The following is a 288,358-nucleotide window of genomic DNA, read 5'->3' on the forward strand; positions in this document are numbered from 1 at the left end:
TGACTAACTCTTTCATGGCCTGCAGCGAGATAAGAAGTCGCTTAATGCCTCCTTGATTATACTGTGCTTTACGTTTGTGTGTTTGGGGTTGGTTTATTTTCCTTTTCGGTGTGGGACTATTCTCTGTCCAAAAGTGCGCTTTTGTGTCATCACCAGAGGCTGTTTACATTTGAAAGAATTTCATGGAGTGGAGTTCACTCCAGGTTTTCAGAAATGCCCTCCTTTTTGTAATATTTATGGCCTCATCTTCAGAAAAAATGATGTTTTCTTTGGTTGGCATTCCCAGGAGATGACAAAGTGAGAGAAATGTGCATCTTTCCGAAGGTAAATTTCTCAGATCTGTGGTTTTGACATACAAGATGGATGATTATGTTTTGTATTCTATAAAGAACTAAATATTAGATATTATGATCATAAGTTGTTTCTAAGAAGACACACACAAATATATACAAGTATATTCATAATTACGGTTTCCAACTTCATTGTTGAAGAATTGGGTTTTACTTTAAAAATGCACATCTAATTCAGAGACTTTACAAACAATTGACAAAGCCTGAGTCAGGAATGGTGTATTTTCTGGGATTCAGTAACACTGGACTTTAATTCGTCATTGCAGGAATGATTGCGGAATTTGGTGAAAGAATGTTCATAGAAAAGTAAAATATAATTTGGGGGCCTCAAGTTTCTGATAATTGAGTAATTTTAGCCCCTGTGACCTTCACTCCCAGATATTTTGGCCATACTAAACAAAATAAAGTTGATTTGCCAGCAATATCAAGTTTTGAGGATATAATCACCCATCCACCCATTCACTCATGTATCCATGACTCATGTGTGTATTTATTTTCAAAATGTTATGAGCTGGGTTCTCCTTCTGCTGTGGGAAATAATGCAGAGAATTAGGCAACATTAGACGCATCCCCTTTCTCACAGGTCAGCATTGATTTGTTTCTGAGAGTTAAGAGAATATGGTTGTGTCAGTTGCTCAGTCGTGTCCGACTCTCTGGGACCCCATGGACTGTAGCTCGCCAGGCTCCTCTGTCCACTGAATTCTCCAGGCAAGAACACTGGAGTGGGTTGCCATTCCCTCCTCCAGGGAATCTTCCCCACCCAGGGATCAAAGCCGGGTCTTCCGCATGGCAGGCAGACTCTTTACTGTCTGAGCCACCAGGGAAGCCACAGTGAGAATATGGAATTAGAAGGATGGTGGGAAGCTTGGAGAGCATCTGAAGTTGGGATTAGGTTTGTGGTCGGAAATGGGGGTGCGATGGGCTGCATGGCTCCTATCCCATGATTCGCATGTTGAAGCCCCACTTGCCCTGTGACAGCATTTGGGGGTGGGGCCTTTGGGAAGTGATTGGCGTCAGATGAGATCACGAGGGCGGGGCCTTCATGAAGGGGTTGGTGCCCTGTAACCTGCCTGTGATGCAGGAGACCAGGGTTCGATCCCTGGGTTGGGAAGTTCCTCTGGAAAAGGGAATGGTAATCCACTCCAGTATTCTTGCCTGGAGAATCCCACAGACAGAGAAGCCTGGCGGGCCACAGTCCGTGGGGTGGCCAAGAGTCAGACACGACTGGGCGACTAACACACACCCACATACACACATAACACACACACATACACACACACACACACACACACACAGAAGAGGAAAGAAGCTACTGGCTCCCCCTGTGGGGCGTGAGGATACAGGAAGAGGACCGTGCTCTGTAATCCAGCAAGCGTGCTCTCGCCAGAACCCACCATGCTGGGACCCTAATCCTGCACTTCCAGCTTCCAGAACTGTGAGAAATTCCTGTTTGCTGTTGAAGCCGCTAATCTCCAGTGATTCCTTACAGCAGCCCCAGGGACTGAGGCAGGGGTACCCAAGTAGATGATCAGAACAGTGTTTTTTTAAAATTAATTTTTATTGGACAGTTGCTTTACATTGTGTGTTAGTTTCTGCTGCACAGTGTAATGAATCGGCCACATGTACATATCTGTATATCCATATATATACATATGTATATATATCAGCTCTTCCTTGGATTTCCTTCCCATTTAGGTCGCCACAGAGCACTGAAGATAGTTGTATTTGGTGCTGTACAGTAGGTTCTCATTGGTTGTCTATTTCATACATAGTGTCAGTACTGTATATAGGTCCATCCTACTCTCCCAATTCATCCTATCCCCTTTTGCCCACTCGGTGTCCATATTTTGGTTCCCTGCATCCTATATCTCTATTTCTGCTCTGCAAAAAGTTTCATCTGTGCTTTTCCAGATCCCACCTGTATGTGTTAATCTGTGGTTTTGCCTTTCTCCTTCTTACTTCACTCTGTATGACAGTCTGTAGGTCCATCCATGTCTGTGAATAAGACAGTTTCATCCCTGTTTACGGCTGATTGCTTTCCATCGCCTCTATGTGCCTGAACAGTGCTTCTTGACAGTTTGACTCTTGCATGATCTGGAAAGAAGGTGTGTGTCTGGCCCAAATCACTGCTGGTTTCTCATTCCATGTGGGGTGCAGAGGACCACCTCACAGTCGCGAGACCTGCAGTGGGTCAGCAGGAGTGGCCGGTGCCTCTGCTGTAGCCAGAGGAGCCACAGAGGGGCCAGTTCTTGGTGACGACGATGGCCTCTGAGACAGTTACACAGACCTAGCCACCCCGGGCGATGGTCACAGTCAGAACAGAGATCTGCTGTATAGCACATGGACCGCCTGGCCAAATCAGTGCCACCGACACTGTAACTAAACGACAGCAATCAGATGAAGCAATTTATTTTTTCAAGAAAAAAAGAACAACTCAGTCTATGGGCTAAGTCCAATGTTAAGTGCACACCTTAATCCAACAAGGTTTATGACAGGTTATATAGTTCCTTTCAATAAATCAAACATCTAAAATTAAAAGGCACACATATTTCTGGGCTTCACTGGGCAAGCTTTTCTCTTGAGTAATCTAAGAGGAAACATAATTTTTAAAGAGCCGTGTCCATGATTTTCTTAATAATGAATAAAGCAATATCACAAACATGCCCAATTCCATGACCTTTTTAAAGTCAGTGGAGTTTCATTTGCCATCCTATGACTGATGAGACATGTTTGGGACACTAATGTGTCATTCCAGTGGGGGGAACCTTGCCAGACTGTGTTTATTTACTGAAAACTTAAAAGAAGTAAAGACCACTGGGATGGTCACGATTTTACAAAGGATAAGATCACATGGGAATGGGGCTTTAGCAAGCCGTCCAAAACCAATGTTTAGAAAAGGATAAAGGAAGCCCAACAATGCAACAAAGCACAGGCCCCTTGGCTTTTTCATTAAGAGGTTTACACCGGGTGGGATCCCGTTTCCTGTCTTTTGAAGGCAAAGCCTTGGCATTGGAGAAGGCCGCCCCCTTCGGTCTGAGGCAATCAGTGCCTTTTCTGTTGGTGGGCCTGGGGGAGGCGCCCGCGGCTCCTGCCCAGCACACCCCCCGCTTGCCCAGGCGGCGTGCTGTGTGGACGGAGGAAGAGAGCCCCGTGTCAGTCTTGGGGGCTACAGGTGGATGCGTTAAATATGCGTCAGCAGGCCCAGCCTTCTTGGCGCCAGGGGCTAGTTCCATGGAAGACAGTTCCTCCATGGAGCGGGGTGGGAGGGGTAGGCAGGAACGGCTTTCGCTGATTCGCACTTTGTCTTTACCTCGCTGATCGTGACGTAATGCAGGAACTGTGCACCTCACCATAACGGGAATCAGCGGGAGGCCGGAGCCTGTTTACTTGCAACGACGTGGTCCCATCTAGGGGTGGTGGGAGGCAGTGACGCCGAAGGGTGTTGCTTACGTCCGGGCTACGCGATCATTTTGTTTCGGTGGCTGTCACTGCAGAAAACCCAGCATCACAAAGACAGGATGCTGGAAACAGAAGCAGCGCTTTTCAGGGCTTTTGCGGCTCTCTCAGGATATCCCACCCTGACTTTAATCCAGGACGTATGGAGGTTTGAAGTTGTCTCAGACATACTTTTAAGGCCACCGTCGTTTGCAATCCCATGCAGAAATGTGAGGAAAGAGGAGCGGCTGTGAACACAGCTGGAGATTCGTCACTGGCCAGCCACTCACCTCCCGCTGCGTGGTCTGACGGCTAGCAGGTTGGGGACCCCTGGCCTATGTTGAGACTTTGAGTCACGGTCAGCCCCACAGCTAGCTGACCTCAAGACGTGTCCCCAGGCCCCCCTCGCAAAGCCCAGGAAGCGCCTTAGACTGGCCCGCTCTCCCCCTCCCCGAGAGGAGGCCTGGACTGGGGGTCAGCGAGACCTCTTCCAGGTCCAACTCTGCCTTTTACTGTTTGAACCATCCTGGGCAAACATACACTCTCTGCCTTGGTTTCCCTGTTGGTCACAGATGGAGGTGATGGATGGCCCCACCCCCTTTGCTCACAGGATGGTTCTGAAGATTAAATAAAGAGGTTTAGGTAAACGCTCTGTCCAGGGCTGCGTAGCTATAACATGTAATAAGAAAAATAAAAGTTTTCAGTAAGTGGTGCTGGAGCCATTGGATATTCTTATGCCAAAAATTGAACATCACATCTTACACAAAAAACATCTCAGAGTAGATCATAGACCCCAAAAGAAAACCTAGCTTGGTAAGACTTCTAGAAGAAATAAAAAAGAAAATACCTGTGCCCTTGGATTTGGTAGAGACCTCTCAGATGCACCACCAAAAGCACAATCCACAACATGAGAAATTGAACATTTGGACTTCATCAAAATGGCAAAGATGCTAAGACAATGAAAAGACAGGTCACAGATAGGGAGAAAATATTTGCAAACCCACATCTGATAAAGGACTCCTATGCCAAATAATCAAAACTCAAAAAACAAACAATACAGCAAAAATGTGGAAAAGATATGAAAAGGAGATAAGCAAGTGGCAATGAAGTACACAGAAAAGAGCTCAGCATCATCAGACACCAGGGAGGCACCAAGTAGAACCTTGATGAGTGACAATACATTCCTACACAGCTGGCTCTGACCAGGTACCCTCAGGGCAGGGGACCCTTCAGGCAAGTGGGAAGCAGCAGGGACCTCCCAGGTGGAGAGGAGTCCTCGATGCTGGGTGATCACCTTTGAAAGAAGAGACCCTGGCATCCCCTTGTAGAAGAGAATGTTTCTGGCAGAGGCTCCGAACTGTAACATGACAAACACATTCATCAGAACGGCAGCAGCGAGAGGAGTCAATGGTTCACTATCCAAACAAGCTTTCTCTACATCAGCATATGACAGGCACTTGGAGGATTTCAGCTCAGCTATTGCCAGGAGAAACATCAATAACCTCAGATAGGCAGATGACACCACCCTTGTGGCAGAAAGAGAAGAGGAACTAAAGAGCCTCTTGATGAAGGTGAAAGAGGAGAGGGAAAAAGCTGGCTTAAAACTCAACAGTCAAAAAACGAAGATCATGGCATCCGGTCCCACCTCTTGATGGCAAATAGATGTGAAAACAATGGAAACAGTGATAGACTTTATTTTCTCGGGCTCCAAAATCACTGCAGATGGTGACTGCAGCCATAAAATTAAAAGACGCTTGCTCCTTGGAAGAAAAGCTATGACCAACCTAGAGAGCATTAGTAAAATCAGAGATATTACTTTGCTGACAAAGGTTTGTCTAGTCAAAGATTTGGTTTTTCCAGTAGTCATGTATGGATATGAGAGCTGAACCGTAAAGAAGGCTGAGCACCGAAGAACTGATGCTTTTGAACTGCGGTGTTGGAGAAGACTCTTGAGAATCCCTTGGACAGCAAGGAGATCAAACCAGTCCATCCTAAAGGAAATCAACCTCGACTATTCAGTGGAAGGACTGATGCTGAAGCTGAAGCTACAATACTTTGGCACCTAATGTGAAGAGCTGACTCATTAGAAAAGACCATGATGCTGGGAAAGATTAAAGGCAGGAGGAGAAGGGGATGACAGAGGAAGAGATGGTTGGATGACATCACTGACTTGATGGGCATGAGTCTGAGCAAGCTCTGCGAGGTGGTGAAGGACAGGGAAGCCTGGCGGGCTGCAGTCCATGGGGTCGCGAGGAGTCAGACATGACTGAGTGACTGAGAGCAAAGACCCTCCCCAGACAGATCCTGTGGAAGGAAACACCTTTCTGGAGCTGGTGGCCTCCAGCACTATCTTTTTTTTTTTTTTTTTTAATTTGAAGTATCGTTGATTTATTGGTTACAATGTTGTGTGAATTTCTGCTGTACAGAAAAGTGATTCACTAATACATTATACACATAATCTTTTTTACCCCTTCACTCTTTCATTGGGAGATTCTGTATACTCAACACCAACTGCGCAAGCTTACATTTGAGTGGAGCAGGAGTCTCAGCTGCACAGAGTTGCAGTCACAGAATTCTTCTCACAAGATTGGAAGGAAACATACAAAACATTTTAACTGTGATTATTTCCAGCTGGTGGGACCAATGAGGCTATTCCGTCCTTCCTTTTTCCACCCCCCTCAACTACCTTCTAACTGACACAGTGTGTGTGATAACTTCCTGATCAGGGAGAAAGTGGAGTGAGCTGCATTTTGGGCACACTGTCTCGGTGTTGGCAACCAGAGGGAGAGCCACAGCCACCCCAGGCTGGAGCTGATGGGGAGAGTGAACTCTCAGTGGGATGTGGATTCTCAGTGGGATTCGACCATTACCAATGGTTCAGCGTTGCTCCAAAGAAATGAGAATTTTGTATTGAAGAGTCTCCGATGAGTCATTTTCCTAACTGGTAGCCAATGAAACTGCCTTCAAGGAAAGAAGACATTCGCTCTTGCTTTTCTCTTGAGTGAACTGTGAATTCTGCATCCATGCGTAACCACTTCACATCTCACTAACACAATTAAGATGCTCTGGTAACAAACGAAGGTCTACTTGGACTGTGATGGAAGGAGGACCTTGGGTCTCTGGTCAGGCACTGGTTGGTGGTCCTGAGGAAGACAGAGGGCCCCACACCACACGAAACAGCAGCAGTTCCCAGGCCAGGTCTCCAGGGGGCTCTCCCAGGGCTGGAGCAAGGATTTCAAGACAGCATTGAGAGCGGAATGATTCTAAAGATGCCTCAAAACCGCCCCAAAGTGGACAGGCACTTCTCAGCCCTCTGGGGCGGCTACATTCTTGGAAGGCTCTTCCTTCTGATGAGGCTTCGGGGACACGGGTGTTCCTCCAGGAGGAAGGGATGTGAAGGGCCCTCGGAGGACTCTTGTTCCACCCTGTGCTCTTCAGTTACTCAGTGCTGCCAGTGGTACTCTGTGATCTTGAGAGAAGGTTCTAGAGGGAGAGGAGGGAGCCAGTGTTGGCTTCACTGGACTGGAGACAACAGGGTGTATTCAGTGTATCCAGAAGTGTTGCCTTCCACTTAAATATGTAAAGGCAGCCCTTCTCTACTGTGTCCAGCGGTCTGGTCTAATGTGCCATTTAAGGCCACTGTCTGGATCGTCTGTCCACTGACATAAGTGGGATATTGAAGTCCACGACCATTACTGGGCTTCTGTCAATTTTTCCCTTTATGCCTGCCGTGTGGTGCTCTGCTTAATCACTCAGTTGTGCCCGAGTCTTTGTGACCGTGGTGCCCACCAGGCATCACAGTCTATGGGGTCTGTAGCCCACCAGACACCACGGTCTATGGGGATTTGCCAGGCAAGACCACTGGAGTGGGTTGTCATGCCCTCCTCCAGAGGATCTTCCCGGCCCAGGGATGGAATCCATGTCTCCCATGTTTCAGGCAGATTCTTCACTGTCTGAGCCTGTTAGTATTTCCTTTATATATTTGGGTGCCCTTGTACCAGGCGCTGACTGTGGTTCAGATCATGAACTCCTTATTATCAAATTCAGACTCAAATTGAATTGAAGAAAGTAGGGAAAACTGCTAGACCATTCAGGTATGACCTAAATCAAATCCCTTATGATTATACAGTGGAAGTGAGAAATAGATTTAAGGGCCTAGATCTGATAGACAGAGTGCCTGATGAACTATGAAATGAGGTTCGTGACATTGTACAGGAGACAGGGATCAAGACCATCCCCATGGAAAAGAAATGCAAAAAAGCAAAATGGCTGTCTGGGGAGGCCTTACAAATAGCTGTGAAAAGAAGAGATGTGAAAAGCAAAGAAGAAAAGGAAAGATATAAGCATCTGAATGCAGAGTTCCAAAGAATAGCAAGGAGAGATAAGAAAGCCTTCTTCAGCAATCAATGCAAAGAAATAGAGGAAAACAACAGAATGGGAAAGACTAGAGATCTCTTCAAGAAAATTAGAGATACCAAGGGAACATTTCATGCAAAGATGGGCTCCATAAAGGACAGAAATGGTATGGACCTAACAGAAGCAGAAGATATTCAGAAGAGGTGGCAAGAATACACAGAAGAACTGCACAAAAAAGAGCTTCACGACCCAGATAATCATGATGGTGTGATCACTCACCTAGAGCCAGACATCCTGGAATGTGAAGTCAAGTGGGCCTTGGAAAGCATTGCTACGAACAAAGCTAGTGGAGGTGATGGAATTCCAGTGGAGCTGTTTCAAATCCTGAAAGATGATGCTGTGAAAGTGCTGCACTCAATATGCCAGCAAATTTGGAAAACTCAGCAGTGGCCACAGGACTGGAAAAGGTCAGTTTTCATTCCAATCCCAAAGAAAGGCAATGCCAAAGAATGCTCAAACTACCGCACAATTGCCCTCATCTCACATGCTAGTAAAGTAATGCTCAAAATTCTCCAAGCCAGGCTTCAGCAATATGTGAACCGTGAACTTCCAGATGTTCAAGCTGGTTTTAGAAAAGGCAGAGGAACCAGATATCAAACTGCCAACATCTGCTGGATCATGGAAAGAGCAAGAGAGTTCAGAAAAACGTCTATTTCTGCTTTATTGACTATGCCAAAGCCTTTGACTGTGCCAAAGCCTTTGACTGTGTGGATCACAATAGCCTGTGGAAAATTCTGAAAGAGATGGGAATACCAGACCACCTGACCTGCCTCTTGAGAAATCTGTATGCATGTCAGGAAACAGCAGTTAGAACTGGACATGGAACAACAGACTGGTTCCAAATAGGAAAAGGAGTACATCAAGGCTGTATATTGTCACCCTGCTTATTTAACTTCTATGCAGAGTACATCATGAGAAACGCTGGACTAGAAGAAACACAAGCTGGAATCAAGATTGCTGGGAGAAATATCAATAACCTCAGATATGCAGATGACCCCACCCTTATGGCAGAAAGTGAAGAGGAACTAAAAAGCCTCTTGATGAAAGTGAAAGTGGAGAGTGAAAAAGTTGGCCTAAAGCTCAACATTCAGAAAACGAAGATCATGGCATCCGGTCCCATCACTTCATGGGAAATAGATGGGGAAACAGTGGAAACAGTGTCAGACTTTATTTTTTTGGGCTCCAAAATAACAGGAGATGGTGACTGCAGCCATGAAATTAAAAGACGCTTACTCCTTGGAAGAAAAGTTATGACCAACCTAGAGAGTATATTCAGAAGCAGAGACATTACTTTGCCGACTAAGGTCCGTCTAGTCAAGGCTATGGTTTTTCCAGTAGTCATGTATGGATGTGAGAGTTGGACTGTGAAGAAAGCTGAGCCCCAAAAAACTGATGCGTTTGGACTGTGGTGTTGGAGAAGACTCTTGAGAGTCCCTTGGACTGCAAGGAGATCCAGTCAGTCCATTCTGAAGGAGATCAGCCCTGGGATTTGTTTGGAAGGAATGATGCTAAAGCTGAAACTCCAGTACTTTGGCCACCTCATGTGAAGAGTTGACTCATTGGAAAAGACTCTGATGCTGGGAGGGATTGGGGGCAGGAGGAGAAGGGGACGACAGAGGATGAGATGGCTGGATGGCATCACTGACTTGATGGATGCGTGTCTGAGTGAACTCCGGGAGTTGGTGATGGAGAGGGAGGCCTGGCGTGCTGCAGTTCATGGGGCTGCAGAGAGTCGGACACGACTGAGCGACTGAACTGAACTGTACTGGGTGAATATATCTTAATGAGTATAATATCCTCTTCTGATATTGATCTCCCAGCATTATATAAAACCATTCTTTATCCTTTATTGTCGACTTTGCTTCAATATCTGCTTTGTCTGATAGGAGTACTGCTGCCCCAGGCTTCTTTTCGAGGGCTCACCGGCTCACGTTGCAGAGCTGCAGTCACTGATGACTGTGACAGCCTTTCTTTACTGACGTGGGTGGAAGTAGCCCATGTCTCCCTGCCTACCTGGAGACAGCATGCGATGCTGCCGATTAAGGGCGCTGTCTTAGGAGACTGCCCCTGCCAGCCACATACTTCAGATGCCAAACACGAGTCCAAGTTTTCAACTGTGATTCTGACTGATGGCTGTAGATTGGAGGTTCCGATGACCCCTTCTTTGGGTTCAATTTATTTGAGTGGCTCACAGAACTCAGAGGAACAGTTAGATGACTGGTTTGCCAGATGACTGTGGAAGGACAGGACTCTGGAAGGGCTGGATAGAAGAGGTACAGAGGGTGAGGAATGGGGAGGGGCTTGGAGCTCCCATGCCCTCCCCAGGCACCACTCCCCCCAGTTTCCGTGTGACCCCCACCTGGACGCTGTCTGAGCCCTGGCCTTTTAGGTGTATATGGAGCCTTAATTATGTAGGCCAGACTGACTTAATCATTGGCTGTTGGCGACTGATTCAACCTTCAGCCTCTCCCCTTCCTCAGGGACCAGGGAGTGGGGCTGAAAGTTCCAACTTTCCAGTCGCATTGTTGGGTCCCCTGACAACCAGCCCCCAACCTCAGGCTACTTAGGGGTTTTCCAAAAGTCATCTCACTGACAAAAGGCACATTTATTGCTCTCGTCGCTTAGGAAATTTCAAGGGTTTTAGGAGCTCTGTGCCAGAGTCAGGATGAAAACCAAATACATATTTCTTCTTGTAAATCAAAATATCACAGTTTTATTTAAAATATGATTATCCAAGTATTTAAAATTTTAGTCTCAGACTAAAAAAAAAAGAAGAATTTGGGGAAGTTTTGAAATGATGTTAATTTCTTAGTCCCACCAGTAAGAGACAACATTAGGTTCAGTGATTACCATTGGGGTTAACATCACATTGGGCCTCCCCAGCAGCTCAGTGGTAAAGAATCTGCCTGCAATGCAGGAGCTACAGGAGACGTGCATTTGGTCCCTGAGTTGAGAAGATCCCCTGGAGGAGGGCATGGCAACCCGCTCCAGGACTCTTGCCTGGAGAATCCCATGGACAGAGGAGCTTGGCGGGTTACATACAGTCCATGGGGTCACAAAGGGCTGGACACAAATGAAGCAGCTGAGCATAACACGAAAAATCAGATTGAGGTTCAAACCTAGGGTGAATGCAGAGAAGAGTCTAAGGGTGTGAGAGTCCCTCCATGAGCAAGGACATGAGATAAATGAAATTAAGTTTCAAAGAAAGCTTCATGAGAGTTTATGAGAGTCACTAAAGTGTGTGGGGAGAAGGCAATGGCACCCCATTCCAGTATTCTTGCCTGGAAAATCCCATGGAAGGAGGAGCCTGGTGGGCTGCAGTCCATGGGGTCGCTAAGAGTTGGACATGACTGAGCGACTTCACTTTCACTTTCATGCACTGGAGAAGGAAATGGCAACCCACTCCAGTGTTCTTGCCTGGAGAATCCCAGGGACAGGGGAGCCTGGTGGGCTGCTGTCTATGCGGTTGCACAGAGTCAGACACGACTGAAGCGACTTAGCTGCGGCAGCAGCAAGATGTGTTGATTGAGAAAAAAAAAAAAATGCACAACTTAAAATTTGAGAATTATGTTTCATCTGGTGGATGTACTGAAGACTTGGGGCTTCCCTGGTGGCTCACAGGTAAAGAGTCCACCTGCCAAACAGGAGACGTGGGTTTGATCCCTGGGTGGAGAAGATCCCCTGGAGGAGGAAATGGCAATCCACTCCAGCACTCTTCCTGAAAAATCCCATGGACAGAGGAGCCTGGTGGGCTACAGTCCACAGGGTTGCGAAGAGTCGGACACGACTGAGTGACTGAACAGCAACAACTGAGACCCTAAGACCAGGAGACAGCCTTCCAGGTACCCAGGGATCGAACCCGGGTCTCCCACATTGGAGGCAGGTGCTTTAACCTCTGAGCTACCAGGGAAGCCCCTAAGGGACTGCTCTGAAGAGGCAAGGGGGTGGCCAGGGTGAACGGAAGTCGCGCAGTCGTGTGTGACTCTTTGTGACCCCTCCCCACCCCCATGGACTGTAGCCTGCCAGGCTCCTCCATCCATGGGATTCTCCAGGCAAGAATACTGGCGTAGATTGCCGTTTCCTTCTTCAGGGGATCTCCCCAACCCAGGGACTGAACCTGGGTCTCCCACCTTGCAGGCAGACTCTTTACTGTCTGAGCCACCAGGGAATTCCAGGATATAGAAGAGCTTTTGCAAAAACAAACAAACAATCAAAAAACAGGTAGTTGATCAAGAGATTACCGATGAAAGGAAATAAGCAGATATCTCAAGTTAACGAATTCAGAGCTTTCCTGCGTATGGTTAGGGGCAGACTCATTCCTCTGACGGGCACCTTGGCTCTCTAGGGCCAGCGTCCTGCTTTTCTCCATCCTGAATCCCCTCCGGGTGCACAGCTGGGGGCGGCTGCAGTGGCTGCCAGCGTGATGGTCCCAATCATTTGTTTACTGACATGGCAGGTGGCCTTCGTCCACCCCAAGTGTTAAGGTAATACTGCGGATATGATGGGCTGCTGGCAGGCGGCCAAAGGAGATTTAAAGTCTGCTCACATTTCACATCGTGATTTCTTCCGGAGGAGAGATTTTTGAAGGTGGGACTAAGCTCCGTGTAGAACCCACGTTTCTGGTGTCTCCCCCGCCTTCAGCATTCCCTTCCTGCTCCTTCTGTCGAATGAACCCTGGCTTCCTTTGGAGAACTCACCCATTTCCTTGGTGTGCCATTGTGCTTGGGCAGATCTTCATGGACAAAGACCTCCCTATCATCAGGTCCCGGCGATGTGCCTGGATGAAACTCCTGGGTGCTTAACTCAACGTCTGCCCTTGAAAGGGGCCATCGGAGGCTTTGACCTTTCCTGGAACAGCCCTAGTGACATGGGGACACCGCTGGTGGGGCAGGAGCACTGTCCCACAGCAGGCACAGCCAGCAGCCTCTCGACCTTGCTGGGTGGGCTGTCATGACCACAGGAAGAGAGGGAAACTGAGTCACACCTGGGAGCACAATCGAGGCTGATCTACAGTGACAGATAACTGGTCCGTCACTCCATTTCGGGAGAATGGGAAGAAATGCCATCAACTTAGCAGGCACGCATGCAACCCACTCCAGCGTTCTTACCTGGAGAATCTCACAGACGGAGGAGTCTGGCGGGCTATACAGTCCAAGGGGGCTGCAAAGAGATGGACATGACCGAGTGACTAACACTTTTCCACTTTCTCGAAAGGAATGAATGCTTTGCAAATGTGTGGCCAGAACAGTGAAGTGAGCTAGACACAGAACTGCAGTTTGACCCCCGAGGGGCTCTGGGGGCTGTCACGATGCCCCTGTGTGGCTGGGGTGGAGAGCACTGCTGCACTGGGGGGAGGTCTGCAAGGCTGAGCTTGAGTCCTGAGGGGACCAGACTGGACTTCAAGTGAAAAGGGCTTGTTCCTGTGGTTCCTTGGACTTTTCTGTGGTCACAGGAGGTGTGGGCAATGGTGGCCCAGGGCATGGCTCTCACCAGGCCCTCCACTACAGCATCCCTGCCCGCCTGGAGGGTGCAGCTCCGGTGTGCCGTGGCCTCGATGGAAGCGTGGGGGGTGCAGCTGTGGGGAGATGGTCTTCCCGCTGAGGTCTCGAGAACAGAGTGGGAGTCACCCAGAAGTGCACTGGCTGGGGTCTTCTTGGCCCAGGTGGGCGGCATCCTGCAGGTGTATGCTCTCCGATACACTGGGTGTGAGTCCGTGGGGACCTTTATGTCACTTTCCAGATGTTTGAACTGTTTCACAGCTGTTCAGTTACCAAGTTGTGTCTGCCTCTTTGTGACCCCATGGACTGCAGCACGCCAGGCTTCCCTGTCCTTCACCATTTCCTGGAGTTTGCTCAAACTCATGTCCATCGAATAAGTGATGCCATCCAACCATCTCATCCTCTGTCGCCCCCTTCTCCTCCTGCCTTCAATCTTTCCCAGCATCGGGGTCTGTTTCAACGAGCCAGCTGTTTGCACCAGGTAAACTTTTGAAAAATGAGCTGAGGAGAAAGAAGCAAAAGCAGGAGCAGAGGAAATGGGACTGAGCTCCTCAAACTTTGAGAACCAGCCATGTGTGGGGAGACAAAGACCCCTGGGCCGGGACGGCAGCAGCCGGAACTCTGGGAGAGGTCAGCTGAGGACAGAGAGCAGCTGCCCAGGAAGCAGGAAGCCGCAGAAAGGGGACACTTTCAAAACACCTGATTCTCCTCTATTTGCCAGGCCTCATATACAATGGCTCAAATTTACACAAAAAGTCATCAATGAACGTTGAGATGATTTCCTTTCCACTTCACTCTATAAGGAGATTTCTGTAGGAGAGACTCTTGTAGGAGAAAAGTGAGCTAGCTCATCTTGGTGCCCACAGCGCGGGTTAGAACCAAAGGGTACCCACCTGATGAATCTGCAGAGAGAGGCCCAGAGGTCTGTCCACCAGGGGCGGAATCCCCAGGACAGAGTAGCTCCCCAGTCAAGTGGTGGGGTCCTCTGTGTGGGATGAGTCACTGCATGTCCCTGCGGGCAGCAGGGAAGGGCAAGCAAAGCATCCAGTGGCCCTGGGGGCCCTGATCCCTGCCCAGGCTCAGCCCCGCCAGACTCAGCTCCCGCCCAGAATTAGCAACAGGGAGGAGGGTTGGACAAGTGCACCAGGACCCTTTCCCTTACCTGGCATTGTGAACGAGCCCTAAGGTGCTTACAGCCTAGACAGAAGCATTCAGTGCTGATCCACACATTTCTTTCAGCCTGGAAAATTCACTTCTCACTCATTTGATGTGTGCCCTAGCTTGTCGCTACCCCACTCCAGTACTCTCGGGTGGAAAATCTCATGGACGGAGGAGCCTGGTGGGCTGCAGTCCATGGGGTCGCGAAGAGTCGGACACGACTAAGTGACTTCACTTTCACTTTCATGCATTGGAGAAGGAAATGGCACCCCACTCCAGTGTTCTTGCCTGGAGAATCCCATGGACGGGGGAGCCTGGTGGGCTGCAGTCTATGGGGTCGCACAGAGTCGGACATGACTGAAGCGACTTAGCAGCAGCAGCAGCAGCTAGCTTGTCGCTAGGCTGTCAGAAGAAAGCGCCTGAGAAAGTGTACAAGGTTGGGAACTGTGGACACCAATAGGAAAAATTATAACCCTGCTTTTAAACAACTGTGGGTGACTCTGACACTGTCACTTGGGGCAGTATGTCCCCCTGGAAACTTAAAAAGCCACCATTAAGCAAAACTTGGGAAAAAATGAATCACTCCTCTGAATCCTCCTCCTCCAGTGCCCTGGAGCCTGCGGGCATTCCTTCCCACTCGTCTCTCCCTCTCACCCCCAAACTCTAGAGTTCACACTGCTGGAGGTGCCCGGGAGTCCAGGAAAGAGCCCACACCGCAGTGAGGCGTCAGCTCTCTCCTCCGCCTTCTGTGTGAGGTTTTTCCTTGCATCCTTGGCATGCACCGTGGCTGCATCCAATTTGCCTGCAGCATCAGCACAGCGTGCGATGAAAGACCTTCTCAGCAGGGCACACGTGGGACCGGAAACTCTGAGAGCGAAAGTGTTGCCTCTTACAATGGATTCAAAGGGAAAGATTACTGAAAAAAAGCCCCAAACCAAAAAAAGAACAACCAAACAACTCAGAGTCAGGCCTCTGGTTGTGTTCAGATTCTCCTTCCAAGCTTCCCTTGTGGCTCAGCTGGTAAAGAATCCGCCTACAATGTGGGAGACCCCAGTTCGATCCCTGGGTTGGGAAGACCCCCTGGAGAAGGAAAAGGCTACCCACTCCAGTATTCTGGTCTGGAGAATTCCACAGACTGTATAGTCCATGGGGTCACAAAGAGCTGGACATGACTGAGCGACTTTCACCTCCCTTGAGGGCCAACAAAGAGAATCCATTTATGGTTTTCTAAGGTTATATTTTTGTTGTGGTGGTCTTGGGGCTTCCCTGGTGGCAGAGTGGTAGAGAATCTGCCTGCCACTGCAGGAGACACTGGTTCAATCCCTGGGTTGGGAAGATCCCCTGGAGCAGGGCATGGCAACCCACTCCAGTGTTCTGGCCTGGAGAAGTCCATGGGGTCGTAAAGAGTTGGACATGACAGAGTGCCTTTCAGTCCAGTAGAGTTTTCTTCCAGCTCTCAGTTCTTTCAAAAGGAAAATCAGGGGCTCACATGCTCACCAAAGTCTCTCCCAACTACAGATAAATGTTTAAGGTCTTAATTGAATCTAGTTTTTCCCTCATTTTGTCCTCCTCATGCTCATGCTCAGCCACGTCCAGCTCTCTGTGGCCCCATGGACTGCAGCCCACCAGACTCCTCTGTCCAGGGGATTCTCCAGGCAAGAACACCAGAGCGGGTTGCCATTTGCTTCTCTAAGGGATCTTCCCCACCCAGGGGTGGAAGCCCGGTCTCCTGAGTCTCCTGCATTGGCAGGCGGGTTCTTTCCCACTGAGCCACCGGGGCAGCCCCTCTTCATTGTAGATTACTCCATAAACAGAAATTGCCAGATAGAGAACTTTTCAGACAACCTGAAGTTTTTGTTTTCAAGTAAACACATCTAAACTTCAAAACCAAGCAAAAATAAACCTATGTAGTCCTGGGTGTTCTTTGGAAGGAGTGTTGCTAAAGCTGAAACCCCAGTACTTTGGCCACCTCATGCAAAGAGTTGACTCATTGGAAAAGACTCTGATGCTGGGAGGGATTGGGGGCAGGAGAAGGGGACGGCAGAGGATGAGATGGCTGGATGGCATCACTGACTCGATGGACGTGAGTTTGAGTGAACTCCAGGAGTTGGTGATGGACAGGGAAGCCTGGCGTGCTGCAACTCATGGGGTCGCAAAGAGTCGGACGCGACTGAGGGACTGAACTGAACTGAACTGAACTGATATCTTTAAGAACAGCTGTGCTGTGCTTAGTCGCTCAGTCGTGTCTGACTCTTTGGGACCCCGTGGACTGCCAGGCTCCTCTGTCCATGGGATTCTCCAGGCAAGAATACTGGAGGGTGTTGCCATGCCCTCCTCCAGGGCATCTTCCTAACCCAGGGATTGAACCCCAGTCTCCTGCACTGCAGGCGGATTCTTTACCGTCTGAGCCACCAGGGAAGCCCTTAAACTTGGCTGGCTCAGATCAAGTTCAACCATTATGTAAAGGTCACCACGATCAGCAAATCATGGGTTGTTCCAACATGGAGGCAGGGGCAGTTCATAGACTATGCTTGCGTCTGTCCTTGCTCCCAGCCTGCTGTAGCAAAAACGGAGTCATTCTGGTGTGAACAGACATTGGAGAAACAGGGGCTTCACACTCCAAGCACGCAGGGTGCAGGAAGAGCGTCATCCCCAGAGTGGAACGGTCAGGAGCTGGAGGGCCTGGCTGATCAGAGCGCACGGCTTAGAGAAAGGCGCTCACACACGTGTCCTGTCAAGAAGACGACTGCGGGCCCAACAGAGACTCGGCCTGGAGCCAGCAGTCTGTGATGTCTGAGAGGCAGAAGCAAGCCACCCACGTGATACGTGTGGACACCAACCAGTGAACAGACTTAAGTTTCAATCATCAGCCACTGTCCCACTTTGAAAGGCATATGTGGGAATGGCACCCTGTCACGTCGTATGAGCTAATCAAGGAGAAGACATTCTTTTATTTGGTTTTCCTGATAGCTCAGATGGTAAAGAATCTGCCTGCAGTGGGGGAGACCCAGGTTCCATCCCTGGGTTGGAAGATCTCCTGGAGAAGGAAATGGCACCCACTCCAGTATTCTTACCTGGAGAATCCCATGGATGGAGGAGCCTGGTGGGTTACAGTCCGAGGGATCGCAGAGTCGGACACGACTGAGCGACTTCACCTCTCACTTCTTCCTAAAATTGAGATGATGCTTTTCAGCGCTAGGATGCTGCCTTTGAGGGAAATGCTTACAGCGCGGTAGATACAGACCCCTGCTCGGTCCCAGCTGGCTCCTCTGTGAGGTGTGTGCTAACACTCTGCTCTCAACTCCAGCGGGCCTCCACGCAGGCTCTCTGAGCCCCCACTAAGTATCCCAGTCTCTTTGGGAATGGGCACTCAAGGCAAGCAGCTCGGAGCTCCTCAGGGCGTGGGAGGGAGCAACCCAGCACCCCAACTTCATCACCCACGGAGCCCAGAAACGCAGGAACTGATGGGGCTCCCTGCAGGAGACCACCGGGGAAGGGCCTGGAAAACACCTCTTTTCTGCACAGTGAGGGGGCGCAGGGAAGGGCCTGCTTCTTGGACAGCAGCCCCTGGGAAAGAACACACTAAAGAACTGAAGGCCTCTCTGGCACTAAGCTTTCTACCAGGAAACGTTTAGGGTTTCTCCTGTTTCCACAAGTGTGTGTCCACCTTTTGCTTATGTTCCCCATCTGTCACGACTCACACGGATGGATGCTTTAAAACAGGGCATGGTGCTTCCGGCCAGCGGCGCTCAGCCTGCAGTGCTGGGCTCCTGTGTTCTCACGCTGCGACTAGACAGGCCAGGCTGCCAAAGATTTTCAGGAAGTGCCAGCTCATTTGGTTACCTGTCTCTTAGGGGCTGGGAGAAATACCAACAGCCTCAGATATGCAGATGATACCATTCCAATGGCAGAAAGTGAAAGGGGAACCAAAGAACTTCATAATGAGGGTGAAAGAGAAGAGTGAAAAAGCTGGCTTGAAAATCAGCTTTCAAAAAACGAAGATTGTGGCATCTTGTTCCATCAGTTCATGGGAAACAGAAAAGGGAAAAAGAGGAAGTAGTGACAGATTTATTTTGTTGCACTTCAAAATCTCCCCGGATGGTGACTGCAGCCACGAAATTAAGAGACACTCGCTCCTTGGGAGGAGAGCTATGACAAAACCAGACAGCGTTAAAAAGCAGAGACGTCACTTTGCCAACAAAGGTCCATATAGTCAAAGCCATGGGTTTTTTTGTCGTCTTGTCTGGATGTGAGAGTTGAACCATAAAGAAGGCTGAGTGCCAAAGAATTGATGCTTTCAAGTTGTGTTGCTAGAGAAGACTCTTCAGAGTCCCTGGGACAGCAAGGCGATCAAACCAGTCAATCCAAAAGGAAATCAACCCTGAATATCCACTGGAAGGACTGATGCTGAAGCTCCAATACTTTGGCCACCTGATGGGAAGAGCTGGCTCGTTGGAAAAGACTCTGATGCTGGGAAAGACTGAAGGCAAAAGGAGAAGAAAGTAGCAGAGGATGAGATGGTTAGCATCACCGACTCAGTGGACGTGAGTTTGAGCAAGCTCTGGGAGATGGTGAGGGACAGGGAAGCCTGGCGGGCTGCAGTCCATGGGGTTGCGAAGAGTCGGAGACAACTTAGTGACCGAACACCACCAGAAGGTATGGAAGCAATGGATTCAAAGTGTTCCTCTACCCACTACTTGCAATCTTCTCGGGTCCCTTCCCCTGTTTCAGAAGCCCTGAAAAACGAATAATCTACTTTCTAAAATAAAGAACTGTCTGTTTATCTAAGTCTATGTAGATCTGTAAAGACTTTGAAGATTCTTCAAATGGTAAATACAGGATAACAAAGAACAGCTAAGGGCATCTGGGGAAAAGAACACAGAGCACAGAAAGCAGTGAAACCAGGGCTCTGAAATGAGCGGTCTGCTAGACATAGGTTCCCAATTTTATTCGGTAGAAAAATTAGCAGAACAAACCATGAATGTTTACCAGTTATAGTGCCCATAAAATTAAAAAAAAAAATAGGGCTTCCCAGGTGGCTCAGTGGAAAAGAATTTGCCTGCCAATGCAAGAGACAGAAGAGATGGGTTCAGTCCCTGGGTCTGGAAGAGCCCTTGGAGGACGAAATGGCAACCACTCCAGTGCTCTCGCCTGGGAAGTTCCAGGGACAGAGGAGGCTGGAGGGCTACAGTCCATGGCTGCACAAGCACGCATGATGCGCCTGGAGCACAGCTGCTCTATTTTAATAAGTTTACTCTGTCTTCAAATATTTTGGAGACTTCTGCCACTCTCTGTTCACGTGCTCTGAGTAGACCTCATGATACCATCCACCTTGTAGGATGCTCACCTGGCGCTTTCACCTGGACTTTACCTGATTCATTGTTATCATATTTCAGAATGTGGAGAAGGCAGAGGAACACAGGGAGCGGCGGATCATTTGTGTGGTCTCCAGTCTGCTGAGCAAAGCCAGAGAATGTTGGTCAGAAAGAAACAGCAGGGGCAGATGGAGGGCAGTGGCTAAGGAATGTCTAATTCTTAGATATTAAATGAGCAACTTGAAATATACATCGATTACAAATTAACATGCATCACGATGATAATTTCCGATCCATTGGCTGATATCGCTACCATCCACCTGAGATATTGCCACCGCTGTAGTGTACGTGTTTGTTTAAAACTAGTTTCTTCTCCTTCCCGTCAAAAGTCAGTTAGTAAAAGGGATGGGAGGAATGGGTGGGTGAAGTGTAAAGGGTGATTAAATGCCAACGTTTGGTTTTTAACTGCCAAGGCCCCCAGCTTGGCCTCAGAAAAGCAAATTAAACCCACTCCAGGAATCACTGCGTATTAAGGAGAAACGGCAGCCTCCGGCGGCCAACGTGATCCAGTCTGTGACAATGCAGGGCTTTAAGGCTCTTGCGTAGGAAAGAACAAGGCTTGGGGTTTTCCAGGGCAGGATGTGTGGGTTGAATGGCTTTTTATTTGATTTTTTCTTAATTTCCTGACTATGCAGGCAACAGTTGTGAGCCCTGAGGGTCGGGGATGGGAGGAGCAGAGTGCAGTTGGGTCCCGATGCACTCAGAGAATTACAGAAAGGGGGAGAGGGCGCGTTGAGGGAGGTCGTTTTGTCAAGCCGAGCTGGATCTGTGTCTAGGAGCGAGGCATGGAAGGGTCAGTTCCACGCTCAGGGCCGAGGACACTTGACACGTTATGTCCAGGTGGCTGGAAAATGCTTTCCGTTTTCAGGCAGGGCTGGCTCTCCACTGGGAGGCCTTTGTTCTGCAGTTTGTATTAGTCCTGGGAAGGGAGGACCTTGAGGGGCTCAGGCATGGATGTGGGACGATTCAAGACATTCTCCATTGCTGTATGATCCAGCAATCTCCCTCGTGGACGAGTATTCAGACAAAAGTCTAATTCAAAAAGGTGCAGGGACCTTAGTGTGCTTGGCAGCGCTGTTTACAATAGTGAGGACATGGAAACAACGAAAGTGTCCCTCAGCAGATGACTGGACACAGAAGATGTGGTGCAGAAACACGATGGAATGCTATTCAGCTATACAAAGGATGAGATCATGCCATTTGCAACAACATGGACAGACCTAGAGGGCAGCATGCCCAGTGGAGTAAGTCAGACAGAGAAAGAGAAACGTATCGTTTCTGTATGGAATCTGAAGTATGACAGAAATGAATGTGTCTATAAACAGAAGTAGATTCATGGGCACAGAGAACGGCTTCTGAGGGCCAAGGGGGAAGGGCAGAGGAGGAATGGGGTGAGAGGTTGGGATTGGCAGACGCAGACTAGTACACAGAGGATGGATAAGCAACAAGATCCCAGGGAGCTATATAAATATCCTCTGATGAGCCATGATGGAAAGGAACATGAAAAAGGATGTACCGATAGGTCTAACTGAACCGCTTTGCTGTGCTGCAGAAGTTAACACAATGGTGTCAATCTACTATATCGCAGGTGAGAAAAAAAGATAGACTCCGAGAGGAAGGATTAGTCCCTGTAGGAGGTTTCAACTCCAGAGTGACACGTATAGCATACGTCAGTGAGCACTGACCCTGAATCTCACACTCTGTGTCACAGCCCTGCCACAGACTGGACAAGGCACAGTCATCAGGTCATCTTGCAGTGAGGCACCAACAGGTGGTGGTGCTGGAAAAGGCGAGAAGGCGGAAGTTCTCTGCGGAAGAGTGACTGGCAGGAGGTGGGCATCGAAAGGCTTGGAGCCGCCCCTGCCCTTGACCTACAGCCACACTCAACTACATCACGCACACACACACACCAGCAGACCCTGAGAGGGGAGGTGCTGCGTAGGGAAGAGACGGGAGGAAGGTGCAGGCCTCTCCTGGAATACACAGCGAGACAGTTTCCATTCTGCCTTCAGTACCCGGCTTCTCCATCGTGTCAGGCATCATGAAATGAACTGACTCTTGTTTTCTGTAATGTTTTCCCTCCTTGAGAAGTAGGGATCATCACTGAAATCATCAGAAGCTAAACTCTCGGAAGAAAACAAAAGCATACATTTTTCATGACCTTGGATTAGGCATTAGTTCCTTAGATAGGACATCAAAAGCACAAACAACAAAATTTAAAAAAAACCAGATAAATTGAACTTCATCAAAATTAACTTTTTTCTCTTTCTTTTTATTTTTTAACTTATGAAAGTATGATAGCACATTTATGAGAGACTTGGGAAATATAGAATGAAGTCACATATAGTTCTACTAGATATTACAATTGTTTTTATGTGGATAAATTAAGATTTTTAGTTGGAGTTTAAATATCAAATGCTCAAAAATCAGTAGAATGAATATGCAGGGAAGTAGAAAGATACAGCTGGAGAAGGCAATGGCACCCCACTCCAGTACTCTTGCCTGGAAAATCCCATGGACGGAGGGGCCTGGTGGGCAGCAGTCCATGAGGTTGTGAAGAGTCGGACACGACTGAGAGACTTCACTTTCACTTTTCACTTTCATGCTTTGGAGAAGGAAATGGCAACCCACTCCAGTGTTCTCGCCTGGAGAATCCCAGGGATGCAGGAGCCTGGTGGGCTGCTGTCTATGGGGTCTCACAGAGTTGGACATGACTGAAGCGACTCAGCAGCAGCAGCATCAGAAAGATACAGTAGACCGAGAAAGCGCCAGGAACCGATTCAACGCAATTAAGATTTATACAATTTTCACACAACAGTAGATACAAATTCAAGTTCCCATATACTACTAACTAGGAGACATTAGAACATATCCAGGGACATAAAACAAAGTGCAAACATTCATAGTCTAAAGGTATTTAGATCATAAGAGTCAGCTCTCATCAGGCATGATCCTCTATGTGGAATCTTGTTAGAAACCAATATCAAACAATATTTTAAGATAACCCATATATTTTCAAGTGCAATGTGACATTTACCAAGAGATGTCTTTGACTTAGCCACTGAAAGCCTCAGTAAAGTTAGAAGGCTGAAAAATCACTGAGGGTGATTGCAGAGAAGAAAGTATTTAATGGGAAATTAACATCAAAGATAACCTTTTGTTCTGTAAAGGACACCATTGAGAAGGTTAAAAACAAAACTCTCATAATAGGAGAAGATATGTGTACATTATGTATCTGATAAGAGGTTTATATCCTTGTACATAAAGAATTCTTATAATTCAAGAATAAAAAAATAAACAAACAGCCAAGTTAAAAATGGGCAAAGGACTTGTAGCCATTAATCCAAATCAAGTACACAAATGTTCCACTGGAGTATTCAAAGATGTAAATATCGTTAGTCATCAGAAAATGCAAGTCAGAAGCATATCGAGATGGACTGCACATCCATTAGTATGCCTAATAAAAAAGAAAGAAAATAACCTTGGCTGGTGAGGATGTGGTGATGGATCCCTTAGACATTGCTGGTGGGCTTGTTAAAATGGTGCAAGTTCTTTGGACAACCGATTGGCAGTTCCTCAGCATATTAGACAGAGGGTCACCCTAGGACCTAGCCCTTCTCTTCCTCGCTCCAAACCCGAGAGAAATGGAAACACACGTCCACACAAAATCTTGTGCGCAATTGTTCACAGTAGCATTATTCACAATAATAAAAATAAAAACAACCCAAACCTCCATCAATTGCTGAATGAATAACCACGAGGTGGCATTTCTATTCCCTGCAACAAAAGGATAACGCAGTGATGCACGCCGCGATGAGGACGAACTGCGAAAAGGAGATGCTGAGGGCACGCAGTCAGACACCACGACCACAGCGCAGGATTCCTCTTATAGGAGGCGGAGTCAAAGTCATAAAGACGGGAAGTAAATGAGTGGCTGCCCAGGCTGAGGACCCGACTGTGACTAGCATGGGATTCCTTTGAGGATGACAAGAGTGTTCTGGAATTAAACATTGGTGGCGGTTGCACAGCTGTGTGACTCTACGAAAAACTGCTGAATTGTACACTTCAAAAGGATATATTCTATCATATGTAAATTGTGTCTTTTTTTTTTTAAAGAGCAAAGAGGAAGAAGGCATATGGCATGCACGAGCCATTTGTAAACAAGACAGTGGGCATATTTAAAAGCCAAAGCTTTGGATTAGCAAACATTTCAGCCCCCAAAGTAAACCTTTTGGGGTGTTATGGGTGATGGGTTGGTGCATTCGGCTCAGTCGCACCGGTGGGTGGATGGACGATCCATCCTGTGAGGCAGGGCGTGGAGTGGGGGATGGGCCTGGCCCGCCTCTTCGGGGGTCCAAGCCCAAGACCGTGAGAGCGTTACCCAGCTGTGAGCCCAGATCCAGCCCAGTCCTGCACCTACTGCTCAGTCCCAGCCTTTGACGCGTCAAGCAGCAAACAGGCAAGCCTCTCCCCACCCTCTTCTCCTCCCGACCCTTCCCCAGTACAGATCCCACCCATTAGCAGGTCCTGGTGACTGCAGGGGGTTCCTCTTGTATTTTCTTTAATTTCAGTTCAGTTCAGTCGCTCAGTTGTGTCCGACTCTGCGACCCCATGGACCACAACACACAGGCTTCCCCGTCCAGCACCAACTCCCGGAGTTTACTCAAACTCATGTCCACTGAGTCAGTGATGCCATCCAACCATCTCATCCTCTGTCATCTCCTTCTCCTCCCACCTTCAATCTTTCCCAACATCAGGGTCTTTTCAAATGAGTCAGGTCTTCGAATCAGGCGGCCAAAGGACCAGAGTTTCAGCTTCAGCATCAGTCCTTCTGATGAATACCCAGGACTGATGTCCTTCAGGATGGACTGGTTGGATCTCCTTGCAGTCCAAGGGACTCTCAAGAGTCATCTCCAACACCACAGTTCAAAAGCATCAATTCTTCAGTGCTCAGCTTTCTTTATAGTCCAACTCTCACATCCATACATGACCACTGGAAAACCCATAGCCTTGACTTTAATTTGTTACTGTTCTTGGCTGTGCTGGGTCTGCCTTGCTGTCCACGGGCTTTCTCTAGTTTCGGCGAGAGGGGCTCCTCTCTGCGGCATCATGGTGGCTTTCCTCCCTGCAGTCCCATGGCTCTAGAGCATAGGCTCAGCAGTTGTGGTATCCAGGCTTAGTTGCCCTGCGGCATGTGGAATCTTTCGGGATTAGGCAGGGATCGAACCCGTGTCCCCTGCATTGGCAAGTGATTTCTTAACGACTGGACCACCAGGGAGCCCTGGCTCCTCTTTGTATGCGCATGTTGTGGGTGGGTGTCCACACTCCTTTCACTGCAAAGATACTTAGAGTCGCAGGATGACTCTGTGCCCCACAGATTCGTAATGTTGGTCTGGGATATGAACTCCAGTCTCCAGTTCTGCAGAATGGCTAGCATTCCTCGAAATAAGTCCTCCAGTCATCGTCAAGGACCGACTGTGCCGATAGAGACGGATGACCTTGTTTCGAAGCACGGCGTGGGACCCCCTTGCTGGCATCTGGGCCTCACGAGCCCCCACCCAGGCTGTGGCGAAGATGGAGTTCCATCTGCAATGGATTTTGCAGCTGCTTGAAGATAAATCAGTTGGAGCCCATTAGGAGAAAAAGAAAGTCAAGGGTGATCCGCTGGCTGTGTGGGGCTGTGGGGGGAGCCCCAGGCCGTGTGGATGTTGAATCATAGTGAGATGAGTAATGCTAAGAGGAAACAAATGTATGGTGGGTTCCGTGAGCAGTGGGGAGGCCAGGCCTGCCCCTGGGACAGAAAGGGCTGGGAGGTCTGGGAAAAGCGCGCGTATGTTTAGCATCAGCTTTCCTGGGATTCCCTCAACACTAATTACAACCGCCTTGCTATGCTGCATCGCAATAAATTTTCCTAAGTGGACTATTTGCCCTTGAGGTCCTGCCCACATCTCTCACCTCCCACGCCAAGAGTTTGGTTCTCTGGAGACGGGTGCGTTTTTGTTCTGGCCTCAAGTCCTTCTAGGAGAGAGGAAAGTCCCAGGATGGAGCTGCCAAAGTTAATCCGCTTGACCACTAATTGTCTCAGCACAGAGGAAGAGGCACCGTGAAAGCTGTTTCGTGAATTTGGGCTGGTTAGACACTCCGCATGAACGTTTGGGGATGAATCATGAAACACAGCAATTAACACAAAAAGAGGCCCTGCCCTAGAAATGGTTTAGTATCTTTGAGAAGGAAAGAAACTGGTGTGGTAGTACGTTTGCCCTTGAGTTCTCAACTCTGGCAAGCGGCTTAGAGAAATCTCCCAGGAAAAGTGAAGGGGGAATTTGGACCGCTTTGTTTCAGGTCCTGGGGCTTGCCAAATCAAGGAGGGAACATGGGTGCTCAGCCGCCTGTGGGTGGGGAGAGAGCGTCTCTGGTTACTGAGCGCTCAGCCAGGGGGAGCCCAGGCGCTCGGGAACCCGGAGGTGGCGGGAGGGCAGCTACCGGGGCACCACTTGCTGACTGATGCTGTCCGGGATCCTGATGGAGAGGCTGCAGAAGACAGTTCCAGGCTGGCCCCGGTTCCCACAGTCGCTGGCTTTCTCTGCCTGATGAACCTGGTTCTTTCTTGACTTCTTATACAAGGCTGATGAGTATTAGGCTCCTAAATAGATTTTTCCAGGAGGAGAGAACTAAAACTTCCCCTCACGAAGTCTAGTGTCTTGGTGACCCTCCTGTCTGGGCTGGGCCATTATGAACAGGGGTGTACACGTTTCTGTGTGAGCACGTTTCCTCTTAGGGATACACTTTAGGTATACACCTTTGGTATACACCTTAGGTATACACTTTAGGCATACACTTTAGGTATACACCTTAGGTATACACTTTAGGCATATACTTTAGGTATACACTTTAGGTATGCAACTTAGGTATACACCTTAGGTATACACTTTAGGTAAACATCTTAGGTATACACTTTAGGTATACACCTTAGGCATACACTTTAGGCATACACTTTAGGTATACATCTTAGGTATACACTTTAGGAGCGGAGCTGCCGGTGTGCATGGTGGTTCTGTGTTCAACATTTTCCAGGAGCCGCCAAAGGAGTTTATCTCATCAGCAAGACCTGAGGGTTCTAATTTATGGTTGGATGGCATCACTGGCTCCATGGACATGAGTGTGAGCAAATGCTGGGAAATAGTGGAGGACAGGGAAGCCTGGTGTGCTGCAGCCCACGGGGTCGCAAAGAGTCAGACACGACTGAGTGACTGAACGATTCCTCCACATCCTCGCCAACACTGGTTTTCTGGTGAGTCATTCGTTCTTCTCTTTTCTCTCGGAGCCATCCTAGTGAGTATGGTGGCCTCTCTCGTTGCGGTTTTGCTTCTCCTCTCCCTAAAGACTGCTGTCCCACTGGCAGAGCACACATATTCCCTCTCTCCTGGGTGAGTCCCCAGCCCCTGGCCCCACCAAACAAACTTGCAAGAAAACTGGAAATTATTTGGAAGATAGTCTTTGTTCTTCCACTCCGTACGTATTTATTTGTCCATTGATGGTGTTTCTGGTCCTTTCATTTTTGGCAAAAAAGGGTCTCTTCTGAGGAAGTCTTCATGAAAAATGCCTTCCTCATGAAAAGCGCCTTCCTCGGTAGGAGGGTGCATGTCTGGATCAGCGCGCATCTTGCATTCACGTTCAGTCGTGTCTGACTCTTTGTGACTGTAACCTGAGAGGCTTCTCTGTCCGTGGGATTTCCCAGGCAAGAATACTGCAGTGGGTTGCCATTTCCTTCTCCAAACAGAAGACTGGGACTAACATAAAAACAATGCCCGCTGCCACAGGAACGCCCTCCTGGTGTGGAGAGAAGGGCACAGAAGGAGTGATGGCGAGGTGATCCTTTGTGTTCATTGACTGTAGTTTTAACTCTTAAAATGGAAGAAAACCTCACTGGTTACAGGCTGCACCCTCAGATAGGAGAATAATGGAACAATGTATTTGCTTTCAAATTGTTCCTGCAGGCTGCTCCATCCTGATGCAACTTCCAGCAATGAACATTGTACCAGAACCTTAATGCCTACCTGACCGTGAATCTCTAATAATATCACCCTTTTTTTCCTTCCTGTTGTCTTCTTCTCGTTTAAATTGGCCAAGAGTTGATTTGAGACTAGGTGAATAAATAGCACTCATTTTAAATTATTTTGTACCTGCTTTTTGAGATTAGGGGAAGAGAATAAAAAATAACTGGGTTGTTTTTTTTTTTTTTTCTTTTTTGCAAATCTTACAGTGTTCTCCCATCTTCCCACCCAGACACGCACAGGTAAGTGTGTGTATGAGAGAGAAAGAGAGAAAGAAAGAGGGAGGGAGAATGGATGAATCTCTGGTGCCTCTTTGTTTTCTGATGAGGACCCCAGACCTGTGGGACCATGGACCCTTCTGTGACCTCATCTAACCTTAATTATCACCTCCCCCAGCCCGTCCCTCCATCTCCAAATACGGCCACACTGGGGATCAGCATGTGAATTTGAGGGGGGACACAATTCAGTCGCTGGCCAGCAGGGAGCTGGAGGAGGGGGTTTCAGGGTGTTCTAGGGTCTAGGAGCAACCCTGAAGGGTATGGAGTGTGACAAAGTGCAGCACTCCCCAGGACTACTGCGCTCGTTCAGAAATGAGGGGAGAGACTTAAAGCTGCACAGATTTGGCCCGTTTCCCCTGAGGCACTGGGTCCCCATGTCACGGTGGGGCGCGGAGCTGCTCCCGGCTGCAGAAGACAGACAGACCAGAGGAGCCTGTCTGCGGGTGCAGGAAGCGTCCCCTGGGGTGGACGGCTCTGGGACCTTCCGATCCCTGTCGGAAGGCGTGCTTTGCCGCTTGGAGGTGACCCGTGAGCGAGTGGCATGCCGTGGTACTGACTGATACTGTGACATGAACCGGAGGAGGAGGTGCTGGGGGAGTCATGGACACGAGGGAGGCACACTCATCTCCTGGTGGACCCTGGCTGCCCCTGGGAAGCTTGGCACCCTTCCTCGGCTCCTGAGAAGGCGGTGATGGACAGGCGTGTGTGCAAAGCAGCAAAGCACACTCCCCCGACTTTTCATGCTCCTCCTGGCAGGCGCATCGCCCCTCTCAGCCGCAGGGCACACGGGTGCCACTGAGTCTCTCGCCAGACTACGGATTCAAGCTCTTTGGATCTGTATGCCTGAAGCAGACCCCCAGCTGGGACGTCAGCTGCCGGGGTCTGCTGTCCAACTCGAAGTCAGAAGAAGAATCCTCAGCCATTGAGCCTCAGGGCTGGGTGTGACCCAGGCGGGAGACTTGGGCGGCCGTGCTCAGGCCTGTGACCACAGAGTCAGCCAGCCAGGCGGCTGTCAGGGTGAGTCCGGCAGGCAGGTGGGCCCGGGGACACTCCTGCTGGAGACCCTGGCGGGAGCAGCCTCGGCGTGGTTGTGGGTGTCCTCCTTTGCCAGGTGGGCAGGCGGCCCTGGACACCCTGGTCTGTAGGGGTGGGTTCTGCTGGGCCCAGCTCTGGAGTCAGTGAGTGCAGAGTGTAGGTGTAAGGATTTCCACGCACGCGTGTCTGCTTGATTGCTTCAGCTGTGTCTGACTCTTTGTGACCCCATGGACTGTAGCCCACCAGGCTCCTCTGTCCGTGGGATTCTCTAGACAAGAATACTGGAGTGGGTTGCCATTTCCCCCTCCAGGGGATCTTCCCGACCCAGGGATCGAACCCGGGTCTCTTATGTCTCCTGCATGGCAGGTGGGTTCTCTACCACTAGTGCCCCCGGGAAGCCCCGTATATATGGAGATGTATGTGTGTCTACATGTATAACTTCTTTTCCAGACTCTTTTACACTACAGTTTATTAACAAAATATTGCATCTAGTTTTCCATGCTATACAGTAGGACTGTGTTGCCTGTGTATATTGTATATAGTAGTTTGTATCTGGTAATCTCACACTCATAATTTATCCCACCACCCCCCCCCCCCCCCGCCCCTTTTCCCTCTGGTAACCGTAAGCTGGCTTTCTATGGCTGTGACTGGTTTCTGTTTTGTAAATAAGCTCATTTGTAGCATTTTTTTAGATCCCACGTATAAGTGATATCATATTTGTTTTTCTCTGTCTGACTCCCTTCATTTAGCATGACAATCTTTCGGTTTATCCATGGTGCTGCAAAAGGCATTATTTCATTTCTTGTGGCTGAATAAAAGTCCCGTGTGTGTGTGTGTGTATTGTTGTTCAGTAGGTAAATCATGTCCAGCTCTTTGCAACCCCATGGACTACAGAACACCAGGCTTTCCTTTCCTTCACCATCTCCAGGAGTCTGCTCAGACTCATGTCCATTGAGTCAGTGACGCCATCCAACCATCTCACACTCTGTTGCCCCCTTCTCCTCCTGCCCTCAATCTTTCCCAGCATCAGGGTCTTGTCCAAATGAGACCACATCTTCTTTATCCATTCATATGTCAATGGACATCTAGGTTACTTCCATGCCTTGGCTATTATAAATAATGCTGCTATCAACATTGGGGTGCATGTATAGATGTGATTAACATTTAAATTGGTGGACTTTGAGTAAAGCCAATCACCCTCCATAGTGGGGTGGGCCTCACCCAATCGGTTGAAGGGTCCCAGAGCAACAACCAACGTTTCCCTGAGAAGCAGGAATTTGGCCTCAAGACTATACTGGAGAGACTTTGCCTGAGTTTCCAGCCTGCTGCCCTGCAGAACTGAGGCTCGAGGCTGCAGCCTCAACTCTTACCTGAACTCCTGGAGTGCTCCCTGCCCTACAGATGTGTGAAACCTCCACAGTTGTGTGAGTCAGTCCCTTAAAGCAACCGCCCCTCCATAACCTACGGTGCCTATGTCTCTAGAGAACACTGACTAATAAAGCAGGCTGAAGTGAAAGTCGCTCAGCTGTGTCTAACTTGTTGCAATCCTGTAGACTGTAGCCCGCCAGTCTGTCCCTGGAAATCTTCAAGCAAGAATACTGGAGTGGGTTGCCATTCCCTTCTCTGGGGGTGTGGGGGTCTTTCCGGCCCAGGGATTGAACCTGGGTCTCCTGCATAGCGGGCAGATTCTTTATCGTCCGAGCCATCAGGGAAGCCCAATGAAGCAGCGAGCACCTTTTAATTGATTGTGGCGTCTCTAAGGAGGCTGCACCTGCCCGTTGCAGATTGCAGGTACAGCTGGAGAAAACCCGGTCCCTGGGCAGGGAGCCCCTGTGGCCCTGCCCCCTGGCACTGGCCACCACCATCCCCAGGTCACCAGCTGTCTTCCCTGCAGCCTCCTCACTCGGGGGCACTGTCTACTCAGACTGCTTCTAGCACTTTCTACCAGATTCTGAGCCCCATTTCTGCCTCTCTGAGGCCAGGTTCCCGGTTCTGTGCTTGTCTTCCGCATTTCTGAGTAAACCTCACAAAGAATCACAGCTGTTCAGAATCACGCTGCACAATATAAAATTTATTATAGAACTTCAGCAAATATAAATATCCAGGTGCCATTTGGAATGGAGACTACACCGCAGAAAAAGACTGAAATCCAGGGTTGGGTGGGGGAGGGGAGGTTGGAGGCCCCTGCTGCTTAGCTTTTCGCCTGGAAATCTTTGGCCTCCCTTCTGAATGAATGTTAGGAAAACAACCAAAATTTATGGGGGAAAAAAATCGAAAACCCTGCAGCACACAAAAGCAAACCCAAGTGGGCCAATCCCGGCCCGCAGCGCTTGGTGTAAACCCCACGGAGTCTCTAATTCGGGTCCAGCCTGTCACTCTGCCACTTGAAAGAGAAAAGCATTCAGAAACGCGTTTAAATAGGAACACTCACTTGTAAATAACAGAGAAAAAAGGCAACGTATGAGAATTTTCTCTTGGTTCCAATGGGTCTGAAAGGGACAGAAGCACCATGGCGGGGATTTCATTTCCCATTTCCAGAGGCCAGGCTCCCCACCAGGATGGAGACCAGCTCACCTGGCTGGGGTCCCCGGGGTCCCTGTACAGAGAAATCGCCGCTGGGGCGGGACACAGGCCTCGGGACGCTGGGGACAGCCCGGAGGGGAGGGGCTGACCCCGCCTCCGGAAGCGGTGGTCTCCAGGTGGCAGCTGGGCTGGTCCTTAGAAGCAGACCTTCTGCAAGTCTTCCTTATTCTGGGCCGGCCTGCTTTGCCAGAGCTCCGCGGTTCAGGGCGAGCAGGTTGGGGAGCTCTGTCCTGACTCCACGCGTCCTCCCTGCCAAGCGTGTGCCTGTGTGCCCGGGGATGAACACACACACACACGTGCCTGCACACACAGGCACACACGTAGTCCGGCCCAAGAGCTCCGCACGGGTTTCTCTTCTTCCTGGGACGCCTGCTGGTGGAGAGACCACAAGGCCAGCGGGGGCTGGAGGCGGCCCCCGCACCTGCCCGCTCACAGGCTGGACGTGGAGCAGGCCTTGCAGCACTGCTGGCCGTAGAAGCGGTGGCCGCACACCCCGCGCTGGGGCACCAGCGCGCACCAGTGGAAGCGGTCCCCGCAGGAGGCGCCTGAAAGCCAGCAGCCCCGCGTCAGCCTCCGCACGGCCCCCCGCCGCGGGCTGGCCGCCACCCACGGAAACCCCGGCCAATCAAGGCAAGCCTGCTCTTCAGGGAGGGCTGCTCCGCAGGTCACACGGACCACGTGGGTCGTGCTGTTTTCACAAGCTTTTTCTTGGCAGGTTCCTGCAAAGCTGGCGTTTCCTGCTTTTAGTGCTAAACACCCCCCACAGAACCACTCAGCCACCCGAGACAACGGGTCTTCGGTGGACTGGACTCCGGTTCTCGGGTCCCTGATTGAAGCAGACCACTCACTCTCCTCCAGCCCCATTTTCTCCTCCAGGAACCTCGACAGACAGACAGACAGGGCACGGCGCTGCAAATCCCCAAGACACTTTGGGTATGTGTGCATTTACTGAGCAGCCTAGGAGCAGCGGGAGGAGAAGGGGACGACAGAGGATGAGGTGGTTGGATGGCATCACCGACTCAGTGGACATGAGTTTGAGTAAACTCCGGGAGTTGGTGATGGAGGCCTGGCGTGCTGCAGTCTATGGGGTTGCAGAATCGGACATGACTGACCGACTGAACTGAACTGAAGGAAATCCCACGGACAGAGGAGCCTAGCACGCTGCAGTCCACGGGGTTGCAAAAGAGCGGGACATGACTTGGTGACTGAACATCAACAATAAATGAATGTGCTGGGATCTCGTTTAGCTTGGGGTGCAGAAGGCTGCTTTACTCAGAATGGCCTTTCCTGAATACAGACAGCAGCACTGAAACACAAGAGGCAATCGTGCTCGCTGGAAGCCAAATGGATCTCACAGCCGCCTGTGCCGTTTCCGGGGAGGAAGGTGTGAGCAGTGAGCGGTCTGCTCCGTGGGCCCTTTTGGGGGGAAAACTGGTGGAGATGGAGAGAGAACAGGTGTAGTGGACACAAGACCCTCTAACCCGCGGGGACCCCTAGTTGGTCAGCTTTCTTAGCAACCACTCCAGAAACCCGACAGCCCCAGCCAAAAAGGTTAAACCTAGGCAGGGGAGAGGGGGCTCCAACACTCACCTTTCTTCTCTGCGATGGGGCAGAACCGGGTGTTGCAGGCCTGGGAGACGGCGGGCTTCTGCAGCAAGGAGCAGCCTGCGGCTGGCCGGCCCCCCGCCAGGCACTGCACAGACCGTGTCTGCATGCCGCCCCCGCAGCTGGCCGTGCACTGCGGGAGAAATGAGCCACTGTCACGCTGGGCCACCCGGCCGTCCAGCCACCCCTTTCTCCGGGTCCCCTCCACCCAGGCTCCTCAAGGCGGTCTCTCTCTGTCTCTGGACCGGGGTGGAGGGCTGAACACAGCTGCATATTTCCTAGGTATGGACACTGTGACGACGGGCCCAGAAGTCAATATTCTTGAATCATCAAGAGTTCGATGGATATACACACAAAGCGGCACACGTCTGGGGATACAGGCTGCAGGTCCATCACGAGACGCTCTCACAAGCCAGCCTTTCTGGTGCCCTTGACTCAGAAAAGCTTGACAAGCCAGCCCCCCACCGCAGAGGCGCGATGACACTCACCCTTCCTGACCCCAAGTTTTGCAGGGACTCCGGATGCCTGGGTGTGGCCGCCCCCTCTCAGGAACACCGTGTCCCTACGCTGGGCCCTTGCACTCTGAGGCTGAGAGCGCAGCAGAGCCAGGGCAGGGAGAGGCGGCTCAGTCAGACCGGTCCTCACCAGCGGGCTGGGCACACACCCCATAGACCACGGAGGTGGGTCCATCAGAGACCCACTGCTGGCAAGAAACCAGGAGAGACGGGAGCGATCGGAGACGGAGGGACCCAAACCTGCAGCAGTTAATCTGCCCAGAAAGAAAGTGGCTCATAGTCTAGACCAAATTCTGACTAGCTCGCGGCATGGCTCACACAAGGCTGCGTGTTCAAGAATGCTAAGAATGTTAAGTGGTAGAGGAGCCCCTGCAGAAAGACGGGGTCAGAAAATGATCTGGAGATTCTGGTGCGCGGTGGGTTATGTTAAACAGTCGCATTAACGCGTGAGGATAAAGCTCTGCTGATTTGGAGACACACACACAACTCAGGCTGCTGCCAAGATGTGTGGACAGGACCAATGCCAGGATCCCCCTGGAGCAGCGGCCCGGGGGTGGTCTTCCACGGCAGAAACTGTCCGTGGCCAGACGCTGAGGACCCGCTGCAGACAGAGCCCGTGGAGGTGGCTTGTAAACCCCTTGGGAGAGGGACGCAGTGATGGGCTAAGTAGAACATCTTGGTCTGCCCCTCGACGGAGGAGAGAAGCTGGAAACAGAGTCCCCAGAGCTCATAAGCTGAAGGAATCGTTCGTTCTTTTTTTCAGTCTTTCGGGACAGGATGTCTGGGCCGCTGGAGAGAAAACCCAGGGCTTTTTGCTGATGAGCCTGTGGGTTTGGAACCCACCCTGTGAGGCTGAGCCCTGCTCTTCAAAGCCAACATCGGCGAACGCCGTGGGCCGCTCCATTTCGGGGTAGGACACCGCTAGCCCGGGTCTTCCTGGGGCTGCGGCGTCTCGGACTCGTGATGCACCCGAGTTGTTCAGGCCCGCCCGGTCGCACCAGCTGTCTTCCTGGGGCTGCGGCGTCTCTGAGCTTCCCGGCCGAGCCACGCTCCTGGCCTGGCGGCCTCTGACTCGGGTCCCAGGCGCTCCCTCAGCCCCCGTCCCGGGCTGGGAACTCACTCGGGGACGTGGCTCCTAGTTCTCATCCTCACTTTTCTCATCTGTAGTGTTGAGCCTCTCTGCCTCTGAGCTGGATTTCTTTCTTTCTTTCCTGGTGCACGGTGGGTTATGTTAAACAATCACATTAACGCGTGAGGATAAAGCTCTGCTGATCTGGAGACACACACACAACTCAGGCTGCTGCCAAGATGTGTGGACAGGACCGACGCCGGGATCCCCCTGGAGCAGCAGGGGCAGACTGCCACTCCCTGGGTATATCACATCTGTTTATACTGAACTCAAGCTGTGGGCACAGAGGTTGATATAACTTTATCCACAGAAAACAGTTTTTGCAATTAAAATCCACGTTTTAACATGCTGATACTTTTGATCTACTTAAAACAGGAAATGCTTGAAAAGGATACAGTCCAAATGTCCTGTGGTCCAGTATTTTAAATGAAGCAATTTCTAATACAATTCGGGGAGGAGTTCGTGTATTTTTAAATGAAAAAGCGACATCAGATTTGAAGATGTGGGTGCTAAGTCACTTCAGTTGTGTTTGACTCTTTGCCACTCCATGGACCTCAGTCTGCCAGGCTCCTCTGTCCGTGGGATTCTCCAGGCAAGAATACTGGGGTGGGCTGCCATGCTGTCTCTCCAGAGGATCTTCCCCACCCAGGGACTGAACCCGTGTCTCTTGTGTCTCCTGCATTGGCAGCTGGGTTCTTTACCACTAGCACCACCTGGGAAGCCCCAAGTCTGAAAAGAAGCAGAACCAAAGGCAAAAACACAACGAGGGGGCAGGGTGCAGAGTGGGCGGCAAGAAAGAGCAGCCTCCGCGGGCTTTAAAGATGCTGCTGACCTACACGGCCTGGCAACAGAGCGCACAGTACCGGTGACTGTGACAGCAACCCCAGACGAGGGTGAGGCTCTGCTGGAGCGGAAAGTCCTCCAGACGAGGACCCGGCGGGGCTGCCCTCAGGCACTCATGGATTTGCTTTCCATCTGAAATTCCACATCCAGCAGACACTCCCTGAGTACTGAGTATGGAGCATGCACCCTGGTAGACACTGGGGACTGTGTATATAAAATGTGCACGCGGGTACGTGTACACATATGCTAATACAGGGAACACACCGCAGAACAGCAGGACACTCGCCACGGAGTGACCGGTCCGGATAGCTGTCTTGTGACTGCATCCGCTTTCAAGCAGCTCACATCAGCGGGGTTGGCCTTGACCTCTGACGAGGCCGCAGTACGGACCAGGCACGATTCTGGGACAGGAGGCGCGATTCTCCACTGCGGAGTATGCTTTCTGTCTTTGCTTCCTTTTTAGCACAGGGCGCCCGGGAAGCTCGAGGATGCGGGACGCGCTTCCTGGGAGGGCAGTCACTACCTGGGCAGGGAAGTGTCCTGGTGGCCTGGTGCCCCGTGGATCCCATAAACTTGGTAGGACTTCACCTCGGAGGTCCTGGGGCCAGTGTTTCCTGATACGGTTATGAGAGCTGGCCGAGGTGGGAGCACAGGCGTTTGTGGCTGTGCCCGCCATCATGCTCATTTGCTTTCTCTGTTTTCTTGACGTGGACATTTTTAAAGTCCCTACTGCATTTATTACAGTACTGCTTCTGCTTTATGTTTTGGTTTTTTGGCCTCGAGGCATGTGAGATCTTACCTCCAGGGACTGAACCTGCACCTCCTGCACCGGAAAGCCAAGTCCCAACCACCGGACAGCCAGGGATGTCCCTTCCTTTGCTTCTTAAAAACTGACCGTCCAGACCCAAGTGCCCAAGAAGACACTGGGCTCTGAGCTGCTCTGTGTTGCCCTCGCCCACAGACGGCAACAGACAGAGAGGGCTGTTAGGAGCCCAAAGCCAGAAGCAGGGCTAGGAAGGAGGCTGGGTCAACAGTAGTGAGTGCAGAATCTTCCCTTACAGCTGCAGGGAGCACGGGAGGAGGAGGGAGCCAGGGACAGGGAGACCCCAGGACAGATCCCGCAGCCCCTCTCGGCCTGGGCTGGCCGAGGCCGGGGACCAGGTGGGTCACAGCCATTCCGGGGGGTCAACCCCCATCCTCATTTGTTCAGCTTTGTGGTTGACCCAAACAGACTTACAATCACCTGTTTCTTCCAGATCTCGTATTTCTTCCTCATCCATACTCACCTCCGGGGAGCTCAGCCCAGCTCTTACCCAAACCATTGCATCCTCTTACCCTCCACAGAGTGAAGGTTTAGAACAACCACGCCGCACCTGTGTGTTCAGTCGTGTCCGACTCTTTGCGACACCATGGACGGGAGCCCACCAGGGCCCTCTGTCTGTGGGATTCTCCAGGCAAGAACACTGGAGTGGGCTGCCATTTCCTTCTCCAGAGGATCATCCTGATCCAGAGATGGAACCCACAAATCCTCTGTCTCCTGCATCGGCAGGCTGGTTCTTCACCACTAGCACCCCCCGGGAAGCCCTAGAACAATCACAAGTGCCCTAAAAGATGGAGTAACCTTTGGAGATCACCCTGTGGAAGTGCCCCCGCAACCCCAACCCCCAGAAACCCAACACCTCACGGGCTCTGGAGGGAAGGGCCTGGAGCTGGCTCCGTGGGCCTACACTCCGGCAGAAACCTCGGCTGGCAACACCGAGGAGGGGCTCCGCCCGCCACCCCTTCATCCCTACCTGAGACCAGGGTGAGGCAAACCAGCCGGCCCGCGGGGGTCCTGCAGCAGCGAACGCGGGGCGCTTGGGGCAGGGAAAGCGGGCGCAGGCACGCTGCAGCTCCAGCTGGGGCTGCGGCAGGTGCAGGCACTTCCTGGAGGCCAGCTCGCGGTACTTCCCAGACACGTACTTCTCAGCACACTTTAGGAACCTTTTCTGGGTTCCTCTTTCACAGGTAACAGAGCACTGAAAAGAAGACAGCCAAGGAAGTGTGTGAAAAGCACGTCTCCCTGTGTGGTGGCCGTCTCTCTCTCGCACATTGTTGAGTGGAGAAGCCTCCTGATTACATCAACCTGAACATTTACAGATGTGTGACCAGTCAATCCACCCTAAAGTTGATCAACCCTGAACACTCATGGGAAGGACTGAAGCTGAAGCTCCAATATTTTGGCCACCTGATTCATCGTTTTGAACTGTGGTGTTGGAGAAGACTCTTGAGAGTCCCTTGGACTGCAAGGAGATCAAATCAGTCCATCCTAAAGGAAATCAACCCTGAATGCTCACTGTAAGGACTGATGATGAAGCTGAAACTCCAATACTTTGGCTACCTGATGCGAAGAACTGACCCATTTGAAAAGACCCTGATGCTGGGAAAGATTGAAGGCAAGAGGAGAAGGGGATGACAGAGAAGGAGATGGCTGGGTGGCATCACCAACTCAATGGACATGAGTTTGGGTGAACTCCGGGAGCTGATGATGGACAGGGAGGCCTGGTGTGCTGGGGGTTCCAAAGAGTCGGACACGACTTAGCAACTGAACAACAAACAGTCAGTGAAATTTATGGGACCTCAGCATTTTAAAACGGTGTTAACAGTATCTGCCAAAAAAAAAAAAAAAACCCCACAAAAAACCAAAGATCTTGAGGTCACAGTGGTCTGGTACTAGAGACATAAGTTGGGGCAGGGCAATTAGAAACCATAAAGGGAGTAATTCCGGAGCTATCACTTCACTGGGGAATGAAGATGCTGGGCTGTAACCAATACCAGAATGCACTGGAATCTAACGAACAAGGATGTCAGGTAAACCCCAGAGCTCCTCAGATTCACACACCCAACAGCAGCGTGATGCTGGCCCCTTGCACAGGGACAGGCGGGGGAGACCCAGGGCTTCCATCTTCCCCGGGAAGCTGAGTGCTGTCCTGGACAGAGCACAGGAGGCGCATTCGTTCTGACCAGAGGTACTCTGAGCCCGAGCTGCCGCTGCAGCCGCACCCTCTTGTGTGGACAGCAGGGCCCTGGGCCGACCTGTGGCCAGGCGGGGATGCAGCCACGTGATACACAGGGATGATGCAGAAGGCCAGGCACAACCTGCACCCCAGGGCTGGCTCGGAGGTCAGAGGGCAGGTCCCAGGGGCTGGCATTGCTGCCCCGGGCTGGCATGTCTGCAGGTCCCATCCACAGAGGAGGCTGGGTGCCCGAGGCTCTGGCCTCATGCTCAGGCTCAGGCTTGGGTTTGGGGCGTGCTTGGCGTGTCCTGCTGCCAGAACAGAGCTGGAGGGCTCCTCTCGGGAGCTTGTTGGGGCCAAGCCTGAGAGAAGCTCTGGGGTGTGGTGTGTGTGTGTGTGTGTGTGCACGCCCAAATGTGTTACATATTTAGGACAAGGGATTTCCACCTGGACACCTTCCACACACCGTGTGTATTAGTCGCTCAGTCATGTCTGACCCTTGGTGATCCCAAGGACTGTAACCCACCAGGCTCCTCTGTCCATGGGATTCTCCAGGCAAGAATACTGGAGTGGGCAGCCATTCCCTTCACCAGGGGATCTTCCCAACACAGCGATCAAGCCCCCGTTGCAGGGGGCCGTGCCACCCGGGAAGCTCTTACTAGGTAGACCAAGCTGCTTCCTTCCTAAGGACTCAGCCTCTGGAGACACGCATAGAAAGGACTCAATCTCTGGAGATGCGCATAGAATCAAATGTCTCCTAATGACTGATGATTCAGTAGTCTAGACACTGATGCCCCTCGTCCCAGGTGAGAGAGAATCAGGAGTTCTTCCTTAGCAGCAGCAGGCTTCATGCAGTAGTGATGCTGTTCAGGGGCAAACAAGTGCTGTCTCATTCGGGATAAATATCCTGCCTGGAATGCCATCACTTTATAGAGGCCTTCCTCCCTCCTGGACTAGACGCCATTGGCGGCCTGGGTGGGAATGAGACCCCGAGTCTGTCCCTGAGGGCCAGGGATCAGGGGGCCTTCTTTCCCCAGTTCCTATGGAAACCAGCTATGTGGGCTGAGTACACGCATGCATCTCAGGACATGCTCTCTCCTCCTGTGGTCACCCCCCTGCCCCACCACCTAGGCACATCCTGGGAAACGGCTGCAGCTGCTTGGGGTGAGGTGGGTCCCCCAGCCCACAGCAGGCATGATGAACACTCTCCCCGGCCGGCACCTGTTCACCCACCCATCCACTCCACACTGAGGGAGGGATGATTGTGTGGGTGACCTGGGTGGGGTGCTCCACGGATGAGATACGAAAACCAGAGGACACGCCAAGGAGTGGAGGCCAGGTGCGGGGCTGAATACCAGGGGCAGTGGGACCGGAGACAGAGGAAAGGAGCGGAAGCAGAGGAACCCAGCAAGGAGGGGCGGCCCGAGGTGGAAGGTGGTCGACCCAGTTCCACCTGGACCTGGCACACCTACCTGGGACCAATGCGTCTACCTGGGACTTGGCACACCCACCTGGGAAGGTGCACCCACCTGGGACCAGGCGGACACGAGCCACTGCAGCTTCTTGTGCTTGTGGCAGCGCCTGAGCAGACAGGCCTCGTGAGTCCTGGGCTTGGGTTCTGCGGTACAGACGGCATCCGGCAGCAGCTGCGCCCTGGCCGAGGGGTTGGTGCTCTTACAGGCCACGGACCTCTTCCGCCAGCCCTTCCCGCAGGTTCGTGAGCACTGCGTGCGGGAAGAGCTAGTGTCGGCTCCCTCGAGGAGGGGATGGGACCGAGCTGGGGCTCCAGCCCTGAGCCCCGAGGCCGGGGAGACTCCAGTTGCCCCCACACCCCACACTGCACAGGAGGGACCCCATTCACCACCTCACCCATGCCAACCCCCCCCTTACCTCTGCCCAGGGCCCGGTGCTCCATGCCGGAGGGCAGCTCTGAGGCTGGCAGGCTTGTCGGCTGGAGGGGACGGGCTGTGGACACAGGCTGGCCGAGACCCGCTCCGATCTGTAGTGCGTGCGCCGCGTGCACTGGACCGCCCGGCTTTGCGTGCCCCCTCCGCACGTGCGGCTGCAGGCGCTCCAGTTCCCCACCGACCAGCTGCGGGGACAGGGGACATGCGGTGAGGGGCGGGGCTGCGTCTCCAGCCGGAGGGGGCCGGTCCAGGGCCGGGGCATCAACCGGCGTAACTTCCCACCTGCTGCCTCCATGTGCGCAGTCCTTCTCAGGCCCCGTGCGGTCTCCCAGGCCCCCGCCCGTTCTAACTTCCTGATTAGTGTTCCTGACGTCAGACCTCCCCTCCCCTGGCCTGTCAGCTTCTCTTGAGCTTGGAAATAACTCCCCTCAACGCAGTGCGTCTGTTCCCCGCGCCCCCCAACCTTTTCCTAAAAGGAAAATTTCAAACGTATACAAAAATAAAGGCCCTCCGTATCCCTGTCCACCCAGCCTCAAAGATTATCAGTTTATGTGCCCGATCCCTATAGCATTTTGAAGCAAATTCTAGACATACTAGTATTTCAATACACATCTCTAAAAGATAAGGAGTCTTAGGTTTTTCAGCCTAATTATAATGCCATGTGACATTTGAAAATTTTAACAATCATACCTTAACATCATTAAATATTCAATGTTCCATTCCCAATTATGTTGTCCCTGTCAAAATTTAATCTGCTTGTTGGAGTCAGAATCCAAATAAAGCTCTTGCTTTGAACTGGTTGATGTGTCTTTTTTTTAGTCTATAGGTTCTCCGAAATTTTGTTTAGGTTTTTCTTTGTTACAGAATGACAGAAAGATGGCTCACCTAACTCATCTCTACAGCTTTCTTTCTTTCTTTCTTTCTTTTTTTTTTGGGCTGATTACAAGCTACATCTCTGCGGTATCACTTAGAAGGCTCCCTGTCCTCTGCCCTTCTTGCAATTAAGTCATTGATCTAAAGACTTTGTCATATTTGGGGGTTTTGTTTTGTGTCCACAGACGCCGTGAAATAGTACCAGTTCTAGGTAGGCTGCTGCTGCTGCTAAGTCGCTTCAGTCGTGTCCGACTCTGTGTGGCCCCAAATTGCTGAACAAAACCACCAACATGCGTCGTCATACTTGGCAGCGCTGCAGGGGGACTGGGTGCCCTCGGGCTGTACTGTGAAACAGGATAGCGCCTGCCGCATCAATAAACAAGGATGCCATGCCTATCCGTGATTCCGGCCCTCCCATGTGAACTTCCCAGCTGGGCTGACTCCCTACATGAGGTACTTAAGGCTGCCGCAGTCATCATCAGTTCCAGCCCTCCAGTGTGAGCCAGAAGGCCCTAAGGGAATTCAAGAGAGAGAAAAATGTCTCCTTAAATGTGCAGGGTGCTGGCCCCAGATAGCCGAGAGGCATATGACAGGAATGACTTCAATGATCCCAGACTCTCGCATCTTCCCATGCATAGAAGAACACTAAATTCCTTAACTTGGTATCTGATTTTCCTTACTTAATAATCTTTGATGTTCAGACTGCCTGCCCTCCTTGTTGCAGACTGGTGTATAGCCTGACTCCCCCTCCTGCCCCCTTGGAGCAGTTTTCTCAGGGTCACTGAGATGCCTTTTCCCGAGCTTGGAATCCTTAACATTCCTGATAAATAACTCTCTACTTTCAGGTTGCGACTGGATTTTTGTAGTCGACAGAAACATGATATGTTTACTTAGCTTTGTTTGTAGAAGCTTTGAGCTAGATTATGCCAAAATATTTCTCATGAACAGACTCTTATCCTTCTAAGAAAATTATTTAAAAACTGTAATGAACAGTTTTGTTTGTAAGAACTGTTCTGTATCAACTGCAGAAATGCTTCCACTCCTCAGTGTTAACAAGATTATTGCTGTTGTTTAGTTGCTCGGTCGTGTCCAACTCTTTGCGACCCCGTGGACTGGAGCCCGCCAGACTCCTCTGTCCATGGGATATTTCAGGCAAGAAATCTGGAGTGGGTTGCCATTCCCTTCTCCAGGGGATCTTCCCAACCCAGGGATCAAACCCTCATGAGCTATTGGGAAGCCTGGTCTTAACCATCATGTTAAACCATGTAAATTATGCAAACTCCTTAGGAAACCCAGGCTTTGGGCTCCTGGCTGTGTTGATTCTTCATCTGGAGGCTCTCCATTGCTTTTCTGTTTTTTATGTTTCCTCCCACTCCTTACGTTTGCCTCTCAACCATGCAGCCTCATAAACTCTAACTGGTCAACCTGGGGGCTGCAGAGGTCTCTTGGCTGCTCCCAGACTTTTCACATCCCTGTGTTAAGTCCTCAGTCTCCACCATCTAAAGCTGTTCCAGTGGGGTTGGGCCATGCTTTGACCTCCTCTTAGCCGCACACCGTTAAGAAATGGTCCTGTGCAAAAATCGTTCACATGGCATCTGGAGATGCCAAGTATTTGCTTTGTTTCACAGACAGAGCTCCGGGGAAATGTCTTGACTGCAGCTCAAGAAAGAGTCAAAATCCACGCAAACTTCTGTGCTGGTGTCTGAGGGTCCACTGAGCAGGACGAGGCGTGTTGGGTGGCTGACGAGTAGCCATACCTGTCCTGCTGTCGTCTGGTTTTTCAAGTCCACCAGGTGAAACAGAGCCGGCGGCTGGTATGACTCATGTCAGTCAGGTGTCCCAGGCAGGGCCTGGAGCACTCGGCCATCCAAACACCACAGTGCTGCCCCAGCCAAGGGGTCACCTGGCAGGACTCACCCTGCAGCTCTCAGAGCTGCCTGGACAAGTGGTGGAAGTTGCAGCAGTTACTCAGCAGTTTGGGCAGGGTTCCCTGGGACCATCTGCTCCACAGTCAATGTCACTAATTGTCAACAGTCAGGAGCTGCTTCTCATAAAATGACTTTTGCCTTCCCATTAAAAAAATAGCAACATTGTGGTTTTGGTTATTTAATGTTTCCTCTGAAAATGCAAAAGGGTATTTGAAAATGCAAATTCTCAACAAGGGTATTTGGTTTAGTGCAGTACGTTGTCATGAAGCACTCCCCAGGCAGGCTCAGGGCTGTGACTGCCTTTCAGACTCAGAGGTCACCTTTGACGGGGACCAGGCCTGTGGCTCACGGCTGAGCCCCACCTATATGGTCAGCTCAGGCCTGTCACAGAGTCAGCATCAGAAACCACTAACTTCATTTTAGAACTGGGTTTCAGTGACTCTTCCTGTTGCCGTCAAAGTTTTCAGACAAAGCACCCTGCCGATCCCATTTTCAGGAGTAACTTCCTGGTTGTCGGTGGAGTGGTCTCTCATAACTCAGTAAGCACATGGGGTAATGGCCGGGCAGAACCCGGTTCACGGGGTGAACCTAGAGAAGGCCGTGCTCACCACTGGGTTTAGTTCCAGGGACAGGGCAAAGGACAGCATGTGAACACAGCTCCAGTTACAAAGTGTCCCCCACGTCGGTCAGGACTTTCACAGCTGGTGTCCGTCACGGCCTTCAGGAAGGATGCGCTCAGTCACACTGCCCGCTTTGACTTTGCGACATGATCTTTAAAATCCTCTGTGACTGCAAACACGGACATTCACATGCCCCATGCTCAGTGGCCTGGACTGGGACAGTTGCCATTGCGGCCCAGAGGTCACTGTGTGGGTTTTGAAGACAGAAGGATCTTGTCTTCATAGGAAACTACAGCCACGTCACACGTGCAGGTGATTTGAGGTTTACCACGCTTTTCTTCTACATGAAATTGTCGACTTAAAAAACATTCACAACCTAAAAAGCTGAGAGTTATGTTTTATTTGGTGGGAATTTTTAGGGCTTAAGCCCAGGAGGCAGAATCTCAAGGAACTCGGCGAGAACTCTCCAAGGAGCTGAGGTGAGGAGTCAGGTTACATAGAAGTTTTGCAACAAAGGGCAGGTAGTCTGAACATCAAAAGAATATTGTTGAAGAAAACCAGTGAAGGAATTTAGCGCTTTTCTGTATATGGGAAGGCGCAAGAGTCTGGGCGCATTAAATTGCTCCTTTCATATGCTGTTGGGGCCAGTAACCTGTGTTTTCACATTCTGAGCTCCCCCGGGACTCACTGTGGGGAGTAGCTGCCATCAGATCACAGGGATTCTTCTCCTTCCTGAGCACCTGTAGGACTCACCAGCTCACACTGGAGGGCTGCCATCGCCATTGACTACGACACCCTTGTTTAGTGATATGGTGGGAAATACTCCACTGCTTTCAAGATAACAATGCACACCCCACAATAAACAGATGCCAGTTTGAAAAACCCCCCTTAGCCACAGGAAGAGAATGTCTGTGAACACGTTAACTTAAAGAGAGCAGACAGACTGGGAGCTGAAAGCTCGGTAGCTGAGATCACAGGACTCAGGGTGATGAAGAGGGAGAGAAGCTGATTCCTGAGCCCATCCGGCAGCTGGCCACGCATGGGCTGTTCACTGGCCTGGCCCATCTGCTGAGTCGGGAATTACTGGTCTCTGTCAGGGGATGTTTCAACTGTATCAGAGGGTGCCAGTTACGCTCCAGGCCAGTTCCGAGGCAGAAGTCCAGCGCTGAAAGGGCAAATGACCTCGGTAACCGATTGTGCGAGTGGGTGGTGTCAGAGGCCAGAGCTGTTGGACACACAGCTTGCACTCTGCGCTCGTGCCTCGAGGCCTGGAGCAAGTCCTCCTGAAGCGCAGCAGTAAGTACGTTAGAAGCGACAGCAATGCGCCAGACACACACGCACGTCCTCTATCGTGTGTTGGCAGGGATGTGCTAGACCGGCTGTCTACGGGATGCATTCTTCCAGAAGCAATGCCGGGGAAAGTCCTCCACGGTCACCCCAGAACTGAAAGTCCATTACTGACGACTGGATGGCAAGGATGGGGGCCAGACTTCAGGAAACTGGGCACCTGGATCTAGAAGCCAGGCTCTGGGAAGCTGGCAGCTCAACAGTGACTTCATTTTGTTCAGTCTCAAAAGGCAAACTCCTTTGTTCGATGTGAAAGTGAAGGAGAGATTTATAATGAGTCACGCACAGGACTGAATTTTTTCATCATTAAAGGCAGCATTTCTTTGCTGACTCACATGGAGCCAAATTGCAGGACCTCAAAACCTCCCCATAAAGGAGGTTCAGTGGGTGTTAATTTTATGGACTGCGAGAAGCCAAAGATATGGAGATTTTTTTATTATTCAGGGGCTGATGTGCTATTTTTACTGAACTTTCCTGTCTCACTCCCCTATCATCAAATATTATCTTAAGAAGAATCAGTAAGATCTACAGAGCTTCATTTACATGTGGGAGGCATGGGAAATGGAATTATGAGGGACGCATAGTCCAAAGAAACCTACCTCGCTGTTCCAGACAGCCTTGATAATTCCCTGTTTCAGCACAAACCCTTCATCTGGAGGTTTTTTCTCTGCAGACCGTGGAAGGTGTGTGTATCCCATTAACTCAAATGAAAAACACCGGCTCATAAAAGGTGAGAGGGAAATGCTTAGATTCCGAGTGACAGTGAAGGGCTGTTCTTTGCAGGGCTGCCCCCCTTTAGCCAGTTTCCATGGGAAACTGGAAGAAAGAGGCTGGGTCTTAGCACTGGGAAGGGCTTCAGAGACAGTCTGCTTTTCCAGTTGCATCTTATGGAGGGGAAGTGGCACCTCAAGAAGCAAAGGGTCATGGAGGGAGTGGATAATGCAAACAGGATGGAGCTCAGGACTCCCCCAGCGCTGCCCTCTGACTCATCCTTGCTCTGCTGGGAAGAGTGAGCATTTTCCCATCATGAGATGTCTACATGGGGAAGGCAGCCACCTCCCGCTCCTCTTCACCCCATTCAGCACCCAACCATCGAGCCAGCTCTGTGTCATAAACACCTCTGCTATGGAGTAAAAATGAAAAACTGGGGTGGTAACTACACACAGGTAGCCCGGTGAGCAACCTATACCCAATTGCAACTGAAACTGAGTAATGACTTGGTCGGCAGTAACTCCCTCCAATTTCACAGGGTTTGCACCCCAATTCTTGTGCCCCAGGATGACCCCAGGGGCTGAGAGCACCTGTGGCTCAGCCTGGTGCTGAGACAATGTTTCCCAAACCATGGCTGCCTGGCAGGGCTTTCACACACCCACACGCACCTGGTCTCTCCTCCGTTCTGCAGGAATCACAAATCTGTGGTTGAGAGTCAGAAATCTGAATTTTTGCAAAGCCCTCCTTCCCTGGACTGGGAAGGAAGGCTCTGTAAAAGCCCTTGAGAGACCAAGAAGCAGGACGCCTGCTCATCAGGGCAGGCCACGGCTCTGGCTCCTGCGGGTGGTAACTGCCCTCACTCCCAGTTGCATTAACGTGGTCCTGATGCTATTTTTAATGATTATGAGAACTCAGAGGTGCCAATAAAACATCAGGGGCAAAGCCTGGTGAGTGGGTTCCTCTCCAGAAAGCCATCAACCCTCACTCTCCATCACAGGAAATCAGAAAAGCCCACCCAGGCAATCCCATTGCCTGGCAGCTCCCATGCCCCGGCCACTCCAGCTTCAAGCGTCATCCCCGGCTGTAAACACTCTTCTCTGGAGCTGGCAGCTGGCCCCAGACTCAGCGACCGAGCCTCTGGGAGGCTTGCATGTCAGGCAGGCTTGGGCTCCTTCTGGAAGAAAGACTTCTCAGAACCAAAGTGGTGGAGGAGCTGGCTTGGAACAGAGCTGCTCCTCCTGTGCGGCCCTTCCAGCCTCAAAACGAAGTGCTCAGAGAAGTGAAGGCAGACACATCCAGTGCTGACGCCCTTCCGATCCCCCCAAACAACGCTGCCTGACAGCTGGGGAGACGCGGTTCCGACCCGAGGAAGGTCCCATGGAGCAAGGCCTTTGGAAATGCACGTTTCTCTTAGGCACTGTCCACTTTAAAGTGTGCAATGTGCAAAGTGAGGACTAGAGTCTGGGAGACAGCACCTCAGTGGCTCTGAGAAATCACTCCAGAGAGGTGGGGGGTTGGTGGGGGACAGGAAGGTCAGGACACATGTGATTTTGGTGAAGCAGGAGTTCATGCAATTCAGCACATATCTTTCCAGAACGTTTCAGCTAATCTCATGAAGCTTTTGCTAATCACGAGAAGCAGTTGTCACCATGAAGGATTTTATTGCTTTTCTAGATACAGGGAGATACAAAAATTGGGTTCATAAAACCGGCTCCTGAAAATAGCTAACAGTCTGAAGACCTTCCTCCAGTGTTGCCCTGAGCACAAAGGGCCTCATCTCTGCTCTCCACCCTGAACTCCTTGCGGCTTCCCTGGTGGCTCAGATGGTAAAGGATCTGCCTGCAATGAGGGAGACCTGGGTTCTATCCCTGGGTTGAGAAGATCCCCTGGAGCAGGGAATGGCAACCCACTCCAGTATTCTTGCCTGGAGAATTCCATGGACAGAGGAGCCTGGCAGTTACAACCCATGGGGTCGCCAAGAATGGGACAAGACCGAGTGAGTAACTCACCGAACTTCTTTCCAGGGGTGTTGAAGTTCAGTAGCTGTAGCAGTACATGATTTAATCCTTGTAGAGATACTCAACATTAAGAAAACTAAGATCATGGCATCCGGTCCCATCACTTCATGACAAATAGATGGGGAAACAGTGGAAACAGTGAAAGGCTTTATTTTCTTGGGCTCCAAAATCATTGCAGATGGTGACTGCAGCCATGAAATTAAAAGATGTTTACGCCTTGGAAGGAAAGTTATGACCAACCTAGATAGCATTTAAAAAGCAGAGACATTACTTTGCAAATAAAGGTCCATCTAGTCAAGGCTATGGTTTTTCCAGTAGTCATGTATCGATGTGAGAGTTGGACTATAAAGAAAGCTGAGTGCTGAAGAATTGATGCTTTTGAACTGTGGTGTTGGACTGAAAGAAGATCCAACCAGTCCATCCTAAAGGAAATCAGTCCTGAATATTCAGTCCTGAATATGATGTTGAAGCTGAAACTCCAATACTTTGGCCACCTGATGTGAAGAAGTGACTCATCTGAAAAGACCCTGATGCTGGGAAAGATTGAGGGCAGGAGGAGAAGGGGACGACAGAGGATGAGATGGTTGGATGGCATCACCGACTCAATGGACATGAGTTTGAGTAAACTCTGGGAGTTGGTGATGGACAGGGAAGCCTGGCTGCTGCAGTCCATGGGGTCACAAAGGGTCAGACATGACTGAGCAACTGAACTGAACTGAACTGAGAGATAACGTGGCAAGTGCCAATCTGTATCTGATAGGATGGAAGCTTGTGACCATAGATGTATTCATAGCTGGAGACACCATTTATGTTACAAATATTCTACCACTCCGCCCCCTCAGTAGACAGTTGGTTTTTTACTGGGCAAGACCAATATAACTTCTGACATGAGACTCCAGCATCATCCCCCAAGAGAACACAACAGCTGGCGCCTCCTCCATCAGCGTCTGTTCCTGGGGACGCTAGCTGTCGGTTCTGTTCTTCCCTGAACACGAGACGCCCTCTGGATGGGCGCCTCCCTCTCACTGATGCATTTCCAGCCTCGGGAGCAGCTCCCCGCTCTGCTCTGAACTGACCTGTCAGATTCTTGGACGTCTTTTCTGTCTTGGCAAAACAGCAGGGCTGCTGCCTAGCCGTGCTGAGCGCCGGGTGGGGTGAAGGGCCAGCCGTGCCCCAGGCTGTCAGCATCCTTCCCTGACACCCAGTGACGCCTGGCCGCACAGGAACCAGTGGAGCCCGCCCTCAGGGCTGCCTCTGCCAGCTGAGCTTGGAATCGGAATTATGTAATATAATGAGGCTTGGTGTCGCTGGATGAAACATGAGCTTGGAAAAGGAGAAGGCTGTTTCTATGAACACTGAGTTGAATCTTTGGAATGACTCAGTCATTAAATGGAACTGCTCTCAGCTTAGGTGTGGCTCAGAGAAAAATAAAGTCTGGAGAAAACATGAAAGATTTAAGATGATTTTTGCACCCGGGTGAATGGGACAGGTTTCAGGTTTTTTCCTTCAAGAAACTTAAACAGAACATCACAGGTGTGGGCATAGTTTATGCAAATAATCAACTTAGATCTTTAATAGGCAGATTCCTACCCAAATAAGCTTTGGTTACAACTGAAGCAGTTAGCAAATGGATGAACATTTCTGTATTTTAAGTGAAAAGACAGGTTCAAGGCATATGTGTATCTATGTATTTTAAAAGGAGTTTCCCTTAATTTACCATTTTCATCAGTGGACCAAATGAGGGTCACTCTCACCCTCTGTCTGATGAGAGCCCTGACTCCCTGCCCTGTAAGCATCTCACCTGTAGAGACCTCTGTGTCTCCATCACATGGCACTCCCACCTGGTGTGTGATGGGAACTCAGAGCCAGCATTCCCCACTGCCCCACTGTGCCCCCTCTGCCCTGCGTGCCCATTCCAGGGGGTGGAACCCCTCCTGGTTTCTGTCCTCTAGCTCTTCCCATGTCTCCCCCAGTCACAGATTCTATTTCCCGATTCCCCAGCAAAGCTGCCCCTTCCTGAGTGTGTGTGCGTGTGTGCTAAGTTGCTTCGGTCATGTCCGACTCTTTGTGACACCATGGACTGTAGCCAGCTAGGCTTCTCTGTCCATGGGATTCTCCAGGCAAGAATACTCGCGTGGGTGGCCATGTCCTCCCTCCAGGGAATCTTCCCGACCTGGGGATCGAACCCACATCTCTTACATCTCCTGCACTGGCAGGCGGGTTCTTCACCATTAACACCACGTGGGAAGGCCCTCTGACCAAATCCAGGTGGATGGTGGTTCATTTCATGTGTCAACTTGACTGGGTCATGGTACCCAGATATTTGCTCAAATATTAGTCCAGGTGTTTCTGAGGAGGGTTTTTTTTTTTTGAAGATGAGGTTAGCATTTAACTCAGGAGGTTCTAAGTGAAGTAGATCGTCCCCATAATGTGGGTGGGCCTCACTCAATCAGCTGACGTCCTTAATAGAAAAATACTGAGGTTCCCCAGAAGAAAATATTCTACCAGCAGACAGCCTTTGAACTTGAACCATGGCACTGACCCTTCCCTGGGTCTTCAGATTTTGGACCTGCCAACCTCCACAATTACATGGGTCGATTTCTTAAAATCTCTCCACACACACACACATACACACACAGGCACACTGGGCTCCTTGCTTTCCTCCTCAGATACTTACGATTTGGTAAAGTACTAGGTGCAGAGTACTAGGTGCAGAGTACCAGGTGCAGAGTACTAGGTGCAGAGTACCAGGTGCAGAGCACTAGGTGCAGAGTACCAGGTGCAGAGTACCAGGTGCAGAGTACCAGGTGCAGAGTACTAGGTGCAGAGTACCAGGTGCAGAGTACTAGGTGCAGAGTACTAAGCCTCATCCTAGTGCAGGGTAACTCCTCCACTCCATCCCCACCTTCCCTCTCCTCCTCCTCCTCAGCCCTCACCTGGCGGGTGAGGTCGTTCACATGCAGTCCAGCTGGCTCTATAAATACAGCCTGTCTGTCTATCTACTCAACATACAAGCAAAGAAGGAAAGCCATGTTTGCTTACTGCATCAATTGTATTTCATATGTATTTTTTGACAGTCAATGAAGAGCTGATAAGGACATAACTAGTAAATATAAGTTTTTAAAAAGTGAAAAAATCCCACAAACATGTACCCATTTGTTGCATTACTTGTAAGTGACTTTCTAATTATGGGTAAAGATCATGTGCTCAAGAGAACCTGCTGCTGAAAGTATGTAATTCTCCACTCAGAAAAGAATTATTGAGAAACTTTAGAACTAAGTTCTAAAAATGGTGCTGGGGGAAGAATGTGGGAATATGGAAAACAATGGTGACAACATATTTATTTACATCTGCAGAAAGGAAACATGGAAACTATCTCAACTATACCCAGCTGAATTAGAGGTACAGGAAAGGCCCTGGGCAGATTTTCCCATCTGTCCAGGTGTTTCTCACCTGAGCACAGAGCAGACACAGATGGTCGTTGGTGAAGGAACATGGTCTACACTGTGAAGGGTTAGATCCACCTCGAAACCAGTGCAACATCGTAAAGCAATTATCCTCCAAAAAAGTTAAAAAGACCCTGGAAAGGAACCTGATGCTAGGAAAGAATTAAGGTAAACGGAGAAGAAAGGAGATCAGTCCAGAATATCCATTGGAAGGACTCATGCTGAAGCTGAAACTCCAATACTTTGGCCACCTGATGTGAAGAACTGACTCATTTCAAAATATTCTGATGCTGGGAAAGACTGAAGGTGGGAGGAGAAGGGGCTGACAGAGGATGAGATGGTTGGATGGCATCACTGGCTCAATGGACATGAATTTGAGTAAGCCCTGGGAGATGGTGATGCACAAGGAGGCCTGGCGTGCTGCAGTCCATGGGGTCGCAGGGTCAGACATGACTTAGGGACCAAACAACAACAACAACAGAGAAAAAAGAAGTAAAAAAAGTCTGTCTTTCAAAAAGAAAAGGGAATGAGATGCTTGAGAACCCCTAAGAGACGCTGCTTTTTGAGTTGTGGGAATAAGAAGACTCTTGCAGTTTCTTGACCTGCTTTCAGGCAACAGCTTATTAAGGAACATTCCCAAAGGACAAAGGCTCCTTCTCCCACCATGTCCAGAGAAAATGGCATTACTGTCCACAACACTTACACATTTTAATAGCAGGTGAGGAAATGATACGATTTATGGACAACCCAGTTGCATGAACAAGAGCTTACATGTTATGTAGATTTGTGGATTCCACATGGGATTTCCTTGTTGATTTAGAGAAACTTTCCTATTCTGAAGATATGCCATTTCCCTAATTGAGAAAGGATGAGGGAGTATCTACCCAAATCTCTGAGTGGCCTGTGTGTAAATACAGCCTTTAACTCACTCTAAGAGACACTCACAAGCTCACGACAGAAGGCTGAACCCGTAAGGGTTCAGATTCTCTCAACTACTTGGATTATGCTTGGAGAAGGAAACGGCAACCTACTCCAGCATTCTTGCCTGGAGAATCCCTTGGACAGAGGAGCCTTGTGGGCTACAGTCCACAGGGTCGCAAAGAGTCGGACACAATTGAAGCGACTTAGCACACACGCATGGATTATGCTGCTGCAATAACATGAAGGCTTATTTTTCCCCAAAAAAGGCTGACAGATAGTAGAGATGATGTTTCCTATTCAGACACTCTTTTTCTGAAAAGAAAAAAACAGCTTTCATCTAGCCCAGGAGTTGGCAAGCACCTCCCTAAAGGGCCAGAGAGCAGACTGCAGGTGTTTTAGGCCGGTGGCTACACGATTGCAAATCCTCCATCTCGCCGTGGCAGGGAGAAAGCAGCCAGGGGCAGGATGTAAGAGAACGGGCAGGGAGCGTCCCAATAAAACTTTATTTGCAGAATCAGGAGGTGGGCTGCACGTGGCCCTGGGGCCACAGTGTGCCAGCCCCAGAGTTATCCGTTCCACTTAGGAAGGCGAGGACCAAACACAGCTGCAGACACCAGGAAGCGCTGGGTATTTGTACAACAACCAGGATGGCTCTATAAGGTCAGTGTGTTAGGGTTTAGACCCAGCCTGAGTGCACCAAAGCAGATTACTGGGAGGAGGGGATGGGCACACTGCCTCATCGTGGGGGACAGACATCAACAACACAGTAGCGACAGCAAGAACAGCCAGCCGCATACAATACATCTTGAAGTTCCAACAAAAAAGAGTCGCAAATAAGAGAATCAAACCCAAAGCACATGGCTTCAGTACACGGGGCCAGGGGGCAGATTGTGGGCTCCTTGAAGGGACAGCCAGGCTGGGCTCTGAGAACCCAGACAACTGAGAGCTCCTGACTGTCCTGTGGTCCTGCGAGCTGGGGGCTGGTCCTCATTCCGGCTGCTGGAGGACACGGGTGAGCTCGGGAAGGCCCCACAGCGGTGTGGGCCAGGGTTTGAGCCCTATTCAGGGTCCAGCCTGCAGGCGAGGCACTCCCTGGCTCCTTTTCTATGCTCACATGTTGCCCACTTTGTGCCCTGTGCGCTTCCAAATGCTTGCGTGGATTAATCCACTCACACACCCATCCGTCTAACAACCCCAGGGAGGTGTCGTCAGAATTCTCATTTTACAGATGAGGAAACCGAGGCCCGCAGACAGTGGAGCCTGGACACAGCCCCTCAGGCTCTGGACAGTCAAGGTCACACAGCCGGGAAGCAGCAGGGCCAGAGGGAACAGCGGGAGAGCTGCGCTCTCAGCCGCCTTGAGTTCTGCGGCTCAGTGAGTCCAGGCCTCTGCAAGGTGGGCCTTTTAGCTGGGGAATTGAATGAGGCCATTATTCAGTGTGGCTTAGCTCTAAACCAGCCCAGGATAAATGCATATATCTGGGGGAGGGGCATTAATCTTAAGCGGATAGTGAAAATTTTTATGTGCATTGCTTTCACGTACGTGTAAGTGTGGAATTCACTATTCAAGGTAAACGCTGTGTATTTCTACTTTATGGATCATCACCATACAGAGCACTGTTCTCAAAAGTCCATAATGGTTCAGTATTGAATCAGTGCTACGGCTTCTCCAGCAGTCATGTACAGATGTGAGAGCTGGACCCTGAAGAAGGCTGAGTGCCGAAGAATTGATGTTTTTGAAATGTGGTGCCAGAGAAGACTCTTGAGAGTCCACTGGACGATAAGGAGACCACACCAGTCATCCTAGTGGAAATCAACCCTGAATATTCACTGGAGGGACTGCTGCTGAAGCTGAAACTCCAATCCTTTGGTCACCTGATGAGAAGAGTCGATTCACTGGAAAAGTCCCTGATGCTGGGAAAGATTGAGGGCAGGAGGAGAAGGGGGCGACAGAGGATGAGACGGCTGGATGGCATCGCTGACTCGATGGACATGAGTGTGAGCAAGCTCTGGGAGTTGGTGATGGACGGGGAAGCCTGGCGTGCTGCAGTCCACGGGGTTGCAGAGTCAGACAAGACCGCGGGACTGAGCAACAACGATAACACAAAATACTCAGTTAGGTCCACGCTCTTTCTAGGCAGTTTTCTCCTCAGTCACTACTGCATCCAGATTTTCTGTGACATCTGAAATATCTCTTCCTGCCTCTCAGGAAAATCTGTTCAGTGATGTCCTAGGGGAAAGCCCATGCATCTAAAAGGAATTTAAACATATCAAAGCTGGCTTAGGTTCAGTTTTCTTTCCTTTAAAATGGATGACCTTCCCAGAGGAGAAGGCTTAATTCATTTCTCAAGGTGCAAAATGTGATTTAAGCCATGGAAGATTCACTAGGAACTTCGCGGAGACTCACTTTGTTCGGATCCCTGTTTTCCTTGGAAGGAACGTCAGTTTCTTGTTCTAATACAGAAGTTGAACTGTCCGCACTGTGGCTTCTTCCATTTATGAGGAGGATTTTAAAAATGATGGCATCACTCCTACAGTTTCAAGCTTCTCTGGTATTTTGCTGTAGAGTTTGTTGGATCTTCACTCCCAGATAAATACTTTGCAATGATCTTCTGCAGACATATGAGTCGGTTTCCTGAGAATGCTTTCCAGGTGGCCTCGTCCAGCACATCTGGGTGGTTAGAGCCTGACCACAGCCATTCAGTTCCCAGGGATTCTGCCCTTGGCCAGGACGAGGGCCCAGATGGGTCAGGGCCAAGGCGGTTCGGTCACTTAGGGCCATCATCAGAGGGTTTTATGTACCAGGGCTGCCAGGAATGGATATAAATCTAATGGGTTTTAAGAGGGAAACCAAAGAAGCAGATCGAAGTCATATTGCTCACAGAGCAAATCTGCAATCAAAGTGACGCCGTAGATGAAATCAGCATCAGTATCCTGCTCAGAGTTTCAGTCACACTCTTTGCTGGAAGGTAGTAAGAGACAGTAAGGACATCACGGTCGCAGGGTCACGCAACCTAAGTCCACGATGGAGCCACAGAGCTTCCTGAGTGGAGGGGGTGCTTGCTGTTTAGTTTTTAAGTTGTGTCTGACTCTTTGTGGGTTGTAGGCCGCTGGGTTCCTCTGTCCTGGAATCTCCAGGCAGGAATGCTGGAGTGGGTTGCCGTTTCCCTCTCCAGGGGGTCTTCCCGAAAGAGGGATTGAACCTGCGTATCCTGCTTGGCAGGCAGATTCTTAACCACTGAGCCACACTGCTACACAAAACTGGTAATCTCAACTCTTTCTTTAAAAAAAAAAAATTATGGAAGCAGTAATGACAGCTGACTGACACCTGGGAATATGAAGCATAAACCTACACAGAGGTTTGGGGTAAAGAATTTAACAGCAAAGGACAGAAATGATAGCAGACACACGAATATTTACTGTTGTTTCCACAAAATGATGGCAGGGTCTGACTTTTTACAGCGATTTCAAAGAATCTCCGAGTTCGATGTGTTAAGCTGTCAAACAGCTTCCAGACTGAGGTCCAGGTGTGAAGGCACCCCATGCCAAGATGAGTCTTCTGACCACGTGAGGCTTTTAGGCTGAGTGCCTGCCAAGAACATGTGGGTAACATTTGATACAGGGGTCTTCTTTCTCCATAGGGTGGGAACTGTTCCATTCTCCGCAGGAAACAGACTTCTCACTGCAGTAGTTTGAGGAGATTAATCAGATCCAGGAAATGAACACGTAAGAGTATGTAGAACAATATTTATGTAACCTCCTGGCTCCTGTCCCCAGGAAACTACCTTCTTAAGTTGCATTCATCCTTCTTCAAGACACTGAAGATCACTTATTTCTTATTTTCTTACCAAGTCTTAGGTACTCATTGGTTGAACTGCGTCCCATCAGCTGGGTTTCATGTATTTGTAAACACTGAAACGTTGTAACACTTTAAGGAATATTTAGGTAAGTAACAGTGCTGGTTATTTAGTTACTAAGTAATTATTTTGTTAAATGCTGTTTTATTCCTCAGAATCACTTTCCTAATCTAAAGCTTCACATGAAACATTACAAAACGTATCAGAGGATCCATGTAGTAAATGTTATATTCATCCGTTGTTGTTTAGTCAGTGAGTTGTGTCCGACTCCTTCGTGACCCCATGAACTGTAGCCCACCAGGCTCCTCTGTCCACATAATTTCCCAGGCAAGAATGCTGGAGTGGGTTGCCACTTCCTTCTCCAGGGGATCTTCCCAACCCAGGGAGTAAATCCATGTCTTCTGCATCGGCAGGAGGATTCTTTACCGCTGAGCCACCAGGGAAGCCCCTGTATTCACCTGCTGCTCCTAAAAACGTTGATGCTCAAAGACCAAAGCAGTGTGAAAAGGCATGCGTTCATACTATCCTGGTATCACGTTCAGTGATATTTGCTGTATTACAGTTGCCGTGCTTGATCAGCCTGTGCTGCAAAAGAGCCTAATGATTCAGTGGTACTTACACTATCTATATAGATAAAAGAAGGCCCTCTATTTCATATTTAAAAGCTTTCTCATATGCACAATATTCTTACAACAAGTTGAGGCAGAGAGAAGGCCCACATGTAAAGACTTCATTCTCTAACTCGGCTGGTTTAAATGACTCAAATTGGGATAGCAGCCAAGCAGTGTAGCATTTATGATAATTTATTCCAAAATATCACATGCAGAACATGGAAACGATGTCTGGGCAGTTTAGACAGTACGATGATGTCTTTCTTTAACTGCCCGTATGATGTAAGGTCTACATTTGCGCAAGTAGCCATGAGAGAATTGCCTTAGTGTCCACAGACATCGGATGGAAATCAGGGGAAAATCTGCTTCTTTGAACTAAATAAAGGGCCTCCAGAGGAACAGCAAATAAAGGCATCAAAAAGTGCTGAGGTCAGTACGGCTCACTGCACATCCCCATCTAACAGGTGTGGAGTGACATCTGACAGGCTGTGCAAGTTTTCATTGTCCTAGATAAACCAATAAATTTTCCAAGTCCTGAACAATCTATAGCCAGATGATCTGGGGTAATGAATCCAATGCCCAAATCCCTCTAGTCCACTGGGTTCCAACAATACTAGTGGTGATGGGGCAGTGGTTTTGTTGCTAAGTCGTGTCCGACTCTTTGCGATCCTATGGACTGCAGCCCATCAGGCTCCTCTGACTGTGGGATTCTCCTGGCAAGAATACTGGAGTGGGTTGCCATTTCCTCCTCCAGGGGATCTTCCCCACCCAGGGGTTGAACCCGGGTCTGCGATAGCTAGTATTCAATGTGGAGCTTTAGCTATATTAACTGTTTTTCTCACAACAAATTAATATTGCAGGTGTGTATATCATGCCCATTTCAGAGAGGAGAAATTGAGGTGCAGAATTACTAGCTTATGTGTTGAGAATATGTGGGGGCACATGGTGGAGCCAGGATCCCAGAGTTGTGATTGACACCCGCGATTCTGAGGCCATCCGGAAGGATGTCACAAACACAGGTGACAGTGTGGTTAGCTACCCATTCTGGAGAAGAAGTGAAGTGAAAGTTGCTCAGTCATGTCTGACTCTTTGAGACCCCATGGACTATACAGTCCATGGAATTCTCCAGGCCAGAATACTGGAGTGGGTAGCCTTTCCCTTTTACAGGGTATCTTCCCAACCCAGGGATCGAACCCAGGTCTCCCGCATTGCAGGCAGATTCTTTACTATCTGAGCCACCAGGAAGGCCCACCCATTCTGGAGAAACCCTTCACAAACATCTTTGCTGCAGTCAGGATAGTAACATTGCCTTACGCTGTGTGCCTGCTCAGTCACTCAGTTGTGTCTGACTCTTCACAAACCCGTGGACTGTAGCCTGCCAGGCTCCCTGTCCACGGGAGTCTCCAGGCAAGAACACCGGAGCGGGCTGCCATGCCCTTCACCAGGGGAGGGACTAACGTTTTCTGCCTCCTGCCCCGGCAGGCAGGTTCTGTTATCGATCAATAGACCGGATTTTGAGTTAATGACTTTGATAACCACAGGGAGGCCACTCAACCATTTGATGAGTATGAAAACTCTTTGAAAACTTGATAAAAAGGCACATTTCCCTGAAACCTTTCTGGGTTAAACAAAATCATAGTGGAGATTTTGGGAAAGACGGTGCAAGTGAGGTAGCATAGAGATTCCTTTTCTCCAAAGCAAATAAATGGCTAAGAAGTTGTGAACATATGAAAAGAATCAAAATAGAGGGATTACTCACGTTACACATCATCCATATTCGCTCCATAAAGCGCTTGGGAAAAGCACACCACAGGAGCAAGGCCAGGCAGAAGATCAGCTCCACTTGGGGATGTAAAGGACTGTGATGCAAATTCCTTGGTCAGAAATGAGCTGAGAAAAAGGAACTTTGTATGGAACCTAGGTGAAGATTGCAGACAACCTTCTTTCCATCAGATGCACGTGTAGAAGAGATACACAGCATTCAGGAAAACAAGAAAAGAAAATAAAGCTTTCTGAAAGAAGATGTGCTCATCAAAAACAGTTTTACAAAATAGAGGCGCACTGTCAGGGAACTCAGAGCAAGGAAGAGGCAAGAGGACAGAAGGATGTGAAAGGCAGCTGGAGAGAAGCGACAGAAGGAAGCCCCCAGATGGGTAAGGAATTTGGCTTCCCAGGCGGCTCGGTCGGTAAAGATACACCTGCCAGTGCAGGAGATACAGTAGGTGTGGGTTCAGCCCCTGGCTCAGGGAGATCCCACGGGGCAGGAGATGCAACCCACTCCAGTGCTCTGGCCTGGTAAATTCCATGAACAGAGGAACCTGGTGGGTTACAGGCAATGGGGTTGTAAGAGTCGGACATGGCTGAGCACGCACTTTTTAAAAAGGAAATTCATGATTTAATTATCCTAATTGAAAACTGTCTTAAGACATACTCCTGCTGATCAGGAAAACATTTAAACTGTTAAACTCAAGAATGAGAAAGCTACTGTATAAAGAAAAGACTGGTGAGGCCACTTTGTTCAGTTGCTAAGTCGTGTCTGAGTCTTTGTGTCCCCATGGACTGTGGCACGCCAGGCTTGCCTGTCCTCCATTATCTCTGAGTTTGCTCCAACTCATGTCCATTGAGTCGGTGATGCCATCCAACCATTTCATCCATCATCATCCCCTTCTCCTCCAGCCTTCAATCTTTCCTAGCTTCAGGGTCTCTTCCAATGAGTTGCCACTGGATCCATTTAAACAGACAGTTTCACTTAAACAACTGTGGTCACAATTGTAACACAGAATTAACATTCTATAGTTATTGAAGTGATAGAGGTGCATGATATAAAAAGATAATAATAACGCTAAAGCCAAATGGAAATGAGAAAACTGCAAGCAATTATAACAAAGGGTAAAGCCTGAACTGAAGTGTGAACAGCAGAGGATGAAAGGAGACATGCACTAATCGCCTGATTTTGCCAAATAGGGTTTAATTATATAGATTTATATAATTACCTAGATTTATATATATAGAGAATTATATGTCTTAGTGAAGTTGATAAATCAAAAAAGAATAGCCTAAGTATATGATTTTAAACAGTACAGGCATCTAAAGTAGACTGAGAAATATACTGTATGTTTCCTAAATCAAAAGAGGGGTGAAAAGGCCATAATTCAAAAATTAGAAAAGTAACTTCCCTTGTGGCTCAGCCGGTAAAGAATCCGCCCACAATGTGGGAGACTTGGGTTCGATCCCTGGGTTGGGAAGATCCCCTGGAGAAGGGAAAGGCCACCGACTCCAGTATTCTGGTCTGGAGAATTCCATGGACGGTACAGTCCAAGGACGCACAAAGAGTCGGACACGGCTGAGCGACTTTCACTTTTAACAGTAGAGAAACATTAAATAAAAATAGGAAGCAAACAGATGAAGTAATTACAAGATTTTATCTATTAGAAGCAGCACACAAATGAAATCACAGACAAATGTTATGAGATGTATGAAAATCACAAAGAAATCTGTGCAATTAAAGCATACATAGCAATGGCTGGAGTGAATGATGGGAGTGCAGGGATCATAAGAGGAGAGCAGGGATCCCAGGCCTCATTAATCTCAGGCTGGAGAATGAGATGTGTTTTTCTTTCCTTCACAAATTTAACATCACAAGTGTTCACTTGTTTGAGTGATGAAAATGCATCCCAGTTCAAGCGTCCTCCAGTGCCTTGGGGGCTGACACGACGTCACTTCCATAAACCCTCAGAACTTCAGTCGACACTCATAGAGTGTGGTCCCTTGGTCCCTGCGAGTCTCCATCTTTTGCCTGTAAAGCCCACAGACCTGTGTGTGTAGAGAGGGCCAATATTCTTGATCCAAGGGATAGTCACCGAGACACTACGGCTATAAATCCTAAGGTGACCATGTCCTCTGGGCTTCCTTGGAGGTGGGGTGGGGATGGGAAGTCAGCTCTGCCATGTGCTGTGTGCAGAAGCTCACACACTTCATAAAACGGATTCGTCAGCCTCTTTTCTTAAACCCCTCCATGTCTGCCATAAAACCACTATGGCAGGAAGAAAAGGCACTGGCCAAAGGTCCGAATCTCCTGAGGCAACGGAAACAAGTGGTGTTTCCAAAAGACAAACAAATAGAAATGCAATGGACAGCTTTCCTCAAGTGAAGAACCAGCGCTTACGTGTAAAAATGTGGATACAGACCAACAGGGATCAGGAAAAAAGAAAGAACATATTTTAGTATTATTCAGAAAGCATATGCCATTGAAATTAAAGTGGGGGTGGAGGTGAACAATAGGTATAAACAGTAGGAAAGAAAGTCAGCATTATCACCATTAGTTTATTCATGTAATATTAAAATATATGTTTACTACTGAAAAATTTAAAAATATAAAATTTTAGTGTCAGGTTATAAAGTCACTATTTCATTGTAAGAAAGAATAACTAATTAAATATAATGGCATAAAATTATGAAATATTCAGGAAAAATAAAATATATTTACTTATGGAAATAAATCTATGAACTATTCTTGAAGAACCCAATGACTAAATGGAATGATGAAAGAAAAAAACCTTGCTTTCTGGTAGGTAGCTTCTATATTTTCAAGATTTCAATTATCAACTAATTACGTCTAAAGTAACCTAGTAATGGAAAGTAACCCCAGTTGAAATGTCAAAAGAATTCTTTTATATTCTTTAGCTTGACAACATGAATTCACCTGGAATTCACCTGGAAAAAAGGATTCAAGAAGAAACAGGAAAGTTTTAAGAAAGACAACTGGTTTGTGACATGCTGCAGGCATCACACAGTGAGATTCTGGCACAGAAGGATAAGCCAGTGAAACAGGGGCCAGCACTAGAGCCGGTCAAGCAATCACAGCTGTGGATATACATCGTTCCATGTTACTGGTGTGAGACACGGGTGTGAGAGTTGGACTATAAAGAAAGCTGAGCACCAAGAATTGATGCTTTCACTTTCAACCTGTTCAGAGGGAGTAGGATCTGTGCGTGATTCCAGTGCTGAATATTCATCAGGACTGATGCTGAAGCTCTAATACTTGGGCCACCTGATGCAAAGAACTGACTCATGGGAAAAGACCCTGATGCCGAGAAAGATTGAGGGCAGGAGGACCAGATGTTTGGATGGCATCACTGACTCGATGGACATGAGTTTGAGCCAGCTCCGGAAGTTGGTGATGGACAGGGAAGCCTGGCGTGCTGCAGTCCATGGGGTCACAAAAAGAGCTGGACATGACTGAGCGACTGGACTGAACTGAAAGTACGAAAAACTTTCTCTGCTGTATGAATAAGATTTTACTGAAAACACAAACTTCATTGCACATTAATTGAAAATATCATGTGACTGTTATAAGAATTCCCCAAATGATTATCTAGAGAGCAAGGGTTATATGTCGATCAAGCAAATAGTTCATCATCCAAATCAGGACACTCTGGAGGGTGAAAGAGCACCGTTACTTATAGTAGGATGGCAGGAACTGGATAACTGGATGAACTGGAGCTGCTCTGGGCAAACTGGAACCTGCTGCTGAGTCGCTTCAGTCGTGTCCGACTCTGTGCGACCCCACAGACGGCAGCCCGCCAGGCTTCGCAGTCCCTGGGATTCTCCAGGCAAGAACACTGGAGTGGGTTGCCATTTCCTTCTTCAATGCATGAAAGTGAAAAGTGAAAGTGAAGTCGCTCAGTCGTGCCGGACTCTTAGCGACCCCATGGACTGCAGCCCACCAGGCTCCTTCGTCCATGGGATTTTCCAGGCAAGAGGACTGGAGTGGGGTGCCGCTGCCTTCTCCGATAGGAACCTGCAGGACTTATAATTTCTATGTCACAGACACACAGAAAACCAGTGAAGACAGGAGGTGTGCATACTGCTTCACACTGACTCACGTACGTACAACAGCTGTCTGGTTGGCTGAAGGGCTTCCTTGATCAGTTTCCTGTGTATACTCTCCAAAGCCCATCCGCCTCAGTTCTGCACATCTAAACCCTGGGGTTGGTAACAGTATCCAGATAATAACTGAGGCTATGCTGAGGATTGATGACTTAATCCCTCATTTCAGCGAGCTCTAGACTCTTGCCAGGTAGTATGATTTTATCATTACCATCATCACCATCATTGGGGAGATCTAGGTTTGGTGGGGCCTGAAGCTTCTATAATTGAGGTCAGCTCCTGTCAGGACAGTAACATCAACACTGGGGAAGCAGATGGGATTGAGAGGAGCCTTCCAGCCTCAGCTCTGGGGGCCCCACACAACCCCCCAACCACTAACATCCCCTCAGTGACACTGCGCCTGGGTTCCTCGGGCATTTCTACTCCCCTTTGGAAAGTGATCTAGTGGTGAACACCACTGGTTATAAGCATTTAGAAGAGGCATTTCAACCATGATTCAACTCTTGCAAGTCACACAGTGGGGGGAGAGGGCAGAGTGACCAGCTGCTCTGGTTGACAAGCGGCTTTTGAAGTCAGGACCGTCTGGGTCATTTGGGCTGTGCTGATCACTGTAGGAATAACTTACTTTCTTTTATTCTCAATACAGAACTGATTTAACCATGTGAAGTGAAGTCGCTCAGTCGTGTCCGACCCTTTGTGACCCCATGGACTGTAGCCTACCAGGCTCCTCCATCCATGGGATTTTCCAGGCAAGAGTACTGGAGTGGGTTGCCATTTCCTTCTCCAGGGGATCTTCCTGACCCAGGGATTGAACCCAGGTCTCCCGCACTGCAGGCAGATGCTTTACCATATGAGCCACAAGGTAACCATCAGTTCAGTTCAGTTCAGTTCAGTCACTCAGTCGTGTCCGACTCTTTGCCACCCCATGAATCGCAGCACGCCAGGCCTCCCTGTCCATCACCAACTCCCGGAGTTCACTCAGATTCACGTCCATCAAGTCAGTGATGCCATCCATCCATCTTATCCTCTGTCGTCCCTTTTTCCTCCTGCCCCCAATCCCTCCCAGCATCAGATCACACTAGGACCACAGCCTTGTCTAACTCAATGAAATTAAGCCATGCCCTGTGGGGCCACCCAAGATGGGCGGGTCATGGTGAAGAGGTCTGACAGAATGTGGTCCACTGGAGAAGGGAATGGCAAACCACTTCAGTATTCTTGCCTTGAGAACCCCACGAACAGTATGAAAAGGCAAAATGATAGGATACTGAAAGAGGAACTCCCCAGGTCAGCAGGTGCCCAATATGCTACTGGAGATCAGTGGAGAAATTACTCCAGAAAGAATGAAGGGATAGAGCCAAAGCAAAAACAATACCCAGGTAACCATAGGCATGTGTAAACATTTCCAGTAATTTTCCTCCATATTCCCATTGCCTTGCTTCAACTCACCACTGCTAATAGCACAGCACCGTGTCCATTTCGTTATCTTATGGCTGTTTAGCTGTCAATCTAACGACAGCAAACAGATGCCTGAAGTGAGACGTGGTGGATCAGGTCTGGCTGTTCACCCCTGTTGCCTCCCCCGCTGCTAGTAAAGGCCAGGAAGGAGGTTTCCCCCACAGAGGCTGACATGGGAGAACCTGGGGGCTGTTAGAATGGGAGGCTCTGAGATCCCCGGGCCGGGGGCCCTTCTCTGCTGTGCTGGGCACATGGGCTGGCCTGCCCCTGATACACATGCGTCTGATAACAGGACCCACTCGAGAAATAGATGATTCCCAGGGAAACTCTGGCAAGTGACAGAGCTGCTGAAGAATCCTGTCTCAGCCCGGAGACTGTCTAATGAGCCTTGATGCCGGAACAGGATTGCGAGGCATCGGAGGGGGATGTCAGCACAAAAGGGAAAGAGAAACCCCCACCACACAACTGTTAGAGGAGAGAAATACAGAGGGCATAGGACCTGCGGGTAAGGAATTTGGGGCGGGGGGGGCGGGGCGCGGGGGCAGAGGGAGGAAGAGGGAGGTGGGACATGAAGAGAGAGAGAGAAAAAAAAAGAAAAATAACGGAAGGGCAGCAATATATAATTTTTTCTTTTTTAAGAATTTCCAAAAAGAAAAGAAAGAAGCAGAATGTCTTGAGGTAGGATCAAAACAGAAAAAGAAACAGAAAGTATGTGCCAGATATTTAACAACAAGCAGAATGGTCTACAGCAGAAAGCTTCAAAGGTAAAATCTTAAATATCTCCTAGAACAAAAAGAGAAAGAGACGGGCATTTGAAAAGAAAGCGAGTGCATCAAAATCCAAGTCTAATGCATCAAGAGTTCAGAAGGCAAGAATGTGCAGACTGAAGGGGGAGGTGATTAAACCCCTTTTCCCCCTAAACCGACAGGGCCTGTATGGGCTCAGCAAACAAATGAAGATAGGACAGCATGAAAGCAGATGAGAAAGTTGGGAATAAACAAAAGAACCTACGATTTCACAAAAGGAGAGGCAAAAAACCCACAACCCATTTCCAAGCGAAAGGCTGAGAGCCCAAACGGCAGCAGCCTCTCAGCAGGTGCAGGGGACGCAGGAGGGTGATGTCACGCCCATGAACCTCCAGGTGAGCGTGACTCCACCCCTGAATCCTCCTCTCAGACTCTCATCCCTGAAGCCACAGAAAGTTCAGCCCCGCCGAACGCTTTCTCGGAGAGGAGAAAGAGGCTGTTTCCTAACTACGGTGTCAGCCAACGGAGACAGACAGTGGCCTGGCAATCAAGAAGCAGTGGGATCCACATGGCAGAGAAAGAAGGGGTGTCCAGGATGACGGGCTGGACCAGAGGCGGTGGCACTGGTTCCCCCAGTGCCCAGGCCCCAGGATGAGGTCCCCAGGGAGAAGAGACTCTCTGGCATGTTTAACCAAGCGAGAAGCACGGGACAGACCCGGGACACCCTCAGCCCTATAAGCCCTGTCCACGCTTGCTCACTGAGGTCTGCCCGACACCCTGACCCGTCTGCTCCCAGGGCTCCAAGCTCCTCTGCCTTGCTCTATTTTTCCCTTTATATCCACGGTTCTTATCACCTTCTAAACATGCCACTGGTTCAAAAATACACTATGTTTATTATTGACTGTCTCTTCCCCACTGACCGTCCCAAGACTTGGACCTTTATCCCACTGATACATGCCGAGTGCCCGGCACAGAGCAGACACTCAGCAAGTATTGGTTAAATGAGTTCACAAACATGATTTTTTTTAAGGGTTTATGTAAAAAAAATCATGCAATCATTAACTTTTAGAAAATACAATTTTATATACAAAAGGATACAGAATCAGGACGTTCTGCTGAACAGAGAATAATAAATAACAATGTCAACAATGGATACCAATGGGATATAACCTTACTGGAAGGATGGAGGTAAAGGAATTTGGTGTGAAGAGAGAGCTTAGTGATGTGAAAGTCACACAAAATGATGGTGAAGAGCTGTAGCCTCCCTGTGGTGGATCAAAGGGTGGTCTCCAAACCAATACAAAGGAAAATGATGACTACACACAGTATTGAGAAATACTTCTCTCCCAGAAGAGAGAACCAAGGTGATGGAGTTGTTCCTCCTGGTCAGTGGGGCTGCGTGCGTGGGGCAGGGAGTGTGGCCTCTCAGAGTGAGCCTTTAAAAAACCAATTAAAATAATGCATGTAAGAAACACAAACCAAGGTTTGGTGAAAATGTTGAATTTTGAGAATTTAAGTGAATTCTTCAGTCCTCTTTTTTTATTGTCAGATGTCATAAATGCATGAAAACAATTAAGAGTCCCAACAGTTGGAATTCTGTTTGACATAGAGATAAAAGAAGGCTGCTATCACATGGCAGCTGGAGGCAGGAGGGCGGATGCTTGTGTGTTTTCCTGTGTTGTGTGGGATCCAGACAAATCCAAACATTCCAGGAGACTGCAGTCTTTATGACAATCACATTCCTGGTGACCACAGTCAGAAGCGTGTTTAGAATCTGCCCTCTGTTAGGTCTTCGGCCCTGAACTAACATGGTACCTGCTAGTTCTAACATGGAAATCAAGCCGAACACAGAACTTTTATTCTGCCATGTGGTGCTATTTCATCCTGTAACACCATTTCTTTGTTGAAATGAGGTCCTGTCTGGAAAGGGATATTTTAATTGAAAATGTAGTTTACCTAGACAAATATATAAGAGGATCTCTTTGGCTCTTGGAATACTGTTTAAAAATTATGCATGTCTTTAAAAGGCAATGAATCATCAGTAATATTTATTAGAAACTATAAATAAAATAGGGACTGCTGAAGCAGGAACACGGTCAAAATAAGATGAAAAACAATCTAAGATTCAGTGATGATATTCATATTGTCACAATATCTTATAGCCACATGCTAAAATGAATGAATATATCTCCCTTTTCTCTGAGACTTTAATGTCATAAAGTCACCACAGCTGGTGAATATGCTTGGCAAAACCATGTGGCTTGTAGATGACTCTGGAATGACAAGACATCAAAAGTCCATCAAAACTAACCTGAATTTTTAAGAAAATTCTAATGTGAACTGCAAAATAAGTGATTAAACTCCTGTATCAAATTCTAGTCAATTAGTTTGGCTGCCCTCTAAAGCTCTTTCAAGGTTACATGAGTTCACTATACTCATTTGCTCAATTTTCCTAGTCCTAGAAGGTCGGTGATTTTTTTTTTTTTTAATTTAGTGAAAGTATTTTTAAGGTGGTGGGGGTGAGGTGGGGTGGGGTGAGGAAGGCAGGCAAAAAGGAGGATTATAATGGAGGAAAAAAAAAAGAATTTTTCTTCCAAAATAACTCAGGTAGCTTTTCAGGGAGCAGAAAAGTACCATGTCTCACTTTACCATGTGGTATCATCTTGCAAGTTTGGTCTGAAACCTTAAAGAACCATATGGGGCCTCTATGAGTCAGAAGCCCACCCTCTGCAGAGGTTGCTATGGAGACAGATGTGAAGCTGAGATCCCTCCAGCCCAGAGTGCAGACTTTCTAAAGGGGTGGAGGGGCGCAGCCCTCAGGAGGGCTACAGGGAGATGCCACCTTTGCCTTCTTCCACTCCCTCCCCCTTGACCTGCTCATTTCAGACTTGTGGGCTCATCTTTAGGAAAGAAATAAAGGCCACATCCCCTCTTGCCTGTCCCAGGTTCATGCTGACTTCTGAATCTGGGATAGCAGGGTAGGTTGCATGTTACCTCTGAAGAGAAGGTTCAGGGATTTGTCTGATGCTATGGCCTTGGACTTCTCATACATTAAAACAAAATAAGGAGACAGGCTTCCTAAGGGCTTCCCAGGTGGTGCTAGAGGTAAAGAACCTGTCTGCCAATGCAGGAGACTCAAGAGCAGCAGATTTGATCCCTGGGTGGGTAAGATCCCCTGGAGGAGGGCATGGCAACCCACTCCAGTATTCTTGCCTGGAGAATTCCATAGACAGAGGAGCCTGGCAGGCTGTAGTCCATGGGGTTGCAAAGAGTTTGGACATGACTGGAGGCAACTAATGCTTTCATCTTCTTGAATTTTCTTTTTTCTTTTTATCCCAATTCTTATTGAGCTAACTCTGACCACCACACTTGTACCCATGACCTGTGTGATTAGGCTCACTGTAGGACCTGCAGGCCCAAGTGTGCACTCAGGGAAGTGCCCGCCTGACTCACATGGCTGGCCAGGGCACTGCCCATCTCGCCTTCTCCTTCCCTTCAAGGCAGCAGGCTGCTTTCCCGACTCCCTGGTGGTGTAATGGAGCAGGACCCTGCGGGGCCTTCCCAGGACAGATACCCCCCTCCTCTACCCGACTCTTGCTTGCAGAAAAACCTTAGCCCAAGAGTAAATCTCATCAGAGAAGTGACAAAAATCCTGAACAAAGAAAGACCAAAAAAGACAAAATCGTATTGCTAATAGTTTAACCATTATACGAAGTCACGGACCTTCCGCTCCTCCTCAGGGCTGGATACTGTTTTAGACTGTGTACTTTGAGCTGCTGTGTAGATTCCAAAATCCCCACCGAGTGGAAGGAGTTGCCTACGTGATGATCAGACGGTAGCCATGACCGGAGCCATCGCTGCTCTGTCTTGCATGATCCCAAGAACTGGGAACGAACCACCCCAGGAACTGAAGACCGACTGTACTTAAAACAACTAAGATGACACTGATCAGATCACAGGTGACTAACTTCCAAGATGACTGTCAAGAGCCGACTGTACTGTGTGGCGTGTAGCCCCCTTCCTCCTGTGCATCCCCGAAACACCCACCCTTTAAAGCTCTTCCCTGTGACCGGCAGTGGGGCGTTGGCCTTTGGACCTGGGTCCACCTTCTTCCCAGGTTGCCGGCCTCCTGAATAAAGCAAACTTTCCTTTGTACCGACACTTGTCTCTGGAGTATTGGCTTTCAAGCGGTGAGCAGCCAGACCTGAGGTCAGTAACAGAAATGCTTAGCTATTTTCTCCCCACTGGAAAGACAAAAGCAAAGTGGCAGGCGCTTTCTCAGCATCCACCCGGCCGCCACTTGCCTGGGCGTGTCCCTGTTCCTGCCAGGGCCTCACCCTCACAGCTGCTCTCTGTCCCCTCCCTGGTCATTCCCAAAGCTGCACGGCTCAGCGCACCAGCTCTCCCACGGGAAGGCAGGAAGCAGCCACCCCTTGGTTTTGTGACCATTTCCAGGTGCAGTTTCTTCTGTCTTTTATGGCGAGATTCACCAGGGACGGGCCCGTTCTCACCTGATCTGCTCTCTCGCCTCTCTGGAAATCCCACGTCTTTGCTCACCCCCCGCCTCCACTGGACAGGCTCACGTGGTGCTGATGATCCAAACCTTCCTAAATTTTACCAACACTCGAGGTGCAGGAGGCGAGAGGCCCTGCCTCCCAGGCGGTGCACACTTGGACCCTGCCGCTCCCCACAGGTGTCTTTTGTCTGCCTTCTCGCCCTCCTCAGAGAATGCACCCAGAGAACTCTAGCAACACTGCGCGGCCCATCGGTAAGGGGCTTCACTCCAATGTGAGCTCTGTCACAGAGCACTTAGCTTTTTCTATAACTCCCTGATTGCGGAGAGCTTCATAATGATCGTGTGTGGGCAACCTGAAGGTATTTTTAAAGATACACTAATTTACGTGGCTGTCTGTGTTATTTATCTATATCAAAAAGCAGGGGTGAAGTGAAAGAAGGAGAGAAGGGAGGATTTCCTACAGTAGAGGCCGTAAAAGAGTAGAAAGAGAATTGTACAGATTCATTAGAGAACAGGCAGGAAGTGGCCAGACGCAAAGACGACGGAGACTCAAATCCTAAATCCTGACCTAGATTTATAATAATACGCGAGCAGCTGCATCTCATGTAGACAAGCTAAGCTCGCAGGTAAAAGATATGCTTGATTGGATAAATTCAAAATCCAACAGAAAAGTATTCAAGGTGAAGAGAAACCTAATAACAGAGCTATTTAAAAATAAAGAGAATGAAGAAATGTAAGGCAGGCCAAAAACAAGTAGAGGTAGCCTCGTGCCACAAGGTCAGTGAAAAAAAATAGATCATCCATTAAAGTGATATCAGGAATATTGGGAAAAAGCAGCATTAGGAGTAAGCACGGCTATTGTTCAATATAAAGAAAATTCATGCAGAAACTAGACCCCTACCTAACAACATAAAGTAGAATTTTAATGTTAACTATAAAGCAAAATTAATAGCAGAAACAGAAAAATAAACAATCCTAATGTGAGATTTTAAAGTGTTTCTCTCAGAAACAGACATACGAGATGGAACATATTTGGATAAAGAAGAAGCCTGATCTGTCATATAAATAACCCGAATACAACACAAAACACACATTCCTTCATTCTCACAGAAAATATCTGTAAAAACTCCCATGCCTAAGGCAGAACAGAAATCTTGGAAATGCTAAAAATGACATACTTTTTAACTCTTTCTTTGATCTCGATGTAGTAACATCTGAAATAACAAAAAATTCACCCTGAAGCCTCAATAAATTTAGAAATGCAAAACCACAATCATTGCAAGTAATTCATGGATCAGACAGTGAAACAATGGTGTCTAACCTTACTTAAAAAACAACATACTGAGTTCTCCTCCCAGAAAGATGTGACTCTGAGTGAAGCCTCAGTTTTCAACCAATATTTCCAGAAGACCTGATTGGACACTTGCAGTGAATATACACAGGCTCCTATAGATTTTTAGTAAAGTCTATTTTATTTGTATCAATCACCTCAGATATGCAGATGACACCACCCTTGTGGCAGAAAGTGAAGAGGAACTAAAAAGCCTCTTGATGAAAGTGAAGGAGGAGAGTGAAAAAGTTGGCTTAAAGCTCAACATTCAGAAAACGAAGATCATGGCATCTGGTCCCATCATGTCACGGCAAATAGATGCGGAACCAGTGAAAACAGCGTCAGACTTTATTTTTGGGGGCTCCAAAATCACTGCAGATGGTGACTGCAGCCATGAAACTAAAAGACGCTTACTCCTTGGAAGGAAAGTTATGACCAACCTAGACAGCATATTAAAAAGCAGAGACATTACTTTGTCAACAAAGGTCCATCTGGTCAAGACTGTGGTTTTTCCTGTGGTCATGTATGGATGTGAGAGTTGGATTATGAAGAAAGCTGAGTGCCAAAAAATTGATGCTTTTGAACTGTGGTGGTGGAGAAGACTCTGGAGAGTCCCTTGGACTGCAAGGAGATGCAACCAGTCCATCCTAAAGGAGATCAGCCCTGGGTGTTCATTGGAAGGACTGATGTTGAAGCTGAAACTACAATACTTTGGCCACCTCATGCAAAGTCTTGACTCATTGGAAAAGACCCTGATTCTGGGAAGGACTGGGGGCAGGAGGAGAAGGGGATGACAGAGGATGAGATGGCTGGATGGCATCACCGACTTGATGGACATGAGTTTGGGTGGACTCTGGGATTTGGTGATGGACAGGGAGGCCTGGCGTGCTGCGGTCCATGGGGTCACAAAGAGTTGGACATGACTGAGCGACTGAACTGAACTGATTCTATGTATCTATAGATCTACCTACCTGTGTTGAGAAAGATTGAGGGCAGGAGGAGAAGAGAATGACACAGAATGAGATGGTTGGATGGCATCACTGAATCAATGGACATGAGTTTGAGCAAGCTCTGGGAAAGTGCAGGACAGGGGAGCTTGGTGTACTTCAGTCCACAGGGTCACAAAGAGTCGGACATGACTTACCAACTATCTTTCTAATTGCCACCTATCTACCTTTCCATCTATCATCTGTGTATTCTATGTATCTATTCGTAGGCTTTATTTTCATTTTTATTCCAACATATTTGAAGCGTATGCTGTCATGTGTATTATTAGAACACTTGGTGAATTTTAGTTCATCATATTGAGGTCTCAAGACCAGAATAATAAAAGTATTATGAACATTACAGGTATTATTTAACCTTTGTAAGTAAGTTCCCAGAAATAGAAGAGTATTCCCAAAGTGCCCTTCTGCCTTTGCTCATATGGATAGATATGCAAAACAACAAAACACACACACACATATACTAACACACAAACATGCACCAAAGCAAAACAAGCAAAAGGCGAGACAAATAAGGAGACCACCCAAAAAAAACACCCAAAATATTCTACGGAACTACATAAGGCAGGTTTCCGGTGTGAAATGATGACTCCAGATCTGAATAGTTAGCTCACTTCCATAGTTCCACTTCTGCAATGATTTTTCCATTTTAATATTTCAGTGACGGAGGAAACAAGTCACGTCAGCCTTGATTAGGACTAGTCTGTCCTTATTTGTAACTTGGTGTTCATTACGGATGCATTGCAACAAACATCACTATGATGGTGTTCATTACAGATGCATTGTAACAAACACCTTTATGAGCCTGAATGCATTCTAACCTCCTTGTTTTGGTTCAGCCACATCTTTCTTGGGGGAGACACAGTAAGACACCCCCTTTTACACTGAGATCCTGTCACATCTAGGTGATGACGCAGGCACCTAGTCAAGTCACGATGCTCAGCCCCTGCACTGGCAACTTCGCACTTGACACAGAATGGTTCTCCAAAGACTGTCAAGTACAGAGATGGCCTAACGTTTTTGGTTTCTCTGGTTAAAAGGAGACAGCTAGATGCCTTTTCAGTGGGGGCGCAGCAGAGGGAGGACAGGTTTCTAAAGAAGAGGAAGGGCCCCTCAGGGAGGCGGCGTCTGTGGGCGTGAACCGTATGTAGCGCCAGGTTCCCTGCCAGAGTCGGCTCCGTCCAGAAGAACAGCAGAGGCAACTGCGGCACCTGGAGGACGCGGGCTCTGTAAAGCTCCCCTCACTGCGGCTTCACGCATCCGCAAGTGTTCTGAAGTTCGGCAAAGCTGATGCTCATCCCATAAGTGGAAAGAAAACAGGAGAAGATAACTGTACCAAGGCTCCTGTATCCTTCCTCGCCACTGGCATGTCACCAGAGAAATCCATGATTTGAAAAGAGACAGCTAGAAAGGACAGGCTTGTGGACACAGCGAGAGAAGGACAGGGTGGGACGACTTGAGAGCACCATGGAAACACAGACATCACCAAACGTAAAGTGGGTAGCCATGGGAATTTGCTGTGTGATGCAGGGAGCTCGAGCTCGGCGCCGTGACAACCTAGAGGGGAGGGATGGAGTGGGAAACAGGAAGGCGGTTCAAGAGGGAGGGGACATACCTCTGCCTGTGACTGATTCGTGTTGCTGTATGGCAGGAACCAACACAATATTGTAAAACAATCATCGCCCAATTAAAGATAAATAAATGTATATAACAAACAAACAATAAGTAACATTAAATTGAAAATAAATGAAGTTGTGCTCCAAACTCAAATGTGACGTGTAATTGATTTACTAAAGGAAGAAACAGTCTAGTACCATTCCCAAAGATTCCAGAAAAAGGTGTTGAAACAGAAGTTGGGCTGCTAGGTGGGAGGACCGGCTCTGTCATTTGTTGAATCCGGTGCAAGGTGCGAGACCACGAGGGATTTCAAGCATCGGAGAACTAAACCAAGTGGGGAACGTTTCTAGCACGGGGCCCTGAGCTATGGGGCAGGGAACATGCCCAGCAAGCCGGTCCTGGAGCTAGTTTATTCCCAGTCACTCTGATAATCAAATGAACTGAAATACTTCCTTACCACCCTGGGAGTTAAACCCTTTCACATATGCGGACCACCTCGGGGACCAGGGTCCTTTCCACCCCTGGGTAACCTGCACACTGCTACTGCTAAGTCGCTTCAGTCGTGTTCTATTCTTAGCAACCCCATGGACTGCAGCCCACCAGGCTCCTCAGTCCATGGGATTTTCCAGGCAAGAGTACTGGAGTGGGGTGCCACTGCCTTCTCTGAACCTGCACACTGCCGGGTGTGAGCATTTTCAAGGCTTAAACCTAAACTGCCGTTGCTCAGTTTCTCAGTTATGTCTGATTCTTTGTGACTCCACGGACTGCAGCGTGCCAGGCGCCTTCATTATCTCCCAGAGTGTGTTCAGACTCATGCCCATTGCGTCAGTGATGCCATCCAACCATCTTTCTCTGTCGGCCCCCTTCTCCTGCCGTCAGTCTTTCTCAGCATCAGGGACTTTTCCAATGTGTTGGCTCTGCGCATCAGGTGGCCAAAACATTGGAGCTTCAGTATCAGTCCTTCCAATGAATATTCAGGATTGATTTCCTTTAGGATTGACTGGTTGGATCTCCTTGCTGTTCAAGGGACTCTCAAGAGTCTCCTCCAGCGCCACAGTTGGAAAGCATCAATTCTTCCGGTGCTCAGCCTTCTTTATTGCACGCCCAGTGTTACTGCCCCCTCTCCTGTCCCTGGCAGTGTTGCTGTAAGAAGATCGTTAGTTCTTCATGATCACTAGAACATGGCGTTCCCCTGCTCAACTCCTCCCTCATTTCTACCAAATGGACGCAGTCACCCTCGTCTGGATCTCGGTTGTAAGAGAAACAGTTCTGCTGATGGGTTTGTGGGAGTCAGCAAAATGCAGACAGACAGAAACGATAGGACCATCCAAAGACCAAGCGGGAGGAAAGCAGAGAAGGGCTCCGTTTGTACGCGGAGGAGGTATCGATGACAAGGCGCTTTATCTACACCCTTCCTCTGCATCCCTAGAACACTGCAGAGAGAGGCGACGCATCCTTTACCATCTGGAAAGCATTTCCTCTCGTTCTGCCTTCAGCCGGTTGACCAGGAAGGCGTGCAGTGAGCGCTTGTGCTTGGGAAACAGCGATAAGAGGAAGGACAGGAAGACCCGCTCCGTTTAGATAAATTGAGAAATCGAAACGAAATAAATACGCGTGTGATTTATGGCTCATGTATCAAAAGCAAGCCATAAAAATGCCTGATCCTCGCTTAAATGAGCCGGGGGAGCGCCGCGCGCTGCCGTCCGCGCGGGGCCAGCAGAGCCTCCTTCCAGGCGCGCGGAGGAGGCGGCGGCGCGGGGCCTCGCTCGGCCACGAAGTGCTGATGCTCCAAGACCAGGCCGGGGTGCCCCCGCTGGCCCCCTCCTCGCAGACATTTGAGATCACCTTCCTCCAGGCTGGGAGGCTCCCGGACTCCCGGCTTTCTGCCCGCGGAGATTTACGACCTGGGTTCGCACCCGGGGCCCTTGTGCGCCCCAGACGCGGAGGTGCGCACGTGTGGATGGAGACCGATGGGGGCGCCGGGGGCGGGGGGCGGGCGGGGGAGTGGGGAGTAGCAGGGCTGTTTTTTTTGGATCACGTAGGTTAAAAAGAAGATGACCTGTGATTAAGATGTTTTAAACCGCCCCCGCCCCCGTCCTGGGGTCCTTCGGGGAGCCTCCCTCATGAGCAGGAAACAGCAGATTGCTCCCGGCTCCATCCTCTGCGCCCCCTCCCCTGTCAACCAAAGGCGGGGGGAGGCTGAGCATGCAGCCGTGCCCTGTGGCGGCGGGGCTTTGCGGGGTCCGGAGTAGAGGTGGACGCTCCGCTTGAGAGGGCCGTGGATGGACGCCTTGCAAGAGGCAGTCTAGTAGGGAAGACATAGGCTCTCCCCGGCGTCAATAGAAAGCTTGGGTGTGCGGCTTACTTAACCAGGAAGGAAAAACTGGCAGTATTCTGGGCAAGAAAGAAAGGTATCCTACATACCTTTCTACCTGTCTTACATAGGACAACAGAACAACTTTAAAATCAAGACCTATTTTCCCAGTTCAGTAGGGTAATATGACAGTGCCCAGGGACGGATGCCTGGAACATAGTTCCTCCTCTGTTTGTCATTGATGCTTCTGACTCAGAGACTACGTAAATAGCTAATGCGAACTTGTTTCTTCTTTCCGGGGAAAAAAGGAAAGAACCAAGATTTAGTGAGTGTTTAGCGCATGCCCTGGACTGAGTGAGAGCTCTCACATGGATTCCCTCCACACTTCCTTGACCCACACGGCCCTGATTAGTACAAGGTGAGGGTACTAATATAATACAATATAACATGAAGAATATAATAGGTCCTTGTGCTCAGTCATGTTCGCCTCTTTGCCACCCCGTGGGCTGTAGCCCGCCCAGGCTCCTCTGGGCATGGGATTCGCCAGGCAAGAAGACTGTAAGGAAAGTGTTCATCTCCTCCTCCAGGGGGATCTTCCTGACCCAGGGTTCGAGCCTGTGTCTCTTCTGTCTCTGCCCTGGCAGGAGGATTCTTTCCCGCTGTGCCACCTGGGAAGCCCGCAAAAACCCCGCTTTCTGCTTTTGAGGCCAAGTTCAGCAAAGCCAGCTGCTGCGGGTCTCTAAAATCAAGACGCCTGAAGCCACACGTGACATGGTGAGTGCCTCGGCTGTCAGAAGGGCCTAGTGAGCTTCCCTTCTGTAAACACGTTTCTCGGATGCATTTGACCACCCCTCTGTGATGATGAAGCCAGGGAGATGCAGACAGACCGTGGATGAGCCTGGGGGGTGACGGCTGCGGGAGGCAGGGCAGGACCTCGGCTGCCCCCTGGGCTCCTGCCCCCGCCTGAATCAGGGGACCGGGGCTTTCTCGAGGAGCGTGTTGGGGTGGCGGTGCTCAGGAAGGGTGACCGAGATGGCCGAGACCTGCTGCCGCACTTGCACAGGGTCCACCCTCCCCAGACAGCTGGGACAGGCCTTACCATGGGCTCTCCTAACACATTTCACTTGGCAAGGAAAGGAGACATCGGGGCAGGGCACGGAGGCTCAGTGGGAAAAAGTTCCCCTGCCCACGGCCGCTGCCCCTCCCACAGCCTGAGCTGAAAAAAGCCAGAACAAGCGCCGTCCACTCCGAGACCTTCCGCGCCCCTGCCCAGACTGGCCAGGCCCGCCCCCACCCGAGCACCCTTTCTGTGGCTCATCCGTTCAGGCAGCTCTTGCTCCTCTCGCTTCTGCTGTCACGGATCACGTGGCCGTGGTTAGCATTTCTCGTCCCCAGGCTCAGGAGCCCCGAGGACTGGGCGGGCATTATACCTGCAAACCCCTGACGCTCGTTCAGAGGGACGCGGCAGTTCTTACCTGGGCGGACAGGCAGACACCTTGCAGGGCACGACCCCTGTGGCCGGCCGGGCGTCGGGGCTGCAGAAGGAGGCGTTCACCGGGACCCGCAGGTCTCTGTAGCAGCCTGCTCTCGTGGTTGTCTGCCCTGAGGGAGAGAGGGATGCATGGTGAAGACTCACCGACACGACCCGTGGTAAAAGCAGGCCAAGAGCTAATGACGTCTCTGGAAACCTTTTTCCTGCATGTTAGCCTGCTTTTGCATGAATGACACTAGGCTGACTATGATATTCCACTTCTCTGGTCTGTCCTGATGATTTTTATTAGTGGATTTCATCAGTTCTGAGACGCCTTGTTTCTCCCCCTACATTAAAAACATAGATATCTGCTTTTATTTTTGGCTGCACGCAGGCCCTTCACTGTGGTGTGTGGCCTCCAGAGTGTGTGGCTCAGAGGTTGCCTTGTACAGGCTTAGTTGCCCTGAGACATATAGGATCTTAGTTCCCGGACCAGGAATTGAACCCCTGTCCCCTGCATTGGAAGGCGGATTCTTAACCGCTGGACCACAAGAGAAGTACCCCACCCTGCCTACATTTTAACATCTTTAAATGTGTGCCTCGCTATTGGTGCCAACTTATATTTGGTGAAACTATCTGCCCCCAATCTGGTTTTAGCCCCGACGTCCCCAGGCTGGCCTCCTGGGCTCACGGAGCCAGCTGTCTAAGAGATACACAATCCATCAACATGCATTCAGAGCAGGCTTTCCTGAAGTCCCTTCTCCAGGGGTCTGTGGTCTCTGTGTAGTCAAGGGATCAGTCTTGTAAGCCTCTGATTCCCACTCCCATGCCTCGCTCTGAGTCCACTGTTTAACTGATACCACCTATATTTCCTTTACACACACACTCATGCCACTCCCAGAGTAAAAGCCCACTCTTCTCTCGTTAAACTGGAGACCTCCCAGCCTTGTCCTCCAGGCTTACACACACACACACACACACACACACACACACACACACACACGCTCACGCTGCTCCCAGATTAAAAGCCTGCTCTTCTCGTTAAACTGGAGACCTCCCGGCCTTGTCCTCCAGGCTTACACACACACACACACACACACACACACACACACACACACGGTCACGCTGCTCCCAGATTAAAAGCCTGCTCTTCTCGTTAAACTGGAGACCTCCCGGCCTTGTCCTCCAGGCTTACACACACACACACACACACACACGCTCACGCTGCTCCCAGATTAAAAGCCTGCTCTTCTCGTTAAACTGGAGACCTCCCGGCCTTGTCCTCCAGCCCCGATGCTTCCCTCTTGTACCGACATCTCCCCTGGTCCTCTGACCCCCAGACCCCACCCACAACTGTGTCTGTGCGTGGAACGTGGTCCTCACCCGCTGTCCCTGACACACCTGGAGGCAGTCCTCTTGTCCCCCTACGCAGGTCCATACCCTGTGCTCTGACCCAGCACCTTCCCGTGCTCAGGGGTTCTCAGACTCGAGTGTACATCTGAACCTCTCGTAAGCTTAAACACCCTCCCGGCCACTTCCAGAGCCTTGGATCCGGCAGGCCTGGGATGTGTCCTGAGAGTGTAAGTTTCTAACACGTGCTCAGTGTCCAGGAGCTGCTGCCCCGCGGACCACACTTTGAAAACTGCTGCTCTAGGAAATAGCAGAAGCTGCCACTTGACTGTCTCCTGTTACACAGGTGTGACAGAGTAAAAGATGGATACCTGGTCTGTTCCTGGTTCTTGGAACAGCTCCTAGAACCTTTGGAGTCTCCTTTGTGAGCTGCTGAGCAGACTGGTTGGTTGGGGGAGGGCGGGGGGGAGACCCGCACAGTGTATGGATGGAGCTGGTCCCCAGAAAGACTGAGGCGTGATGAGAGGGTTTGCAGCCCAACCCCGGACCTCTGGGAAGAGGAGACGGGCTGGAGATTTAGTTCAATTACCAATGGCCAACGATTTAATAATCCTGCCAGTGTAATAAAATCTCTATAGAAACCTGTAAATAATGGGGTTCAGAAACCTTCCAGGATGGTCTCCCTCTCAACTGCTTCAGTCATGTCCAACTCTTTGCAACCCCATGGACTGTAGCCCACCAGGCTCCTCTGTCCATGGGATCCTCCAGGTAAGAACACTGGAGTGGGTTGCCATGAACTCCAACATCTCATCCTCTGTTGCCCCTTTCTCCTCTTGCCCTCAGATTTTCCCAGCATCAGGGTCTTTTCAGTGAGTCACCTCCTCACATCAGGTGACCAAAGTATTGGAGCCTCAGTTTCAGCATCAGTCATTTCAATGAATATTCAGGGTTTATTTCCTTTAGAATTGACTGGGTTGATCTCCTTGCAGTCCAAGGGACTCTCAAGAGTCTTCCCCAGCACCACAGTTCAAAAACATCAATTCTTCAGTGCTCAACCTTCTTTATGGTCCAACTCTCACATCTGTACATGACTACTGGAGAAACCGTAGCTTTGACTATACGGACCTTTGTTGGCAAAGTGATGTCTCTGCTTTTAAGGACGCTTTCTAGGTTTGACATAGCTTTCCTTCCAAGAAGCAAGCATCTTTTAATTTCATGGCTACAGTCACCATCCGCAGTGATTTTGGAGCTGAAGAAAATAAAGTTTGTCACTGTTTCCACTTTTTCTCCATCTATTTGCTGTGAGTTGACAGGAATGGGGGCTATGATCTTCGTTTTCTGAATGTTAAGTTTTAGGCCAGTTTTTTCGCTCCTTTTTTCACCCTTATCAAGAGGCTCTTTAGTTCCTCTTCACTTTCTGCCATTAAAGTGGTACCATCTGCATATCTGAGGTTATTGATTTTTCTCCCGGCATCCTCGATTCTAGCTTGTGATTCAGCCAGTCTGCCATTTCGCATGATGTACTCTGCGTGTAAGTTAAATCAGCGGGGTGACAATATACAGCATAGACATACTCCTTTCCCAATTTTGAACCAGTCCTTTGTTCCACGTCCTTTCCTCCATGTTGCTTCTTGATCTGCAGACAGGTTTCTCAGGAGACAGGTAAGGTGGTCTGATACTTTTATCTCTTTCAGAATTTTCCACAGTTTGTTATGATCCACACAGTCAAACGCTTTAGCATAGTTGATGAAGCAGATGTTTCTCTGGAATCCCCTTGCTTTTTCTATGAGCCAACGGATGTTGGCAATTTCTGGTTCCTCTGCCTTTTCTAAATCCAGCTTGTACATCTGGAAGTTCTCAGTTCTGCTGCTGCTGCTGCTGCTGCTGCTAAGTCGCTTCAGTCATGTCCGACTCTGTGCGACCCCATAGATGACAGCCCACCAGGCTCCCCCATCCCTGGGATTCTCCAGGCAAGAACACTGGAGTGGGTTGCCATTTCCTTCTCCAATGCATGAAAGTGAAAAGTGAAAGGGAAGTCGCTCAGTCGTGTCCGACTCTTAGTGACCCCATGGACTGCAGCCTACCAGGCTCCTCCATCCATGGGATTTTCCAGGCAAGAGTACTGGAGTGGGGTGCCATTGCTTCACATACTGCTAAAGTCTAACCTGAAGGATTTTGAGCATAACCTTACTAACATGTGAAATGAGCATGATTTTACGGCAGTTTGGACATTGTTTGGCACTGCCCTTCTCTGGGACTGGAATGAAAACTGATCTTTTTGAGTCCTGTTGCTACTGCTGAGTGTTCCAAACTTTTTTGCATATTGAGTGCAGCACTTCAGCTGCGTCATCTTTAAAGACTTTAAACAGCTCAGCTGGAATTCCATCACCTCCACTAGCTTTGTTCGTAGTGATGCTTCCTAAGGCCCACTTGACTTCACACTCCAGGATGTCTGGGTCTAGGTAAGTGACCATCCCGTCATGGTTATCTGGGTCATTAAGACCTTTTTTGTATAGTTTTTCTGTGTATTCTTGCCACCTCTTCTTAATCTCTTCTGCTTCTGCTATTTTTAAGGCCTCCTCAGACAACCACTTTGCCTTCTTGCATTTCTTTTTATGGTGAAGCTGGTGACAAGTTTGGTTGAGATATATAAATGCTCTGTGTGTTTGCTTAGTTGTTCAGTTGTGTCCAACTCTTTGCGACTGAATGGACTGCAGCCCGTCAAACTCCTCTGTCCATGGGGATTCTCCAGGCAAGAATACTGGAGTGGGTTGCCACATCTTCCTCCAGGGGAACTTCCCAAACCAGAGATCGAACCCAGGTCTCCTGCATTGCAGGCAGATTCTTTACCAGCTGAGCCACCAGGGAAGGCTAAGAATAGTGGATTGGGGAGCCTATCCCTTTTCCCCAGGGGATCTTCCTGACCCAGTAATTGAACTGAGGTCTCCTGCATTGCAGGCGGATTCTTTACCAGCTGAGCCACCAGGGAAGCCCATATGCATATAATTTGATCACTTAGATCAAATTTCCAGAGGGCAGAGAGTGCAGCCTGCATAGATTAATTTGTTCCCACACTTGTTAAGTGGTTTATCAGCCATTGGCCAATTTCATTAGATTCAGTAAGTTCTAAGATCAAGTCACCTCTCCCTGTCCAAGTGTTCCAAATCTGCTTATTCAACCAACTACAGATGGAGAAAACTGGGGAAAATATTCGAGAAAGTTCCAAAAACCAAACTTGCATTGCTACATGCCAGTAACTTTTATACAACATTTCCCTTTATTTACAACTATTTGTGTATCATTTTGGATTTCCCTGGTGACTCAGATGATAAAGAGTCCACCTGCAATGCATGAGGCTCAGGTTCGAGCTCTGGGTCGGGAAAATCCCCTTGGCGAGGGCACGGCAACCCACTCCAGTATTCCTGCCTGGAGAATCCCATGGACAGAGGAGCCTGGTGGGCTACCGTCCATGGGGTCGCAGAGAATCAACCGCTGAGCGACTAAAACTTTCATTTTCACACTTGTAGCATTTATATTATATTAGGTATTATAAGTAATCTAGAGATGATTTTAGAAGTATTTGGGGGTGCACTGTTTATTGCAAATACTACACCATTTTATTTATATAGTTGGTATCTGTGGGGTATCCTGGAACCAGTAAGAGTGACGACTGTAGTGACTTAATGTGCTGTGTGCTCAGGCGCGTCTGACCCTTTGTGACCCCATGGACTGTAGCCCGCCAGGCTCCTCTGTCCATGGGATTCTCCAGGCAAGAATACTGGAGTAGGTTGCCATGCCCTGCCCCAGGGGATCTTCCCAACCCAGGGATCGAACCTGGGTCTTCTGCATTGCAGGCAGATTCTTTACCACTGAGCCACCAGGGGAAGCCTAGTGATTTAATAATGCTTGACAAGAAACCGTCAAAATATAGGCATATAGGCATATTCTATATTCTACAGTACTTGGGAAGAACTGAACACAATTTTGATGATTCACCCTATGTATCAGTGCAGCGATGAAATCTGAATTGGTATTTTATGAACTTATTTTTCCACTTGCGAACAGGGAATAAGAGACTATTAAATTCAAAAAAAAGAAACAGATGTTACTTTAAAGCTGTTCTGTAGTGAATGTTGTAAACTCCCTTAAAGCTATCCTTTCTAATCTTAGTGACCCAATTTATAGGGGGGACATACTGAACAAGAGTACCAGTTTTTAAACCTGTTGGAGGTCAGTTCTAACGAGTAGAGAAGGAAAATTAAACTTTTCTCTCCACGTACATGTCCACTTAAAAGTTCATTTTAGAAGTTTCTAACCAAAGTCTTCTGGCACTTTTGGTGTGACTCTGTGAATAATGGCTTTGGTTTGGTTTCCAGTTTTGAGACTGAAGACGTGACATTCATGAGACATTCTTATGCTCAAGTCTTAACAAAGAGTTAGGCCAAATGATCCTGATGAGCAGGGTACAGGCTCTCGGTCAAGCAAGCAGGAAATTGCTTTGCTTTGAAACAGAAACAGAAGTGTCCTGTATTAACATATTCACTTTTCCTTCTTGGTGGAGATGTTTTTCTGACTTTGGTGCCAGTCAAGTCCCAAGCTTTTACCTATTAATTGGATAAGAGGGAAATCCAGATCTAGTCACTCCTGGAATAATTTTAGTAACAACATGATAGGAAAAATATAACCTAAAGGGAATTTGCCCAACACATTTCTAACTTCTGACTCGGCCAGTTACTTTTTTAAGCTGGTGACATTGGAGACCTCTCACTTTTCCTAGTGGGGCACTATTGGCATTTTAGGTTAAAATATTATTTGCTGTGCAGCACGGTTGCCATGTTGTAAAATGTTTAGCATCCCTGGATCCTGCCCACTAGATGCCAATAGCAACCCATGGCAACTAACATGCCTGCACACATATCCAAATGCTCCTTCTAGGGAACAGCGCAGCCTTTGGTTGAGGGCATTGATAGACCACAAGCAGATAAGGAAGAAAGTATATGCTTAGGAAAAGAGAAAGGGGAAATGTAAAGCGTTGCTTGGAAATCTTTAGTAATTCCTAGAAACAAGATCAAAACAGGACAGTGGTCATCAGATTCATAGCAAAATTCATTTAAGAAAATGACAATGACAAAAATGCTATAAAACAGAATTTATGGTGTGTAGCTCAAAGTAAGATCCAGGGGGTATTTCACAGCCTTAAATACCTACAGTGATAAAGATAGGTATGAATGGAAATAAATGAATCTAATACTTAATTCTGGTGTTAGAAAAAAGGATAGCTCAAGGACTTCCCTGGTGGCTCAATGGCAAAGAATCTTCCTGCAATGCAGGAGACCTGGGTTCGATCTCTGGGTTGGGAAGATCGCCTGGAGAAGGGAACAGCTCCCCACTCCAGTAATACAGCCTGGAGAATTCCATGGACTGTATAGTCCATAGGGTCGCAAAGAATCAGACACAACTGAGCGACTTTCACTTTTACTTTCAAGGAAGCAGAAAGAAGGAATTATATAGATTGGAAGAGAAGTCAACATACTAGAAAATGAACAGACATCAATATATTTGGATGCATACAAACACGTGAAGCAGAAGTCAGTATGTCAGGAAAGAGAAAACAGTGAATCCAGAAGCTGATATTTGGGAGAGGAGCTTATCCTCAAGCATAACAAGCTGCAACTGTGCTCACCCCGCTCTGTCTAGTTCTTCCCTGGATTACAGGGGCTCCAGGCAGGCCCTGCAATCTCTGCATCTCTTGTCTGTGAGGCTGTCGGATAGATCCCGTCACTGAGATGCTTGAGCACATGGTGTGGTCAGAGCCGCAGCATCGTGTCCCTGGCAGCAGGGATTTAAAATGTGGGCTCTGGCGGATGTGAAGTCTGCTGTAGTCTCCAGACATTTTTCTGGGAATCACCTACTTCAGTAGAGCTGGCTTAGCTCTAATCCTCGCCAGGAACTTCTGGAATGTTTGACACATTCCACCTCTTTAGTAGCCAGAGCAACTCTGAGACCTAAATGGGTCTCTCTTTGACTTTTACTTCCCCAACTTTTCCAACTATTTTGTAAACATATGATCCTTTATAGTAAATACCTTCCTAGGATACCTAGGATGGATTCTGTTTTCCTGGCTAAACTGTCACTGACATACTAACTTAATGAGAAAACAAACAATAAGCACAAATATGCAAAACAAGAAATCAGAGTAAGGAAACAGCCACAAGTAGAATAAACAACTGGAGAAGACCCTGATGCTGGGAAAGATTGAGGACAGGAGGAAAAGGGGGCGACAGAGGATGAGATGGTTGGATGGCATCATTGACTCAATGGACATGAGTTTGAGCAAGCTCTGAGAGATAGTGAAGGACAAGGAAGCCTGGAGTGCTAAATCCATGGGGTCACAAAGAGTTGGACACAACTGAGTGACTGAGCAAAAGAAGAAACAAAAATGATTTAATCAGAGTACTTTGTTCAAATGTATTAAAATATTTAAAATCCTAAAGGAAAAAAAATGGTTTTAATTAGCAAGACTACTCTCAAAAGAGATAAATAATCTAATCAGTCTAATTACCACACATATTATAAAAAAAAGCCAAAGATCTAATGCCTGAAAAGGTATCAGATTCAAGTGCTTCAAAGAAATTCTACCAAATGTAGTAGATACTGCTGCTGCTGCTAAGTCACTTCAGTCTCTGTGCGACCCCACAGACGGCAGCCTACTAGGGTCCTCTGTCCCTGGGATTCTCCAGGCAAGAACGCTGGAGTGGGTTGCCATTTCCTTTTCCAATGCATGAAAGTGAAAATTGAAAGTGAAATTGCTCAGTCATTTCTGACTCTTCAGTGACCCCATGGACTGCAGCCTACCAGGCTCCTCCATCCATGGGAGTTTCCAGGCAAGAGTACTAGAGTGGGGTGCCATTGCCTTCTCTGGTAGTAGATGCTGCTGCTGCTGCTGCTGCTGCTGCTAAGTCACTTCAGTTGTGGCCGACTCTGTGCGACCCCACAGATGGCAGCCCACCAGGCTCCCCCGTTCCTGGGATTCTCCAGGCAAGAACACTGGAGTGGGTTGCCATTTCCTTCTCCAATGCATGAAAGTGAAAAGTGAAAGTGAAGTCGCTCAGTTGTGTCCGACCCTTAGCGACCCCATGGACTGCAGCCCACCAGGCTCCCCTGTCCCTGGGATTCTCCAGGCAAGAACACTGGAGTGGGTTGCCATTTCCTTCTCCAATGCATGAAAGTGAAAAGTGAAAGTGAAGTCGCTCAGTTGTGTCTGACCCTTAGCGACCCCATGGACTGCAGCCCCCCAGGCCCCTCTGTCCATAGTATTCTCCAGGCAAGAACACTGGAGTGGGTTGCCATTTCCTTCTCCAATGCATGAAAGTGAAAAGTGAAAGGGAAGTCGCTCAGTCGTGTCCGACTCTTCGAGACCCCATGGACTGCAGCCCACCAGCTCCTCTGTCCATGGGAGTTTCCAGGCAAGAGCACTGGAGTGGGCTGCCATCGCCTTCTCTGAGAGTAGATGCTAGTGCTATTTAAATCATTCCAGAGCAGACAAAATAGGAAAGATTTCCAACATTTAAAAAATTTAGCATATTTTAGGATGCAAAGGAAAATTATATTAAAAACTCAATATTGATATATTTTCACCCTGTTCATTTAACTTATAGCAGAGTACAATTACACTAAATGCAGGGCTGGATGAATCACAAGCTGGAATCAAGATTTCTGGGAAAAATATCAACTTAAGATATGCAGGTGATACCACTCTAATGGCAGAAAGTGAAGAGTAACTAAAGAGCCTCTTGATGAGCGTGAAAGAGGAGAGTGAAAAAGCTGGCTTAAAACTCAACATTCCAAAACCTAAGATCATAGCATCCAGTCCCATTACTTCATGGCAAATAGGAGAAAAAGTGTAAGCAGTAACAGATTTTATTTTCTTGGGCTCCAAAATCACTGCAGCCATGAAATTAAAAGATGCTTGCTCCTTGGAAGTAAAGCTGTGACAAACCTTAACAGTATATTAAAAAGCAAAGACATCATTTTGCTGATAAAGGTCTATATAGTCAAAGTTATGGGTTTTCCAGCAGTCACGTGCAGCTGTGAAAGTTGGACCATAAAAGAAGGCTGAGGACTGAAGAATTGATGCTTTCAAATCGTGGTGCTGGAGATGACTCTTGAGAGTCCTTTGGACAGCAAGGAGATCAAACCAGTCAATCCTAAAGGGATCAACTCTTGAATATTCATTGAAAGGACTAATGCTGAAGCTGAAGCTCTAGTACTGTGGCCACGTGATTCAAAGAGTCAACTCATTGGAAAACACCCCGATTCTGGGAAAGACTGAGGGCAGGAGGAGAAGAGGGTGGCAGAGGATGAAATGGTTAGATGGCATCATCGACACAATAGACATGAATTTGAGAAAACTCTGGGAGATCCCTGAAGACAGAGAGGAGCCCATCTTGCTGCAGCCCATGGGATTGCCAAGATTCAGACACGATTTAGCGCCGGAACAACAACCACCCTTAGAAATACTAATGTAAAACACACAAAATAAAACAGGACAGAATCAAGTAGTGCCTTGGGGGAAAAAGACATCAGATAATAATTCCCAGTAGGAATATAAGAATGATTTACTGTTAGGAAAATCATTTCGAATAGTTTAGTGTTAGGAAAATTGGCTAATATATTTCACCATTTGGACTATAGAGTAAACATAAAGTTTATCACAAATGTAATACATTCCAGCATGTGATAGATTCTGCCTCAATTTTGACAAAAATGTTTACAAAAGTGACAATTGAATACTTAATCAATATGTCTGTATTCTTGCATGGGGATACATGTGTGCATATCTGTATTTATGTATCTAGATAGACAGATGTAGGTATTTACATGTTTATTTAAACCTGGAAACCAGCATTATCATAAACACTATAAACATTCCCATTAAGGTTGACGTGAAGTGAAGTCACTCAGTTGTGTCTGACTCTTTCCGACCCCATGGGCGGTAGCCCACCAGGCTCCTCTGTCCATGGGATTTTCCAGGCAAGAACACTGGAGTGGGTTGCCATTTCCTTCCCCAGGAGATCGTCCCAACCCAGGGATTGAACCCGGGTCTCCCGCATTGTAGGCAGGCGCTTTACTGTCTGAGCCACCAGGGAAGTCCAGACTACAGGTTAGGACCATTAAGGTTAGGAAAAGAAAAACATATATCATCCTGCAGAAGACCTGGGTTGGATCTCCAGGGAAGATCCCCTGGAGAAGGGAAAGGCTACCCACTCCAGTATTCTGGCCTAGAGAATTCCATGGACTGTATAGTCCATGGGGTCACAAAGAGTCGGACACGACTGAATGACTTTGATCATTATCATTGATCTTATCATCATTTCAGTTAAGGCCATAAGGAGATACTGGCTCACACAATTAGATAAGATAAAACAAGGGCTATGAACATTGTAGTGGGGAGAAACTTCAGGTGGTATCATTATATATCTAGAAAACTCAAGGGGGGTAGGTGTGAAGATGTTGGAGGGGGGAGAGAAAGAGTGGACTCTTGGGTACCGAGAGAAGACAAAGTGTGGACACAGACTGAGCTCAGAAGCAAAGAGAAAACAACACCTGTCGCTGAGATGGTAAGAAGTTGCTCTGATGTGAGAGCCGGTGTCACCAGTGTGAGACCGAAGAGCACAGAGATTTGTATCAAAAGACCCTCATGGGTAAGTGATGATGGGGAAGGACCTGAGGGCAAACCAGCCCCCCGGGGGAGGAGATGGAGACACCAGTCCTGGGCTTGTGGTGAGGTCAGAGTGAAGGTGGAGACACGGTGGGGCTTCCTTACCTGCAGTAAGGAAGTTAAGGGACAGGATCAGGGACAAGAACGTGCTAATAAAGGAAGGAGCCAAATGGGCAAGACGGATGTCGGCAATCAAGAGCAGAGACGGCTGGAAGGAATCGGGTGAACTGTGCTAAGGGCTTCGGGGAGGCCAGCAGGAGGGGGCTGAGAAAGGGCTTCTGATGTCGTGATAGGGTGTTGGTCACGGCTAGAAGCGTCTCAGATATGAAACCAAGAAGCCCTCAGGATGAGCAGCAGGGTCTCCTGGTTGGCGGTGGGGCAGGAAGTGGAGGTTATTCTCAAGGCAAGAGAGAGAAAAAGGAAAGAATGGGAGACTGATGGGAAGGCTGAGGAAATCTGAGAGGAGGAAGGTGGTGGGGCAGGGAGGAGTGACTGGAAAGGGAGAAATGGCACGTTTTGGTGGTGAGAACTTTGTGTGATGAGGTCACGGGTGAAAGTGGAGTATTGAGGTTGGGGAAGGGGGAATGTCTCCCTGGGGCAGAAAATGCGGAAGGAATGAGCCGCAGAAAATTCTGCTGCGGTTGGTGGGAACCAGCTGACGTTTACACTGGGCTTAACCCTCCCCACACGGGGGATGGAAATCGCCCATGTGTATGTGCAGAAGCAAGCTGGCGTAGAGACGTATGGAACCTATTAAAGCAGGACTCCACATCGGGTCTGGCTTCCAATCTACTCGGGCAGTTAAAGCGCTACCTTTAATCTATAATCTATAAAGCTCAGCAGGGCTTGAGGTCTGTTAGCAGGCACTGCTTCCCTCCTCTTACAAAATTACCATGATTAAAAGCATATGGAGAGGGGGCCGCTAACGGTCCCCAGACTCACTTCCTGGGCGCGTTCCAGGAAATTTCTTGTCTCCAGTTCTCCCACCCATGTTATTGTTGTTATTGTTGTTCAGTCGCTTAGTTGCATCTGACTCTGCGACCCCATGGACTGCAGCATGCCAGGCTCCTCTGTCCTCCACTTCTCCCAGAGTTTGCTCAAATTACTGTTCCTTGAGTCAGTGAGGCTATCTAACTGTTTCATCTTCTGTTGTCCCCTTCTCCTTTCACCTTCCATCTTTCCCAGCATCAGGATCTTTTCCAATGAATCGGCTCTTCCCATCAAGTGGCCAAAGTATTGGAGTTTCAGCTTCAGCATCAGCCCTTCCAATGAATATTCAGGGTTCATTTCCTTTAAGACTGACTGATTTGATTTCCTTGCTGTCCAAAGGACTCTCAAGAGTCTTCTCCAGGACTACAATTCAAAAGCATTAATTCTTTGGTGCTTAGCCTTCTTTATGGTCCAACTCTCACATCCATACATGACTACTGGATAAACCATAGCTTTGACTAGACCGACCTTTGTTGGCAAAGTGATGGTTTTGCTTTTTAATATACTGTCTAGTTTGTCATAGCTTTCCTTCCAAAGCACAAGCATCTTTTACTTTTGTGGCTGCGGTCACAGTCCTCAGTGATTTTGGAGCCCAAGAAAATATAATCTGTCACTGCTTCCACTTTTTCTCCCTCTATTTCCCAGAAAGCGATGAGACCAGATGCCATGATCTTAGTTTTCAGAATGTTGAGCTTCAAGTCAGCTTTTTCATCCCACTAAACCTGTCTTAACTCACTTCTCAAGGAGCATTAAAGCATGGACCTTTGACCACCACAGTTGAAATCTTCTGACTGACATTTAAAAATTAACTGTAGTGTTCAGTGAAGTTGTTGCTGTTCTTTTAGAACCAGTTCCTCTTGGGGAAGTGGTCATCCCTTGGTATTCCTGAATGTTGGGGACTCCACAGATGCCTCCGAGGGCTGCTGGAGCACTGAGCAGGGGAGAAGCACTAGCCAGCGGGTTCTACCTACAGTATGTTTGTAGAAAAGTCCTCTCGGCAGAAGCACAATTGAAAGTGACTCCCTGACCCAGGGGTTCTCAATGTGCTTCGCCACCAGGAGCTCTTAGTACAGCGCAGCCTGCTGGCCCATCCTTATTGCTACAACTTCTGACTCAGCAGGTCTGGGATGGGCCCAGCAGTTTGCGTTTCTAACAGATTCTCAAGTGATGCTGATGATGCTGGCCTGGGGCATACAATTCCCACAGCAGCTCAGTGACTTTTGCATATGATTCTGCAGAAAGGGACCTTAAACTGGGAGGCAGCCCAGTTTTGTGAATGCAAAATCAGAATCTTTTATAATTTTTTTTTATGTCAGATTCCATGCTACCGTTCAAACTCTGCATCCACAAGTGAACAAATCTGCGTGTGGGTGTCCACACATATTTGAGGCAAGGTCATCCCAAGAGGAGCCATCTTAGTCTTCTAGGAGTGAACCCTTCCGATTGTGTGTGTAAGCTGTGCGGTCACATCTGACTGTTTGTGACCTCGTGGACTGTAGCCCACCAGGCTCCTCTGTCCATGGGATTCTCCAGGCAAGAATACTGGAATGGGCAGCCGTTCCTTTCTCCAGGAGATCTTCCCCACCCAGGGTTCAGACCTGCGTCTCTCAAATCGCAGACAGCTTCATTACCATCTGAGTCACCGGGGAACTGGGTCACCAGGTGGCACTAGTAAAGAACCTGCCTGACAGCGCAGAGGATACAAAAGACCTGAGTATGGTCTCTGAGTTGGGAAGATCCTCGGAGGGGGAAATGGCAACCCGCTCCAGTATTCTTGCCTGGAGAATTTCATGGGCAGAGGAGCCTGGTGGGCTGCCGTCCATGGGGTGGCAAAGAGTCAGACACGGCTGAGTGACTAAGCACACAAGCACAACTTTCAAATACTCTCCCTAAAAGTGGAGCCAAAATTTGTCATTTCCGGGGCAATTTTTTGGGCTTAGGAAGGATTCATTATTTACAGTTCATTTTAAGTGTGAAAATTCATAAGCAGAAGCCTCATTTAAAATAGAGTTGATTTTGGTGCTGACAACTTTTCAGTGCTTTATGTGCAAATAAAAATTAATCTATATTCTTCAAAAATAATATGAAAATATGACTAAATATTCTGATACTACTAAGGTTTTAAAGGACATAATGTGAAATTCATGAATCTTTATTGTAAGCACTTCAACACGTAAAGTACTTGACGCACAAAGTGAAGAAAAGCAATACACACTGGCTGAATTAGTTAACATAAACTACTGGCTACCAAAAGAATTTAAATGCTGACATCTTACTTAAAACTAGTATAGAACTGCACACAGAGACCGTTTTAAAAAATTTATATAGGAATAATGCTGTTTATGTCCAAAGAAATAAGAGTCATTCAGGTCTCTTACATCCAAAAATAAAAGGACTCAGGAGGCCAGAAGGGCCCCAACACTGGATGTCAATTGCACTGCCAACAAGAACAGTGCCTTGCAGTGCGTCCAATAGCAAGAAGGTGATTACTTTACTACAAGCAGGAGGAGCTAAGAATCTCTCTTTGCCTAGCAACAGCCCAGCCAATGAGAAACCTCACAACTCAGCCAATGAAAAAAATCACTATATTTCAAACTCCCAGTTTCCTCCAATGGACTTATCGTTATGATTTTTAATAACAGCCGCTGTCAGCTCCCCCTTCTCCTCTATAAAAGAAGACTCTTCTTTGTTCACAGGGCTTGCCTGCAATTGTGTCTTGAATTACAGTTCTTTGCTGTTCCCTGATAAACCCATTTTCCTGGTAAAATAACTAGCTGTTTTATTGTTTTAGGTCAACAAAAGTATCAATAATGCTTCAACATACTTGCTCAAGAATGTGAACTCCCCTATTAAAAAGGAGCCACTGGCTTAATACATAAAGAGGAACTCTGCAAATGATGGATACAGATGAGGTGATAACACGGAACATTTATCAGTCAGGATCTTCTAAAATAGGGTGCACACATGGCAAGCTGAACGTGGGAGGAAGGGATGAGATGGGACAGGGTTCACTGAAGTGTCTGCAATGACCTTGGGTCAGGGGGAGGTTTGTCTTCTGCATTTTCTATGGTTAGGACACTTGTGGTTAAAAAATAATCCCAACATCTACAGATTGGCGCCTCCATGAAAATGCACCTCCTCTCCTGCTGACATCCTGGGCAGTCTTTTCTCAAGAGCATCGGGCAGTGAGTGATGGCCCGGTGGAGGGGGGTGCTGGACCTCCCAGGTGAAGCTCGCCTGACCGCCTACCAGCCTGCAGCCCGTCTGCCCACCCACCTGCTTCGGCCTCTCCTCCTCCTTCCTGCTCTTTAACCCCCAGGAGACTCAGTTTGGGACGTCCAAGAGACGCACCAGGGAGGGGGGAAGCGAGGGCAGCTGACATTCAGGCTTCTCTTTTAATCCACCTGGTAACTGTTCACTGACACAGAAAATCAAACCAGAAGGCTGGTCAGGGACCCTAAAGCACACCCCCACACGGACACTGAAGAAGCAGACAGGGTTCTGGGCCTGTTCAGAGTCCCTCCTCAGCAGAGTATAGAGTGGGAGGCGGGCTCTGACTGTGTCCTGACACTCACAGCTGACACCTGAACCCTTAGGGAGCATCCCAGGGGTCACACTGCTTAAAAACGGCTTTGGGTTAAGGTTTGATAAGCCATTTTTCACAGTTAATCCAGGGCCCCCGAAAATCCCACGGGATCAGAAAGTCTGAGCTTCTTTTGAGAACCTGAAAATCTGAGTCCGCAGGCCCGGCCAAGAATATCTGCGTTTCTTTCTTCATAGTTCTGATTTTGTCCCTTAATTTCTGTATTGTTCCTGTCAGATCACTGCTCTGTTACTGGTTCGCTCCAAATGAATCCTCTCTCAAACTCCTGCTTTTCTGGTTTGCATTCATTACATTGGGATTACCTGTACTTCAACCATCCAGTAACCTCGCCTGAAGGGAAAATGGTGAGCTAAATATTAAGTGAGAGAAATGGCCCACATGTTCGTGTGCAGCACCTACACCTTTTTTTCCAAGGGTTTTTCTCAGGCCCTTGGTCCAAGCCTTTTCATCACAGTGTGCACGTAGTCTGAACACTCAGGTTGTCGGGTTGAGCGTTTACCTGGACCTGAAGTCAGGCAAACAGTGGGGCAGGTGACAGGCTGCAAACTCTCAGGGTCAGACGCTAAGCCTGGGTAGAGAAAGGGAAACCAGAAGCCCCGCACGACAAGTTTCAGGACCAGGGGAACAACTGGGGCACTCAGCACGGGGCCACGTGCTCTGCAAGCTGAGGACCGCCAGTGTGGACAGGACCACGTGCTGTGTTATTGCACCACGTGCCAGGGCTGAATCCATGTGGTGAGCCAAGCCCACCCAGGAAAGGTACACTCCACCCAGGAAGCCCGGGAATCAGCCTGAGCAGCCCCCAAGTCCTGCCCCCAGGCCACTGCCCCTTCCAGGCAGGAAAAGGGCCAGGCCACACTTTGTCCACTCCCCATGGTGGCTACCAGCCTACACACCCTCTACGCACAGAGACACACTGCAGACACCTTTCCAAGTGTGTGTCCCACACATGCCTGCCCACACGAGTGTGCAGAAGATGGCAACACAGTTCAAAACAGGGAGGAGCGCGTTCATCACCCTTGCCTGGGGCCACGTGACTAGTGTCACTGTGGAATCTCCTCTGGCTCTAAGAGTTTAGTAACCCAAACAGTGCGATTTCTTAAGCAAAGCTGTAACACTAATGGAAGAGAATAGAAGCTGACATTTACTTGGCTAGACGGAGTGTGAGAGCTTTACAGGTTTTTCTCTCCTCTAATCCTTAAGGGAACCCTATACGGTTGATTACATGATTATTCTACTTTATAGATGGGCTCACTAGTGTGTAAAAGGCTTAAGGAGCTCACAAGGTCATGTGTTTTAAAAAGCCAGGACTCAATCTCTGGCAGTCTGGCCAAAGCCCCTGCTGCACCTTCCAGCCTTGGTGTGATGGGTGACCAGCTAGCCTGGTCCTTATATCCAATGTGATGGGCACATGTGGCAAATGTAACCTCTTGTTTGATTTTTGCTTGAGAAGGAAGGAGATTCATAACATTTTCTACTTCAGAACCTGTCACACACTGGAGGGCAATTTCTTACACTCTGTTTCACGGGGAGTAGAGTTTAAGGCGGAAGTAACGAAATCTGAGTTCTGAAATTCAGGCACGCTCCCTTTTTTCACGCACAGCAGCAGGATGAGAAGCATAAGGAGGCCCTGGGGACGCCGCCGTGGAGGGGAGGCAGCCGGCTGACCCTGCATCATCATTTCCACCTGCGCCTTCGCATGTTTACAAATCAGAAAGCGATCGAGGCCTTGCATTCATCCTTCAACAAAGCAATGCCTAGTGCCTAGGCTGTGTAGACTCTGAGCACACAGCAGCTGATAACACACAGGAAACATCAGCAACCGACTACCACCCCAGACCGCTCCATCACCATCAGTGAATCTCAACCACAGAGACAACAAAGAGACAAGCGCACACGCCAGGTGTAATCGAGCCGTGGAGACAAACACCTGCGCATGGAGGCTGAGGTGGCACTGCTTTGGGGTGGCAGGGACCGGGGCCTGAGCGCCTCCTAGAGCTGATCACTGGTGAGCAGAGCAAAGCCCACCAGAGGTGCTGAGAAGCTACAAAAGCCCTTCCTCAGACCCAAGGGATGTTCAAAGCATCAGGAAAGCTGATACAGTTGAAACCAGTGCAACAGAAGAAATCAAAACCAAAGACAGGAAAAAAAAAAACCATCCTGTCATTAGTCAACACAAGAGCGTGCTGGAATGATGAGATGTGAGGACGCATCATACAAATTCTTTCCTCTGTGGGACACTTTTTCACGTCCACGCAGAGACTGGCCTGGGAGCCTACAGAAAAAAAAAAAAAATCCTTTCAATCCCACTACAGCCATTCACCTCCATTCCTGCATTTTCAAGAGAACCACACCCAATGTCTGTGCATTTTCACCAAGATTGAGTCAGATGGAGAATAAGACAGGCTGTTGGTCAGCTCTCAGATGGAGAAACTCAGGCAGACTGTCGGTCAGCATTCTTACCACCCACGGGCTGGGCGCCCGCACACCAGGCTTCTCAGGCTGCAGGCACTCCCGCTTCGTGCCGACAGACACCGGTGAACGGATGAAACGTTACCTGCCAGGTGCCTATGGGATGGCCCAGTGATGCCCAAAACGTAGGCTATTAAAATGGAAATGGCAAGGCTCAGCTACCTTCAACATTATCTTAATTGGACTCATGTCCTTAGGGACACTCAGGTGTCAGAGAGGAGACGGCACACGCCAGCACCCACATCCCAGGGTGAAGAGCATCACCGCAGGCCCTGCCAGACGGGGGGTAGTTGCCCATGGATATGCGTGCTCAGCCGCTTCAGTCCTGTCCAGCTCTCTGTGGCCCCATGGAGCCCAGCTCGCCAGGTTCCTCTGTCCATGGGATTTCTCCAGCAAGAATCCTGGATTGGGTTGCTATTTCCTCCTCCAGGGGATCTTCCCAACCCAGGGATCAAATCCTCATCTCCTGTGTCTCCTGCACTGCCAGGCAGATTCTTTGCCACTGAGCCACCTGGGAAGCCCTGGATATGAGGATAGGAAAGCACTCCTGACTCAGGATCTCTGATCAAGTCAGAGCATTTGAGCTGGTCTGAGATTTTCATAGGGATTCAGCCTGGAAACGCTCTGCTTTATTCCAGATGGAAATGCTCAGGAATCTAAAAGTCCAGCAATGTACCTAGGGATGATGAATTCTGGAGGTCAAATCTGCTTGTGTGTGGTAGGGATGCTTGAGGTTTTAATGTAAAATTAATTTTCCATATAAACAAAATAGATGTAAAGGTGAATTTAAATGTTTCTCTTGTTTTCAAATATCTAAATATCCTGGGAAAATAAAAATACAGACAGCCATATGCCCAATGGTATTTAGGGTTTCTGGGTTCTATTTTTACACTAGGTTTTAGATAATTACGTTTTCAGATGAGTTTCACATGGGATGAGGTCTCATCAGCCACCTGGCTGAATGTTTAACAGACACTCAGGTATCATTTTTCTGACTGAGGGCACAGCCGTAAAGCAATTTCTCAACTGTACTTATAATCTCAACTATTTGTCAGAAAGAAAAATCTGCGAGTCCACAGGAATGTTAGAATCAAGCTGGCCAACCTTCTAAAATGATCCATATTAATAGATAAGAGAGAAGCAGAGTTAAAATTCAAAGAATCAATAAAAAAAAAGACAGAATAATCCTTTAACTGGGAAAAACCCAAAGCTGAACCCTGGCCATGGAAGGTGGTGAGTTTAATAAGCAAAGCGATGAAGCTCTATCTTAATCTTTTTATAGAAACCAGCTCTGGCCAGCTCTTTGGAAATCATTTTAGAATCTTCATACTTTGCCAAAGTATCTGGAAGAAGAGTATTCGGTCTTAAAGACGGTAATTATATCAAAGAATCTCTAAGTTTTCAGTTAATCTAATGGCAGAATGATTTCCAGCTGTTGCCAAAAGCCTCAGCCTTCTTTTATAAAGGCAAGGAAGCCAAGCTTGTAAGCAAAACTGCCCAGGAAACTGGAAGATATTCCACAAACAAAGCATGTGCTTTCACAAGGGGCCTGCACCAAGCCCAGGGCAAGCGCCAGATGCCATGTGGACTCGTGGTGTCTGTGTCCGGAAGACCTTGAAGGTGAAGAGGGTTGGTAGCTCCAGGAAAGCAGGGTGGGTGAACTCCTGGCAGCTGATGCTCAGAGTCTAAGTTGTTCCCACGTGTGCCTGAATAGCAGCTGTGCTGCCATGATCACGCCAGCTTACGGCACCTGAATGGGCACCCGAGCTTGGAGGGTGGCGATGACTACCCTTTATGGATGGCCTGTGGCATCCTGGCCCGATATCTGAGTTCCCCGACAGCACTGCCCGGTCCAAAGTGACAGAAGGACACGCCGCTCGTCTTGTTTTAGGTGGGCATTCCCCGTCTTTAAGGTCCCAAGTTTGGCTAACAGATGTGGGCAGCAGGACTTGAGACACACACACCCACCCAGCCACCCATGGCAGGAGGAGGGAGGGAGCCAGTCATGGCCACATGATCACCATGGGCGTGTGTGAGGGACTAGAACTCGGACAGGTCCCAGCACCCAGAGGAGGGGGCTCTGCAGGACTGGGAGACTCTGAGAAAGGGAAGAGTTCCTGCTCCTTGGGATGAGCTGGGCTTCTGCATCTCACCCTGCACCTTTGAGGGTGCTCCAGGAGATGCATGGGGTGGACATCACACATGGCCCCCGAGGACAGAGGGCCCTGTCCAGGGATGAACTTTGTGCTCCTCTTCTCTGCTTTTCTGGTGGGTAAGAGAGCTAAAGGGAGGATGTGCTTTGCAACTTCTCAGGGTCTTGGATAAAGACACAGAAGTAGTTTCATGAATTTGGCTCAAAGGTGACCCAACACAGGGAGGAAAAAGCCAGAATCATTTCAGTTGATCTCTGGGACCTAGAAGGACAAGCTCAAGCCTTTAAAGTTTAAAAAAGTAAAATGCACATTTACTTTAAGACTCGAAGCATGTAAGGATGTTCTAAATGTATGTATGGGGGAGATCTAATTTGAAGTAGTTCCTGTGAAAAAGATGATTTTTACCAACTAGAGGGAGAATATGAACGGCTGATGTTCAAAAGCGGTCCCAGGTCTCCACTGCTGACTACTCCAGATGCTCAAAACGCAGCCACCCGGCACTCTGTGCCAGGTTCCTGGGGCTCTGAGCGCTCATGGACCCCTGCACACGACAGCTTGTAGTCTTGCACGTTACATATGTGGATATGCAGACTGCATGCTTTTGGGGACAGGGCCAGTCTACATGACTCCTCTTTACAGACTCAGAATTCGGCATGGTGCCTTACACATTTAAGGAAGAACGAAAATGCCCCATGCCTTAAAGGTTCAGTTCAGTTCGGTCGCTCAGTCATGTCTGACTCTTTGTGACCCCATGGAATGCAGCATGCCAGGCTTCTCTGTCCATCACCAACTCCTGGAGCTTGCTCAAACTCATTTCCATAGCATCATCCAAGCATCTCTTCCTCCTGCCTTCAGTCTTTCCCAGGATCACGGTCTTTCCCAAGGAGTCAGTTCTCTGCATCCGGTACCTTATAGAGGTCCCATGTTTCAGTTAGCCATATTGCTAGTAAGTCACTCAATACTTTTTAAGTAAAGTAACAGTTACATTATGGGGCTTCCCTGGTGACTCAGATGTAAAGAATCTGTTTGCCAATGCAGGAGACATCGGTTTGATCCCTGGTCTGGGAAGATCCCCTGGGGAAAGAAATGGCAACCCACTGCAGGATTTTTGCCTGGGAAATCCCCATGGACAAAGGAGCCCAGTAGGCTACATACAGTCCATGGGGTCACAAAAGAGTCAGACACTATTTAGCAACTGAACAAGAAAAATTACACTGGTGTTTCATCATCCAGTTCAGAGACAGAGAGGATTAAGCAAAGGTTTCTACATTTTCCCCACTTGATTTAAAAAAGTTTGAGGTTCAGAATTTTTGAACTGTGTTGTTAGAGAAGACTCTTGAGAGTCCTGGATGTTCACTGGAGGGACTGATGTTGAAGCTGAAACCCCAATGCTTTGGCCACCTGATGCGGAGAGCCGACTCATTTGAAAAGACCCTGATGCTGGGAATGATTGAGGGCAGGAGGAGAAGAGGATGACAGAGGATGAGATGGTTGGATGGCATCACTGACACAATGGACATGGGTTTGGGTGGACTCCGGGAGTTGGTGACAGACAGGGAGGCCTGGCGTGCTGCAGTTCATGGGGTCGCAAAGAGTCGGACACGACTGAGCGACTGAACTGAACTGAGGTTCAGACTGATACAAACATTTGCTGACTGGACAGTAAATGAATAAATGAATGAATGGCTTCCTATAAACAAAACAAAGGCAAGGTTTCCAATATGTAATTTTATTCTATTTTCTAAACGTCATCACTAAAATTAAAGTTTAAGCCCTAGAAATATCTGCAGATGATGATGAGAACATTGCTGGAAAAGCGTTAAGAGAGCTCGATTTGCAAGTCAGTCTTAGGGTTTGCCTGAGGAACGCTAACTGTGAATCAGAGGACCATCCCCAGATACTGCATGATACGTGCCAGAGAGATTAAGTGTAACTATAAGCCGGGCTGCAGTCCACGGGGTCGCAGAGTCGGACACGACTCGGCAGCTGAACTGATAAGCCAAATCTGAATAAGCCTTTTCATGCAAAAGTAAAGCAGTGGTTTGAGATTCATTACTATGGTTTGAAATACATTGAGCCAGCGGAGTCATCAAGGTTGATTTTTAAAAGCTGCAGCATACGTAACTTTGAGAAAGAGCTGATGTCCTTACACTGTAAATAAGAGTCGGCCGAAGCCATTCCTGTGTCTGGAAGTCCCTGTCTTAGAGTCGCATGTAGTCGGCTAAGCTGGATCCTTCCCTCAAACCCTCTTGGCTTAGCATCTCCCTATGTGAATCCTTCCTCCACCACTCCATCATCCCGGCAAAGGCACAACTAAGCAGGATTACTGAAATAAAATCCCATGGTTATGTCACAAGAGTGAGTGGAAAGGGAAAAAAAATGAGCAGAGGACGCTGTCAGAAAAGACGAGAGGCACTGCCTGCCTTGCGCCTGTCAGGAAACCTCGCTGTCTAAAGAGAAATGGCCCATTAGAGCAGGTCAGGGATGGGACTGCCCTTTCTTTACAGAGGCCAGGTGACGTTTCCAGAATGCGGCAGGGCTGGGGCTTCCCCAGGGTCTCCTCCTGGCTCACTCATTCCCTGGCTGCTTCTCCAGCTCGCAGACGTTAAAGTCACAAGAAGGGAACCGGCAGAGCACGCTTCAGGAGTTCCAGTCTAGGTTACGAAGAGGCCTACACAAGTGGAAATCTTCAAAATGTAAAATGTGATGCTGATGAAACAGAACCTAGACCTGAGCCTGGTCTGGCTGCCTGCAGGTGGGTCTTTCTGTTTTTAAGCCCTGTTGAGGAAGGAAAGCAGTCCTGAATATTCACTGGAAGGACTGAGGCTGAGGCTGAAGCTCCAGTACTTTGGCCACCTGCTGCGAAAAACTGACTCATTGGAAAAGACCCTGATGCTGGGAAAGACTGAAGGCGGGAGGAGAAGGGGACGACAGAGGATGAGATGGCTGGATGGCATCACTGACTCAATGGATGTGGGTTTGAGTAAACTCTGGGAGTTGGTGATGGACAGGGAGGCCTGGATTGCTGCAGTCCATGGGGTCACAAAAAGTCAGACACGACTGAGTGACTGAAGTGAACTGAACTGAGGGTTTCCATGAGACCAGGCAAGTGACAGGACACGGTAGGTGCCCAGTTAACCACAATGTTGTGTTTCTTATTTTTATCTTGTTTGTACAGAAAATAGGATAATCCTGGGGGATGCGAGAGGAAAGAGTGGGAGAAGGGAAGGCGTGGTCTTGCCCTTTTAGGGAAATATGGGAGGATCCACTTCAAGCCAATAGGATTTAAACAGTGCCCTTTCCTTAAACCCACCTACTTACGGTTTACTAATACATGACAAAATAGGCAAGAGGATACATGGAGGAAAAAATCATTTCTTCAGTAAGTGGTTCTGGGAAAACTGGACAGCTACGGTTTTCCCAGGTAAAAGAATGAAATTAGAACATTCTCTAACACATATACAAATATAAACTCAAAATGGACTAAAGACCTAAATGTAAGATCAGATACCATAAATCTCCTAGAATAAAACATAGAACAGCCTTTGACATAAACTGCAGCAGTATTTTCTGGCTCTGTCTCCTAGAGTAATGCAAATAAAAATAAAAATTAACAAATTGGACATAATTAAACTTCTAAGCTCCTGCACAGCAAAGGAAACCCCAACTAAAAGGAAAAGGCAGCCTACAGAATGGGAGAAAATATTTGGAAGCAAAGCGACCGACAAGGGACTGATTTTCAAAATACACAAACAGCTGATTTAGCACAATGTCAAAGAAACAAACAACCCATTAAAAAGGTGGGTAGGAGACCGAAACAGACATTTCTCCAAAGAAGATATACAGATGGCGCAGAGGGACATGAAAAGATGCTCAGCACTGCTAATTACTAGAGAGACGCAAATCGAAACTACAGTGAGGTATCACCTCATGCTGCTCAAAATGGCCATCAAAGAGTCTACAAAAAGTAATGCTGGAGAGGGTGTGGGAATATAAATTGGTGCAGCTACTATGCAGAACACTATGGAGGTTCCTTAAAAAAACTAAAAGATCCCACTCCTGAGCATATCCAGATAAAACTGATTCAAGAAGATACACGCACCCGTTGTCCATAGCAGCACCGTTTACAACAGTCAAGACACTGAAGCAATCCAAGATGAATGGATAAAGATACGGTATCTTGACACAATGGAATATTACTCAGCCATGGAAAGAATGAAATTATGGCATTTGCAGCCACATGGATGAACCTAGAGGTGATATACTAAGTAAGTCAGAAAGAGAAAGACCAGTATCATATGGTATCAGTTACATGTGGAATCTAAAAAAAATGTTACAAACGAACCTATTTACGAAACAGAAAGAGACTCACAGACACAGAAAACAAACTTATGGCTACCTAAGAGGGGAGGGGAGGAGAGATAAGTTAGGAGTTGAGGATTAACAGATACACACTACTATACATAAGCTAGATAATCAACAAATATATTCAAAATAGCACAGTATATTCAGTTATACATATATGCATATGTTATTCAGATGTATATAGGTTATTCATATATATATATATATATATATATATAACATGGAATCACTTTGCTGTACCCCTGAAACTAACGCAAAATGGTAAATTAACTATACTTCAATTATACTTCAATTAGAAAAACGTAAGATGCTCTTGGTTAGGCGCTGAGTCCTGCGAGGGGCACGGCCTTGGCATTTCCACTGGAAGACTGTATAAAGGAGCCACCTCCTACACAGGTGATGATAAAGGATGGTGTGAGACATCCCCTCTAGCTGTTCAACGGAGAAACCTTGATTTTCCATGAATTTTTCCATTGAAGTTAAAAACAAACACCCACTCACTGCCTCTATAACACAATTCTTCAGGCAAATGATTAGGGGATGGGTTTCGGGTTGATATCATCTAGAAACCTCAATGTGAGAATTATTCCTTAGGTGTAGCTTGGCGATTTGCAAGTGTGCTCAGCACCCGCTGGAGTGTTTCAGGCTACTGAGACGGGCCACGTGGTCAGAGCTGAGGACACCCAGCGTCCTCTGCATGCTGGCTCTCCCAGGGAGGACACGGAGGGAAGCCCTAATGAAACATGCTCATGGACCAGCCGCACTTACGTGTGCTGCCCTGTGACTCGCTGCACTCTTTCAGCCACGTGAAAATCTACAAGGACGCATCTGAAAATTATCCTGACACAAATAGAAGGCTTTGTGGTTTATTATTTTAATCAAACACTGTTAGATAATCTCAAACAGGGACAGATAAAATCAAATGCATCCAATAGGCTGCAGAGAGTCGTAGGGAATGGCTGCAAGAGCAGAAGAGAAAGGGAAGGGGAATAAATGGGGTTAGAGAGTAATAACCAGACCACACATGGGATGCCCACGAGTACGGCCTGTTTTGCTTTATTTCCCGAATGGAGCAAAATGATAGCTGGTATGGGTCCCTCCCCTGAGTAGGACACCCCACATTTTCTCTGGCTGCCTTTAGGGTCATTTGCTGCTAGCCTGCATTGCAGAAAGGGATTCTATTTTACCTTAGAAAGCTCCTAATGTCAGAATTTAAACAGGATTTACACATTTTATTTTTAATGAGAAGAATAAATACATATTGAGTACATGGTGTTAACTTTTCAGACTGTTATTTTTTAATTGTTCAATTTTCCTGTGTTTCCTTCTGCTCATTGATTTAAAGCAATTATTAAGAAGACAGTTCACTTTTTTCCTTATCAACTCATTTTATTCTTACTTTATAAAATGTTAATTTGTGTCCTATTATACTTAAATACATGGACTTCCCTTGTAGCTCAGCTGATAAAGAGTCTGCCTGCAATGCAGGAGACTCTGGTTCGATTCCTGGGTGGGAAAGATCTGCTGGAGAAGGGATAGGCTACCCACTCCAGTATTCTTGGGCTTCCCTGGTGGCTCAGACAGTAAAGAATCCGCCTGCAATGCAGGAGACTCAGGTTTGATCCCTGGGTTGGGAAGATTCCCTGGAAGAGGGCATGGCAACCCACTCCAATATTCTTGCCTGGAAAAGTCCATGGACAGGGGAACCTAAAGGGCTACAGTCCATGGGGCTGCAAAGAGCTGGACATGACTGAGCAGCTAAGCACAGCACACAGCACATACTTAAACTCGCACTATTGCTTAGACTACTTTCTCGATTATTAAGACCTGGAATGTACAAAGCTGAAAGCCCTTTGTCCATATGGAAACGTGCCTGGTTTTCAATATCAGGTAGAACTTAATATTTTGTTTCTAAAATGTGTAAGTATTTATTCTCCATCCTTTCTCAGAGAGCATGAAGTGGCTCTAGCTAAAAATCTCTCTCCAGTGAACTAGCTTCTTCAACTCCGCATGGGCTGAAAAGTCTTAAGGTATTAAGAGGACAAACTCATCTACTGTCAAATGAAATTCTTCTTTTTGACATGTAGTTTCTTGTCATTTTTACTGAATCTTTCACGAAATTCTTATAATTTCTGAGTGAATTTAAGCATATGACTTTATAGCAAATTTCTTTCCAATAAAATGTTTGAACAATACCATTTGATAAAGGGCTTCCCTCGTAGCTCAGTCAGTAAAGAATCTTCCTGCCATGCAGGAGACCCAAGCTTGATCTCTGGGTTGGGAAGATTCCCTGGGGAAGGAAATGGCAACCCACTCCAGTATTCTTGCCTAGAGAATCCCATGCTTAGGGCAGCCTGACAAGCTACCGTCCATGGGGATGCAAGAGTTGGACATGACTTAGCGATGAAACCACCACAATCTGATAAAAAATCATCGCTCTGTATCACTCATTTCCACAAAGGTTTCTATTTCTCATCATCAACAAGAAATATATAATAATTTGAGCGGCTTTCATCTGAATGTTCTCAAATAACAAAATTACCTTAAAAAAAAATCTTAGACAAAAAGCAGAATCCAATCTACTAAACTTTAAGGTCACACATGGACACAGCTGAGTTAGAAAAGGGAGCCAAAGTTCTCGAGGGACACTCAGGACCACTGCTCAGACACTCTGCCTCTGGAAGAGTTAAGGAGCCCTGGGCTCCTCATCAGGACAAGATGAGGGTCGGTACACTGTGATGAGGACCAGAGTGTGTGATGGGGACCAGGGTGCGTGATGGGGACCAGGGCGTGTGATGGAGACCAGGTACACTGTGATGAGGACCAGGGCGTGTGATGAGGACCAGGGCGCCTGATGGGGACCAGGGCGCGTGATGGGGACCAGGGCATGTGATGGGGACCAGGGCGTGTGATGGAGACCAGGTACACTGTGATGAGGACCAGGGCGTGTGATGAGGACCAGGGCACCTGATGGGGACCAGGGTGCGTGATGGGGACCAGGGTGTGTGATGGAGACCAGGTACACTGTGATGAGGACCAGGGCGCCTGATGGGGACCAGGGCATGTGATGGGGACCAGGGCATGTGATGGGGACCAGGGCATGTGATAAGGACCAGGGCTAGGTGTTGAAGACCACGGCAGTGCGTCCCATGGCCCAAAGATGCGTGGCACCTCTGTGCCCATCACCAGGTCAACCGTAGGATATGACTTACCTCCTCCACAGGATACGGAGCACTCAGAGCGGATGGTTGCCCATGTGTAGCTGGGCTGGGCTCCAGGCTTTTTCTCAACCCCCAACCTCAGCATGGAGTATTCCCAGGCAATGCCTGGGTTCCTTCCCTGAAACAGAAGCTACAAAATAAAAAAGGGAAAGAGAAAATGAGTTAAATTAGAACCAATATACAGTAGGTAGCTTGGGATTCCCTGGTGACTCAGTTGGTAAAGAATCTGCCTGCAATGTGGGAGACCTGGGTTCGACCCCTGGGCTAGGAAGATCCCCTGGAGGAGGGCATGGCAACCCACGCCAGTATTCTTGCCTGGAGAATCCCATGGACAGAGGAGCCTGCTGGGCTACAGTCCACGGGATCACAGAGAGGCGGACATGACTGAGCAACTAAGCACAGCACAGAACCAACATATAGAAGGAAGCCTGTTTTAAGCTCTTGAAACATTAGTCATGTCAATAAGGAGATGACTGTAATGTTAAACTAGACTCAAACACATCTATAAAAATGTATAGATATTTGATTCTTCTGCTGTATGCAGTATTCCCTGCAAGGTCTCTGCAACCTAACAAAGACATGTGGTTCTTTCCCTGGGTGTTTCCTGGCAAGCCCCAGCCATCCTCCCCAGCTGAGCAAATCAGAAAGTGATACTTTAAAAGCACCTTCACAATTCCTGCTGCTGCTGCTGCTGCTAAGTCGCTTCAGTCGTGTCCGACTCTGTGTGACCCCACAGACGGCAGCCCATCAGGCTCCCCCATCCCTGGGATTCTCCGGGCAAGAACATTGGAGTGGGTTGCCATTTCCTTCTCCAATGCATGAAAGGAAAAGTGAAAGTGAAGTCACTCAGTCGTGTCCGACTCCTAGCCTAGTGAGTTCCAAACAACCAACAGTTGAGTGCATCTCATCTCTGTAGGATGGAAGCTAACTCTGAGTCCTTTCTCTGGGGACTGGATGCAGAGATCTCCCACCTACTGACATGTTCCATGTGGGCGCAGGAGGAAAGATGCCCTCTCTGGCTGGACACACATGTGAACCATGCTTATGGAATCGCACCTGGACTCTTCACTTCCTAGCTGGAAACCCGACCACATGAACCAACTACGTTTTCCTCCTAAAAGTATTTGAACACTTGATCTCGATGACAGGCTTTTTTCGGGTGGGTTGGGGGCGGGGAACTTTGCCATTAGCCTGTTACTAGAAATCCCATCTCTGAAGCCTTCACTGCTTCTTAATGGGAAGGCCCAGTGGATGAAGTCACTGGACCTTCCCCGACTCCCTGGCACGACAGTCCCGTCCCCGACAACATAGCTCAAGTCTAGCTGGGCAGATGCTGTAGGACAGGGATAAGCCCTGGACAGACGGCCTCACTGCAGGCCATAGATCTGCTCTCGCCCCTGACATCCTGAAACGGGAAACGGGCTCCCAGGAAGCCTCGATCGCTTTCAACCCTGATCGACCTCTGTTTCTCTGTGAGTAATAAAGCTAAAAGGGGCTCCCCAGGTAAACAACCTGCCTGCCAGCACAGGAGATGCGGTTCAATCCCTGGGTCGGGAAGATCCCCTCGAGGAGGAAATGGCAGCCCACTCCAGTATTCTTGCCTGGGAAATCCCATGGACAGAGAGCCTGGTGGGCTGCAGTCCACGGGGTCCCACTGAGTCAGACGGGACTGGGCACGCATGCGCAATAAAGCTAACAGCCTCAGATGGTGGGAGAGAGACAACCAAGGCAGGAACCCAGGGTGAGCGTGTCTGTAAAGTGGAGGCGGGAGCAGTCCCAGGTCGAGAGGGCAGACGCAGGTGGGACGTGTGGAGATGAGGCATCTCTCAGGATGACGCAAGCATGGCGGGATGGAGCTGCCAGGCCCACGTTGCAGGTGGAGCGCACCTGGGGGGGGGGGGTTCACAACTGCATGCACAGGTGCAGGCCGAGGGGGAAGCTTTTAACCAAGTTTTTCCTTTAAATGTGCACAGAAATGTAAAAACATATGAAATTAGTGTGTCTGCTGCATGTTGCCACCATCTGCCTGGTCCCAAGGGGACACATTACGTTGTTAGAAGTTGCTCAAGTGTATCTCATGGGCCTGTGCCATTTTGGGCAGAACACAGAGGGGCTTGTGTGTGGGCCCCTGCCTGGCACTGGGCCCAGGTGATGGGTTCTCACCTCACTCCTGTCTCCACTGGACTCAGGAGAATCCTGATCCCACCCGAAACACAGGCACAGACAGAGACCCCCACCGCGGCCGCTTCTCATGGCCACAGAGCTTACAGGAGAGATGCGGGCTTAGGTCACGATCCACTAATAAAGATGGAAAACCCAGGATTGCATGGGTGTGTCCTTATAAATCTCATCACGCGCCTAGAGGGAAAGACGAGCGGTCCACTGGCTCACTCAGTCTGTGCATTGATTAGTCTTGTTTCAGAGACATTAACTGCAAACAATTTTCTGGGGATGTGATATTTCACCAATATGGCCTTGAACCTACAGAAATGCCCCAAGACCCCCCGTCCAAGCCCTGAGAGCAGGAGGCTGGGGTTCACCTCCACAATCAGCGTTTCGTTGGTTGGCCCAGGAGAGGCTAAGCTCTCAGGCTCCTTGTAGGAACGTCTGTAGTCAAAGGTGGTTCCTGAAAACTTGTACCGGCCAGGCCAGTCCACCGTCCAGTGTCCATTCAGGTAGTACTTTTTTAGTGCATTTCGCACGGAAATGTAGGAGGTAGATACGTTCGTTTCATAGATGTGGATGCTCCGGGCTCCAGAGGGGATGGTGACCATCTGGTAATACTCTGGGCAGAGGAAATGGGAGGGGAGAAGGTGGTGTTTCAGCAGCGCAGGGCCAACCCCAGGGCCCGTGGCTCTCCGTGACCAGCCCTTGGGGATCAGAGTTTGGAACCTGGAGGTCTAGTTTGGCCATCCAGTTCCATGAATCCTATAAAGGAGTTTTTTTTTTTTTTTTCAATTGGAACAGAACTATTGTAATATTCATGGTTTCTAAGAACTGCTTTAATTGAAATAACCTAGCAACCACTTCTAATCAAAACAGGTTTGAGAAGCAAAGCAGCCAAGAGTCACATAGGGCTCTCAGGACCCTGCCTATTGGCTATTTTCTCTACACCCCCTTCCTTCCCACCGAGGGTCCCTTTCTGTCTCTGCTCGGCTGGTGGGCGGATCCCACGGGTGGACTCACGGTTGGCCCGGTGCTGCTTGGCGTAAAGGCCCTTGTGCGTTGTGCAGCTGGAGTTGTTGCCTTGGCAGATGCCACAGGCATCCTCCGTAGCGTCGGACCCCAGGATGTTGTCACACCCCACTCTCTGTGGGACCCACGAGGCCACGGGTCATTCATGAAAGACAAGACAACAGGAGCGAAGTCACAAACCTTTCCCCGGAGAGCTGGAAAGTTTCACTGACACGGGAGAGTTAACAAATATTTATTGGATACCCAGTATGTGCGCTGTGAGACTGTCAAGCTATGCTTCCGTCCAAAGGAGGCCTTCTTGTGGCAAGCACAGCCTGTCCTCTCTGGCACTGCTACACGGCCGTCCTGTCTGGAGCCCTGGGTTACACCTGTCTCATTGTCTTGTGGGAGACGTGGGTAAATTTCAGCCCGACATCAAGAGCCAAGCACAAATGACAAGCATGTGGCCTCATGGGGGTCCACTGGAATTCACCTCATGCTTTTGGATTGTCTTGTGTAGAGACAAAGAAGGAACGTAGACCATGGGACGATTATTCCCAAATTATAGCACATTTGGCTATGGTCTTAGAATTTTAGCAGCTCTTTATAAATTCTATGATGCTTGCTCATCTTACGTTTCCTAACAAAAGATATAGGCTACCTAGGTAAAAAAGAAAATCCATTCAGAAATGAAGTAACCAGGGTCCACAATCCCTTGTTTGAAATACCAGGACCAGATACACTGCACAACTCAGTGTTTTTGGACTGCAGGAAGGTAGCTAACATATTATATATAAGATGTGGGGACATGGATGATGTTTGTAAAACTCACACACTGAGTGGGATAAACATAACTGAAGACAGTCTCATGAATTTAAGGCAGCATCGCAAACAAATAAATTCAAGTTGCCTTATATTTTACAGACATATAAACTTTCCATTTTGCGGCTCTTTGGACTTTAGAATTATAAATAAGGAATTGTGACACTGTATCACTAAGAATACATAAAAACAATGAGATATTTAACAAACTGACTGATAATCAGACATGGTGGGTGGAGAGCTGAGCGTTTTGAAGCTGAAAGAGATCTGAACTGTGTGTGTGTGTGTGTGTGTGTGTGTGAATTGCTCAGTTGTGTCTGGTGTCTGACTCTTTGCAACCACATGGACTGTAGCCTGCCAGGCTCCTCTGTCCATGGGGTTCTCCAGGCAACCCACTGCAGTGGGTTGCCATTCCCGTCTCCCGGGGATCTTCCCCACCCAGGGATGGAACCCGGGTCTCCTGTACTGCAGGCGGATTCTTTACCGTCTGAGCCCCCAGGGAAGCCCTGTGTGTGCTGCTTTAGTCTAACCTCATAGTGCTGGTCCGACTTTACCACAGTCACGGTTTACACTTTTAGAGGAAATCAGATCTGGGACCAAGGTCTTTGGACTCCACTGAATACAGATATTGAGTCACTTCCCTGAAAAGCCCGGTATTTGTCATTGCACATAGCCCCCCCCGCCCTTTGTTTACTAATGCAACGAAATGCTCCCCACATCTCACTTCTGCGCATGGTGATAAGCTCAGAGCTTTGGGTCCACGCAGCAGCCCGTTTCCCAGCCCACGCCCAGAGTCCCTCTCCAGCAGGAGTGAGGCTGTGATCTCCCCGAGATCCCGCCAGAGCCATGCAGGGGCCCCTGGCTCTAGGCTGTGCCTGGCTTCCTGCACTCTGACGCCACCGCCGGGTGGCTGCCGTCTGATGCTTCGCCTGCCGGTTCCCAGCTGCAGTGTCTTCCACTGGAATGTGAGGGTAAAACCACCCAAGTCTCCCGGCAGCACCTTTGCGAGCACCTCCCGCTCCACTCGCCGCCAGCGTCCCCCAGCTCCTGCTGCCTCCTCGTTCTCTGACCACCGGACCGGTCCTGCAGCCCGTGATTCCTGCACCACCAGGTCCCTCTCCCCGCTTCCCCCACGCCCCTCTTCCATCTCATCCTTTCAGATCTAGCTCCCCTCCCCAGCAGCCCTGCGAGTTTCCCGGGTCCATGTCTAAGAGGGAAGCAGCTTGTCCCTCCCGCGGAGCTCTGCACACACCTCCACTGCCAAACTGCCTCCTGCGCTCATGGCTTTCTCTCCCTCTGGGCTGTGACAGGGAGGGAAAGGGTGTGGTTTTAGGTGTCTGGTCTCCCTAGCCCCTTACAGGATGCCTGGCACAAAGCGGACTGTTGGGAGATGTTTGTTGAATGAATGAATGATCATTATTACCTCACATATCCCATCTATACAAACATTACGGCTATCCTCCGAGCATGGAGTCCCATCTGTGACTTTATTTGACAAAGAAAAGAAGAAATCAAATCCTTCTGCGATACAGTAGAGTTTGCAGAAGTCCTGATCTTAAAAAGAAATACACACACAAACACAAATAAGAAAGATACTTAAGCTCTGATCACTTTTTGCTCTAAATGTTATAGACTATTTTTTTTCTTTTTTTGCCCACAAAAACTCCCACACAATAATACATAGCAAAGACATTTTAAAAATTGCCTCTTTCGACTTCTTTTTTCCTTTCATTTTTAAATTATTTTTTAAAGCTTCACTATTAATTTTTACTCTACTGTGTCCTTTATTGATCCTCATTCTATACACAGTGGTTGGCACATAGCAGGCATTCAATAAACATTTGTTGACTTGAACTACATTACTGTTCAACTATTTTACTAGTATAATTAACTGATCTGTGTAGAAATGCAAAAAATCACTACCATTTTGCAACAATATACAAAATTCTTATAAAGTACAATAAAATAATTAAAATAATCACAAAATTTCTTAATTAGCTACTACATTTAGTAAAACACATAATATTTTTAAACTGATAAAGAGAATAACTTTTGGATGCAATCTCCAAAGAACATTGGTTTTTCTTAAAAAATATAATGAGTTGCCAAAAATATTGTCACATGGAGAATATAGATCTCATTATGTACTTAAGCCTGGAAGATCAAGTTCACACCCTCGCTCGGTAATCCGTTTCAAGGATTTATAATTTATACGGCTAATACGAACTTCTGTAGAAAATTTTTTTTCCTTTTTTCTCTTCTCAGTAAAGAATGCAAGAGTTGAGAATAAATATTAAAGAAGGGAACAGTTGATAATAAATATTTTTCTGCCTTAGGAGTTTCCATTGGCCCAATGTTCATATACAAATATGTTCTTTATTGTGCAGGATAAGAGAACCGACTGAATAATGCTAAGAATCAAATTTAATATGTGTTTCCATGATCAATGAACGTATTTACTGAAGACTAGGAAAACCAGAAACAGCACACAGATTTTTTGACCCTGATCTCAACGTTCTTTCTCCTTTATTCTCCTGCTTCCTTGTTTCTCACTGGCTTAATTTTTGCTGAGTTTGGAAGTAATAACCCAACAAAAAGCCTTTGTGTAAAACTGCTTCAATTTTCCTTCCAGAATTTACTGATTTCATAAACCTCTCACCATGATAACATTATATATACTGAGATAGTTAAGTGCCAGGTGAGATAAGGCCCGACTTATGTATTCCCCAAGTATTTCCTGATAATATTCTCAATTCCGAAGAACACGATGATTAGGTGTTCTTTGAATTTATTCTCAAATTATACTACTTGAGCTACTGAGTTCAAGTTATTATAATGTTAAGAATAACACATATTTCTCTCCATCTGGAGAGTAAAATCTTACATACAGTACAAATAAGCTTCTTGGTTTCTAAGTTATAGATCTAATTTTTCCAAATACAGTGTAGTATCTGATTTTCCAAAAGATATGGATATTTTTCTTTCATTTTTCAGCAATGCTAATCATTCAATGGGCGATATACTCATCGCCATATCACCATCAGCTACTGTGATTTGTAATTTTAAAAGAATTGATTCATTATCAATAAATCATGGACTTTGAGTGTTTCATCACCTCTTTAAGGATTCCACGGCACTTTGCACAGACTCACTAGCTTGCCGTTTTTCTGAGCACACAGCTGGTCAGCTTTCAGTAAGATGCCTCGGGGCAGGTGGAACAGCCCTGACAACCAGAACAGAAGCTGTGACTGGCCTCACAGTATCCGGTCTACCTGGACCCACTCTACAGACTCTGCAGTTCTTTAAACGGCGAGGAAGCCGAGGCTGCTGCCAGAAAGCAGGATTTGAGATTTACCTTCCACGTGGGTGTAAGGCTTCCACTTGTAGAACCATCCTCGGAACCGTTTGCCGTTGAACTCTGCGCACTGCTGGGCGCGAAAGTCGACGCCGTTGTGGGCACATGTGTGACTGTTGCAAAGCTTCAGAGTTCGCGTGGAGCCCACACAAAACTTGCCTCCATGCGATGGTCTGAAATGTATAGTTCATGGTTAGCAACTTGCCTTAGAACAGCTACTCACCCCTCCCTTGAATCGGGCTTGTTAGGCAGAGGGAGCAGGAAATAAGGTAGTTACTGTCACCGGCCAAGGAAAGTGCCTTTCTAAGAAGCCCCTTGCACTTGTTACATTCTTACAATATGGGTAGTGTTTGCCTTTTTTATTGGGTGTATCATTTGCAATATTGATACAACAGGTTAGAACTTGGAAAACGAGTGGCATGTATTTGCTCATCTCCCTGTAGGAGGCAGGTGGGCACCTCTGTTTTCTGAATTCTAAAAAGCAGAGCATGACTAAGGAAGGGCAGTGGTGAAAAGCAGAAATGAGCCTGAAATTCAACTGCTTCACGCTCCAGATGGCAGCTTCTTTCCACTCCCAGCTTCCTTGTGACAAGGCCAGGACATCAGATGGGGACAGAAGGAGCAGTCATCCTCCACTGGCTGTAAGGGACAGTAAACACCCCCCTTCACCCCTAGAATTCATGCAGACACCCCAGAAGGGGAGCATCCTGCCGAAGCAGGAGACCAGCTGGGTCTCATGCATTACAGACAGGACTGACATAAATCATCTTACTTAGTGTCAATGTAAGTTAAACAAATAAAGGTGCACAATGACAACTGAACACCCCTTTCATTCCACTGCACTGCGGTCTGCTTCTAACATCCTTGTCTCCTACACAAGACACAATGAAGCCACACACCGTGCAGGTCAATATATTTGACAAGAAACCAAGGCTTTGTTTCTCTCACTTGAAAAAATTGTTCTTACTGATTCATACTCATTTGTGTTCTCTACACTTTTCTTATGACTAATTTCCATATTTTAGGCAGAACCTTGGTATTTCATGTAAATGTGATTACAATCGAGTTCCTGAATACTGTTGTTGGTCTGTTACTTCGGGGCCTTCCCTGGTGGCTCAGCGGTAAAGAATCTGCCTGCTAATGCAGGAGAGTTGGGTTCAACTCCTGGGTTGGGAAGATCCCCTTAAGAAGGAAATGGCAACCCACTCTGGTACTTTTCCCCGGGAAGTTCCATGGAGAGAGGAGCCTGGTAGGTCCATGGGGCCGCAAGGGGTTATACATGACTGAGAAGCTGGGCATCCATGCACTGTTACTTTTGTTGTGGTCAAATAGTTACAAGCGCCTTAAATCATATCACAGAGACATCACTGTACAGTACATGCCTGAGTGAAAGGGCTTTCTGCCTTGGAATTCTTCTGCAGTAATACGGGAAGTACAGAATTATTTTCCCCGAGCTTCCTTCCACATTCTGTTTGGGAAGTTTGTCACAGAGAGGTGGCTCGCTGGGGAGGAGGGCGGTCTGAGCGCTCACCTGGGGTTTGTGCAGAGCCTGTCCCTGTGTGACACCCCTCCTCCGCAGGTCCTGGAGCAAGGCGACCAGGGAGACCAGTCTGACCAGTGACCGTGAGTGGGCTTGGGGCCTTCGTCCCCGTATTTCACACACTGCCCTCCGCGGCACCACTGAAAATTACAACGAAAACAAGAACAGTGATCTGACTGTGGGTGGAGACTGGCTTCATCACTACCGCAATGCTCAGCCCCGGAAGCTTGGTAGTATACGCAGACATCAGTCTCCCTGCCCTCCTCAGGAGCACATATGAAAATACATTAAAAATGCTTTTTTAAAATTGAAGTGTAGCTGCTCTACCACGTTGTGTTAGTTTCTGCTGTACCACAGCGTGAAGCAGCCCCATGTATACATCTGTCCCCTCCTTCCTGAGCCTCCTTCCCAGACCCCGCCCCCATCCCACCGCTCCGCTCAGCACGGAGCCCCGCGCTGAGCTCCCTGGGTTACACAGCAGCTCCCACTAGCTGTCTATTTCACACACGGTAGCGTATATATGTCAATGCTACTTTTCTTTTTTTCTTTCCAAAGTTAGCCTTGTTCTGTAAATCCGCATGAAGGGAAGATACAGAGAAGACTAGTTTGCAGGCATCTGTCTGAGCTGCTGGAATCTCACACGTGCCGTCAAGTTTTGTTGCAGGAACACGTAGTCCGACTGTTCACCTCTCAGGTGTGTGAACTCTAACCTTCCCTGGCAACAACATGCTCTTCATCTCTTGCCGTCACAACAGACCGACTGTCGGACGGAAAAGTCAGCTGGAGGGTCTGTGTGTCTCAACACCTTGTCATTTCCGTCCGGTGCTTCATGCTTTTGCTCTGAAGCACCTGGGCTGGGAGCCTGCAGGCTTTAAGTGATGCCTGTCAGAGGTCACACAGCCTTCCGAGGACATGAAACAACCCACACAGGGCTCCACCTGTCTCAGGGAGGCCGGGGATGCTATCAGCCTCCCTTCCTCCAGAGAAGAGCCCATTGATGTTATTCTGCTAAAGTCCCCGTGGTTTCTTCACTTGCACCACGTGCAAAAGCTACACAAGATAGACGGTTGCGTTCAGTGGCCTTGGTTTTCTCACTGATGGACTCATGCACTGGGCACAGTCGGCATTCTGATGGCAAACACGGTGTAGGAGACTATAAAATAATAGTTTTAGGAAGGCAAAAACAATCTATCAATATTGATATGGTCGCTGAAAACAGCTTATGATTCCTTCTAGTACCGGGTGTCTACTGGATACATTCGACCTGAGATGCAGAAAGCGCTGGGTTTTTAAAGTCACTTGGATAATTCCTCTGTCAAGTCATGGTTAAGCCAATACCTTGACTTAAAGCCTAAATGGGACTTGTTTAGGTTAAATTATTTCATTTTTCTTGGGATGCTTATAAATTACTTTAATAAAATTTGGTCTAGTTTTATTTTAAAATGACATAAAGGGTTTACATGACATAAGGATTTGTTTTAAAATGACATAAAGAATCAGAGATAAAATTGCCAACATCCATTGGATCATAGAAAAAGCAAGAGAATTCCAGAAAGACATCTACTTCTGCTTAATTGACTATGCTAAAGCCTTTGACTGTGTGGATCACAACAAACTGTGGACAGTTCTTCAAGAGATGGGAATACCAGACCACCTTACCTGCCTCCTGAGAAAGCTGTATGCAGGTCAAGAAGCAACAGTTAGAAACAGACATGGAACTACAGACTGGTTCCAAACTGGGAAAGGAGTTCATCAAGGCTGTGAATTGTCACCCTGCTTATTTAACTTATATGCAGTGTACATCATGTGAAATGCCAGGCTGGATGAAGCACAAACTTGAATTAAGATTGCTGGGAGAAATATCAATAACTTCAGATATGCAGATAACACCACCCTTATGGCAGAAAATGAAGAACTAAAGAACCTCTTGATGAAGGTGAACGAGGAGAGTGAAAAAGCTGGCTTAAAACTCAACGTTCAAAAAATGAAGATCGTGGCATCCGGTCCCATCACTTCATGACAAATAGATGGGGAAACAATGGAGACAGTGACAGACTATTTTCTTGGGCTCCAAAATCACTGCAGATGGTGACTGCAGCCATGAAATTAAAAGACGCTTACTCCTTGGAAGAAAAGCTATGAAAAACCTAGACAACGTATTAAAAAGCAGAGACATTAGTTTTCCAACCAAGGTCCATAGAATCAAAACTATGATTTTTCCAGTAGTCAGATATGGATGTGAGTGTTGGACCATAAAGAAGGCTGAGCATTGAAGAATTGATGCTTTTGAACTGTGGTGTTAGAGAAGACTCTTGAGAGTTCCTTGGACTGCAAGGAGATCAAATCAGTCCTGAAGGAGATAAGTCCTGAATAGTCACTGCGAAGACTGATGCTGAAGCTGAATCTCCAATCCTTTGGCCACACGATGCGATGAGCCAACTCATTAGAAAAGACCCTGATTCTGGGGAAGATTGAAGGCAGGAGGGGAAGGGACAACAGATGATGAAATGGTTGGACAGCATCACTAACTGAATGAACATGAGTTTAAGCAAGCTCCGGGAGATGGTGAAGGACAGGGAAGCCTGGTGTGCTGCAGTCCAGGGATCACAAAGAGTCGGACACGACTGAGCAACTGAACAACACAGGGTTTATGTAATGTTTTTCTGAGACTTGGAATTTATTCTTTTATTTTTTGACATAAGCAAACAATGTAGATTAATTGTTCCTTTTCTTTCATAAATGACCCCGTGTTATCTTTTTCCATTCTCTTTTCTTCACTTAACTCTATATTCTGTAGTTCATTCCGCAGAAGAAGGTAGACACATCCCTCACTTCTTTGTTGCAGAAACAAAACATTCCAGTAAGTGTATTTCCAATCCGTGTCCTTCTGATGAACACTTGCATCATTTCCAGTCTTTTGCTTTGATAATCATTGCTTCAATAACTGCATTGCAAAACACCAGCATTTTTTTCTTTGCTGTTTTTGTCAGAGTGTCCTTTTGTAAAATTGAAGTGCAGTTGATTCACAACGCTGTGTTAGTTTCAGGTGTATGGCAAGGTGATTCAGTTATACTTACATAAATATGTATTTTTTCCGATTCTTTTCCCTTGTAGGTTATTATACAACATTTGATGTAGTTTCCTGGGCTGTAAAGTAGGTCCTCGCTGTCTGCTTTATGTACAGTGATGCGCATCTGTTAAGCCCACGCTCCTACTTTATTCCCCTTTGGTTACCATACGTTGTTTCCTCTCTCTGTGAGTCTGTTTCTGTTTCGTGTATAAATTCATTTGCGTCCTTTTTTAGACTCCACAAATAAGTGGTATCATATGATATTTGTCTTTCTCTGCCTGGCTGACTTCACTTAGTATGATAATGTCTAGGTCCATCCATGTTGCTGCAAACGCCATTGTTTCATTCATTTTATGGCTGAGTAATATTCCATTGCGTACACGTACCACATCTTCTTTATCCATTCATCTGTCGATGGACATTTAGGTTGCTCTCACGGCTTGGCTACTGTAAATAGTGCTGTTATGAACATACGGGTGCATGTATCTTTTCCAATTATCATTCTCTCTGGACATATGACCAAGATTATCCTTAAGGGACTATTCTTAAAAATTAATTTTAAAAAGCTATTTTTTGTGAATTTGAGGAGAAGCCACTACATCTTCTCCCAAGAAAGCTGCATGTAGACACACAAATATAAACATGCACACATACAATTTTGAGCATAATTTCTCACAGGTTGCAGACCCGTGCAGCTGGTGAGTGACATGGTCAGCATAAGATCCTTATGTTAAGTAGACACACAAAATGTCCGAAGAAGCACTGGTTATATTTCTAAGAACCATCCCATTTGGTCACAGTTTTATATTTTGTCGATGACTTGAAAGAAGGCTTTCTCTTGGGCAGTGTGAGGTCACCGTGAAGCACACATCCTGTTGTGATGCTGACCACGGAATCCACAGTCACTCTGAAACCCAGTACAGACAGGGAAGCAGCATAATGAGTCACGAAAATTGATGCCATGGAGGGGAGAACGAGCCCCACATATCGGCTCAGCTAGGTGCGTGACCTGGGCACTGACTCAGGGGCCCTGAGCCTGCCCGTCCTCTGAGCATCAAGCATGATGGAAACCACCAGACTGAGTTGTTCCAGGGATCCAAGGTAATGAGCCAGTCCCTGTACCAAACGTAATCGCAAAGTGAGAGCTGGTTTAATTTTACACCAGGGATCACTGAAGAACCAGAATCTGCTCTGGCGTGCATCCAGGCTGTGGTCCTCACCCCCTTGCTACGGATTTCTCATGGTGCAAGCACAGGGAACCCAGTGTCTTTTCCCTGGAAGAGTTCTTGGGTCTACAGTGGGGGCTACCATAGGTTTACCCTCTGGATGCTTGTGGGGATTCAATGTATATAACGCTCTAAGGACAGCTCTTGTCACTAAAAGATGTACTGGCCACTGGTCAGGTGTACCTGCCTGCATGTCCACCCAGAGCCTCATTGTTGTAGCCGGTGGAGGGGAATAGGCTCCCATTCAGGAGAGAGATGTACAGAAGCTGAAGAGCTACTGTCAGTTATCTAGAACATACCCACTGCTCTGGAATACCCCAAAGTAGGGGGACACTGACTTTCGGTAACGCTCGCTTCTCAGTCAGTGCACCTCATGGACACCTATGGACCAGTGATGCACAAGGACACACAACTAACATCAAAGAAGCTTTTACAGGGGCCTCTGATGCTTGTCCCATCCTGGCCACTGGGCACCCACGAGATTCTAGGCAGAACACTTAATGCCGCACAATTTGTAAGTATCTATTCTGGCTTAATATGCGCTAATTCTTTTCAATTTGAAGGAAAGAGCTCTATTTGGAAACATAATGAAAAAAAAATACCAATGAAAATCAGCCACAGAGGATGAGATGGTTGGATGCCATCACTGACTCAATGGACATCAGTTTAAGCAAACTCCAGGAGATAGTGAAGGATAGGGGAGGCTGGTGCGTACTGCAGTCCCTGGGGTCCCAAAGAGTCAGACACAACTTAGAAACTGAACAACAACAATTGTGCTTTCAAGGTAAACAGAATGTAATGATAATATACTGGTGGCACCAGAGTTATTACAGCATCCCAGAAAAGTAGTAGATTTTAAAGAAAGCAGGCTGCCTGGAGAGCCAAGCCATACTGGTGTGCACCATCACCAGGGCAACAATGGGAAGGCTACCAATCTCTCAAGAAATCAGCATAATTTTGAAAACTTTGCAAGCAACTCTGTGCGGGGAGTCATGACCACCTGCAGCTTAAAGCTCAGGTAATCGCCTGGTTAGAGCGTCAGTCGCTCAGTGGTGTCCAACTCTTTGGGACCCCATGGACTGTAGCCCACCAGGCTCCTCCATTCATGGAATTCTCCAGGCAAGAACACTGGAGTGGGTAGCCATTTCCTTCTCCGGGGGATCTTCCCGACCCAGGGGTACAACCCGGGTCTCCCGCATCAGGGACAGATTCTTTACCATCTAAGCTGCCAGGGAAGCCCAAGTTCCCTGGTATCCTGTGACAGCTGGTATTTCTACATTGCAGTACCTCAGCAAACGCATTTCCTCTTTTGAGATACTGTTGTTCAGTATCAAGCTGTTGTCAAGTCATGTCTGACTCTTTGCAGCTCCGTGGACTGCGGCATTCCAGGCTTCCCTGTCACCCTCTCCCTGAGTTTGCTCAAGTTCATGTCCACCAGATGCCATCCAGCCATTTTATCCACTGTCACTCTCTTCTCCTTCTGCCTTTTGAGAGACTAAAAGCGTTCTTATTAGACTCTTTTGTTGTGGATTCGTTTACTGCTGTCTATATCACTAGACAGATTTAAATATCAATCCCACCCTTGGAAAGTCTGAAAATAAAGCGTATTAACACGTGTAGGATGAATGGTTCTTAGGTGTTATTCCTGGGCAAATTTACCTCATTTCTCTTCATTTTCTCAGTCAGCATTGCAATAATTTAACCCGAAAGCATGTTAGCATTGTTTCTTAATACTGTAAATCCTTTCTTTCTGTACTCAGTTCAGCTCAGTTCAGTCGCTCAGTCGTGTCCGACTCTTTGCGACCCCATGAATCGCAGCACGCCAGGCCTCCCTGTCCATCACCAGCTCCCGGAGTTCACTCAGACTCACGTCCGTCGAGTTGGTGATGCCATCCAGCCATCTCATCCTCTATCGTCCCCTTCTCCTCCTGCCCCCAATCCCTCCTGCATCAGAGTCTTTTCCAATGAGTCAACTACTCACATTTAAATATGTTTATAGCGTAACAAAGTTTACTTCAGACTTTAAATGTACTAGATCAGTAATATTCAGGCATATGTTTCCCTTTTGTACTGGTTAGCATCACTAAAAAGTTCAGATACATAGAAGAAAAAATGGTTACGGTGACAATTTGGGTCTGACATATTTCTATCTTTTTCGGTAGCCTTTTATAGTCTGAAAAATACAATCGTGCAGCTTAAATAAAAAGAATTAAAATATTACTCTTGAGCATAAAGAGAATTTAATTTTCCGTTTTAATGACAGAATTGTCATTGTCTCCCAGTTAGTAATGAACTTGCCGTCTTATGAATTTTCTCTTTTCCCCAGGACAGCATCTTATTTCCCAGGAGCAGTAGTCAAAAGGCTCTGTTCCACAGTCTTCAATGGATGCTCTGAGGCTTTATCAGAACTACTGAACACTACTAGTTCTTTGTATGATTATAAGGTAGCCGAGAGTCTAACATTCCCCCTCATTAAACAGAATCAGCCATCACTTGTTGCCTGACATCAGTGTCTAGTAACTGCAGGTATCTCATCAATGCATCACTAGAAAAGTGAGAAGGGGAGTCAGTCCTCTTCATAGAATTAATATAAATTAAGCAATCTTTCGACATAGTATCAGTTCAGTTCAGTCGCTCAGTTGTACCAGATAGGAACATAAAGATCAGGAAGACAGGCTCAGAAATACAAAGACAAAAGGAGGCAGGATGCATGGCTGAAAGGCTGATATCTGAATATGATGTCTGTACCTAAGGTGAGCTTCTTACCATGTCATGCCCACAAGTAGTGCCTTCTGCAGCTGGCATGAATTTAGTCTCACATTTCCTTCCTATCCGGTGGCACCACAGGGCTTTACAGATATCCTAAAATGGAAAGAAGGTCATTAGTATTAGAAATGGTCCACACAGCTGTCATAAAATGTTGTCATTGTTCAGTTGTTAAGTCATGTGTGACTCTTTTGCCACCCTATGGACTGTAGCCTGCCAGGCTCCTGAGTCCATGGAATCTTCCAGGCAAGAACACTAGAGTAAGTTGCCATTTCCTCTTTCAGGGGATCTTCCTAACCCACGGATGAAATCTGCACCTCTTGCTTTGGTAAGTGGGTTCTTTACCGCTGAGATACCTGGAAAGCCCAGCATCATTGAAAAGTTTAAGGGACAAAACTGATATAAATTAAAAGCTAATGTCTACTCAGGAGTAGGTACACATGGTAGACTAATGACCTAGAAGTCTCATGTTCTAGACATGGTCCAATGTCATTCTATCCCCGAAGCTCTATTTATTTATATTAGCAGTAGCAGCATTCATCATAGATTTAACAAAATTATACCTAAGTTAAAAATAAAATATGCTTAATCCAGACATTGAAGACAAGTACAAATAATTAAAAATTAAGAAATTAAAAACTAACAACACATAACATTTTATAATTCACTCTTGCTCCTACCTTTCACTAACCTCTGCAACTCTGAATCCTCATTTGCATGTCAAAGATGACTATGAAACTTGCTGACGTGTCCATTTCTCTAGGCAGTCATCCATTCATTCATTTACCCACCCATCCACCAACCCCAAATCTTTGATGAAAGTCTAGAATGTGCCAGGTATCTAGCTAGGCATGGGGTTCCATAGCAATATGACCAGACCCACTCTCTCAAAAATGGTCTTAGAGGGAGTAGATCAGGTATAAATCACCATCGGTGCACATAGGAAGAGGTTCCCCTGCTACAAGGGAAAGAACATGGTGCAGGGTAGGCTTGCCATTAGAAAAGAGCTTTTCCTGAAGGACCCAGGAAAGGAGTGGGAGAAGATGGACAGATGAGTCAACTCTTCAGATCAAGTCTGGCTCTTCCCAAAGAGAAGGAATGAAGGGTTCATGCAAAGAAAGATGAGAAAGAACAATGGCATGTGCAGAGGAAGGAAGCCCCACATAGCTGATTCCTGAGCAAAATAAAACAAGATCTGAGGTTTAATCACAATAAAAAGCCTCTCCAACTATAAGAAATTATTTATGCTTTTAGATCCAAAGGAACATCTTACTGAAGGGTAGACCATGGGGGTCATGAAATGATGGGACCTTCAGGAAAGCTGGTGGGGGCTGTGGTGCACCTAATGAAAACATTTCTTAAATGATCTGTACTACTGTTCTGAATACCTGAACCAGTGCTGCACTATTTCCCAAGACATTCAATATCTGCATCTGTGGTGAACTGGTCTGGACCTAACAGAAGCAGAAGATATTAAGAAGAGGTGGCAAGAATACACAGAAGAACTGTACAAAAAAGATCTTCACGACCTGGATAATCACGATGGTGTGGTCACTCATCTAGAGCCAGACATCCTGGAATGTGAAGTCAAGTGGGCCTTAGAAAGCATCACTACGAACAAAGCTAGTGGAGGTGATGGAATTCCAGTGGAGCTGTTTCAAATCCTGAAAGATGATGCTGTGAAAGTGCTGCACTCAATATGCCAGCAAATTTGGAAAACTCAGCAGTGGCCACAGGACTGGAAAAGGTCAGTTTTCATTCCAATCCCAAAGAAAGGCAATGCCAAAGAATGTTCAAACTACCACAGAATTGCACTCATCTCACATGCTAGTAAAGTAATGCTCAAAATTCTCCAAGCCAGGCTTCAGCAATATGTAAACCGTGAACTTCCTGATGTTCAAGCTGGTTTTAGAAAAGGCAGAGGAACCAGAGATCAAATTGCCAACATCCGCTGGATCGTGGAAAAAGCAAGAGAGTTCCAGAAAAACATCTATTTCTGCTTTATTGACTATGCCAAATCCTTTGACTGTGTGGATCACAATAAACTGTGGAAAATTCTGAGAAAGATGGGAATACCAGACCACCTGACCTGCCTCTTGAGAAATCTGTATGCAGGTCAGGAAGCAACAGTTAGAACTGGACATGGAACAACAGACTGGTTCCAAATAGGAAAAGGAGTACGTCAAGGCTATATATTGTCACGCTGCTTATTTAACTTCTATGCAGAGTACATCATGAGAAACACTGGACTGGAAGAAACACAAGCTGGAATCAAGATTCCTGGGAGAAATATCAATAACCTCAGATACGCAGATGACCCCACCCTTATGGCAGAAAGTGAAGAGGAACTAAAAAGCCTCTTGATGAAAGTGAAAGTGGAGAGTGAAAAAGTTGGCCTAAAGCTCAACATTCAGAAAACAAAGATCATGGCATCTGGTCCCATCACTTCATGGGAAACAAATGGGGAAACAGTGGAAACAGTGTCAGACTTTATTTTTTGGAGCTCGAAAATCACTGCAGATGGTGACTGCAGCCATGAAATTAAAAGATGCTTACTCCTTGGAAGAAAAGTTATGACCAAACTAGATAGCATATTCAAAAGCAGAGGCATTACTTTGCCGACTAAGGTTCGTCTAGTCAAGGCTATGGTTTTTCCAGTAGTCATGTATGGATGTGAGAGTTGGACTGTGAAGAAGGCTGAGTGCCGAAGAATTGATGCTTTTGAACTGTGGTGTTGGAGAAGACTCTTGAGAGTCCCTTGGACTGCAAGGAGATCCAACCAGTCCATTCTGAAGGAGATCAGCCCTGGAATTTCTTTGGAAGGAATGATGCTAAAGCTGAAGCTCCAGTACTTTGGCCACCTCATGTGAAGAGTTGACTCATTGGAAAAGACTCTGATGCTGGGAGGGATTGGGGGCAGGAGGAGAAGGGGACGACGGAGGATGAGATGGCTGGATAGCATCACGGACTCGATGGATGCGAGTCTGAGTGAACTCCGGGAGTTGGTGATGGACAGGGAGGCCTGGCGTGCTGCGATTCATGGGGTCGCAAAGAGTCTGACATGACTGAGCGACTGAACTGAACTGAACTGACGGCGCTTCCTGTTATAAAGAAAATGCAACACAGCAAAACTTCCACATGGTTCTGTCTGAAAGATGGCGCTTCACGGTGTCTTTGCCTCTACTTCCTGCTTCAACGATGCTAGAGATGAGCTCACACGAGGCTTTCTGCATTGTGAGTGAGTGATTGAAAGATTTCCCTTTAAGCAATCCAGATGGATTTTACTTTCACAAAACCTAATTCTGAAATCTCCATAAATTTATTCATTATATATTTAACAGTTAAAGTAGTTGTTAAAGAACCCCCCCAGCCCCCCACCCCCACCCCCACCCCGCTTGTGTCTCAAGACAAATTTTCAGAACATGGAATTTTAAGAAGCTTTTGGTGCTTTAATTTGGGTATCAATTCATTGCTTTTATTTTGAGTGGTTCATAGTAACCTCCTATGTTTACAATCACTGTACTGTTAAATTGTATTTTCTCTGGAGCCTGGCAGAATCATGAAGTGGTACTGGGGCAAAGGTGTCATGCCTGGTGAGCAGTGTTGCGCCTGGTTCTCATGACATTAATTAGCATGCTGTATTAATTAGCATGGGGTCTCCGTTCGTGGCTGGAACGGGGTGCTTAGAGATCAGAGCCATAAGAAAACCTAAAGGCATCCATCCCATCAGGGGGCTGGGTGTCTGTAAGTCTCCAAAGAGACAACTAGGAAGCTCTGTTTGCACGGATGACATCGTGACAGAAAACCAGGATACAAATAGAACTTCCTTAAAATCAGAACTCGTGGACCCAGGCTCAAGGTCGGTGTGGAAATATGTCAAATCACACACAGATTGCAGACAGTGGTGCAGGGGAGGGGCACCTGCCCTGGGGTGACCTACTGATTCCGGCGGCTGGGCAAGCACAAGCAAAGGGAAGGACACACAGATGGATTAAGTGCGTGATAGCGGAACGGTTAGCTCCTATGGCTGGGTTAGCAGGAGACGGACATAGAGGCCCAGGGGAGGGTTTGAGCTTCTGAGAAGGTATCTGGTGTGAATTGGGCAGGACAGATTGGGCAGGCAGAACCCGGGTATCGTCCTTGTATGTAGCTGCCCATCAACTTGTCCCGGGGGCCACATGAAGTGTCCGAGGTCCTGTGCCCGCCTCAGGGCTTGGCACCCGACAGGCACCAAACTCATGCCGGTGTCCTTTCTCGATTCCGATCCTGAGGAGATGTGAGCTCACTTCCAGTTCCCAGCCTGGTTCATGGCTGTGGCTGGAGGGAGCCAATGCTGCTAATTCCTGGGGCGGTTTCAGAGATGATGGAAGAGGGTAAAATAAATGGGGCTTTAAAATGTTAAATTATTTTTATGTTTTTGTTATCGATACCTGGAGCAGTGCTTAGCACCTGGCTGGCTTTCAATAAATGCTTTCTGAGTGAGTCAAACATCTGTTAGTTTGTTTCTGTGGAAACGCTGGACAGAGTGAGCAGAAACTTCTTTAGTGTAAAATGCTCATAATGGTGATCAGTGAATTGTGATCATGGAAACATCTGAGGTGATTTCAGAGGGTAAAACCTTATGATACGAAAATGCTACACTGAGACTGCTGCTGAAAGCATTTCATAGTCTTCTCACATGACAGTTTTGGGAACCATTCTGCAGAACATAGACATATAGATAGAAGATACTAATGAAAGTGACCGTTTTTAAGGGTTTTAAGTGAGAAGCTCCCATGTAGAGGAGGCTGGTGGCCGTCAGCACACCACTAAATCACATGATGTGTCTCTTCTTCAGCCTGTGCCCAGTTTATGCCATCTGTGTATTTCAGCCCCATACTTCAAACTGCTCAGTCCCCAATCCTAGGCCCCCAGGTAGAAATAAATCAAGAGTTACAAGAGCCTTGAAATATAGAATTCATGTTATTGTGTTCTAACATGTCAGAAAGTATTCGAGGCTTTGGTGTCTTTATGTAAATGCTGGCCACTTAATAACAATGTGACATTCTATCCTGGAAAACAAATAGAAACCCTAGTATCTCAAATGATGTTTATTTTGTTATCTAAACAACTCAAATCCAATTATTCCCTATTGGTTTTATCATATTTTGACTTTACTGCTAACTTCTGCATTAAGTACAAGGGTGGTATTAAACCAGCATTATGATCATTACATTCTTAATAAAACTTTAGGGTCCTCTTGGAACAAAGATACTATTAAATCATGGTTGCAGGGATAGGAATGTGGAATGCAATAAATGCTGGAGGGGGTGGGGCAGGCACGGTGGCGGGGGGCGTCCCAATTTACCAACAGTACCCAGGACACTAAGGTGATCAGATTTCCAGTTCTCACATGCTGCACCTCAGACTGTCAGTTCAGGACACCAGGCAATGTTGATGAAGCAGAACTTAACAAAGACACAGTGTTCAAAATAACTAAAAATGGTATAGATGATCCTATTGGCAAAGCAGAGGCAGAAAGAACAAACGAATGGGCACCGAAGGGGGAAGGGGAGCGGGGTGAGCTGGGAGACTGGGACTGACCGTGTACATTGCTGACACTGCGCGAGTACAGTTTCACTTTCATAAAACAGGTGACTAATGAGAACCTGTAAGACTCTGATGCTGGGAGACACTGGGGGCAGGAGGAGAAGGGGGCGACAGAGGAGGAGATGGCTGGATGGCATCACCGACTCGATGGACGCAAGTTTGAGTGAACTCTGGGAGTTGGTGATGGACAGGGAGGCCTGGCGTGCTGCGATTCATGGGGTCGCAAAGAGTCGGACACGACTGAGGGACTGAACTGAACTGAACTGAACTGAATGAGAACCTACTGTATAGCACAGAGAAATCTACTCAATGCTCTGTGTTGACTTAAGTGGGAGGGAAATTAAAAAAAGAGGATACATGTAAACATATAGCTGATTCACTTTGCTGTACACAAAAGTACACAACACTATAAAGCAACTATTGTTGTTCAGTTGCCCAGTCATGTCTGACTCTTTGTGACCCCATGGACTGCAGCATGCCAGGCCTCTCTGTCTCTCAACATCTCCTCAAGTTTCATCCTTAAGTGGGTCTTAAGTGCCAAGGGTTAGTTTAGGCACTGGGTAGTTTTTCTGTTATTTATATTCTCCCATCAGAAAAGTTCAAGATCTTTACATTTCAACTTAATCAAATAGACTCATTCTTATAAGATTTCAGCAGGAGGTCATTTGAAAAATTAAATTTTATGATTGAGAATTTCCTGAGATGCTTCAATTCATGTGGAATATATAGAATCTAATTGTCACTCTGTATCTAAAGTTGAGATTCTTTATATTAGAAGCTTTGGCCACATGAGTAGAATTTAACTTCTAAAAAGAAAACTATATAAATTTTATTTGCATTAAAAAATAATTTCACATTATAGGGAAAGATGTTACAATACTGACTTTGATGGATTTTTTTTTCAAAAGGTATCTTCTCAATTGTTTATGGTGAAGTAACTGGTACTAGGCTTACTTTTCTACATTTAAAAGCTATAAAACTGGCTAATTATTTCAGACTCTTGCAACAAGCAACACAGTACATAGTTCTCAAGAGAAGAGAAATTCATCAGGTGAGTGCCACCTCTGCCCAGCTCCTTGCCTGGGTACATTTTGCTGACCATCGTACAGAAATGCGGATCCTATGCAGACAACAGCGGTCTCGCCGAACAGAGAGTGCAGAGATCCAAGTCGGGGCTGCAGAAGTAGCCAGAATTTGTGGGACGATGGCCAGAAAGGAAAAAAACTAAACTGAATAGGGAGCCCTGAAGATTCCCTGCAGGTCCTTATCTTAGCGGTGAATGGCTGATACACAGGATGAGACTCCAAGTGGCCTGGCAGAGCACAGCATCTTTGAGCTGAAAGCTGATAAGGGCTGGAAGATTGCGGATACACAGTGCTGGGAAAAAGCAGTGTTCTGGCTCACTCAAAGTGTGAAGAAATACAGTGACCATCTGGGCATCCTGTGGAAAGCCCAAAGTCCACCTCTTATGAGTAAGAACCACAAGGTGTCTAATAGGTAGAGTACAGGCTGTGCCTTAGAGCTAAGGAAAACCCCGAATAGATGAGCCCTAAGGAAGAATAATGGTGGCTCAGATGGTAAAGAATCTGCCTGCAATATGGGAGACTCAGGTTCAATTCCTGGGTCTGGAAGATCCCCTGGAGAAGGAAATTGCTACCTACTCCAGCATTCTTGCCTGGAATCCCATGGACAGAGGAGCCTGGAGGGCTACAGTCTATGGGGTCACAGTCAGGTATGACTGAGTGACTAAACAAAAAAAAGGAATAATAAAACAAAGGCTTGGGGGATCAAAAGAATTCACCTACTATAACAATGTAATATGAATATACATAACATAAAATCACAATATATCACAATATATAATTGTAACGCAAGTGATATGTTATAATATATTCAAAAAATGGACCTAAGTGAACAAATGGGATATTCTCTAGAGAAATACAGACTATAAAAAAGAACCAAATGGTGATTCTAGTGTGAAACTTAAACCAAATGCAGCGTTTGAAGAATTGTCTAAATAAATGATTAGGAATGTTAGAAGAAAGACACAAATGATGACAAACTCTTATTAGAAACAGCTGAGTCCAGATGAAAATGGAACTATATCTTTAAAGGGTCCAAAGGGAAAAAAAGGAACAAAGAATGAACTGTTTAGAATTTTATATTCACAAAAAACTGTTCTTCAAAACTGAGGGTAAATTAATGATGTTTTTCAGATAAAGAAAACCTGAGATTCTTTACGGCCACAGGTTTCTCCTACAGAAATGCTGAAGGGATTTCTTCAGGCCGCAAGGGAATGACATAGTCTGAAACTGATCTACAAGAAAAAGCATGAATAACAAATGGCCAATGTGTGGGTTAACATAACAGGCAACTCTATTTTATTTAAAAATAATATATTATTCTAAAACAAAAATTGTAACAGTGTGCCATGTGGCTCATAGCTTGCAAAAGTAATAAAATATATCATGATGATAGGACAAAGTGTGAAAGAAGCCCCCATGGACCCATTTGTTGTAAGGATCCTGCATTTTGCATAAAGTGACATGATGCTAATTCTACATAGGTTGCAAGTTACAGATGCAGCTTTAGAGCAACCACTAAAAGTACAAGAAAAAGACAGCTAAAAAGCAAATTGGTTCAAAAAATAGAATTTTTGAAAAGAGATTTAATCCAAAAGAAAACAGACACAAAAAAGGAATGAGATCAGGAAACAAACAGCAAAATGGGAGATTTAAATCCACTGTGTCAATAATTGTGCTTATCGCTTGGTTGTGTTCGACTCATTGCGACCCCGTGGATTATAACCTGCCAGGCTCCTCTGTCCATGGGGATTCTTCAGGCAAGAATACTGGAGTGGGTTGCCATGCCCTCTTCCAGGGGATCTTCCCAACCCAGGGATCAAACTCAGGTCTCCTGCATTGCAGGGGGATTCTTTACCATCTGAGCCACCAGGGAAGTCCCATGTCAATAATTACATTAAACATAAATGGATTAAACATTCCAGTGAAAGGCTAGAAACTGTTCAACTGGATACAAAAGCAATATCAAGCTAAAGGATGCTACAAGAGACACATGTTACATAAAAACACGGAGAAACGGGCAGGTGAAGAATGGGGAAAGTATGCAGAATGTTCTTAAATAAGCTGATGTGGCTGTATCAGCATGAGATAAAGCAGGGTCCAAGAAAAGTGACATTATCAAAGTAAAATAAAGTTATCATACATTAATGAAAGGATCAGGAAGACAAAAGTCCAAAACCTGTATACACCTAAAAACCTAGCTTCAAAACACACAAAGCAAAAACTAATAGAACCGATGGGAAAAACAGAAAAATATATCATCTTTGTTAAAGATTTTAACACTCATCTCTGAAATCATTACATACCAAGTATCAAATATTGCAGAGGCTACAGAAGCTGTAAATAATATTATTAAACAAACTAACAGAATCTCTTACCAAGCAAGGACCAAAAGGGGACCTCAGTTTGATAAAAGGTTACCAGGTAAAAATTTAATTGTAAATCTAAAACAAATGCATTTCCCTGAGTGTAAGTATTTCTTCAGTAATAGAAAGATGTCTGGAAAAGGAAATGGCAATACACTCCAGCATTCTTGCCTGGGAAATCCCATGGACAGAGGAGCCTGGCGGGCTACAGTCCATGGTGTCACAAAAGAGTTGGACACGACTTAGTGACTTAATGATAACAAGAATAGAAAGAAATGCTGCATTTAACTCACTCCCTGTATTTTCCAAGCAGCACTGGTTTACCACGGATGACAGCCCACAGTCTCAGCAAAACAGTGTGGAAACCAGCAGTATGCTGTAGAACACGCCCCCTTTGAAAGAAAATGTCAGATGTGGGCTCCTTTTCCTTCGCAAACAGAAGAGTGACAGAAAAAATTCTCAGGGATCTTACATATTCCTCCACCAGAAAAAGCAACGCTGGGAATACTGTGTCGACACTAGCTGATTTACTGTTCTGGTTCCAAGCGGAGATTGCCCAGCTGAGGAGACAAACATCCAGCTCTGGCAGACAGCTGTAACTGACTCTGCAGGGAGACCTACTTGAGTTTAGAAGAAAAAAGATGATCATGTTGGATTTAAACTGGGCATATTCCCAGCATGTTCTGAAATGTTGGAGATTTCTGGAGGACTATATATTTTTGTCCACTTTCCTTTTGATTTTATTATAAACTAGGATAAAAGAAAACTCTTGTGACCCCATGGACTGTAGCCCGTCAAGCTCCTCGTCCGTGGGATTTCCCAGGCAAGAATAATGGACTGGGTTGCTATTTCCTTCTCCAGGGGATCTTCCTGACCCAGGGATCGACCCCAGGTCTCCTGCATTGGCAGGTGGATTCTTTATGGACTGAGCCACCAGGGAAGCCCCCAAAATAACTACTTTCATTCCATTTACGGGTGGCTTTGAGAGCAGTTTAGTAGAGCGAGTTATGAAATCTTCATGTTCCCTTGTCTAGCAAGACCACGTGTCTCTGTGTTATATGGGGAATCTATGTGAGAAAACCACTCTGCTGGTGTCCCTGGGGTCAGTGGACTGCTATGAAAGGCTTCTCTAGAAATACTTCATTTGAGGAATTTAATGATAAGAAGTCCCAGATAGGCCTTATGGTAAATTCTGTCTCTGTCCGAGGAAGGTGGGGGAGCAGGGGCACTGAGCACTGTTCCTTAAACACCATTTGAAAAGAATGCAGTGTATTAATTTGCCAGCTTCCACCAACCAAGAGCTCTCACTGAACTCCCGCATGATAAATCCGAAGGAACTGACCCAAGAGGCCAAGTCAGTACTCGGGAGAAAGCTGATACCTACCGCAGCATCCACAGCGGTCTTCTTTGCCAGTAAAACATGGGTTTCCTGTTGTACAGGGCCAGCCCTAACACACAGGATTTGACATTTGGTAGGTACCCAATAAACGCAGCATACATCAATGTCAGCTTCACCAAATAAAACGGTTTTATGAAGCATTTCGCACTGAACACTTGCCAACACTCGCTTGCCTTTTTGAAATCCAGCATGCAGAGCTTGGCTTTCTCTCCAAATTGCCACTTGCACTGCGTGTTTGCGTCGTATAACTCTCCGGGCAGCTTCTCGGGATACCTGTACTCCTTCACGGGCTTTGGCCGGTCGGCAAGGCAGGTAGCCTGGGCGGTGCTGGAACACAGAGGAGCGGCTGGTGAGGCCAGGAGTTACCAAAGGTGTACATGCAATCAGGCCTTTTGTTTCCCCTCATGGAAATCTACAACATGTCTTGTGCAAAGAAGAAGGGACACTTTTTTTTTTTTCCCCTGATGTTGAAATAAAACATTTATCTTAATCGTATTTCAATATAGGGGCCACACGTTCATCATCTATGTCACCTTTTCTGGCCATCTGCTATTCATGGGATCTCTCACTTAGCATGGGGAAGGTGGGAAGAAATGGTACAACCAGATGCTCGAGGCGAGAAGCTCCTATAACAGACAGCGTCTAAAGTATACTCCTTGCCAGGAACAATAAAAAGATGAAATGAGCGTTGTTAACAGCAGAAACGTGATCAACCCGTTTCAAAGGCTGTGATTTTTTCCTTCCTCCCTTTCCTGCACAATAGCTTCCAGCTTCCACATGGAACATGTGCCGTGATTTCCATCAGAAATGCTCTATACGGAGGCTGACTTCTGACTAGATTCCCAGGCCTAGAAGAAGCTCATTCTCTCCTTCAGTTCACTAGCAGATGGTTAACTACCAATTAGGGATTTCTTCCTCCACCAACAGGGCATTCTCTTCCCTACAGAGACATGCTTCGGGATAATTTTTCACTGGGAGGGAGGAGGACAAACAAGTGTTTGCAAATAGCAACTACATTCTGCTTGTAAATTTCCATAAGCAAACGTTAGCAGCAAAGAAACAAAAATAAAACACTTCTGTAATCACAACAAATTCCACAGCAGTAGGTCACCTTAGGCATCTCCCAACTTTTCTTTGTGGGCTTGTTCACCTTGAGGGGAATCTTTACCTCACCCTACTCACCCCAAAGTAACAATCTGTTCTCTCTTTCTGTTTTCCTTTTCAACATCCCACACATTCATGAAATCATACCATGTCTGTCTTTCTCTGACTCTTTTGACACATTTCATAATGCCCTCAAAATTCATCTACATTGTCACACATGATAGAACTTCCCTCTTTCTCCTGGCGGAACGATATTCCACTGTGTGCGTGGGTAGATATAGACACAGTCATATGAGCTTCCCAGGTGGCGCCGGTGGTAAAGAATCCGCCTGCCAGTGCTGAGACTCAGGAGGCTTGTGTTCTATCCCTGGGTTGGGAAGATCCCCTGGAGGAGGAAATGATGACCCAGCCCAGTATTCTTGCTTGGAGAATCCCATGGACAGAGGAGCCTGGCGGGCTAAAATCCATGAGGTCGCAAAGAGTCAGAAACCGTGTAGCGACTAAACGGACGCACACACACACATACCAGTGCACACACACACATAAGCATCACATATACCTCGTATGTACCAAATCCTCTTTACGCTCCCCCCTCCGAAGGACGCTCAGGCTGCCTCCATGACTTGGCCATCGTGATGTGCTGCAGATCATGCCCTCCGTGGAAGTTACACTGACGTGTGTGCACGTGTGTGCCAAGTCGCTTCAGTCACGTCCCACTCTGTGACCCTATGGACTGTGGCCCCCCAGGCTGTAAAATGTTATTGAGCTTATAATTTGGTACATATATATATAATATATGTGGTCAAGCACAGCAAAAAAATAACATTAATGAAGACTATTAGGCCAAGCCAGAAGTTCTATAAGAAAATTTCAAAGTCCTTTTCCCCACTATGACTCATGAACCATAACAGGTTCAAGACCTCCAGAGATTTTTTTTTTTTAACCTTCACCACCTCTTCTTCCAAGAGAGGACACGGGCCATCAGAAAAGGCTACCTACTTGGCATGGTCAAGGCCTCCCAGGCTTACACGGGAAAGTCCAGGTTGGCACATGAGCTGAATCCCTGGCTGATCTACGGGAAAGTGCTCGTCCTCCCGTCTCACAAAAACTACACTTAGCCGTGACTCGAGGGCTTGTTTTTCTTAAGATCAATATTAAATGGAAGGGCAAGATGTAAACTGAAGTGTCTTGTTTCTCTTATGCCCCCAAACAAACTCTTTCAGGCCAAATCAAATTTTCTCATCCACAGGGTGGTCTGGGGCATGCCAGGGCATCCGTGCCCCTTTAAACTCCTGCTTTCCCGCAGTGACCTTTCTCATGTATGAATGTGGATTATGTGAGAGAGGGCTTCCCTCGTGGCTCAGACAGTAAAGAATCTGCCTGCAATGCAGGAGACCTGGGTTTGATCCCTGGGTCAGGAAGGTCCCCTGGAGAAGGCAGTGGCACTCTACTCCAGAATTCTTGCCTGGAGAATCCCATGGACAGAGGAGCCTGGGGGGCTACAGTCCTTGGGGTCGCAGAGTTGGACACGACTGAACAAATGTTTCAGTTCAGTTCAATTCTGTGATGAGAGGGGAGGCGATGTTCTCTGATCAGCAGTTCATGATTCAAACTTTCAAGCAACAAATTGAAGAGGAGCCCATGTTGCCATTAAGTTTAAAATAATGAGCTAAAATTTCCCTAAGTCCTAGGCCTCCCAGATACAGACATGAGTAAATGTGATGAGGTCTGTCTGTCTGCAGGAAGTGACATACGTCTTTACTGATGAGTCTGAGGAATTTACTGTAAACACTTACCTACTAAGTATAGAGAAAAGTCGTGCTGACAACTTCAGGCCAATTGAGTTCCCTTATTATATATAATTTTTCTGTATACCCAATGCTAAACTGCTAATAAAAGAAAGCAGATTCATCTTCGAAAAGTTGGTCACTTGTCCTTACTCATGGTCGGGATCACATCCAAACTGCTGACTAACTGGTGGAGAATATAACAGTGTTTTGATTACTTAAAAGTTAGGGAGTCAGAAAACATGTAAAAGAAGATGGATTCAGGGTCATTAAGCCAATGAAAAATCAGGGTTGAAACACTGTGGGCACATTCAGTTCACAACCAGACACCTCAAGTACTAAGAATCTGAAGAGTGAATTTGACAATGAGAGGCTTTCTTGGAAAACTTGATCTTCCAAGAAAACACATTTCTGAGCATGAAAAAAAAATCTTGCATTTTTATTATTATGTGGTGCAAAGAAATTAGTAAACTCCCTGAAAGCAACTGTTTATTACTGCATGGCTAGAGAAGAGTTTTACTAATCGGCACAAAAATCAATAAGCATACTTCAGCATGCATTTAACTTTCCAGTATCACTGAACAAAACAGCTTTGGGCTCCAGACTCTTATCAGTCATTCCCAGGGTCACATTTTGATTTGACGATTGTACCCATGATTAATGTCATGGAGACAATTTTTCTCTCAGACTAGGACTGCTCTCTTTCCATGAGTTCTTCTATATTTCTTGGCAGTTTAAAACCCAAACTCTTTCATGATGCTGATTTTCCCTGCAAGCCCACACTTTGGATCCCTGATGCATGCACTTTTCAGGTTTTCAGAGCACATTTCAAAAATTTTACAATGTTTACATATCTTCATCAAGACCAGTAAGATGAAAAAGAATTACATTTTTAGGGATATAAAATTTATACAAAGGATTTGAGATATAAAAACATTTAAAAATTTCCTTGTCAATACACTTCTTTGTTAGAGAAAGCAGAATCCTTCACACACACACACACACACACACACACACACACACACACACCCCTAAAAATTTGAGTAGCTGCATGAAGCAGCTAAAAACAGTGCTGACAATCCCCAACCTGACTCCAAGAGAACAGTGTACAGGGAAGAGCAGACGTTGAAAGGACCCATTGTGTCGTGTCAGTTGAAGAAGAGTGTGAATGCTGCCCTTCTGGGAACAGAAATTTTAAAAAGCGATCAAGTGTATATCCCTAGAGTACAGGTTTATATTACAGGATTCAGATTCGTTACTCTTGTCGTTTAGTCACTTAGTCCTGTACGACTCTTTTAGAACCCCATGGACTGAAGCCCACTAGACTCCTCTGTCCATGGGATTCTCCAGGCAAGAGGACTGGAGCAGGTTGCCGTGCCTGCTTCCAGGGGATCTTCCTAACCCAGGGATCGAACCCATATCTCCTGAGTTGGCAGGCAGGTTCTTTACCACTGAGCCACCAGAGAGGCCCAGGATACAGATATCATCCACAAAATTCTCACCCTTCCAGGGTGGCACAGGATATGGAAAGCAGCCACCATTCCTTCAGGTGGTAAAATGTACCATCTTGGCTGAGGTCTCAGGGTAAGGTCCTCAGAGGAAGGACCACAGCTGCAGGCTGGTGGTCAGGATGCAACTCAGAAGGCATGCTATGAGGTCTGGAGAAGCGCTGGAAGAGGCAGAAGGAAAGGGAAACTGGCCACTGGCTTGCTATCACAGGTGGGCATGGGAAGCTGCCCATCGGATGATAAGCAACACACTGGGAGCACAGCCAAGAGGAAAAACACCCGTGACCTTGCCCAAATGGTGGTCAGGGAACAAGACGAATTAATTCATGCAACAGAAAAAAAGAAAATCGAACCAGATTTCCCGCATTGTGGGCAGATTCTTCTCCAGCTGAGTTACCCCGGAGGCCCTTATAAATGTATGTAGCTATATAAATCTATAATTATGTTTATATACACACATATACAGTTTTTATATTTCTAAAGAATTCTGTGCTAGTAAAACTTTGCTTACCTTGAAATACTTGTATTGGTTTCTAGAAACACCTTAGCCCAATTTTAAGCTTCAACATCACCGCCAAAGGCTGTCCTTTACAATCTATATGAGATAAATTGCTTCAGTCGTGTCCCACTCTTTGCGACCCTATGGACTGTAGCCCGCCAGGCTTCTCTGTCCATGGGAGTCTCCAGGCAGGAATACCGGAGTGGGCTGCCACGCCCTCCTCCAGGGGGTTTTCCCCACCCAGGGATGGAACCTGCATCTCTTATGTCTCCTCCACTGGCGGGCAGGTTCTTCACCACTGGTGCCACGTGGGAAGCCCCAGGATCTATATATTTGTATGTTTCCCCCGGTCTTCCTTCATTTCTTTTCTCTCTCTGACTTTCAAGTCTACTAATTTTTTTCTTGTGATAATCTGCTACAAATTCTTAAGGTAAGGTGGTTTCATGTGTTAAGTTTTTTCCCCAAGAACATATAATTGAAATGAGAGCGATGATTCTCACGCTCTCCTTGACAAAGCTCAGACATGTGAGTGTGTTTAAAGAGACCTAAGTAGCCACTTCCCTCCCGTTTCCAGCCAGCATGCGAGTATTTTGAAAATAAGGAAACATGCTCTTTGCATCTCCTTTACAATGGGGGACCCCAACCCCCGGGCCACAGATGGCCCGTGTGCCAAGGCCCCTTAGGAACCTGGCTACACAGTAAGGAGGGGAGCGGCCGGTACCCCTGAGTCTGGGGACTGCTCCGATGGGACTCGGCGGACCCAGCCGTGAACGTCCAAGGCACCGGGAGACACACAGCCAGCCGCGGGGCTCGTACCTTAAAAACCTGTGCAGGTACTGGCGGCTGCAGGGGGACCAGTAGAAGACCCCGTTGCGTCCTGCCAACGTGGGGGACATTATGTGGCCTTCCGACTTCTTGCACACGTTCCCCTCTCCGTCGTGGACCATGCCGAAGCTGCGGGAGAGAGACGGGTCTGTCAGAGCAAAGAACAAGGTCAGCGATCGCACGCGCTCAAACCAACACAGGTCAGCCCTGCGAAGACCCCTCCTCCTGTGTGCTAGGCAGGCCGGCAAGGGGAAACCAAACCGGGGAAAATATCCACGTGGTCATGGACGCTTCTGGGAGAAACTACCATTTGTGCAGCTATTGAAAGTGCCCACCATCTAAACAGAGCCCACGGCCAGGTATCTGGGAAGGGCAGGCGCTTCAGTTATAAAAAAGCATTTCCAGTGCGGGGTGTGGGCGTGCGTGCTCGGTCACTCAGTCATGTCTGACTCTTCAGACTCCATGGATGGTGATCTGCCAGGCTCCTCTAGCCATGGGACTTCCTGGGCAAGAGTACTGGAGTGGGTTGCCATCCCCTTCTCTGGGGATCTTTCCAACCCAGGGATTGAACCAGGTCCCCTGCATTGCAGGTAGGTGTTTTGCAGATGGTCAAAACCCAAAACGCCAACAGTGCACCCTTACTGTCACTTGAGACAGCTGCAGCCTTGAGCTTATAAGAATCCCACTGACAGCTGCTGCCTATGCCCATTAAATCAGCTGCTGCTTCTTAACTTCCTGAAGCTAGTCTGGTAGGATTGCCTCAGGTTGCCATCTTCATCCACCTCAGAAGAGCACAACTTGCTGCATTAGGAAGGAAGCCTGGGGACTTGGGAGCTCCATGACCTTGAAGACGTCCCATCAGGGCGGATACACTCTTGGAGAGTCAAGCCATTTTTGGCCTTTAGTGTCTGGTACCCACTTGCTCAGGCTTCCCTGGCAGCGCAGCTGGTAAGGAATCTGCCTGCAGTAAGGAGACCCCAGTTTGGTTCCTGGATCAGGAAGATGCCCTGGAGGAGAGCATGGCAACCCATTCCAGTATTCTTGCCTGGAGAATCCCCATGGACAGAGGAGTGCGGTGGGCTACAGTCCATGGTGTCACAGAGTTGGATGCAACTGAGCGACTTAGCACAGAGCCCACCCAGTCACTGTATGGAGTCCCAGAGAGCAGTTCCGAATGAGCAGGATACAGAAGGAAGGGGAAGGGAAGAGAGAGAGGACGCAAAGAGGGATGCACAGTTCCTGGAGCCATGTGGGCTTTCCTCTGCCGAGAACCCCATGATGAATGGAGGGAGGGGCACAGGGCTGGGAGACAGCGACACATGGGAGGTGGGCTCCCAGGGGGCCGGGGAATCTGCACTTGTGGCAGAGGCTGGAGACTCAGCTGTTTTCCTTAGAGCCGTTTAACACTATCAGGAAGAAGAAAGACTCCCATGTGTACACAATTTTTCAGGCAGGATATTAGGCACATTAAGTACTATTTTCTCACTACAGGTCTACGAGGTAGACATTATATTTGCAATGACAGTGAGATGGGAGGCTGGAGACAGGCTAGCCCAGGGCCTCAGAGCTGGGCCTGGAACCCAGTACTCTTGATGTCAGAGCTCGGGCAGGACCCACGCAATACTGTAACCTGAGCGTGGTTGAAGGGTGGGTCCAAGGAAGCCTGCTGCACAAACACTGCCCAACTTCTGCACCATCCCCGCTCATCACCCAGGGGGGTGCAGATGCGGTTATTGCGGCCTCCACCTGAAGTTCCCGTAAAGCACTCAGTCAAGGCGAAGGTTACCGCACGGCAGAGGGGATGTGCCTGAGAAATGGAGGATTCAGGCGTCATCCACGTGGAGGCTGCCTCGGGGAGAAAGTGATGAAGGTGAAATAGCAAAGTACCTCTCCCTGGATGGCCCTTGACTCGAAGATGAATAAGACACATCAGGGTCCAGCAAGTGCCCTAGATGAATCTGCTACCAATCCTGCCTTCATTTCTAAGGAATTCAAAGCCACAGTATCCCATGTCTGGGGATTAAACATCTTCATCAAAGGCATTTTCAATGATTCTCAGACTTGTCTGAGCATCAGAATATCTGAGAAATGTACCATACACTGGCTCCCCAAAGCCCACCTGGTAGAGTTTTGATGTAGTAATGTTGGGGGTTGTTGTTGAGTCTCTCAGTCCTGTCTGACTCTCAGTGACCCCATGGACTGCAGTTAGCTGGGCTTCCCTGTCCATCACTATCTCCTGGAGTTTGCTCAAACTCTTGTGCATTGAGTTGACAATGCCATCCAACCATCTCATCCTCTGTTGCCCTCTTTTCCTCCTGCCCTCAATCTTTCCCAGCATCAGGGTCTTTTCTAATGAGTTGCCTCTTTGCATCAGGTGGCCAAAGTATTGGAACTTCAGCTTCAGCATCAGTCCTTCCAATGAATACTCAGGGTTGACTTCCTTGAGGATTGACTGGTTTGATCTCTTTGCAGTCTAAGGGACTCTCAAGAGTCTCCTCTTGAGAGCATCAGTTCTTCAGCGCTCAGCCTTCTTTATGGTCCAACTCTCAATATCCATCCATAACTACTGGAAAAACAATAGCTTTGATATATGGACCTTTGTCAGCAAAGTGATGTCTCTGCTTTTTTAATATGCTGTCTAGGTTTGCCATAGGTTTATTCTTTACCATCTGAGCCATCAGGGAAGCCCAAGTTGGGGGTTAGGTTCTGGTGTTTGGGTGAATCCTAACAAAATGATTCTGATATCCACCCAAACTTTAGCACTACTATGTTTCAAGTTGTTCTTCGAAGCAATACAAGCCCAAAACTGCACTGAGGGAGTGTGGGGAATCAGCCTAGTGGCATGAAAGCGGCACTCAAGAATCACAGTTGATATTAACATTAATACCGTCATGGAAGAATGAATAGGGCACATTCTGGAGATAAGGTTGGTATTTGGCAGCTAAGAAATAAAATTACTATTCAAGTTGTACATGCCAGACATTTTTTTTTTTTTTAAGCTTCCATGACTCACAGTACTTTATTCCAAGTGGTTACTATTCTATATTTTAAAACAATACATATTCCCTCTTTCTTGTGTACTAGCTTTTAAGTTTCTAGAGAACAGAAGGTCTTCTTAACTGTGCTCAGAGACCCAGCACCAGTGGACTTTCTAGCTCATAACAGGTGCTCCAATGATGTTTGTTGAATGAATAAGAAAAACCCTTCCAGCTATAACACCAACTCAAATACCCAAATGTAGACATCATTTCAGATCAAACTGGACTTGAGAATTATATTCAGTGTCACATGCTTTTAATGTCTTTTACAGAATTTTCTTGAGTTATTCAACTACATCAGCCAGTATGTCCTTACTACCAAGGATATACCCAGGCCTCTCAGGTGGTGCTAGTGGTAAAGAATCTGCCAATGCAGACTTCAGAGACATGGGTTTGATTCCTGGGTCAGGAAGGTCCTCTGGAGGAGGGTGTGGTGACTCACTCCAGCATTCTGGAGCCTGGTGCGCTACGGTCCATTGGGTCGCAAAGAGTCGGACATGACTGAAGTGACTTTGGCATGTATGCACGCAATGATATACCCAGGATGAACAAGCATGTTTAGAGGTTGCATCACTATTTTAGGCCGATCAGACAGCAGTGGTTAAGACAAAGGGAAGACCCTTTGGAAGTAACGCTGGGTCAGAGTCATCTGGAAGGTAGACCACACGCTGGCTGTGATGATGGCGTCACAGGCAGGACCTGTCCAGACTCCGGTGCAGGCTTTTCCAGAAGCAAACCCGTCCTCCCTGACAGACAGGAAGTCCACGTGGGGACGGCAGCCAGGCGGGACTCTTGAAGCCAGGGCAGCTCAGATAACCTGGGAGAACATGAGTTGTAGCAGTGGGAGAACCTCCAGCCAGGGTCTTGGCCCTGTCATTCACAAGTGGTTTGATGTGGAGCAAATTTTTCAAGTTCCTGAGTCTCAGTTTTCTCATCTACAAAATGGGATAATAAAACTCTCCTCTTAAACTGTTCAGCATATCTGGCACCATGCATGTCAAAAAAGGAAAATTCAAAATATCTCTTTCCCTGATTCACATGTAGTCTTGATCAAATCTCAAGACACCCAGATGCCAGCTATCACTTGCATACATAACTTTGGTGTATGTGTGTGTGTGTGTGTGTGTGTGTGTGTGTGTGTAAGGGTGTTAATGAGGAGGCGGTTCAGCTGAAGATCAATGGGTTTCGAATACTTTTGGTCACAGAAACAAAAATCTTAAGAGGAATGACAATAAATAAAATTGGTAAGAAATGATGCTCCAACCTGCTGGGGCTCCTGGGGGACAGTCTGACAATCACCACATCAGATGATCTTTAAGCAACTATTGCTTTGATATTCTTTAAACCCTTAAAATCACCCAGGGCCTACCTGGTCCAGCTAGGGGCTCAGGCTGATGGCGGAGAACAGCCACAAATCAGTGAGGTGCACACGTCACCATCCAGTGCTCGGAAGGGCATCTAATAGCATCAGCTAAGGATGGCTAAACAGAATGGTATCCGCACACCGATTCTGCTTCTTTCCAAAAGCCTTCCCTGACCTTCCTTGACATCCTGCCATGCTTGCAGCCCTCACTGCTTGACCTCCCGCATGCCATGTCTATCTCACCTTGCTTTAGGCTTTTGAGGGCACGGATCACTAGTCGGTTTGTAGAATCCTGCACAATGGTCTGCTGGCAGAAGGCAAATTGTGCCTGGTGAACGGATCAGTGCGTGCATGTGTGTGTGCGGTCATGTCTGCCTCTCTGTGGCCCCATGGACTGTAGCCCACCAGGCTTCTCTGTCCATGGGATTCTCCAGGCAAGAATACTGGAGTGGGTTGCCATGCCCTCCTCCCGGGGATCTTCCCGACTAAGGATCGAACCTACATGTCCTGTGTTGGCAGGCGAGTTCTTTACCAACCAGGAAGCCCCCAAATGGATTGGTAAACAGTAGAAAAAAGAGCGGGGCGGGGGCAGGATGATGGCTCATGCATACTCTTGAGTGCAGTATGTTTAATATCTTCTTGATGGTCTGTGATGACCATGAAAATTATGTATTTAAGCCAACTTCATATACAAGCAATGCTCAGCTCAAGTAACAGAACTCAGATTGCACCTGCTTTAGGCAGAGTACATCATGAGAAACGCTGGACTGGAAGAAACACAAGCTGGAATTAAGATTGCCTGGAGAAATATCAATCACCTCAGATATGCAGATGACACCACCCTTATGGCAGAAAGTGAAGAGGAACTAAAAAGCCTCTTGATGAAAGTGAAAGAGGAGAGTGAAAAAGTTGGCTTAAAGCTCAACATTTAGAAAACGAAGATCATGGCATCCGGTCCCATCACTTCACGGGAAATAGATGGGGAAACAGTGGAAACAGTGTCAGACTTTATTTTTGGGGCTCCAAAATCACTGCAGATGGTGACTGCAGCCATGAAATTAAAAGACGCTTACTCCTTGGAAGAAAAGTTATGACCAACCTAGATAGTATATTCAAAAGCAGAGACATTCCTTTGCCGACTAAGGTCCGTCTAGTCAAGGCTATGGTTTTTCCTGTGGTCATGTATGCCCAATATGCTACTGGAGATCAGTGGAGAAGTGATTGCATTGATTAAGTTATAAAACATCCTGTTTCATAGGTGAAGTTTGGCATAACTGACTCAATGGACATGAGTTTGGGCAAACTCCAGGAGTTGGTGATGGACAGGGAGGCCTGGTGTGCTGTGGTCCATAAGATAATAAAGAGTTGGACACGGCTGAGTGACTGAACTGAACTGAAATATAATTACTGCATAAATGTAATTGCCACAGTGAACGATGTTAGTAATACGCCCCCTTACGCACGGACAGTGAGCGGGAAAGAGAGGCGGGGAGGCGGGGTGACCTGGGAAATTGGGATCGACGCATGTACACTATTGATCATTGCCGTTGTCCAGTCTCTAAGTTGTGTCTGAATCTTTGCGACCCCAGGGACTGTGGTCCATCAGGCTCCTCTGTCCACGGGATTCTCCAGGCAAGAATCCTGGAGTGGGTTGCCATTCCCTATTCCAGGGGATCATCCCAACCCAGGGATGAAACCCAGGTCTCCTTCATTGCAGGCAGATTCTTTACCATTTGAGCCATCAGGTTGCTGACACAGATGCAAATTTCCATTCGTGACATGCACGACCCTATTCAGAATAACCACACAGGGCTACCGTTCCAGGCTGTTTGCTACGGCAGCTGGCACCTGCCTTTTCTGGGCACACCTCCCACTGGACTTCCTATTTCCTTAATACGGTCAGAAGCCATTTCACTGGTGACATGAAACACTCAGGGCTCCCAGCCTCTCTGACTCTTGCACAGCGGTCTCAACGAGCAGGTGCTGGAGAAGGAGCTGCTCATTTCCTGGGGTCAGTTCTGTTTGGAGTGGGGCCTCCCTGCACCCACACCCCTAGAGTCCCTTTCCTTCCTCCCATCTATATCCCCACTTGCAAACAAAAACACTTTGCTCTTATTTGGAAGGAATTCTTTTTCCACCTACACTGAGCCCAGTGACAAAAGGAATAATAGCTGGCTTCTAAGAAAAGGGGCTTCTCAGGTGGCACTCATGGTAAAGAACCTGCCTACCAATGCAGGAGACCCGGGTTCGATCCCTGGGTCAGAAAGATTCCCTGGAGAAGGAAATGGCAACCCACTCCTGTATTCTTGCCTGGAGAATCCCATGGACAGAGGAGCCTGGTAGGTTACAGGTCATGGGGTCAGAGAGTTGGACAGAGAGTTGGACACGACTGAAGCGACTTAGCACAGATGCATCCACTCTAGGAAAAAAATAAAAGCAAACGCTGATGCTCGTTGACACGGAAGATGGGGAGTCTTGACTTGGATGCAGAGTTGAATTGAGTTAAATTCACCAGCTGTGGCTGCCAGGACTGCCAGGGCCCAGATCACAACTGCTTGTCTAACGCTGGTTTGTTCAGCCCTTGATGACTTAAATATTTCTTACCTTGATTGTTTAATTAAATTCTGGTATGGTTCAGAGGACAGCAAGAGCCCCATGTCATAAAAATAATGGGAGTTTTTGAAGTTTTAACTCCAGCAGCCCATGTACAATTATGATTTAATTGAAAGCTTTGTAAAGTGTAGGTGCAATTTTCTAGGCACTGAAAAAGTCAATCATTACCTGTAATGATGAAGGGATCAGTAATAAGATATAAAGCTTCACTTTCAGGGCATTAGTTCACACAGAACCTAAGTCTGCATGGCCTCTGTGAGATCCTATTAAAGGGAGGCACACATGTCCACACACACACACTCATTCACACACACACACAGATGCTTTGAACAGGTCAGGATGATACAAGTGGCCTCAGTCCAATTTCTGACCGGATGGAGAAGTCAGCTTTGCAAAAACCAAATGACGAACAAAGCCTTTTGCAAATTTTGTGATTAGCAAAATCACGAGAATGAAAGTAAAATTAGAAAAAAATTGTAACTCCTGCTTGTGCGCTTTCTAGAAGCTTCAAGTGCAATTTCAATCCAGAAGAAAAACATTTGTGTTATTACTGCTGATGCTCATATAAACAAGGCAATTGCAGAAAGTCAGCAAGTAAGCCCCACTGAGTAAAAAAAAAAAAATAACTTTTTAAGTAGATGGTGCCTCAAAGTGAGACTAAGAAAGCTTGTTTAAGAATAACAGCTGCTAGAAATAATTGACAAAAGTGTTTCATTTTTACAGGAATAAAGGTAAGCTTCTTACTTTAAAAGATATTGCTAATGACAAGCCACCCATTGCTGAGAATTGCTTGGTCCTGCACTGGTCCATCCATCTGCCAAGGCCCCAGGCTCCCCATTCGCCCTGTTGCTGCTTCAATTCACAACTGACAACAGTGGGCACGTGGGGATGTGGGAAGCCAACCAGCTCCTACCAGACTGAATCTCTTGTCTTGTCTGCGTTCCCCAAATCCTGCACACCAACCACAACCCACCTCTGCAAATGATCAGAGTGACATCAGAACGCAAACTTTCGAACAGTAAGTTACTGACGTTTACCATCCTCAGTTACGTGGGGTCCTTCTGCAGGAGCTAACCAGGGAATGCAGTCAGCCCACAGGACCAAGCTCAAGACACAGGACAGAGGAGCAGGGACAGACAGACGAGTCTGCAGTGTGTGGTTGTTTGCACATGTGTGAGCAGGAACAGATGAAGAGAGGAAGCAAAGAGCAAACGTGCGGGTCACCACCGCTTGAGACCGTGCACAGAGAGACATTCAAACGAAATAGATGCACCTACGTGAGCATCTCCTACGGTCCACGGCATTCCTGCTGGAATGTCCCTTTGCAGACGTCACCTACCCATCACCGTCTCAAGACAAACATCCAGTCCAGAGAGGACGCCAGCCTCCACCTTCCGAGGGAGATGCACTCACTTGTGTCCAGACTCGTGGGCAATGGTGAAGGCCAGTCCGAGACCTGTGTCCTCATTAATTGTACAGCTGCGGTATTTACTGCACATGCCGCTGATGGGTGCGAATCCTACGAGACAAACGGATGCAAAGAACATACAGGCCCAGCACTGGAGGAAAATAGAGACGGGGGCATAGCACACGTGTGTGTTCCCCTCCGTCCTTCAGAGACGCCTGGTCCTCGGCTTTGTCAGATGAAACGTGAGACAGGAAACCCCCGTAAAGGGCCCTGAATAACGTGGGAGGGGGCCTTTGTTCTCTCTTCATGGAAACAGTCCACAGCTCTATGTCATGTTCAAGTTACCGCTTACAAGGGGGGCAACATCCAAGGGGGGTTCCGTGCTGAAGGAGGAGAATTTCAGCTTTTTTCCTACAAACGTCTGTGTCCTCAGAGGCCCGACACAAAGTGCTGTAGAGAGTGGGTGTCGGTGGCTCTCACGGCCACTCCAGGGTGGACGACCTGCCGGGTGGGGGAGTCAGCATCTGTCCTGCTCATGGGTATAATTTAAGGTGGATAAAATGATACAGTGTAGAATCAGCAGAGGGAGCAAGCACGTGGGGACATGCCTGGGGGAAAGCAGGCCCGAGGATCCGGGGCCTTCTCCGCAGTGGCCTTGCAGAAAAGGACTCAATCCCCCGCAGGAGGAATAACACCGACCAGGTTTCTCAGCAGAGGCTCAGGTCCAGGCGTTGGCTGGGGGCTGGCCACAGGGCACCTCTGCCTGGTGTGGGCCCCGGGTCCAGGCCCCAGAAGGAAAGCAGGCGTTCCCGGTCAGCCTCACTGCCTGCACGGTGTAGGCCCAGTGGGTCAGGCTCACCAGCTGGGGGCCGGGAACCCTGCTGGATACCACAGCGACACAGGTGGCTGAGGGCCCACTTTGTATGCAGGCTTTTCTGGGAACAAGGAGTCAGGACTGACCTCTATCAAACCCAGCCTTGTTTGAGTGTTTTTGTAACAGAGAAGTCTCTTTGGAAAGAAATGGAGAAATAGATAAAAGAAAAAAGTCCAGGAGCACCTCTGTGCATAGCGCACTGTTTACAGTATTTTACACCATTTGCACAAAAACCGCCTCATGGACGTTGCCCGCCTTGTAACCTGTAACTTCAACATCGCACAGAACTGTGGACTGTTTTTCCACAAAGAGAGAACAGACGCCCTTCTCCCACATTAGTCAGGGCCCTTTGTGTGATTGTCCAAGGGTTTCCTGTTTCACATTTCACTGTTTACACTGTTTGGAAAAGTATAAAAAAGTTTTGCATCATAAAGTACCACTAAGATAGTCAGCCCTTTAAATATGCTAAAGGTGACTAAGACTGAGATATTTATAGAGAAACAGAAAGATGAAGAACACAATATTATTGCAGTATCTCTATAAATATTCATAAACATATTTCTTTCCTATCATGAGAGACCCACTTGGACCTCTTGATCCCACTCTCACAATTAGAGGGAGAAATGGAAGAAATTATTTCTTAAATTGGAAGAGACAGGAGTTCTTGAATCCTTGAGAACTTTCCGTGGGAAAGAAGTGATTTTGGTGATGACAAGCACACTTTTATGTTTGGCCAACGTTCATGCAGGGAGGGCGTCTGTTTCTTACAAAGGCACTCGGCAGCAGCTGCCGCTTAGGGATCCGGGAGGGAGGTGAGAACCCTCCGTATCCCGGGCTGCTGACGGCGCACGGCACACACGAGTCTGTCCCAGCCCCAGCGGAGGCTCTTACCCAGGGTGTCACAGGGCTCGTTCTTCCAGGAGCATATGTCCAGGCCGGTGAGTAAGATGGCGTGGTCATGGCGAGCGCCATCTCTCCCCGTCAGTCCGGACTGCCACTGGCAGAAGCTGCTCAAGCTGTGGTCCGCGTGGTGGCTTATCACCAGCCCTGGCTGCGTGGGGGGGCGCCCGAGAGCCCGAGGTAACAGGAAGAAAGCATGTCAAGCAACTGCACCGGCACTGTCATCACCGCAACTAGCACTGACTTGGGTTTCAGTGACGTGGGTGAATCTGAATGGCAGACGGACTAATTTACCCATCTCATGTATTAAAATCCAAAGGAGGGTGTTGTATATAAAACTTGTAGGTTCAGTGTAGGCGCTCATGTCCCTTTCTCTCGTTCTGTACAAAAACAGTGGGGATGCATTCGATTGCTGATCACATTTCGATGACCCAAGAAACATTACTTCTGTGTCTGTAACTCTTCTAAGAGTTATTATTACAGTGTTAAATTAGGTTGTAAGAAGGGGCTGCTCAACTGACAAAGCTTTATTTCTTTATGTCTAGAAAGAAGTTTCTTTATTTCTAGAAAACAGGCTGGACCTAGAAGGCTAGTTCCAGATGACGTTCAGCCTCCTCCATGTGTTGCTGTTGTTCAGTAGCTAAGTCATGTTTCACTCTTTGGTGACCTCAAGGACTATATCCCGCCAGGCCCCTCTGTCCATGGGAATTCCCAGGCAAGAATACTGGAGTGGGTTGCCATTTCCTCCTCCAGGGGATCTTCCCAACCCAGGGATCAAACCCACATCTCCTGCATTGGCAGGCAGATTCTTTACCACTGAGCCACCATGGTATATACTCTAAGTTCTAATAGATCAGCAATGAAAGATCAGAATGAAGGTCACCTGAACTCTTGGCAAAAGAAGAATTGGGCAGGGGGGCTGGTGAGAATAGCTCTCAAAGCTGGCAGATGAGTTATTTAAACCTTATCTAAAGGTTGATATATTTTCCTACGGACGGTCACAGGAAACCAGCTTAAACATCTCCATTTCAGGACCACAGATTGGTTAAAGCTTTTCTGACCAGAGTGCTGGGCTGGAACTGTGTCTCTCAGTCACTAACACGTTTTCTCCTTCAGTGTTTATCGTGTCTTTCCAGAGAGCCAAATGCACCCAAGCTTAATGCTGTACATCAACCATGGGACATGCCTTACATTCTTCAGCCGGTGATTTCCAGGAAAACTGCATTAATTAAAGCTAACACAGGTGTATGATCAAACGATAACCTTGCTTATTCTTTGCCGCTTGGATGAATTCCAAGGTGAAACGTTTTAATGCAGAGAATAATTAACCTGTCACCTGGGAATCCCTGCTTGTTCAGCAGCCCTCTCTGCAGACACAGACGAGAGGCAACGGAGTTGTACCTTGCTGACTATTCAGTCCAGAAACACGCCTGCCCTTGCACACCCCGCCTGCGTGGCAAGAGGGCCGCAGCCCAGAACCTGCAAATCTGAAGGCATCTGAGATCTTATCAAGGATCTCAGAGTTCATCTAAAAATTATTTGTTTCATAAACAAGACAGCTATGGCTAGCAGCAGACTCTGCTGAAACACCAGCAAGGGTGGAACTGGAGGCTGGGTGCCTGACTAGGACCCAGGCTTCACTCCCTGACGTCCAGTCAATGACCAGCTCAGGGCAAAATAGAACTGAGAGCCCGTTATGGCCAAGATACTCCCCCTTAGTTCTGCCACAAGATGCCCACCCGAGTCCTTACTGTGTCCTATAGCACCTCTGGGTGTCCACACAGGGATTCTGGAATGAAGGCACCAGAGAATCTTTTCCCCACTGCTCCCAAGATCCAGCATAATTTGGAAGTTTGCATGCAATGAGAGAAATGTGCCTGATATTCTGGGCTCTAAGAATAAAATGCTGAGACTGAAGGTGGTGAAGGTGAGTGTCAGCGGTTGGGAGATAAGAGTGCAAGCATGCAGGGCCACACAGTACGGTGCAACCTCTGGGCTATGGGGCGCAATTAAATGCCTTCTAACAAAAGACCCCACCTCCATCCTCAGGGCTCACAGTGGAACACGCTTCGTATTCCTAGTGTATTTCCCACCCAGGTGTTTACAGTAGTTCTTTCTGGGACTTCCACAGTGGTCCAGGGGCTAAAACTTCACGCTCTCAATGCAAGGGACCTAGGTTCAATCTCTGGTCAGGGATCTAAATCCCACAGGCCCCAACTAAAGCGCCCTGCATGCTGCAATGAAGATCGGAGTTCCTGAGCGTCTCAACTAAGACAGCGCAGCCAAATAAATGAATATATTTTAAAGTTACTTTTCCTTTCCATTTTCTTATTAGCCAAGCAAACGAGTATGTCTTACTTCTCTGCACAAAAATCACAAACAAAAGTCACATAAGCATTATGGGAACTGACAAAAAACTGACCGTATTAGACACACAATATCAGAACGTTTCTGTCCTCAAGGGAAAGAGAAGGAAAGAAGCCACAGAAAAATTACATTTAGGAAAATGAATAGTTATTTTGCACTTATTTTTCTGAGTGGGGGGAAGCTGCTTGTATCAAAGATAGGATACCTGTTCCTCTTCCAGAAGAATCAGGGCGACAATGGCAATGTTGATGTTCCCTCCTATTGTTCCGTCTTTGAATAAAGCAGACACCTGGGAAAGATAGATAATTCACGTCAGTCCCTACATATGACACCCTGTCCCCCAGCCCTTAGCTTGCAGTTCACAGCTGAAGGCCAGTTCCGTGGTCTCCCACTGACAGAGCAATGTTCGGTTTCTTACACTGCTAGACACACAGGGATGTGAAGTGAAAGTGAAAGTGTTAGTTGCTCAGTAGTGTCTGGCTCTTTGAGACCCCATGGACTGTAGCCTGCCAGGCTCCTCTGTCCATGGGATTCTCCAGGCAAGAATACTAGAGTGGGTAGTCTTCCCCTTCTCCAGGGGATCTTCCCAACCCAGGGACGGAACCCAGGTCTCCTGCATGGCAGGCAGGTTCTTCATCAGCTGAGCCACCAAGAAAGCCCAAGACACACAGGTATGGGAACATCTAATCACACCAACTATTGGGTCCTTATGGTTGGTGCCTGGAAATAAAACAATGGAGTCTGGGGAGGCAGGTCCCACGTGTTATCAAACACCAGTGAAGGGCTCACAAGGCCCCTTAGTTGGTAAGTGTCTTCATTAGACTACGAGGAAGTTTCTTTTTTAACTGACAGTGGTGATCCACAGGTAAGCACTCCCCAAGCTGTCCTAGTGAAAGATTCCAGAAGCATAAGAGAACTTCTTGGGAAAAGACCAAGAGGATACAAGAAAGAGAAGGAAATCAATGTAGAAAGATGGTGATCAAGGGGAGACGCAGACATTAGAGGTGAAGATCACAGGAGTAGAAACGAGTGATCAGAGTGATCAAGCATTTGATAAAGGCATCACCTCAGGCATTTGAGGTGATGAGTGAGGATGAGTCAACGGTCACAGGAAGCCCCAGGGAACTGATCTGGCACCAAGATGTGGAAATGCGGGAAAAGCTCAACAGAACAGAGGCGATGTTTGCAAATGGCAGAGACCTGCAGTGGCGGGTGCCTCTGGGTGCCCACCTCCCTCAGTCCCCTGGGAGACCGGAAACCACGAGGGTCTGGCCGAAAAATCGAGGACAGGGAGAGCAGCCATCCCGAATCACGGCAAACTGAGTCACATTTAGGGGCACTCTGTTTATCGGGAAGTGAAACGTATGTTTCAAATAAAACTATTTTAAAAATGCACGTCGATGGCCCCAAATCTTGTCTTCTGTTATGCAGATTCCACTTAGGTGGAATGGGGCTTAGACACCTCTCGCCACACTGCAGTAAAGACTAGAGCTGTCAAGCAGACACGAAGCCAGACACATTTTTATCTGCAGTGACATTAAAAAAAAATGATTGGAGTATAGTTGCTTTACAGTGCGCTGGTTTCTGCTGTACCGCGGAGGGAGCCAGTTATAGCTATTATATGTCTACGTTATTTGTTATTGTTCTTTAGTCACGAAGTCACGTCCGACTCTGTCATCCCACAGGCCGCAGCACGCCAGGCTCCTCTGCCTGTGGGATTTCCCAGGCGAGAACACTGGAGTGGATTTCCATTTCCTTCTCCTAGGGATCTTCCCGGCCCAGAGACTGAACCCCTATTTCCTGCACTGGCAGGTGGGCTCTTCACCACTGAGCCACCGGGGAAGCCCCACGTATACACACATCCCCTTGTTTTTGGATTTCATTTCCAATTAGGTCACCACTGCAGTGACATTGTAAACGGTGTACCGCTTCTTGTTCTGGTAGATAAAATAATGCATCTTTTATATTCATATTCCTAAAAAGATGAGCATTTCTATGTGCTGTGATTTAAGTCGCTTCAGTCACGTCCAACCCTTTGTGACCCCATGGACTGTAGCTTGCCGGGCTCCTCTCTCCATAGAATTCTCCAGGCAAGAATACTGGAGTGGGTTGCCATTCCCTTCTCCAAGGGATCTTCCCAACTCAGGGATCAAACCCAGGTCTCCCTCATTGCAGGCGGATTCCTTACCACCTGAACCACCAGGGGAGATGGGCATTTCTATAGGGCCATCTAAAATCACACATATATAATGCCAATGGGCAGACTTCCTGCACTCAAATGTCTCAGCATCCTCTTGGAGATTTCTCATAAATGGAGACATTGTAAACTTGAAATATGTTATCGGCTTACAGAGAGGACCAAATTGTTCATCCTCCAGATTTTATTCTCTGAAGGAGTGAAAATGGCTCTTCTGATTGGAGCATAGTAAAAGTGAAGGCGCTATCATGGATAAAATATTTCTTGAGTACATGAATCCACAAGTAAAAGTAGGAGGCAAACACACACACTCACACACACCGGGAGGCGGAATCACATGCATGACTCAAAGAGGAGGGCGTGCCTACCATGTTGAGAACTGTCAGCACGTAGGTGGTGATGTTTTCGTGCCCATGGTTTTGCATCATCTTTTTGTCAACCACAACCAGCGTCTCCACATTCAGCTCCTCATTCCTATGGGACTTCAGAAGGGACCGCTTTTGCCTTACACATGATTTATACTCATCCGGCAAGATGAAAAGGTCTTCTTTGGGAGGCTTGGGCATGTCTACAGGGGGGCATTTGGAGAGGGAATAAAAGCAAAGTCATCACACAAAACCAGTGGCAGAGCTCACGCTAAAGAAAATGGATTTTAAAAAAATGAATGTTCATGAAATGAACCATAAAACCCTTAAAACTATGATGTGAAACTTGTGTTAAGGTGGGACACGACATTTAAATAAAGTTTGCATAGCCTAGATGCCATAGAATTCATCATTATATTGACTTTTGTATAAACTTCTCCTGATTTAAAAAATTGGTCTGTATAGTCAAAGCTGTGCTTTTTCCAGTAGTCACATACGGATGTGAGAGTTGGACCATAAAGAAGGCTAAGCGCCGAAGAATTGATGCTTTCAAACTGTGGTGTTGGAGAAGACTCTAGAGAGTCCCTTGGACAGCAAGGAGATCAAACCAGTCAATCCTAAAGGAAATCAACCCTGAATATTCATTGGAAGGACCGATACTGAAGCTGAAGCTCCAATCCTTTGGCCTGTGAAGAGCTGACTCGCTGGAAAAAAACCTGATGCTGGGAAAGACTGGCAGCAGGAGGAGAAGGGGCCGACAGAGGACAGGATGGCTGGATGGCATCACCGACTCTGTGGACATGAGTTTGAGCGAGCTTTGGGAGTTGGTGATGGACAGGGAGGCCTGGCGTGCTGTGGTCCATGGGGAACACGACTGAGCGACTCAACAACAAAAACAAAAAGATCACTTTGGCTCTGAAGTGCTGGTGTCTAAAAGCAAGATGTTCCAAGATTGCGAACACGAGGATATGTGCAACAGGGCTCCGAAAAGTAGTCACTGACACAGCAATAAAATGAATAATTACTCAAAGAAGCGCTGTCTTACGTGGTGTTCTCATTTGAAGACCTTTAATGACCTAAGAGGTTTTAAAGTTGTTTCCCGGGTCTGGACACACAGCTGGAGAGTCTGTAGTATTTCCAGTGGGTTATAAATGCTCCAGACAGATCCACTGTAGAGCTGAATTTCCTCGAAAGTATTATAAATATTTACCTAGTTTAACTGGAAGACAAAATAGACTTGGTCCTCTTAGAGCAAGCTGTTTCAAAATAGTTTTGGCTTTGATAATCAGGAAGTTGACACTGTGCTAAAAATGGTCAGGTTTGGTGGGTGCCTCAGAAAATGTGGTTAGAATTGCTCCGTGTGAAAGTATGCACGTATTAGCTGGCAATACTTTACTGAGTTACTGAATTCAGTCAGTCAGTTCAGTTCAGTCGTGTCTGACTCTTTGCAACCCCATGAAGTGCAGCACGCCAGGCCTCCCTGTCCATCACCAACTCCCAGAGTTCACTCAGACTCATGTCCATCGAGTCGGTGATGCCATCCAGCCATCTCATCCTCTGTTGTCCCCTTCTCCTCCTGCCCCCAATCCCTCCCAGCATCAGAGTCTTTTCCAATGAGTCAACTCTTCCCATGAGGTGGCCGAAGTATTGGAGTTTCAGCCTCAGCATCAGTCCTTCCAAAGAACACCCAGAACTGGTCTCCTTTAGGATGGACTGGTTGGATTTCCTTGCAGTCCAAGGGACTCCCAAGAGTCTTCTCCAACACCACAGTTCAAAAGCATCAATTCTTTGGCACTCAGCTTTCTTCACAGTCCAACTCTCACATCCATGCATGACCGCTGGAAAAACTATAGCCTTGACTAGACGGACCTTTGTTGGCAAAGTAATATTTCTGCTTTTTAATATGCCATCTAGGTTGGTCATAACTTCCCTTCCAAGGAGTAAGCGTCTTTTAATTTCATGGCTGCAGTCACTATCTGCAGTGATTTTGGAGCCAAAAAAATAAAGGCGGCACTAATTCAAAAGGTGTGCCAGCTCTGCTCATGGAATACTCAGTTGGAAGACACTGTTTTGATTGACTGATACTCACATCCACTGCATTTTATCTCTCTTTGCTAAAATACTTGCAAACTTAAAAGAACTCTTGGGAGGATAACAGTTACACTGGCTACAGTTTGATAAGCACTCATCACATGCCATTTGCATTGATGCAGTTTGGATGTGGTCTCCCCCGTAAGAGATGTCTACGTATAACCCACTCACTCTCTACACCAGCCTTGGGTAGGAGTGAGGCCACCGAGACACGGGAGATGAACATCACTTTCTCAAAATCCCTCCCTAGAAGGCATTGGGGATGGATTTCAGATCTGGCAGTGTGGTCCCAGGGCCCTTAGTCTTAATTTCTGTAAGTCCAGGGTACAAGCAGAGATGGCAGCATAGCAGCTCCCCAGGCCCTCAGTACTGGAAAGAGGCAGGAGCACAGAGGTGGTGCTCTCACTGGCCTGGGGTCTGAAAAGCCCCTCAAAACAACTCACCCGCTCAATACGGTCCCACAGTGTCTTCCGCCACACGTGAGTCCCAGCTCAAAACCCACCCATGATGCCTCAGCTAGAAGCAGCAAGCTACTATTTGAGCCTGACGTTCAGAGTCACAATTGATTTTAAGCAAACCGGCCTGCTTTTCTCTGCCATTTTCAACAGAGAGAGATGCCTAAACCCACAGGAAAGTGAAAGGGTTAGCTGCTCAGTCATGTCCAACTCTTTGTGACCCCGTGGTCTGCCCATGGAATTCTCTAGGCAAGAATCCTGGAGTGGGTTGCCATTTCCTTCTCCAGGGATCTTCTCCACCTAGGGATGGAACCTGGGTCTCCTGCGTGGCAGGCAGATTCTTTACTGTCTGAGCCACTGCTGCTGCTGCTGCTGCTAAGTCGCTTCAGTCGTGTCTGACTCTGTGCGACCCCATAGACGGCAGCCCACTAGGGAAGCCTAAACACACAGGAAAATCCTTCATCTCCTGAACAGAGACTCTAGGGAAGAATCTTTGTAGGTGTAAACCCTGCTGAGACAGATGGAGATTCCTCCAGGGAAGCCCAAAGCCTCATGGATGGTGTGAGAATATCCTGTCCCACGCTGTCAGATAAGTGAGCCCTGAGGATTAAGTGCTCAGCCGGGAGGGATTGTGCCAATTCTGCTAGGCATGCCCCAGTGGCTCGGGGGGCCCCGGGCACAGAACTGCCACGTGCCCTGCAGGAGCGGGCAGAGATGGCAAGTCAACAGCACCAGATCAGCCACTGATGCCGCCCACCAGTGAGAGGCATTTTCCGCCACCTTTTCTCTAGTTTTATTATGAAAACATAGTGCTTTTCAGGGCTACTATAGCCTTCTACTTCTCTGTATATTCGTTTTATTAATTTTTGAGAGTTTAATATTGAAACTCCAACTAAAAATCTTCATCTACTTAAAAAAAAACTGTAATATATAGTGGAACTATCTGTAACCTTGTTCTGTATATTCCAAGACTCCTGTAAATGAGTTATCATACTTTCATAATTTAAAAAATTAAGATTAAAAAAGAAAAAAAACTGGCTACATTTTCCCATTTGCTAACTGCAAGTCTTATTGTATAATTTAGTGTGTTATTCAGATATCTCCCTCTCATCAACCAGACTCCACTACTGAGATTCTGAAATGCCTCTGGAGACAAATGCATCCACACACATGCACACAAACACACGTGCACAGACAGCCACACCAAACAGAACAACCGTCCTGCCCTGCATGCCCAGGTGCACTGCCTTTGAGCTGTGGGTCTGAATGACTCCGATCACCTCCAGATAAGAATGAAAGGGTCACATTCATTCCAGAAGGGTCAGCACTGCTGGATTGCTCAGGAACACTGAGACATCTGCGTTGGGCCCTGGAGCGGTCTGTCAAAGAGGTGTGGACAGCCCTGCCCGTCTTTCCTGCCTGGACCCAGGTGCTTGGTCATCTGTCTTTGACACAACGGAGTCTGTCCTGCTCTGACCACACCCTCACCGGGAGCCCCACCAGCACCTTCCTGGCTCTGACCTTGTCTGTGCCTGAGTCCCGCCTCTCTGTCTATTCCAACTGGTCTCACCCGGCCCTGATCTGTCTGGCCCCGCCCCTGACCTGCCTGGCCCCGCCCCCGGCCTGCCTGGCCCCGCCTTTGGTCTGTCCGGCCACGCCGCCCACCTCCTCCCTGTCTGCACAGACTCAGGAAGCCACTGCTGGTCAGTGTACCCTGTTCTGAGGCTCACTCAGCTGGACTTCCCTGACCCTCTCACCCTCCTGTTCGCTCTCCTTGTGCTCAACACTGTTCTTCATGCTGCCTCCCCTAACACCCCGCCCAGTTGGGTCAGTTTGGGATGAGATTTTTGAGACCATCTGAATGTAGTTTGAGGCTGATTTACAGGACGTGTGTTCAGGTGACACACGGGTGCAAACAGGTCAGCTGCGCTTGTTCTTCTGTCTTAGGTGCCAAGTGATTCTGGGTCATTCTCTCTTCTCTGCAGTGTGATACGGAGCCCCTGCATGTGCCCACACTTATGTGAGGGTGCTGGCCCAGCGGCCAATGAAGCTAAGCAGCAGAGAAAGGTGGGCTTCCAGAAGTGCCTTGGGGAAGGTTTGCTATTAATAACTAAAGCCATGCTTGAGGGGAAAGCTGAAGCAGAGGAGGACAAGTTCAGAAAACACTGAACTCCTATTCTTGAGTCTGTGAGAGCTTCCTGCATAAAACATAAGTATCATTTCTCTTCCTAAATGTTCATGATACAAACAAAGAGGACTTCGATAAAACCTTGGTAAAAAATTGTAGGTAAATTACACCATGCATCCTGTGTCTTCCGACATGATGAGTGAAGTATATAAACCTGCCTAGGGATAAATCACCTCAGTGGGAAAAGCATGTCAGCTTTAACAAATCTAGACCTCAAAAATATAGTTACTGGGTAGAGACACCAGGATTCCTTTGAAGATGTCTGGTAGAGGAGTCTACATTTCTGTGAATCATGTCATTTAGTCTGCCCAGGGAACAGCTCTTAAAATTAAAAAAAAAAACAAACCTTTATCCATATGCCATGGAAAGATGTTTTATCCTGAACATCCAGACGATGGGTTCTCTTTGGAATCATCACTTAGGATTAGCAAAGGTGGTCAATAAATTTCACCTCGAGGGAAGACTACTTTGAAGAAAATTAAAAATACTCCAGTGTCTTACTTAACATCTTAATCATTAAATTACAAAAAGAATCATCCTTACATACATTTCTTGCGTCTTCCACAGAAATGCTGCTTTTGTGGGTGCCTGAAGCTGAAGCCGTGTGGAGATTGATCTTCGTGGTGGAAGAGATGGTGGTTTTCCAGCCCCCACTTTTTCTCTATCATCGTGACCCGGTGGGGCCCCACGGCCAGTGGCTCAGTGGATCTCTTGTACAGGATGTGGGAGGGAGGCCTGCCCCCCGTGGAGTCATTGGGGCTCCCTGCCAGGTGTGAAGGGAGGGGCTTCAGGATGTAGTCCGCTTCCTGGGTTCTTATCATGCCTGACTGCAGAAGAGAGAGGGAGAAAGAAGTTGCATCGCTGCTTTATCATCTGCTCACAAACATGCTGTTCCCTCCAGGGAGAAACTTGGAATGAGAAATGACAACCCACTCCAGTATTCTTGACTGGAGAATTCCATGGACAGAGGAGCCTGGAGGGCTACAGTTCATGGGGTCACAAAGAGTCAGAGAAACACACACACACACACACACACACACACACACACACACACACACACAGTTCCCTCCAGGGAGAACCCACGTGGAAAAGGGTCACATAGGGGGCTGAGGATTAGGGGAGGAGGGGTCCACTACCAAGCCCTTTCCACCCATCTTTTCAGAAACAGTGGTGTGGAGGTCAAAGGATTTGACTCTTGGAGCAGAGAGAGATCTCACAGCACACCACTGGAAAAAATGGAGGAGAAAGCACACACCCAGCCCTAGATAGTAATACGGGTTGGGGTGGGTGGGGGAGCTCCCAAATAAAGACATAAATTTATAAACCCAATATAGTCATCTGTTTTCTTCTAGTTTTATGCACTATTCATTGAAGAAGGCCTTCTTGTCTCCCCTTGCTATTCTTTGGAACTCCTCATTTACTTGAATGAAACTTTCCATTTCTCCCTTGCTTTTTGCATCTCTTCTCTAGAAGAAAACAACAGAAGAGGAAAGCTTAGAGATCTCTTCAGAAAATTTGGAAACATGAAGGGACCGTTTCACCCAAAGATGGTGACAATAAAGGACAAAAACAATAGAGACCTAGTAGATGCTGAAGAGATCAAGAAGAGATGGAAAGAACACGCAGAAGAGCTGTACAAAAAAGATCTCAATGGACCAGATTATTATGGTGGTGTGGTCAGTCACCCAGAGCCAGACATTCTGGAGTGGGAAGTCAAGTGGACCTTAGGAAAAACTGCTGCTAATAAAGCTAGTGGATGTGATGGAATTCCAGTAGAACTATTCAAAACCCTAAAGGATGATGCCATCAAGGTGTTGCATTCAATATGTCAGCAAATCTGGAAAGGCCAGCAGTGGCCACAGGACTGGAAAAGGTCAATCCTCATTACAGTTCCCAGGAAGGGTAGTACTGAAGGATGTTCTAACCATTGCACAATTGCACCCATCTCCCTTGCTAGTAAGATCGTGCTTAAAATCTTGCATGCTAGGCTTCAGCATTTTGCAAACCAAGAACTTCCAGATGTCCAAGCTGGGTTTAGAAAAGGCAGAGGAACCAGAGATCAAATTGCCAATATTCACTGAATCATAAAGAAAGCAAGGGAATTCCAGAAAAATATCTTTCTCTGTTTCATTGACTACACTAAAGCCTTTGGCTGTGTGGATCATAACAAATTGTGGAAAGCTCTTAAAGAGTTGGGAATACCAGACCATCCTACCTGTCTCCTGAGAAACCTGTATGCGGGTCAAGAAGCAACAGTTAGAACCATGTACGGAACAACTGATTGGTTCAGGATTGAGAAACGAGTATGACAGGGCTGTCCGCGGTCACCCTGTTTTTTTAACCTATACGCTGAGCACATAATGAGAAATGCCGGGCTGGGTGAGTTACAAGCTGGAATCAAGATAGGTGGGAGGAACATCAACAACCTCAGATACACGGATGCTATCACTCTAAAGGCAGAAAGTGAAGAGGAACTAAAGAACCTCTATATGAGAGAGGAGAGAGTCAGCTTAAAACTAAATATTAAAAAACTAAGATCACGCCACCTGGCCCCACTACTGGATGGCACACAGAAGGGGAAAGTGTGGAAGTAGTGACAGATTACCTCTTCTTGGGCTCCAAAATCACTGTGGATGGTGACCGGAGCCATGAAATCAGAAGACAACTGTTTCTGGAAGGAAAGCAATGACAAACTTAGACAGTGTGTTGAAAAGCAGAGACATTACTCTGCAGACAAAGGTCTGTATAGTCAAGGCTATGGTCTGCCCAATGGTCATGTACGGCTGTGAGAGCTGGACCATAAAGAAGGCAGAGTGCCAAAGAATTGATGCCTTTGAACTGTGGTGCTGGAGTAGACTCCTGAGAGTCCCTTGGACTGCAAAGAGATCAAACCAGTTAATCCTAAAGGAAATCAGTCCTGAACATTCATCAGAAGGACTGATGCTGAAGCTGAAGCTCCAGTATTCTGGTCATTTGATGAGAACAGGTGACTCACTGGAAAAGTTCGTGATGCTGGGAAAGATTGAGGGCAGAAGGAGAAGAGGGTAACAGAGGATGAGATGGCTGGATGGCATCACTAATGCAATGGACATGAACTTGGGCAAACTCTGGGAGTTGGTGAGGGACAGGGACGCCTGGTGTGCTGCAGTCAGTCCATGGGGTTGCAAAGAGTCAGATGTAACTGGGCAACGGAAGGAATGAACAGATATAGTCAGTAGCAAAACTCTATTCAAACCTGAATATGAGGTGACACTTTCTATAAAAGCATAACAATGAAATCAACCCAGCAGGAAGCAAAGAGGAATAGTTTAGGGAATCGGGGAGATCTTTCTAAACAGGGTACTTGGGAAATAGAAAAGAATTGATTATAAAAGTAGAAAAAATGTACAGTATAACAGACAGTGAAGCAAAACGGCAAAAACAGCTTAAGTGGGAGAAAACAGAGACCACCTTTTACGTTTAGAGAGACAAGGACTTTCCGAGTTGATAACTGTTGGGAGAAATGAGAACAGACTGTCAGTGTGACCCCGAGAAAGGATAAGCTGGGGCCCCGCCTGGCTCATCTGTCAACACTGAAAATATATCATTTGATTCCAGGATTTTAACCCTTTGGAATACTTGCGTAATTTATTTTTAGTTGAAGGGTAATTATTTACAATATTGCAGTAGTTTCTGCCATGCATCACCATGAATCAGCCACAGGCATGCATATGTTCCCTCCCTCTAGAACCTCCCTCCCACCTCCCACTCCATCCCACCCCTCTTAGGTTATCGCAGAGCATGAGGTTTGAGCTGTGCGATACAGCAAATTCCCACCAGCTATCTATTTTACATATGGATTGCATATGTTTCAATGCTGTCCTCTCTATTCTTCCCTAGAGCTTATCATACAGAGTGAAGTAAGTCAGAAAAAGAAAAACAGCTATCCTATATTGCCAAATGCTTCTAGCAGGCACTCCCCCAGTATTGATACATATTTGTGAATGTATAATATAGTCACTGTATATAATCATTTAAAAGTACAGACAAAACAAATTAATAACAAAAATAAATAATGCTTATCAATTAGTTCAGAGTGATTTTTAAGGTACATTTTTTGTATTTGGAGAGTATATAACCACTTTAAAAGGCCAGTTAATTATGTCCTGATGATAATCTTAAGTAAACAGCTTTGTGTGAGCTCCTAAGACTATGGGCAACACTTCCTACATTACACCTTATTTATCACAGACATCCTGGAAGGTTAGTATCACTCGGCTCTTCCTCCTATGGACAAGGAAATACAGAGTCTGGCTGATTAAATAACATATTCAAGGTAACCTGGGAAAGTATAAAAATTTGAACAAAATCAGAGTAAGTTCAAAACCTGTAAGGTTTAGGCTTATAATGTAGGGTTCCCAGAAGCTGTTAATTTTTTTTTAAGTGTATGCTGCTACTGCTGCTGCTGCTCAGGCGCATCAGTCGTGTCCGACTCTGTGCGACCCCACAGACGGCAGCCCAGCAGGCTCCTCCATCCTTGGGATTCTCCAGGCAAGAACACTGGAGTGGGTTGCCATTTCCTTCTCCAATGCATGAAAGTGAAAAGTGAAAGTGAAGTCGCCCCGTCGTGTCCGACTCTTAGCGACCCCATGGACTGCAGCCCACCAGGCTCCTCCATCCATGGGATGCTCCAAGCAAGAGTACTGGAGTGGGGTGCCATTGCCTTCTCCTTAAAAGTGTGTAATAAAGTATATAGTGTGATTCCAAATGTGTTCATATTTTGAAGTGTGCGTCTCCACTTGAAGTATTTTCCTAGAAGGGCTAATGACAAATTGCCGAAGCTGGGTATGTTCAGGGAGAGGAAGTCAAGGAGGAGGGATGTAAGGAGAGAATTCCATGTCCATGTTTACATCTTTAGGCATTACTCAAGTTTGTAAACTCTGTGCGCACCTTACCTTAAAAATATCAACGGCATTGCTGGGTTGTAGGATGACAGATGAGCTTTCAAAATCCTTGTGAGTGTTTTTAAAATACCTTTATAACTTTAGAATACAGTTAACTATTCCTACAGAACTGTTAAGGTATTGCTTAGCATTCTCCAATATAGTGTTATAAGACTGCTGATATTTTCCTAATTATTTTCTTAATTCAGCACGTGATTAGCACTTTCTAGGTACTCAGAGACACAGGTGCTTGGGTGCCTGTTCTCAGTGAACCTCTGATTTAGGACCTGAGGCTGACCCTCATCTGGGGGGACCCAGTGCCCATCACTGCCCACCAAACTCAGTTCTGTGGGTGCTGAGCTGTCCTGCATGGGTCTGAGTGTTTGCACAGGGTGGGATGACAGGCATGGAGAAGCCCTTCTCAGATCGCGGGAAAGTGTCAAATGCAGCTCTCAGGGACAGGAGGGTGGGGTGGACACAAAAGAGAGGGGAGACCAGGCTTATCGTGCATTCAGAGGTGAAACCCTGGCCCCAGTGCTCCTGCAGGTGGGGAAGCGGGAGACCAGACCGTGCGCGTGTGCTTAGTCGCTCGGTCGTGTCCGACTTTGTGACCCCGTGGACTGTAGCCTGCCAGGCTCCTCTGTCCATGGAATTCTCCAGGCAAGAGTATTGGAGCGGGCTGCCATTTCCTCCCCAGGGGAAGAGAAGGTTAACAGCAGTAACTGATCAGTGAAGCCATCAGCACCTTGGGGGGTAGACCTCCCAGGGCAGAAATGCCAGCCTGCAAGGAAAGGTGAAATCCTTGGAATGTATGCTGCGGATCCAGGTGGTGGAGGAGGAGGGCTGGGGAGGCTGTCACTGGTGCTCTCCATGGATGCCCGGGAAACCTTTTTGGCTAAGCACTCTACCAACTAAACTAGAACAGACAGTACTTTAACATCTGCAGTGCTATCAAGGAAAAGTCAAGTGTGGGATTAAATCAAAGCTGGAGCCAGGTGGGTTTCATCCTGTTGGCAATTAAACTAACTCAGGAGTGGCAGGAGCAGTTATGGGTGTGTTCAGCCTTGTGTGATGACATACCCAGGGCTTTCCACACTTGCAACTAGTCGAAGTGTTACATTAAAAAACAGTAATTTTTTTCCCTTAAAAAACCTTTTTCAAATATGCAAATAATATCTTACTCTTCAAATCACCCTGAAAATACGAACGGCTCCTGTGGGTTCTCTAGAGTCAATGACATCCAGCATCTCTGATTCAAGCCCAGATGGACTTACAGAGAACAGAGAGATGAGTCTGATACCCATTATTCGATTCTAACAGTATGATCTTTGTGCCTTTGGATGAGTTACTCATTCCCTCTGTGCTGTTTTGTCCTCTAGGGAGTGGCTACAAAGAGCCATTTGCCATGAGTTTGTAAGACTTAACACTAATATGTACTTGAATACATAACTGAACGCTCAGTTGTGTCTGACTCTTTGTGACCCCATTGACTATACAGTACATGAAATTCTCCAGACCAGAATACTGGAGTGGGTAGCCTTTCCCTTCTCCATGGGATCTTCCCAACTCAGGGATCGAAACCCAGGTCTCCTGCATTGCAGGCGGATTCTTTACCAGCTGAGCCACAAGGGAAACCCATTTAAAATACATGACCTCCAGTAAATAAGCAAAAAAAAGAAAAGAAAAGAGGGAGAGATTTGCTGAATAAATGAAACAAAGAATGCAGATACCATGCTTCAGCCTGAAGATCTATGACTCCCTTCGGATAACGCAGGGGGTTTCTGGCAGATGGTTCACTCTGCAGTACAAGATGCCTCTGAAGCCTGTGTGTGGGTGTATCCCAACAATATCATCACCCCAAACACACCTTGGCTCCTGGCTTGCTGCACCGGCCTTTCTGGCTTACTCCCCTAAAATACTTGGGTTCTGTGACCGCTGTTCCAGATTCTAACCCATCTCCTTTTCCCCCTGGGTTCATTCTGGGTGGCCCAGAGGACCAGACTGTCAGGCAAGAGTGACCTCCACCCCTGCACCCGAAGGACTTCTGAATGTTCACTAACCAAGCAGTCAAGTGTTTATGCTGGTTTCATTTATAATTCAGTCTGAGACACAGTATTCTGTGTTTAAGTAATCCCCACGTTCATTAAATACATAGAATAAAATAACTGATAACACTGATATTTTGATATTCCTCGATAATCAATACACAATGAAAAATACAAGAGGAGAAGTGACTCCACTGTCTTGCCGCATTATTAGTTTGCAAGCTTATTTAAATGATTACATAAATTGTGGAAGATTAATGTTTTCTTCTTATCAAAGCTTTTCTTCACTGAATCAAGAATTTTTACTCAGAGGCTCATAAAATGTCTGGTGTACACCTGCCCACAGTCACCACGGGAGGTCAGCTGGGTGGATTATTAACCGGGCTGCAGAAAAGGCCAACATCCCCCAGACATCACAGGGGAGCTCTCCAGATGCCTGCATCTCTCGTCACAAGCTCTGTAAATCATTTGAGACTAGAAAACTCAACACTAGAATTGCATTTATAAGAAGAGGAAGAGCAAGTGCCTTGTCAGTGATGAGAATGGGCAGCTCCTCAGACTCACAGACACAAACAACAAAGTCATGGTTTATCTACAACAAAGTAGACAACCAGTGACTGGGAGGGGCGATATAAGGGTAGAGGATTAAGAGGTACAAGTATTATAAAATAAGCTACGAGGATATACTGTACAACGTGGGGAATACATCCAATAATCTATAATAACTATAAACAGAGTATAACCTTTAAAAATTGTGAGTCACTATACTGAACACTTATATTGCATAGCAACTATATTCAATGACAAGAAAATTTAAAAAAAAGAAAAATGCTGCTTCTGAGCAATGTGAGTAAAGAAACAACCATTGAAGTTTGAAAGTAGGATGTTTACTGTGTTATATTTGTTGCTATTTGCCCTTAAAGGTTGATAGACTTTTATTTAAGTGTGCTTCCCAGGTAGCTCAGATGGTAAGAATCTGCCTGCAATGCAGAGACCTAGGTCCGATCCCTGGGTTGGGAAGATCCCCTGGAGGAGGGAATGGCAACCCACTCCAGTATTCCTGCCTGTGGAATTCCATGAACAGAGGAGCCTGGTGGGCTACAGTCCATGGGTTGCAGAGAGTCAGACACGATTGAGTGACACACACAGACACACACACACACACACACACACACACACACACACAGACTTTTATTAGTGTATATCTATTTAGAAAAGTTCTCTGTAAAAGTTGTGTGAGTCAAAAAACAAAGTGTAAATTAGGAAGTGATGAGCCTGGTGGGGCATGCACATGGGGTAAGGGAATCCCCACTGGACTGGGGCCAGGCTGGTCTCGGGCGACAAGAGCTCGAGAGCTAGCTATCGGTCAACACAGGGGAAAAGTGACCTAGCTCATTAGAAGAAACACGCATTTCAGTTCCAAGCCATTTCACTTTCTACTCAACTTCTTTGCCATTCCTCCCCAAATGTGGTTTGTCTGGGGACTATTCTGCTCATTCTAGTCTTCTTGGTGACGTTTCTAAAGCACAAGACAAATGCAGCATTTGTGGGTCTTTCGCACTTTGTCTCGGGCTCCATCTCTGTGGCTGCTACTGCCCTAGCTCTTTTGCTTTCATTTATTATCTTATCCTAACAACAAACATGCGAAGTGAGAGTCACAATTCCCCTTTAAAGGAATGGGACACTAAATGCAGACATTTGCCCAAGATTGAAAAGCTAGGAAGTGGGGTAGCTAAGGGTAAAACTGAGTCTGGGTAACTCAGATTGCGGAGAAGGCAATGGCAACCCACTCTAGTACTCTTGCCTGGAAAATCCCATGGATGGAGGAGACTGGTAGGCTCCATGGGGTGGCTAAGAGTCAGACACAATTGAGCGACTTCACTTTCACTTTTCACTTTCACACATTGGAGGAGGAAATGGCAACCCACTCCAGTGTTCTTGCCTGGAGAATCCCAGGGATGGGGGAGCCTGGTGGGCTGCTGTCTATGGGGTCACGCAGAGTCAGACACAACTGAAGTGACTTAGCAGCAGCAACAGCAACTCAGATTTACATGCCACTGTTAGCATACCATGTTACTTCTCTACCACCATGTACCCTGGAGAGTAATACCAATGGTTGTGGTCACTGAGAGTGAACTTGACTTAGTTGTAAATGTATATTGCAAACGCTAGACCTAAAAAAATTTTTTTTAAAGTATAACTGATATGCTAAAGAAGGACATAAAATATGATTATAAAAATGCTAAATTAAAATCACAAATAGAAGAAAAACAGTTGAAGGCAAAACATGAATAATGAACAAAGTCATCGGTAGAAAACTGCAACATATAGAGTAGACATTAATTCAGTTACATCCACTTTGACTGTCAATGGCTCAATGTACCAGTTAAAATACAGAGATTGTCACAGGTCAGAAAACATGATCCAACTACGTGCTGTCTACAAGAAACCCATTTAAAATATGAAGACACTTATAAATTAACAGTAAATAGATGCAAAAATATACCTTGATAACACTAATCAAAAAAAGCAAGAGAACTATATTAATTTCAGAAAAAGCAGACTTCAATGTAAGAAAAGTTATTAGAAACTAAGAGGGAAATTAAATAATGATAAAGGAGTCAGCACTCTAAGAAGATGCAACGATTCTTAATACATATGTACTTAACAACTGGTAGAACTGAAAGGAGAAACAGGCGAATGCACTATGGTGGTTGAAGACTTCATTGCTCCTCTTTCAGAAATGGACAGGTTCAGCGGCAGAAAATCATTAAGGACACGGAGAACTCAACAGCGCTGTCAGTCAGCTGGATGTGAACGACATTTACAGATAGGAAGCTGTCGGGCTTCCCTGGTGGCACAGTGACAAAGAATTCGCCTGCAATGCAAGAGGTGCGGGTTTAATCGATCCCTGGGTTGGGAAGATCCCCTGGAGAAAGAAATGGCAACCCACCCCAGTATTCTTGCCTGAGAAATCCCACGGATGGAGGAGCCTGGGGGACTACAGTCCATGGGGTTGCAAAGAGTCAGACATAACTTACCAACTAAACAACAACATAGATTATTTCATCCAACAACATCAGAATACACTTATTTCTCAAGCTCATTTAAGACATTCATCCACAGAGACCACATTTTGGGCCTTAAAACACACTGTGACAAATTTAAAAGAATGAGAATTATACAATGTCTACTCTCAAACCACAAGAGAATTAATTAGAAATCAATACAAAAAAGGAACTGGAAGATTCCTAAATAAGTAGAAATTAGACTACACACTTCTGAATAACACATGGATCACAAAGAAATTCAAGAGAAATTTTAAAATATTTTGGACTAAATTGAAATGAAAACCCAATTTATCAAAATTTGTGGGTTGCAATGAAATGCTAAAAGGGTAATTTATGATACTGAATGCAGACATTAGAAAAGAAGGAAATTCTAAAATCAATAATTTAGGTTTCTGGCACAGGAAACTGGAAAAAGAAGAGTGAATTAAATGCACTGTAAGAAGAAGAAGAAAAGAAATATAAGAATTAGAGCATAAATCAATAAAGTAGAAAACAGGAAATCAATAGAGGTAGATCAAAGAAACCACGAGCAGATTCTTTAAAATTGCAAGATGTTCTCAAGCTGCACTTGGAGAAATTTGAAGTTCTAAATGCTTTCCTTTAAAGAAAATAAAGAAAATAAACCAACCAAGTATTAACTCAAAAGGTTTTTAAAATTGCAATGAATGGCTACCTAGAAACCAGAAAAAACTTATTAAAAATAAATTCAGAATAAATGAATCAGTAACTACTAAAAGAATGTGGTTATTAAATTGAAAAAGCCTAATAAAGTCAAGATCTGGTTTTTGGATCAAAACGGGTATACCTCATGAAAAACAATGAATATGAAAAAAGTTAAGAACATAGATAAACCTAATAGGCCATGGCATTTATTTGTAAAGGCAGAGCAAATCTCTCTTGGAGCTTAAATGTTATTTTTCATTAGCAAATTCTGGGGTTCAGCTGTCAATTTTATGACCTCTTTCAGGTCAATCTATTACAAAGATTTTAATCTCTGCTAGAGGAAAACTTCTAGATAGGTGCTCTTCCAAATGGTGGCCACTAATTTTAATTAACATTGAAGAAAATTAAAAATTCACTTCTCCAGCTGCTCAACAGTCAATTTTGAACAAATTAATATCAATTCAAGTTTAAAAGGTAGTCTTGCCATTGCTCAATAGTCACATGTGACTAGCTGCTCCCATACTGGACATCACAGATAATAATATTATGGCACAAAATTTTATGGAAGAACACTGTTCAGAGCAACTGGTAATTAACAAATCTTTGGGGGCTTACTTCTTAAGACTGGTCTCCTAATTCATGAGAGTTGGCTACATTGCTCGTCTGTAATAAGTAGTACATATCACATAATTAGGAACATTCTTATAAATCACATCCACTAGCATCTTTATAAGAGTTTGCCAGCTACAAATCAGAACATGTCCTAGACTGATGCTTAGTAAGACTGCCTTTGGTTGACACGAAAGTATCTGAACTAAAAACAGCTCAAACTTAAACTCTCAGATCCTGTGTTTCTCTGTATATTCCCAGGACACAAAAAGAAATGTCTATGCAAATAGTCTTTTAGTCAAGGCAATGGATACATTGCTGCTACCTAATGTAATAAAAATACCATGGATTAAACACTCCAACAGATTCATTTACAGAGTTGTGCAACACTGAGACATGAATTTGATCCTGTAGTGGAGGAAATTCACAAATCCTCTCATCCAAGAAATGTCCAATATTGTATATTCATTAATTCATTCATTTAATGCACTCATTTAATTAATTCATTCAATTAATTGTATATTATGAGCTGGGCACTCTCTTGTCTTAAAGAGACGGGAATACCAGACTAGTTTACCTGCCTCCTGAGAAACCTATATGCAGGTCAAGAAGCAACAGTTAGAACCAGACATGGAAAAACAGACTGGTTCCAAATTGGGAAAGGAGTAGGTCAAGGCTGTATATTGTCACTCTCCTTATTTAACTTATATGCAGAGTGCATCACGTGACGTGCTGGACAGGATGAAGCACAAACTGGAATCAACATTGCAGGGAGAAATATCAATAACCTCAGATATGCAGATGACACCACCCTTATGGCAGGAAGCAAAGAGGAACTAAAGAGCCTCTTGATGAAAGTGAAAGAGGAGAGTGAAAAGGAAAAAGCTGGCTTAAAACTCAACATTCAAAAAATTAAGATCATGGCATCTGGTCTTATCACTTCACGGCAAATAGATGGGGAAACAGTGGAAACAGTGACAGATTTTATATTTTGGGGCTCCAAAATCACTGGAGATGGTGATTGCAGCCATGAAATTAAAAGACGCTTGCTCCTTGAAAGAAAAGTTATGACAAACCTAGACAGCATATTAAAAAGTAGAGACGTTACTTTGCCTACAAAGGTCTGTCTAGTCAAAGCTAAGGTTTTTCCAGTAGTCATGTATGGATGTGAGAGTTGGACCATAAAGAAGGCTGAGTGCCAAAGAATTTATGCTTTTGAACTATGGTGTTGGAGAAGAAGACTCTTGAGAGTCCCTTGGACTGCAAGGAGATCCAACCCGTCCATCCTAAAGGAAATCAGTCTTGACTATTCATTGGAAGGACTGAAGCTCCAATCCTTTGGCCACCTGATGTGAAGACCCTACTCACTGGAAAAGACTCTGATGCTGGGAAAGACTGAGGGTGGGAGGAGAGGGGACGACAGAGGATGAGATGGTTGGATGGCATCACTGACTCAATGGACATGAATTTGAGCAAACTCTGGGAGATAGTGAAGGACAGGGAAGCCTGGTGTGCTGCAGTTCATGCAGTCGCAGAGAGTCGGGCGCAACTGAGCAACTGAACAGCAATGACGATGTATACACATCATTACATCCATCTGTGTATGGGTGTGTGCATACTCAGTGTCTGACTCTGTGCAACCCTATGGCCTGTAGTCTACCAGTCTTCTCTATCCACAGAATTCTCCAGGCAAGAATACTGGAGTGGGTTGCCATTTCCTTTTCCAGGGAACCTTCCTGACCCAGGGATCAAACCTGTGTCTCCTCATTGGCAGGTGGATTCTTTACTAGTGAGCCACTTGGGGAGCCCACACATGTCTTTATACATTTATCCAAATCCAGAGACCGTATATCACCAAGAGTGAACCGTAACATAAACCATGTACTTTGGTGATTATAAGATGTCAACAGACGTTCATCAGTTCTGACAAATGTACCACCTGGTGAGGGATGTTGACGATGGGGGTGGGCGGTGCGTGTGTGTCAGCAGGGTGTGTATGGGAATTCTGTGGACTTCATTTTGCTGTGTCCTGCTAAAATTGCTCTGAAAATAAACACTATTAGAACATAACTCAGAAGGAAGAAGAACACCAGGAGTGTAGGAGAGGGGGTTTCAGTCTTAGGGTAGCCAGGAAGGCCTCATTGAGAAGGTGCATTTCAGCCAAGCCCTGATGGGCAAGGAGTTGTGAGGGTTCCAGGGGGAAGGCTGCAGGCCTGGCAAGGGAGACAGCCACTCCAGCGGGCCTGTGGCCCAATGCCGCATCAGGAGACGCTATGTTCGTGGCAAAACATCTACATGTGATAGACTCACCAATGAACAATGTTAACAATCATTCAGCAGGGCCTTGCTTGGATTGCACAGGCTTTTGAGGAGGCCTCTTGTGGCCCATCAGAAAGAGGGGACACATAAAGATCCTTCTGGCATGTCCACCTCCAGCTTCTCCCATAGAGGGCTACGCTTACCGTCTGCCGCTTCCACTCTTGCCCTCCTTCTGAGGTTTCCTCTGCTCGTTTGGAGGAAAGAAGAAGATCACTGACTACATACAACCTTGCAGTCGCATCTTCTGATTAGAGAGCACAGTCCTGGAGCCTCCCCTGCTCCAGCCTGTGTTGATTTCCTTCCAGGCAATGCTCTTGCCACCTGCCCTGGGCTCAGGACCCTCTGCTGCGCCTGCTATCCTGCAGTCTCAGCAGCACCTGGGCACCCTCTGGCCTAAGAATCTGGGTGCCCACTTGTCCTGCTTCCTACATACACCTGCACAGACCTCCATCAGCCTGGCTCTTCCTCCCCTCTCAGTCTGGAGTGACAGGGGGAGGTGTGGGGCCTTGCTTGCCCTGATGTCACTCTTAAGGGCAGAGCAGATGTTAAACCCAGCCTCGTGATACGTGCTGCACTGATTCAATGGCCAGCGGTCACCACTGAGGTCCAAGCTCAGGTTCAAGTCCTGACTCCACTCTCTTCCCAGGGCAAGCATGTGTATGTGCGTGTGTTTACTTGTGTGTGTCCTGAGTGTTCTAGTGTGAGCTGCTCAATCATGTCTGACTGTTTGCAACCTCATGAACTGTAGTCCAGCAGGCTCCTCAGTCCATGGAATTCTCCAGGCAACAATACTGGAGTGGGTATCCATTCCCCTCTCTTAAGGGATCTTCCCAACCCAGGAATCGAACCGAGGCTTCCTGCATTGGCAGGTGGATTCTTTACCAGCTGAGCCTCCTGAGACCTAGTTCCTATCTTTGCAAATGCAGGACAATATCTACAGCTATTTCCCAAACTGACTATGCAGATTAAATCTATACACTTCAGAGGTGGCCAGGCTTCCCTTGTGGCTCAGCTGGTAAAGAATCCAGCTGCAAGGGGGGAGACCTGGGTTTGATTCCTGGGTTGGGAAGATCCCCTGGAGAAGGAAAAGGCTACCCACTCCAGTATCCTGGCCTGGAGAATTCCGTGGGCTGTTTAGTCCATGGAGTCACAAAGAGCTGGACACGACTGAGTGACTTTCACTTCACTTCACTTCAAAGGTGGTCAGAAAACGTACTTTAATGATGCCCACCAAGATCTTAGCAGATACCGTGGAAGAATGTGGGCAGCACCTCACTTGGAAAGCTGCAGAGAGAAGAAGCAGAGAGTGTGCAGGGCTGGGCAGGTTGGCAAAGAAAGACCAACAGGCCAAGAGCAACTCGGGAGGGTCCCAGCAGAGCCGGTGAGCCATGGCTACAGTCGGGCAGAGAAGTCGCCAGAGTCGCGAGGCGGGGCAGGCACACATGTTTCTCATCAGAGGCCCCGGAGCCCCGGGGTGTTGTCACCTGGATCCCCGACCCATTGCTGAAATCACCCTGGTTTTTCCGCACACACTCAATCCGTCCCCAGTGGATGATCTGGGCACCACCCTCCCCGCGCCCCGCGCCCCGCCCCTAACCCCCCCCCCCCCCCCCCAACAGCGGCAGGCTGCTAGCTCTGGGAGGCTTCTGTTATGAGCTCATCAAGCTGACACTTAGCTCATGAATCAGCTGGTTTTTCTATTTAATTGGCAGCTGGGGTATTTCCCTTCCCAGCTGGTCTTGGTGTTGATATCTAGTCTCTCACAACAGTGCCCTTTAAGTTCTGGGTTGCAGGACAGTGACATCATGTTTCTCTGAGCGTGTTAAGTCGCTTCAGTGTGCCCAACTCTTTGCGACCTCATGGACTGTAGCCCACCAGGCTCCTCTGTCCATGGGATTCTCCAGGCAAGGATGCTGGAGTGAGTTGCTGTGCCCTCCTCCAGGGATCTTCCTGACCCAGGGATTGAGCCTGCGTCTCTTATGTCTCCTACATTGGCAGGTGGGTTCTTTATCCCTAGTGCCCCCTGTGAAGCCTTAATCATCTTAATATTGATGCCATTCTGCCTATCACGCCGCTGCCTCTGTCCCAGGGACTGGGATACCATCTTCTTATCAGTAATCCTCAGAACAGATCGGCAGCTACATTTCTGCAGACAAAGAAACAGGGATGCTCAGAAACCGAATATCCGTCAACCAGTGAATGGATAAACAAGATGTGGTGCGTCCTTACAATTGAACACTGCGGGCAATGAAAAGGGATGCAGTATGAATAAACACGGGTGAATCCAACAGTGTGCGGAGTGAAGGGAGTCATACCGTGTCGTGTGACTCTGTGTCTCTGAGATGCCCAGATGAGGCTAAACCATGGAGGCAGGAAGCAGAGCTGCGGTTGCCAGGCTGGATGGGAGCAGGGAGTTACTGCTGGCACAAGGGCTCTCTCCTGGGTGAAATGAATGGTTTAAAACTGAACCACTGTGATGGCTGCACACCCCTGCCTGTTTATTGAAAGACCACTGAACTGTGCACTTGAAGCAGTGAGGTTTTCTTAAGTGAATTATATCTCCATAAGGCACTCAGAGGGGCTTCCCTGGGGGTCCAGTGGTAAAGAATCTGCCTGCCAGTGCAGGAGACATGAGTTTGAGCCCTGGGTAGGGAAGATTCCCTGGAGGAAAAAACTGGCAACCCACTCCAGTATTCTTGCCTGGGAGATCCCATGGACAGAGAAGCCTGGTGGGCTATGGTCCATGGGGTCGCAAAAGACGTCGGACAACTTAGCAACTAAACAACAACAACAAAGCATCTAGAAAATAAAACAAACCTAAGGCTCCAGGAGTGTGGGCTGAATGAGGGCAGCAGCTAGGACGGCTGGGCTCAACCGCCCTTTCCTTGCACACCTGGGCCTTCCTGGGTGCACACTGAAGTCATTCAGAGACGTACCCTTGCCAACAACCCGCCTGACAACCAGCACAATGCAGACTTCACGGCCCTCCAAGGGGTCAGATTCCTCACGAGCGATCACAGAGGCAGCCGATGAAGCCGAGAGACTCAGAAAGCCCAAGGGCCAGAAGCCTGGCCCAGGTGGGAGCTGTCTTCCCTGCGATCCAGGTGGGGCATCATCGCAAGGCTAAATGCGAAGTCTCTGTCCACTTCACTTCACCTCACCGTTTCCATGAACTCTGTCACTAAAGATGATGAACACTGGAGATCAGTTCTTCACCTGGCTCCTCCCCACTGCCCCTGGACCCGGCAAAGCACAAGGCAGGGGCATGAGCTTTCCATCTGAGGGGTCCCTGCTGCAGACACACAATAGGAACTTCATGTGCATCCCCCGAGGGCACACTGGTGGGGGGAGGGTATCACTTATTATGCAGACTGTGTATCCAGTCGGGACCCCAAAACCTGTCCATGAGAATCCTCTGAGAAGCCTGTGGAAACCCATGCTCCCATTCCCTGCCCACCGTTCTGAATCAGCAGATCTGGGTGGGGATTGTGACATGTTTAATGAGACACTCCGACATGACACTGAGACACACCCAGTCTCTGTGTCTCCAAGGCCAGGGCGGGTACACCCCCACACTCACCTGGCACCTTTCACTTTCCAGCCCTGCGCTTGGGGAACAGGACCAGTGAGACCCCTGTGGGGTCAGACAGTTTTGCCAGATGTCTACTGCTTACTGAATGACTTGCCAGGACACAATTCAACTTCACGAGAAGCTTGCTATAACTAAGCTTCCTTGTTTGTAAGCAAGTTGACATCAGACTTGCTTGCTGTCAGAATCAATATGGCCCCATACTGGCTTTTGTAATGTAGGGCCTGGGATTGGTCATCTGAACCAAAACCGTGTGTTTGACATGACTTCTGTGACACATGTAACCTTCCAGGCAGTTTCTTTAAACATCCGTCACTATGGATACCAAATCTGACCACTCACAAATTCCAGCCTCAGTCATATGTATGACTGCACATACTCACACACATGTCAGAATCCCCAGGGGGTTATAAAAGTTAGACCCCTCCTGTTTCCAGAATGTTAACTCAAAATGCATGATCATTACAATGTGGCAATGCATATTCGAAATGGTCTATTTTAGAACGCCTTCTTTTTAAAACACATTTCCTGATTCTTTCTTTAGTTTTGAAACAGTTAACAATTACAAACAGGAATGCATTTTAATTTTAAATATTCAAATTTAGTAAAAAAGTATTTCATCTATAAAATAGAATTTGCACTTAACCAAACTAACAAGTTATACCTTGAGGTTTGTACTCTGTTCCACTATCTTGAATTTAAAACACAAATAAAAATTCTAAGTGGTCACATAAGAATAATAGACTAGAACTAAAATATGCTACATATTCCTAAATGATTGATTGGAATAAACAATAATAGCACCATGATGTGTAAAAACAAAATAGAATGCCTTCTTAATAAGCTGCTATGAAGAACCTATTAGGCAAATACCACCTCTCTTTTCTTTTGGTAGAAATTCCCTAATAGCTCAGTTGGTAAAGAATTCACCTACAAAGCAGGAGACCCTGGTCTGATTCCTGGGTCAGAAAGATCCACTGGAGAAGGGATAGGCTACCCACTCCACTATTCTTGCGCTTCCCTTGTGACTCAGCTTAACAATCCTCCTGTAATGTAGGAGAGCTGGGTTAGATCCCTGGGTTGTGAAGATCCTGGAGAAGTGAAAGGCTACCCACTCCAGTATTCTAGCTTGGAGAATACATGGTTCTGTATACTCCATGGGGTCACAAAGAGTTGGAGTGACTTTCATAACTCACAACAAAAGCATTGAACACACTAAGGCAAAATCAGTCCATAGGAATCTAGGGGTATTTGACACAGCACCTTCTCAAGGAGAATGCTCACTGCAGAAAACATGGACAGACCCAGCACTTTCAGAGAGGAAAAGCAAGAACAACAACAAAGAAGCAAGACAAACAGCAACAAATAAGGAAAAAGAAACCAGGCCAAGGCTGGTTCCTTCCTGTGATTCACAGCTCGCTTCGCTCGTGGCTGATTACCTTTGCCAATCAGTGAGGGAAGGATTCAGTTCCCACGATGGCTCAGAGAAAAACCTTCAGATTAACCTGGGATTGGCTCTGTCCTCCTCTCCTACAGCCACGAGAACAGCCCAGCAACGCAGACGGAGCCTGTGGTCCTGGGGTGGCAAACAGCTATTCCAGACCATCCACCCTAGCTGGGCTTACTGCTGATTTAGCCTCCTCCGCAACTCACACTTCAATTCTGTCAACCACCAAAGAGCCCCCCACACAGATGAGCATCACCTACATTATTTCTCCCATAATCGTTTGTGCTCAATAAATGTATGTTAATCACGATTCAAATCCTTCTGTCATCAGTCCCTTCTCTGGGAACCCAGCAGGGGGTGTCATGGCTCAGCTGGGCCTTCACATACTTGGGAGTATTTTGTATATATTTTAGAACAAGCATATCTATAGAACTTGTCAAATAGGTGACGGTGGATGGGGATCACCCAGCTGCCTTGAACGATGCATTAACCAGTAACTCTGTGGTGCCTTGACTCACTGACCTCTGGCATTTTCACCTAAGTCATGCACATAAACAATGACTGTTAAAGACTGAGGCCCAGCCCCAAGTGACCAGTTCTTCTACAGGTCAGCACATTGAAACCCTTGGGGGTGATCCCCATGGGAACACTCAAAATCCATGGGTCAGGCTCTGCAGAAGGGTAAGATATTGCTCACATATTGGGATTACATATTATGATTAACATATAGATAAGAGCTAGAAATACGGAAGATGATCAGTACATCAGAACTCCATGTCTCTGATCAGACGATGGACTTGGTATTAATAGGGCAACTCTTGGGCCAGTAAAGTAATTCACACTTAGGTTACCTCCCATCCCATCTAAAAGTATAAACCAGAAAGTTAAAAAGTCTCTGGAAGGACAGTTTTTTGAACTTAGTATAAAAGAAAAGTGAAAAGTGAAAGTGAAAGTCACTCAGTTGTGTCCAACTCTTTGCCAACCCCACAGACTATACAGTCCATGGGATTCTCCAGGCCAGAATACTGGAGTGGAGATCCCCCTTCTCCAGGGGATCTTTCTGACCCAGGAATTGAACCCAGGTCTCCCACATTGCAGGTGGATTCTTTACTAGCTGAGCCACCAGGGAAGCCCACCAGGGAAATTAGTATAAATTAGTATATATGAGTATGTATGTGTGTATTCAATGGACAAAGATGATTCCTGATGAGATAGGTATTTATTTTATTCACATAAGAAATTAAAAAAGAGAATGCCTGGGACCAGTTCTCAGTTATCTGCAGGTGAGACACTCATTTCTCTCGGTCAGCCTGTTACAGCTATGCTCACAGTGCTCCCTGAGGCTGCCTTTTTGCCAGTTCTCTACATGCATTTCAGCTCAACCATCTGGAAAGGAAATAATGCTATTACACACTGCTGTCATATCCATAAGAAATGCACAGTGAGCTGGGCTGAAACACAGGGACCAGCCACTATTTATGGCTAGAAACCTCTGTAGCCTTCCTTGATTAGTCTTGGATTAAAAATGCTTTAAACTATGTTCCCTGCCATCTGTCTTTATGGTCTTTCATCGCTAAATAATACAACCGTGTGAGTTGTAACCACTAGAATGCTAAAAGACACAGAAGCCCCCTAAGTTCTCCGCAAGGATCACGCCATGTGAGCAAGGTTGTGCAAAACTGCACGGCTGTCCTCCAGGCAAGCATCAAAGTGATTAAAGACACGGGTTTTGTACATCTAAGTTCTTCTTGTGGCGCCCAACCAGTTAGCTGACTTCAAGGAGAAAGAGGAAGAATGTCCTTGGAGGAGACAAGAGTGTGAGGGGTGGGGGACAGTTCACCATTTGTTCTCAGGTCCAGTGAACATGGCTTGGATCCAGACTCTGTCCCTTATAGGATGGCAGCTTTGGGCAGGCTGAAAACTCTGTCTAATCTTTGATTCCTCTTATTCACAATGGGAACAGAGAGCCTTCTTGTATTGTTAATATATATGCAAGAGTAATGCAGTGAATCTGATTGAAGAAATACCTGGCCTGGAATTAAAGCAAGTGCTCATTTTAATATCAATATCACTCCCTATATTAATGGGTGCATTTTCATGTTATTTGAAACTATTCAAAATGCCTCATTGATGCACACTATATATAACACACATGCTCCTATGGTGAAAAACTTGAATGCACCTGGACTTCTCTGCAATGGAAATCTGCCTTCAATGCAAGAGACCTGGGTTCAACTCCTTGGTTGGGAAGATCCCCTGGAGAAGGGCATGGCAACCCACTCCAGTATTCTGGCCTGGAGAATCCCCATGGAGGAGGGAGCCTGGTGGGCTGCAGTTCATGGGATTGCAAAGAGTCGGACACAACTGAGCAACTAAGCACACATACCACATTTTTGCTCCATAACAACCAAAAATGGAGCACAGATTATAAGCAGGATTTTTCAGAATGATGGCTCATTGGTACCCAGGTACATTGAGCATTAGAATAATTTTATGTTCAGATTTTTCCCCGAAACTGTGGTTCAGAAGTTGGAGGAGTGCAATTGGTAGATTAAAAGATGGTTAGTTAGCATCACTAACTCAATGGACATGAGTTGGAGCAAATTCCAAGAGACAGTGAAGGAAAACTATGACCAACCTAGACAGCATATTAAAAAGCAGAGACATGACTTTGCCAACCAAGATCCATCTAGTCAAGGGTATGGTTTTTCCAGTAGTCATGTATGGATGTGAGAATCGGACTATAAACAAAGTTTTGCAGCCAAGAATTGATGCTTTTGAACTGTGGTGTTGGAGAAGACTCTTGAGAGTCCCTTGGACTGCAAGGAGATCCAACCAGTCCGTCCTAAAGGAAATCAGTCCTGAATGTTCACTGGAAGGATTGATGCTGAAGCTGAAACTCCAATACTTTGGCCACCTGATATGAAGAGCTGACTCATTGGAAAAGACCCTGACGCTGGGAAAGACTGAAGGCAGGAGGAGAAGGAAATGACAGAGGATGAGATGGTTGGATGGCATCACCAACTCAATGGACATGAATTTGGGTAAACTCCAGGAGTTGGTGATGGACAGGGAGGCCTGGCGTGCTGTAGTCCATGGGGTCACAAAGAGTCGGACACGACTGAGTGACTGAACTGAACTGAACTGTGTGAAGGACAGGGAGGCCTGGCAGGCTGCTGTTCACAGTACAGGACTTCACAACTGAGCAACAAGACTGAAAGAGGGAGAAAGTGAATTAAACAGCTTTCCCATGAAATCACCACACTTCCCCCATTTGTCTGTTGACGAGGAACAGTGGAACCACCATTTCCCAAGAACCACAAAACTGAAACAGGTCAAAGCTTAAGAAAGTGTCTGCTTTCGTATGATAGAAACAGTATTACCAGAGCCTACCCATCTGGGCAAGAGCTGGAAATGTGAGATGTGAGATTACTAATATTAAAAAGAAAAAAAGCAGTGGAAAGAACATGTGAATGAAAGATGATTAAAATGCCACAGGAATTTGAAAAGTTAGCTCCACATACAAGGAATTCTCTAACCACTATCCAACTAAAGACGATGGCAACAGTGGCCAGAACCTCATGGTACATCTGTCCTCATACCTGACACATCCAAGAGCAAGTTACCTACTGTGTTTACGGGCCCCACAACCTTACCCACACGCGCATCATATCTGTGACGCGTCATGGCCCCTCCATGCCCTGAAGAGCTGGAACCGGCCACACCTTTGACAAAGCAGAGATGAAAGGGCTTGAAACCAGAGAAAGGAGAAGCTGGTTGGGGTGGACTTTGAAACCGAGATCAAACAAAGAGTGCATGAGATAAAGGAGACATCTGAACCATGAATAATTGCCGAATGAGAGGGTTAATCTGCAAACTACACAGTGGAACATGATACAAGGTCACAGTATAATTAATATTCTTGACCTTCATAGTTGGAAGTCAATGTTGGATAGAATGGATGTTAACCCCTGACTTTATTTTAGTATACAGTATATAGTATGAGATGGTTGGATGGCATCATCGACTCAACGGACATGAGTTTGGATAAACTCCGGGAGTTGGTGATGGACAGGGAGGCCTGGCGTGCTGCAGTCCATGGGGTCACAAAGAGTTGGACATGACTGCTGAGTGACTGAACTAAACTGAACTGATATAGTATATACATAAACAATAATATAAGTAACATACTTGGATCTATGTGACTGAGAAATGCCACTCAACAACTGATTTTTTAATTTATTATTGAAATGGAAGGATAATTGCTTCACAGAATTTTGTTGTTTTTTGTCAAACCTCAACATGAATCAGCCATAGGTATACATATATCCCCTTCCTTTTGAACCTCCCTCCCATCTCTCTCCCCATCCTACCCCTCTAAGTTGATACAGAGCCCCTGTTTGAGTTTCCTGAGCCATACAGCAAATTCCCACTGGCTATCTATTTTACAGATGGTAATGAATTGGTGATTGCAGCCATGAAGTTAAAAGGCGCTTATTCCTTGGAAGGAAAGTTATCACCAACCTAGATAGCATATTCAAAAGCAGAGACATTACTTTGCCAACAAAGGTCCGTCTAGTCGAGGCTATGGTTTTTCCAGTGGTCATGTATGGATGTGAAAGTTGAACTGTGAAGAAAGCTGAGTGCTGAAGAATTGATGCTTTTGAACTGTGGTGTTGGAGAAGACTCTTGAGAGTCCCTTGGACTGCAAGGAGATCCAACCAGTCCATTCTGAAGGAGATCAGCCCTGGGATTTCTTTGGAAGGAATGATGCTAAAGCTGAAACTCCAAAACTTTGGCCACCTCATGCGAAGAGTTGACTCATTGGAAAAGACTCTGATGCTGGGAAAGATTGAGGGCAGGAGGAGAAAGGGATGACAAAGGATGAGATGGCTGGATGGCATCACCGACTTGATGCACATGAGTCTGAGTGAACTCCGGGAGATGGTGATGGACAGGGAGGCCTGGTGTGCTGCAATTCATGGGGTTGCAAAGAGTCGGACACGACTGAGCGACTGAACTGAACTGAACTGAATGAATTTTAAGTGATGGGCTTTTAAGAGATTTTTGCAGTTAAATTGCAATCTGTGAAATTATCAAACTATTCTTACTGATTTATTCACACTGTAAGACAGAAGTGGCCAAACCATCTCAAACACGTATGTTCCTTCGTATGTATAGAGGCACAGGGGTTCCGGGGCACCTGGCCTTTCTGATGAGGTTGAAGCTGGGTTTGCCCATCCTCCTGGTACCGCTGCACTCCTGTGATACAGGCCTGGGGTGAAGTTGGGTTTTAGCTTTGTTCAGTTTTTAAAGTTTTAAATCAATATGGAGAGTATTTTCATTACTTTGAAACAAAACTTGCTATCCCCATAAAGCCCCTGCACCAATCACAGCTTGGGGTCTGTAGTCATTTTGAGCCTTTAGATTTGGTCGCTTTCAAATTTATGGGCCTAGGCCACTCCTTTACGGTTTTCATACACAAAGTGCCTCCAGTTCTTCCTCCAATAGAGGAAGCTGTGATGCACGTATTACTAAATCTTCACAGAGGGCTGTGTATGCATGCATGTGTGGGTGCCTGTATGTTTAGTCGCTCAGTCACGTCTAACTCTTTTTGTGACCCCATGGACTGTAGCCCCTAGGCTCCCCTGTCCCTGGAATTCTCCAGGCAAGAATACTGGAGTGGGCTGCCACTTCCTTCCCCAGGGAATCTTTCGAACCCAGGGGTTGAACCCACAGCTCCTGCCACATTCTGCAATGCAGGCAGATTTTTAATGCTGAGCCACTGGGTTAAGAACAGCAAACTTGAAAGTGTTGGGGATTAATAAGCTTAATTTTATTAGCATATACAGCACATAAGCTACTCCCCATTGGACAACATATTGGATTTTTGGAGCTAGAGGTAGGAACTTATGATTGATATTAAATTCAGAAAAGTTTTTAATTAGGAAATATATGACTATGGTATGTTTCAACATTAAAAATTCAGAATGTGTTACTAAGTGGTTAAGAAAAGGCCAGCTTATATTATTGATGTTCTTTAGAACATATAATGACTTCTGTTTCCATATATGCCATGCTTACACAGTACAGTACTTATTATACATTTAAACATTTACCCTTCATTCTCCAAAGTCTTCCATGCATGCTTGTACATTTCAACTAGACATAGACAGGCGCTATCAAATGTCCTAGCTTCTCTTTTGGCTTATTACTATGCAATCCATCACTTTTTATTTTATTACCTAATGACGACCTGCTAAGGGACTAGTCATAACTCCCCCAGCTTTAGTTAGAGATAATCTCTGCATATAAAACAAGGTTTATAGCTCCTTTGGCTGCTTCAGGAGGATACAAAGCCAAGATGTCAACTATTCTGGGCACTTTTCTCATTTATGATACCTTGTAAGCACAAAGGAATCTCCCAGGTGTTAGGAAAGGACTGCTTTCTTTCAAATGTGTGGAAATAAGCAATGCTTCTAAAAAGTGCATAAACAGCTCCCTTGGATTTTAAATTGCTTGCTTAAATGATGTCTTTTAACCATCCTAAGTGCTTTCAGTAAATCACCTAAGAAGTTTTAGTGTATTCTAACCCAACCCTAATCCTGTTCCCATGCCATCTGTAGGCCTTCTCTGAAGGTCTGTGGAGCTTTGCTCTGTGTTCTTTAATACCACTTGAATTTGCTTGGCTGACAGTGTGTGTTCAGTTCAGTTCAGTTCAGTTCAGTTGCTCAGTCGTGCCCGACTCTTTGCGACCTCATGAGTCGCAGCACGCCAGGCCTCCCTGTCCATCACCATCTCCCGGAGTTCACTCAGACTCACGTTCATCGAGTCCGTGATGCCATCCAGCCATCTCATCCTCGGTCGTCCCCTTCTCCTCCTGCCCCTAATCCTTCCCAGCATCAGAGTCTTTTCCAATGAGTCAACTCTTCGCATGAGGTGGCCAAAATACTGGAGTTTCAGCTTTAGCGTCATTCCTTCCAAAGAAATCCCAGGGCTGATCTCCTTCAGAATGGACTGGTTGGATCTCCTTGCAGTCCAAGGGACTCTCAAGAGTCTTTCTCCAACACCACAGTTCAAACGCATCAATTCTTCGGCGCTCAGCTTTCTTCACAGTCCAACTCTCACATCCATACATGACCACAAGAAAAACCATAGCCTTGACCAAATGGACTTTAGTCGGCAAAGTAATGTCTCTGCTTTTGAATATGCTATCTAGGTTGGTCATAACTTTTCTTCCAAGGAGTAAGTGTCTTTTAATTTCATGGCTGCAGTCACCATCTGCAGTGATTTTAGAGCCCCCAAAATAAAGTCTGACACTGTTTCCACTGTTTCCCCATCTATTTCCCATGAAGTGATGGGACCGGATGCCATGATCTGCGTTTTCTGAATGTTGAGCTTTAAGCCAACTTTTTCACTCTCCTCTTTCCCTTTCATCAAGAGGCTTTTTATTTCCTCTTCACTTTCTGCCATAAGGGTGGTGTCATCTGCATATCTGAGGTTATTGATATTTCTCCTGGCAATCTTGATTTCAGCTTGTGCTTCTTCCAGTCCAGCGTTTCTCATGATGTACTCTGCATATAAGTTAAATAAGCAGGGTGACAATATACAGCCTTGACATAGTCCTTTTCCTATTTGGAACCAGTGTGTTGTTCCGTGTCCAGTTCTAACTGTTGCTTTCTGACCTGCATACAGATTTCTCAAGAGTCATATTCTAATAAATGTTTTTTTGCATCTTGTTCTTATACTTTAACAAACTATTTTGGAGATTTTCCATGTTCAGTTAAGTGGCTCAGTCATGTCTGACTCTTTGTGACTCCATAGACTGCAGCACATCAGACCTCCCTGTCCATCACCAACTCCCAGAGTTTACCCAAACTCATCTCCATTGAGCTGGTGATGCCATCCAACCATCTCATCCTCTGTCATCCCCTTCTCCTCCTGCCTTCAATCCTTCCCAGCATCAGGGTCTTTTCCAATGAGTCAGCTCTTTGCATCAGGTGGCCAAAGTATTGGAGTTTCAGCTTCAGCATCAGTCCTTCCAATGAACACGTAGGTGTTCATAGGTCCATCCGTGTCTCTACAAATAACCCACTTTCACTACTTTTTCTGGCTGAGTAATATTCCATTTTATATATTGCCAGGCAGGAATTAGAGACAAAGCCCATAGCAAACAGATGAGTGGACTTGGGGGAGGGGGGATGAATTGGAAGATTGGGATTAACATATGTATATTGTCCTGTGTAAAACAGGGCAGCCAGTGGGAACCCAAAAGGCAGAGAGCTCAGCTCAGCGCTCTACAGTGACCTAGAAGGCTGGGATGGCAGGGTAAGTTCAAGAGGGAGGGGACATATGTATACATAGAGATGACCCACTTTGTTGTAGAGCAGAAACTAACACACCATTGTAAAGCAACTATATACCCTAATTTACAAAATCAGGTAGATATTTATGTCCTAACATGAAAATCACTGCAGATGGTGACTACAGTCGTGAAATTAAAAGACACTTCCTCCTTGGAAGGAAAGTTATGACCAACCTAGACAGTATATTAAAAATCAGAGACGTTACTTTGCTGACAAAGGTCCGTCTAGTCAAGGCTATGGTTTTTCCACTGGTCATGTATGGGTGTGAGAGTTGGACTGTAAAGAAAGCTGAGAGCTGAAGAATTGATGCTTTTGAAATGTGGTTTTGGAGAAGACTCTTGCGAGTCCCTTGGACTGAAAGGAGATTCACTCAGTCCATCCTAAAGGAGATCAGTCCTGAGTGTTCATTGGAAGGACTGACGTTGAAGCTGCAACTCCAGTACTTTGGCACCTGATGCAAAGAGCTGACTCATTTGAAAAGACCCTGATGCTGGGAAAGATTGAAGGCAGGAGGAGAAGGAAATGACAGAGGATGAGATGGTTGGATGGCATCACCGACTCAATGGACATGAGTTTGGGTAAACTCTGGGAGTTGGTGATGGACAGGGAGGCCTGGCGTGCTGTGGTCCATTGGGTCATAAAGAGTCAGACACGACTGAGTGACTGAACTGAACTGGATGGACCTAGAGACTGTCATACAGAGTGAAGTGAAGTCAGAAAGAGAAAAATAAATATTGTATGTTAATACATATATGTGTAGTCTGGAAAAATGGTGTAGATGGCCCTATTTGTAGGGCAGGAATAGAGGTGCAGATTTAATTATGGTTTATTTGCGTTCATAGTTTAGTAACGGAGGTTACTGAGAAGAACAGATACTTGCTCAGATCCTACCGGGAGTCCTCTGATAAGGCCTTTTCTATATATGTCGCCTCACTAGTTCTCACGTGACCCTGCGAGGTCAGAGTTATCTATAAATTAAAGAAACTGAAGGGAAGTGGTGAACCATTTGGCTAGTAGTAAGGGAAGTCAGATTTCAACAAGACTTGTGTGATTTCAAAGGCTGTGTCTTTCATCAGATTTCCCTTTTGCTTACCTTAAGAAGTCATTTTACTCTGTTTCTTATTTGAATGTCTGTCTAAGTATCATCCTTCATGTGTGAAGAGTTCATGATTTTCCCTCCACTTGCAACTCTGAAAAACTACCACAGCCCTAAAATTGCAGCTTCTCCAAAATGCTTGTTGACTAGCTTGGTTCTAAATAAAACAGGTGCTTAATATTTATCTTTTTTTTTTTTTTTTTTTACCTTTCAGCACTTTTTTTTTGTATTTTATTTTTTTAATATTAACTAAATGAAGTAAATATGGAAAATTTCTTATTTTATGAGACGTGTCAGCTTCTCATCCCTGAAAGTTAGTATAGAATAAGTTTGCTGCGTCACATTTTGTGAAGGATTCATGATGAGAAGAATGTAATTCTCAGACATTTTCATGTGCAGTAGGCAATTCTCCTTGGTCATAAGCTTGGTGATCAAGGAAGACAGACATCCAAGAGACTGAAACACCCAAATCACACCGTAAAAATCACAGTATCTTTATGCTCACGTAGGAAGGTATGAAAGGCTAAGAGGTGGACATGTGCCACTGAGTTTCTTAAACCATTTTTTACATAAATCATATCACATCTTTTTGTCTAAGTATATTGCAATTCCTCTTATTTAGGATTTGCTTAGAGATACTCTGTCGTTAGAAACATTATTCATATGGTTAGGCCTGTAAAGAGCTCACTTGCAGACTGCGTTTTCTGAAACTACGTGAATGTGAACAGCACTTGTTGTGCTCTTTTCTGCTGTGGAGACACGCTCCCAGTCCTCAGCAGACGGGCTTCAATCTGAGCAGTGCCTGGGAAATGCATGCCGTCCAAATTTAACCTAAAGCCATTTCTGGACAGAGCTTTTCACCATCACCGCACATTCTCTCTGGAAACAGGAAGTTTCTCCAGTATAGCTGGAACTAGTATTTGAAACTAGGATCCTCCATCCACCCACCCATCCATCCATCCATCCACCCATCCGCTCAGCCCACCTCTCATCTAGTAGCTCCTTCCATGGTCCAGGAACACTGCTGGGTGCTCTGATCCTTGAGGTACCCTGACAGTTAGTGCCATCCTTAGGATGCTGACTATCTACTGAGAGAGGTGGGTAAACACTAAACTGGTGACCAAAACAAGAATTAAATTGAGATCATTCTTTAAATGAGTCATGAGGTATTACAAGGGAACTTACCCTGGTCTGGAGTGTCAAAGAAATAAGACTTCTGTGAGTGCCTTTCCAACCGATGCCTAAAGAATAAAGAACACTTAACTGGAGGAAGAAGGATGGGAATTGTGTTCGAGGCAGAAGGAACAGCATTTGCAAAGACCCTGAACAGAAGAGAAGCTCAGCCTTATTATGAAAGAAAGAAACTGATGTCACTCGAGCCTGGAGAGTTTCCCCTATGAGGCTAAAATTGCAGGCAAGGGCAGACTCCAAGGTCCTCTTCAGTCATATTGAGGATCTGGGTTTCCCCAGAGTGCTATGGGAATATACTGTGTAAAGGAATGAAAAGATTGGAACTGTGCTTTTCAACCTCCACTTAGGCTGCTGAAAGTAGGAAAATGGTAAGGTTGCAAGTAGTTGGCCTCAACTTTCACAGAACCATCTCTGACCCCTCCTTCTCCATGTCTGTTCATCCCAATTTGAACTACCTTGCATGGAGGCCCTGACTACTTCTGAAGCCCAATCAAATCTAAGAATATTCTTTCAAAATGCTCTATTGTGGCTCAGACAGTAACGCGTCTGTCTACAATGCAGGAGACCTGGGTTCGATCCCTGGGTTGGGAAGATTCCCTGGAGAAGGAAATGGCAACCCACTCCAGTACTCTTGCCTAGAAAATCCCATGGGCGGAGGAGCCTGGTGTCCATGGGGTCACAAAGAGTTGGACACGACTGAGCGACTTCACTTTCTTGGACTTCCCTGGTGGCTCAGATGGTTAAGTGTCTGTCTACAATGTGGGAGACCTGGGTTCAATTCCTGGGTTGGGAAGATCCCCTGGAGAAGGAAATGGCAATCCACTCCAGTACTATCACCTGGAAAATCCCATGGACAGAGGAGCCTGGTAGGCTACATGTAGTACATGAGGTCACAAAGAGTCGGACACGACTGAGCAACTTCGCTTCACTTACCTATATTTAAGCTTACATAAGGGACAGCCCTGCCTTTTCACCTAAGAGAAGAAGATACAATGGAGTCACATGAAAAGTTAAACCATAATGAAATGAAATAACCCTAAGGTCATCAAGGAAAATATTTTTCTCAGACTTTACATACTGAAAGAAATCACCAATTACTTAAACTACATGTTACTTTACATGTCTTACTCCAAATTTCTAATGTCTTAAGGGATGGAGCTGTAACTATTCAGTGACAGGAAATTGGAAAACTGGATAATATCTGTCATTTCTGAAGCTTTCTATTATTTTAGTGTGTGTGCGTGTGTGTGTGCACGCGCGCGTGTGTGCGTGTGTGTGTGTGTGTGTGCGCATGTGTGTGCATGCACTCCCTCAGTCGTGTCTGACTCTGTGCGACCCCAGGGACTGCAGCCCACCAGGCTCCTCTGTCCATGGGATTCTCCAGGCAAGAGTACTGGAGTGGGTTGCCATTTCCTACTCCAGGTTATTTCAGTACTGCTTTTAAAACTAAAGGCAGCCAGTCATTTTAACATGACTGCAAATCTGGTAACAGCTTGTATTTTTCTTTTAGTTTTTGTTTCAGTAATTTTTGTTTCAAAGCTGGTAACTTGACAGTTCATACCTCACTGGACATGCTCCTTCACTGTCAATTAACTATACAAAAAAGAATCCTGCCTACATTTCTTTAGATTGTCATTTTTTTAATGAGATATTACAGTTTGTTTTCCTATAATTTCACAGAAATAGAGAAAATGAAATTAGCACTGATTTTGCTACTAATTTAAAATATGGAGTTACTTAATGTCTTTAAAATACATGTGATTCTTGGAATATTAAAAACAAACCCTTGAGGAGTGAAAAGTATGTGCAATAAAGGACAAAGAATGAATGCTGCTATTAAACAAACGAATAAAATCAGCAGAAATAACATGTACTTGGAATAACTGGGAACTGGAGTACAAGTAGGAAAGCAAATACTAAGGCAGTTGAGCTCTGAGGCTCAGGGAACCTGAGAGTTGGGGTGGGATTACTGAGAACGGCTGTTGTCCAGAATGAGCAAGGACGAGATCCACTGAGTGTGTAAATTCACTTTGATGCCGAGCCTGGCCTCAGGCCTGTAGATGATGATACTCCAATGTCTCCTTCAGAAGTGGTTTAGAATAACCAGACTCAGACACTACACCACACACACACACACACACACACACACACGCACACGCACACATACACACACACAAAGACACACACATACAGGAGCCCTGAGTGCCAACATGTTCCTGTGTCGTAAGCAATGAAATACCACTTCCAGCCTACTGAGGAAACTCACAGTATGATGCTTCTCTTTCCAGGCAAGCAACACATGGGACTTTATTTTAATCAAGTCAGGAAGAAGGGCAAGAACAGCTCATCTCATGGGAGGAATGTCTGCATGCAGGGGTCTCACAGCTCCACCCTCTCACAGTAATATGCCTGCCACTAGGCCTCGGGAGGTCTATTTCTTGAGGTCCAGCCCTTTCCCTAAATAGCCCTGGGATGTTCCTACTATGCTTTGTTTTTCCTACCCTACACCTCTTCCGACCAGTACCTGTGCAAATGATTTTTGCAAAGCACCAGAATTTCCATTTCTCCATTAAAATATAATTTGTTCATAGAATACCTTTTTATTGAGGGCTTGAATATGTGTTAGGCACTACTGAAAGTGCTGAGGATAAAGCAAGAAAAAGTCGGACTATAAACCCCTCCTCTACCCTCAATATTCAGCACAGAGGGCCTACTTTGTATTAAGAAACCATTCTCACTTCCTATCCCCTTTCAAACTGTTTTGTGATATTGAAGCTGGAACTCAACAAATTCCATTTCAATGTTCTTCCTGTTCTCTACTCACCTCTAATAACAGCCAACACAATGAGGGATTGGATAGAACTAGGAAGGTGGAAGAACGTGTTCCTTTCTGCCCATCTACTTCCTGTCTGCATCCTATGAACTTCCTGTCTGCTCCCAGCTGACTTCCTACCTGCTGCCTGTGGATTTGTGGAGGCTCTATCTCCTTCTCATGAACTTCCTGTCTACCACTTACTGACTTCCTGCCTGGTTTCTGTGGACTTCCTGTCTACCCAGTAGACTTCCCATCTGTTCCATGTGGACTTCCTGTCCAGCCCCTGTAGACTTCTATCTGCCCAACATGGACTTCCTGTCTGCTTCCTGTTCCTGTCAGCTTGGCTTCATCCTGGCAGTGGCAGTTGATTCTAGTAATTGGCAATAACAGCAGCTTACAGCAATGTACAGGTGACTTACAAACCCAGCTGGAAGGTGACCCCTCCCAGTCCTGGCAGTAGTGGGCCACGTCCTGCTCAGGGGTTTGAGCCCAGCTCCAAGCATCTAAATTTTAATGATCCTAACTTCTTCCCCAGATATGCAGATGACACCACCCTTATGGCAGAAAGTGAAGAGGAACTAAAAAGCCTCTTGATGAAAGTGAAAGAGGAGAGTGAAAAAGTTGGCCTAAAGCTCAACATTCAGAAAACGAAGATCATGGCATCCGGTCCCATCACTTTATGGGAAATAGATGGGGAAACAGTGGAAACAGTGTCAGACTTTATTTTTCAGGGCTCCAAAATCACTGGAGATGGTGATTGCAGCCATGAAATTAAAAGACACTTACTCCTTGGAAGAAAAGTTATGACCAACCTAGATAGTATATTCAAAAGCAGAGACATTACTTTGCCGACTAAGGTCCGTCTAGTCAAGGCTATGGTTTTCCCAGTGGTCATGTATGGATGTGAGAGTTGGACTGTGAAGAAAGCTGGACACTGAAGAATTGATGCTTTTGACCTGTGGTGTTGGAGAAGACTCTTGAGAGTCCCTTGGACTGCAAGGAGATCCAACCAGTCCATTCTGAAGGAGATCAACCCTGGGATTTCTTTGGAAGGGATGATGCTAAAGCTGAAAGTCCAGTACTTTGGCCACCTCATGCAAAGAGTTGACTCATTGGAAAAGACTCTGATGCTGGGGGTTGGCGGGGGGGGGGGGGGGGGGGGGATTGGGGGCAGGAGGAAAAGGGGATGACAGAGGATGAGATGGTTGGATGGTGTCACTGACTTGTTGGACGTGAGTTTGAGTGAACTCCAGGAGTTGGTGATGGACAGGGAGGCCTGGCATGCTGCGATTCATGGGGTCACAGAGTCTGACACGACTGAGCGACTGAACTGAACTTCTTCCTCAGTCCCTCAACTTGAGATCCAGTGGCTGCTTCCTGCACTTGCTATGCTATGTGTCTGGGTATTTTCCTTTTCTGTTTTCAGTTTTTAATATCCAATTAATGCACTGTATTAATTCTCTCTTTTCAATTAGTTTATGTGGTTTTTGTCCCCTAACCAGGCTATAATTAATAATGATAATGATAAATCTGAGTAGAAAAATAAATCTGGGAAGGGGATAGGAAGTACATGTGAAAGGAGAAGAATAGGAAATTTTAGATGGTGGTGGTGGTGGTGGTGGGGTGGATCAGGGAGGTCCTTTCGTTGAAAGTGATATTTAAGAAGAAAAATGCTACATGTGAATTATGCAAGTACAATCAGACTGCTCTGGTCAAACCTCAGGCAAGACAGGATCATACTTTAAAGATCTTGCCTTTGTCTGACCTCCTTTTTATATTCTCTCTAGCCTGGACTTTCTCTGAAATAGTCACTCTCTAAAAAGTAGGTTTCAGGTCCTTTGGAAAATCCCAGACATGAATAATCCCTTAGAGGGATCACATCTTTGCTCCTCCAGGGGATCATAAGGCTGTTCTCAGGTTGAACTTTGCCTCGTAGAAAATCCTGGTCATGCTGGTTGTGGAGATGAGCACCATTCCAGTGATCCTCACAGTAAATATTGTATTGGCCACAGAGAGTGCCTATTTGGGAGCTGCCATACAGGGGAGGCACTTACTTCCAACAAAAGGACATCAGGAGTACCAAACACTAACCAGAACTGAGCATCCCACTCTGTCCTGTCCCCATGCTACTGGCCCCAGGTCTCCAGAACAAAGATCACTCGCTTCAACATCTCTGGCATATATTCCAACATAGAAAGTCTTCAATTGACTCTTCCTTGTAATGAAAACTAATAGCATCCAATTCTATTACAGTGAAAACATCCCTGGATGGAGAATCTAGAGACAAACATCCTAGACCTTCCTAAACCTTACCTGCCTTTATAATATTGACCAAGTCATTTACTCTCTTTGAATCTCAGGTTCATCACTTGAAAAGTAAAGGAAATGGAATACAATCAAAGTTTTATACTTAAATTTCTCCAATCATCTCATTTTTTTGGTTTGTTTACAATGAATGGTAACCTAATAGAAAAATCTGGTCACATCAAGTATATGCGTGTTCAGTTGCTCAGCTGTGCTCGACTATTTTGTGATCACGTGGATTGTAGCCTGCCAGGCTCCTCTGTCCATGGAGTTTTCTAGGCAAGAATACTGGAGTGGGTTGCCATTTCCTGCTCCAGGGGATATTCCTGACCCAGGGATCGAACCCACATTTCTTGTGTCTCCTGAATTGGCAGGTGAATTCTTTACCACTAGCACCACCTGGGAAGCCCCACATCAAGTATATTACAAGTGTTACTTTATTGTTACTCACTCAGTCATGTCCGACTGACTCTCTGCCACCCCATGGACTGTAGCCCACCAGGCTCCTCTGTCCATGGGATTCTCCAGGCAAGAACACTGGAGTGTGTTGCCATTTCCTTCTCCAGGGGATCTTCCAGACCCAGGGTTCGAACCTGGGTCTCCTGCATTGCAGGCAGATTCTTTGCCTTATGAGCCACAAGGGGAGCCCAAGAGTTACTCTGACCTTGTTCTAATAATAACATACATTCCATTCTGTCAATTTAAATATTTGCATTATATTTAATCTTAAGTAATTAGCAGAGTTTATGTAATGATTCAGTACATTAAGTTCCCCATACCCACTTTTTAAATCTCCTAATAATCAATACTCAGGTCTACTTCACCCAAAAACTTTATTTTCTGTACAATTTTCCTACATGCTTCCTAAGGCTGACCTATTTTCAACTGGTATGCCATCACTGGTCTTCTCAGATAGTGACATTTTTCTTTTAAAATTCATATTAGCTTTGCTAACCATCTCTTGTGTTGGTCCTCCCTTTCTGCTCCTGTTTTACTTTCCTGGCTCAAGAACATTTTTCAAAGTCAGTTACAAATTTGGCAACATTTCAGACAGTTCCTAGGATTTATTGGGTGCATTAGGAAAACCCTCAATGACTAGGTTTTCCAGAGAATCCCTGGAGTTTGTGTCTGGAAATGAAACATCATACAGTTCAAACAAGGGCCCCAAGTAAGTCTCCAACCAAGTGAGGGAATTTGAAAACTGAACTAAGAACTGTGGCATTTACAAGGTTTGCAATACTACTGAAAACAAGAAAATAATTAGATTTTAGGAGCAGTTGTATGTATCCTATGCATTAACACCTTAACAAACTACACAAGAGGAGCTAAAATTCTTCCAGATTTTGTGCCAAGGACCAATGACAGATTTAATATCTTTTTTTAAAGTATTAACCCAAGTATATGTTTCCCTGGTGGCTCAGCAGTAAAGAATCCACCTGCAGTGCATGAGACAGGTTCAATCCCTGGGTCGGGAAGATCGCCTGGAGGAGGGCATGGCAGTCCACTCCTGGAGAATCCCATGGACAGAGGAGCCTGGCAGGCGATGGTCCATGGGGTCACAGAGTCAGACATGACATGGTGACTGAGCACAATCCAAGCATAGGACTGGCATAAGACCCTTTGAGAAAATCTAATTCTGTTATATGCAACAGAAGATAGTTCCAAAGAAAGCTCATTTAAAGTATTGACAATGGGAGTTTCTAAAAATAGCCTGTCAGAAATCTTATTGATTAGACCATTTCTAAAAATACAGTACTTCAAAAGAAAAAGAAAATTTAGATTATTTGACATTCATCACTAAAGGAAATCATACAAAATGTATTACAATATGAATTTTATATTTATTCATATCTCAAAATAGAGGTTGAGAAGATGAAATATTTTTGTTTGTGAATGTGAAATACAATCATTCATTGCAATAAAAAAGGGAACTCAGTGTTAACAGGAACTTTGGAAAAACAAAGGTGAATAAAACAATATCTCTTCAAGGATCCACAGTCTGGTATTTAAAAAACCTACAAGTAAATAATTGTGGAATGAATCCATGTTTTTAAATATAAGGGCCTAATATATTACACATCACCCGCTAAATTCTGAGAGGGCTTGATACCGAGGAAGGTGGCCTTGGGGTGGAAACCAAAGAAGAGCATGCTTACACTTCAGCGTATTCAAGGATGATGCAATGGAATCCACATAAACAGCCTTGTGGGTCCCTATGGTGCAACAATGACCTCACGATCAGGGGAAGCAAGACGGTCCTGTGAGTTCAAGTGCTGCTCTGGAGTCACTCAGCTTAGGTCAAAATCCCACTCTTTCAAGAATTACCTTGGGAGTCATCTGTAGAACGGCGATAACAAAATAGCTTTGGGCAGTGCTTTGCAAAATATGTTCATAATAGCATCCAACAGAGGCTGACTTCGAGAATGGCTGTGTAAGGAATGCAGAAGATTCTCTCTCAAGTAAGACAACCATTTGCCTGGTGAAAATAACACACACACACACACACACACACACACACACACATCATTGAAAGTCTCTAGAAATTGTCCTAAGGGCATAAAAAGTGGAAAATCTTTTCTCATATAGATTATCACGGACTACAGAGTAGAATTCCCTGTACTACACAGTAGGTCCTTGTTGATTACCTATCTTATATGTGTATAGTAGCACGTGTGTGTTCACCCAAAGCTTATGATTCACCTCTCTCATACTTAAATAAAATTAAAAAAAAAAAAAGTGAAGGGCTTCCCTGATGGTCTAGTGGCTAAGATTCCATGCTCCCAATGTGAGAGGCCTGGGTTCGATCCCTGGTCAGGGAACTAGGTCCCACATGCCACAGCTAAGAGTCTGAATGCCACAACAAAGATCAAAGATCCCAAGTGCCACAACTAAGACCCAGTACAGCCAAATAAGTAAAATAAATAAATATATTTTTATAAAGAGTGGGAAATCATCTATTGAATTAAATGTAGTAAGTCTGTAAAAGAATGATAAAATTTGGTTGTATTTGAGCCCATGGTCTAGTCACATATTCCCTTTTCCCCTGCTCAATGTGACCATGCTCCCTATGGCCCTAACACCCACTCTAGGGCTATATTTTAAAGTCAGGAGACACAAGGCACCAACACCTCTTATCCCCTTGGTATGATATCCCATGTCCAAGGGCAAGGAGAAGCCCCAAAAAGACATTAGGAGGGGTGAGGTTGCATTTAGAATCAAACCCTATACCCGCCAGAGATACTCAGAAGGCTCAAACAAAACCTTGTGCCCACCAGGACCCAGGGACCCCACAGAGACTGAGCCAGACCTGCCTTTGAGGAATGTTTGAGTGTTTCCGTCAGAGGCACGTGCCAGCAGTGCCCTGCCCCCACGACAGGGGCTCTGGCTGCAGCAGACCTCAGAGGCGCAGCATATGAGCCCCACCATAGCCACCAGGCAGACAACCCACAAACTGGAGAACAATTATACCAAAGAAGTTCTGCAATGCTGCAAAAGTTCAAGGGCCCACAACACATTTCCCAACCTGGGGATCCATCAAAGGGAGTGAGAACCCCCAGGGAATGTGACTTTGAAGGCCAAGGGGATTTAATTACAGAGCTCCAACAGGACTGGGAAAACAGACTCTTGGTTCAGTCAGCTCAGTTCAGTCACTCAGTCGTGTCTGACTCTTTGTGACCCCATGGACTACAGCATGCCAGGCCTCCCTGTCCATCACCAACTCCTGGATTTTACCCAAGCTCATGTCCATTGATTTGGTGATGCCATACAATCATCTCATCCTCTGTATTCCCCTTCTCCTCCCACCTTTAATCTTTCCCAGCATCAGTGACTTGGTGGGCACAAACAAAACCTTGCTCCTTGGAAGAAAAGCTATGCCATACCTAGACAGCATATTAAAAAGCAGAGATATTACTTTGCCAACAAAGATCTGTATAGTCAAAGCTATGGTTTTTCCAGTAGTCATGTATGGATGTGAGAGCTTGGCCATAAGGAAAACTGAACACCAAAGAATTGATGCTTTTGAATTGTGGTGTTTGAGAAGACTCTTGTGAGTACCTTAGACAGCAAGGAGATCAAACCAGCCAATTTCAAAGGAAATCAACTCTGAATACTCACTGGAAGGCCTGATGCTGAAGCTGAATCTCCAATCCTTTGGCCACCTGATGTGAAGACCTAACTCATTTGAAAAGACCCTGATGCTGGGAAAGATTGAAGGCAGGAGAAGGGTATAAGAGAGGTTGAGATGGTTGGATGATCTCACTGACTCACTGGACATGAGTTTGAGCAAGCCCTTGGAGATGGCAGGGACAGGGAGGCCTGGCATGCTGCAATCCATGGGAGCAAGGAGTTGGACACAACTGAGTGGCTGAACAGCAACAACAATGTGAGTGTGTGTGTGTATTTACAAGTATAAATATATTTTTGGCCATACCACATGGCATGTGTAGTCTTAATTTCTCAACCAGGGATCAAATCTCTATCCTTTGTATTATAAGTGGGAAATCTTAACCTCTGGAATGCTAGGGAGACCCCCCACCCCCACCACAGTTCTATATTGCAGAAACTCTATTAAGGACAGGCATGGGTATGCAAGCTGATTTGCCTTCTGCTAAGCCAGCCCCACCACTCCTTGAGATTTGGTGATAGGCAGGGAAGCCTGGTGTGCTGCACTCCATGGGGTTGCAAAGACTTGGACATGACTTAGCAACTGAACTGAAGAAACTCCTGATGACAGGATGGAAGCTCTATGCCAGGCTCAGCAGGCTGAGAATAACAGATCCTGGAACACCTCCAACCTGGAACCTTTGTAAAGTAGGGGTTTCATGCTCGGAACCAAAGCTGAGACAACCAGGAGCTACTATTAGCACCCAGAGCTCCACTCAGAGACAGAGGTGTCACTTTGGAAGGAGAAGTGTGTATCAGTTCCAGCTCCTTTACAGGCACACAGATTTTTCCCAGGAGGAAAAACAAGTTCTATGAACAAGAAGCTCACGTTAAAGGAATGATTCTATTTGGAACAGACTGTGCAAGTTATGCCTAACAGCATTATACAAAATAATGGGTATTCTTGTTGCATGCAATTAAGAGAAAGCTGCTTGCTCCACGACACACATACCAAGAAACGAAACAGTGCCCCAGCTGGCAGTTTAGCAGAGAGATTCAGGGAGAAAGACAAGAAGATTCTTCCTGCTGCTGGAGTGATCTCAGTAACTGGCCACATCCTAGTCCTGCAAAGCTCTTCTATAAGCAAATTAGACTGTGGAGCAATTCAAGACCAAGCATGCTGTTAAACAGAATGCAAAAAGATCACCTAGCAGTTAATGTAGGCTAAGAGCTGGGTGTGATACCAACAGAGGCAGATGAGCACAGGCTTCAGAAAGATTGTGCACATCCCTTAACTCTGCACTGTCTGAGAGGCCCCACTGCAGGCTGCATGTTGCAAAGAAAACAGACTTCACTGATCTAGTCACTAAACAAGCAAGAAAGGAAGCAACAGCAACGATCACTTGAGTGGTGGCATATGGTCAGTCTCAGAGTATCGAGAGTTGCTAAGATATGTTATCTATAATGCTCAGTATTCAGCAAAGAAATTATGAGACACAAAAAGAAACAGAAAAGTGTGACCCATATACAGAAAAAGAAAGAAGAAATGGAAACTGCTTCTAAGGGGATCTAGGTGTTTAACTTAGCAGACAAACACACACTCCAAAGCCACTGTTACAAATATGTTTAAAGAACCAAAGGAAACCATGTCCAAAGTGTTAAAGCAAGGCCTAATAGAAACATCTCATAAAATACAGAATAAGAGAAATTATAAAAAGAACCAAATTGAAGTTGAAAAGTGTACTCTCCAAATAAAAAATTTACTACAGAAGCTTAATAATAGATTTGAACTGCTAGCAGAGAATCAGCAAGCTTGGTGATTGATCAATCAAGATTACACATCTGAGGAGCACAGAGGAAAATGAATGAAGAAAAATGAGTGGAACCTCAGAGAAAAGTGCTACTTCATTAAACACACCAATATATGAAGAGCAAGAGTATGAAAGTACCAAAGAAAGGAGAAGAAAAACATAGTTGAGGAAAGAGTGGTCAAATACTTTTCAAATTGAGGGAAAATATTAATATGAATATTCAGGGAGCTCATATAATTCTGAGAAGGATAAACTCAACCATACACCCATCTATACACAGCACAGTAATAATGTTGAAAGACAAAGACCCATTGAGAGCAGCAACAAGAGCAAAAACCCCAATGCTTTATCAAAAACAAAACTACAGTGAGATAAACAGAAGACTTCTTAACAGAAACAATGCCAGATGGCAGCAGAATGGAATATGCAAATGCCGACGGAGAAACACACAACAAACAACGAAAACCAAAAGAAACCGCCAACCGATCATCTCCACCCAGCAAATCAAATCCAGAGCAAGACACCGCTTCACAGCCACTCGGATGCCTCTAAGAAGAAGAGATGGACAAGAACAGACGTTTTCCAGAATGTGGAGAAACTGGAACACTTATACATTGCTGGACAGATGCAAAATGGTGCAGCTACTGCGAAAAATGGTTCAGAATCTGATAAATAGTAAGCACAGAATTCCCATTTGATCTAGCAATTGCATTTCCAGGAGAAATTCATACTCGAGAGAAATGAAAACTTACGTCTACACAAAAGCTTGTATACAAATGTTTATAGCAACACCATTCACATAACCAAAGAAAATACAAACAATGCCTATCAACTGATAGACACCAAAATAAACAGTGGTGTATGTACACAAAGGATTATTTACCAATAAAAATAATGAAGCCTTTAAACACGTTAAAACATGGATGAGTCTTGAATGTTGTATACTAAATGAAAGAAGCTAGTCACAAAAGACCACATATCTTAGCCTCCATTTATCAGAAATGTCCAGAGCAGGCCAATCTATAGACACGGAGTGTTACACTAATTGGTGCCTACGACTGACTGATGAAGGTTTCAGAGAAATGAGAGGGACTGGACTACACAGAGTTTCTTTTTGGGATGATGTAAATGTCTCAGATTGTAGTGATGTTTGCACAAGTCACGGAATATACTAAAAAAAAACAAACAAACATCAAATTATACATTTTCAAGGGGTGAAACTCTGTTGACATATAAATTATATATTAATAAAGCTCTTTAAAATAGTACCTATCTCTTAGAGTTATCATTGGGTCAAGTGAGATACTAAATGGGAAGCTATTAGGCAAGTCTTTGGCAAATAACAGTCAGTAAGTTACTGCTGTTCCTTCTCTACTGGCATGGTCATCACTGTTTCCTACAGTGGAATTAGCCCCATAATTCTATCCACTGTTTAGCAAGTACTGAAGAGCGCCTACTGTGCGGCACACATCTATGTGCTTGTGATCAGTAATCAGAACAGCTTTCTGATGTCATTTTGGTAGAGATGTAAGCACAGCAGATACTATTTTTTATTAACCTTATTCAGCAAAATGAGTCAATATACTCTTGGCAACACCAGAATGACTCTAGAAGTCATTTTAGGGCTTCCAGATCTTGTTCAGTTTACTATACTTGGCCTTCATATACAAATATTAATTCCAAATACTCATAGACGGTGTTACTAAGGACCCATGAGCTCGACCGATGTTCATGATCTTCCCTGAGACTGCTTGTGACCCCTCCATTCACGAGCATCACACTCCAATTCTACAATAAGGATTCGGCTTGCACAATATTTCCCCCAGAGGACTACTCTGGCACTGCTGCCCCTCACTGCTTAGAGCGAGGAGTCTTCATTTAAGTTCTCCTAACACCCACATCTGTCTTTATTTTATCACTCTGCAGCAAATTAACTACCCCCTGCTTCTCTCTTCAGACAATGCACTCCTTGGACCCAACTCTGATAGGCTCTGGCAAGGCACACTTCTGAAGCACATTCAGTATTCACAGACAATTACAAACAAAATGTTCATTTTGATTTTGTCTTTCTTCTTTAAGAATATGTACTTACTATAAATCAGAACCACACTCCTGACTCCCATCAGATCACTGCATTATCTAGAAACCCAGTAAGAAAGGGCTTAACTGATATCCACTTGGACCTTTAATTAGAACCTGAAAGAACCAAGAATAACAGTAACAAAAAAAGGCAGCATCATGTAATATAAAAGGTATGCTATTTTTCTTCATGTGTTAACAGGTTTGGAAGAGGAGGGATGGGGTAACCATCAATCAAGGAAGGAAGTCACAGACTTGGCAGCGATTCGTGGGGCATCTCCATTCAATAATTTTATTATCTGGCTAAAGATAGAGGACTTCATAACCCTCCTGTTTTTCCTTATAATGCCTTTGATTTGTCCTATCATATGGTAAATGCCCCTGAAAGGCACACTCATAAGTTGAATTGAAGTCATGTATGCAGTGACCCTCTATGGACAAAATATCACTTTAGTTGGAATCAAGGTATTTGGAAGATTAATAGTGAAAGCACACAGCTTTCTATTCCAGTCACCAAAATATTAAATTCCAACGTTTATTATGCAGAGGAGTCTTTTTCTGTTCCTTTCACTATCTTTCATGCAGTTGTCATTTACAGCTTTTGGTGTTCACTCCCATTGAGTTCAAAGAGAGCCAGAAATCTCAAGCTGCTGCCAACCAACTCTATTCATGGGACAGATTCCAGGGCATAGCTCAGCCATCATGGAAAAGCCTTGGCTCATGGGACCCAGGGCATTCATGAGCCTGCACCCCTGCTGGGTTAGTAGGGAGCAAGTGCCTTACTCAGCCTCCACAAACAAACTCAAGGGTGCTGTGAAGGGCACGGCGCACCTCCTCACCACAAAGATGGCTCCCGTGTCTGGTCTGAGCCTTTGTTGAAGAAAGCCAAGGAATCTTCCTTTGGAGCCTTATATGAAGAGTTATAGCTCTTTCATTAAGGAAGATCTATGCTTCTGCCTGCAATGCGGGAGACCCAGGTTTGATCCCTGGGTTGGGAAGATCCCCTGGAGAAGGAAATGGCAATCCACTCCACTATTCTTGCCTGGAGAATCCAATGGAAGGAGGAGCCTGGTAGGCTACAGTCCACAGGATAGCACAGAGTTGGACGAGACTGAGCTAATTCACTTTCACTTATGCTTCTCAAGAGAACAATGGAAGAACCTGACCACACCATCTTCATGCTGAACAGTGTGCCAAGTCATCACCATCCTACCCTTGACAATCCCCCACTGTATCCATTCCCAAACCAAAAGCCTTTCCAAAGATAGTAGACATGAGCCCAGACCATACCAAATTCTCCCTAAAAAGCAGAATGCTAATATATATTAAAAAAAAATTCACAGGACATAGCATTTTCACATATTTAGTATTTCAAGGAATTAGTTTTGAATGCCCCTTCAGCATCTAGCATTCATGTACACGCGCACAAAATCCTTACGAGATGCAGAGTCTGAATTCTCTTTCCAAACAGGGAAAGGAATAAGACAGACTGAGATGATTTTCTGGAGATGTAATAAATGTTCAAAAATCTGGTCGCCAAACACGATCAAGACCTTATTGCTTTGACCCTACATTTTTTTCAGCTTGCTACTTACATCATGTTTCCCTCATCTGTGTCTGACTAATTAGCTTTTGTCCAAGAATTCAAGCATCTTCTAAGCTTTTGTCTTCTAAAACGGAAATATTTTAAGAAAAGTAAAAGACAAGCCATTAAGATTTCAGCTTAGGTCACCCTGAGGGATTCAGGTACCTTTACAAGTTGACCTGATGCCCCAAACTCTGGGTTTTACACAAAGAGGACCACCTGCAGTATCGAAGATGTTTAATGGCTAGTTAAATAGTAGGCTTCCCTGGTGGCTCAGATGGTAAAGAATCTGCCTGCAAAGCAGGACACCCATGTTCAGCTCCTGGGTCGGAAAGAACTCCTGGAGAAGGGAATGGCTACCCACTCCAATATTCTTGCCTGGAGAATTTCATGGACAGTGGAGGCTGGCAGACGGTCCATGGGGTTGCAGAGTCAGACATGACTGAGCGAATGTTTCATTTCAGTTCGGATATTAAGGACAAGAAGAAAACACCAATAACATCACTAGCCCAGTAAGACCAACACTGCCCTGCCATGGACTCATCACTATGTTTGAAATGAATGTTCAAATCCATAAATATGTCACCAACATCAGGATGACAGAAATAAGGCATTTTCAAGCACTAGATCAAATAACCCACATGGCCAATCAGTTGATTACCATTATTCTATTCAAAGTTAAGACAATCCTCCAGTGCTAGGAAGTGACAAACATGTTTAAGGAACCGATAAGTCAGAACCAATAACCCTGAAGAAGTCACAGCCTTCAGACTTGGCCATAAGTTCTTACGTACAGTTTTCAGGCTGCAGTGCTCTGCCTCACTCACTGCAGAATAACAATGACAGAAGTCAGGACCTTCACGCTGCTTCCAAGCAGGGAAAACATTTTAGAAAGTACCATTTGGCAGGTTTTCCTCCTGCTTTGACAAATCAAAGAAGTCTGTACTGCAATAGTGGAAGAACCATCCGAAGTACAAGGGAAATATTGTCACTTGTCCCCTTTCCATGTCCCCATCACTTCATGACCAGCGGCATGAGCTGTACTCACCAATCCTTTGCAGGTTGAAAGAGCCACTGAGGAATTTTTGTGGGATCGCAAGGAGCCTTGATAAAAACAGAAATCCTCAGGTGGGAAAGCCTGCACCGACTTCGTGCCCTGCTTTCCCAAAGTCTGGATGAGAAATCCAGGTGCCACCAGCTTGCTGGAGGCTTTCAGATCCAGGTGGAAGTCATGCCTGAAGCCTTTCAGCCGAAGGTGCAGAGAGTCAACTCCGAGCTGGGCCAGAGCCCTTTTCCTCCTCTGGGGGTGAGCGATTTCGTGGGACACGTAGTTGCCCTTGTGGTCAACCTCATAGGGAGACACCAGCTCATAGTCTGAAATCAAGAGAGGATGTGAGGCTGAGTGATTTCAGAGTTCTGAAAAGGATCAGGAAGTCTTCAAATATAATTTACACTGGATGATATCTTCACCCACCAAGAAAGATGGTGGAAATGTCAACCTCCACCCATTCAAATCCAAACTGAATGCATAAAATCAGAGTTTAAAGGGGAAATCTTAAAAGGGGCCTTTGGGGAAGTCACTGCTGTGCCTATAATGTGATATCACCAATCCAAAAATTGCCATGACACATCTAAGGAGAAAGAGATCACAGACCAAATGAAGCCAAGTATGGGCTTTTTGGGTCACCAGAATAATTATAATAAGTAATCATTTGTATAGCTTTAAACATTCTTTTAGTCATATTGTCTTTTAGCAACATCTTCATTCCACTAATAAGAAATTTTAGTTTAAAAATACTGATAATTTTTCAGAAACCAGTTAACAAGACTCATGTCCGACTCTTTGCAACCCCATGGACTGTAGCCCACCAGGCTTCTCTGTCCATGGTATTCTCCAGGCAAGAATACTGGAGTGAGCAGCCATTCCTTTCTCTGGAGGAGTCTTCTATCCTGGTATTCACTGCAGCACTGTTTACAATAGCCAGGATATGGAAGCAACCTAGATGTCCATCAACAGACGGATGGATAAAGAAGATATGGTGTATATACATAAAATGGAATATTGCTCAGCTATAAAAAGGAAGGTATTTGAGTCAGTTCTCATGAGGTGGATGAACCTAAAGCCTGTTATACAGAAAGAAGTAAGTCAGAAAGATAAAAACAGGCATCGCTTATTTTTCATTGCTCAGATCAGAATTCTCCCTTTCATCCCCACCATTAACACATCATCTCTGCCATCGAGACATCAGGGAGCGGTTGTTTCTGGGCGGAGGGGCAGAATGTGGAGCACAGACATGGGGTGGGCTTCACACCAGGGATCGTATCTTCCCGAACCGCCATGCTCTAAGCTTGAACCTGGGCTTTTAGACCACGTGAAGGCGAATTTGCCAACGTCGGGCATGCTCAGTCCTGTCCAACTCTCGGTGACCTCCTGGACTATAGTCCACCAGCCTCCTCTGTCCATGGGATTCTCCAGGCAAGAATCCTGGAGAGGGTAGCTATTCCCTTCTCCAAGGGATCTTCCCAACCCAGGGACTGAGCCCATATCTCTGGTGTCTCCTGCACTGGCGGGTGGATTCCTTTTCACTAGCACCACCCAGGAAGATCTGAAGGTAGATTTGTCAAAGCTTAGGTTATGAAATGTTTTAGCCAATGTATTGTTTTGATTTACATCTTGCAAACATTTAAACATATCTTGCGTGTGTCTCCATCTGCATACTAGCAATGGGCCTGCACAGCTTTGGAGAAGACTTGCTACCTAGCCTGCATTTTGTCTAAACACCAGGAAATAGCAGACAAGCAAGATATCGGGCCTCCTCCAAATTCCCTCCAAGACGCCTTTGAAAGGGGTGTCAGGCCCAGCACCAGAGGGCTAGACCTACACCATAGGGCTCACACCCTAAAAACTCAGGATGCAGCCGCCTCTCACATGTAGGACGAGACTTGATCCTAATATTCTCATCCTGATCCTCCACCAATAAATGTCCTCAGGAGACAGTCTGATGCTTAATAACTGGTCCTTCTGCATGAGTTGGACACGCTTCCTGGAGTCATAAAGTAAAACAAAGCATCGTCCTGCAGAAGTGGCATTTGGTCATTTGGTGCACAGTACTAGCTAGGTTCTTCTGTTTATTCTTGCCACCTCTTCTTAATATCTTCTGTTTCTGTTAGGTCCATACCATTTCTATCCTTTATTGTACCCATCATTGCATGAAATGTTCCTTTGGTATCTCTAATTTTCTTGAAGAGCTCTCTAGTCTTTTCCATTCTATTGTTTTCTCTTATTTCTTTTCATTAATCACTTAGGAAGGCAGTGATCAATGCCTTTTGTAAAGAAGAACTATACAAAAAAGATATTAATGACCCAGATAACCACGATAGTGTGATGACTCACCTAGAGCCAGACATCCTGGAGTACAAAATTAAGAGGGCCTTAGGAAGCACTGCTATGAATTAAGCTAGTGGAGGTGATGGAATTCCAGTTGAGCTGTTTCAAATCCTAAAAGATGATGCTGTGAAAGTGCTGCACTCAATGTGCCAGCAAATTTGGAAAACAGCAGTGACCACAGGACTGGAAAAGGCCAATTTTCATTCCAATCCCAAAGAAAGGCAATGCCAAAGAATGCTCAAACTACCACACAATTGCCCTCATTTCACACACTAGTAAAGTGATGCTCAAAATTCTCCAAGCCAGGTTTCAACAGTATGTGAACTGAGAACTTCCAGATGTTTAAGCTGGATTTAGAAAAGGTGGAGGAACCAGAGATCAAATTGCCAGCATCTGTTGGATCACAGAAAAAGCAAGAGAGTTCCAGAAAAACATCTACTTCTGTTTCATTGACTACACTTAAGCCTTTGACTGTGTGGATCACAATAAACTGCAGCAAATTCATAAAGAGATGCAAATACCAGACCATCTTACCTACTTCCTGAGAAACCTGTATGCAGGTCAAGAAACAACAGCTAGAGCCAGACATGGAACAACAGACTGCTTCCAAACTGAGAAAGGAGTATGTCAAAGCTGTATACTGTCATCCTGTTTATTTAAATTCTATGCAAAGTACATCATGTAAAATGCCGGGCTGGATGAAGCACAAGCTGGAATCAAGATTGTTGGGATAAGTTATCAATAACCTCATATAAGCAGATGACACTACCCTTATGGCAGAAAGAGAAGAGGAACTAAAGAGCCTCGTGTTAAAGGTGAAAGAGGAGATTGAAAAAGCTGGCTTAAAACTCAACATTCAAAAAACTAAGATCATAGCATCTAGTCCAATCACTTCGTGGCAAAAAGATGGGGAAACAATGACAGAAATGACTTCCTTGGATTCCAAAATTACTGAGGATGGTGACTGCAGCTATGAAATTAAAAGCTGCTTGCTCTTTGGAAGAAAAGTTATGGCAAACCTATACAGCATATTAAAAAGCAGGGACATTACTTTGCCAACAAAGGTCTGTCTAGTCAAGGCTATAGTTTTTCCAGTAGTCATATATGAATGTGAAAGTTGGACCATAAAGAAAGCTGAGTGCTGAAGAACTGATGCTTTTGAACTGTGGTGTTGGAAAATACCCTTGAGAGTCCCCTGGACTGTAAGGAGATCAAATCAGTCAATCCTAAAGGAAATCAACCCTGAATATTCATTGGAAGGACTGAAGCTAAAACTCCAATCCTTTGGCCACATGAGGCGAACTGCCTTATGACCTGGCAATCCCACTGCTGGGCATACACACCAAGGAAACCAGAATTGAGACACGTGTGCCCCAATGTTCATCGCAGCACTGTTTATATTAGCCAGGACATGGAAGCCACCTAGATGTCCATCAGCAGATGAATGGATAAGAAAGCTGTGGTACATATCCACAATGGAGTATTACTCAGCCGTTAAAAAGAATACATTTGAATCCATTCTAATGAGGTGGATGAAACTGGAGCCCATCATACAGAGTGAAGTTAGCCAGAAAGAAAAACACCAATACAGTATACTAACGGATCATATGGAATTTAGAAAGATGGTAATGATAACCCTGTATGCGAGACAGCAAAAAAGACACAGATGTACAGAACAGGCTTTTGGACTCTGTGGGAGAGGGAAAGGGTGTGATGATTTGGGAGAATGGCATTGAAACATGTATAATATCATATATGAAACAAATCGCCAGTCCAGGTTTGATGCAGGATACTGGATGCTTGGGGCTGGTGCACTGGGATGACCCAGAGGATGGTTATGGGGAGGGAGGAGGGAGGGGAGATCAGGATGGGGAACATGTGTATACCTGTGGTGGATTCATGTTGATGTATGGTAAAACCAATACAATATTGTAAAGTAATTAACCTCCAAAAAAAATAATAAGAAATAATTTAAAAAAAAGAAAAGACCCTGATGCTGGGAAAGATTGAAGGCAAGTGGAGAAGGGGACAACAGAGGGTGAGATGGCATCACCGACTCAATGTACATGAGTTTGAGCAAGCTCTGGGAGATGGTGAAGGACAGGGAAGCCTGGCATGCTGCTGTCCAGGGGCGTCCCAAAGAGTCAGCCACAGCTGAGAGACAGAACAACCACTAGCTAGCTGGCACTAGTGGTAAAGACCTGGCTTGCAATGCAAGAGACACAGGTTCAATCCTGAGTCAAGAAGATTCCCCTGGAGGTGGAAAGGGCAACCCACTCCAGTATCCTTGCCTGGAAAATCCCATGGATGGAGGAGCCTGGAGCGCTACAGTCCCTGGGGTCATAAAACAGTCAGACGTGATGAGCACCTCTCACACACGTGGGAACAGTACTTGAGTAACTTTTTCTGAAAAAAGAAATTTTCCTTTACAACCAAAGCTCTTTTGATATAGGTACTTGCCCACAAGTCCCTGGGCTGTCCTGGCAGGCATCTGAAGGGTTCCACTGGACCAGAGAGAGTGGGTGGCAGCCAGTGGATGGTCATAAAAGCAAGTGTCTGGTTTGGGTGAGGCAGAGAAAGTAGGGATGGTAAGGCATTGCCCAGAGTCCCTGGTGATGAGTTCCTCAGCAAGGTGAGAGTCAGGGGCCTGGTACCCAGCCCATAACCAAACGATTGGCCATGGCCTGTTTGAGCCCATGCTTCCTGCTTCCTCAGGTCAAGGGCTTTGACGTCATCCCCTGGAGGGCTACTCCCGGGCTCACAGACCTGGCCCATCGTCCAGGTAACTGGTGATCTGGGGCCCATACAGATTAGACAGTCAGCAGGCGCTGGCTGGCCACTGGACAACCAAACTTTGCAATATGCATCAAAGCAGGGCCCTGGTGTCTGATATGGGAGAATACACTGTGGTTATTTCATATTTTACTTAGGAAAACAAGAAAGTAAAGCAAACCTGCTTGAATTCTATGCAATAATTTCAAAAGGGGAGGAAACAAATCAGGTGTTAATATCCTGGTGTACGTGTGGACCACAGTCACCGCTTGTACTCGTTCAGTCACTCAGTCGTGTCCGGCTGTGACCCCATGGGCTGCAGCACACCACACCTCTCTGTCCCTCTCCATCTCCCGAGTTTGCCAAAGCTCATGTCCACTGAAGCATGATGTCTTCCAACCATCTCATCCTGTTACCCTCTTCTCCTTCTGCCTTCAATCTTTCCCAGAATCTGGGTCTTTTCCAGTGAGTCGGCTTTTTGCATCAGGTGGCCAAAGTATTGGAATTTCAGCTTCAGCGTCAGTCCTTCCATGAGTATTCAGGGTTGGTTTCCTTTAGGATGGACTGGTTGGATCTCCTTGCAGTCCAAGGGACTCTCAAGCATCTTCTCCAACACTACAGTTGAAAAGCATCAATTTTTCAACGTTCAGCCTTGTTTATGGTCCAACTCTCACCTCTGTACATGACTACTGGAAAGACCGTATAGCCTTGACTATATGGACCTTTGTCCGCAAAGTGATGGTTTTGCTTTTTAATACACTGTCCACTGGAGGAGGGAATGGCAAACCAATTCAGCAAATTTTCCATGAGAACCCCATGAACTGTATAAAACAGCAGTCTGTCCCTGGGCACTCCTAAAACAGGGGAAAGCTCTTGCTCATGCAGTTGTGTTTCCCCACCGGCCTTCCTCATCCCGCTTTCTGGACTCAGGGGAAAAGCTAGTGTGACGTGGCTGTGTTTACACCTTTCTTCCTGCCCTGCGAGCCCTCGGGGAGTCTCCACCTCACACCCATCTGTTTCCATCCCGACAGAGGCTCTGGAATGAGGACAAAGCCTGGGGACTGTTCCAAACCCTGGTAACGAGCAGATTTATTGCACATAAAAAGATGATTACCATTCAAAAAATCAGATTGTTCCCAGATGACATAAAGTCATATTCTTCTGACCTTTACTTTGGAAGACATACAATCTTTATCCTTTATGGGGAAGGGGGACCTATCACAACTCTTTTTCAAAGTAAGTTTTAAGACTCTTTACAGAAATGCACACAGCATTCTGCTGATACATCTTTCACAGCCAGCTATGGTGGGGGTGGGGTGGGGGGCCGGCCTGGTGGGAAGCATTTGCCAATTTCCGTGGTATAAATACTCCCACTGAGGCTGATGTCAATTACCCACGTGACATCACTGAACGTGGAGTTTAGAGGTTTGCATGGTAGCACACCGTTACAAAGCATCTCCACCATACAGAGGTGACGTTGCTGTCGTGCAGCCGCTAAATCATATCTGACTCTTTGCGACCCTATGGACTGCAGCACACCTGGCCTCCCAATCCCTCACCATCTCCCAGAGCTCGCCCAAGTTCACTGAATCAGTGATGCCATCCAGAGAGACACCGTCCCCACCCAGAGAAGGTGGGGATGGTACGGCACTGCTCAGAGGCACAGGCAAACATTGTCAAAAGGATAAACAACAGCAAAACTTTTAAAGAACTGGGAAGTGATGAGTTTTCAGTGTTTTAGTTTAGTCTTTTTTTTAATGTTACTTTGTTTTTTTCTTGACCTTGGTATCTGGACCAGGGATCGAACCCAAGCCCCCTGTAGTGGAAGCTAACCACTGGTGCCCCAGAGAAGTCCTAATCTTCTTTTGAACATGATGGTTTCCCCGCAGGTTTCTTTTGATTTTCAACAAACCAGCTCCCAAATTTCCTGAGGAGGTTAAGGGTCAGCTCTGGAGATCTGGCGCATGCTCACACAGCACACCAGCTCCAACCACTGCGAAGCCACTCACTGTCACCAATCACAGTCCTTTCCCAGGATGAAGGGGAAGAGGAGAGAAAACTGAGCCCAGTGGCTCTCAGTGGGGGTGCTACCCCTCCCCCACCCCAGGAGATGCTGGGGACTTTTGGGGACACTTTGGTTTTCACAAAGCAGAAGCAGATGGCAGTGTTGTGGGGATATAGTGGGTGAGTCCAGCAAGGTTGGTACATATTCTTCCAGGCACAGGACATTCTGCCACAACCAAAGGTCTAGTGCGTCTGCAAGGCGGAGAAGCCCCGGCTCTTGTGTCAAGCAGCAGCCTCCGCATCACATACGCACTGTCGGTTCTGTGCAGATGACCGTGAAGAGGCTCATAGCTGCAGAATTCTGTGAATGACCAAAGTAAGCAGAGCTTCTCCCCCGTGCGCTTACTACTACTCCAAGAGAAGGTGATACATCACTGGTGTAAAATGACAGTTTCAAACTAACTCTCGAGCTAGGGTTTACAATTATAATCCCCCAAACGACTGGCTTGTGAAATCAAGAAAAAAAAAAAAATTAGTGAGATTCCTGATCCTTCAGAATCCCTGAAATAAGACCTCAGCCCTACAGAGGCATTTTTAAGGAGAATAAATTCACACATGGCAGCTGCAGTCAGCACCCTGATCAACTTGATTTCAAGAGCTGTTTTTGACTAAGCGCCGAGTCTAGAGAGACTCCAGCCTCAGACTGAGCGCTTGATGCGTGGCCCCCCTGTGCGCGTGCGCGGTTGCCTGGTACCAGCTCTGGAGAACGGATTTTGCGCGTTGAGTCCTAACTGCATGTTCAGAGCCTCACACGCATAGCTTGTCATCACCGCGGTGGGAGCATTTGGCCCGTGGGAACCAGCACACGTGACAAATCAGAGCCTCCAAGAATCTGTTGTTAAACAGTTACCAGCACAGCACTGGGCCAGCCTGCCCTGTCTCAGGCTATGTGAATGTGTGAGTATAAATCAATATAAACTATGAATGCATGCACACAGACACAGGCCTCTTGTTCAACAAAACAAAACTCTAAAAGCTTCCACCCTTGACCTGGAAGCTTAGCTTACCCTAGATTTTGAAAAGCTATTAATAACAAGCTCATGCTATATCTTTGGGGAGTCCCTGGTGGGTCAGATGGTAAAGAATCTGCCCGCAGTGCAGGAGACCTGGGTTCAATCCCTCGGCCAGGAAGATCCCATGGAGAAAGGAATGGCTGTTGTCTTTGCTCTGAAAAAGACCTGCTATTATTATGACAAAGGTTAATCTGTAGAAAAAGCATTCAAGTCTCCTCTTAAGGAGAAGCAATGCTAAATCAGCCAAAATGAAAGGAGTGCACCGAATGCCTGAAAATAGAATTGATCTCCACGAACTTATCTACTGTTGCTCACAGAATATATGGAGTTCTCTTTCTAACTGCATAATTACTCCAGACACCCAGGAACATTGTCTATAGAGGTTAAAATATGTGTTAAACAAACCTTTTGGCCAAAAGAGTTACTTCAAAGCCAGCTGTGGGTTTTGAAAGAAAAGAAAGTGTTAATCACTCAGTCATGTTGGACTCTTTGCGAAGCCATGGACTGTAGCCTGTCAGGCTCCTCCATCCATGGGATTCTCCAGGCAGATACTGGAGTGGGTTGCCATTCCGTTCTCCAGGGCATCTTTCCGACCCAGGGATCAAACCCGGGTCTCCTGCATTGCAGGTGGATTTGCTACCATCTGAGCCTCCAGGTTTTGAAGGCATCCCCAGACATCTAGCAGTCAGCTAACCCCAGCATCACACAAAGTCAAAAGAGGTCACTGCTGAGCACAAGGAGTCTTTCTCTGATCCTGTGGGAGCTTTCCACTGAAACTCACTCTCTCAAGTTAGCCATCTGTAACTGTGGACCTGAAACACCTCCACACTGGGAGATGAGGGGGCAGCGTGTCCCCTGGGCTACAACCTCACTGACGATGGCACCCACCTTCTCCATGAAGTTCTAACCAAGCCAGCTAACTGGTTCTTTCGGGAACTCTGCGGTTTGTGACCCCAGCTGAGGAGTTAGGCGATCAGAGCCACGTGCCCGCCAGGCTGGAGTCCAGTTCACAGGATGCTCCTCCGGGGAGAAGGGCACACTTGGGCAAGATGTCTTGGGTTCTCCTCCTGGAGGTGATTCCCTATCTCTAAAGCTCTTACCTCCCAGAAAACCCCATAAATGTTAAGAAACACTGAAAATTCTTCTGAGGCCTTCAGGAGTTCTCATGATTCTAGAAAGCTAGAATTTTCAAAAAATCTTACTTTTTAAGTGGGGAAAGAATTAACTACAGTATAAGTCATTACATACTAGACTGAAACGTAAGAGAAACACTGAAGACAAGGGCAAGCCCAAAAAGGTGAGCTTGAAATAACTCTGGCAAATACAGGGAAAAACGTTTTCTATTCTTTACCTCTAGCGCCCTCTGGTGGATTCGGAAAAGGTCCTACGTTCCCACATTTCGTTTATCACTTTACAGGCTCTTACAGGAGGAATCTCAATAATTAATGCATATAATTCAATGATTGCCTTTAGGAGTTTTATTAAGAAGCTACCTTCAGGAGTTCTGAATTATTAACTCATTTTTTAAGGTTTACTGAAAAAATATGATGGGGTAATCAAACCTGATTCTTCCTCTATAAGTCACTAACAACATTTGAGATGGCAATTTCTTCTTGGAATCGATGCAAAGTATTCGTATTTAGCAACTGCCAATGGACTGGGTTCAGATGAAAAGCCAGCTAGCAACTGACATTAAATGGCTGCTTTCTCATCTACCCTAAAGCAGGTCAGGACAGGGTGGTCTCTCCCCCTGACACATGGAATAACAAATGCTGCTTGTGAGGAGAGAAAGTATAACCACACACTGTACAAAGTTCTGACCTGCTTTTCTGTCACAGCAAGGCACTGGACTTGGACATTGCTCTTAAGAAGTCACAAGACACTGATTACCCATTCTGCCAGCTCTCCAGGAGCATCCCTTTCGATGCCAAGGTGGTAGCTACGGAGCAAAACAGCTGTCTTTTTGTCTTCTGCTCTGGCTTCCCAGGGGGCTCGGTGGTAAAGAATTCACCTGCCCATGCCGGAGACCTGAGCTCCATCCCTGGGTCGGGAAGATCCCCTGGAGAAGGCAATGGCAACCCACTCCAGTATTCTTGCCTGGAGAATCCCATGGACAGAGGAGCCTGGTGGGCTACAGTCCACCAGGGGCAAAGAGTCGGACACGACTGAGCAGGCAGGCAGGCAGGGTATATGCCCAGAAGAGGGACTGCTGGGTCCTATGGTTGTTTTAGTTTCTAGTTTTCTGGCAGTGAAGGGTATTCGCTGTAAAAGGCCAGAAAGGGAACAGGTGAAGAAGGGGACGAGAGGATGAAAGGCGTTATAAGCTTTGCAATCGCTTTGGTGTCTGCATTAATATAACTCCTAGGTTATTTCTCTCTTCTATTTCATCTAAATACATTCCGTTGCTTTCTTCCCTAATGCTTATGGTAATAACGCTGGTAAATCGCATCTGTTTTACTGGGAAATGATATAAATATTGCTGAAAGTTGACTCATCGGTGCTCGCTGGCGAAGCGCCGCAGCGTCTTATAGGGAATTCCCTGAGTTAGGAACCTTCGTAGCGTTTTGTAAACCAGCCTTGGGAGTTTAGAAGCTGCTCCCCGGAAAAGGTTCGAACCACCCCGGCCGCCCCGCGCGGACTTACCGCCCTCTTCCCCCGTGCCCGGCCACTCCGCGGGCCCAGGAGGACGCCGGACGCTCGGGCTCCCCGGCGAGGCCGCTGCGGGTCCCACGGCGCAAGCAGGTGCCTGCGGGAAAACAGCGTCGAGACCTCGGTGAGACCCGACTGCGCGAGGGGGGCTCCAGGGAACGCCGCCCGCGCCGTCGGGACCCACCTGCACACCCACCTGCGCCAGCAGCAGCAGCCAGAGCGCCGCGCGGCCGAGGACCCGCATGGCCCGGCCGCCTAGCGCGCCCCGCGCCCGTCGCCCGCGCTGCGCCGCCGCGGGGAGAACGCACGGCTCCATCCAGCGGCGCTCGGAGGGGCCCGGGGCCACGGGAGGCTCCCCAGCCCGGCAGCCCTGCGAAGCGGGCACCGAGGACCAGCCCGGCCGGCGCGCAGCACTGTGTCCCGCGGCGGATGCGCCGCCCGCGCCGGGGTTATTACTGCGGCTCCGCGCCGCGCGGGGGGCGGAGTGGCGGCCGCGGGGGCGGCGGGGGCGGCGGCGGAGCGCCCGCCCGCACCGTGGGAGAGACCGGGAGGGCAGGCGAGGGGAGGGGACGGGGAGAGGCAGGAGAGAGGGCGGCGGGGTGGGGCGCGAGCAGAGGAGGACCCGGGAGAAGCCGCGCGCTCCCGGGCTCGCAGTCGGCGCGCCTGGCCGGCCGTCCCGTGGGCACGCGGGTGGCCGGGCCGGGGGGACCCGGGGCGGGGGCGGTGAGCCGCTTGGGGCCGCCCGCCCCGAGCGCTCCGGCCTGCAGTCCGCGGCTGGACAAGGCTCGCACCTCGCGGCGCGGCGCCCCGGCGCTCCCCGGTCCCCACTCCTGAGAGCCAGGCTTGCGCATCCAGAGGCCGACACCTGCCGCCCGCCGGCATGCGGCGGGACCGCGCCCCCTGGCCCTGCCCTTCCGCCCGGGGGAGGCCGGGTGTGAAACAGGAGTGCCCAGACCTTCTGGCAGATGCGCGCGTCGGAGAGCAGAGGACGCAACGGGCGTCGCCCGCCAGCTCGGGAGGCGCTGCGGGTGGGGGAAGCTCCGGCCTCCGTCCCATCGGCCCTGGGACGTGTGGGCGCTCCGGGCTCCAGCGGTCCTGGCCGCCGCGGCCTGGCCTTGCTCTGAGCGCGCCTGTCCCAGGGCCGCTGGGGCCCTAGTGCAGCCGATAGGGGAGGCTTTGGCTTCGCGGGTGGGTGCGGGCGCGGGCCAGTTCCTGCGCGGCTGTGCCAGTCGCGCTAGGAGGCTGAGGACGCGCGGCCACCCGCCCGCCTACCAGCCCAGCCCGGGTTCTGCACCTGTTGATGGCCCTGTGTGTGAGCGCTCGTGCGTGCATTTGAACGTGAGCGCACGCGGACCCGCGCTAGCTGTACGTGAATGTGTCTTAGTGGCGGTTTCTGTGTCCTCCCCCCGCGTCCACCGCCGTGCCTGTGTGCGCGCTGGCGCCTGAGCGCCCCGGATTCTCCAGCGTGTGTCCTGCCTGTGGCCACTCCGTTCCACTCACTGCTCCTTGGCCTGCTAGACCCCTTACCTCCTGGAGGTCTCCGGAGTCTGGGCTCCGGCTTCGTGGTCCCAGTGCCCCGCACATTCAGTTAAGCCCGTCTTGGCTGGTTTTTGCACATTTTGGAGAGGAAGTTGGTGAGAGTGGTCTCTGGACCCCCTTCGCCTGGCTCGCCCTGAGCCCGTGGGTGCCTCTGATTTCTGGCAGCTCGGCGGTGCAGGCTTGCTGGGCAGACACGGAGCACCCTGAGGCTGTGAAGGGCAGACTCCGTCTTCATCTCTCGCTCTCTTTCTCATATTTATTTATTTGAAAACTCTGCAGAAGAGGGAGAAATTTTACAAAAAGTCGTGCTTTGGGAAGTGGGCTTAAGCCCCTCCCCGCCCCCTCCCCCACGAAGTTCCTACTGGTGTCTGCCCCGGTGTGCCCATAGCCGGTCTGCCAGGGGCTCACTGGAGGCTGGCCAAGGTTCTGCAGGAGGCAGAGCGTCCCTTTGTCCTGAGGACTGGGCATTGCATGCTTGGTAAACGGAGGATCTCTAGTTGTCGCTAATTGCGTGGAAGGTAACATGCAAGGGCATCAGGTTTTCCAAGGCTAGCGACCATCCCAGCAGCACACCCACGGCTCCCTTTCTGCAAGTTCATCAGATGGAATGAAAGAAGAATGGTAGGTAAAAAGGGTCCACTTTTGGAATTCTTTTATTCCCCTTTTGGAATACAACCAAAATCAATCTTTCCATCATTAAGAAGCTATATCCTCTACAATGATGAAGGTCTTCCAGGTTTTTTAGCCCCTCATTGAATCTGGTGCTCATCCTAGATGACATAGATGAAGGGTCCACTGCAGCCTGGGGGCAAGGTTGGGGGTTGAGATGAAGGAAGTGGATGGACTGGGTACAGAAGGGACACAGAAGACGGTGGAGCCCATTTGTGACTTATAATAAGATATGTGTATTTGGTCTCCTCCAATTCCTGGCACAGAGCACTCCAAATTTGGAATTTCCTGAGTACTGAGAGAAAGAAAAGTAGCTTTGGTTATGCTGATGTGCTGGCTTTGCACCCAATGGGAGACCAGTTGCCCAGGGACCTAATCCTGTAGGTGTGCTTTGCTCACTTGCTCAGTGGCTTCTCACTCTCTGCGACCCCTTGGACTATAACCTGCCAGAAGCTGCCATAATTCCAAGAACTGGCCTCAAAGAAATGGGAACCAACGCACCCTGGAACTGAAAATTAACTGGACTTAAAACAATGAAGATGATGCTGATCAGACCACTGATGACCAATTTCTTGATGACTGTCAGAGTTGACTGAGCTGTTTCTGTGTATAGTTCCCTTCTGTCCAGGAAATCTCTTGCCCCACTGGTTGCTAGGGATTGGGGTGGGGGGGATAGTCAGCCTGCGGACAGACGTCCACCCCGCCCCACCCCCAGTTGCCGACATCAGAAATAAAGCAAACTTTCCTTTCCACCAACCTGGCCTGTTTATTGGCTTTGCGGCGGCGAGGCGCCAGACCCCACCATATACCTCCCGGCATCATGACTGGTAAACGCTGGTCGTCTTGCCCGTCCAGGCGGGTGTCCTGTGTTTGGTCGTCCTGTATGTAACCCTGGGGCAGTGGTCCCCCTCAGGACGTGAGAGAAGGGGAGGTGAGGAAGCACACGTGTGCAGACTTCCTTTTCAGGTTTTGTTTTCTGGGCATTGGCAACTTTGTAAAATGAACTGCAAAGACTTCCAAGTGATTTCTTTGCTTTGGAATATTTCGAACAAGTGGCAGTTATCTGGGCCTCCCCAGAATGCCGGATCATGCTAGAACATTAGCCTTTTCATTCCCTGGCTTTTGCTCCTGCCAGTTTTTTCCATCTCTGCCTCTGGAATTCATGTGCCCTATTTGGGCTTTCCAGGTGGCGCCAGAGGCAAAGAGCCTACCTGTCAGTGTAGGAGACATAGGAGAGGCAGGTTTGATCCCTGGGTGGGGAAGATCTGCCGGAGGAGGGCATGCAACCCTCTCCAGTATTCTTGCCTGGAGAATCCCAAGGACAGAGGAGCCTGGTGGGCTACAGTCCATAGGGTCACGGAGTCCGACATGACTGAGCAGCTAAGCATAGCACAGTGTTTAGCATTAAGATAGGTCAATATAGAGTTTAGAATACTGCTGATGTTCAAAATAACAAAAACCATTACTGAAAAATAAAAGGGTTATTTGTATGTATGTCTAAGTAAGGTTGATAAAAATTCTACTCTACAGGTGAGATGACTATACTCTAACATACACTGCTTTTTTTGTAACTGAATTTCAGGGAATTAAGCTAAAATCCTGAAAAGGTGAAAGTAAATACTGGTGATAAAAATAATAAGATACATGGGAAACGAAAAGTAAAGAAATTTTTAGTATTTAGAAAAGTAAAGAGGTTTTGAATATTTAGAGATCAGCAACAGAAAAATAAAAATCAGGCATAGGTCTGTCTGACAACCGAAGATATAAAAAAAATCAGTACACATGATAAATTAAATTTGCTTCTTATAAAACAAGATCTTAGATTTTGTTATGGAAGTAAAACTCAGTCATATACTCGTAAATGTACACATGTACTGCAAAAGAAAACTGAAGGACTGAATGAAGTATTATTTTCATATTAAATTATTTATCAGGTAAAATGGAGAATGCCAAGATAAGATGCTAGATCTGTTTCCTATCCTATAGGAGGCTTCATTTTCCCATCTGTGTAATGGACATGATGAAAATAGGAACTACTCCAAAAGGTTAGTATGAGGACAGAATAAGTGAGTGTTTACAGAAAACTTAGGACAATGCTTGGAATGTGGAAACTGATATGTAAACTTAAGAGCATTTTAACTTAAATGCATTTTAGTGCATGTGAATGAAAAGTAATCCATATTATTTTAAAAAATAGAACACATGAGGAAAAAATCAGTTGGCAGAATCAGACGAGTATAGAGCAAATTCAACATGAGCATCAACATTCCCCTTGCTCCAACTGTTGCGTCCAAGCCCAGTTGATTTACACGGGAAATAGTTGCAGTGATCCTTCCAGAATAAAAGATTGCATCTCTTGAACAGAGCTCAGCATTTCTGCAGCCCCAAGACCAAGAATTGCACGGCAAATCAGATGTGGCAAATTGGATTCCTTTTTCCCATATCACGTCTCATTTGTGAAGACTTGGATAACTGGAAAAAACTGCCCATCTGACTCACACAAACTATGGGGAAAGAGAACCCAGTCTTTCTCTTTGCTAAAGGATCTGGGAAAAGTCTGGATAGTTCTCAGAGATGAAGAATGCCATCTGTAATGTTGTGAACACCACGGTTTGTGTTTAACTTAATGCCCTGGGCAAGAGTCAAATGGGAAACCATGTCTTGGACAACTAATTAACATCATGACTCTGATTGAGCAATTTTAGTTCAGCTGTCTTATTCTATCTTCATGAGATGAAAAAAAAAAAAAAAGAACAAGTTCTCAAGCTATAAAATTTCAAATCAGTAACCACATGACACTATGTTACAGATCTCTGTCTGTATTAGAGTAAACAAATACTCTATCAGGGTATTTATTGGTACTTTATTAAGGTTGCTTTTATGAACAAAATCAGCTGTGGGTCTGTAAAGTCACTAAGATACAAAACTTTCCATTAATTCCTGATAACTGAGCAATCCTATGTTTGGGGAAATTTGGATTTGCAATGATTACTTCTTAATAATGCAAATAAAATCTTCTCACTTGCTAGCTTTCTTTACCCATTCCCTCGAAAGACCCAATGAGTTTGGCTAATGTCTCTAAAATATCTTTGAGTCACACCTCCAATGTGATAGGAAAGATTTAGGGGAAGAAAAAAAGGGGGTGGCAGAAGATGAGGTGGTTAGATAGCATCACTGACTCAATGGATGTGAGTTTGAGCAAACCCCAATAGACAGTGAAGGACAGAGAAGCCTGGCGTGGTGGTTTGTAGGGTCACAAGGAGTCGGACATAGCTTAGTGACTCAGCAAAAACAAAAACAACCAGTGTGATAAGCGTACAAATCTGATAGCATCCTTCAACAAAATTTGGGATTCAAAAATAAACTTGAAATATAATAATGATTAATTAATCGATACAAATGCAGATTATACTTTTTCAAACTGCGTTTAACGTTCAGCAGCCCCTCTTAGCAGGGACAGGCATGGGTTTAGACATTGAAAAGTCAGTTTGTAGGAAAAAAGCACTGTTGATCAATCTTGGGAAGTACTGTTCTCATATTTTCCTGTCCTTTCATGTCTGAAGGTGTGCTCACAAATGCCTTTCTCTTGCCTGGGGCCTCCCTGGTGGCTCAGCTGGTAAAGAATCTGCCTGCAATGCGGGAGACCTGGATTTGATCCCTGGGTTGGGAAGATCCCCTGGAGAAGGGGCAGGCTACCCACTCCAGTATTCGGACCTGGAGAATTCCGTGGACTGAATGGGTTCACAAAGAGTCAGGCATGACTGAGAAACTTTCACTTTCACTTTCTCTGCTTGTCTGGCTTTCTTCTCTTCTCTCTCTTTCTCTGCCTGGTATCACATCCCCTGTTTGCTGGGGGCCTTGTTTATTGATCACCTTTCACCTGGAATGCCTTGCTTGCTCCCACATCTCCCCCACCCAGAGGGACCCAGAATGCCATCGTGTTGGATACCTGTCAGTTACCTGAATGGTGGAACATATCTACCTTCGAGTTTCCTTTTACCTCTATAAATCTCAGGAAAATTCATAATTCTCACTCTCCTGGACAGTCATGGAAGAGCTGGAATCTTCTACTCCATTCTGCAAACCTCCAAACTCTGCCTCGGTGATGGGTGGAAGGTACAAGCCCCCCAAGAGTATTTCAGCATGCCAATTGTTGGAAGAAGGACATTATTTTTCTGCCCAGAGATGGAGTGGCTAGCATGAAGAAGTTATCTCCCCAGGTGGAACGCTGATTAACTGTGGATGCTTAAACTCTGTGTCCTCTCTCTCGTCCGTACACTCTGCAGTTGAGCACAGCAAGGAGAATCTGAACCTGTGTTTTAGAACACAAAGCAGAGTTAAGCCTTTCAGCTCAAAATCTGCCCTCATATTTTAAAAGATTTGGGCTTCTTCTTTGTCATGCTTCAAGTCTAGATGGGGGCGGGAGGGAAAGTTGATCAGATTCCAAGAAAGGATCTGAACCAGTGAGGTTCAGCCACTGGTAGACCCCAGGGTCACCTGGCAAGGGGACACCGGTGCTCAGAGCTGGACCACACAGACATCAGATCAACTTGGAGCAATGTGGCAAAGCCGGGACCGCAGTGGCTCCAGGCGTGGAGTGGAGACTCAAGAGATAGAAGCTGAGAGCAAAGGCCCATCAGAAGATTGGAGCGCAGTTGAGGTGGCTGGGTGGAGGAGACAGCCGTGAGCGTTTCTGCCCTTTGAAATGGTGTGACAATCAGCAGCTCCTCCTCCTCCTGGTGTCTGTTTCCTGTTCTGAGCAGGTTATGTGGTTTTTGATACAAGTGCCAAGAAGCTGGGGGCTCATTCGCCTCAGTGAGATGGGTTTGCAATTCCATAAGGAAACCTCCCTCCCTAGTTCAGTTCAGTTCAGTCATGTCCGACTCTTTGAGACCCCAGGACTGCAACATGCCAGGCCTCCCTGTCCATCACCAGCTCCCGGAGTTTACTCAAACTTATTCCATTGAGTCGGTGATGCCATCCAACCATCTCATCCTCTGTTGTCCCCTTCTCCTCCCACCCTCAAACTTTCCCAGCATCAGGGTCTTTTTCAATGAGTCAGTTCTTCGCATCAGGTGGCCAAAGTATTGGAGCTTCAGCTTCAGCATCAGTCCTTCCAATGAATATTCAGGACTGATTTCCTTTAGGATGGACTGGTTGGATCTCCTTGCAGTCCAAGGGACTCTCAGGAGTCTGCTCCAACAGCACAGTTCAAAAGCATCAATTCTTCGGCACTCAGCTTTCTTTATAGTCCAACCCTCACATCCATACATGGGCACTGGAAAAAACATAGCCTTGACTAGATGGAGCTTTGTTGGCAAACTAATGTCTCTGCTTTTTAATACCTGTCCCTAGATTCATCCCCAAACAGTGCCTCAAGTCTCAGAGCACAAGAGAGCATGGTGCAGTTCACAGGAACCCCTGCCCCGTTCCCTTACCCGTTGTGTTTATAAAGACCAGATGTGGACTTAATCACGCTCTCCAGCCAGTTCAGGCTTGCCTTTCCTTAGGAGCCCATGCAAAGCAGCAGCTGGTAGTTTCCTCTCCACGTCCTAGCATTTGCTCTCAAGTGGAAGAAATATGCCAGTGATGAGCTCTGGGTTAGGAGGGAGGCAGTTAAAAGAGAGAGCCTGCCTCTACTGGGGAGACACCTTCCAGACCGAGCTCAGTTACGGCCGCTCATAGCCCATAGCTGAAAGGAGTCGGAGGAACGGCATGCGAAGGGCATCTCGGGTCTCATCCAGACCCTTTAATTGGCCTCCAGCCCCTGCACACATGGGCACAATCCAAAACCCCAGGCTCTGACCCGCGCGTGACTCGCAGGCTCGAGTCTAAGTCATCCGTCTTAACTCTCAGCCTGTTCCTGTGGCTCCTGACCCCGCCGGGCTGGGCCCCCTGGAAGCAGCCCCCACGTGACCGCCTTCATCCCTCCCTTTGCTCCCTGTCCACGTCCTCTCTGACTCCCACCAGCAGTCACCACCCGACCATGAGGTCTAGAATGACTCACAAGCCTGCCTGAGCCCCAAACCAACTCCCCACCCCAGCTCCTGGCTTCATTCCACCACCTGTCACCTGCTGCCAGGCCACGCTCAGAACCTGGAGCTTTAGGAGAACCTCCATCAGGTCATCGTTTCTCTTTCCAGGCTCCAGGCTTGGGTCTCAGAGAGAGACCGATGGAGATTCAAAGTTAGGTTCTTTTCCAGCCTGGGTGGATGTGAATGAGGGGCTTGATTCATCCCTACCTGCAGAGTCTGACTCATAAACACACTCACACACACACCCATCCTCAGAGGATGTTCTGGGAAACCCCAGCGCCCCCTCCCCAGACAAGGAACAGGGTCCCCCGGTACCCTCCACTAAAGGACAGACTACATGTGCTTCTGTGGAACATGTGACTCTGGAGAAAGGAACCCCCAGGGGGTCCGGAGAACCCCAGGATGCTCTCTGTAATCTGGTGGCACCAGCACCAGAGGAGGGGTCTGAGGGTGAGGGGTCTTGGAGGAGGCGACCAGGCAGGGAGGTGCCGACCACACCCCCCGATGTCTGGACTCCTGCCCCTGAGGGACCCCTTGGTGACACTGGTGGGGAGCTGGTGGCCTGGGGCGGCCTCTGCAAGAATTGGAGAGCCCTGATCAGGTGATCAGCCCCCGCCGCTCACCTCCGGGCCCAGGGAGCAGATGTAGAAATTCTGAGTTCAGCTGTTGAGACCATCCAGGGCTTGAGGCTGCAAGCAGGGACCTTCAACCGAGTGGACCAAGCAGCCGAGGACCTGAAAGGTGACACGCGTGCTGAGCAGGGACTCACCGTCCAGGTGAGTGTGGAGAGGGCATCCCGAGGACAGTGGCCACGCAGCCCTGGGTCAGAGGTGAGTGCCAAGTTCTCGGTGGAGAAAAGGGCTCTCCTGAGGGAACTCTGAGCGCTGGGCTCTGATCACCGAGAAGCAGAACACAGAGGCCTCGGTGTGGACTTGGTTCTATGGCGCAAGCGGGAAGGATTCAGGGTTTGAACCAGAAGAGCTGCTATACCCTGGAAGGGGATGAGGACCTTTCCCGGGGTTGGTGGGGAACTGGAGGGCAGGCCTGGTGGCCAGAGGGCAGGGGAAGTCTGTCCTCAGGGGCGGCTCGTGTTATGAGGTACCAGGGCTTCTCTGCCTGTGAGCCCTGCAATGCAGCAGACCCCAGTTTGATCCCTGGGTCGGGAAGACCCCCTGGAGGAGGGCATGGCAGCCCACTCCTACATGCTTGCCTGAGAAATCCCATGGGCAGAGGGGCCTGGCGGGCTGCAGTCCACGGGGTCCCAGTCACACATGGCTTTGTCGCTAAACCCCATGAAACCACGACTTGCAGTCAAAGCCGTGTGGGTCATCAGAGAAACAGGGGCGCCCGAGAAGCTCTGAATTCCAGAGCAGAGGGGACTGCTTGCTGGCTCCTTTGGGAACTGGGGAGGGGGGAGGGGGCTGTCTCAGAAATTGCCTCCAAGGCTCCTGAGCAGACACACCCGGGGAGGAGGTGCAAGGACCCCGGGAGGGTGAGTGACCCCAGCAGAGCCGGCTCCTTATGTTTAGCTTCCATGCCTGACACACCTATGATGCAGGTCGAGAGTTCACTCTGGTTCTGTGTTTTTCTTTTGTTCCTGCTATTAGCTAGGCAAAATGAGGGCTTGTACCCAGAGGGAACTCAGGTTCAGAGGAAAAAGAAAGGCAGATTTCTGCTGTGAATTTTGGTTATTTCCACTCATTTTAAACGTGGCATGCAGAAGTCCAGCTGACAAGAGGGTGCTGGAGATGCATTCTCTAGACACCCTTGGGCACCACCCCCACCCCAGGGACCTTCAGACATCCAGCCTGGGTGCTCCTGATCATGTGGATGGCCAGAGGGGAGAGCCCTGTTCTGGTACCAGCCTGTGCCTGGACAGGAGATGGCTGGTGGGGCTCAGGCCCTCTGTGGTTGTCTATGCAGCCTCTCTGGACTTCTTTTTCTGGAATGTTCCTTTGTATCCATGGAGTGTTAAAAGACATGGTAGGGAGGTGTGCGACTTGGCTGCTCAGTGACATTTTTTTCCTTTTCTTAACTCCTTAGCTCCTGTTTCTGGTATCTGTTGATCTCCCAGAGCACAGAATTGAAAAAGAAAGGTTCCCAAGGACACCCGTGGGGACGTTACATGATTTTGGTACAGTAAAGAAGGGTTGTGAAAATGTGGTCTGTGGAAATGCCTTTCTTCTCGGGGACCCTGGTCCTTGGGTACGAGCTCTCCACTTGCAACAGCTTGCAGAGTTGGCACATAACTAAATAATTCCCTCCGCCCTGCTGAGAGGCTGAGCCGTGGTTTACTGGTGAGGATGAAGTGCTTGCTGGGACTTGGTGTCTTTCAACAGGTCTTTTCTAGAATTTTGTAACATGCTTCTGCTGCCATCTGCTCAGCTTGCCAAGTGAGTTAAATATCGGATTGGCCAAAAAGTTCAAGTTTTCTGTAACATCTTACAGAAAACCCCAAAGGAACTTTTTGGCCAGCTCAATATAGAGAGGGGCTGCCCTTTCCCCTCTGGGTCCTCTGTAATGGTATCCGTGTCTCTTGGCAACAAATGAGGTCCTCTTAGAGTGAATCTCTTCCCTGGGTTCAAGACAGTCCCATATGGGAGCCTCTGTTGTATAAATTCTAACTCCTGAATTGCATTTATTTATTTATTTATTTATTTTGGTATCCAGTTCATCAGCCATCTTGAAATTTTACTTTAATGTCTAGAATAAAAGGAACTTCACATTACTCAGTGAATAGTTGCAATTAACTAGTTTCCAAAGTTGGAATATCACACATTTACCCTAGATTATTATTGGGCTATCACCTTTAAGGTCTAATGTAGTTTTTATTTTAAAATTAATTAATTTATTTTTGACTGCACTAGGGCTTCACTGTGGTCTGGGGGCTTCTCTAGTTGTGGCTAGCAGAGGCTTAGTTGCCCCCTGGCTGGTGGAACCTTAGTTCCCTGATCAGGGATCACCCCGAGTCCCCAGTGCTGGAAGGTGGATTCTTAGCCACTGGCACACCAGGTAAGTCCTTAATGTAGGTGTCAAAATCTAATGATTTTGAATCTATTATATTTTGAATGTATTATATCAATGTATTTTAGATTTCTCTGGAAATACTTAAAAAAATGTTTAACATCATTTCAAAGAGTTTAAATAAATTTTTTGTAAATTCGTTGTCTTTTTTTTTTTTTTTTTTTCAATTGTGAAGCACTGGCAGATAAAAAAGTCAGCTTGTGAATGCAGCGTATTTGAAGGAATGACACTCAGTTTCCCAGCCAACCTGGAAATCTGAGGGTAGCAATGATAAAAATTTTTTTAACCCAGATTGGTAAACCCACAAAGTAATCATCTGGAATCGACTGGTTGGCCCTTAAAGTGAAAGTGTTAGTCACTCAGTCATGTCCAATTCTTTGCAACCCTATGGACTGTAGCCCTCCAGGCACTTCTGTCCACGGGATTCTCCAGTAAAGAATAGTGGAGTGGGTTGCCATGCCCTCCTCTAGGGGATCTTCCCGACCCAGGGATAGAACCTGCATCTCCTCTGTCTCCTGCATGGCAGGTGGGTTTTTTTTACCACTAGTGCCGTGGGAAGCCCATGATTGTATATAGTGAGTTGTGAAAGGAAGCCCACGATTATATATAGTAAGTCATGAAAGGAAGCCCGTGATTGTATGCAGTAAGTCGTGAAAGGAAGCCTGTGATTGTATGTAGTAAGTTGTGAAAGGAAGCCCATGATTTATATAGTAAATCGTGAAAGGAAACCCGTGATTGTATGTAGTTAAGTCATGAAAGGAAGCCCGTGATTGTATGCAATAAGTCGTGAAAGGAGGCCCGTGATTGTATGCAGTAAGTCGTGAAAGGAGGCCCGTGATTGTATGCAGTAAGTCGTGAAAGGAGGCCCGTGATTGTATGCAGTAAGTCGTGAAAGGAGGCCCGTGATTGTATGCAGTAAGTCGTGAAAGGAGGCCCGTGATTGTATGCAGTAAGTCGTGAAAGGAGGCCCGTGATTGTATGCAGTAAGTCGTGAAAGGAGGCCCGTGATTGTATGCAGTAAGTCGTGAAAGGAGGCCCGTGATTGTATGCAGTAAGTCGTGAAAGGAGGCCCGTGATTGTATGCAGTAAGTCGTGAAAGGAGGCCCGTGATTGTATGCAGTAAGTCGTGAAAGGAGGCCCGTGATTGTATGCAGTAAGTCGTGAAAGGAAGCCCATGATTGTATGCAGTAAGTCGTGAAGCTTGGCTTGTGGACAGATGGACCCTGCTCCTTCTTACGGGATAGGCTCTACTTCTAGAACAGAGAATGGTCTAAATCGCTCTCTTCCTGTTTACAGTCTGTCTTCTCTGTGTGTTCATATGTTCTTTGGGTCCAATTCCCTCTTCCAGGAAAGTGAACTTGGGTGCTAACCTGGCTGAAAAACACTGGCTTCCAGGAACCTGGTGTTGGGTCTGGGGTAATAGAGGAACTTTCTCTGTAGGCTTTATTGGGTCAGATGCAAGATTTGATCAGAGGGGGAAAAATTAATCCTGGAGAAAAGCCTAGCTGAATCCAAGGCCCTGGGGCCCTGCAGGGCTCTGCCTGGTGCTCTCAGAAAGGAAGCCCAACCTTGACCATGAATTAGCAAAACAGCAGCATGAAGGATCCCAAGCAAACTCAAAGGCCCAGGCCCAGGTTGCCATTAACATCAGTTAACTGAGTGCATAAGCCAACAGGTGTATGCTTGTTGATGTAGGGAGGCTTTACCTAACAGTGAGCTGCCCCAGGAAATTCACAGCATCCTGGGTAAAAGTTCAGAAAACAAAATTCTCTCTGTGTTCTGTTCTACCCACCTGATGGCTAGAGGGACAACTGATATCCGTCTAGTAATTGCAAAGTGAAACACTGGATATGGTCCAAAGGCACATTTTGTAAAAGTTCTTTTTGAATTTCATGAGAAGCTAAGCATTTGTTCCACCTGGTCAGCACATACTTTGTTTTGGTATCGTCTCAAAAGTCAAATGAACTTTTGACTGCAAAATCTGGGCTCTCTTCTCTGTGTTAGAAGACTAGTGGTCTGGAGCAAGATTTTTCAAAAATTGCTCTTAGTGAGTACAGCCTCAATGAAGGGCGCCTGGGGAACTGACAGCCACAGGATACCAGCTAAGTTGCTTCAGTTGTGTCTGACTCTTTGTGACCCCATGGCTGTGGCCCACCAGGCTCTCTGTCCATGGGATTTCCCAGGCAAGAAGACTGGAGTGGGTTGCCATTTCCTCCTCTAGGGGATCTTCCCGACCCAGGGACTGAACTCCTGTCTCCTGCGTCTTCTCGGTTTCCTGCATTGGCAGGCAGCTTCTTTACCATTAGTGCTACCTGGGAAGCCTAAGTGTCTCTTAAAGGACTGAGCACAATAAATGCCCTTCGTAAGGGGAAGAGTCCATGTATTGCAGAGAAGAAGCCGATTCCAACCCCTTGATGGAACTGTTTCTTTGACTTGCTTTTCGTGGCTTCTGTTATTATAATCATACAGAATGGCCTGCCTCAGAGGACCCTGCCCCTCTGCCTGACTGTTAACTAAATTGCCTCTGTTCAGAACCTTGCCCACCTGTGGATGGCAGGCATGGAGAAATTAACACATCCCCTAGGAGATGTTTGCAGGATAAATGACTTTTTTACTGTGCTTCCTCACCTCCCCCATCTCTAACAAAAGAATCTGGCATCCAGACCCCGATCAGATGGTTATTTTGAGGCACTAGCCTGCCATCTTCTCAGTCAGCTGCTTTCTGAATAAAGTCGTTTTCCTTGCCTCGACACCTCTTCTCTCGGGTTCATCACTCTGTTGTGCAGGGAGCAGAGCAGAGTGAGCTTGGACTCGGTAACCAAATGCCACCCCTTTATTCCACTGAAGCCAAATGTAGTAACACCCCAGTGCCTTCAGTTTGAGCTCCCGTTCCCCCTCCAGCATGAAACAAGAACAAGCTAGTCCCCAGTGCCTGGGGAACATTTCCCGGGCAGAGGCAGTACCATTGAGGTGGACTGTGTCTTGCATGTTCCACAGGCCTCGCATCTCATCTGTACAGGGTATGGTTGGGGCACCGGCTCTGGGTGGGATGGTTTGTATATGAAGGGCCTACTTGCAGCGGCAAGTCCTGTAAGGGGCAATCTCTCTAGGGTTAGCAAGGCTTAAATGTCAAAGCACCCAAAATACAGAAAATGAAAAGGCACGATGACACTCTTTTCTCTTGGTGCTTATTCTGCCACTGATCATTTTTTTAATGGCAGTGTGGCTGACTTACATTGCTGTGTTAGTTTCAGATATACAGCAGAGTAATTCAGTTATACATATATTTGATCTATGTTCTTTTAAAAAATTCTTTTCTGTTATAATTTCTTGCAAGACACTGAATGTAGTTCCCTGTGCTATACAGTAGGACCTTGGTGTTTTTTTTTTAAATCTATTTTATATATAGGAGTGTATATCTGTTAACCCAATATTCCCAGTTTATCCCTTCCTTACCTCCCCTTCGGTAACCATAAGTTTGTGAGTCTATTTCTGTTTTGTAAATAAGTTCATTTGTATATTTTAAAAAAAATTCCACATATAAGTGATATCATGTGATATTTGTCTTTGTCTGAGTTGCTTCACTTACTATGATAATCTTTGTGTCCGTCCATGCTGATGCAAATGGAATTCTTTCATTCTCTTTTATGGTTGAGTAATATTCCATTATATATATGTTCTGCTGCTGCTTTACCCATTTATTTGCCAATGGGCATTTAGGTTGCTTCCGTGTCCTGCGTATTGTAAATAGTGCTGTTATGAACACTGGGGTGCATGCATCTTTTCAAATTAGAGCTTTTGTGTTTTCTAGATATAAACCCAGGAGCGGGATTGCTGTGTCATATGGTAGCTCTATTTTAGTTTTGAGGCAATTCCTTACTGTTTTCCATAGTGGATGCAACAATTTACATCCCTACCAACCGTGTAGAATGGTTCCTTTCCTCCACACCCTCTCTCGCATGTATTATTTGTAGACTTTTTGATGATGGCCATTCTGATCAGTGTGAAATGATACTTCATTTTAGTTTTGATTTGCATTTTTCTAGTAATTAGAAATTTAGAGCATCTTTTCATGTGCCAATCGGCCACCTGTGTACCTTCTTCAGAGAAATGTCTATTTTGGTCTTCTGACCATTTCTACATAGAAATGTTTATTATTATTGAATGTATGAGCTGTTTGTATAATTTGGAAATTTAGCCCTTGTCAGTTGTGTCATTTGCAAATATTTTCTCCCAGTCTATAGGTTGTCTTTTTGCTTTGTTTCTGGCTTCCTTTGCTGTGCAAAGCTTATAAATTTGACTAGGTCCCATTTGTCTAAAGGAGATCGGCTCTGGGATTTCTTTCGAAGGAATGATGCTAAAGCTGAAACTCCAGTACTTTGGCCACCTCATGCGAAGAGTTGACTCATTGGAAAAGACTCTGATGCTGGGAGGGATTGGGGGCAGGAGGAGAAGGGGATGACAGAGGATGAGATGGCTGGATGGCATCACCAACTTGATGAACATGAGTTTGAGTGAACGCCAGGAGTTGGTGATGGACAGGGAGGCCTGGCGTGCTGCGAGTCATGGGGTCGCAAAGAGTTGGACACAACTGAGCAACTGAACTGAACTGAACATTTGTTTAATTTTGCTTTTCTTTCTATTGCTTCGGAGACCAGTTACAGATTATTAGTTGCTAACTTACTGACTGCCTTAATAAATGGATGCTTTCTGTTCGATTTTGTATATTTTGCAGCATCCTCTAGTGTTGAATGATTATTGTAAATATTCAGTGGTGTCTGTTCACCAAAAGATAGCACAAGAGACGTTTTCCTCGGGGTGTGGCAGATGGAGAGAGCAGCAGAGAAAAGCTGGGGGGTTATAAAGTGTTTCAGGCCAGGGGCACCAATAAATAAATTGAGCAGGCGTACTTTGTCTCCAAGACTCACCATTGCCCAGTAAATGGATCATCTATTAGTAATCATCCAGTGTGTTGACTCTAAAGAAAACCTCACAAAATGCAAAAGCATTAGTAAATCATATAAGAACTGAAGGGTGGACACTTCTACCTTTCCTGCGTGTGTTTACTCAGTCATGTTCGACTCCTTGCCAACCTGTGGATGGCAGCTCACCAGGCTTTTCAGTCTATGGAATTTTCCAGGCAAGAATACTGGAGTGGGTTGCCATTTCCTACTCCTGGGAATCTTCCTGAGGGATAGAATCCATGTCTCCTGTGTCTCCCGCTTTGGCAGGTGCGTTCTTTACCACTAGCACCTCCGGGGAAGCCCACCTTTCTTCACCTGATATTTATTTCCATGTCCTTGTTTTTAGCACAACTTAGAAAAAGCCAATAATAATTCGATTACAATGTGAGCGCTTGAAGTTTTTCTGATTAAGCAGATTGCACGTGAAATGTACAACCTGTTTAATTTACAAGTGTGCATGTGAGTGAGTATGGGCTTCCCTGGTGGCTCAGATGGTAAAGAATATGTTGGCAATGCAGGAGATCTGGGTTCCCTCCTTGGGTTGGGAAGATCCCCTAGAGAAGGGAATGTCTACCCACTCCAGTCTTCTTGCCTGGAGAATCTCATGGACAGGTGAGCCATGGGGTCACAAAGAGTCAGACATGACTGATGAGCATGCATGCTTACTAAATTTGCTCCCTTTTGGGCGTTGGGAAAACGCCCTGAGCTCAATGGCAGGGCTCACATCCCTGAAATGATTTCAGGAGACAGATGCAGAGGCAGGGACCCAGAAAGCCACAAGCCTCTGGGAAGTTGGCCACAGCTTGGCTACAAACCAGTCTTTCAGATTAGATTTGCAGATGCCTCTGTTCCTCGGTGGGGGGATAATGGACAATTTGTCCAGTACGTGTTAATCTAATAATCCATCTCCATTTAACAACTTCAAAGCAAAACAAACACAAGACACTCATTAATACTTACAAGTGGGGCGTAAACCTAGCCAGGGGATTTGAACACCGAGGCTTGACTACAAGCTGCGTTTGGAAGGTGGCTGTCTCTGCTCTGACTTGACCTAACCCTGAGATATCTTTCAGCTTTCCTCTCTGAGCACAGGATTTCAGGAATAAGTCCAGCAGCAGCGTTCAGGGGAATTGCCCAGGAAACAGGGCTAAGCAGGCCAAAGGGCTTGTTTTCAAATTAGCAGCACAGTTACTAGGGTGGTCCCCTTGCTTTACTGAAGAACACAGTGAACTTTGTGTAAATGTCTCAATACAGACACATCAGTTCAGTTCAATGACTGTCAGTTCCCGTTTCACACAGAGGAAAACCTAGAAGTCTAAAGCCAGAGAGCATCAAGCTGTTTGTTTAGGGAGCAAAGGTAGCCCTTGAACTCAGATCTTCTAATTTTGTTTTATCATGATTCAAACCAGTCCATCCTAAAGGAAATCAACCCTGAATATTCATTGGATGGACTGATGTTGAAGCTGAAGCTTCAATATTTTGGCCACCTGATGACAAAGAGCCGACTCATTGGAAAAGACCCTGATGCTGGGAACGTTCAGTTCAGTTTAGTCGCTCAGTCATGTCTGACTTTTTGCGACCCCATGGGCTGCAGTATGTCAGGCCTCCCTGTCCATCACCAACTCCCAGAGTTTACTCAAACTCATGTCCATTGAGTCGGTAATGACATTCAACCATCTCATCCTCTGTCGTCCCCTTCTCCTCCTGCCTTCAATCTTTCCCAACATCGGGGTCTTTTCAAATGAGTCAGTTCTTCGCATCAGGTGGCCAAAGTATTGGAGCTTCAGCTTCAGCATCAGTCCTTCCAATGAATGTTCAGGACTGATTTCCTTTAGGATGGACTGGTTAGATTGATCTCCTTGCAGTCCAAGGGACTCTCAAGAGTCTTCTCCAACTCCACAGTTCAAAAGCATCAATTCTTCGGTGCTCGGCTTTCTTTATAGTCCAACTCTCACATCCATACATGACTACTGGAAAAACCATAACTTTGACTAGACGGACGTTTGTCGGCAAAGTAATGTCTCTGCTTTTGAATATGCTATCTAGGTTGGTCATAACTTTTCTTCCAAGGAGCAAGTGTCTCTTAATTTCATGGCCGAAGTCACCATCTGCAGTGATTTTGGAGTCCCCAAAAATAAAGCCTGCCACTGTTTTCACTGTTTCCCCATCTATTTGCCATGAAGTGATACTGGGAAAGATGGAGGGTGAAAGGAGAAAGGGGAGGCAGAGAGTGAGCTGGTGAGATGGCATCACTGACTCAATGGACAAGGACTTTCCTAAACTCTGGGAGATCGTGGAGGATACGGGAGCCTGGCGTGCTGCAGTTCAAGGGGCTGCAAAGAGTCAGACAGGACTGAGGGACTGAACAACAGCAGCATGGTTCACTTTCAGAAAGAGCTTGAATCTCAGTGACGCGAAAGAGGAAGAGCTGAAAAATAAAGAGAAACTCCCCGGGAGAAAGCTGCTTGAAAAGGCACACAGCCTGGTTCTCAGCTGCCTGTCCTGTGTCCACGAGGAGATTCGGGGGCCTCTGTCAGACCTCAGGCTCTCTCCTCTCCCAACACCCTCTTTGGGATGAAAGCTCATATGATTCCCACATCCTCATGTGCTTCTCATCACCTTTGTTGACTTCCTTGTCTCTCTTCAAGGTCATCAGGGAGAAAAAACCTGTCAACAGCAGACATACTTAGGAGGAATTTTAATCTATCAAGTGACAGAACTTTTGTAACCAACTTATAAGGCTGGCAACAAAACTTAATCAGAAAATAAAGGGTCTTAGGGATTAAAGCATTTAACAAACATTCACAGACATCAGTTTAAAACTCGACTTTATACCAGCCCGTTTCTTTTTTCTCATGAGTCGACTACTTGGTCACATAAAAATGGTTGCTCTTTATCACCACACAAGAAACGCAATAATTTCTTGTTTATGTTTTTGGTTTATTAAGCATAATCGACATAACATCCAGCGGCACCTTCAAGATTTCCAAGCAGATTCTGAGTTCTTTCTGGTATAACTTAGTTTACATCCACATTTTCCAGCTTCAATCAACCCCTTTCTCACAAATGAACTCTTGATTATTTTAGACAGTCACTCATGCCTCTAAGACTGAGTGTCTGTTATATCTCCCCCCTTCAGCTCTGACTCATTATAAAGATGTGAAATAGTGCCCCACCACTGCCTCCCAAATTTCTATCAGACAGCAGATGTAAGAAGGATAACGGGAAGAGAGCTGCGTAGTCACCGACAAATGGGGACCAAACAAAGACGGCATCCTGAGGAGCCTGGAGAATTCCACGGACTGAGGAGCCTGGTGGGCTATTGTCTATGGGGTCGCAAAGAGTCAGACACAACTAAGCAGCTACCACCTCCATTTTCACAGACAAGAAACTTGGAAGGGTTTCTGCAAGGAAGTCAAGGCAGGGCAGGTTTGAGATGACAGCCTACCAACTGGCAAAGGATCTGCCAGGAGCACGACAGACTGGGAGGGGCTGGGGTGGACGTTGGGCTGAGGACTAGATGGGCGAGACAGTGATGGAGGGGGATATGCCTGGAGATCAGTCACTGCCTCCACCCTGGAGCTGGAGGAGGGGGCGCTGGGTGCTGGGGGGGGGGGTTGGGGACCCCTGCAACAGGTGACAGGGGAGCAAGGGAGTGAGTGGGGGCCTGGCCCTGAACAGGGGTCATCCTGCCCTCTTCTGGAAGTCCTGCATAGACATGTTTCCTTCTCTCTGTCTGTCTTCGGGATCTAATCCTTTTTCAATTCTGCGTTGAAATCACTTCACTCCCTGTTTAGCTTCTGTTTCTGTTTATTGCTTTTCAGTTTTGATTTTAACTTTTTGTTTTTGTTTGCACTGGGCTTAATCTGAAGAAAGTTCTTCAGCCCAGCTACTCAATAGATTAACTTTGTTTGTAGTCAGCTGAGGGTCCCTTCTGTTGTTTAGTTCCTGAGTTGTGTCCGACTCTTTGTGACCCCATGGACTGCAGCACACCAGGCTTCCCCATCCTTCACTGTCTCCCTGAGTTTGCTTAAACTCAAGTCCATTGAGTCGGTGATACCATCCAACCATCTCATCCTCCAAGCTATTGCTAATTTTTGTTTTAATTATTATAGTTTTTTTTTTTTCAACTCCAAGCTTTGTTTGTATTTTCCACACAGGTTTGGCAGAAACCCCTGGTGAGGATTTTCTTTAGAGAATTATTCACTATTTAGATGGTTTATAACCTTAATTGGAACCTACTCCTTCAGTCATTAAAGCTTCAAAAACTTATTAGTTTCATTCATTTAAAAAGAAAACCTACCATGAGTAACATTTGGAAAAAAATATTCCCACTTTCAGCTTGGGCCCCCTGAGTAACTGACACGCTGATAAGGTAAAGTGAAGGTCAAGTTCCTGAGCTGAAGTGCTGTCTTAGGTACAGAGAAAGCAACAGGTATAGAGAGAAGACTTTGGTGTGAGTTTGCAGTTCTGAATTGCTTGCTAAAGGAACTAGGGCGAATCATGTTTCTTTGAACCAATATCCTAATGTTTACATGAGATTAATCCCTTTTTCACTCATTTTTACTGTGAAAATTGATTCATTTGACTGTGAAAATCACAAAATGATGTAAGTCAGACTGAACCACTGAAAACTATTAAATGATTATAATATGATGCTACTGATAGTCGCAGTGTTCTGTAGTTCTACTATGGATTTTTATGTCATGGGTTCCCTTGATTCAACTTTATCAGTAACAGAAAAAAGGGTGGCATGGATAACAAAGAATGAATTTGAGTCAGTTGAACTGAGGTCGACGAACCTAGAGCCTGTTATGCAGAGTGACATAAGTCAGAAATAGAAAAGAAAATGTCACATATTAATGCATATATAGGAAATCCAGACAAATAGTACTGATGAACCTATCTGCGGGGCAGGAATACAGACACAGATGCAGAGAATGGTCATGTGGACCCAGTGCAGGAAAGAGAGAGGGCGGGATGAAGGGAGAAAGGAACACTGATGTGTACATTACTGTACGCGGGACTGACGGCGAGCGGAAAGCTGCTATTGAGCACAGGCAGCTCAGCCTGGTGCTCTGTGATGACCTAGATGGATGGGATGGGGGGAAAGGAGGAGGGAGGTTCAAGAGGGAAGAGATATATGTGTATATATATCCCTGATGGCTCAGATGGTCAAGAATCTGCCTGCAGTGCAGGAGAAGTGTAGAGAAGTGAGAGTCGCTCAGTCGTGTCCAACTCTTCGCAGCCCCATGGGCTATACAGTCCGTGGAACTCTCCAGGCCAGAACACTGGAGTGGGCAGCCTTTCCCTTCTCCAGGGGGTCTGCCCAACCCAGGGCTCGAACCCAGGTCTCCTGCATTGTGGGTGGATTCTTTTACCCACGGAGCTACAAGGGAAGCCTATTCCCAGGTTCAATCCCTGGGTCGGGAAGATCCCCTGGTGAAGGAAATGGCAACCCACTCCAGCGTTCTTGCCTAGAAAATTCTGCAGACAGAGGATCCTGGTGGGCTACAGTCCAGAGTCACACAGCTGGGCAGCTAACAGAGCAGAGCATGTATACGTGACTCGGCTTCTTCATGTTGCCGTATGGCAGAGAGCAGCATGACACTGAAAGGCAAGTATCCTCCAATTACAATAATAATTTTAAAAAGGTGGCTGGGCAGTTGGTGGAGAAACAGGCAGAAGAGGGAAAGGGAGAGGGCAGAAGAGGCTCAGCCATGTGGTCGGTGTCTCACCCACCGGCTCGCTTCAGCCTGGAGAGTTCAGTCACTTTTGTTAGAAAGTGGATTCTGGAAGGTTTTACCCAAAAATGATGAATCACAGCAGCGAGGGCCAAGCTGGTCCTGCGGGGCAGCTCCCAGACCCGTCCCAGTGGCCACAAGCAGGAAATCAGCAGGTATCGGTTAATGGCACCAGCGATAAAATATTTTATGCTGAGATTCTCAACATAAAATCCCTCTCCTGGGAGACAGCTGATGAGAAGCTAGACCTATAAAAGTCACCTTAGCAGATCTATCATTGGCTTTGAAACAGTAGTAGTGAAAAGTGGCAACTAACTTTGGTTGGAAGGCACGATAGCCTGGCTTGACTCTATCTCCAGGGACTCTTCCGCCAGCCAAGGCCGCCGCATCTGTTGCCCGCTCATCTAAGCGTGCGTTCTCCGTTCACTGCATTTCGCAGGAAGAGAGTGAGCCCCTGCAGGCCCGCCGGCCCTGCGCGAATGCGTCTAGGACAGGGGTGGGGCCGTGGCTGGGAGGTCACTGTGCCCAAGCTCTCTCGCTCACAGCCTGCACCGACCAGAGACTGCCTCGTAGCCTCAGTTTCCTGACCTTTAACATGAGGCTGCGGGAAGAACGGCGCTTCCCGAGCCTCGGGGAACAGCCGCCTGGAGATTGTCCTGCAGAGGGAAGTAAGGAGAAAAGTCGCATGAAGCTGCCCATAAGCTGAATCTAAAAGGAAGTGGTACAAACGAACTTACTTACACAGCAGAAGTGGGCTCACAGACTTCTGTTATGCTTACCAACGGGGGGAAGGGAGGGGGAAAGGCGTAGTTAGGGGGCTGGGGATTAATATGTACACTCTGCTGTGTTTAAAATGGATAACCAAAAAAAAAAATAAATGAATGAAATGGATAACCAACAAGGACCTACAGTGCGGCACAGGAACTCTGCTCGGTGTTACCTGCGCAGCAGGCTGAAATGGAAAGGAATTTGGAAAACGATATATATTATTCTTTATATATAAATAAATAGATATCTATATAAAATATACAAATATATATTTTATACATAATTATGTATGTATTACATTTATATGTCAATTAAATATACTAATCATATAATTATATATAATCAAATATATAGTTATATTTAATATATAATATAGTTATATATTATTTTATATTCTAAAGTTATATATATTATATAAAAATATAGATTATATACATAATATGTAAATATATAAAATTTATATATTAATTTATGTTTATATAAATATATATTCTTTATATAAAATATATAAATATATAATATATAAATATATAAACATAATATGTTTATACATCTTTATAAATAAATATATAATATTATTAAATGTATAAAATAATGTATAAATATATAGAATATGTAGAAATAAATATATAAATATATATTATATGTTAATGAAATATATTAATTATATAATTAATATATTTAATCATATAGATTATATTTAATATAAATATATTTATATATTATTTTGTTTATATGTTAATTATTTATATATATTTATAAAAATGTATTTATACATATATTTATATAAATATGTAAATAAAATATATATTCTTTGTATAAAATTCTTTATATATATATATGTGCATATATATATATAAAGCTCAATCACTTTGTTGTACCCCTGAAACTAACACAACACTGTAAATCAACTACACTTCAATAAAAATTAAAAAGTTAAGAAAATAAGGATAATCGGCTAACTAAATAAGAGGAAATAAAAATAATCCACGAGCTGTGCAGTCCTTGACGAGCCTCCCGTCACAGTGCGGACTGTTGCCACAGGGACTGCGGGTGGGGCGCCAGCGTTGGCAGGAGGGCCTTCCCTGCCCCCCGAGCTGTCCGCTCTCAGGAAGCGCAGCAAGTGGTGCACAGTGCTCACCACCTCCCAGGGTTCTCCAGAGCTGAGGGAGCCCTGGGATGTGAGGCTGTGGGCTTTCCATTTGGGAATTCCTCATGAGCTGATCAGGGAACCTGCTTCCAAAGGAGGACTCCTGAGGGGTGTCCAGATCCAGCTGAGAATGGCAATGCTTCCGTGGACAGAAGTTTCAGCTGTATTTTCAGAATGCACTTGGATGAAGCCCTTGTGGGGGAATGGAGACTCCAGTGCACGCTGAGGCATGGCATTACTGGGGACGGTTCAGGAGTCAGAAAGACAGAAAGTAAGGACCCAGTAACGTGAGAGTCCCCTTGGCTCAGCGGTAAAGAATCTGCCTGCGGTGCAGGGGACACAGGAGACGGGTTCGATCTCTGGGTTGGGAAGATCCCCTGGAGGAGGACATGGCACCCACTCCAGTACTCTTGCCTGGAGAATCCCATGGACAGAGGAGCCTGGTGGGCTACAACCATGGGGTCACAAAAGAGTCGGACATCACTTAGCAACCAAACAACAGCAACAAACCCAGTAACTCAGAAACGTAAAAGGAATTTGAACTGCATGATAAATGTCACCTTGTGATGACTTATATATTCTATTCATGTTATAAGAGGAATGAATAGAGCCGAGCCAGCAAATTGTCACCCCTTCTCCCTGAGTAACAGTGCCCTGATTTTATTCTCGTTTGGGCGTGTGGCCACCCTGAACAGAGATTCGTTTCCTGGTTTCCTGTGAAGCTCGGAGAGGTCAGCAGAGCGGGCTGGTAGAATGTCAGCACCGTTGGCATGTTCTCCTTTCCAGGCATGGCCTCAGAGAGGGGTGGCTCCTCCCTGCCTCCATCCTGCTGGCTGGAACGTGGATGCCATGGCTGGACCTCCAGGGATGATCTTGGACACTGAGACAGCACCACGCCGCATCCAAGGATGGATGGCAGTCAGATGGCAGGAGCCTTTCCAAAGCCCCTGCAGGCCCCCAGCTCCCCACTGGCTGCTCAGACTCCTCTTCAAAGCGAGAGAAGCGCATCTTAATCCTGTTCCACCCAAACCTACTTCTTGGAGCAAGTATTAGTCCCTCTGTTGTGCCCAACTCTTTGCAACCCCATGGACTGTAGCCTGCCAGACTCCTCTGTCCATGGAATTCTCCAGGCAAGAATACTGGAGCGGGTTGCCAGGCCCTCCTCCAGCAGATCTTTCTGATCCAGGGATCGAACCAAGGTCTCTTGCATTGCAGGTAGATTTTTTACTGTCTGAGCTACCAGGGAGGCCTACTTCTTGGAGGTAATGAGGGACTGTTCTGTATGTCACTCCCAGGTTAGGAGACTGACTCAGGTCCAGGGTGACACCTAGTTATCTGCAGACAGACAAGAGAATGAGGAGGGTGTAGGCATTTCAGGAAACAGTAACATCCTGAAATGGGATAGGAAGGACTTAGTATCCACCCTTTGAACCTGAGCTAGGTTAGGCTAGGCCAGGCCAAGTCACTTCAGTCATGTCCAACTCTCTGTGACCCTATGGGATTCTCCAGGCAAGAACACTGGCGTAGGTTGCCATTTCCTCCTCCAGGGGATCTTCCCCACCCAGGGATCAAACCCACATCTCTTACATGTCCTTCATTGGCTGGAGGGTTCTTTAGTACTAGTGCCACCTAGGAAGCCCTGAGCTAATGATTAAATTAAAAGCAATGTATTTTTCTTCAATTTTGTTAGCATTTGTATGTAAATGGTATTTTATTAACTGATGAGTGTTTTTGCTGTTTGCTGCCATAATCAGAGAGCCGGTTTGAATGACTTCCTTTGCCGGGCATCAGGATATGACAGTTGTTTTTCCAGGGCACAAAATGCTGGGGTGTGGGTACTCAGCCTGCAGATCAAAGCACCTGCTTCCAGTGGACACAGTTATACTGAATACAGCGTCTCCATCCAGCATGTGGTCATGTGGAAGGGGCCCCAGGGGTGTAAGACAGATACTGGCAAAGCTACTCGCCACTCCCCTTCCTACGATCACCTGCACTAAAGCTGGGAAAGATTGAGGGCAGGGGGAGAAGGGGAAACAGAGGAAGAGGTGGTTGGATGGCATCATCGACTCAGTGGACATGAGTTTGAGCAAACTCTGGGAGATCGTGGAGGACAGGGAAGCCTGGTGTGCTGCAGTCCATGGGTCACAAAGAGTTGGACACAACTGAGCAACTGAATCAGTCGATCATGTGAAGTTTCTTCCTTCTGGTTTTGGTTGGAGAGCACCATGTCCCCCAAGCCCTGTGTTACCCACCCGCCTGCCTCTGCACCTGGGTTAATGCTTCACCCTTCACGTGACTTACTCCTGACCCCTGTGGAATTTCCCAGTGTTCCAGTGACCGCCCTCATCACTCAGTAACTGGGGATTAACACAGACCACATTGCCGTAGTCCCTCAGAATTCTTCTTATATCACATTGGGAATTCAATTTTCCTTTGACCGAAAGAATAATGATTTATCTGAGCTGACTCTGTAACCCCAAGAGGAAGCTCTGAGGAGTTTGGCTAAGGTTCTGGGACAGAGTAGCTCCTCCAGGTTCCGAGAGTGGCAAGAGAGCCCAAATGGAGGGTGAGGACACCCCTGTCTGAGTTGGTGGGGGGCTCCCCACATGGACACACTGAAGCACGAACCACGTGGGGGGCAGAGGAGACCCTGCCCCTGTCTGCTGGGGTCTCTGCAGACTCCCTGTGTTCTCAGGAACACCGTTTTCCAAGGCACAGGCCTGTTGCAAGGGAGAAGAGCTGAAACATATTATGCAAGTCAACATTTAAGCCGCTATTGAAACACAAATGGAAGATCAGCCTGCTTGGCCACCCCTGGCTGGCACTGCCCGCCTTTCTGCTCATCACGTGGGGCACAGATGCCTGTTGCTGGGCACAGGGCCCCAGACTGCACTCCTGCATGTCTGCCTGGTCCGCAGACTCTCAAAGCCAGCTGCCTCCAGTCTCTTGGACACTGGAGGCTTTCCAGTCACATATTTGTTTTCAACCAGGCTCCTGGTTAAAGATGCACCAGATTTGACTTCAGGCATTTGCCCTTATTGGGGGAAAACACTTTCCATTGAATGTGATGCTGTGAAGCAAGGCTGGCTGTTTTGGGGGGTGGGCAGCAAGCAGGAGTGTGGCTGGGGTTCAGAAAGAGGGATGTCAAGTCCTCTTGGTCCTAGAAGACCCCCGGGTGTGGTCCTGGTTCTCTGCCCCCATGTATGGTTGCCTGGAACAGGTAAGGAACAGGCTGGGGAACCAGAGATCCTCATAGCTGGCCACGTGGCTCATGAGAGCACCAGGAAGACTGCACCCCCCCCCCCCCCCCCCATTTATTATAAGGTTCCAGTGGCCCCTGACAGTCCCGGGGCAACTACTTTGTGCCAGAGACTGTTGATCAGCCTGTGTAATTGCTGTCACTCCTGGTGGCATCGGAGGTGGGGAGAATCCCTAGTTTGCAAAAGAGGACACGGGGACCCAGAAGCTTGAAGGTGAAACCATGGCCCAGGTGGGGACTTGACCTGGTCATCTGGCTTCAGCATCCTGCTTCCAGCACCATCCTTCCCTCAGGGGCTCGTCACCCACTGCAGGCAGCAGAGCTGTGCATGACCGACTGGACTCAACGTGCGGGTCTGGATGACCCCCAGGCTGCTGGGCTCCAGGAGAGAACCATCTTGGCAAGAGTGACTCCATCAGGATTTATGGTGGTGACTTGCACACTTCTCTGGACACCTGGCTCTCTGAGAACATTTGTCCTGACTTCCCAAGGCCCGTGAGCACTGGTGGCCTTTTTGATATGAAGTAGGTCCTGAATAATTAATTGTTTTGCCAAACACAGGACTTGAGCTCCCCACCCGCACACTGCGTGCACACCTGATGCTCAGTTGCACAGTTGTGTCCGACTCTTTGTGACCTTGTGCACTGCAGCCCCCAGGCTCTTCTGTCCGTGGGATTCTCCAGGCAAGAATACTGGAGTGGGTTGTCATTTCCTCCTCAAGCGGATCTTCTCCACTCAGGGGTCGAACCCAGGTCTCCTGCATTGGCAGGCAGATTCTTTACCACTGAGTCATCTCAGAAGTCTTTCCCCCACACGATGGAACCCAGGTTTCCGGCACTGCAGCTGGATTCTTTACCAGCTGAGTCACAAGGGAAGCCCAAGAAGTGGGGAAATACAAGGAAATCACCACATTTATAGTCTGATTTCCTTTCCATGCATTAAAAATGAGACTAAGGCTGCCAGCCTTAGATAAGCATCAGCATACTTGTTTCATGATTTTGCATTTTCTTTTCTTTTTTTGGCTGCCCAGCAGGGCCTGCAGGATCTGGGTTCATTGACCAGGGATGGAACCCAAGCCCTTTGTAGTGGAAGCACGAAGTCCTAGACACTGGACCCCCAGGGAGGCCTCTGTGCGTTTTCTTTTGACAGCATAGCCCACCTCTGCCATTCCTGGTCAAAGCGCCCTGTTTGGGGGCTAACGTGAGGAATGAGTAGCTGCGAGCTAGTTTTGGTTCTGGTGGGTGACGCCATGGCTGATTTTGGTGCTGGGCTGCCCCCTGCATTCGATTTTCGAGCCCTCTCATCAAACTTCGTCATATGCACTCGTTTCGTTGTCTTTTCCATGCCATTTTGAGATTGTCTCAGGATTAAAAAAAAAAAAAAAAACATATTGGGGTTTTTAATCTTTGTGACTAGAAGTCAAGTTTTACTCTACCCGAGACCATCTCCCAGGGCCCAGCCTCCGAGTGTTTGTTCCTGGGCGTCTTCACTATGTTAGGGAAGTGGGACTCTGACTCCATATTCAATCTGCTTCTTTTAATCTTTGTACTCTACTGGTTTTGCTTCAAGTTAAGAATCTTGCCTATAGGTGGAAATATACAGGATAGCCCATTCTCCCCATTCCCAAGGCTTTGACCTTTAAGTGTATAACACTTTTCCATTCGTATAGAGATACAAAGTTGCAGAAAGAGAATATCTTTCATCTTGTTGGAGGTTTATGGGAAGGTGATGACTTGACCTACCTGGTTAGTTGCAAGAACACAGTATTCCAGTACCAAAATGTTTGCAACAACCAACCACATCTCTCCCTCAATTGACCTTTACAAATGCTTTGCTGAAACCCTTTAGGGAATTCAGGGTTTGGGGGCACAAGCATCTGTTCTCCTTGACCCTGCGATAAACCTTTCTCTGCTCCAAAATTTGACACTTCAGTTCGTTTGGCCTCCTCTTCCTCATGTAGGTGAACTTGCCTTCAGTAACATTTGATGATGAAGGGATCTGTGACCAAGTCTATCTCAGAAAAGCACTGTGGAACTTAGCTCGCAAGTTTGCTTTGTAGAGAACTTCCAGAGCCTCTAACCTGCTCAGGGGGTAGGGGGTCAGATGGGATGAGTCAGGAGGGTGGGCTGACCACGTGGAGCTCAGGGAAAGAGACACAAAGGAAGGGGGGGAGGCAGCTGAGGAGGGGCCCTGGGCTGGGGTCCAGGCAGCCCCTTCTAGTGTAGTGTCTGTTCTCGACTTGACCATTTTAGAAAATGGCCCTCCAGGTATGGCATGGCCAGAACTGGGCAGAATATTCATGTATACACACATGTTATCACTCAGTTTATAGCAGAGAAGAACGAACCTGACTGCTTATTGAATCTATTCCTTTAGCTCTAACTCTGGGTCAGCTGCCTGTGCGTAGTCACTCCCCCTTTTGTAAGAGTGTTCTTTATGTTCTGGAAGACACAGGGCAGCCCATTCTCCAGTGTCCGACCTTTAAAAAAAGTAAAACAATTTTCAATTTAAAAAGTTGCATAACAGAAAATAACATTTGTCTTGGAGGCTTACAGGAACTGTGTGACCAGACCTACGTGAGCAGCTACAAGTACAAAAGGTTCAGGCAGCAAGAAGTTTGCCACAACCAACCGCTCTCCTTCCCCGTGTAGTGTAAAAGAAGCCTGAATTCTGAGGTAGGCAGAATGGTTCTTTAAGGATGCTAGTCCGCCATCTTCTTGGTCTGCCGGCTTTCTAAATAAAGTCACTATGCTATTTCTTATCCCAACCACTTGATTTATTGGTCTATTGTTTGATGAGCCTGGACTTGGTAGCAAGTTGTTTTGGATAAAGGATATGAGGTGATGAAAAATTCTTGAAGTTTGATGAGCTGCAGTTTGGAGGATGTAGTCTCCTTTTGAGGGGCACAGAAATAAAAAACAATGTAATCTCCACATGTTGGTGAAAGAGTGGTGAGATCAGGGTAGGAACTGAGGGCGAATAGGATTCAGGTAAGAAGACACATAAGGAAACAGGGTCATTTAAGATGATGCTGGCAACTCTGATGCGGAAAGCCATGCCTTCCCAGGACTGCGCCTGGAAGGCCCATGAAGGAATATGAGTGTGAAAGTGATGGATAACATTTAGATGCCTAAATATTTTCTAGCTATTTTCCTTTAGATTGCCCACTCTGCGAGAATGTCTTTTTTTATTGTTGTCTTACAATCCCTCATCACTTCTTCCTTCTCTCTGGCACCACTGCTTCTTTCCCTGGGGTACCAGTTTTGAGGTGAAGGGTTCATGGTTTTATCCAACAGCAAGTCCCTCATACAGAAGATAGCAGCGTGAGGACGGTGTCCCAGGCTGGTAAATAGCCAGTCATCTCAACCTTCTCTAGGTTTCTCATAAATCCATCAGTTCAGGTCAGTCACTCAGTCGTGTCTGACTCTTTGTGACCCCATGGACTGCAGCATACCAGGCCTCCCTGTCCATCACTAACTCCTGAAACTTGCTCAAACTCAGATCCATTGAGTTGGTGATGCCATCCAACCATCTCATTCTCTGTTGTCCCCTTCTCCTCCCGCCTTCAATCCTTCCCAGCATCAGGGTCTTTTCTAATGAGTCAATTCTTCACAAAATCCATACTTTATGCTAAAAATAAAATGTCAGCATGGACACCAGGCAGAGTGGCGATCTGGAAGTTAACTTGCTGCAAAAGAGAAGAATTGGGGCAGAAGATCCTTGTGGGCTAACAGGGGAGAGAGGGGGCAGAATTCAGAGGAAACCAGGGGAAATCGTGCACTGCACACACACACACACACACACACACACACACTCTTAAACTCCTGGGTTTAGAAGGCCACACTGTCACAATGACAAGAAGACTATTTAGTTCCAAGATACTGGGAGACAAATGCCTTCCAAGAAAAAGTAAAAATTCCCTGTGGATTTATACAACTCCCAGTCCTCAAAACTTCTTACACTTTCAGGAAATTGTGTCTGACACCAGCTACTGTGCAGCCTGACAAGGACATCCAGGCTGGCCTCGGGACAGACCAGGAGCCACAGAGCCCTGGGCTGCACACGAAGGCCGTTTCCTGGCCTCTGGTGGAATCCTTTCCCTCTGCAGAGCTGTTCTTCCCAAGGACAGTTTTGTCTCTCCCAGGCCTATGGGGTGAGGAAGACTTCCGGTGGGCAAGGGGTCTCGGCTGCGTGGGACAGTGCCAATAACAGCTGCCAATCAACCAAGTCGTAACAACCAGCAAGGAGTCATTGCTGGAATGCTCAGGGCGTTTGTGGAGTGGGCCGAGGGGTTTCACACTGTTCCTCCAGCCCTGAGATTCCTGCATGCTTCCCCTTGCATTCCAGAAATGTTCAGTGCTGCTCCTCAAATAGTTGAATGAATGGCTTTTCCCACCATCAGGTCCATTTCAACCAGGCTTTCTGACTTTGAACAACTGCCATCTTTCCCCAGTACTTTCTCTTTGTACTTTTATTTTTTATTGCTTATCCTTACTGTGGATCTTTTCTAGCTACTTTTATGGATATTTCTGTTTTATACCCATAATACAGCCAAGTCAAAGAGTTTGCTCTCTCAGACCTTGTCTTCATTCTTCTCTACTGGAGAGCAAACTGTCCAGTTAGATTTCAGAACCCCAGGGCTGGGTTCTGCAGGTGGGTGCAGGACTCCTCGAGGGGTGAGTGTCTGGGTGGGTCCCCTGTGGGAGGGACACTGCAGAGATGTCACTTTCCCTGGGCACTGACTACAAGCACAGTGACACGTGGAAGAGAAATTCCATTGAGGACAAAAGATCAGGGCCCGCGGAGACTTCCAAAGCAAAGAAGCGACATGAAAGCGAAAGTGGCTCCCTCGTGTCGGACTCTCTGAGACCCCACGGACTCTATAGTCCATGGAATTCTCCAGGCCGGAATACTGCAGTGGGTGGCCATTCCCTTCTCAGGGGATCTTCCCAACCCAGAGATCGAACCCAGGTCTCCCACATTGCAGGCAGATTCTTTACCAGCTGAGCCACCAGGGAAGCCCGAGACTTCAAAATAAAGTGTGACATGTGGGATTTTCTAGAACTTCACATCCTATTTCCACTATGCTAGAGTTTTAAAAAAGTACGCATGTTAATCGTGTTTTGAAATTCTTTCTCATGACTCCAGTTAAACAGGATGAAGATACATTCAATAAGCACACCTTTCTACCTTCCGTATGGCTGTTTTACTCTGAATGATCATATACACCATTTCTAACATTATTTCTGATGTTTCACCTCCTAGAGCTCCACTGTGTCCCATATGTTGAAGAGCCCACAGGTTGCAGAGCAGGAATCAAGCTTACAGGGTGGTCCACAATGAAAATGACCACGAGTAAAACAAGAGTTTAAAGTGATGAAAAGATTTTCAGGGAAGGTCAGCACTTTGAGAAAAATAGTCAGATGAATTTTATATAACATTTACTCAGAGTGGATGATTTATTTGGGGCTTTTGTTTGTTTTTTAAATTAATGGACAATTTTTCCCCCTTTTTTCATTTTTTAAAATTTTTAATTGGAGGATAATTACTTTACAACATTGTGTTGCTTTCTGCCATACAGCAACATAAACCATAGGAACACGTATGTCCCCTCCCTCCCACGACCCACCCCATCCCACCCCATCCCTAGGCTGTCACAGAGCCCTGGACCTGAGCTCCCTGTGTTCTACAGCAGACTCCTACTGGCTACTTAATTTTACATATAGTGATGTCTATGTCCAGTGTTACGCTCTGCAGCCGCCCCAGCCTCTCCTTCCCCACTGTATCCAAAGTCTACTCTTAGAGCACTTCGAGGTTTATAGAGCACTTGCATGGGAGGAACAGGATTTCCCACGCACTCTCTTCCTCTCACGGGTTTCCCTTTCATTCTTAACAATGAGAGCTCGGGTGGTACATGTCTTGCCACTGATGAACCCAAACTGGTGATTTAATGTTAATAAAGCCCCTGACTTTTTAGCCTATGCTCATCACTCAGATCACTGCGGAGAATCTGACTTAGAAAATGCAGCCAAGTCCACCAGCCTCCTCTACATCTATGGACATGAGGCCAGAGGGTGAGATGGTTGGATGGCATCACGGACACAATGGACATGAGTTTGAGCAAGCTCTGGGAGATGGTGAAAGACAAGGAAGCCTGGCCTGTTGCAGTCCATGGGGTCGCAAAGAGGTAGATACGACTGAGCGGCACCACCTTGTGTCTGGGACATCCCTTCAGCTAAATGCTTATTCCAGGTCAAAACTCACTGGGCTTGCCTGCAGGCCGTAGATATAGCCCTCTAGTCTCTGTTGTGTCAAAAGGTTTCAAGCTCTACTTCCAGGACAGGAGCTAAGGGGAGGAACAGGAGGGCTCCCTTTTTTATTACTTCTACGTCCCCAGCACGGGGCATTTTGTGTGAAACTGCGGAGGCAGCTAAAAGTTAGTGGGAAAGAGTATAAATCATTTCATGAGTGTATTTAGGGGCTTTTTTCTTTTTTTAACAAAAATGTGTATCTTGAAACGTGGCCAATTCAACCCAGCAGAACTGCTGACTGCTGAAAATGTGTGCCTGGTACTCACAGTCTATGGGCTCTGAACGCTGAAAATGCAGTTTTATTCATTTAAGTACCCTTACTCTTGAACGTGAATGGAGGGAAAATGTCAAAACGGGGGACGCTTGGCAGGTTTGCTAATAATGCTGGTTTTCCTTTTCTCAGATTCAATAGCAGCATGTCAGTGAGTTAAAGTGTCCTCAGTTGTCTCCAAGGATGGATGAAAGGAAGTCAGAAATCAGCTGATTGAGACCTGCAGGGCCGGGGTGTGTGGGAGACCATCCAGCCCCGGGCCTGCTTCTCAGCTGGGAACCTTGACTGAGCCTGGAGTCCACCTCTCCGTAGGGGCTTTCCCAGCTCTACAAACAGCAACTCTGCAACAGTGCAGTGCCTCCCTGTGTGCAGGAAACTCACGGTTTCTTATAGCTGAATTAAATTCAGCTCCAGGTCACCTCTGTTCATCTGATCAGAAAATCAGTGATTACCCTTAGTATTTACTCTATGGTGGATACCACAACAGGCACCCTTCTTGTACAATTTCCACGTGGCTTCTGTGGCTTCTTTCTGGGGTGGGATGGCTTAAGGGGGGCTGGACACTGATGCTTTTATTTTTAATTTTTTAAAATTTATTGGCATAGAGTTGATTTACTATATTGTGTTAGTTTCTGCTGTGCAGCAAAATGAATCTGTCATACATGTACATATATCAAGTCTTTGTTTAGATTCTGTTCCCGTATAGGCCCTATAGGAGTATTGAGTACGGGCCTCTGTGCGCCACAGGATGTTCTGATATATTTACTTTATATATAGTAGTGTGTATATCGGAGAAGGCAATGGCACCCCACTCCAGTACTCTTGCCTGGAAAATCCCATGGACAGAGGAGCCTGGCAGGCTGCAGTCCATGGGGTTGCTGAGTGACTTCACTTTCACTCTTCACTTTCATGCATTGGAGAAGCAAATGGCAGCCCACCCCAGTGTTCTTGCCTGGAGAATCCCAGGGACGGCGGAGTCTTATAGGCTGCCGTCTATGGGGTCGCACAGAGTCGGACACGACTGAAGCAACTTAGCAGTAGCAGTAGCAGCGGTGTCGATATATCGGTTCTAATTCCCAAATTTTCCCTGCACCCTCTCACACCTTGGTAACCATATGTTTGTTTTCCACATCTGTGATTCTATTTCTGTTTGGTCGATAAGTTCATTTGGGCCATGCCAAAATGCCAGGAGGGATCTTAGTTCCTAGATCAAGGGTCAAACCTGTATCCTCTGCACTGGGGGTGTGGACCCCCAGCCACTGGACAAACAGGGGATCCCTGCTCACTGATGCTCTTGAAGCTTCATCTACTGTTCACATCTTAAAGGCGTCACAAGAGCAAACCATTTCTCCTCTTAGTTGCCCATAGCTCAGCTGGGGCACCTGTGAACAAATTGCATTTCATGAGATTTTCTTGAGGAAAGAAAAGAGAATTCGAGTTATGCCAGGAAACTTGGGTCCTTATCTTCCTCTTTAGAAAATAGATAAATAGTTCTCTCTCTTCTCATCTCCTTAATCAGCAGTTCTCAACCCTGGATGGATGTTAGAATGACCCTGAGAATTTAAAGTATTCCAGCGACACCATCTGGGACAAGGCCAACTCAACCAGGGTCTCAGGGTGTGTGTGTGTGTGTGTGAGCGCTTTTCTCTTGGAAGGGCAGGGGCTGTGTCTGTTTTGGCATCTGTAAGCTCCTCGGGTTCTAATGGGTGGTTCAGCCTGAGAACAACTCCCTGTAGGATGCCCACATCTTGGTGCTTTTCAGTTATTTTCCCACAGCCCATCCTGTTGCAACTCTCCTCCTTATTCATTCGTTCAGGCCGCCTCTGTTGCCGCGTGCAAACTCTTAGTCGTAGCACATGGGATCCAGCTCCCTGAGCAGGGTCTGAACCTGGGCCCCCTGCATCGGGAGTGCAGAGTCTTAGCCACTGAACCATGGGGAGAAGTCCCTGTAATTGACTTTCTAAGGCAGCAATTCTCAAAGCATGGTGCTCTGACCAGCAGCAACAATGCCCGCTCCCGGTCCTGGCCCAGCTCTGCTGACTTACGTTCTCTTTGGGGGGCAGTTTCCATGCACCCTCCAGGTGATGTCTGTGCATTGAGGTCTGGGAACCACCTGTCTGAGGCATCTGCTCCCCCCTCCCCTTTAAGTCCCCAGCACGACTTAAACTTGCCATCTTCAGCTTCATCCTGGTAGGTTTCAGGCGTCCGTCTGAATGTCCCTGCAACTGTGTCAAACAGGAAACCAAGGCTTCTCGCTCTCCATGTCTACTTAGCTCTCGATGTTATTCACCAGGATTCTGGACATTCCTGCTCAAGATCTGACAGTTGCCTTCAGTTCCACCTTCCTTCTCTTCCCGGGAACCTGTGTGCCCCCGGGCCTGGGTGCTTCTTCTCCACTGTTGCCACCAGGCTCGGCGTTCTCTGCTCATCACTTTTCCATGGACACAGCAGAAATCCTCCTGAGGAGGACCGGGGCTGTTTCCCTCCCTCTTGCCCACTCTCTTCATCATGCTATGCCTCCAGAGTACCTTGTAGGTTCCACCCGACCCCTCTGCCCTCACTGCATACCGCAAGCAAGCAAACCCATCAGTTCCTCAGAATTAGTACAAGAGGCAAGCCTTGCTCCCCCATCTGCCTGCTGACACTTGTCCACACTGAACTCTTCTCTGTGGCCCCCGCCACAGACACCGGGTTTCTGGGGGTGTCAACGGCCTCCAGGCCTCCTGCCTCCGTGTCTCTGGTCCACTCCTCTGGACACACCAATTTCACCATGTCCACCCTTCACGAGTCAGCCGAACCGTGACTATGCCCCACCTGGAAATAATCTCATGGCTGAATGCATTTAGACTTTCCCTTGCAACATTTTGTTAACACTGGGCATGTTAGTAAGAGTCTCATGTTTTACAGACATTGAGGTAACCTCAGAAAAGCTCCCTCTCTGTCTTCACCAGAGCTTCCTCCATGGATGAAGCACTGGGCCTTTTCTCTTTGTCCTTGGGTTGACTCTCCCTTCTTGAATCCCTGGGTTGCCATGTCTGCCTGGGATCAGCCGTGTCAGTCAAATGCCTTACCGGGGTCTCTCCAAGTGGAGTTTCTCTTCATTTCTCTGATCTTCTCGATGATCTTAACCATATCCTTCAAGATGCATTTGACACTCCTCTTACCAGCTCCCATATTTATTGTTTGCTCAGATGTGTGATTTGACTTTCTCTCTTGTCTTCTTGCGACCAGATGAGAGAGTTTCCTTACCGTTTCATGCCTGCTAAATGTGTAGCAAACACAGGTTGGAACAAGTCCTCAGGTGAGCAGTGTCCTTTTCCTGGGCTCCCCAACTCTGAGTGCTGGATCTTAACACAAGGACAGGTGAGTCCCAGACCCAGACAGTCAGGATGAGCACCCATCACTCTACATGGACAAGGCCATTACTATGGACAGCTTGACACAAACTTAGTTACTTCTGGAAGCATCTTCTTGGGCTTTAAGAAAGGTTAGCCTCACGCCTCTGTGTGGGCTTCCCAGGTGGTGCTAGTGGTAAAGAAGCTGCCTGCCAAGGCAGGAGACATAAGAGACACTGGTTCGATCCCTGGGTGGGGATGATCCCCTAGAGAAGGAAATGGCAACCTCCTCCAGTATTCTTGCCTGGAGAATCCCATGGACAGAGGAGCCTGGCAGGCTATAGTCCACGGGGTTGCAAAGAGTCAGACAGGACTGGAGCAAATTAACATATGTGCCTTTACATGAGGATAAGCCCCTCCCAGCAGCCTCCATCTTTGCACTTGCCCAGGTGAGGGTGTGGAAGGGACTGGTCTCCTACACGTGCCAGGAGACACAGGCTGAGTTCTGGCCCCAGGACAGCACCTGGCAGGAGCTCCTGGAGCTGAGAAAACCCCAGCAAGAGGAGAGTGGGGGACGGACCTGAGTCTCCACTCCAGGGGGTAGGGTTTGTGGTCTGACCATTTCCCTCCAAGACCCTCGGAGGAATGGATGTATGGCTCTCTAACAATATAACAATATAGCTCAATCCAGCTCCCATCTGCTTCTCCCATTAGCTGTTAATGACCTCATATTCTCTGAAGGGGGGTGAGTTCACAGTCCCATACTGAGTTTGTCCCCATGTGCACCGCACACGTGGTTCAGCATCTCTCTTCCAGATGTGGCCTCGATGAGACATCCTCCTCTGCTCCCACACCTCCATGCCCAGTGACCTCCGTGGCTCTCCAATCTCTTCTTCTACTCAAGTCTGCAGTGTGACATGCTGATTCAGTGTGTGCCTCTGGGGGTGTGCATGCACGCATGTGCACACAGGATGGGGTGGATTTTTTCTGAGATCTGGCATTTTCACTTGATCGATAGTAAAATATAGATTGACCTAGAGATGCTAAGTGAAGTAAGTCAGAGAGAAAGACAGATAACATAGGATACTATTTACATGGGGAATCTTTAAAAACAGGTAAAAATAAACTTATTTACAAAGCATAAACAGACTCAGAGGCATAGAGAGCAAACAGGGTTACCAAAGGGGACAGGTAGGGGGAGGGATAAATTGGGAGTTTGGCACTAAGAAGTACAAACTATACATAAAATAAGTATTCAGCAAAGGCCTACTGTATGGCACAGGAAACTCCGCTCAGTCTTATGTAATAACCTAAATGAGAAAAGAGGTTTAAAAAGAGAATAGCTGTATGTATACGTGGGGCTTCCCAGGTGGTGCTAGTGGTAAAGGACCCACCCGCCAACGCAGGAGTCGCAAGAGACATGGGTTCGATCCCTGGGTCGGGAAGACCGCCCTGGAGAAGGGAATGGCAACCCCCTCCAGTACGCTTGCCTGGAGAATCCCATGGACGGAGGAGCCTGGCAGGCTGCAGTCCATGGGGCCGCAAAGGGCTGGACATGACTGAGCGACTTGGCAGGCGCACACACATGTACATGTATAGGTGAACCACTTTGTTGTACATCTGACACGAACACAAACTGTAAATTGATTATACTCCAGTATCAAAGAGACAGTTTTAAACATTAAAAGGCGATCCCGCCAGTTCTGTTCCCGGGCAGTTTTACGTCCTCCGTCAAGCTTTTCAAAGATTTGCTATCAAGGAGACACTGCTGCCTGCTCCGTAGTTCCCTGAAGCTTCTATTGTTTATTTATTTTAAATTTAACATCCCAGAGCACGCTTGTCTCCGCATTTTCTGCCTCACCAGACTTCCAGGGCCGAGGAGGGTCCCAGGGGAGCCAAAGACCAGGATCTTCTTTCCCAAGGCCCCACTTGCGGGTCTTCAGATGTCCAGTAATTTCAGCCTGTCTCTAGAAGTTATCTGGGCAGGATGCCAGCTGCCGCGGATCTAAAGCTAAGGTCTTTGTCAAACCCTAGGACGTGTCTTAAGGGAGTCAACTAATATTTATTGCTGGTATGTTTCTAATTCTGTTTCTTTAAATATGACCCAATGTCGCTATTGTTGAATGAAGCAAAATTCTATATTAAATTGCATTTAAATTAAAATGTTCAGTTTACTCAAAATTAACAATCATGTTTATTTATTAATGTCACCTTACTTTAAATCATTAGATCAGCCTTCCAAGTTTATCCCCATGCTGATTTTCACAAATGGTTAGGAGTAGTTCGGGGAAGTTTACAGAAAACCCAACCAAGCTTCCCCTGTGGCACAGGTGATAAAGAATCTGCCTGCATTGTAGGAGACCTGGGTTTGACCCCTGGATGGGGAAGATCCCCTGGATAAGGGAATGGCTACCCACTCCAGTAATTCTTGCCTGGAGAATCCCATGGATAGACGCCTGGTAGGCTACAATCCATGGGATTGCAAAGGGTTGGACATGACTAAGAGACTAACGCTTCTCCAAGATGAAGACATTCTTTGTAGCCAAAGAAACCCAACTTTTCTACTTCTGGTCATTCATTTATTCACACTAATACACAGTTAAAAAAAAAAAAACAAAACTCTTTACATGCACATTAGTAACCATATTAAAAAAAAAAACTCAAAATGATCTTGTCAGTTTCCGCCTTTAGCTCTCAACTCTGCCATGTGTTCTTCAGAAGTCAAATGATTCCTTGTAGGTTTAGGCGCCTGAAATGGGGTACACCTTTCTTCAGTTGCAATGCTGATAAATACATGTTAATCGGATCAGAGCCAAAAAGAATTCCCTGCCTCTTGCTGTGTCAACAGAGATCTTCAGTGATTAGCCTGAAACCATGTGAAATTTTGTAAGTAAAAAAGCTGAATCTCAACAGTTTCAAATGTTTATTTTTTTAAGTTTATTTTTAATTGGAGGCTGACAGCTTTACAGTAGCTAGGACTCGGAAGCAACCCATGTCCAGCGGCGGTTCCATCTGGTTTAATTGCACATGTACGTCAGCACGCATGTGTTTTTATGGGACATTTTTGGGGGCATGTTTTCTGAAGTCTTGCCAAGTGGGGGATCCTCATTTGTCCCTTTCCTTCATAGGCGGTGCTTAAAATTTGAGGTACACAACTTGACTGTGGTTCATGAAAAGAATTGAAAATATCCTCCACAGCACGTTGACCAGAAATTACCTGTAGAGACTTTATAGAGAGACTGAGTCCCTGGGCAAGGCCCCACCCTCACGGGCCCTGCATGGAACCTTTCTCTTTCTCAGCCTCAAGTCCACCCAACCCCCTCTCTTCCGGAGCTCTCAGGACTCAGCCTGAGCCCACTGGCCTGTGGCTTGCAGCTCAGTTTTTCCCCTCATCTAAGACACAGCCTGGCAATGTTTTTTTTTTTTTTTTTTTTTTTTTCAATTTTAAGTCCTTTTGGCCTCATCCCAGGAAACTACTTGCTGCTTTGCCCCTGGCCCCATCTCAGGGTGACCCTTGCTCTTTTCTAGCCTTTTGGGAAACATCCTGGGCACAGGGAGCTTCAGCTGCCCCAGCTTCCTGTAGAGTCTCAGAGCTGTGCTTTGCAGCACACACACATATAATATATGATATATATATATATATATATATATACACACGAAGAGTATATAAAATAAAGAGTCTGCTTGAAATGCAGGAGGCCAAGTTTGGATCCCTGGGCCAGGAAGATCCTCTGGGAAAGTCAATGGCACCCCACTCCACTATTCTTGCCTGGGAAATCCCATGGACGTAGGAGCCTGGTGGCTACAGTCCATGGGGTCGCAGAGTCAGACACGACTTGGTGACTAACACACACACCCCACACACACACACCACACATCTCTCATATCTTTATCCATACATCTTCTTGATATTTTAAAATTACTTTTCACAGCTTTTCAAAAACTGTTGGTGGTTTAGAATTGACATTTATATAATGATGTTCAGATGATTAGATGTAGTCAAGTGAAACATCTCTTCAGCTCTTTTCTCTCTCATTCCATATCAGAGCAATATAAAATATCCAGTCTATTGGTACTTGCTTGGGGTTTTGTAAAGCTCTGAGTGATCTATAATTAGCTTATATCTAAGAGTCCCCAATAGATATGTATCTCATGGAATTATTTTTTATTGAGCCAGCAGGATTAAACTTGGAGCAGTTATTGTTTAATTCTCCCTTAAAATGTGGGGTTGGCTTTGGAGTGGTGTTGGCTGCTCTGCGGTGGCCGCGTGCTCATGGATCTGAGTGTCCTGTGGAGTTTCTGTCCGCCCAGCTCTGCTCACCCAGTGTTTCCACCTCACCTCCCCTGCCCTGGGTGCACACATAGCCTCTCGGGCTGTGTATACACAGACGTTGTCTCCACAGCATCAGTGAGTGTCTACTCCCAGGCAGCACAGTGGTAAAGAATCCACTTGCCAGTGCCGGAGACCCAGGAGACATGGGTTCGATCCTTGGGGCAGGAAGATCCCCTGGAGTAGGAAATGCCAGCCCACTCCAGTTTTCTTGTCTGGGAAAGCCCCTGGACAGAGGAGCCTGGTGGGCTACAGTCCATGGGGTTGCACCGCGTTGGACACAACTAGGTGACTAAGCATGCATACGCTCACCCTTTGTATTTCACTCCATGTGGGAGGCCAGGGTTGATTTCAGATTCCTGAAGAATGGAGACCTGGTATTCTGAGAGATGATCATAGTAAGTCAAGGAAGCCAGACAGAGAAGGACAAACATCATATGTTATCACTTTATATGTGGAATCTTAAAAAGTGATACAAATGACCTTATTCATAAAACAGAAATAAACTCACAGGTTATTTAACAGACTCTAAGGTTACCCAAGGGTTAAAGGGAGGGATTAATTAGAAGTTTGGGATTAACACATATGTGTATTAATATACATACTACTATATGTAAAATACATAAGCAACAAGGATCTACTGTATAGCACAGGGAACTATATTCAGTATTTTGTAATTATATATATATATATATATATATATATATATAAAATGAATTACTTTGCTGTACACTTGAAACTAATACAACATTGTAAATCAACTACTCTTCAATAAAAAAAAAAAATGAAAGAGCCATCCTAAAACCCCACATATCTTTTTGGAAGAATGAGTAATCCTCCAAATACAACATGTGTGGGGCAAGAACTGCTTGTGTTTCAAGGAGCAGATACCCTCTGTGATTGTCAAGAGCTTGGTCCACCATTGAGAAGGATAAGCTACTGACTCTCTCACTAACAGCGTGGCCAGAGCTGTTTCATCCGAGCCCAGAGGCTTCCTGCACTTGACCTGCACCTGAGAGGAAAGGAGGGGCCCGCACAGCCCGAGATCCCTGCACAGCCAAGCCGGCGGATCCTGCTCAGAGAGTCCACACTCACCCAGGGGAAGTGTCTGGCTGTGGACCAGTCACAATGAGCCAGCAGAAGGAGAATGAAGCCGAGTCTTTGTCCAGGAAAAAGGTATGTTTTTGAATCAGAACAGAAGAGTTTGGCAAGATCAGTCTAAGTCCTTTATAAATTGTGTGTGTGTGCTTGCTAAGTTGATTCAGTTGCGTCTGACTCTCTGCGACTCTGTGGACTGTAACCTGCCAGGCTCCTCTGTCCATGGGATTTCCCAGACAAGAATGCTGGAGTGGGCTGCCACTGTCTCCTCCAGGGGACCTTCCTGACCCAGGGATTGGGTCCCGCTACTCCTGCTGCCCCCGCGTGGGCAGGCAAAGTCTTTACTGCTGAGCTACCGGGGCAGCCCTGATACAAATGATCGCAACACATACAATCAGGGCGTTTCACTCCACTTAAATCATGTATAGCGGAAAAGCATAAGACAGCCCTCAATTATTACTAAGGTAAATATTAATATAGTACAGACTGCTTTAAAAACAAGTAAACTTTGTCATGGAGGGCCTGGAAAATCACTTCAAGACTAATAATATTCCAGGAAATTCATCTCTGCTCATTCTGAGCAGCAGACATAACCTGAGTTACTAATCCCAGCTGCTATGATTGGCCAAGTATAACTAGCTGTGAGATCATCACAGATGCCTATGGGCATGCCTTAAGCAAAAGTCTCTTGGTTTGAAGGTTTGAAACACTCCCTCTGGACTGTCCAGCCAAGCTCAGCCATCATGTCTAGAAAGACCTCCAGAAGGACGCTCCCCACTACTCTTACGAGACTATTTCCCCACAGTGAGAATGAAAATAAGAGACTCAATAGGAAACCTAGTCTAAACGGTTATTGGAACTTAAATGACTGGGTCTATTAAGAATGTAACGTGCTTGTCCCAACCAGTCCCTAGAAATCTGCAAAGTTAAAAGTGGGAGACACCATGGCCATCGGATTTCCCCAGTGGCTCAGCGGGTAAAGACTCCTCCTGTGATGCAGGGGACACAGGAGACTCAGGTCAAGAATATCCCCTGGTGGAGGAAATGGCCACCCACTCCAGTGTCCTTGCCTGGAGAATTCCATAAACAGAGGAGAGCCCCATGGGCTACAGCCCATGGGGATGCAAAGAGTCGGACATGAGTGAACAACTGAGATGGCAACTGTGGCCACGACTGTGAACCAAGTGTCCACATTTATTTCACACTATAATGTGAAAGTTTAGTGAACTCCCGTTTCTCCAAATCCAGGTACGTTGTATCTTGATTCTCCATTTGCTCACAGCTCACACACAGTTTACACCCTATATTTTGTTTTTACGAGAGGTAGGTAAACTGACACCAAGCCTTGTAAAAGGAAGACCACAGCAACAGCAGCAATGATTGCAGTGGCCAAACGCAAAACACACTCATACTGTGTCATAACACTGACATCCAGGCCAGTAATCCTCCCTTCTAACAACGCCTTTATTTTGCAGTGAAAATTGATTTCTATAATTTTTGCACCTGAACTGTTGTGAAATTCCTAATTCGGTTTTCCTTCCTATCTTTCCCTTCCGCTCACACTTCTCCATCAGTTGCTTTCTTGCACAAACTGGCTGTCCAGTAGGAGGCGGGAACACTGCTGGGATGTGGGAAGCTGAAGGAGCCACACTGTGGGCACACAGAGAACAGGAGGGGACAGGGTGACTGAGTCAGATCCTGGGGGGCACAGACAGAGGAGAGGGGATTCCTTCTGCTTGGTTTTGGGGAATCCCTGGAAGGTTTCAAGAGTCTATGAGAGAGAGAGAGAGTGAAGTTGCTGAGTCGTGTCCAACTCTTTGCAACCCCACGGACTGTAGCCTACCAGACTCCTCCTTCCATGGGATTCTCCAGGCAAGAGTACTGGAGTGAGTTGCCATTTCCTTCTCCAGGGGATCTTCCCAACCCAGGGATCAAACCCAGGTCTCCCGCATTACAGACAGACACTTTACCATCTGAGCCACCAGGGAAGCCCCAAGAGTCTATTCTGTTTGATTATCAGAATTAATATCTCACCAGTTGGAGAGGGCAGAGAAAGCTGGAAACGTGAGTGAGAGATGCATAGAAAGACTCTGAGAAAACTGGTGCTTTCTGGTGTGACCTGTGCATGAGATGGCTGGGGCAGCGTTCATAGCTTGAGGTTAGGTATTGAAGGACTTTGAGGGTTATGCGTTCAATTTGCAATCAATTGAAATTTATTTTGAAGTGAATAGTTTCATATTTTCAAGAAACGGAATTGTATGAACTGATCTATGTTTTCTAGAGGCAACTCCAATAATAAGGATGGGAAGCAATCACAGGAGACGTGCCTAGAAACTTTGTTATTTTCTTTTGCATATTTTATTCTGTCCAGTTAGGCTGGTTTTTGTCTCTAATGTGAGGTACTAGGTAAGAGTCATGTGTTTTTTTTTTTTTTTTTCCTATATAGATGTTGGATTCACCAATACTACCCATGGAAATGATCACGCCTTTCACACTGAGCTTCAGTGCCCCCTTCACTGCATATCAGTGGTAGATTACCTACGCTAAGATCCCAGGGAAAATCTCCTCTGTATCCACTCATTGGCTCTAGAACACCTGTTCCTTCCGGTTTGAGCTCAGCCCCGTGACTTACTTTGACCAGTTAGACATGAGTAAAGAACTTCAAAGAGCATGTGAATTTTCATGTGCCCTCCGACATGATCATGCCTGCTCTCTTTCGAATCCTCTGAGCTTACCATGATGGCATGCATGTTGGGATGGAGGATATGAGGGACCCGTGGCTGACAGCCCAGGCATATTAGCCCTCATAGACCAACAAGAGCCAGCTGACCCCAGATGAGCAAGGCAGCCCAGACTCCATCAGCAAAGGCGCTGACAGGAGCTGTGGTTGACCAGGGGGTCCAGATGGGATCAGTAAAGCTATCCAGCTGACCCCTGACACAGGGCATAATACATGGGCATGCTTTAAGGCACTGCCTGTCAGGGTGGTTTGTAAAACAGCTTTATCATGATAATAGGGAGCTAATGTAGACACTGCTACTTCAAAGTAGGGTGGTGCTGTAGCAAAAACAGAAAATAATCCTCATTGCACTGGGGCTCGGTGGTGGGTCAAGACTGGGAAAATGGATGGAGACTTTTCAGGAGGCTGGAGTTATGGTGGCCCATGCTATTGGTGGTGGTGCAATTTGTAAAACCATGGTGGGTGGTATCTTAGAAACAGCAAATGTACTAAATAAACTTTTGGATTTGAACAATTATATTTTGAGGCAGAATGCTGAATGTTCAGCTGGCTATTATTAGCTGAGTAAAGAGCGAAGGTAAGAACACAGCATTTTACAAGTAGAATTTAGAGAAAATAGGAAAGAACCAAAAATTTCAGCCTTGGCATATAGAACTATTTCTCATCTCCAGTATTTCCACCTGGTGAAATATTCTCTGGCTAAATTTTCAGCATCATACATCTTCTTAGGTATGTACAAATTTTACCTACCATAGAACATTAATAAAATTGGGAAATATAACAAGGATATCCACTAATCCACAGTTCACTTCCACATTTTAGTAATTTTTCCAGTAATATTTGTTGCACTTACTTTATATTTATACTCCAGGATCCAGTTCAGACTCCCACATCCCATTTAATTGCCATGTCGATTTAGTCTCCTTTAACTCAGAAAATGTACTCAGTACTCTGTCTTCTACGATTTTGACTTCAAGAATGCAGCTGTGTTATTGTGTGCAACATCTCTCAATGTGGGTTTGCTGTATGCTTCCTCATAATTGATTTCAAGTTATGCTTGTATGCATAAATATTAAAAAAATGATGTTTTCTTCACAGGGCATTATATCTGTAGGCAGAGGATATCAGTTTGTCTCATTATTAGGGATATTAACTCAGATTACTTGGTTAAGATTGTGTCTGGTGAACACATGAAAAGATGCTCAGCATCACTTATTATCAGAGAAATGCAAATCAAGACCACAATGAGGTACCATTTCACACCAGTCAGAATGGCTGTGATCCAAAAGTCTACAAGCAATAAATGCTGGAGAGGGTGTGGAGAAAAGGGAACCCTCTTACACTGTTGGTGGGAATGCAAACTAGTACAGCCACTATGGAGAACAGTGTGGAGATTCCTTAAAAAAATTGCAAATAGAACTGCCTTATGACCCAGCAATCCCACTGCTGGGCATACACACCGAGGAAACCAGAATTGAAAGAGACACATGTACCCCAATGTTCATCGCAGCACTGTTTATAATAGCCAGGACATGGAAGCAACCTAGATGTCCATCAGCAGATTAGTGGATAAGAAAGCTGTGGTACATATACACAATGGAGTATTACTCAGCCATTAAAAAGTATACATTTGAATCAGTTCTAATGAGATGGATGAAACTGGAGCCGATTATACAGAGTGAAGTAAGCCAGAAAGAAAAACACCAATACAGTATACTAACACGTATATATGGAATTTAGAAAGATGGTAAGGATAACGCTGTATGCAAGACAGCAAAAAAGACACAGATGTGTATAACGGACTTTTGGACTCTGAGGGAGAGGGAGAGGGTGGGATGATTTGGGAGAATGGCATTAAAACATGTATACTATCATGTAAGAAATGAATCGCCAGTCTATGTTCGATACAGGATACGGGATGCTTGGGGCTGGTGCACAGGGATGACCCAGAGAGATGATATGGGGTGGGAGGTGGGAGGGGGCTTCAGGATTGGGAACTCATGTACACCTGTGGCAGATTCATATCAATGTATGGCAAACCCAATACAGTATTGTAAAGTAAAATATAGTAAAAAAAAAAAAAAAGATTGTGTTTGGTGAACACCTTGTAAAGTTAATGTTCCATTTGTAATTAACAAGTCAGTTTCATCTACACACACATCTATTGTTTACCAAATGTTCAGTGGTCAGTTTTTGTACCTAAAGAACTCAGCTTGAATCAGTTATTGCCATAATTACATTCTTCTTTCTTCACCAGGCATAATGCCACTCAGTGTTGGTGGTTATATATAAATGAATGGTAGGTTGTTTAAAAAAATCATGCAAACAAATCATAAAATAGAGACACTCTGAGGGTGTCCCAGAGGCATCCTCTAAGGTAATGCAGTCAGGAGTGGTGCCTGACTCACACCGTGGGATTTCTGTAGCAAGACTCCACACTGCTCTGCTCAGCCCCACCTCTGCAGACAGCTCTGTGGTGCTTGGTGTGGTTGCCAGGGCCAGACCTGGTGGACAGGTCTCTACCCTTCCCCTCACCAGCCTGGAATCCACAAGGCACCTGCTTTTTACATGTTCTGGTTTCTGGATAGAGGCCACTTTTGAGTTTGTCCAAACAGACTGATTGGTGGAGCCAAGATCACAAGCCTGCAGCATAGCTGCAAGGGAGTCTGGCGTCCAAGTTCTAGTTTCTTCCTTGTGAGGCAAGAGCATCAAGCCACAAATGAGGGATTCACTCACCTCTTTACGGGAACATTTGGAAGATTTTTAAAATGATTAATTTTAATGACAATCACTTTTCCTTTCTTTCTTATTTTTCTAATATCACTTTCTGCCAGAATAAAGCACTTTCTTCATTCTTTTTTCTCTCTTTTATGTTATCCATGCTTTTAATAATTGTGGCTCACTCTAAATTGTGTAACAATGTTTGAAACTGTTTAGGCTCTCTAATTTTCAACAGTAGGATAAAGAGCATGCTGTGCTTTAGCAAGCCTCCTCATTCTGCTCCTGTTTTCTAGAATTTCAGTGTGAGCTCTTTAACCACAAAAATCAAATTTAGACTCATAATTAATTAGGGTGTCACATGTATGTTACCAAAGTCCTAGATGAGCAAGGTTTCTGTATTCCCACTCCCGGCCTCTGCCTGCAGTTTTCTTCTTTTTATTATGATTAATCTCCTCTTCAATTGTAGGATGTTTGTTAACTGGCTTAGAGTTTAAATTGAAAATGTGTTTACTATATTGTGCAGGCTTCCCTGGTGGCTCAGGGGTAAAGAATCCACCTGCAATGCAGGAGGGGCCGCAGGAACCACAGGTTGGATCCCTGGGTCAGGAAGACCTCCTGGAGGAGAATCTCACTGGCCACCCACTCCAGTATTCTTGCCTGGGAAATTGTACAGACAGAGGAGCCTGGCAGGCTACAGTCCATGGGGGTTGCAAAACTGTCAGAACATGACAGAGTGACTAAACCACATTGCTATATCATAAATTTGAAAGGCCATGGATCAACATATAACTCAATGCTGACCTTTCCCCCTAAACACTTTCAGGTTAATGTTCCAATTCTTTCTTTATCAATTTAACCAATGAGAAGTCTGCTATTAGTCTAAGAGATATTTCTTTTTATTTAAAACAGTTCTGAAAACTTTTATATTTTTCTTTGCTTTGCTGTTCTAAATTTCCCTGCCTTATGATCCTATGTGAAATTTTTTCTCCTAATTCACTTTGATATCAGATTGAGTTTCTTATAGAAGATACAAGGCTTTTATTAAATGGGACAATGTTTCAGGTGTCAGCCCTTAGACTGTTGTTGCTACTGAGAGTTTGTTGGAGTCTTTCAGTATAGCTCTTTAAGTGTCTCTTAGTTTTCCTTGACTTTTCTCTTAATCCCTTCTTAATAAATTCCTCAGTGTTATCTTACTACCCAGTAATCCTCTGGGAAGCTCAACTTTCTCTTGCTTTTCACTCTAATTTTCACTCTGACTATCTTCACTTTTGTTATAGTATCTATGCCAATGGTTAGGAAAGATTCATTCACTCACTGATTCAGATACTCTTGTATTTCATGTATCGAGGCATGCTTTCAGTATGACTTCACTGAGTATCTGTTGGCATTGTAGTCTGTGTTAGGAAAGGCTATTTCATATTTTTGTTAGGTTAGGAAATGGACCAATTTTTCTTTACTTAAATATTTTTATTATCTTAGTTCAAGAGAAGAGAAACTCAGTCAATTAATAACTTAAGTCTCAAGCTATCACTCTTAGCAAACACTGAATTAAATTTCAGTAACTGGCTCTTAGTAGAAATTAAAGACTTTCTTTCTAATTTTAACTCCCTGTTTGTGGGCATATGAGGCTTTCTTCCTGCGGGTCACATGGTCAAACCTGTCCCATTAATTACCCCACAATGGAAAAATTCAGGCTACATTTAATCGTTCTTTTCTTTTTCAATTAATACACTAGAAAAATAATTACTGTTTTTTGATAGATAGCTGGGGTTAAGTCATCCTAAAAGTCTATTTTTCTTACTTTTCTTCCTTCTTCTTTTCCCTGTTCTTCCCTTTCCTCCTTTTTCCCACCTTTGCCACATGTTTGCTATCTATCCCATGCTGGATGCTGGCAATCCTCACAACCAAATATCTGGCCCTTGACTTCCAGGTCTTCAGATTCTCTTGAGGAGCAGATTTAGCTAAGATTCTAACCATGGCATGGACATGAATTTGAGCAAACTCCGGGAGACAGTGAAACACAGAAGAGGCTGGCATGCTGCAGTCATTGGTGCTGTGAAGAGTCTGACATGACTTAGTGACTGGAAAACAGCAACAAAAAATAACTCACGTGGCAGAGCTCCTTGCTTTATCAGGACTGGGGTGGTAATGGAAGTCGTCAACTGTAGGGCCTCTTGGTAAATGAAAGAACCTTTGCAGAGCAGCTGAGGTTTGAATTGAAGTGTTAAGGTGTATGTTGTTGTTCAGTTGCTCAGTCGTGTCTGACTCTTTGCCACCCCATGGACTGCAGCACGCCAGGCTTCCCTATCCTTCACCCTCTCCTGGGGCTTGCTCAAACTCATGTCCATTGAGTCAGTGATGCCATCCAACCGTCTCGCCCTCTGTTGTTCCCGCCTCCTCCTGCCTTCAATCTTTCCCAGCATCAAGGTCTTTTCTAATGAGTTAGCTCTTTGCATCAGGTGGGCAGAGTACTGAAGCTTCAGCTTCGGCATCAGTCCTTCCAATGAATATTCAGGACTGAATCCTTTAGGATGGACTGGTCTGATCTCCTTGCAGTCCAAGGGACTCTCAGAGTATTCTCCAGCAACAATTCAAAAGCATCAATTATTTAATGTTCAACCTTCTTCACAGTCCAGCTCTCACATCCATACATGCCTACTGGAAAAACCATAGCTTTGATTATATGGACCTTTGTTGGCAAGGTAATGTCTCTGCTTAAGGTGCTTTCTAGGTTTGTCATAGAACCTAGAAGATACAAGGCTTCTATTAAATTCATGGCTGCAATCACCATCTGCAGGGATTTGAATCCCAAGAAAATAAAGTCTCTCACTGTTTCTGTTGTTTCCCCATCTATTTGCCATGAAGTGATGGGACTGGATGCCGTGATTTTCATTTTTTGAATGTTGAGCTTTAAGCCAACTTTTTCACTCTCCTCTTTCACTTTCATCAAGAGGATCTATAGTTCCTCTTCACTTACTGCCATAAGGGTGGTGTCATCTGCACATCTGAGATTATTGATATTTCTCCCACAAATCTTGATTCCGGCTTGTGCTTCACCCAGTCTGGCATTTCACACAATATACTCTGCATATAAGTTAAATAAGAGGGTGACAATATACAGTCTTGAATTTCTCCTTTCCCGATTTGAAACCAGTTTGTGTTCCATGTCCAGTTCTAACTGTTGCTTCTTGACCTGCATACAGGTTTCTCAGAAGGCAGGTAAGGTGGACTGGCATTTCCATCTCTTGAAGACTTTTCCACAGTTTGCTGTGATCCATGCCAGCAAATGTTTTAGCGTAGACAATGAAGCAGAAGTAGATGTTTTTCTGGAACTCTCTTGCTTTTAAGATGATCCAACAGATGTTGGCAACTTGATCTCTGGTTCTTCTGCCTTTTCTAAATCCAGCTTGCATATCTGGAAGTTCTTTGTTCATATACTATTGAAGCCTGGACTTGAAGAATTTTGAGCATTACTTTGCTAGCATGTGAGATGAGTTCAATTGTGTGGTTATTTGAATATTCTTTGGCATTGCCTTTCTTAGGGATTGGAATGAAAACTGATCTTTTCCAGTCCTGTGGCCATTGCTGAGTTTTCCAAATTTGCTGGCATGTTGAGTGCAGCACTTTCACAGCATCATCTTTTAGGATTTGACATAGCTAAACTGGAATTTCTGGAGAAGGCAATGGCACCCCACTCCAGTACTCTTGCCTGGAAAATCCCATGGATGGAGGAGCCTGGTGGGCTGCAGTCCAAGGGGTCGCTAAGGATCAGACACGACTGAGCGAATTCACTTTCACTTTTCACTTTCATACATTGGAGAAGGAAATGGCAACCCACTCCAGTGTTCTTGCCTGGAGAATCCCAGGGACGAGGGAGCCTGGTGGGCTGCTGTCTATGTGGTCACATAGAGTCGGACACAACTGAAGTGACTTAGCAGTAGCAGTAGCAAACTGGAATTCCATTACCTCCACTAGCTTTGTTTGTAGTGACACTTCCTAAGACCCACTTGACTTTGCATTCCAGGGTTTCTGGCTCTAGGTGAGTGATCGCACCATCGTGGTTATCTGGGTCATGCAGATCTTTTTTTGTACAGTTCTGCTATGTATTCTTGCCACCTATTCTTAATATCTTCTGCTTCTATTAGGTCACAGTTTCTGTCCTTTATTGTGTCCATTTTTGCATGAAATATCCCCTTGGTATCTCTAATTTTCCTGAAGAGATGTCTAGTCTTTTCCATTCTATTGTTTTCCTCTATTTCTTTGCATTCATGCACATAAGAAGGCTTTCCTATCTCTCCTCGCTGTCTTTTGGAACTCTGCGTTCAGATGGGTATATCTTTCCTTTTCTCTTCTCCCCTTTTGCTTCTCTTTGTTTCCCAGCTATTTGTAACACCTCCTCAGGCAGACATTCTGCCTTTTTGCGTTTCTTTTTCTTGGGGACAGTTTTGATCACCACCGTGTGCACGTTATGAACTTCCATCCGTAATTCTTCAGACACTCTATCAGTCTAATCCTTTGAATGTATTTGTTGCCTCCACCGTATAATAGTAAGGGATATGATTTAGGTCAGACCTTAATGGCCCAGTGATTTTCCCTCCTTTCTTCAATTTAAGTCTGAATTTTTCAATAAGGAGTTCATGATCTGCACCACAGTCAGCTCATGGTCTTGCTTTTGCTGACTGTATAGAGCTTTTCCATCTTTGACTGCAAAGAATATAGTCAATCAGATTTCAGTATTGACCATCTGGTGATGTCCATGTATAGAGTTGTCTCTTGTGTTGTTGGAAGAGGGCATTTCCTCTGACCAGTTCGTGGATGGGTATGTATAGTAGAGGTAGTGTGTGGGGCTGAGTCCTAGCATTAGTAATTGTTAAGAGAGAAAGAGAAGCTTCGTTCAAACCCAGTTCTTCCTCTGATTGGCAAACGCTGAACACATCACTTAACCATTACAGCTTCAGTTCCCTCACTTGCACATGGTTGCTAACAGCTGACCCAATAGAGTTCTGTGAGGCATAAACCAGGGGATACACTCAGACCCTGGCACAGTGCCTGGTAGGGGAGCCTTCTGAAGGTGGGGCAGCTGTGACCTCTGTGTGTTGGGGAACGGCCAGGTCCTGAAGTGAAGTATTAGTAGCTCAGTCATGTCTGACTCTTTGCAACCCCATGGTCTAACCATGGTTTTTGTTCAGGCAAGAAGACTGGAGTAGGTAGCTATTCCCTTCTCCAGGGGATCTTCCCAACCCAGGGATCAAACCCAGGTCTCCTGCACTGCAGGCAGATTCTTTACCATATGAGTAACCAGGTAAGCCTTTCTTTCTTTTTTTTTTTTTTTAACCCATCAAACCATTAACACAGACCCGACTGTGTCTGCCTTGCTGAGGTCATGGGGTTCACTGGAATAAGGGCATGCCCCCACTTCCAAGCATTACATGCCGTGTTATGGTCATTGGCTGCCTGTTCTCCAGTAAGCTGTAGATGTGCTTGCCAGCAGCCATCATCAGCTCCTAGAAAGCAGGTGCTTCTGCTCAGCTCCCTACTGGGACCAATGAAGCAATGGACCGAGGGTGCAGAATCAGTAGTCAGATGCCACCACCTGCAGGGAGGTGTGTGTGCCCTGGGGGCCAGGCCACGAGGCGTCCAAGGCTCCCAACTCCATGTCAGGAGGGAGGGGAGAGAGCCTGAGCCAGCCATCCAGCGGGTAGCTCTGCTCTGCCTTGTCAAGGACTTTGCACAGACCTGGATCACAGTACCTGCTGAGTCTGACCCTGTGCCAGGGGCTTAACAGTGGCTTTGAGATGTCCAGATGTGTCCCCCACCTGCCACAGCTATCCTGATGGCAGGGAATGACTTTCAGATCACTGTGATCATCAATGGACACACCAATCATCCATCAAGTAGAACTTGGCTCTGGCACTGCATTCCAAAAGAAAATAGCACGGATTCTGTTGAATAACTTAGAATAAGCCTGAAATGAGTGCTTTGATACACTCTGTGAGTGCTCAGCTGCTCAGTAACATCTGACTCTTTGTGACCCCATGGACCAGAGCCCACCAGGCTCCTCTGTCCATGGGATTTCCCAGGCCAGAATACTGGGGTGGGTTCCCATTTCCTTCTCCAGCGGGTCTTCCAGACCCAGGGATCAAACCTGCTTTGGCAGGTGGATACTTCACCTCTGAGTCACCGGGAAAGCCCCCAGTCTGAAGCCACTTTATTACAATTCCACCCTTGAACTTGGAGAAAACCAACGCTATTTTCTTGGCTTTCTGGTTCAGTGTGGAGTCAGATGTTTGTACAGGTTTCCTTTATTCCTCATTCTGAGGGTAGGTCAAGATGCCAGAGAAATTTGTCATCTAGATCTGGAGAGAAAAGTCCTGGGAGTCTTAGTAGGTGACACAAACCACTTACGTTAAATCCTTTAGGGACTGTTCCTATTTGGACAGGAGGTACCCTCAGGAACCTCCCTCCCCCAAGCCCCAACCACACCCTTCACTACTGGCCTTGAGTGGAAACTGTGAAGTTTTAGGATGGACCTGTCAGCCATTTTCCTTCCTTCAGAAAGTATTAATTGGGGGATATATTAATATTTCTCAAAAGGCAAAACTTGACTCTTAATTTGTTGTTCAGTCACTCAGTCATATCTGACTCTTTGTGACCCCATGGACTGCAGCAGGCCAGGCTTCCCTGTCCTTCACTATCTCCCTGAGTTTGCTCGAATTCATGTCCATTGAGTCGGTGATACTATCTAGCCATCTCATCCTCTGTCACCCCCTTTTCCTCCAGCTGTTGATCTTTCCAAGCCTCAGGGTCTTTTCCAATTATTCAGCTCTTCACATCTTGTGGCCAGAGTATTGGAGCTTCAGCTTCGACATCAGTCCTTCCAATGAATGCTCAGGGTTAATTTCCTTTAGAATTGACTAGTTTGATCTTGCAGTCCAAGGGAATCTCAGGAGTCTTCTCCAGCACCACAATTTGAAAGCATCATTTCTTCGGTACTCAGCCTTCTTTATAGTTGAACTCTCACATTGCTAATAATTATTGAATATTTTCCTTGTTGGACTACTTTTGACTCCAGGGATGGTGAAACTAGAAACTAGCTCACCAGTCTATGGTTGTTGTTCAGAAGGGATATTGTGAATGGACTTGAAATCAGGTTTGTCATTAAATTTTGGGTGAATAAACAAAGTATTAATAGCAAAAATATATTTCTAGCCCAAGATTGCTTTTTCCCCCTATGCTGTATGGTCTTAAAAATCCACATCTGTTAGAAGCACTGTTAGGTGTTGAAAAAATAGAGAATCTGGTCATCTGCACAGAGTAAAGCCCTTTGTGAAGTTAATATTAGCGAGAAGAAAAGAAAAAGAGCTGTCCCTCAGTGCCTGCCCTGATCCGTGTCATAAGGGCTAAAAAATGAGCATCAGTGCTGAGTTATGCAGTCAGGGTCATCCCACAGTCAGGCAGGAGTCGCTGTATGGGGAAATTTCTGTTTCACCTTCCAAAAAGAGGAAAGGGCAGTCGGGGAGAACTGCACTGGAAGGCTGCTGGCAGTCCAAGGCAGGCGGTGGACCACGAGCGTGTCCTCTTCCCAGAGGACCTTGGAGCCAAGCCCTGTAATAGGGCAACCAGAGGGAGGTGCCAGACGCAGTCTGGTGTGTCTTGCCCAATACATTCTCTAGGCCACGTGCTTGCTTGGTGTCTTCTCACCTAGGACTTTATCATCACAGAAGAAGCCACACACTTATCCTGCCCACAAACAAAAATTATTAAATTTATTAATACTCACTTCAAGTGCTTGCATGCTTATTTGTGTCCAACTCTTTGCAGCCCCTTGAACTATAGCCTGCCATCTCCTCTATCCGTGGGAGTTTCCAGGCAAGAATACTGGAGTGGGTTGCCATTTCCTACTCCAGGGAATCTTCCTGACCCGGGGATCAAACCTGCATCTCCTGAAGTTGCTGCATTGTCAGGCAGATTCTTTACCACTTGAGCCACCTAGGTATAACCTGTGAAAAGTGAAAGTGAAAGTCACTCAGTCATGTCCGAGTCTTTGCAACCCCATGGACGATACAGTCCATGGAACTCTCCAGGCCTGAATACTGGAGTGGGTAGCCTGTCCCTTCTCCAGGGTATTTTCCTGACCTAGGGATTGAACCCAGGTCTCCTGAATTACAGGCGGGTTCTTTACCAGCTGAGCCACAAGAGAAGCCCAAGAATACTGGAGTGGGTAGCCTGTCCCTTCTCCAGCAGATCTTCCTGACCCAATAGGACATATATTAAATTAACCTTAAAAATGCCTTCCAATATACAGTAGGTACAAATACCGTTTGATTCCACTTTATAAGAGATGCCTAGAATATTCAGTTTTACAGAGTCAGAAAGTACATTGGTAGATGCCAGAGGCCTGGAGGTGAGGTGGTCGGGGTGGGGAGGGAGGGATGGGGGGTTAGTGTTTAACGGAGACAGACTTTCAGTTAAGGAAGGAGATGAATGATGGAGAGAGTTGCACAAGATGAGCGTACTTAGTGCCACTGACCTGAATGGTTTAATATGGTTAAGGTAGTGTATTTTACATTATGAAACTTTTACCACCACCACCACCACCACCACCACAAAAAACATTAAAAATCTTACAGGTGATTTCAGAACAAAGATGAGGTCAGTGATCAAATGAGAGGGGGCTTAGTTGCTTTGGGCAACCAGAGGCGGTCAAGGAGGTATTGTTATAATGGAGCTCTGGCCTCCTGCCTTTAACTGGAGAAGACTGCACGCAGGTCTCTGTTGAGAGCATGGGGGCAGCACAGTGGTGTCCATGCAGCAGACAAGTCAAGATGCACGTCTAAAACAAGGCTTTCAGTTGAGTGTGTGGGCTCCGTGGTGATCTCAGCAAACTCAGGTCCTAACGCAGGCCACTGAGCAATCATTGCACGTCAGCAAAGTCTCCCTCTCTGCCCTGATTCAGTTCAAAGAGCTCTCATTAGGTGGTTGTGCAATAAAGGGCAAGGGACTTGGATGTATCCTATGTGGTATAAAAAAGAGAAGAAAGAAAGTAAAAGTGAAAATCACTCAGTCGTGTCTGACTCTTTGCAACCCCACCGACTATACAGTCCATGAATTCTCCAGGCCAGAATACTGGAGTGGGTAGCCTGTCACTTCTTCAAGGGATCTTCCTGATCCAGGGATTGAGTCCGGGCCTCCCGCCTTCAGGTGGGTTCTTTACCAGCTGAGCCACAAGAGGAGCCCAGAAAGAGAAGAGGGGAAGTATTGCAACTCACTGTTCCCTTTGCTCAGCCCCTGTGCGTGGCATTTTATCACAGTCTCACACACCTTACCCTGAGATGTGTTACGTACTTCACACGGATAACTGTAACCCGAGGCAATGCCCCTTCTTGCCAACTCTAATGGTTGGGTTGAAGAGTGCTATTCTTTTAATAAAGGGATGAGGAGAGGCCCAATGAGGGGGGACCTTGGAAGACAATCTGAAGGGTCTTACAACAGGGGGATCCCGGCACAGATCTTTGTGGGGGACAAAACAATGGTGAGGAGATGGACAGAAAGTGGGATGTTTTAAGGTGAGTCAGGGTAAAATTTCTTAGCGATTAAGAAACAAAAGAAGAGGAGATGATCATATGTCTGCTAATACCTCTGAGTCCAGAGATATGTGCTCAACTGTGCCCCGCCCCCTAAAATTCACGTTGAATTCTAACTCTAACTCAGAACATGACTCTCTTTGAAGACAGGATCATTAAAGAAATGATTAAGGACAATTAATGCAGCCCTTGTAGGTGGTGCAGTGGTAAAAGAACTGCCTGCCAATGCAGGAGGCGCAAGTCTAACCCCTGGGTCAGGAAGATGCTCTGGAGGAGGAAATGGCAACCCACTCCAGGATTCTTGCCTGGAAAATTTCCATGGACAGAGGAGGCTGGCGGGCTACAGTCCATTGAGTTGAAGAGTTGAACACGATTGAGCAACTGAAAGCAAGTAAGGGTAAATTGAGGCCATAGGGCTGGGCTCTCATCCAGCCCTATGTGTCCTTGTGACCCAGGCCTATGACTGGTATCCTTGTGATAAGAGGAGATTAGGACACAGACTGAGAGGCAGTCCCGTGAGGGCGCAGAGGTGTCTGCAAGCCCGAGAGAGGGGCTCGGAGGAAGCCAGCCCTGCCAACAGCATCATCTTAGACTGTCAGCCTCCAGGTGGGTGAGGAAGTCAGTGTCTCTTCGTTAAGCCACCCAGTCTTGGGTATTTTATTATAGCAGACTAAAACTTCTAGGACATATTCATTTCACTAGTTCAGCAGTGGGCGCAGAGCATTGAAAAATTTTAAATGTTATTACGGTAGCCTCGGATCTGAACACAACACGGGACAGCGGAGTGGTACGCGCCTGCAGGCAAAGACAAGCACCGGCATGCCTCTAGGCCAGCATCTTACTGGCTGCCTGCTGAGCACCTGAACTTGGGCCCTCTGAATTAAGACTTGCTGTCATTGAAAAACACAGTGGAGTTCAGCCACATGGCGCAAAAAGAGAATGTGACACAGCTCACTTAACTTTGTATTTATACTGAACAGTGTTGTTCCAGGCAACAAGAGGCCCTGGAGAAGGCGGATGGTGGGCACAGGTGTGCAGCAACAGATGCCTGGATGGAGCTTGGGGGTGAGGTGGTGGGACCCCAAGAGCTGAACTGTTTGGAACACGAGTGGTGGAAGTGAAGGGACCAATTCGTTTTGGAGTGGGAAGGATGACTGACGTGTCACACGTGGTTTTGATGTGCTGGAGAGTTCAAGTAACTGGTTGAATGTCACCCATTAATGTGGGTCAGAGTTGTGATTTAAAAACCAGGACTGATAGTGGTCATCCCCCAGGGGTCACTTATCTAGCAAGGGTGCAGGGACATGAAGTTTGATCTATTTGAGGAAACGAGAGGGATAAGATAGACTGGGAATAGTTCATGCTCTAACGATGTGAATACTGGATATAACAGTAAATATCTTACCTTTGAGATGAACAGTGCTGAGTGTGGTTGCGCTCAGTCAGTCATGTCCAGCTCTTTGCAACCTCATGGACTGTAGCCCACCAGGCTCCTTTGTGCTTGTAATGGACAAGAATACCAGAGTGGGTTGCCATTTCCTTCTCCAGGGGATCTTCCTGACCCAGGGATCAAACTCTATGTCTTACGTCTCTTGTACTGGTAGGGCCATCCTTTACCACTGCGTCACCTAGGAAGCCTAGTGAACGTAAGTGTTACCCTTATTTGGGCTTGCCGACTTGGGTGAGCTGATGAGCCTGAAAGAGCTGGGAAAAAGGGCCTTTAGATACAAATGACAATACTTGGGTACCGATTAGCTGGCCAAGTGCAAGAATGATTAAGGCATGACTTAGCACTTGGAGTTGGGGTGACTTGGAGAAAATGGTGATGACTGCAACATACAGGGAAATTGGAGGGGTGGTTAATAGAACGGATTTTGTGTTTTTCAACAGGGGCAAATAGCATCTGTGGTGGGATAATACTGTACAGGACTGTGACTCACAAGATAAAACATACTATACGTGTGCAGCCAGGATTCTGGAGGATGGCACACGATGCTTCTATAGAGCAAAGATGGCCTCCTCTTGAAGAACTAGGCTGAGTATCAGTGAAATTCTCACCCACAGCACACAGGCTGGATCCCTGTCATTCTCCACACACTCTGACTCAGCGCCTCTGGAATGCCTGTCATGCCCCAAGTCACCAGTGATTTCCTTTAAGGGGCTACTTTGCATTTGGATAGGCACTTGTGTTCAAAAGAGTGTCCCTAGACATGCCTCCCAAATGGGAAACAGAGGTTGCTGCTCCAATGTGTAAAGAGCAGGTGCTTTCCTGGAGCTCTCAGCTCTGCTCATGCAAAATCCTTTACCACCCTCCCAGCTCCTACAAAATGAAATCTCTATTTTTGAAGTGTATGTAACTGCATGGTTTCCATAGCCTGTTTTTTTTTTTCCCTACCCCAGCCAACAAAGGGGTCTTCTCTTGTGGCTCATCTGGTAAAGAATATGCCTGCGATGTGGGAGACCTGGGTTCTATCCCTGAGTTGGGAAGATCCCCTGGAGAATGGAAAGGCTACCCACTCCAGTATTCTGGCCTGGAGAATTCCATGGACTGTATAGTCCATGGGGTCACAAAGAGTCGGAAACGACTGAGCGACTTTCACTTCACTTCAGGGCCAACAAAGAGAGAATCCAATCATGCTTTTTTAAGGTTATATTTTTGTTGTTGTTGTTTTGGGGCTTCCCTGGTGGCGGAGTGGTATAGGATCTGCCTGCCACTGCAGGAGACACTGGTTTGATCCCGGGGTTGGGAAGATCCCTGGAGAAGGAAATAACAACCCACTTCAGTATTCTTGTCTGGAGAATCCCATGGACAGAGGAGCCTGGCAGGTGACAGTCCATGAGGTCACAAACAATCAGACATGACTTAGTGCTTAACCAGTAACAACAAAGAGGACCAATAAAGAGAGAATGCAGTCATCCCTTTCTCAAGGTTGTATTTTACAAATACTATGTCCTAAATATATAATATAGGCTTTTTAAAATAGACTTTTAATATTTAGGTTAGTTTAAGGCCTGGAATTTATTAATCTGATTTACTACTAGCTTCAGCATCACAGTATATTAAACAAATTACATATCTAAATAAGATAAGAATGAGGAGCCTAAATGTTTTCCAACATTTTGAAATTGAAAGAGTTTTCTTTCAACTCGATGAACAGAAAATCATCCTGCTCCATAGGTACCTACAATTAAAGCTTGGAAACATTTCTGTGATGAATTCAATAGAACGAGATTGTTCTACTGAGACCGGATTAAGATTTAATAGTCTTTGGGGAAATCATTTAACTCATGGAAATTGAACAGTTCCTTGGCTGGTGAGGCAAGTTTACATACAAAGAACTTATGAGAAACTTTAGGAAAAAGTACTCTGCAAAACAATGACGAATTTGAGAATGGTAGGGTTTGTTCTTTCAACATCACTCCCTGAAAACGTTGTGGGGCAGAGGCTCCCTCACGCTCCTTTCAGAGAGTGGGATCAGGTTCAGACACCTGACAAAGGAATCCAGCGGAATGATAGCCTCTCTGCAAAGTTTTCTAAAACTTTTGAATCAATTCCCTTTATGTTCTCGGGTCACTGAGATTTGCAGACACAAACCAAAGGGGTTGACAAGATAGTTTTCTTAGGGGAAAAAAGAGAGTAAATTTCAAAGAAATCAAGAAAAACACAATTATACCAAGACTATATACCCAGGTTAGCAATTCTTGGCTCTTCTCCACACCTGAAACTCAAACAGATTACCCTCCATCATTAGAGTTCTTATGCCAAAAACAGAAAATAAACTACTACCCCTTATTTAGGACTGGGAAAAACTTATTCAAATTTGGGCAAGATTTTTTTCTTTTTTAAATTCATGGTAATTTTTTTTTTTTAACTTAAAAAGGTGGAGTTTTAAGTTAAATTGCAGTTAGCGGAGTGATGTAGGATTTCTGAGCTCACAGCCTGAGCTCAGTTGTGCTGTGAAGCTGAGTTGTTGTCCTAAAAATCAGAAGTGATTGGTGTATAGCAGTCTGCAACAGGGCCTCCAAAACTCACCTGAGAGCGACTTCTTAGAACAGTGGTTGCAGCTGAAAGCAGGAGAGGGGCGTGCTCCACTAAGAGTTACTTTTGGCCAAAGCCCTTAAAGAAATTGTCAGTGTTATCAAGGTCCTACCTGTCTTGATCCACCATCTACAATGAAGCATTTGACCAAGAAGCACCCATGAGAACTAGTCCTCCAGGATGTTCATGTCTGAGACACGCAGCTGGTGGTGGATAGACCACGTGAAGATGGAGCAAATGGTTCTAATCGGGAGCATGTAGCAGCCTAAGAATAAAAGACCTCTCCGAGAGAGATCTGAGTGCTGAGTAAGCTGGATTTTCTGCAGAATTGGATCCAAACCACTGTGTCCAGCATGTGGCCGCCGGCTTCAAGAAACTCATCTCTCTACTCAGGAACAAAGAACAGACAAGCAGAGCTTGCATTGGGTCCAGGCGGCCCCCAGACTTGTGAAGAGGTCACTCTTCAGGTATCAGGTCTGTCAGCTCTTACACTGAGGCCCTCTGATGACCAATTTCAAAGGCTTGAAATGTTCCAAAGTATGAAACGACCACCCACTCCAGTATTCTTGCCTGGGAAATCTCATGGGCAGAAGAGCCTGGCAGTCTACAGTCCATGGGTCACAAAGAGTTGGACACGATTGAGTCCACGCACACACTAAGTATGAATGCAGGTGGTAAAGATGGGAGCAGTGACTCCAAAAGGTAGCCTCAGAAAAAGTGCGCAGTGAAAGGCTCACTAAAAAAATAGCTTCTTCCAAGAAAAACAAAAGAAAGGCAAAAAGAAGCCATTTGCGCTAAATCAAAGCAAGGGGCGAATGAATGGGTGAGTGCATTGCCAGGCACTTCTGAGATTTTTTTTGTCCTGAATGTCGTCTATCACAACACAAAGGGTAAGATGCAGCTGAGCATGGACTTAGAGACATTAGTACATGGTTCTGGACACCCTGCAAGACAGGAAACAGAAGAAAAGTCCAGGTTTTCAGACAGGGCGTGAGATCTGAAGGGTAGGGTGAGTGTCCTGTGACAAGACAGCAGAACAATCACCAGCAGGTCAGCTCAAACCTGCAGTTCTCTTGACTAGAATTCTTACCCTGCCCTGGCTGCATGAGAACAGATCCCTTATGCAGGAGGAACTGAGCCTGGAAGTGAGGATCAGTGTTACCAACTGTTGGGAGAAAACCTGCCCCTGACTTGGTTCCTTTGAGTCGGTCTGACGTGCCCCCTGGAGAAGATCCAGCCCCAGTCTCACGCTCTGTGATCACCCAGCCTGTTGCATGCTTCCAACCCCACATAGTCCTTCCGGATTCCGCTTCACTTCCAAGCCTTGGCTCACTCCCCTGGTTGCAGTCACTTCTTGCCCACATGGTATCCTCAGGTCAGCCCAGGGGCTTATCTGAGACCCTTCCTAGAGATTCCTTCTGGTTCAGACCCAGAGGGAAAAGGATCCTGCTCTGGTCCTTCCCAGGATCTAAGGCATCACTGCACACAGCACCCAGGGGTTCAGGCAGGGCACACAGGCATCCTTAGATGTATTACGGTACTAAGAAGGCACTGTGCATCCATTACCTCATTCTCCATCTTATTCAGGCAGGAAAATGATTCTACTGCTGTTAAATAGACAAGGAAACCCAGGCTCAGAGCTCTATAAAGTGAAAGCGAAAATCAGTCAGTCTCCAGGCCAGAACACTGGAGTGGGTAGCCATTCCTTTCTCCAGGGGATCTTCCCAACTCAGGGATCAAACCCAGGTCTCTCGAATTGCAGGAGGACTCTATACCAACTGAGCTACCAAGGTAGCTCAAGAATACTGGAATGGGTAGCCTATCTCTTCTCCAGGGGATCTTCCCAACCCAGGAATCGAACCAAGGTTTCCTGCATTGCAAGAGTTCTAGAACGCAGCCTCAAACCAAACTTCTAAATGAGAGTTTTGTAAAGATTAGACAAGAAGAATTGACGGCAGTTGCTCAGGGATGTTTGTTTCCTTCCCATCCACTCCGGTTACGCCCTGTGTCCACCGCAAGGATGCTCTGATGGCGTCCATGTAGAGAAGGCCGCTTGTGCCGGATCCAGGTGTTTACCGGCTGCACGTGTGGGTGAGAATAACTAGAGCTCTTTAGGAAGAGTTTTGGCAATTTTATCACGTGATTCTTAAGCAAAAGAAATGTGTCGCTGGAAAGACAGAGCAAAAGACAGAAGGATGTGTCTGCTACACACATGCAGACACAGACATGCACGTGTATACACATAAACATGTACGAATATTGGTGTGTATACACACTCCCCCCACACACTCTTCTGCTCATCCTTCCACCTTGATCCTTCGCTCGGCCCCATCAGGTGGGCGAAGAAATGATTGGTTGTTAGGTGAGTCTGTGGACTCGTCTGCTTATCGCTGTGACTGTGCCATGGGACTGAGAGTCCATCTAGACTCTGGCAGTTCCGTCGTTACGTGAGCCCTGCTCCTTCCCGCACTCACTCGAGGTGTGGGGCTCTTATAATGCTTGCAGTGCACACGTGTCTCCAAATTCTAAATCCAGGGATGGAAGGAAACCTTGAGCCCAGGACCAGTGCATTATACTCAGGAAAGGATAGTGAAGCAGTTAAAAGATGTCAGAGGCACTCTTACAAGGGACTCAAGTTGCTCATATTTCACATTGGTAAGTAACCAGCTGCGAGTGAACCTCAGAGGATACACTGATGCCGTGAAATGAAATGTGGCCATCTGAGCACAAATGTATTTTTAGCAGGTTCTAAACTAAACACCAACCATATTTCAAATTCCTAGTTAATCTTCACCAACTATTTAAACTATTTAAAATTCAATACATGTCTTGGGCTGTGCTAAGTCACTTCAGTCATGTCCGAATTTTTGTGATCCTTTGGACTGTAGCCCGCCAGGCTCCTCTGTCCATGGGATCCTCCAGGCAAGAATACTGGAGTGGGTTGTGACGTCCTTCTCTAGAAGATCTTCCCAACCCAGGGGTTGAACCTGTGTTGCTTACATCTCCTGCATTGGCAGGTGGGTTCCTCACCACTAGCACCAGCTGGGAAGTTAAGAATATATGCCTTCAGTTCAGTCCAGTTCAGTTGCTCAGTCGTGTCAGATTCTTTGCGACCCCATGAACCACAGCACACCAGGCCTCCCTGTCCATCACCAGCTCCTGGAGTTTACCCAAACCCATGTCCATTGAGTCGCTGATGCCATCCAACCATCTCATCCTCTATTGCCCCCTTCTCCTCCTGCCTTCAATCTTTCCCAGCATCAGGGTCTTTTCAAATGAGTCAGCTCTTCGTATCAGGTGGCCAAAGTATTGGAGTTTCAGCTTCAGCATCAGTCCCTCCAATGAACACCCAGGACTAATTTCCTTTAGGATGGACTGGTTGGATCTCCTTGCAGTCCAAGGGACTCTCAAGCGTCTTCTCCAACACCACAGTTCAAAAGCATCAATTCTTTGGTGCTCAGCTTTCTTTATAGTCCAACTCTCACATCCATACATGACCACTGGAAAAACCATAGCCTTGACTAGACAGACCTTTGTTGACCAAGTAATGTCTCTGCTTTTTAATATATGTTTTAAAAGATTTTAAAACAAACACACACGTAGATATCTTTTGCTGTATCTCTGCCTATGAAACACACATGTGTGAGTGTATATGAGGTGAGTGTGGTGATCACTTAAAATGTAGAGAAGCTGTACAAACCCAGCTGGGCTGGTAGACTCAGAGCCATTTGCTTTAGCATAAATGCTGCTTATGGAAGCCTACTTGGCAGGAGCCCAAGTCAGGCAAAGGGACAGTGGTTGTCTCAGAATCAGAAGGCATCCTGCTGTTTCACCGTCTTGGGTTACAAGGATCCCTGGGTGATAGACAAATTTAGAATGCATTTGTAAACTGCAATTCACTGTAAGATGCTATTCGGTCCTTGCTGAACTTTCCCAGTGGGCATATTTCCACTGCAGTATGGGAATTGACAGTTACATTCTTTTATAGACTGGTCACTTTTCTCAAGAGTATTTGACGTTCAGGCTCAGAACCCTGGATTATCCAATTTTCCATCCACAAAGAGGAATTCTATAATAGCCCTTCAGACAGCCATTTCCCAAGCTTCTGTTTGTCAGCTCAGCTGAGGTCTCTCAGTGAGAATCTCATGAAGATATTTCAGAGGTCACTCACTTGCTGGGTTTCAAGTTCCCAGAACTTTTAAGTGAGGTGAGGAGACTAATTTCATCCTTTTACATTTTATTAAAAGTTTTCATATTTTTGCTGAAAAATCAGTCCAGTTAGATGTTTATTATTAACATCAGGCAAGCCCTCACTCTCCACCCTTGCACATCAGTAGGTTTTACCTACATAAGTTCTTTATCTGGGGTGGTTTTCATTCCTCTGTACATGGTGGTTCCTGGGTGCCTAGCAAGTTCCTAGTATGTATTAGGCTTGAGTGCCAAGTGTGTGTTCAGTCACTTCAGTAGCGTCCAACTCTGTGCAGCCCCATGAACTGTAGCCCACTCAGCTCCTCTGTCCATGGGATTTTCCAGGAAGAACACTGAAGTGGGCTGCCGCTTCCTCCTCCAGGGGATCTTCCTGACCCACCTGCATCTCCAGTGTCTACTGAATTGCAGGCGGATTCTTTACTACTGAGCCACCAGGGAAGCCCAGATATCGGCCTTCTGCTGTTGAGTAAATGAGCATGACATTAACTTGCTTGTGGATGTCCTGCCGTTGGCCCATTTGATAGATGAGGAAATGAAATTACAATAAGTATTTTTATTCACTTGCCCAAAGCCACACAGCCTGGAAGCTGTCAAGCTGGGGTTTGAACGCAGTCTGTCAGACATCCAGAGGTCTGTTCGTGAGAACGTTGAAAAACATCCTTGTGCTTCTCCAAGAATGAGGGTCCGGGGGAGGTGACAGACTGACCCCTGCTTCCCTAGCACAGCTGTCCAGTGAGAAGGACAGGTGAAATGTAAAGATGTTTGTAGGTACATAATCTGACAGGCATCTTTGCATTGAGGCTGTGTCATCAGCTCTCCCCAAATCCCATCTCTGGTGCAAAGTACCTTGTCTGCCAACTGCTCTTCCTGCCGCTGAAACAGCTCCGTGTGTTTTGTATTAACCCCTTTAAACTCGATCAGTGAGGGAAGCTGCCAGGATCAGTGCAGGTCTTAGAAAACAGATCAGAGCAGGAACACTGTGTGAGGAAATAGGAATAAGAAGTCTGCAGGGAAAGTGAATTGTGGACATTCATATTCTATTCCCCCCATAACAGATCACAATAAATTCAGTGGCTTAAACAACTAATTTACTGTAATACAGTTCTGTGGGCCAGACACATGGGTCACTGGGCTAACTCGAGGTGTCCGCAGGCTGACTCCTTTCTCCAGGGTCTTCATTTTTCATTGCTTCTAAAAGTCACTCAGGTTTCCCTGGTGGTTCAGCTGGTAAAGAATCTGCCTGCAATGCGGGAGACCTGAGTTTGATCCTTGGATTGGGAACATCCCCTCGAGGAGGGCATGGCAATCAACTTCCAGTATTCTTGCCTGGAGAAACCCATGGACAGGGGAGCCTGGTGGACTACAGTCCATGGGGTCACAAAGAGTCAGACACGACTGAATGAACTAAGCCCAGCCCAGCACAGCACGAGAGTCTCAGAATCTTTGGTCCGTGGCCTCTTTGTCCATCAGCAAAGCTGCCAAGCAGCGTTTCTCTGTTTCTCTTGTTACGCCTCTTTCTCTGGTCTTACCTGAGAGAAGCCATAATTCAAGGGATTCAGTTAGGCTCAGTGGGATATTCCAGGATCCTCTCCCCATCTTGTTCACTTCAGTAACATCTGCAAAGTCCTTCTGGCATGTGAAGTTCTGGGAACCAAGATGTAGTCATCTCTAGGGACTACTTCACTGACTGCACCATATGGCTCTGTCTTAGACTTGGTGTCTGCCAGGAGATTAAAACAGCCCCCAAGGCTTCAGGGTGAAGAATTTTCTGGCTAGTGGTGCAGCTGATAATTGAGATTGGGAGGCTGATCAGATGTGAAGTCTTGTGAAAGAGGGTTTCACTCTTATTCATTTAGGATGATGACCTCTTACCTGCTCATAAAAGTCCTGGATGCGACAGGACTATTTTGGAATAAATGTTGCAAACACTAAGAAGCATAGAGCTATACATGGAAGCTATTTGCAAACTTTTAAAAATTGTATTTATTTTTAAATTGTAGGATGGTTGTTTTATGATATTGGCTGGTTACTGCCATACATCAACATGAATCAACCACAGGTATGTGTATGTCTCTACCTCTTGAACCTCCTTCCACCTTCCACCTGATCCCACGCTTCTAGGTTGTCACAGCACACCGGGTTTGAGCTCCCTGCATCATACAGCAAATTCCCACTGGCTATCCATTTTACAGGTGTCACTGGTGGCTCAGCAGTTAAGGATCTGCCTGCAGTGCAAGAGTTGCAAGGGACCCGGCTTTGATCCCTGGGTCAGGAAATCCCCTGGAGGAGGTTATGGCAACCTAGTCCAATATCCTGTCTGGAGAATCCTGTTAGTAGAGGAGCCTGGCAAGCTACAGTCCATGGTGTCACAAGGAGTTGGGCACAACTGAAGTGACTTAGCACACACATCCATTTTACATTTGGTAAAGTATTTCTTTCAATGAATGGATAAAGAAGTTCTGGTACATATATACAATGGAATATTACTCAAGCCATAAAAAGGAACACATTTGAGTCCATTCTAATGAGATGGATGAACCTAGAGCCTACTATACAGTGTGAAGTAAGTCAGAAAGAGAAAAGCAAATATCAGATATTAATGCATATATATATATATATACACACACACAGAATCTAGAAGGATGGTACTGATCAACCTATTTGCTGGGTAACAATGGAGACTTGAACACGGTAAACATTTGGTTTTATTGCATTTTTAGTATTTTTCCCTTTCATTCTCTCCTGTCTATGAAAGCCATGATCTAATTTTTCACCTAATTCCCTATCCCGTCAGCTTTTCCCCAAATCCAAGAAGGTAAAAGAGAGCCGACACTGTTCATACCCCTCAAAGTTTCCAGAACTCTGAGAAATTCTTACAATCACAGTTGCTGCTAAAGCTGAATTTCCAGGCCAGGGGCAGTGATCAGGGTCATGACGTGCTTGTCAATTTCTGTGGCATGAATAATCTCACTCTATTTGATTTTATGTTCCCTACGTTTAAAATCAGTTCAGAGTTTTATTTAAGCTATTGTCTCTCATGAGCTGTAGCATGTGGCTCCAGCATACCAAGGGACCAACCCACTTTTCTCAGTAGCCTCAATCTTTTTCTTTTCTCTGACTTGGGACATCTTGTAATCAAAATTGTAGTTTTTTCCATTCTAAGAAAGCATGCTTTTCTTTGTGTGTATGTTAGTTGCTCAGTCGTGTCTGACTCTTTGGAACCCCATGGACTATATCTTGCCAGGCTTCTCAGTCCTTGGAATTTTCCAGGCAAGAACACTGGAGTAGTTGCCATTTCCTTCTCCAGGGGATCTTTCCCACCCAGGGATCAAACCCATATCTTGCATTGTCAGGTGGGTTCTTAACCATCTGAACCACCAGGAAAACCCTTAAAAGCATGCACTGGGCCACTCCAGACCAACCCTCTATCCTTCTCCATCTGCTCCATGCCCTGGGAATCTACCTGTTTCTGAGCGAGTTCAGTCGATGGGAATCAGAGGGAGGGAAGGAAGAGGGCTCGGGATATGCTTATTCCCTTTCCAGTTTCCATAGCCCAGCCAGTTCCTCCATGAAAACCTGCAGCTGCTGGCGGAGGCCCTTCTCCTCACCAGTCTTCTGGTTTCATTAAACATTCTCCAGTCTTGGGGATGGCAGGACCCACCGCGAAAATCTGCAGGCATGACTTTTCCCACTCCCCCTTCACACCTTTGTAAAAATCCCTTCATTAAATTGTTTGAAAAACAATCACGTTAAATATTCCTTCTCTCTTCCGTTAGGACCCATGCTGAGCTGGCGCTGCCTTCACTCCTTGTGGCCACGTTTCTAATGATGGTCGCCACACCCGAAGAAGGTTGCTGGTCCCTCACCTTGAAACCAGTATCTTACTTTTACAGCCATTTTCTCTTTCCTCAAGCTGATTCCTCTGAGATCCTCACACTTTTATTACTGAAATACCCATAGGTCACATTGCAATCCTGTCTGTGGATATTTGGTAGTGACTTTCTGTTGGCTTTCTGTAGGCCTATGGTACAACATCTAATTTAAAACAAAACTTCTCTCCTTGGAGTCCTTGGCTTGTGCTTAATTTTGGCTTAACTTACAGCCTTTTTGACTGTCCCTGGGGTTTTATCCATCCTTCTGTTCTCTCCAGAAGGTCACATCTATGAAAATAATTTTTACATCTCTGCCCCTAGACCCTCCTTCATGGGCAACCCCCTGTGTATGTCGAAGGCCCCACTTCACATTACCGTGTGAAGCCCTGTCTCCTTTCTTATTCCAGGATGAGCTCAACATGCCCTGCCCAATCCAGGCCCTTGTCCAGGCTTCCCCTTGACCTGTCCAAGGTGCCACTGTGCTTTAATGATCCTCTAATGCCCCAAAGAGAAGATATTCATTTCTTAAAGAGATATTCAAAACCATGGGAGGAAAATTAAGCTATCTGAAAACCTCGCTTATTTGCATTTTGTTTAAATGAGGTTGTTTTTTTTTTTTTTTTCCCCTTGTTTTATATATATTCCTATCATCAAGCCAAGCAAGCCATGGGGACATTTTAACCTGTTACTTAAATGCTTCAGTTTTGATCCTTGCTTATGCTATAGTATCTATCCTTTTGTATTTTTTTTTTTTTCTGTTAAACAAGAATCTACTCTGTAAAAATGCATAATATCATTGAGCTAGGAGAGATTTATGTCTCTCAGTACCTCATGCTCACAAAGGAAATAAGAAGGCCGATCAGTTCTTTCAAGTTAGGAGAACTCCCTTGGATCAGGGCGGAGGGCAGTTAGGAAAAAAGGGACGTCTGTGAATTCTCTCTTTCTATCATGAGACTCAGCTAATGCAGTTGAACGTGACTTTGCCAGCATCTGCACTAAACAGCAGTCCACTAGGGCTTTATATTAATGACATGACCCAATGTCATAAAGTCAGACAGAATTATATTTCCATTTTGCATATTTTTATTTGATAAAATAGATCTTAAAAATTGTAGATGAAACTTCAAGCAAACATCGAAGCTGCAGGGATCCCTCTAAGGATTCCTATCAGATTCTCTGTTTTCAATCTGTAGCTTCCATTCATGGGGCAAAACTAGGACCCAGTCCAGTGGAATAAATCTGATGGGCTGCTTCTGAATACACGTGCAGCAAAGACAGCATCGCCGGGCATAGCTCAGCAACCGGGGTGGAAGTCCTCTCATCTTTTCCTGTTCTGATTTCCAGCTTTCTGAACTTCCCTCCACCCTGACTTTTCAAATGTATATTGTGAAGCGATAGAAATCTAGTCAAAACAGCTGCATAATGGCAGTGCTTTAAATCACAGTCCCCAACCTTTTTGACGCTAAGGATCAGTTTCATGGAAGACAGCTTTTTCCACAAACCAGGAGGAGTGGTGGAGCGGTTTAGGGATGATTCAAGGGCATCACACCTATTGTGCACTTTATTTCTATTATAATTACATCAGCTTCACCTCAGATCATCAGGTGTTAGATACCAGAGTTTGAGGACCATTGCTCTAAATCATGAAACGATTCAGTGTTTTCAACATACACCAAAAAAAATCACAAGGCTAAAAGAAACTTTGTATATCTGAGCATGACATTTATTTTCTATTTCTTTTAAGATTTCCTTGTATTTGCATATTTGGCTGCACCAGGTCTTAGCTGAGGAAGGAAGGATCTTTGAGATTCACTGTGGACGCAGTCTTTAGTTCTGTATGTGAGATCTAGTTACTTGATCAGCGGTCGAACTCAGGACCCCTGCCTTGTGAGCTTTGCGTCTTAGCCACTGGAGCACCAGGGAAGTCCTGGGCATGGAGTCTGTGATGACTGTTCACCACTGGCTGTATCCTTGCCCCCTTACTGTACTTTATAAGGAGGGAGACAGCCTCACCCGCACGTATGCCGCTCAGGGTAAGAGCCTCACTGACATAGTTCACGACATGCTACCGGAGCTGACCCTGGGCTACAGAGCCAGCCGGCAGCCCGAGAACAGAAGGGCCCGCTGTTATAGCAAGGCCCCGGCCTCTCCCTGGCCCAGTACTCTACTCATCAGCAGTATCAGGGAGGGCCAGCACCAGGCGCATCAGGAATACAAATAAGCCACAATCCTCTCCACCCGCATGCAGACACATCCTGAACCAAACAGAAAGCAGAAGTCGGTAATGCTTTGTATGTTGGACAGCTTTTCTGTTTTAGGAAGTATCGTAAGGTATTTGTGTGCACAGTAAGTTGCTCAGTCATGTCTGATGCTTGGGGACCCTGGGGACTGTAGCCTGCCAGACTCTTTTGTCCACGGGATTTCCCAGGCAAGAATACTAAAGCAGGTTGCCATTTCCTTCTTCAGGGGATCTTCCCAACCCAAGGATCAGACCTGCGTCTCTGGCACTGGCAGGCGGATTCCTTACCCTCGAGCCACCTGGGAAACCCCGTAAGGTGCTTGTTAGCATGAAAAACTTGGTTTACTTATACTAATATAATATTTAGAACATTTATGTTCAAACCGTATCATTTTCCAGTCTAGTCTTGAATTATTTGCTTATAAATTAAGGCGATCAAATAAATCTCAAAATTTTCTGGAAGATGCTCATATTAACATTAATAAAACACCTTAAAATAACAGAACAGAAATGCTTTTGCATCTTTAGTGAAGTGAGTGAAAGTCGCTCAGTCACGTCTGACTCTTTGCGACCCCCATGGACTATGCAGCCCATGGAATTCTCTAGGCCAGAATACTGGAATGGGTAGACTTTCCCTTCTCTAGATCGTCCCAACCCAGGGATAGAACCCAGGTCTCCCACATTGCAGGCAGGTTCTTTACCAGATTAGCCACAAGGGCTGCAACCTTATTTTTTAATTTTTACTTTACATTGGAGCTTAGTTGATAAACGATGCTGTGTTACTTTCCGAGGTGAAGCAAAATGGTTCAGTTTTACACATATGTTTATCTATTCTTTCACAGATTCTTTTCCCATCTAGGTTATTATAAAATATGCTGCTCAGGACAATATTCTAAACTTAAATTTCCCTTAAAGTGATTACATTTAGTTAAAGAAGATGTATCTAGTACCTCCTCAAGAGGTATTACTGCGACTTGATGTGTTAAAGGACAAACAAATGAGCTAAAAAGCCCTTGTTCTCCATCAAGTCCTAATGTGGGCAATAAGCCAGACTGCAAAAGGATGGCACGAGCATGCTGTCAGATCTTCACGGAGCACTTGGCACTTGAGCTGCCCTTGAATGACGACGACGCTAAGGACAGAAAACAGAGTCCTCACGACCTGAGTGAGCAGAGCTGTGAACAGTCACGGGGCTCTTCAGAAAATAGGTACATTCTTGGTTCTTGGAAGAAATATTTTGAGTCAAAGTTGGAGAAACAAGAAAGCCAGGGAAAAAAAGCATGACATAGACATCGGTCTAAGGGTAGAGGGTCGGATGGATGTTACAGTTTCCCAAAAAGCCCCGTTTTAGGAGATTTATGACATAATCCATCAGGATTCAGTTTTATTAATTTCTGACCAGCATTTAATGAATGCAGATACAGCAATAATTTACACTTGGCTTATGTTTTTCTTCCGTTATTTCCACAAGGGCACACATTCACTTAGGGGAGAAACAATAAAAACGTTAACACAATTTATGATAACCATGGGAGCATGTATAGTAATTATTCTTTTCGAAACACGGCTAAAGAAGAGCTACAAAATTATTTTCCCTCTCCACATCTAGAATTTCGTAGGAAATTATTTTTCCCTGTTTTCCAAAGGGCTAAAAATAAATGCCAGATGTCAGACTGAATTAGGATGCATCACCTGACTTCATGTCGTAATTCCATGCTCATCTTCCATTTTGCAAGATTTTGGTCCCCTTTCAAGAATGAATTGCCCAGGGAAAGAAGGACGCTAACAGTGTTTATTGTAGTCAAATTTGATTTTTGTTCTCTGGGAGATGATGAAGAATTAAGAGCTCATTTTAAAGGAGAGAGAGGTTTCTGGGGCAGGAGTGTGACTTTGACTGAGTTGCATTTTCGGAAGATGATTCTGGAGTCAGAGATCAAGATCGAGAGGAAAATCCGCCAACACCCAAGGGCAAAGGAGCTGCTTTGTGGGGCCGTGTGCTGTTTGGTAGATGGACGAGCAGGAGGAGACGTTTCCAAAGGAAGAACCTCGAGGACTTGATGACCCCAAAAGGGAGCAGTGGCAAAGAATCAGCGTCTCTTCTTTCTACTGTGGGTTTACAAAATTAATTAGCAAATGCTCATTGAATATCATTATTTTTGATTCACTAGGGCTAATTTCCAGTAGTCATGTATGGATGTGAGAGCTGGGCTATAAAGAAAGCTGAGCACCAAAGAGTTGATGCTTTTGAACTGTGGTGCTGGAGAAGACTCTTGAGAGTCCCTTGGACTGCAAGGAGATCCAACCAGTCCATCCTAAAGGAGGTCAGTCCTGAATATTCATTGGAAGGACTGATGCTGAAGCTGAAGCTCCAATACCATGGCCACCTAATGAAAAGAACTGACTCATTGGAAAAGACCTTGATGCTGGGAAAGATTGAAGGTGGGAGGAGAAGGGGATGACAGAGGATGAGATGGCTGGACGGCATCACCGACTGGATGGACATGAGTTTGGGTAAAGTCTGGGAGTTGGTGATGGACAGGGAGGCCTGGAGTGCTGCAGTCCATGGGGTCGCAAAGAGTCAGACATGACGGAGCGACTGAACTGAATTGAACTGAGGGCTAATTTCATATCTTAATGATAAGAAAATACAAGGGTTCCTCTTCATTGGCGTGATATTGTTGAAATTTGATCAGAGTGGCAAACATCAGTTCAGTTCAGTTCAGTTCAGTACCAAGCTACACCAAGGCCACCTTTCCCTGATGTGCAGGTGAAGGGCTGGCTGATGCCACACAGAGAAAGAGAAGCTAGGTTTTCATAATCCAGGAAACCTTAATTTCTATCTTTCATCTTATTTGAGT

The 288,358-nt window shown here is 46.6% G+C and overlaps 1 protein-coding gene across 1 annotated transcript; it reads right to left on the reverse strand.

Moving 5' to 3' along the window:
• Positions 1–32,611: 32,611 nt before the first annotated feature.
• ADAMTS16 (ADAM metallopeptidase with thrombospondin type 1 motif 16) lies at positions 32,612–204,053 on the reverse strand. The gene is made up of 22 exons (XM_052659111.1): positions 204,026–204,053; positions 202,762–203,087; positions 158,245–158,524; positions 152,967–153,166; positions 150,607–150,690; positions 148,026–148,185; positions 146,266–146,371; positions 137,830–137,967; positions 132,289–132,442; positions 121,680–121,775; positions 114,609–114,757; positions 113,078–113,250; positions 111,146–111,276; positions 108,913–109,036; positions 108,267–108,511; positions 105,718–105,856; positions 77,855–77,981; positions 41,161–41,362; positions 40,800–40,994; positions 38,068–38,292; positions 33,773–33,920; positions 32,612–32,727 (listed from the first exon to the last, which is right to left on the reverse strand). The coding sequence occupies exons 1-22, from the start codon at positions 204,051–204,053 to the stop codon at positions 32,612–32,614; spliced, it is 3,546 nt and encodes a 1,181-aa protein (XP_052515071.1).
• Positions 204,054–288,358: the final 84,305 nt, after the last annotated feature.

This window comes from Budorcas taxicolor, chromosome 20 (assembly GCF_023091745.1).
Source record: "Budorcas taxicolor isolate Tak-1 chromosome 20, Takin1.1, whole genome shotgun sequence".
Classification (NCBI taxonomy): Eukaryota; Metazoa; Chordata; class Mammalia; order Artiodactyla; family Bovidae; genus Budorcas; species Budorcas taxicolor.

Bases quoted from the DNA above. Each gene is read 5' to 3' on its own strand.
- ADAMTS16 (XM_052659111.1), bottom strand. From the start codon at position 204,053: ATGGCGGTTCGGGAAGATACGATCCCTG. The intron at 158,525-202,761 runs GTGAGTACAGCT...TCTCTTCTGCAG, and splicing joins TTTCAACCTGCAAAGGATTG to TCAGGCATGATAAGAACCCA. The intron at 113,251-114,608 runs GTGAGCGCTCAG...TATACATTTCAG, and splicing joins AGGCTCTGCACAAACCCCAG to ACCATCGCATGGAGGCAAGT.